The following is a 280,541-nucleotide window of genomic DNA, read 5'->3' as shown; positions in this document are numbered from 1 at the left end:
CACCATTCAGCTGGGAGATTTTTTCCAAGAAGAGCCTATATGTACTTTATAAGGACTTTGATTTCAGAGAGGGTTAGTGGCAGAGGTGCTCCTGATTATCCTACCCTCTGGCTCCTAAATTCCCTGGGGTTAGACCCTTAAATTCCTCAGAAGCCCCAGCCAGATAAATGGCCAGATTTCATGCAGCCTGAGATGACATGATGACAGGTCATTTGTCAGGACATGCACAGGAGGCCTGGAGCTCTGTAGCTCCCGCAGCAGATATGGTGCAGGCACTTCCCCATCTTTCTAGGTGAAAGCATCAAAATGGAGCTACCAGTCTAACCACTGGCACCCGAGAGCATGAAGGTAGGTGGCTGTAGCCTCGCTCTTGCTGAGAGGGGGCTGTTGACAGCTGGGACACAAGTCATCCCAGGTAAGAGTACCAGGGCCTGCCTCACGAGGAAGCCAATATGCCCAGTCTGTACTCGGCAGGATGTAGCCTGAGAGGTGACATTTCCTGGCAGTCTTCAGAAATTTCAGAGATTCACATATAAACACTCTTCAAGCATGCAAAACACAGCACTCAGGAGGCTATAGATAGAGCCTGCTCTCTTATAGGAAATTTATCACCCGCCCCCGGTGAAAACGATCCTAAAAGAACTGCAAGCCATTTCTGAAGAGCTACTAGCAGTCTTACAACTCAGGCATTCCCAGACAACATACAGGGATCAAGGTCCTCAGCCGATTAATTTTGAATGCTCAAGGGAGTTGAGGGATCAGGAAAAATTACTTGCCTGCTTTTAGAAAGGCTAGAAATTTTCCCTGAAGCTTCCAGAGGAACATCAAGCTTTTCATGAGAGAGACGGAGATATCTTGGCTTCCTACCATAAGGGCACTTACTGGGGGGAGTGGGGAGCTCTGGTTCAAATCTGCGGTCTGGACCAGACCCATCAGGCTCAATGTTATATCTCTTCTCAGCAGGTAAGCGTCGAAATCATCTGGTTTTGAGCAAAAATCCCATCCTTTGCTGACAGAGAGTAACAGATTCCTGCAAAAAGCCTTTCTTTCAACCAACTGGCATTTGATCAAGGAATCCCCCAACCTGTTAAGATTTTTTCCACTAGAAAGCATGTGCCAAAAACTGGAATAGATCCTCACCTGAACAGCACCATTTCAGAAGCTGTACAGAGCAGAGCCTGTGCTGGTGGGCTGAATAGAGCAACAGAATCAATGCATTTCTTTGCACCAGGCATAGAAGAAGCATAACACCATCAGATGCAGAGGTTCAAGCATGCCAATGTGTCAGAGCGGCGTCTCTACACACAAGAGGACAACTCAACATTTTTTGATTTAGAATGGCTTCAAAACATACCTTCTTGACACTTGTTCATCAGCTGATTTATTGCACCAGGTGTCAGACTGACTTCCTGCCATCAGTAACACAGTGCTGTCAGTATCTGGGCATTCATATAATTTATCTGGCTCGTTCATCTACTGTTGAAGTACCTTCTCACTTAGCAGTGAATATTCCCTGTAAAAAGCCCTCTCAAACACAAAGAAACCATTAAAAACTATTGGTGGAAAGCAAAACAACTCAAGTGTTTTTTGCTGTTTTCCACCTGATTTTTGTAGGCAACTGATTATTGTAGCAATGTAAATATGAATGTGGATACAAATATGAAACCCAGAGAAGGGAAGCTGAGTTTGGGTGTTACCTTTTGTTGCAAGTCATCCTGCCTGCCCTGCACTTGGTTTAAGGGGAATTACTGGTGTGTCCATCCTGCAGAGCAGGGCAACATTTCTGGGGATCTCAGCGGGAAGGAGATTCCTGAAGCTTAAGGTTGAGCTTCTTCTGCCCAAAGGACCTGTCACCCACTTAGTGAGTGCCAAATCTTTTGCCTCATGCCAGGAGCAGAGCTCAGAGTAGGCAACATCTGAAGGAAGCCATAGTCATGGCGTTGCTTGAGACAGATGAAACTGGGCAATCAAGTCAGAAGAATTACAGCTTCCAAATGTGTATCGTCATCCTGCTAATTCCCAGCTCTCCTCCTGTTCCCTCCTCTGCTGACGCTCCAATCCCCACTTCAATACCTGCCAGGTCCTTTTAGAGAGCTGACATTTCCATTCCTGACATTTTCTGCAGCTCCATCTGGGAATTAATGGCCGGATATTAACAGCGATGGGGCCATTTATCATAATTAGTCTCATGAAGCTACTAAGCATCCAACTATTTTTCATCAGTGCTGAGGAAATAAACTGCAGAATCCAGTAGACGAGACGGACGATTTATTTATTGATTGATTTATTTTGGTCTGTCAGGATGCGGCTTTAAAGTTTGTCGAGATGAGCAATGCTTCTCGGAGGCAATGACGACAGTAGGGCTGGCTTGCCTTGGGTGTGCAAGCTGCAGAGAAGAGGCCCCAAACCCCCTTGAGACAGTGAGGAGGCATTTGTTATCCTACAACTGCCCTAGCCTCCTGTTGATATAAAATGACAAGTTGCGACAGGTTGAGCCGTGGCTGGACAAGCTCGGGAAGAGACAGACACTAGCCACACGATGGCATCATGAATGAAAGGCATCTCCAGGCATGCCTTTTCTTCCCCATTAGGAAAGCAAACTGAGGGTGCTGTTTACCATGCAGGAGGTGGCACATGGACCAGCAGCTCCAGGACTGTCATTTGGCTGGGTGTGCCAGGTTGTCCTTGGACCTTAATGCTAAAAGAAGGATGCTGCAGACAACACGTCTCTGACACCTTCCAGAGGTGCCTGCAAATGGATAAAGGTGTTTTCTTACTTGTCATCCCACTTGGAGCAAGGTGAATTACTAGCTGCTTGTTTTCCTTTCCCAAAGGAGCAGCAGGGAGGGGCAGGGAAGCAAAGTCTCGTACACAAGAGAGATCAGACTGGGACCCCCGTGGGTAGGGGAAGGCTGGGGCTCACCATCAGCCACCTTCTCTGACAGAGATAAGATCCATCCTGTAGTAGCTACAATCTGAGCAGCTCTCAGTCTTACTTCTAGGGGCCAGTGCAATACATTGTCTGTGTTTCTGTGAGCTTGGATACTCAAGGAACATGCCAGAGCCTGTGGTCCTCTCTGGAGATAGCTGGTCACCGAGCTGCTGAGATCCACTGGATATTATTAGCCATCCTGTCGGCTACTGCTCTAGGTGAGCAGCCTGTGCTGATCTCAGTAGCTCTTCTACCATCTTGCAACTTTTGATGGCCACCTCACAAGGACTGAATGGGAGCAGATGGGAGATTCCTGCCAGGGTCACCTGTCTTATACTGCACCGCTCTGCATGGCTTGTAGCCTGTGGTTGGAGCATCTCTGCCTGCAGCTCCTCTCTAAGCAAGAAATGAGGATTATAGGGCTGCATGGAACTTCTGCCTGGAGTGAGGCACAAAGGCCTCCTGGGCTCCTGGACTCAGCGTTGCTCTTTCCTCTATCCCCATGAAAACCCACAAAGTCTTGCTACAGCCCATAGACCTCAGTGCTCACCTGCGGCAGGCCCACCTCCTCTCCTGCAGTCTGATTATCAAGAGCTTTCCATCCTGAGGTTTGCTATGCAAACATCAAACATTTGTGTTTAAATATTACACTCTTCTGCTGATGTGAAGCTAGTAATTACAGCCAGATGGGACCTGGCTCACAGGCAGACACAGGGCCCACACACTGCTGGGTGGTGGCTTTCTTTTGGCAAAACCATGTGCCCGACCACTGGCAGGAATATCAGAAAAGCTGAATGTAATTAAAAACAAAGAAAAAAAAAGGGGGGGGGGGGGAAGCTGTTTCTAAATATATCATGCAATGTATTCCAGGTGAGCAGTAAGTGTTCCTGGCTGCAGCACCTGGCAGCCTCAATACTATACATGGGACACGATCCAAGCCAGCGTGCTCGAGCCATACGTCCCTCCGGGCACAGCCTGACAATGACATGCACTGATTTGGTATTAGCACCTCCTGCAGCACCAACAGGGTCTGATCCTGCAAAGCCTTCCTCAGCTGAGTAAGAGCTCTTTTTGCACAAGCACCTGATTCAGCTTGCACTCTAGTCCATCAAAGGGGCCACCACACTGCTAGCGTCAGCTTACAACTGCTGCTGCCTCTTCACCTGTTGAGAGATCATCTTCACTTCGCATGCCTGCACACATTTCTGCCTTGCACAAGCTGCCAAAGGTAGGAAATACTTCATTTTCTACTACCTCCAGGATTTCAGGTCTGATTCTGTTCAAGGCAAAGCAAAAGCATTGTAGTGAGTAGTGGATTTTTTCCCCTGGATGATTGTCCATATTCACATTCAACATCCAATTGTGTTTTTAAATAGATAAACCTCTGCCCCATTGCCTCTCTCCTACACATCAGGCCCAAAAGGTGAGCAGGAACATACCATTTCAAGCAAAATGCCTCAATGTTTGTCCTACCCAACACCTGTGTTACATATACATACCACCAAGTGCCTAGGAAGCAATCCCTCTCCTTGCCCCACAGACCTGATGGAGTTCTAGCAGCTACAGTGACGCAGATAAATAGCCACCATTTGCTGCCTGAAAGAGGGGCTAGATCTAGCTCAACATGCACAATTTAAGTAGCCTTGGTAAAGAAACCACTGCAGGTGACACCACTCTCAAGGAAAAGAGCTATAAAGCTACAGCCCGTTCGCTGCAAATCAACCTAGCTCTGTTTAACCTCCATTTCTCAAGAGCTGATGGGTCCCCTTCTTTGTAGCAAATACTCTGGGATGCTCTCAGGATGTTCCCAAGCTAAGTGGTGCAAAGCCAGAGGCTGGTCTCCTGCTCAAACAGCCAGGGATGTTTAAGTCCCTGGGACAGCTTCTGGGATGTATTTCTCCATGTTGTAACAGCCAGCATTACACAGCTACCTGCTCACCCATCAGATATAAGAGGTGTCCTCCAGCCAAACAGGAGCCAGTGTCTCTGGTTGCAAAGCGAAGAAAGAGAAAGCAGCAAACAGAAGAAAAAGAAGGGCCTCTAGGAGTTGTAATAGAAATCATTGTTTTGTAAGAAACAGCAGAGCCATAGCAAACACATGCTGAAATCTGAGACAAGTGCCAAGCCCTGATAGGTTTCCCGAGGAAATCAGGATCAGCCTTGATAGGAAGCGGAGAAGGGGAGCGGGTAACACGCACAGGGAGACAGGAAGCTCTGAAACATCCATCCAGGAGCCTGCACCAAAGCTCTTGGACCCCATCCTCTGAGGATGGCTGACCAGAAGCCTGTGGCCGTCTGATTGGCGTTCACGCTTCCTTTGCTTCTCTGCTACCCTGATCTCACTTGTCTGCTGCCTCTCTGGGGAGCTGCTTCTCCCTCTTCCTGTGCTGTATGGGCTTCTAACTTCCCAAATCTTCCTCAAAGGACCACAAGTAGAGGTTTCCAAGGAAGCTTATTTCTGCTGTCAAATACCCCAGGAGAGTGTTATCTGCTGGGAAGAGAAAGGAAGGGAAGGGAATGACTCAATGCCTCTCTGCTTTCTGCACCCAAGAAGGAAAGCTTTGGCATGCCATTACCAACCCTTGTTTCTGCAGTAACCTTATCCGACGCTGCATGGGTCTGTGGAGGCTGTGTTGTACTACTGTTGCCTTCATGAATAATGGATCCCCCTCCACCTTCCCTCTCCTCTTCCCTGTTAGATCCCATTTCATGTTGGGCATGTCTGGTATGTTTGCTGCGTCCCTGGGGCTGATCTGAACACTGATTCTGGCTCCAGTTCTCCCCCTTCCCAAGATGCAAGTGATACACAAGAGGGCACCAGGAAAAATTAAAGTAATTATTAGCAGAGGCATGAGCAGGATCTACCTGTGGGTTTTGTAGGTGTTTAAGGTATTTCTATTGCTTCCAGTGAGGCTGTGAGGCTCATATTGTCAGGGGCCTGAGGGCACTAAAAGGCTTTAGTGGCCCTGACCAGCCTCACCTAGGGTGTCGTGTCCCCCCCTCTGCTCCCGGAACACCATTTAAACTCAGACTTGCCTGAGCTGTGTTATAGGTGTATCCATCTCCAGCCCCATCTCTGGCCCTGCCTCCTGGCTGGACTTTAGACCCATGTTGTAGCTTTGTTGCCAGTTTTGTCTCTGGCCCTTGTGCTCCTAACAGGACTATGTGGATGGACCCTGGAGCTGGTTCATCATTTTACCTTGTCTGGGACTGTCTGTGGCCCTTGTTACCAGCACTTGGCTCTGCCTGCCAGGTTCAGATGCTGTGGGACTGTGCCCTGACTGGTGAGGGCAATGCCTGTGCTGGGGTCACCTTTGGCTCCTGGCTTGCTTTCCATTAGGAAACAGTTGATCCTTGCTGTTCCTAGAACCTGTAAGCTCTCCTTCTCTTCTGGAATGTCACATTTTAAGGACAAAAAGTATAGGTCCAGGAAAAAAATGCCCATCATGCTGGTTCTAAAGTCAAGTCTCTATGGCTGAAAGAAGCATATCTACATTTCTATATGGTTTTGGGCCAGAGAACATTGGGGACCACCACTTCTGCAATGCAGTCTGGAGAATTTAATTTCCCTTATTCCTGGAAATACCCAGCTTTATTAGCTTTGCCTGGTAAAGACTGGTATTATAGCTTTATTCCGCTTCAGAAGCTGCAGGCTCAGCAGTGAGATAGCCCTGATTTTAGCAGGGAATATGCTGTGGCATTTACCAGCATCATGGGTGTCTCTTTCCTCAGGTCCTGCTGCAGTAGCACCATGACCTGAGATAAGGACTCGGTCGAGTTCAGCCAAATCTCTTTTGAGTAGCTTTTTAGGGTTTGAAGGTATGAAGGGCTGTCAAAGCTGTGTGCTGATCCCAATTCATTGTCCTTCTCCTTTAGTCTAATCACTCCAGGCTATGAGAAGCACCAAGCTTACATGCCCTTATGTGGGGCTATACCTTACCACTGTGTCTTCTGCCAACCTCACTAGCCCAGTTCTTTAATCTCTGCCATCTTTGTGTTGCTGCCCTTGCAGATCTACCCCCTTTGGGAGTTTCCATGAGGAGAGCCCATGTTGACTGATATTCCAAAAAAGAACTGTGTGGATCTGAAAATCAAAGCCAAGGGACAGCAAAACAACCTGCAACCAGGCGAATGGAGTCTGTGCAATTTGGGTGAAAGCATAAAGCTTACAAAGGGAAGGGAAAAAACCAGGGTCCTCAGTGAGAAACCCCACTGCCAGAGGCACTTGGAAAGACACAAAATCAGTTGCCTGCAAACTGATGATGGCCCTTGTTATTGTCAGCAACAGGAAAAAGCCACAAGTGCCATAATTCGTGCCACCACCACTGTCTTTTTCTCTTGACTGAATGGAAGAAGCAAAAAGGAGGCTTTTCATGTTCTATGGGTAGCAGGGTGTCACCTTGCCCGAGGCTCACGAGGGATCACAGGCTCAGTGCTGTTGCATCTGGATGGTCAGTTCCCATGGCAAACCTCATGTCCTGAAGGTTAAAGGCTAAACCATCTTCTCCTAACCCACTGACATCCTAAACAGTTGGTCGCCAGGAGACTGAGGAAAGGGTCACACACCATCTCTCCTCCGAGCACCCACCCTTGGCTGCCAGCAGGAACAGTGCTAAGGGAGGTGAGTTTTCAGTCTGACCTGATATGATGAATAAACCCAATTAGGATATTCTGAAAAAGGATTGGAAAAACTAGTTTCTTCACATACCCTGTCAAAATTCAAGCTTCTGTTGCTGTGCCTATCTTATTATAGCAGATAGCAGCTCCAAACGCGTAAAGTAGCCTTAGAGTTTGCAGAAGATAATTAAAAGAGAAGAGACAACCCCATTGTCAGCAGGGTCAGAAGTATCAGTTAGGGCTGCTCAACATTTCCCACTATAAGACCAATTTTTCAGCTGCTTAGAATTTTGCCCAACTTAATCATTTTCATTGGGTTTTCTCTATAAGGCATCTACGTAAGTTTGGGGGAAGTATATGTATATATTTACTCTGTCACCTTCTACAGCTACTTAAAATTGTAGAATAGTGGAGGTTGGTGGGAACCTCTGGAGACCATGTAGTCCCACTGCCTGGCTCAAAGCAGAGTCAGCTTGAGCAGGTTGTCTGGGACTGCATCTCATCAGGGTTTGAGTATCTCCAAGGATGGAGACCCTACAACCTCTCTGGGCAGCCATTTCCAGTGTTTGATCACCTTTAAGGTAAAGTTATTTGTTTAATGTTTCAACAGAAGTTCTTGTTCTTCCCAGTTCTTGCCATCCCTGTGAAATACACCCAAATTTGGCCAAAATAAAAAAAATCTTTGGCAAAAAGGGCTGAATAGGTACTATGACAGAACAAAACATGCATGTATATACACATGCAAATTGCCCAAAGACCAGTCTGGTTGCAGCATGAGAAATGCTAGGTCAAAGTCGTTTGCACAGACCTTAATTCTTTTTATTGCACAGATTTTTTAAATTTTAATGTTAATTACACAGTTGAGCTATTTCCCAGAGGACGCCAGTTCATCCCGCATGCAGGACAAACATTACACGGTTAGCAAAAAGTCTCGCAACACTTTGTTTTCACCATGTTGTTCAGTGCATAAAGCCTTAGGCAGGATTTACTGCACATTATTCAATTTCTGCTGGGAAGGTAAGATTATTAGTCTCCTAAAAAGCTTTTCAATTGACTTCGCTAAAATAGCTGAATGTTTAGAAACTGTTAATGATTTTAGCTTTGCAACTCCCCTGCCAGAGGATGGGTCTGCACTATGGCCGTTTTATGGAGGACAAAACTTGAGCCCAGAAGGGCTAAAGGGATGGGATTTCTGGGGTGCTGCATGGACACACCTTAGGTGGGACATTACACAGCACTTTTAGAAAGGTGTAGCTGCTTCCCTTCAGGACAGGAGTCTTTCTAAAAGCCAGCTGCCCCATGGCAGACACCTGGAAAATGAAACACACCAGCGTGGAAGGAGTTGCTTAACCAAGCTGCTGCACGAAGAGCAGCTCTGTGCCCAGGTGGCAGCGGAGGGGTCTGTGCTAGCACTGTAGCAGGCATTGCACCGCCTTAGCGTGCTCACCGGTGCCAAGTCATTTTCTCAGCCCAGAATCAAAAAGGGTATCGGTCATTTCAAATGAAGAGACTGAGACTGTCCAAACCTGTGTCTAGGCAAGTCTGGCTCATACTAGCCTACGCACTTTGCATTTGGAGGGGCGAGTTGAAAATAAAGAAAACACCTTGAGGGTCAAGCTTGGGCAGACAGGTAGCACAAAGCATCTGGCATGTGTCCTCCTGGACCCGGGACTGGACACACGTAGCCTTCATGACACAGGTGGTGGCTAATCCCTGCTGTCCACAGCTGTGTCTATAATCCATGGCGGTGCTGACCTGCTCGTCTATAGTCCAAGGAACCTTTTGTCATCAGACCAGAGACCACTGCAGGGACCCCTTTTCCTGATTGCCCGTAGGAGGGGGATTTGGCTTTTGTTTGGGCAAAGGCTTTCCTGATTCAGCATGGGAGCAGGGAAACATGACACACGTTTCAGGAATTAAAACCGTTGCAGGAACTGAAAAGATCCTAGTCCCCAAAATGCTGATCCACAGTGTCAAGCAGGGGGGGTAAAGGGAAGGAAGGTGGACAAAAAAGAATTTGCAAGGAGCGGACCAAAGGCAGGTCTGAATTTCACTGGCTGTGGACGAGAGTGGAGCCTCCCCTCCCTCCCCTCCTCTTTCCCTCCTCCCAGCCCTTCCCTCTTCTGAACACAAGCTGCAAGTCCCTGGGAGGCCCCTAATCTGCTTTGCTGTACAAAAGGCCCAGTCTACTGGCTTTCCTTTTCTTTTTCCCTCTTTAAAGTTGAAGTGGGGATCGGTTTCCAGACACGAAGGCAGGGAGGGGGAAGGAGCAGGGCGCAAGCAGTCGCTCTGGAAAAGAGTTCCTGCAGAAGGCAAGAGCACAGGTGGCTTCAGGTGGGCTGGAGCCACAGGGACACAGGGTCTTTGGGGTTGTCAAAATCCTTGCTTTCTAATTACTGAGTTTTTCTGGTGTGCTTGGATATCACTCATTCTTGTGCCATCACCCATTATTTTATACAGCTTTTCTTCCTCCCATGTGCTCTTTCCACCACCGCAGCACACGAACCAATGGGGAAGATAACTCCTTCCAGCTTTTTTTTACTTGTGAAATAGGATCTCCAGTCTCTTGATCATAGTTGGAGAATTTTTCTGTACTGCTGGCGTGAACTCAGCCTACCTGCCCAGGACTCCCACCCGATGCTAGATGAGGTCTTGTCAGTACTTTGCAAATGCTATTAATAATTTTCTGCTGCTACTGGCAATATCCCAAGCCCTTCGGGTCTCGTTCGCCTTTTTGTGCCTTTTGCTCATTGGTGGTTCATAATCACCCATGACTGCTACAACCAGGTTCACCTCCTCCTCAGTCATGTCCAACTGACACACTCCCTGTCTAGCACAAAAAAACCCCAACCCTGTGATTAGTCTTGCATTTTGTGCTGTTGAATTTCAACTTGTTTGTGCGTCTCCACGTTCAAGGTTGTCTGCTGCTTTCTGTTTGATCTCCTGTCTCCTCTGCATTCACAATGCCTCCCTCTTCTGCGTCATCAGCTGGCTTAACCTAAGCGCTTCCACTTCTTATGACAACATCATTCATGGAGAGAATAAACAAGATTGATCCCAGGATTGATTCCAGAGAAACTCCAGTGGTGAACTCCATCTAGCCTTCTACTGCCTCTGTCCAGAGGTACAGCTTCTGTACCTGACTTCTATTTCCTCCACTAATCCCATCATCTTCAGTTTAATTAGTAATTTCCCTGTTACTCCATTGAGCACAGTTTGCTGCACTTGTCTAGAAATTTGTCTAGATAAATTGAGATGAGCAGGCTGTCTCGGCCGAATGCTTTCCGTGGCATGCTGAGCTGGTTTTCTTCCAGCCGTTTAACCATGCTGGTCTGCAAGTTTTGTTCCAGGTCTTCGCATGCTACTGACTCATCCTACAAACTCCCCAAACACCCCAGTAAAAAAATAAGACAAAAGAAGAATGGGTATTATGTTCACAATCTTCAGTGTGGTTCTTTCTCTTCTGCGAGAGGTTCTGCCTCTGGAAACCTTGCCTTGCCACCAGACCTGCAGTTTGGCACATCATTAGTTTGTTTGGAAACCACAAATACCTGCTTGTCCTGGCTGCAGCACATCAACGTATCTGACCTTTGTCTCTTATTTTGTTATACCATTCAGTCTTTATACAGTCATTCTCTATCATCTTGCATGTTGACCCTACGCCCAGCTCTATCACCTCCTTCAGGCTGGTTGGGGGCCACATCATGAACATCTTTGCCATCCAATACACCTACTATGTTGAACTGATGCCTGAATGGTATTTTCCCCTGTGTTGTAACACCCTTTGTAAGACTGATCTCAGCTCAGCTTGCCATGTTATCCTTGCTGCTTCCAGGTCTCTAGAGTACCAACTCTCTTGTCACCAAAACTGGTAGGGGAGGATATTGATCCAGTTGGAACTGGATTTCCCATACCTGAACTCTTCCTTGTCAACATGAGGCCAACACGTCCTAGATCCAGTCCTCAGTTAGGGGTTCAAGGAGCTTTAAGGTCTTACATTAGCTTTGCTAAATCCCATGCCAGGGGACCTGGTAGTCCTGCTCCTTCTGACACTCAGACATTGGGTCCCAGATGTTCCCACTGCAATCCAGGCCTGTCAGAGGCAACTTTGATGATCTCTGGGGATGGACCAGATCCTCTCTAGTAGGGACAATGCTAGACCTGGGAGTCACCAGCCTTCATCTGGAAGGAAAATAACTAAGTGTGTCCTGATTAAATTGCAAAACCTTCTCCGTCAGGCTGTTGAAAAACAGCTTTCCCCAATTTAATCCAACCTGCTGGGGCACTGGGATCCCCACGCAGGAAGAAAGGGATAAATTCATCCTCAGTGAACAGAGATGAACAGACTCAGTCAACAGAGGGATGAGGGACTCCACATGTTGTAGAGGAGGCTAGGACAGAGCCCACGTCCTGTAATGGGCAGGTGGGAGAGACCCACCGGAGGGTCACCACTCTGTGTGAAACTTTGCAGGAGATGCCCTGGGCATCGCTTTGCTCCCCACGCTGCCCAGGATGCTGCCGGCTGTCTGGGTACCCGGCTTCCCCGGAGACCGTGCCGGTTGCTCCCACCTCACCTGCCCTGCTGCGAACACCAAAAGCAAAGCCGGAGCCTCGCCGCGCCTGCCCTCTAAAGCCTCTGTCTTGTGGTGGAAATAAATTGCCTCAGATTCCTGTAACTCAGGCAGAAAACCCAGGCCCCTTGCTGATAAAACCAGGCGGCCTGGACAGCGTTGCCCTGGCAACCTGCACTTTCTTCCCCATCCTTTTGTTCGGCCTCGGACCCAGACTTTTGTACCCAGCCATAATGGGGCCAGACTCTCGGGATGTTTACGGGGTGAGGTGAGAGGAATTTCATTCAGCCGCGTCTTGCTTGGCCCGTCTCCTTCCGCAGGGCGAGGGAGGAATGTTATTGACCAAGGCCCCATGCAGCGACGGAGGCACTAAAGAAAGGCACTTTAGACTTTCGGGCAAAGAAAAGAAATTCCTGCCCTCCCCCATGCAAACATACCCCCCCCCCGCCCCAATGCGCCTTTTGTTTCCTTATTTCTCTTTTTGTAACTTCCCCGCTCACCCACTCCTGCCTACAGCTGCTCTCACCGGGCACAAACAAAACCCTTAAGCATGCCCCGTGTGCCTGCCAGCTCCAAGCTGCAAGACGTTGAATGCTCCTGGATCCCCATCGTCCGAGGCACCTTGCTGATAAAATGAAGTTGTACGTGTGCTGAGTTTGCAGGAGCAGAAGTGCTGTGCAACTGAGGCCGGGGCATGGAGCGGCCAAGCACGGCAGAGAGCCGGAGAAGGACCGCCAGCCCAATCTGAGACCCTGCCACACTCAGTCCCTCGCCCTCTGATTCGGGCTGGAAAGGGTTAAATACATCAGGTCCGACTGCCTGCTGAGAAGACAAAAGGCTGCCTTGACATCCAATATTGAAGCTCCCAGGGACACCACTGAGGAATTCCCATTAGCTGGTGTTTGTGGAAAGCCTTATATCAAATGTGGAGGGCAGCCAGTTTGCTTTCCTTGTGCCAGTCACTGGGAGAACAGCAGCACCTTCCCAGTGCTGCGTTGCAGGGGAGAAGCAATGCGGGCGCAGTCCGAGTTGTGCCTTTGTGGAGGAAAGGCAAGCAAGTCTTTCGCTTTGTCCCCCTGCGCTGCTGAGCAGTTCCAGCAACAGGCAAAGCCCTCTGGAGAAACTCTTGCCTGACTTGACCAGACCTGTGCTTGGGTTCGGGTAGCATGTTTCAGAGATGAACCCCATAGCATCACTCTCTTCCTGGCCTTCAGACCTCATAGTGCCTTAGGAGAAGGCAAATAAGTCCACAGTTTGGGCAGAAGACTTTGAGGACCTGTTACTGGCAAGGCAGTGCTGTTTCCAATGCACCCTGCCCCACACTGCTCTGTTTTCAGGGCAACAGTGCAAAGCAAAAGGCATGAGTAGAGACTGGATGCTGGGCAGGATAAGCGTTGGGTTTTCTTCAGTTCTGCTGGGGGCATAAATGGAAAATAAAGCCCAAGTCAGTGTTGTTTGGGTGGGCAAGGACCCACTGAGAAGCAAGTGGGTCCTGCTGTGGGCAGCGTCCCACGGCTGTCCTGCTTCCCCCAGTGCTGAGCCATCCTGGGGGACTCTGCCCCGGCTGATCTGGCAGCAGAGAAGAGCCTGCAACTCTTGGCAGAGACACTGAGTGTCTTATGGATGGTGAGAGGCACCGGTGGAAGCTTATCTTTAGCCCTGAATGGATTTATATGGTATTGCTCTCTCCCAGCTGGATTATCTGATGTCTAATTAAAGGTGAGCTCATACATCGTAGCCTTTCCCCTCAGTTGGCGCTGCAAAAAGGTGAAGGAAAAAGACCTGGACACCTGTTTTCATAACACTTGTCTTTGAGACTCCTACTCTTCCACCATTCTACTTAAAAAAAAATCAGCTAGTAGATTTAAAAAGTGATTAGTGAGCTGGGCAGGGGAGAGGAAAGGCAATACAGACAATGGAGGACCACGGACACCTTCTCCTGGGACTGTTGCCAATGAAAACCAAAGCCCAGGGCATGCCCAGTTGGCTCTTGGCAAAGGACTATTGCTCTGGCACCATTTCAATGCTGCTTGCCTTGAAGGCATGAAAACCCAGCTATAAAGTAAGCTGGGAACCAAGTGGAAGCAAAATGCACACCAGCCATGAATAATGGGGCAAATGTGTCAATGCAAACAGAAACATACGGCAGTCCTTCCTTCCTGTTGGCCGGTCTTGGCAAGGTCTTTCCAGAAGCTGCTGCTAAGGTGAGCCCTCCTGTATCCAACAGAGTATGTCCACAGGCATAATCCCCGAGCTGGATTTGATATATATGTTTCAGGGGTTAACGATTCAGCCACAGTGAGGGATCACCTGCCCAGAGGCATTCTCCAATAGCTCCTCCACCACCTGTGCCTCCCTCACACCACCCTGCTGACCCCTCATTTTTGGGTAGGTTACCTGAGCATTGATTTTCCTTTTCAAAAGGTGCAGAGCTGCAAATTTCATTGTGCCACTTGAAGTGTCTGAAAATGGCTCCTGAGCAACTCCTGAGACGTGAAGCCACACTGAAAAGGTCCCTTTTCTTGCATTGGTAGGAGTGTTAGCATTCACGTTTCTTACGTTTCCTCCTCATGGGACTGAGTAGGGGTCAGGGCAGGTAGGAGGAAGCAGGCTAAGGTGCACTCACAAACAAATCTCTATTAGGAAGTGCAGCAGAAGAAACCTGCTTCTGGACGAGAAGAAGGAATGAGGACTGAAGTTCTCACCGCTGATGGGAACAGAGCTCTTGGAAGGCTGGGAGGAGGCAAGACCAGCTCAGGAGGAAGAGCAAAGGCTGAGACAGGGTTCCTTAAGTCACAAGAGGGAGGGGAAAAAGCAGTTCTGTTAGGGAAGGTTTTGAGACCCCCATCCCAGCCCTTTCAGATGTCTTGTGGGCTGCTTCTCACCATCACAAAGAGGTGGGATGAGCAGCTTCATTTCTGAGAGAAGGTCTGTGAAGCAGGGATGCCCCAGGGGTGCTGCAGGGACCTCTATGCAGGTAGGCACTTGGGCAGCGAGAAGCCAAAAGCCCAAAGCAGCAGAACAGGCAGCAAATCTCTGCACCCCCATCCTGCCTTGCTCACTCGCTGCATCCAACCTCATCTCGAAGAAACCTATTTTGTTTCTACATAGTTCACAGCAATCTTCAGAGGGCTCCAGGGTCCGTGCGAGGTCTCAGTGAGGAGATGTGGTGCAGTGACTTCAAATGCTGCCTTCAACAGTGGCTAATCACTGGACATCTGAACTGTAGGAGTGTGAATCGTGGCAGGCTGGCACAAGAGAAGTTCTGCTGCTAACGTCTCGTCAAGCCAACGTGGGCTTAACCTGCCAGGCAAAACAAGAAGTGGTCGAGACAGACTACCAGTTAATAGGCTTTAGGACATACAAAGCAGCAGGAAACCCATTTTTCTCCAACCACCCACATCCCATACTGATGTAGCCTTGGGGTTTTTTTTCAGCTTTGTGTTGGTGGAAACAAAAGCAAGTCCCTTCTGCAATGCATTTGAGCAAGAAAAATGAGATACGGTAGAGGCTCCTGGGGAGGCTTGTTTTATCAGAGACGCTGGTGTCGAGGGGGTAGAAAAGAGACCAATGAGGTCTGAACGTGGCACTAGATTTTGGACTGTGAGGGATGTCTCAGATGGGACAGGAATGTCACTGCATTCCCTTTTGCCTCAGTCCAGGTGGGTTTGTCCTGTCAGTGCCATAGAGGGTTGACAAAGTTTAAGCTGTAATGCTGACCCCTCCCCATTTAGAGGCCAGTTTGTCACAGCAGCAGCTTTTCTGCCTCCAGTTGTGTCCAGGGGTCCCCAGGAGAGGTTTAGCTGCAGAGGTACAAGACAGTTCTTCTCCATGGGGCCTGTGGCAGATGTTCAATGCAGCCAAAGCTAAACCGTTTGTAAATCTGATGAAGTCAAACGGGATTTGTCTCCCGTTTCAAATATTAGCTACTTTGATGTGCATAAAACACCTTGGGTGATCTGTAAGTGAGAGACTTTTGCATGTAAATATTTCCTTGGGATCACTTCTAGCAGAGAGTATGAGACAGAGAGATTTATCTGAGGTTCCCTTTTAAAAACCAATCCATAACCTCAATTTTCAGATCAATGTAAAAAGAAAGGAAAAAAAAATATCTATCACATTATTTTCTTCCTGCTTTCTTCTGACACTGCTTTTCTCAGCACCCTCCTCCTCCCAGCCCATTAGCTGGAGGAGCATTACAGAGAGCTCCGAGGTGACAGGAGACAATTCGATTGCAGCAGCGCTGAGCTCCAAGTGCCGTCGGTTCCTGCCTCAACCTGCTGTTTGAGGGGAGCACGGCAGCTGTGCGTCCCCCCACCAAAGGCGGCATCCATTGCTTCGGTGGGTGGCAGGAGATGCAGGTGCTTCTGGTTTAAAAGGCGAATTGTCCATGTCATTATTAATGAACTTGACTTGTGTCACTGCAGCAACAGAAAAAATAGGAAAGAAAAGAGAGAGCAGCTGAAGAAATTCCTAGATTTGCTTTTTCTGTCTGAAGAACAGAGATAAAAATGTAAAGGGGATCAAACAAATGGAAAACACATCAAGACAAAGCAGAAATGGTGTCAACTTTCCAGCAAATTACACACTTGGCGTTTAGAGACCACAACTTTGATTTCCAGTCCTCTGGGATATTCCAGTGCATCATCTTCAAGCTGGCTTTCTCGTTCAGCTGCAGTTGGGTTTGATGGCTGGTGTGGGCTCTAAAATCGTGAGAGCTTAGTGTTATAAAGGCAATACCCCCCCTTGCTTTATTTTAAGAATGGCCTTGTGCTGGAGATGGCACATTGTTTCCCTTCTACAACCATCAATCAAGGACAGTTCATCTCAGCCTCTGATAAATCCGATTATTTCAGCTGCACATTTCCACTGCCTCCAAATCAGCAGCTGATGATACGCAGAGTGTTGCAATAAATGTTTATGGCTCTGCCTCTCCTCAGCCTTTAATTTCAATGGTTTGATGTTGATCAGCCCGTTGAACGGCAGCCCATTCACATCATTACTGGTGTGTGCAAACAGCTTGCGCTGGGGACCAGCACCAGCTTAGCTGCTGCACTGATCTTGGCTTGTTAGAGGTGTTTCCAGATATGATCTTATAACTCATGAAAACGAATGGTTTCCTCCAGCCTTGAGCTAGCATCCTCTGCTGTAAAAAGAGCATACACTACGGGTATATTTATGCGTGGATGAATGCCCTGGGCGTATACATAGCTTGGGATTTTATTAAAACATATACCCACTTCGGTGCTTCTGGGCAAATTCACAGCTGAAGCACACCATCAGTTTAGGAGCTACATGCTGGCTGTGAAAGCCAGCAATTAAACATTCCCCTAAACCAGCGAGTAGCTGTTTCCCTGCCAGCCTCCTGCCTTTGCACTTGGAGCAGACAGATGCAGGGGAGGATGCCGCTGCTCTCCCCTGCCCAAAGCATTGCAAAGGCCAGAGGATGCTACCGTGGAGGTCAGGACCTGCTGGTGCGGGATGCTGTGCAAACACCTATTTTCAGCCACGTTTTGGACCCGGCAAGTCCAGCTATCAAGTCTTGGTGCAGATTTTGGGCAAACAGCCCGTGCAGGGAGTCCAAGGCAAAGCTGCGCCTGCCTCCCTCAGGTCCTTATCCAAGGTGACCATCCTTCTACAGATCCCAGGGTGGACTGAGGTCCCAGCACTGACCACGTCTTGAGTCCTACTATTATGGGCCAGACGTTCTCAGCCAAACATCCCACCAAGATACACAAGCCAAACTACTAGGCCACCATGGTAGCCAAGTTGAAGGACAGCGTTTCACAGCTCCGTGGACACAACAGCTCAGAAACCCAGATCAACTGCAAAAGCTGCAGGATATAAACTGGAGGCACTTCCAGGCTGCTTAGGACCAAGAGAACACTTATGGGCAGGAGGAGACAAAAGGCACATCAGCAAGTTTGCAGATGACACCAAAGCGGGGTGTGTTTGGAGGGGTGTGCTGGTTCCAGCTGCTAGCAGGGTGTCCCTGCATGGCTGAGGCGTATAGTTTCTTGAAAGATGCTCCAGTTCTGGCAAAACTGGGGGCATCGTTGTGCAGGTGTCACAGCTGGAGGTCTTGCCTGGAGATGGTGCAGTGCTGCAGGAGGTAAGCGGAGATGGACTTGTCATCTCTACACCAGGCTCAAGGCTATGGATGATGGACAAGGGAAATGAAAGAGGAAACAGTGGTTTCACCATGCTGTAGGTCTTTGCAGGTGTCCCTGCAGGAGAAGGTACGAGTCCACAGAGCTTGGTTGTGCTGGGACTCATTGGATACGAGACCAACAGTCAGAGACCCCAGTGCCTGCACGGACACAGTGATGTCCGGTGGCTTCAGCTGGGTGACTACGCGTGTCCCACAACCCCGCTGCGGGACACAGATTTGTACCTGCAACTGTAGCAAGGTTGATGCTGAGGGGGCTTAGGCACGGGAGGCAGGAGGACACAAGGGAGGACCAGGAGCCGGGGATGGGTGACACCTGCAGAAGGTGTTACCCATCTGGTGACACCACCATGAGTGGGGAGCGAAGCCCTTGCAGGAGCAAGAGGAAGGCTCAGGCTGGGAATACCTGCTGGCCCAAGCCTGGGAAACAGGGTGAAGAAGGACAAGCTGGGCCTCCGCTTGCCAGAAAAAATAAAGTTCACAGCTCGCTTGTCAACATGGAAAGGGGAGGGGGGGCTTCCTGGGAGAGGGATGGAGCCGGGGAGCGCGGGTCGTTAGCCTTCTGCTCACATCAGCGGGGGAAAGCAGTTTCATTTGCTGGCCTGATTGGACTGATGAGATTTCCATATTCTTCATTAAGGGGCTGCCAGCAAGCGCGGCTGGGCTGCCATTTCCCATTACTCACAGCCTATCCATTATGCAAAAGGCGAAGGGGAGAGGGACGAGCCGGTGAGCCCAGATAGCGGCTGTAATGATCCTGTCAGCCTCCACACCCGGCTCCGGGGAAAGGGCAGGCAGGGTGCTGCGGAGCTGCCTTGCCATCCGCTGCCTGCCTGCCTCCTTCCCTGCTCCTGCCTGCCTGGGCACATGCTCACTCCCACGGGTGCCAAGTTGGTGGCATCACGCTCCTTGTCTCGTCCCGGCCTTTCTGTGCCCAACGTGCAGCTCTCCTGCCCTGTCCCACTCCCATCGCCGGAGCAGGGGGACGGGTGAGCAAAGCCCTGCTGCACCAAGCCCAGCGCAGAGGGAGGGACGAAGCCTTTGCCAGCCCCAGGATGTGCCCACCAGCCTCCCGGCCATCCGAGGGGGCTGCAAGACACCCCCTTCCCAGCTCCTTCCCTGTGACGGATGAAGTGGGGCTGCCTGGTGCTCCGCACATCCCTGGTGCATCAGGATGGGGTGGCAGGGAGCGAGGAGAGGAAGGTGGAAAATCCTCCTTTGGTCATGGAGGGATAAAGGGCAGGAGCAGGTCCGTCTGTGCCCCGCTGACCCCCAGGTGGGTACTGCTCCTGCCTGAGTGCTCTCAACGCAGCCCATGGGAGCTCTAGGGCTTCAGGCTTGGTACCCTGCTACCTCCCATCCCTCCCCGGGGTAACAGCCCGTGCGTCGGGCTCTTTGATGGGGCTGCATGCGGTTTGAAGGCAGGGATGCCCGAAGGATCACCGCCTGGACCCTGATCCACCCAGAGAGAGCCTGCGCTGGGGGAGATCGGGAAAATTGGCTCTCAACCCCAGTATTGAACTGAGTTGCTGCAGGGAGGTCTCGGAGCTGGGAGCTCTTCCCGACGTATCCGTCATGCCTGACCTCAGCTGTCACCGGCAGGCAATTATCTCGGCGGCTGAGAGATCGCGGCAGGGATGCAAGGACCCAGCTCTCCTCCTGCTTCCCCTCCAGTCCTCTTTTCCCCATCGCGCTTGTGATGGCGGCACAGGCAGCAGTAACTTTCCATCGGCCGGAGGCCGCAGGCAAGGCAGGCCCCCGGGATGCCGTCTGTGCTTCCCGGCATCCGTCCCGGGTTATGGATGGGGCTCTTTCTGCCCGGCTCCTGCCTCGGCGGAGGCTGATTCATGGCATGAGGAGAGGGATGGGGGGAGAGCTGCTGGTGCCTGTGCAGCCTCTCTGTCCCCTCTCCAGCTGCCAGCCGTATTTCATGGGATTATTTCCGAGTCTTACCTCTCCAGAGGCAGCATGGGTCAGCTCCAAGCAAGGCTGCTACCGGTGGGGCTGTGCTTGGAGGAGGATGCCAAATGCCCAGATGCTGGAAGGAGCAGGAACATGTGGCAAGGGACAGTCTCCACTTATTAGTGACAGTAACCTCAGCAAAAAATAGCTTGGTCTTTGTCACGTCTTCATCCCTCCAGTGTCTCCACAGGGCACAGGCAGAGTGGCTCTAATTGCTCCTGGGTGTGGAAAGCAGAGATCAGAGCCTAGCAACTTTCTCCTTGCCCTCTCATGCTTTCTTCTCACCTTTCTCTCCTCCTCTCCACCCTTTTCTCTGCCATCTCTCCTTTATTTGCCAGCACCAATACAACCAGCGCTCTCCGCTGTCTCTGCTTCTTCATCCCTGCCCATATTTGCCTTCAAATGCCTTCGGAGATCTCAGTCCTGGTGACCCTGCTAGGCCCTGGGGAGTTGTTGCCGGCTACCGTCCCCTGCCTTCCTGGCTGCTTTTGGGCATTGCTACAGCAAACGCTCTCATCCCTCCCCTGCAGGCAGGAGGACCACACCAAGAGGGATGGGCAGGGGCTGCGCACGCTGCCCCACGGCCAAGCCTTGGCTTTGGGGTGGGAGACCCACCCTGGGGGGGGGGACATGGGGAGACAAGGGTTAATTGCCTACAGTTCGGTGCCATCGTTCGGTGCCCATCAGCTGCTCCATGTTGCACCAACAGCAGGGCACTGAATACCTTCCTTGTTGGCCGTGCTCCAGCCTGGCGAAGGAAACTGCTGAGAAAATGCAATTACAGCAAACAACAGCCACACGCGCAAGCGCTGCAATCCACACCTGGCACTAATTAACTTAATTAGCCCTTAATGAGCTACACTGGTCGGAAGGCCTATTTTTACTTAATTATCCCCTAATGCACTTGGCAGAAAGTGGGGGCCCTGATGGATGGAGAGGTTTTGCCTGGCTTCCTCTGCTCTGGCAGGATACTCCATCATCCCGGCATCCCTAACGAGCTGAGCTGTCCACGAGCAGAGCAGGGATGAGCCTGGGATGAGTGGGAGCCTGGCACCTGGTGGGCGCCTGCCTGGCAAGCGGTGGGGGTTGGCTGTGCTCACAGGGGACCCTGTGTGGCTTGTCACTGCGTCCCACCTCTCCCCGGTCTGGGTGACATTTAGGAGAGCCCGTGGCAGTGCGCCAGGTGGGTGAAGTCTTGGTGCCGGCGCAAAAGGCTTTCCTGGGGCCATGATGGCCTGGAGGTGCCAGGCTGTGCCATGCAGTGCCCGGTGGGATGGCTGGATCTGGCCCCCTGGCTGGCTGGGAGGAGAGGTGGTGGCCAAGGTCCAGCACATCATCTCCCATCCTGGGGAGTCCCATGCAAGGAAACACCCTGTGCGTGACACAGGTGGGGTAGGACAGGGTGACACTGCCGGTCCCCGGGGAAGATGGGACCCGAGCAGGCTGAGGACAGCAATGGCCCGATGCCACCAGGATCGCTCTCTCGTGTCCTATGGCGTTCAGCCACAAACCGGACGAGAGGATCTGGTCCTGGGTGCAGGGAGGATGCTGCGGTCCCTGGATCTGGCCCTGCCGTTTCCAAAGCAACCAGCACCATCCGGCCCAGCCCTGGCAGATGCAGCATCTCTCCAGGAGCTTCCTAAGAAAGTGCATCCTGACAGCCTGAGTTAAAGATGCAGGAGCCAAGTCCTCTGAACTGTGCCCCAGGGAGGCTAAAAGAGGGGTACAGGGGCCTGGCGTGGCAAGCCAAGGGGTGGGGTGGTGGCAGGGTAGGGAGGTGATGGCACCTGTCACTGGCCCTTATTGATACTGACCCTTGATGTAAAGATTTTTTAAATTAAAAGAAGAGCGAGAGCCAAGAGGGCAGTGCTGCTCTCCCAGGCTCGTCGAGCCGCTCCCCAGACGGACATGTCTTTAAATTATAGATCAAATTCTCTGCGCTTTCCAGCAGCAGCAAAACAGCCGAGCTCGTGACGTGCTTGCGAATGGAGTGCCTGTTCCCCACGGCACGGCACGGCATGGCTGGACATCTTGGGGCTGGTGCTCTTCTCACCTGCCCTGCCACCGCCATCACCGCACAGCCAAGCCCGTCTTCACCAGCAAGTGGCACTGGGCTGTGCCACGGCAGTTGGGTAGCCCTTCCTCCTCACTCTCCTCCTCCTCACCCAAGCAGGTTCAATGAATGGTGCTGTGTCAGATATTACCTTCCCCTGGGTTTTGTCCCTCCACCTTCCATCACCTTCCAGGACGATGTCCTAACCCTATTCTAATAAAGTTTCTATTTCTAATTTCTTCCTCGTTAGGTTATCACTGCCCAAACCTTGGCAAAACACTTGCCTGTTGCTTTCCCAGTGCAGGCTGCGGTGCGGAGCCGCAATGGGTCCCCGTCTGCTGGGGCCACTGTCCCTGCACCCCGTCCCATGGGACCCCCTGCCTGCCTCCCTCTAGCCTCTCTGGGCTGAGGGATGCTTTTGCGCCTCCAGCTCAGTTGCTTAAGGGGTTTGGGACCACTAAATTGGTCTTTATTGTCTGTCCCAGGTCTTAAAGGATTTTGCTGGGTGCAGGGAAGGTGTGCACAGGCTTTCGGGAGGTTTCTCCTGATCTGGAATTTGGTTAATTCGCTCTGTTCTCCCCGATGACTCGAATCAGAAGCATGAGGCCCTTTATTTGCACATTAAAGCGTGTTGACTGTTTAAAGGAGGGTTTAGAAGTAGGTGGCAGGAGCGGGGAGGGCTCCGAAGGTCGCTGGCAGGGCTGCCCAGGACCTCCTGGCAGCAAAGGGGCTGGCCTGTCCCCCGTGGGCATCCTGTCCCTGAGAGGCATCCTGTCCCCAGGGGGTGCCCTTGCCACAAGGGGATTTCTGTCCCCCAGGGATAGCCTGTCCTGCATGGAGGTCTCCCTAAGGAGCATCCTGTCCTGGAAGGGGGGATCCTCTCCCCGAGGGCTGTCCTGTCATAGACAGGGGTCTTGTCCTCAAGGGACACCCTGTCCTGAATGGGGGTCCTGTCCCCAAGTGTCATCCTATCCCCAAGGATCATCCTTCCCTGGATGGGGGTCCTGTCTCCAAGGGGTCTTCTGTCCCCACAGAACATCCCGTCCCCATGGGGTGTCCTGGTCCCCACGGAAGTCCCAGCCCCGCTCCACGGGATGTTGTTCACCCTGCTCACTCCCTGGCACAGCTGGGCACCCTCGACCCTCCCGGACACCCCAGCCTCCCCCGAGGGACCGCCGCTCACCCAGCCTTGCCCCCCACAACGCTCTCACCGCACCCCCCTCCTCACGGGCAGGTCCTCCCGGGGCAGCTCCAGGGGCGCTTCTAACATTGCTTTGCTGCAGGAAAAAAGGGGTCTCAGGTCGCTCAGAGGAGCCCAGCTGGGGGGCTGGCGGCTGTTTCCAAAACCGGGGCTGTTATTTTGTTGTTGTGGAGAGAAAATAGGGCACTGAAGTGCGTTTGAAGGTGAGCTGATACAGATTTATTGGTGGCCGGGTCTCTTTGGGAGAGGCATTTAAGTAGCGCTAAGAGGATGCCGGAAAAGTGTTTCCAGTGGCAAAATCTGTCATTTGTTCCTAAAGGAGAGCGGGAGGGTCCAGCCATGCAGCCCACTCAAAAAGCACCTGCCACTGTAGCCACGTGGCTGTTTTAACCCCAGGCTGAAGCCCCCAACCGCCTTCCCATCCCCTCCCGCTCGCCATCAGGTCTGGCATCCCTGCCTTTGATCCCCACCTCCCCCGCCAAGCAGCATTTTGGCATCTAAATTCAACAGAAAGAAGCCTTTTTCCAAAGACACCTTGCTCCTGGCGCCCCAACAGTGCTCCCCGGGGACAGCACCCAACTCATCTGGGCACCGCTGCCTCCCTGGGGAGGGAAAACTCCACGGCGGGGCGCAGGCATTGCCCCCCACTCGGGCTTTATATTTGTTATTTTTTAAATCTCTCATTTGAAATGGATACAAGGGGGGGGGGGGGCGAGAGATAAATTAGCCCCATTCTTCTGGGAAGAATGAAGTGACCCTGCAAGGCGAGGGACAGTGGCAATGCCTGTCCCACTGGCCAAGGCAGAAATGCTAATTTCTCCTTTCCTCCACCAAACGCCGGAGCAAAAAATGCTAATCGGGCTGACGGCGGGCTGGAGATAAAAGTCTGTGTGTCTGCCTGCGCGCACGCAGATGGGTTTGAGCGCCGCGATAAGCTGGCAAACAAGGTAATTAAAATAATTAAAATGCTAAACAAAGGGGAGGATGGAGGCGAGCGGTACAAAGGGCTGGGAGGGATGAGCGGCTCCTGGGAAATGGCAACTGAGTACGGGCGAGGAAGAGGAGGGCAGAGGGATGGAGGTGGGTGGTGGGTGGGCTGGTTCTCCCGTGGGAGTCGAGGGGCTGCAGGGTGCATCAGGTAACCCGCCCCACCGTGGAGCCCCCTCCCCAGGCTGCAACCAGCTCCGGCCGTGGGGACATCTGCCTCTTCCCCATCCACTGCCAGCCCCTGCCTGCTGCGGTGTCCCCTGCAAAAGTGTTTTGGGAGTGGGGGTCCCTGTCCCAGGCAGAAAACCCCAGCCAGAGGGGAACCTTGTGCAAAGGGAGTGCAGGCACATTCCCACCAGCTTGGCAAATTTCTCTGGGTTAAAACAAACTGTCCCCAAAACAGGCATGTTCTGCTGCTGGAAATGACTATCTCAAAGTCTCCCTTTTATTAACAACATCCATTAAAATAAAAAAAGTGAGCTTGAAATTAGAATTAATTTTTGTTTCGGGCCAAGAGAAACATCTGATTTGAGCAAAGCAAAGTTTTATTTAAAGCAAAGTCCTCGGGTGCCAGGCAGCTTTCCTCAGCGAGGATTGCCGAGGGCTGGAGCCGCTCTAGAGACATCTGTGCCATGCCGAGACCAAATCCCAGCGCTGCTGGCTGCGAGTCCGCACCGGTGCAGCATTTGGCCGTGGCCAAAATTAAGTTTCCTGTTGCAAGCAGGGTTCAAGCTCCCTTGGGTTGGTGGCAGCTCGTCCCTGCTCAGTGCAGCATCAGCCTTTACTTTTGCCTGGGGCTGTCCCCGGGCCTGACACAAGGGACAGTGCCACCCAAGGTGCTCCCACCCTGTGTCGCTCCACGTGTCCCTCCTCCCCGGCTGCGTGGCACCCGCTGCGCAACGTGCAACGGGCAGTGGGAACGTCCCCGCTGGGCTGCACCCAGCATGCAAGGTGCAAGGTGCAAGGTGCAGCGGGGACGTCCCTGTTGGGCTGCCCCCACCATGCAACGTGCAACAGGGCTGTCCTTGGTGGGCTGCCCTCCCCGTGCAACGTGCAACGTGCAACGTGCAACGGGGACGTCCCTGCCAGGCTGTCTTGCCCCATGCCAGGTTTCGGGGTGCCCCGGAGGAGCGCGCTCCTCCTTCCCCAGGGCCGTGCCCCCTGGACATTCGCACTTGCAGGAGCGAGGAGCCCCCAAGACAGTTTTAGCAGAAGCCGTGGAGGGTGGGGAAAAAGCAGATGCCCTGGGAGAAGCAGTGGGGAGGGGGTCAGGGCTGAGATCCCCCCCCCGGCCAAGCTTCCTGCTGCAAAGGAGCTGTAGCCAAAAAGCAGGCCGGCGGCTGGCAGCCTGCCCGCCGGCGAGCTGAATCTCCGGCTGCAGTTTGAAGCTCGCAGACAGCTATTTAACACAAACAGCCAAGCTGTTATCTTTTCCCTTAGGGCCACCATCCCTTTCACTTCTCAAATGCCAAATTACAGCCTACATTTAATTTCAATGCCATGGGGAGATACATGTCAAGGGAGGGCAGCTTCGTTTAAAATTAGCCACATTAGATTAGCGGTGATACAGCCGGGGAAGAGGGTTTCGGAGAGAGGAGCCATGTCCCCGTGAACTTTGGGGGAATTCCTCCAGGCACGTCAAGGATTCAGGGTCCGGCGGAGCCGGGTCTGCCCCATCTGCTGCATGCCTGGCTCCCGCAGGGATGCCGGCTCCGGCTGGGGATGTCCCACGCCGCACGAGGCCAGGGAAGGGATGCAGGGCGCGGGAGCCACGATGAGGAGCTGCTGCAGACAGATGCAGAGCATGAAGCATGTTTCCAGCCATCAGCTGTTACTTATGTGGCCAAGGGAAATTTATGAGCATCTTCAATGAAAATAGTTTTGGGTGGGGGTTTTTTTTGGTAGCACTCATGGGAGCAGGGTGTGAGGTGGCATCGCCTTCCCGGCTGTGGCTTTGGCAGCGGCGGGATTCCGGTGAGTTTTTGCCTGTAGGTATATGGGTCGAGCAAGCGAGGGGGAAAAGAGCAACGAGCCCCTGCTAGTGCACAGCTACATCCTGCTCCGGTCTGAGCCCCCAAAATGATGGGGTTTTGGGGGGAAACAATTGGAGGAATTTGAAACCAGCCGTGAACACGTGAAAAGTGTCTGCCCGTATCTCAAAATTTTATTTTTTTTCACATTGAAATGCAGAAATGCTAAAACTGTGGGCAATGCAATCATGGGGAATAGTAGTGACAGCCAGAAAAAAAGAGAGAGCCCGTAATTGCAGGCTTTCACTGACAGCAAAACAACCCTTTAATAATAACTAAATACAAGGAGCGTGCAGAGAGCAATCTTCTCCAAAAGAAACAAACACTGATTTCTCTTTTTTTTTCCTTCTCACCAGAAGCACCTCTGCTACGAAAGGACTGGCCAGCATCGCCCCATGCCTCCTCCAGCCCTGGGGTCCCAGCTTGCCCCACCAAGGATTTCCAGGCTAGCTGGTGCATGGCAGGGGAGGATGAAGCCCAGCAATGCTCCTGCTCCTCTGCTCCAGTACCCAGTGGTGCCAACCTGGCCACTTGTGGGGCATACAACGGGTTCGTGGCACGGCACGGTCCAGCATCCCCCGTGCGCTGGCAATCAACCTGGATAATAAAATCACTTCAGCCTCAAAATCCCCTGGGGTAGGGCTATGGGGGGGCTGGAAATGGGCACAGGACACCAGGAGTGAAGCAGAGGAAATACGGAGAAGAAGGTCTCCAGGGAGGTCCCTGATGGGGTGGGGGCAGCGGTGCCGTGGGGCAGTGCCACCCCTGCTCCGGCTCCATGCTTGGGGCAGAGCCCTTCAGGCAGGCTGCAGCAGGGATCCGGGCAGCCCCACGGCACAGGGATGCTCCTGCACGTCCCTGTCACGCAGATGCTCCTGCACGTCCCACTCACAGGGTTGCTCTTGCACGTCCCCAGTGCAGAGGTGCTTCTGCATGTCCCCATCTCAGGGCTGCTCCCGCACGTCCCCATCGTGAGGATGCTCCCCCGCAGCACTGGCGCTGGCTGGCCGCATCCTTCTGGGTGCTCACCCCAACTCACCCCAGGTGACACGGGGACCAGTGTGGCTCTAGGGGGAGCAGAGGCGATGCCCAGGGGGCTGTGGCCAGTCCCACGGGGACCTCAGCAGCTCCTGTCTCTCACAGCACACCAGGACCCTCCCGCAGCACTCCCAATTTCAATGGCCCGTGTTGTCCTGCTCTGCTTTGCAGGACCCCCCTGCCCCGCACAGCAAATCCAATCCCTTTGTTATGGGCAGCTCTTCCCCGCCCCGAGACCACTCAAAATACGGTTTGCCTTCCCACGCAACCAGACGGCTATTTTCAAAGCAGGTGAGAAAGCGGTGGCGGAGAAAGGGGGGGAGCAAGGCCAGGCAGAGCAGCGCTGAGCTGCAGGGATGCTGCATCAACATGCAGAGCGGTGTGCCAGCTCGATGGTGGCTGGACGGTGTCTAGCTCGCCCAGACAAACTGCCGCGGGGAAAGGTGGCAAATTCAAGGCCAAAAATAACGGTGAAGAAGGAGCCCCCTCGCCTCGAGCCGGGGACGGCGGGCTGAATCCCTCCCATGGGACCTGCCGGCGGGGAGCTCCTCGTGGCCCCATCTGTAATTAGGCTGTAATTTAGGTGCTAGCTCCAATTAGAGAAGCGAGGCCACGTCCTCAGCTTGCATAAATTGGCAGCGTAACCCCGGTGCCGAAGCCACCCCGCCTGTCCCCTCTCGCTGCCTGGGGGGTGGCGGTTGGGGTGGGAAGCCACCGTGCCTGGGCTGGGCTGGCCAAGCCGCCGGTGCCGGCCCCAGTGCTCGGGTATCCGCCGCCTCGTGGGGCTTCAACTAATGTGACTTGCATCTGTAATTTATTTTTAAAAGGGGATTCTTGCTTTCTCTCTCTCCAAGCTGCCTGCTGGCTGCTCCTGGATTTTCCGAGCAAAGGGAAGGGGAAGAGGGGTATGAATAAAATATCATCGTGACAGCTTTTATATATATACATGAACCCGCTTCACCAGGCTGCAAGCTTCATTTCTAAATAAGAAGCTTGACTCTGTTCCCAAGAGGCCAGGAGAACGCGGTGGGCTTTTAAGAGAAGGGACCAAAACAGAAGAGCATTTTCCTCTTCCATCACATCAGACTGGAGCTGGGTTAATTACGCTTCTCTGTCCTGATTTAAGCACGGGAGCTTATTCAGTACAACTGTTTCTTTATTAATGAATTGCAACCCAATTTTAACTGGAGGAAGCTGGCAAGGAGGAAAAAAAAATAAAATAGGAAACCTTTTGCCAGCGTGCTCCGTTTGCTGCTGCCTTTCATTTACGTAACTTCAAAGTGATGCATTTTTTAAACCAACCTATTTTCGGGTCCGGCTGGGCTGCAGGGGTGCATGGACCTCCGTGCGGATGTGCCGCCCGGCATCTCTCCGTGTCCGCCTGTTGCTGCCGCAGGGTGCAGCGGCTCCTGGGCACGGTCAGGATCCACCACCCCGCTGGGCTGGGATGTGGCTCTCCCGTGCTCTGGTGCTCTGCCGCTGCCCGAGATGCTCCTGGCTTGCTCGGGCACGTGTCGCCGTGAGCTTACGACCTGGTGCCAGCCGGACCCTACAACGGCATCCTGGGGCGCAGGTCCAGCCCTGACCCATCCTCCCTGGGCTGGACCGAGGGGTTCGCGGAGGGTGCGTGCCCCAGGGAGCCAGGGCACACGCTGCCCTGGTCCTGCGCCGGTCCCGCAGGGCATCGCTGGCACCTCGGGGTCCCGCTCTGCCTCCCCGCAGCATCGGGGGAGCCGCAGGCATCGCCGCCCGCCGCCGCGCGCCGGGGAACCGGGGACATATGCTGCTTTTTCACGCCGCGGAAACACCACCTGCTCAGCTCCCTGCTCAGCCCCAGGCAGGCGGGCGGGGAGCCCCTCGCCCCGGTGCCCCCCGGGATGTCCCCACCAGCCCCCTGCCCCCAGCGGGGCTCGGCCTCCCCCTTCCAGCCAGGGGCACCCATGGGTGGCCCGAGCTCCGGAGCCCCACGGGACGGCACAGCCGCTCCCCAACGCCGTGCCGGCAGACAGAGACGAGAGCAGCTTCCCAGCCCCGCCGGGTGCCAGGACCCAGCCCGGCGCTGGCACCCGTTGTCGGCACCCGCCGTCGGCACCCGCCGTCGGCACCCGCCGTCGGCTCGCTCCGCACACGGGAGAGGTGCTGGGGTGGGGGGGAGCCTCATGGATATTCATGAGCAGAGAGTTTGCTGATCAAAAGGCGCAATCCTGTTTTCCTTTATAATATATCTGGTTAATACGGACTTAATGAACGAATGAATAATAAATTAGTCCAATTTTGTTTTCTTTCTTCTTGGAAAGGCGGGCGCGAAGGGGGACTCTGTGCGGGTTTGATTGATAGCAGGGGCTTGCTGGGAGATCTGCTCCTCAAGCCCTTATTAAATATGAAACAAATAACAGTGCAATTGGTTTAATCTCGTTGCGGCGGCGGATGCTGGCTGGGTGGGGGGAGAGGAGGAGGAGGAGGAGGATGGGGAGGAAGAGGGATCCTCCGTTGCCTTCGCCCCACACTGAGGCAGAGCATGAGGTCCCCGGGCAGGGTGCCGGGCAGCTCGGCGTGGTGGGGTGCTCTCGTTGCACCATTAACCGGAGCAGGGTGCTGGCACGTGGCTGCAGGAAGCAACCGGCACTGCACGGCACCGGCACGGCACGTGGCCTGGGGTGATGCAAAAGGCATCACGAGAGGATGGATGGACTCTGTGCACCAGCGTCGTTGCACTGCCTGGATCAACGCAGGGTCTTCTGGGCTTGGCGGGGTGATGTCCGAGAAGCTTTCACCAGGAGGACAAGATGAAGAGCTCTACCAGGGAGATGAATTGTGGCCACCCCCTATCACGGCCACAACCCCGGGATGGCGAGGGGCCACGGGTCCCCGCGTGGCAGCACAGCTCACTGAGCTGGCGCTGCCTCCGCCGGTACGGCTCATTACAACAGTTGGGTTCATTTCACATCCCACCTGCTGATGCGAAGCACCGGGTGAAGATGTTGAGTCACGGGCTGTTGGCGCGTCCTCCACCCGGCCGAACCGTGGGAAGGCAGCCGCCCAGGGCGAAGCCCACCCTGGCCCAGGGTGGTTCCCCGGGGAGGACCAGGGCTGGCATGCAGGTCCTCAGGGACACAGATCCCTTCGGAAACACCCTCGTGGTCTCCAGCAGGCTTCAAGGTCTGGGCTTCATCCGGCTGCATCCCCAAAATACTGCACTGAGATGCCTGAACTGCCTGGGCTCCCCGCAGAGCCAGCGATGGGAGCACCCTCCTGCCCTCGGATCACGGCACCTGCCTCTCCCCACGCAAGGGTGCTGGGCTCCCTGGGCGCCGACGGACGTGGGTGTCATGGGTGGCTTTCCCACTCTCAACACCCCTATGCCCTGCCAGGAGGGGCCGGGCAGTGGGTGCCACCCAAAGCAGCACCCAGGCCCAGCTTACACTGCAAGGTCACCTCTCTGCTCCCCCTGGTGCTGGGGATGCCCCCAGCCCCCCAACCTTTCCAGGCAGGAGGAGGTGGTGGGTGCACCCAGCTCTCCGCCTCCGGGCGTGTGCCAGCACCCCAAACCACCCAGCGATGCCCAGTGCCTCCCACCCAGCCTCCACCAGTGCGGCAGGCATTTGGTGTGAAAGCTGCTCATCTCCAGGTAGCTTTCCGCTGCCATCACTTCAACCAAAAAAAAAATCAAACAAGTCCCAGCTGCCACGAGCTTAGCGCCGCTTCAGCTGCCTTGGCCCAGCCTTGCCGCTTCCCTTTGAGGCTCAAAGCCCCTCACTGGAGTCCCGGCCACGGTAGGAAGCCAGGCTGGGGATGAAAGCGCCACTTACCTGCTTACTTCTGCTCCAGTGCCCAAGGAGCAGCAACGCACAGATTACCAAAAATAATTCCCCCTAGAAAAGGAGGGAAAAAAAGAAGAGAAAAAAAAAAAAAAAAAGAAAGAAAAAAGAAAAAGAAGCCTGTGCTGTGGGAATGGCCAGCTAACCTCGAAAGCCTCTTACCTGGCTAGATTTAACTGCCTTTGTTGCCGCATCAGCCTGAAAAATCCCCTCTTGCATCGTGTCGGTGTTGCTGGCAGCTCCAAGCCGCTTCCCGGCCCTTTGTAATGAAAGGCGGCTCTGTGCGGCGCGGCGGCCGGAGCTCCTCTTCTCCCCTTTCGGGCTTTTCTCCTGGGAAACCCAGCTCATCTACTGCGTTTTTTTTTCTTTGCAGGCCTCTGCTCAGGGCACACAGGGCTTCAGAAGTGACCCGGGAAGGATTTGCCTGTATTAAACAGCCACCCCAGCGTTAAAATGTCTTCTGCCTCCTTGAGCCCGCTTATCGCCGTGATCCGAATCGAGGCACTTCCAGCTCACTTGCAAAGCAGCGTTTCTGAGCCATCTCTCCAATCTATTAATTAATTAATTGCTTTATTAATGCCAGAAGAATGGCACGGGTTGCACCTGAGGGCTGTGGACATAAGGGGCAGGGGAGCTTGAGTGGACCCAGGGCGCGAAGGTGAAAGCGGGGACTGTCCCGGGGGGTTGGCGCTGGTGGGACACAGCTCCCACGCAAACCCCGTCCCCATCTTTCTCCAGGGACAGCCCCGGAGCCACCTCTGCCACCGCGGCTCAGGGCCCGGCAGCCGTGCCACGCTCCAGCTGGCAGCACCGTGGGGCTGGGAGCGGGCAGGACACCACGGAAGGGCAAAGGAGGGCTTTTTGGGAAGCGGCTGAGCGGGGCCACCGGTCCGAACCACCCACGTACGTAAGCCGTGCCCCAGCCCCAGCAGCCACCTTCCCTCATGGTTTTGGGATGAAGTTGCTGCCTTTAGACCGGTATGGGCAAAAGGGAAGGCAGGGTCCACATCTTCCAGTCCAACGTCCCTCTCTTACCATCCCTTCTCTGCCCGGCGTGAAGGGGAGCGCTCCAGGCTGGCGTCCCCGAGCCTGGGTGCCACCTGCGCTTTCCCTTTGATTTTTCTGCCTGCTTGGCCCCAACCCTCGGAGATGAAGGAGGGGGGCGGCAAATTGGCATCAAACGGGGGAGGCGTGCATGCGGATGGGGTGCAACACCAGCCCCAACGTCCCCTCCGAGCCGGCGTCACCCGAGAGGGTGGGTGGCAGCCACCTGGCCCAGGAGCATCAGGCAGAGGCGGCGGTACCAGCTTAAGGACACGGAGGGTTGCCCGCGCGTGGCGTGGTTTTGGGGACCTGTACGCACCCCAGCGCCCACAGCCGCGGCGCTGGCGTGGGCCGCACCTGCAGCACCCCATTACTACGTGCCTGGGGACAGCCACGGCCCTTTCCCTGGACCTGCCACGGCTCGGGGGGGGGGGGGGGGGGGGGAGCGAGCAGGGAAGAGGCCGGTGACGATGCTCCGTCCTGGCTTCTGAGATGGTTTTGGTCTTTCTCCCAGGCCGGCCAACCCTGCCCTAGGTCGGGCTCCCCCCGCGCCCTCCCACCCCAAGCTACGCTCCCTTTTTTGCCCCTCATCCCGGCCTCTGCCCCCCCCACCCCCCCATCCCGGGCCGTGCCCCCCATCCTGAACCGGGCCCCCCCCTTTGCCCCCCATCTAGGCTGTGCTCCCCCCCTCCCCCCCCCCCGGACCCCCAGCCACCCCCAGCGCGGCCCCGTGGGTGGGGATGTCCCGGGGGGGGGAACATAGAGGGGGGGGGCGAGGAGGGGGCGGGGAGCCCCGACCGGCGCTGCCGGGGCCGGCGGCCGGGGCCGGGCAGGGCAGGGCGGACCGGCGGTGCCGGGGGGAGGCCGGGGGGCGGGGAGGGGGCGCTCGGCCCCCCACTCACTCCCCCCCCCCCCCCCCCCTTCTTCCCCGCTGCCCGCCCCCGCGGCAGCGCGGCTCGGCGGCGGCGGCGGCGGCGGCGGCGGCTGCAGACGGGGATCGGAGGCGGCGCCGCGCAGGTAGGACCGATACCGGCACCGGGAGCGGGATACCGGGGAGGTGAACGGGCGATGGGGAGCTCGCTGCGGGGGGGTAGGAACGGGCAACGGGCGGGGAGAGCCCCGGTTCGGCTCGTTGGGTGCAGGGGGAGGGCGGGGAGCGGGGGCCGGATCCTGCCCGGCCGGTACCGGCCCTGGCGGGAGCATCCCCGGGGATGGGGAACGGAGGAGCCCGGTGCGGGGGTCGTCCAGCTCCGCAGCCCGGTCCCGTGTCCGTGTGTCCCCCACCCCCCCCCCCTCCCCCCCCAGGCCGGTGGCGCCGGGCTGGAGCTGGGGCCGGATCCGGCCGCCGGGGGGGGGGGGGGGGGGCCGGGGGCCAGCGGGGAGGAGGGAGGCGGTTGCCTCGGCGGCCGGAGAGAAAAGGCTCCCGGGATGGAGGGTCGGTGGTCCCGGGGAGCTTTCGGGGTGATGGGGGGGTGGGGGGGGGCTTCTGGGGTGCCCCACGGATAGCGGGGTCGTGGGATGCTGGGGGCTGGCGTGGGCGTGGGCTCGGGGCGCCGGCTGCCTGCCGGCAGGTGGATCCGAGGGGGAGCTGGGGGGGACGGACCCCTCGGCCGCTGGGTCTGTGTGTGTCCCCCACGTCCTCAGCGGTCGCTCCTCTGGCCACCGTGGTGGCGGGGACGCGGGGGCCTGGCGGAGAGCCCACCCGAGCGGGGAGGGAGCACCCGTGGGATGCAGGAGCCGTGTCCTAAGTGGGGGGGGGGGGGGAAGGGGGGGGCGAGCCCTTGTGTCCCTTGCACCCTCTTCTCCCCGCAGAGCCCCGGCCCACGAGGGACTGGCTGCCTGTGGGGGCACGGCATCCCCCCGGGTGGCCTCGGAGGACTGTCGGGGTGGCCGGTGGCTCCCCGGGGGTGCGATACGTGTGACACGGCCGAGCTCCCCGCTCAGCTCCCGGCTGCCGCTTCTTCCCTCTGCAATTTTTTACCCTCCCATCTCCACGTCTACCTCTGCAGCCTCCGGTTTCTTTTTTATCCTTCCCTCTTGTTTCAAGATCCGTGGGTTTGTGCGGGTGTTTTTTTCCAGTTCCCCCCACCCCCCCCCCCCCCCCCCCCGTGCCTGTTTTCTCATCCGTGCTCTCGCTCGCTCTAGCCCTCGTCTTTGTTTCAGCTGGGGGAAAAAAAAAAAAAAAAAAAAAAAAGAAGAAAGAAATAATTGCTTCCCTTGTAAAGTTGGCCCTGGCAGAGCAAGCCCCTGGAGAGCGATGCTGCCCGGGTGGCGCGGGAGCCAATGGCAGCCCCCGCTGCCCTCCAGCCGTGGTCCCCGGCGTGGGGGGACAGCCGCTCACCCCAATAAATACCTGTCACCTCCCAGGAAGGGTGGCGTTGGGATGCCCCGCGGTTGGGGGGCACTGGCGGTTTGGCTGGGGATCTCACAGGTACCTTCCCGGCGCTGCTTTCCACCAGGGTGGGTTTTTCTCCCGGCACGATTTTCATTGCGGGCCCCGCGTCTCGGTTTGGGTTTCTCTGTCACTCGGGTCTGTGTGTGGTGCTGGTCCTCGGGGGTCCTGTGGGGCTGGGGGGGTCCTCGGCCAGCCTGGGGTCTCAGGAGGGTTTGCGTTTCACGTGTGCACTGCTATGTCCAGGTTTGCCTTTGTCTGGAGCAGGGATGGGGGACAGCGGGGTCGGTCTTTTATTTTCCTTTTAGCGTGTGTCTTTTATATCATCCCCAGGAGGGGATCCCATTTCCCCAAGCTGCCTTTGCTTTCTTTGCGTCGCTCCTCCTGCACCGCCGGGATTCATGCCGGCCCCAGGTAAAGGGAGAAGCCGGGACCGATCCGCGCTTCCCGGTCCCCAGACCGCAGGCAGGCTGCCGGATCCTGGTTGCGATCCCAGCGCGGAGCTGCTTTGTGGCCGGGTTTGGCCTCGCTGGCTCGGGCATCGCCTGCCGGATGCTGGCAGCAGAATCTGGCCCCTTGTTTATAAGCAGGGGAGTAGTTTTGTCCTTATCTCCATCCGCTATGGAGGCCAGCGCTAGAATTTCAATGGGATGCTGCAGATCACCACGGGTGGCAGCCGGTGTGGGTGCTACCCCAGGGGACGGGGTGCCCAGGGGAAGGTATGGGCAGCCCAGGTGGGGCAGAGGGGCAACGAGGTCTGCTGAGCCCGGAGCTGGGCTGTTGAGGACCACGGGTTTAGCCATGGTTTTATTGTCTGGTGCCTCCGTCTCCCCTCTGCTCCGTCCGGTTCCTTCTCCATCTCGGGGCTGGCTCTAAAAGGCAGGAAAGAGGTGATGTTCGGGGTGGGTGGCACACAGAGGGCACGCGGGGTGTTTTGGGAGGTATGTACACACTAGGGTCTACAAAACGCCTGCACGGGTGCCTCACACCCAGGAAGTTTTCTTGGAGGATGCTGTTGTGGCCTTAGGCACCCGACGGTTTTGGTAAACTAAATAAACCCGGGCTGCGTGCGAGCGGAGGGTGAAGGCACCGAGCCCTGCACCGTGGGGTGCGCTGGCCGGGCCCCCTCCGGCTCCCCGATGTCGGCACCGCCGCGCCAGCTACGTGGGTTGTGTTTGGAGGAATGACGTGTGCGGTGACAGGAGGGAGGCAGGGCGAGCAGGGGACGAGCAGGAGCCGGAGCCTGGCCTCGACCCGGGGCTGGCGTGGGCAGCCGCAGCGGGGACGGAGAGCTGGGGAGAGGGATGCGCGAGGGATGCGCGAGGGATGGCGTCTTCCTCCGATCTGCCCCTCTGCCTGCATCCGCGCTGCTGAGTGCCAGCGCAAGGTGCTGCGAGCCCCTGCCTGCCCCTGCCTGCCGTCTCAAAGCCGTTTGAACTCGGCCACGGGGAAAGAAGGCCGGGCGTAGGGTTTCCTCCCACCTCCCTTTTTCTTTTTTTCGCTTTTAGACATGAGACATTCCTGAGCGGATATTCGTTGCCGGGGCTGGGACGCCTCCTGCCAGACGAAACTAATGGGAAACGGGGGAATTGGTTTGGGATTTTTTTCTCCCGTGTCTTGACCCTTTGAGTTATTGAAAAGCCAGCTGCAGCTCAGCCCTGTACAGCAATTCCCGCGTGTCTCCAGCCAGTCATTTCGGGTCTGCAGGTGGTTTGCAAAGCAGTCATCGTGAGTACAGGAGCGGCAGCTCGCACCGTCGTGGTTACTGTGGTGGGTTACGTGGTTTTGTCTCTATTTCCCCCGCCCCAAATCAGATGTGTAATTATCAGAATTGGCAAAGTGTAAATTATAAAGCAAAAAGCCTCCGTGAAATAGTCATAGCTCTGCCCTCAGTGAAAGGTTAGCCTTTGGAGCACTCCACTGCCGTCCCACCGCCCGGCCGCCGTCCCAACACCCGCCATCCCATCGTCCCATCATCCACCCGGCCAGCGGCAGGGGAAGGAGAGGGGAGATGCAGTTAGGCAGGCAGGGAGTGGGTGACCTTGTGACGTCCCCGCCGTCCGGCTCTGCTCCACCACCTCTCATTTTTGTCCAGGCACTGTAGACATCTCTGAAAGCTGTAATCTGCAAAGCCCTGGGGGGCTCCACACTGCGCTGGCTGCTATTATCCCCTAGACAAAGAGGGACAGGCAGGCAGATTACCTTGGCCTTTATTTTTTCAGCTGGGAGCAAAGAAAAGCCTTAAATGAGCTTGCTGCCTGGGAGGGATCGAACAGGCAGAGCCCAAACACCCTGTGTCCCTTCCCCTTCCCAGAAGCCGCAGGACCCCATCCCTCACCCCGGGAACAGCTCGTGCTGCCCCATCGCTCCCTGCTCCTCCGTAAAGCCCCCAAGGCCAGGCGAGGTTTTGGCTCAGGGCTGGGGCTCCCCTACAGCACCCCGCCGCACCCTCGCCTTCTCCGGGCATGTAGTATCCAGGGTTGGGGTGGCCAGGAACAACCTGATGCTCGTACCCGTCTTGTACCCGTCACCACCACTGCGCTCAGTGGTTGCGTTTCCAGGCCGGACTGGTGATGGGCAAAGGCAGGGCTCGCATGGCCCCATCCTGCACGGCTCAGCACCCGGGCTCCTCTCCGTGCCGGGGGCCGCATCCCCAGCCAGGCTGGCCCCGTGCCGAGACGGCACCGCCGCAGCGAGGGGCAGGTCCCCTCCATATGGTGCCCCTGGCCGGCTCCCAACGCTGGGGCAGGTGCTCTCGTCTGGGCTACACAAAACCCTATTGTCGGCACCCGCAGGGTTTCCCTCCCCGGGCAGGGACCCGCGCCAGCCCCTGCCGCTCTCCTCACCCCAGCACTGCCAGGGAAATGGCTTAGCCCGGCCGCACACGGCTGCGTCCCCCCCAGGGCTCCCCGCAGACGATGCTCTCCATGCGGCCGGTGTCCCCCTGTAGTCCCCTCCACCTTGAGCCGTCCCCGGCAGCCCCACTGCTGACAATGCTGCTGGGTGGGTTTTATCAACTGGCTGCTAAAGTGCTGATGGTTTTATGCCTGGCACTTAATTATTTCCCCGACTGCCACCGCCATGTGCTGGCGAGCGACGCTGGCTGTGACCCCACCGAGCCCAACTCCGCTGCTGCAGCCTGGGGAGCTAATGGCAGAAGCACGCCCCACGTGGAGTTTAATTATTGGCTTTCTTCCTTAACAGAGTACATTGGCTGACCTTAATGCAATTAATTAGGGCTTAATCAACTTCTGGTGGCTCAGCACAGCACACAGCGATTCCTGCCTTTCCAGGAGGGTTTATAAGAGGTTAAAGTGGCTGAGGAGGGGTGGGATGTAGTTTGTGGGTTTAGTGGAGGTTGTGCTGGTAAGTGGAGCTCAGTTAGCTGGGCACTGGGACAAGACTTGTGTCCTCCTAGGCTGGGCTTGTTGCTGGAGATGCTGGTAAAGGCAGGCAGGAGGTGAGCTGGGCTCAAGGGCTGTGCCCGAGGTGGTGCCTCTGCACGGAATTGCATGTGTTGCTTGTTTTTGGCATCACCCTGAGTTCAGGGTGGCTTTCTGCAGGGCTTACCTCTGTAGTCTGCACTGGGCCAGGGCTTTCATGCTCTTTGGGTGCTTTCTGCTAGTGGGGGGGCTGTGTCTGGGTCGTGCATCCAGCAGCTGCTGGCGGGTGGCTCCCAGGTTTGTACCCAGGGTGCTGGGGGTGATGTGCTGGGAGCCCCTTTACTCCCCCCTTAGCAGGTGTTAGCTCTGGAGACAAGAAAGGCGCTGTTACTTGCCAGCCCTCCCTGGACAAGAGGGAGGCTTCTCCCCCCTCCAGTGCCATTTAATAACTAATAGTACTAATTAATATTGCAGGATGTCCCCAACACCTTTGTCATGGAGCCCTGGCTGTGCGCCCCACAGGTCCATTTTGGCTTGCCTGCTAGTTGCCCCACAGGCTTTTGGAGCCCTTAAAGAGGGGCCGAGGCACTCGTGGCCACTGTAAGGATTTATTTGCCTGCTTTGTGTCTCCAGCCGCTGGCTTTTAGTTTTCCAAGCCAGTGGGCAATCTGTCGGTGTAGCTTGTGACAGGGTGCCCCGTCCCTGGGCTGCTGGCTTCATCTGAGGACGAAGTGCCTCAGCCTCGGTATTGCAGAAAGTCCCTGGCAAGGTGGGTGTCCCTGTGCAAGTGGTGGCATCTCCCAGTGTCGGCTGCAGAGATGGGGACACGGCATGCCCCGCCACGTGCCCTCGCATCCTGGATGCTTTACATCCCCCCTGTGCCGTTGTGCCTAAATCGGCTCCTCTCCCACAGTGGCATGTGTCCCCCCCTGCCCTCTTTCCTTGGGTGCCCGTGTCCCTGGCTGTGCCACCAAGCCCTCTTGTGCGGGCAGCCCAGTGCTGGGACTGGGAGGTGGTGGCAGGAGCTGTGCCAGCTGCCGTCACCGGCTTGTTTGCTTCAGTGCTAGTTCATTAATATCGAAGAGCTAATTAGGATTCTGCAGCCCTTCCCACCCGGCCCTCTCCTTCAGAGACTGGAGGATACTTCTTGTCTGTGGGATTTCACTGCAGCCTTGTGTTAAAAGGATTGTGCCCTGGTCTGCCCTGGTTTGCGTCCCTCTCTCTGCTCCTGGCTAATCATCGTGGCTGAAGCCCCTTGGAGCCCGGAAAATGGGAAGTGATATTTGCCAATAATCCCGCCACTCCCCTGGGCAGGCTTCTCATATTATGGGTTATTAAAAAACCAAAACCCAGGCAGCAATAACTGTGGCCTGGGGAGAGCCCAAGCACAGCTTGCTCCTGGTCAAACCCCACCCAGCAGAAGAGCCGCAGGCAGAGGTGGCACGGCACGGCACAGCCCGGTCTCGTGGAGCATCTGTAGGCAGAGCCCAGCCCCTCTTGCAAGCAGAGAAGGGATGAGGCGCAATCCTCTTGCTCCCTGGGGAGTGAGTGAGGATTCCCACGGGTCGCAGACTAAATCCCGTTTCTCCCCGTGGAGGCTGCAGGGAGCCCCGGAGGAGGCAGAATAAACCCTGCTATCGCTCCCCACGGCTCCCCACCCTGGTGCCGGCATCCCCCGGCCTCGCCGTCTTCCCCACCGCTGGGCTGGGCAGGGGCAGCTCCTGCGCTGGCATCTCCTGGGGACAGCGTAGAGCCGGTGCCACTCGCCTGCCACCCCTCTAGGACAAAACCAGCCTCTACTCCCAATTTTTTGCTTTGCTTTGCAGGGCTTTTGAGAAAACTTGCCCAGAATTGGGGAACGCTGTTTCCTCCGGGACAGGGCAACGATGCTGCTCCATCCTTTTCCATTCGGGCCTGGCAAAGAGCGGCCCAAAGTCTTGCTTCCTCATGGATGAGTTTGTCCCGTGGGAAAGTCAATCTGCAAAAGATCTGTAGTTACTTGCAATTTTTTTTTTTTGCTGCAAAAATATCTATTTCCCTGCAAGAAGTCTCAATTGCAGCTTGAAATGTTCCATTGCATGGGTTGGGGGGTTTCCTTCTGCTTTTAAGTCAACACTTCCCCTTAAAATGTCACTCAGGGAAGGCCGCTCTTTTTTAAAGCAAAAGTCTGTGATGACATTTTAAGTGGAGAAGAAAATTGCTGCTTCGTTTCAAAATGTCAACTTCAAGTGGGGTGGGTTTGTTGTTTTTTTTTTTATTCCAGTGTTTCCCAGGGGAAAAGTGAAATGGTTTAATTAGACTCAAGTAACTGTTGTCCCCCCATCACCCCCAAAATAAATCCTTTTTTTTTAACCCAATTGCTTTTTTGCAGCAGGGAAACTTTAGCCAGGAGAAGTCATGTTCCAGCAGGACTCTGCCCTGGGAAGGGACAACCCTGTCGCAGCCAAACCTGAGCCCTCTACAGCAAATTCTCTGCCACCAAACCCCACCGGGGACCTGTGGGAGAGCCTTCATCATCATCAGCCAGCTTCAGTCACTGCGGGAGGGATTAACAGCATGTCCAGGTTTTGAAAACTCTCTTCTTTCTGCTTTCCCTCAGCCTCATGCTCCTGGTTTTCTTTCATGCAGCTCGCCCTGAAAATCACTTGTGCTAGATTAGGCTAGAGACTGGAGTTATCTCCCTTTTATTTATTAGGGCAATTATACCTAATGATTCACATGCTCGTGGAGAGTAATTACTCCCAAATACAGCACTGGTGGTGTTCTTACCCAGCCTGGATACAGTGATTCACAAACACATCTCTTCGTACAATTTATCAAATGACGATCCCTTAATTGCTGATTTGCTTCAGAGGCGGTTAAGAAGCGATCGAGCACATGGCGGCCCCATCACTGAGCCCAGTGTGCTCTGGTGGGATGGTTGCTCACCCATTTCTCCCCCTGCTGTGCTGACAGCCATCACCGCTTGCCTCCTGTGTGGGTTTTGCTGGGGAGTTCGGTTGGGCCGAGCCCCTCGAGCTGTGGGATTTGGGCTTTTTGAAGAGCCGCAGTGCCTGATCCGGCAATCGCCGTGGCACAACCTGGCCGGGGAAGAGCTAGGGGTGCCCCCTTCCAGGGTGAGGACAACCCCTCTGTCTTCCCAAAATGCAGCAGCGGCATGGCTCAAACCTCACCTCTTCACAGCTCTTGGAGCAGGTGGGTGAGAACTTAGGAAATACTGATGTGGAAAACAAAACCCTCTAGGTTTTGCACCAAAAAAAAGGCTCCTGGATCCAAATTGCTCACTGTGGGACAGCTGCGAGGGATGTTTACCCCCTTCCTTGGGGTCCGGTGGGCCCCTGCCTGCACTGCCCCACGGAGGGGACATGTGGGGACCCTCGCCTGGGGACCCCTGCCTGTCTACCATGCACAGTCTGGCGGGGCAGGAGCATCCCAGAAGGGATGATGTGCAGAGTCCAACCTGCTGAGCTGCTCCTAGAGAAACCCTGACCCTGGGGATGGAGGAAGGTTTCTGGGAGTCTTTTGAAGGATATTGATGCTTCCCAGTGCTGCCTCCTGGCTTGGAAAGGCAGCCTCGAGCTTGAAGTTCCTCCTCGTGGCTTAAGGGGAGCCCAGGGTGATGGCTCAGCCCCTCCGGTGCAGCCCAAGGCAATGCTGGGGTGCTCGTCCAGAGGCTGATGACTGGCTGTGGTCTCTTGGGCCAGTGAAAAGAGTTTTTTTTGGTGCCCTTGGCGAGCAGTTGCTGCTTTGCTGTTTTTTAGCTAAAAGAAGCTCTTACCTTCTCGGTGTGTGTCCAGACTGCACTGCACAAGCCCACACCCGCCACCCATCCTCTCCTGCTGTGGGCGCTGCTCTGGATGTCCCATCCCGCAGATGCCAAAATTGCTGCCGGGGTGGGAGGTGGGAGGAGAAGCAGCAGTACAAACCCCCCTTTCTGCTGGCTGCCACTTGGCTTTATCCCCAACTTCGCTTGGGTGGGCTCCCGCAGGAGCCTGCCCTGGTCACTCCCCTACCCCAGCACATGGGGCTCCCCATGGCAGCCATGCTAGTGCCGCTTGGTAAGCGTTTACCGGGGCAATAGCTCCCTGGTTTCATTCCACCTATGTCCAACTTCTTAGCAGAGGATCTGCATTCCTTCATGCTGGTGCCTGGCCCCCTGTCAAGAGCTCCTGCAGGCAGCTGGGAGCTGCTCCTTATGGGCTGCCAGGGGATTTGTGCTCTAACAGCTGGGTGCTGACAGCTCCCTGCAACCACTCGCTCAACCCTGCCGGGCTCTCCTCGGTCAGATGGCGGAGGATGCTCTGACCACCTTTGGGAAGGGGCTGGCTCCTTCTTCTCCCCCCACCAGATGTTTGTGATGGCGCTGAAGGGTTGCGGTACCCATTGCCTTGGTGGGGCTGATAAAGCCCTGGGGATGATGGTGGTGCAAGCGGAGGGTGTCCAGGCTGGAAGAACCCCCAGAGGGTGATGCTCTGGGATGGGGATAGGCAGAGAGGAGGCCTGGGTGTCCCACAGGGCAAGTCTGGTTTCAGCTCCAAGGGGGGCCTGGGGTAGGACGCCCCCATTATCCGGGAGAGCTGGAGCAAGTGCTGACACCCCATGGGGCTCTTTCTCCAGGGGCTCTGGGGCCTCCCGTGCTTTCTCCTAGCTGAAACATTGCCTCTCTTCTCTGTTTGATGCAGGGCTCCTCTCTTTCTCCATGGACCACACGCAGGGGCTGGGGGGGGATCCTGCAGGCTCCCTGGTGCCCAGCCCCATCCCAGCGGGGGGCTGTGGCAGCCACTGCCAAGGGACTGGCCTGTCACCCCGCCAGCATGGAGCAACTTGTGGCCTGCTGTCTTGTATGGCTTTTTATTCCTATGTGATTATACATCCCACTTCATATAGGGATTGAAGCCGTGCAGTACTCCAGGGTCCTACGGCGGAGAACAGCCCCTGTGCCACAGGAGCTGGCCTCGGAGGAGCTACCAAAGCTATCCCCCAGGGTGCTGGAGGAGGGCTGCTGGCCTCAGCCTGGGTTCTGTCCTGCATCCTGGGCTCCCCAGCCCTCTCGGGGGGCAGGTGAGGGATGCCAAGCTGCTTTGGGGTGAGGATGGCACAAGCCTGCTCCTTGCATTGCATTCCTTTCAAGGGTGGGCCTGATTCCAGCTGTGCTGGTGGGCTCATCCCTGGGGAGACCCCTGCCTTGCTTTTGCCCTCCACTATCCGGGGAGATGGGCGACAGCCTCTGGCAGCATCTGGGTGCAGGCACTGGAAGGAGGCAGTACCGGCAGGACAGGGAAAGAGGAGGAAGAAGGGGAGGAGGAGGAAGAAGAAGAAGAGAAAGGAGCTGGGGAACAGCCACGGCAGCAAGGGCTGCCCAAGCATGACGCTCTTCAAAGTTTCTCAAGAGGCCTCAGCCACTCTTTCAAGGTTTGCGTTAAATCTGTCACATTAGCGAAAATACTGAAAATTACCCAGCTTGTGGAGAAGATGAAAGGCAGCCCCCTTCTGATCCCTCCATAAAGGAAGGGCCCCATTAACACCTAGTGAAATATTAGCCATTAATCAGGCTCTGTGCAAAATAAAACCATCCACATTTATCATTATTGGATCCTTAATGAAGTGATAATGGGAATGCTGGGGAGCTGTGATATTAATGTCTCCTAAGAGGCAAGAGTAGAGCCAAGGGCAGCAGCCAAGATTTTTAATTTACTGCCAAAACCTTGCGCTGTTAATAACGCAGTTACTTCTCCTGGCCATTAGCACTGTTTGGCTACAAGCAGCCCGCTTAGGAGAGCAAATCGACCCCGACTGCACCCAGGCTTTGCTTGCCTGCTCCCTGCCTAGTGGCTGGGTGTGCTTTTCCCAACATCTGTCCCTGTGTCCCCTACCCACGTACAGGGATGTGGCCAGGCAGCTGTTGGCCATCTCCACCCATTTCCCTCCTTCCTGGAGGCTGGATGTTTTGCTTTTTCCAATAAAAAGGGAATGGACTGGGAGCATCAAAACCAAGCAGCTCTTATTGTCCTCACTCTTTCTATGACTTGTCTTGTTAGGTGCAAGCACCCTAGAGCCAGGATGGCGCAGAGCTGGTCCCAGCATGGCCCGCACACTGGGATCACTTAGTGTGACCACAGTCACACTCTGGGTTTCTTCATTTGCCTGGGTAAGCTCACAGGATGCTAATATCCCATCCAGGACAGTGCGGGCAAGCTGCAAAGCCCTGCTCAGCTGTGGTGACTCACTCAAGTTCCCCATGGGAAAGTCATCGCTCCTGGCAGGCTCCAACAGCCCAGAGGCAAATCGTTACTTGGCAGGTAAGCAATGCTGTTGCATCTTTAGATGCAACTGTTATCTCACAAATCCTTGCAAAACCCGACCAGTGCAGCCCAAATGTATGCTGGCTCATGTGTGGGGTCTTTTGCTGTCAGTGAAGGCACTGCAGGACAGAGGGAGCTGGCTTTGGGCTGGAGCAGTAACAGGCAATTCTGTGCTGAACATTGTCCAGAGGAATAAAACAATGCCTTGGTTGTAAGGGGTGCACACACTCCAGAGCTCCTTTCCTCCCTAGGTAGAAGATGCGCAAGGTCCACCCAAGCAATCCCTCGGAAATGGAGCTTTGATCTATCCAGGCAGAAGCATCAGAAGAGGAAAAGTGTTTCTGTAACCTGGGTGTCCTTGGTCAACCTCCCCCTGTCCTGTTATCTCCTCATTAGAAAAGAAAGGACAAGAACAAAAACCGTATATGGAGGCCAAGCAAATATAGATGTGAAGTGCACTTCAAACAGCTCCATCCTTTCAACAAACTTTTTATTAGCATTCTCTCCTTCCCAGCACAAACTCTTTTAAATCATTAGTGAAAAGCCACTCTTTAGAAAGCAAGGAAACTGCTCAGGGTACGTGTGGTAGGCATTTCCCAGGAGAAGCCAGTGAGCGCTAGCCCAAGGTCTTCCGAACCTGACTGCAACGCATCATGAGCAGCAGCTCCAAGGACTAGCAAGGCGCTCAGCAGTGTGGCAGTCTGTGGGCAGAGCCCAGGGGTATGGTGGGCCTGTGACAGCATGCCCAGGCTGCCACGCCGGACCTGCTGCTGAAGATGCCAGCGACCCTTCTGCCAGGCATTCCAGCCCAAAACTGGAGTCACTCTGGATTTCACTGGAGTGGAATCGGACAGGAAGCATTAACAACATTTTGGAGCCAGCTTTAGCCAATTATCCTGGCCGCAGCCCATACTTTTTGGCTGTATCACTGCGGGTGTTAGTGCCCCTGCAGTGCTGGCATGCCAGGCGTGGAGGAGGCGACCTGCCAGCGACCTGCTAGCGACCTCCCGAGAAAAAAGCACGGCACAAAGCAGCTTCTCCTGCGCAACTGCCACCTGACATTACGGGGGCACAGCGAGCTTTGTAACGCTTGGCAGGTTTTCCCAAGCAGATCTCAAAGCTGTTTGCCAGCATGAGCAAGTTCAGGCATGTTACAGAAGACCTTCAGACTCAGAGGACAAATGAGATGCGTGGATGAGTTTAAACCACTGGGGTAAGACCAGGGTTTTGAAATCCCCAGGCTTGTGCCTTGACACTACGCCTGGGCTGTGGCCCAGACAGTCCAGCTGCCAGCCTGGCATTGATACCGGGCCCCGTGACGGTCCTGCTGATATCGCTTCTTGTTAGATATTGGCTTCAAAACCAAAGCAGGAGGTGTCGCATCCTCCTCAAAAATCCACCCTCTGATCCATCTTGGAGCTGGGTGCAGAACAGCTGTTCAGTGAGACACCACGACTCATGGTGTTGGCAGGACGGTGTATTTATGTCACGAGATGAGATCAGCCACACGGAGTAGGTCGGTCTGTCTGGAAAGAGTCTGAGTCAAGCGTGTCCTATTAAATTAGGGCTGGATTTTCAAAGTAGCTCAGCTCCCATTTAGGCTCTGTAACAAACAGGCAGATATTCAAAAGGAGTTGGACGTGTTGGGTCATACTGGCTGCTGAGCTGAAGTCCTTTAATATCTAGCCAAAACCGTCACCGTGCCTGTTGCTACAGGCAGAGCCCTTCTGAAAACCAGCTCCACTGTGGGCTCCACATCCTGGGAAACTCGGCTCATCTCTGCTCTCCCACATATTGCGCTGCAGTAGGTGATGAAACTGCAATAACCACTGCATCCTTATACATGCTGGGGAGCAGCTCCCTGTCAAAGCACAGCTTTGGCAGCTTTGCCCTTTGATCAGCTCAGCAGCATGGGTCAGGAGAGCTGAGCATGAAGGTTTCCTTGCCTTTTGTTCTGTGGAATTAGCAGAGTTAATCAGAGTGACAGCGACTTCTGCCTCAGCGTAGAAGAAAGGTCAGTGGCTCAGGCTGGATGCACGACTGTTTTCTGGGCAGTTGGAAAACAACACCCTGAAAGCTCATAGCATACACACTGCTGGCATGGAAGGTCTCCTGACAGGGATCAGCAGGGAAGATGTCCCTGTGGAGGGAAGGAGGCTGGAGGAGAAGGGCTCCACTCAGCTAGCTTGCCACTGCACCTCAATCATCTCCCTTCTTATGCTGCACAGTGGATGTTTACCACCCTCTGTTTCACTGTCACTATGCGCTGCTTTTGTGTCACGCATCCAGTATCAAGTGCTCTTTAGCCACGCTGCTGGGTATGCATCATGCTGGTCTTGGGGTCCCTATGTTGCCTCGGGTACTCTGGTGTGGTAGGAGCTGCAGGGCACTGCGCTGGTGTGTGGAGCAGGTCCTGAGTGTCCCCTTCCCACTGTGCCCCCCCAGCACCTCCATGCCTCCAGCTGGGCAGGCCTTGCTATTGGTTTTACATCCTTCAGTCACTGTATTGCACTCCTATGAACCTGCAAAAGCCCGCTGCTGAGCTGCTCTTGAGCTGGGGTCACTGGGGGTGCAACAGCTGCAGTGAGGGCTCTCCCTGGCAGCCTTACCATGGCCTCTATTTCCCCACATCTTTTAACTATAGTTGAAGCAGTCACAAGTGTGGTGGCTCTCAGAAGAAGTGTTAAATATGTCCTTCACGTCTGTAATGTGACCTCTTTCTTACCTTCCTCTGATCCCAATTACAAGTTCTTGCTTCTGCTGTGGACATCCACTCGTGTCTAATTAGTGGATTCTTTCTGTCAAAGGTATTAGCATCCTTGACAGCAAGCCCTAATTTAAGTAGTTTGTATTTGACTGCAGTGTTGATGACTTCATTTACCCCTGCTCCTAATTAAATGCATCTGGATATCTGCAGAGGGAGCTCTCATGATCTCTCTGTGGCTCTAATTAAAATGGTCTGGATGTCCATGACATTGGTGCCTGTCAAACCTGTCACCAGGAGGTGACGCCCACCTTGGAACTGGCTGAAGAATGTATAGGAGTCATTGTTGCTGAGAAAGGCCTCCACATCAAGGCCCTCCTGCAGCGCCTCATCCACCAGCTCCAGGCTGCAGAAGGCCCCTGCCGCCTCTGTCGGCCCATCCTGCCCGTCCGTTCCCCCGCTGAGGAAGACAATCTCACACCTGCCTGGGGGGCTGCTGGTCTCCATGGCCTGTGCCCTGTGCAGCCCCAGCCCCACACGAAGGGCCAGCTCCTGGTTCCTCCCTCCCTTGCCAGTACCTTGGAGCTGAACTGTGGTTTCTCCACCGGCCAGGATGCAGACTGGTCTTTCAGGCCCTAATCCTCGCAGGGCACGTAGAAACTCAGCAAGGTTCAAACCTGGGATCTCTAGCTCTGCGGCCAGCTGCAGGAGATTCCCCCTCACCTTGTCACTCAGGGGTCCTTCTCCAAGGCCGGCGAAGCCCAGGCAGACCAGCCGGATCAGCTGGCAGTACAGCGTGGCGATGCGGCTGACTTCACCACAGACTGCTGTGCTCAGAATCAGAGTGGCGTAGCCCAGGCCCTCAGCTTGGCATTTGGCCTCATCTAAAGCCAGCGTGTTTGATCCGATGATGATGTTGCAAACGTGGGAGTAGTCTTCTGGAGCAGTGGGCTTGGAGGGAGAGCTAGACAGGACCGTTTCCACTGACTTGGGCAGGTTGAGCAGCAGGTTGTATTTGGTGAGTATCTGAAGGCAGTCTTGGACACTGTGGGAGTTGGCAGCAGTGGGCCCACTTGCTATGATGTCCACGGGGTCACCAATAACATCAGAAAGGATGAGGCTCACCACCTACAAAAAGAAATGCCCATGGATTATCGTGGGAGGCAGAGACAGGTGACCGCACAAAAGCCCTGGCATAAGTACTGCTCTGAGTTACACTTATGCCACCCTCATGTCAAAGCAGATGGAAATGGGGCAGATCTTGGCCCATTTTTGTTTTACAGTCCCATGAGTGTCACCTTGTCCTTCTTGAACCTACAGATCTACAATGTCCTTGATGCTGGACCATCACGTTGGAAGATGTAACCCGTGACACTGCACTTGTCACGAGGCTGATAACCTAGTGTGGGTTCAGCGATGGCACGTGCTGAGAACAGTCCCCAGGGGAGCCAACGGTCAGACCCAGCCTCGAAAACACTGTGATGGAGCACCAGCACATTGGAAGTGCCTGCTGGGTGAGGGCTGAGGTCTGACGAGAGTGGTGTGATGGGATGGCTGATGTTTGCCAAGTCTGAATTCCCTCTCTTCCATCTGTCTCCTTGAGAGTTTGGGTCCTCAGTGAAATCTAAGCCACAGAGTCCCAAAACAGTGTTGCAAAGGTTGTTCGTTCAGCGATGAAAAAACCCTGCAAGCACGCTCAGGTCAGTTAATTAAACCCCTATTTTGAGGGCAGATGGGTGACCTCTGGGCAAGCAGGTGCTTCCCCTTTGTTACCTGTGCAGGGTATGCAAGCCGGGCTAGCCCTCCACCCTTCAGCAAGGACAGAGTCTTCCGGACAATATTCAGCTCCTGTATGGCAGCTCCTCTGGAAGCCAGCATCTTTGTGAGTTTCTCCTTCTCTTCAAGGAGGATGGGAGGGATGGGAGCAGGCAGTAGGGCTGATCCACCCCCTAGGATACAGAAGAGATGGCAAGGACATCAGGACAGCAGGAAAAGGAGGACAGTCTTCACCAATGGGTTTTAATCACTGCTGACCTGCACTGTCTGCAGTCAGCTACACTTCACCTGGGCAGCGTAAACCTCATGGGACCAGGGTACCACGTGCCTGCAGGGTTGCGGGGATGACAAAGAAGGGACAGCAATTATTATCCCCACTACCTGAGGCTACTAGTGTGTCATCAACACTGATTTTCAAGGGCTACCTGGATGGGTGAGGAGGGAGCATGGCCTCCATGACTCGCACAGCAGTCAGCGCTAAGCAGATGGAGACACTGCCTGCTTTGCTGCCTCCATTTATTCAGCATAGTGTAAGAACACCAGCTATGGCTGCAGCAAGATTGGAAACTGCTGAACTGCACTCATCTAGGCCTGGGAGGAAAGGAAAGGAGAGAATAATGCAAAGGACAAAGCATGCCCAGAGTCCAGGGTGTTAGCCTCATCAATGGGAATCCTGTCTGATACAAGTGGGCATTGGAAATGTGGAAAAGAAGGCAAAGCAAAAAGGTTCTAATGGAAAAGCGGAATGAATGGAAAATACAGAGTAGAAAGGAGCAAGATCTGAGCAGAGAGTGAATGTGCACAGAAGTACAGCTGAAAGCTACTGTCAAAAGGCAAAGCCTGCTCAGAGGTTTGAGACAAATCAGCATCAATAAAACATGATGAGCAAGAAAAACAAATGCAAATGCCTGTGTTTCAGTCAATAGCCAGGGATCTAGCTGACAGGCAGGAGCAGTTGGGGACCGGCTGCTATGTGGGAGTGCACATGCATAGGGAGTCACAGCCACGGGGAGATCCTGTACAGGCTCCCTGAAGGGCTGAGGAGTCTCTTGGAGATCCCCGTAGCCAAAGGACAGGAGGAAGCCCAAGGGAATCCCTAGCAAGCAGCTAGATTCCAGTTGCTTGAGTGTTTACCTAATGGCACTACTCTCTCTGCACCAGATCAGGCTCCAGCACCCACAGAGGAACAATCGCTGAGCAGAGGAGACCAAGGCATTTCTACAGAGCTGCTCCAAACCCCTGCATGCTTCTGCCCTGTGACACCCACTCACCCAGCTGAGCTCAGGCTGGGGTGACATCACTGCATCCCTCTGATGCACAATATCCTCCTTCCTTACACAACTCTGGTTCTGGGGACAGTCTGGGGGCCCAGCAGCCAGCACCTAGGGGTGTTCAGGGCTGACCCTGCAAGGTGTGCAGCTCACTGTTGGAACCTGGGGGCCTCATTTCCACTGGTCGGGAAACAGCAAAGCCCTGGGACCAGTCAGTCCCAAATCTCAGTTTACAGACTCATGCCCCTGCACAAATTTGGAGTATGCAAGTCCACCAACAGATTGCTTCTCCAAGTCTGCATCCCGAAATGTATGGAGGAGCAGGAAGAAAGCGACTCCTTGCCAAGGGGTGAGAGCAGCTAGCAGGCTGTGCCCAGAAGTGCCATCTGAGTGGTGGCACAACCGCAGCACCCGGCCTGTGCAGCTCAGCCTCTCCCCAGTGCTGGGAGGCAGCGTGTCCACTGTGCCCTCCCCTGCTGCATCCCTGGAGAAAGGCTGGCACGAGAAGGGAGAGGAAAAATCACAGAGGTGCAAGTGTCAGTGCTGAAAGGGCTGGCACGGCACAGGGTCTCCCCTGCGGCATAGCCATGTGTGGGCAGGCATCTAGAGGGCCATCAGCAGACCCCATTCCCTGGGATCCCCACGCTACCTGAGATGAGCACAAGGAGCAGGTCATCTGCAGTCAGGCCCTCAGCCAGCTCCTGTATGGCAACTGCTCCCTTCAGAGCCTCTGAGTCTGGGAGGTTGTTCTTGGCACCTTCGATGACCTGGATTTTGCTGTGTGGCTTCAGGAGCATCTCCCTGGTGAGGTAAGAAAGGCCATCACACCACTGACATGTACCTACACAGGAAGTCAGGCTGTTACTCAGCAGGGAAATGGCCCTGGTGCACCAGAGGTGCACGGTGAGTGACCAGGACAGGGAGGTGGCCGAGTGTCTCTTCCCCAGGGCTGGGGAGGGAGCACATCCAGTGCAAGAGACAGGCTGTGTCACTGGTGCCACTGGGACATGATGGTTGCTGAAGACCAGGGTGGTGTGGTGGATGGGGTGGGCACCAGAGTGAGGGCAGCTGGAAAGGACTGAAGGGGTTCACAGCAACATTCCACAGAGGACAAATCTGGCAGCCTACCCCCCCAAGCTGTCCACACACAGTCCCCCTTACTGCATTCCTGCTCGCTGCAGGCTCTCCTGAATGCCTAGTGGCACACTGATGATCCCCCGAATGAGGTGGTCTCCCAGGACCTCTTCTGCTGCCGCAGCCATCCCCAGCACAGCTTTGCCAAAACCCACCAGGTACAGGTCCCTCTTCACTGGAAAGGCCTGGCCCTTCACCACCAGCTGAGGGCACCTGTCTCCCTGGAGCTTCACAGCCCTCTTCAGCATCGGAGCCGGCTGGACGGTGCCCACCGCGCTGCGGAATAGGGACAGTGCATGCTCGCGGAGGGACATGCTGCACAGGGTGGCTGGGCTGACTCAATCTACTTGATGGGGTGGGCTTGTACACACTCTGCTGACACTGGCAAGTCCTTGAGAGCTGGGGCAGCTGGCACCCTCCAACCTGCAAGGGAAAGTGAACACTAGCAGGAGAGACAGGGCTGTCATAGGGAGAGTATGAACATGAACCATGGAGAGCTCTAGTTCCTGTTTCCTCTCGATGAAGGTACCATATCAGCAGCATTTGCAAACCTCTGCCCAGGCAGGAGGGAGGGAAGGACAGTGTCACATTCAAACTACCTGTCAGCTTGTGGTTTCTCTGCAATCCCATCACCTCCCGTAAGGAAGGTGAGCCCTGCCACTCAGCTTTGCTATCACTGTAGATTTGCCACTGGCAAGCCATTCATTTCTATTTGCTCAGCACTTGATGCCTTTCCAAACTGTGGAAGCTGCTCTCTGTCCTGGAGAGAGCAGGGTGTCTGGGTGGAACAGCTTTTCACTACATTAACTCCCTTCCTTGTGTTAGCCAAATGCTGATCTCATTCTCTGGCTGTGCATTGCCCCATGTGTCCCTGCAGCATCAGGCACAGAATTAGGAGAAACAACAGGCTTGCTGGCTGCCTGATCCCTTGCTGCTGGTGGCCACAGAGAGACCAGTAATGAGGTTTCTCCACCAAACAGCAAATTAACACAAGGCTTCATTCGCCTTTGTTTTTTTTTAGTCCTCTCATTATCCATTAAAATCACATTTAGAGCCCAAATAAGACTTCAGATCTGGGCAAAGTTGCCAGCCATGTCTGTGAAAGCCCAACTGAGGTAGTCTCCACTGAGTATTAGCATTATATGCAACAGATCTGCGTGTGGACTGCAAGATCTCAACTGCTCAAGGGCAGACACTTGTCTTGACAGAGGAAAGGCAGCCCCTGCCAGCACACATGCATCTATTCCCTCCTAGCATTTCTCCTTCCTTCTGTTAACTGGCAGCAGGTTCACTGCTGGTTTCTCAGGATCAAAGATCCTTGTGATCTGTGTCTCTCCTGCTCATCGCAATTATGGTGCAGGCAATTCAGACAGGGTGCCAGGAGGCAGAAGCAGCCTGGGCAACACACTCGATCACAGACCCATTCAAATTACCTGAGGGAGTTAATCCTCTCTAGTAAATGGATGTGTTTCAGTGCAAGGCCAGCGGCTGGCTTCTTCACAAGTCCAGAGGTCTCTTTGTCCTAACACTCCCATAGCATTGCAAGGTGTTAATCATTAAGCCAGACAAGCTTTGCAACAGCTCCTCTGGGTCTAAATCTGCCTTATTTTGCTGCAAGGACCCAAAGGCTCTGTGAAAACCTCTGCACAACCACCTTCTTAGGCAATGAAACTTGGACACATTCCAAAATCTATCGGATAAGGGATTTGCAGGTAAAACTATACGGAGAATCATAGGTTTGCCAGAGAAAAAAATCCAAGAATCATTTAAGTTGGGAAGTAGCCTTAAGATCATTGAGTCTAACCGTAAATGATTCAATGCTTAGGAGAAACAGATTTTAAAGGCAAAACCGAAGGCAGATAAACTACCTGTCTATACTCTCTTTAGGTCCTGGTCAGAAGGGCTGCCTTTTCAGTCAGGAGGAGAGAGAAGAACAAAAGACAGCGTTTCCTGACCACTTTGTTACTAGACTCTTAACCTTCATGGCAGCTGATGCTGCCAGCAGTTTAAACCACTGAGCCTCAGCCCTCTTACAATGAGGGCGAGAGTAACTGTGCTAACACCAGTGAAGTCAGCTGTACACCTCTCAGGAACTGAGATTAGCATCTCCGTTCCCAGCAGGTCTCTGATTCACCTGGCAGCATAGCGCAATCAGAGGAAGGTGTTACAAAACAGAGGTGCATCATGCCCCAGGTCGCCTCGTCTGAGCTGCAATACAGGGTTTGCAGAAGTGGTTGAAGAAAAAGACTTAAATGGAGCCAGGGGAGTTTGAGAAAATAAAGCCCCAAAGCTTTTAACAGGCTCTGTCTCTGCTGTGATGTTTCTGTGCACGGCTGACCCTAAAGAACCAGGGGAATTGAGCACAACCAGACCTGCAACTGTGGCTTCTGTCACACGTGCCCTCCCAGCGGCTCCGTTCAGCTCCAACTCCAGACACGACACAGCAGGCGCGAGTTGTTTAAAAGCAATCCTCTCCTACTGGAGCTGAAAAAAATAAATGCCAGCTTAAATCATCTGGCACTTGTGTACATACTGCTAATGCTTGCTCTGGAAAGCATTTCGCTACAATAGCAGGCATGTAATCTGTTTTCTGCACTCTGAACTCAGATTATATTTTAACCATTGAGGCCTGATCCAGAGTCTGTTGAAGTCAGCACACATCTTTCCATTGCTTCTGAGGATTTTAGGGCACGCTGCCTGACACTGATCACAGTGCACGGGTGTAAACGCAGAGTAAATCCAGTGTAAAACCCCCTTGCACTCAGAGGTTATCCAACTTTACACCAACGCAACAGAGAGCTGAATTTGGCACAGGCCCATTAGCTTTGGAGGTCTTGGTGTGTAACTCTACTCCTTGTCAGCTCTGATTAGACATGCAGGCTCACTGGAGGCTCCCCTTGGAATGGGGGTGCTGCTAATGATGCCACAAATCCATTTTTATGTAATTTATTTATACAGTCTCAGGCACTGGGTACTAAATATCATCAGAGAACAGCTATAAATCAGTGCTATGAAATCCACTGTAGATATTAACAAAAAATAAAACTCCTACTCATTTTACTAGGGCTTTAAAAACAAGATCAAGAGAACTGAACATCACCCCACACCAAGGCATAGGCAGCCTTGGAAAGAAAAATAATCCAAATGGCAGCTCTCAGACTACCTCTATGAATGGTGGGTCCAGAAATGATGTAATGGCCAGTTAGCTGCTGCGTATTGCATGTGGGGAAATTACATCCTCATATCCCTGCATTCTCCCACTGCTGGCTGGGAGGAATCTGGGCTGGGAGAAGGGGCTGATGATGTGACTCATACTGCTTCATGCACTAATCTTTGTTCCCCAGATTCTCAGGGAAATCACATAGGGATGAACGAGCCCTCTTCTACATGGATGTAAGGCAACATGCTATAGGCACTAGTGGGGCTCAGGTTTTACACCTTCCCTTTGTCCCTGCTTGGGATGATTTGGAGTTGGGGTATAGATATTTTTTTGAAAAGTTTTCTAGAAGTTCGCACTAAGCTTAGGAGGAAAATGATGCTAAGAATTGCCTGTTCTAAAGAGAGCAGGAGGACTGTAAGGGGTTTAGGTTAATCCCCTTTAAATGAAAGCTTCCTCAGCTTTCATTGATGAATAATGTTCACCCTCTACATACTTGTTTGCGTGCATTACCACTATAAGCTCTTTCTTCATAGGGCTCCTCCTAAGTCTGCAGAAATTTCCACTGTTAACTCTCACAACAAAAAGCAGCAGAACCCCAGCTCCTCATTTTCCCCTTCTCTGGGAAAGAGGGAGGGAGAGGAGCTGGACTGTGATAAAATACAGGCAAAGCACTCATTTGCATTACCTTTCATTAACTTTTTAATTAAAGCAATTCTGCAGGCAAAGAGCCAAAGTCAGAGGGAGACAGAAACAATCCAGCACTAGGGGCAGAAATGTGGTAAGCTGCCAGGTAAATTGGATGGTGGCATGAGACCAAAAGCATGGACATTGGGGGGCATAGTCTGAGCCATAAACTAGGAGTCACACTGGGGAGGAAAACAGTGAACAAATGAGCTGGCCATGCCCGTGCAGTGAGAAAAATGAGCCAGCACCTTGCTCCATGGCAGGTACTTGAAAGCCAGAAAAATATTGCCTTCTAGGGGCCAGTCTGCCATTGCTGGATAAAGCTGAGCTATTCCAGGTGCTGTGGTTGGAGGTTTGTTCAAGGGTTTGCCTCACAGGTTTGTGGTTTTCTTGAAGTTGGGGCAATTGGGCTTGTTGCAGGGCAACCCAATCACGCATCCTGAGCGTTTCAGGTGCTGCAAGATTGGAGGATACTGTATATTAATGCTCTGGGATGGCTAATTTAACTGAGATCTTCAGGGGCCTAAGTTAGTGTATTTTTAATGTCATCGGGACTTCTCTGGATTTCTCCCAGTGTGGCAGTGATTGGTGGCTGGCCCACTGTGTACAGGGTCAACTCCAAAATCCCTGAGGGGCTTGGAAAAAATTTGAGATGGCACTGGATCAAACCCCAATCGTTCAAGGATAATTTTGAGCTCAAGCTCTAAAAGACAGATTACATCTTTGTTACAGCAGTAAACTACCAGACACAGCAAGTTTCAGCAGTGTCTCTTGCTACTCGTTTTTCTTGCTACATGACTTTCTTCTGGCCTCTTGGTACGTAAATTACCGTTAGACTCACCGAGGCTTACCGCTTCCATTTTTCATGCATTACCATGGGAGCCTACCTACGAAGTACAACAGAGTGGAGATTTTACTGCCTTAAACTCCCATGTTCCCACTTACTGACACATCTTTTCTATCATTTGATATATCAACTTTAATTTGCCTGGTGAGCCCTGCTCAAACTCAAACTTGCTGGTCCCAAAAGCATTACAAGAAAATTTTCCAAGAGATGCACTGAACCCAGGAGGAAAACAAAGCAGTGAAGGTTTGTTCCAAGTGACTATTCTGGGAGGATTAGATGGGGGATTTTTCAAGACTAATCTCTTTAAATGAAAATTTCAGAATTTGATTAATTTTCTAATCTGCACATGGATTTGCATAAAATTACTGCACTGCCTCATTCACATTTTGTAAAAGAGAAAATGTCTGCAGCCAGGATGGACCAACTCATCACTGGTCAGCTGCGAAGGGTCCAGTACACAAGTGGGTGTGCAGGGACAGGGTGAAAGGTCATTTTGCCCTCGGTCAATGTGGTGCTCCTGCATCCATAACTGGGAAAGAGGGTGATGGTGGACAGAAGCAGGAAGATGAGACCAGAGATGCACAGATGGTTTGCCAGGCAGGCAAGGGAGAAAGTAGGATGGAGTCTGAATACCTTCGTTTCAAGAATATGCTGAGCTCTGGGAAACCCAGGAGTCCTAATTTCCAATACACAGCTTTCTGTATGTTCCTTGGAAAAGAAATATGTTGCTCTCATGACTGATTTACTCACCAGGAAAGTGTCAACAGGGTCTCTTTGCCTTTGATGGGGAATGTAGCCTAAGGCCAAACACAGGGAAGATAAGTGTTCTGTTCAGCATTTTATATATATAGATCAGTATCATTAGTAAAAAAATTAACTGGATTTGACATATGCATCTTACTAGTTTTTCTAGGTCACACTCCTTTCACTCCCTATATACCTCTTGGAAATGATTTTCCCATGCACTGGGGATTGCAGGGAAGAAAAATTTTTCACTAAAAAATCCTTCTGTAGCTCAACATAGAACAGTACTACCCTGAAGCCAAGTCCATGCCAAGTCTACTTCCTTTCATGCTGTAATTTCTCAAACTCCCTATTCTGAGTCAACTTGCAATCAAAGTTGAGAGTCATTTAAAATGCAGAGAAGGGTCATAGTATTCTAGAGAAGATGAAAAGTTGCCAGCCTTGAGGACTGGAATAATAGAAAGGGGTCGAAATTCAGTATTGCAAAATACAAGGTCATGCTCTTTGGGATTAATAGCAAAAAAATATGAGCTCCTCAGTTGGAAATAACATAAGAGGAAAAAGAGCCAGGAATATTAATCAGTCACGGGATGACAATTACGGCTGCCCTCTAGGCTGAGACAAGAGGCTACAGGGAAAGCAGGAAGTGGCAGATGTAACCTACCTTGACTTTAGTGAGGTTTTTGACACCATTCTGATGAGCATGCTGAAGAAGTGTGGGCTGGGCAAACACGCTGCTAAAAAACAGCTTGACCACTGGGCTCAGAGAGTAGGTATCAGTGGCTCAGGGTCTAGTTGACAGCTGGCAGTGAACAGGGACTCTGTTGGGGTTCATATTGCCGCATGGCTTCATTCAGTGACCTGGAGAGTAGCACAGAGTGCCTAACTTGGGGGAAGTGCTGACACACCAAATGGTGGAGCCACCTTCCAGAGGAACTGTGATAAACTCAACGTCAGGGCCAACAAAAGCCTCATGATGCTCACCAAGGAGACGTGTGAAGCTGTGCTGCTGGGGCAGGATGCCCATGCATCAGGGTGGGCTGGGAACCAAGTGGTGCAAACAACTAAGGAGCAATCTAATAGCAGCTACCACTACTTGAAGGGTGGTTATAAAGCGGAGATGAAACCTTCTTGGTAGTGGCAGAAAGTTTAAGGAACAATTGCCACAATTTGCAAGTCAGGACGTTCACGTTGGACAAAAAGTTCTTTATAGAGAGCACAGCACAGTATCAGGCCACTCAGAGAAGCTGTGGTTTCCACACTAGGTGGTTTTCAGGATTTGGCTAGACAAATCCGTGGCCAAGCAGATCTTGTGCTGGTGATGGTCCTGAACTGAGCAGGAGCACAGAGCAGGCAGCTCCCGAGGTCCCTTCTCCCCACGCTTCTGTGATTCCATGTTGTAACAGCAGGGACAGGGTTCAATGCTCCAGAGCATCATGCTTAGTTTCAAGAGCCCATAAAGAGATGCCAAGCTGTGGGATGCAAGTCCTTCACACCTCCACAAGCCTTCGGTCATAACCGTTACCCACAGAGAATCACCACTCCCAGCAGAGTCCAACAGAAATATATTCACCTGAGCAGTGCTGTCTCCAGAAGCATCTCTCTGAAATTCACATCCACCCATCTGAGCAAGCACAGGTCTGTCTGTATTGTGCAGGTTACGGTGGTATCTAATACAGAAATGCATAGGTAGAATGACTACATCGGATCAATATTACTCAACCAGCAATTAAACATTTTTTCCATTAACTAGTTTTGCAGGGGCATTATCCATAATTCCTACTTAATATGACATCTTGCTAGGAGATCCAATTATCCTGCCAGATAAATTCCAGCTTGGTATAAACTGACAAACTAAGTTCCAATGATTAGGAAGAAAAGCAGAAGAAAGAATAAAAAGGGAGTGACAAAATATCAAATCAACAACCCACGGTGTTATACAACTCTAAAACTTAGCTAAGTATTGTAGGTGTTTTGAAGTAAATTGTCTTATGATGGCATTGGTGAGTCACCTTCAGGGCCCACATGAGATAAGCCAGGCTTTGATCATGCAATTTACAGTGTGCAAGAGGCCTACCATTCTGCACTTCTCTAAAATCTCTCATCACACAAAAATCAATTGTAGGTTTTGAACTGACCTGCAGTGGGGTAGCTGACCCTGAGACCCTCGGAAGTAATGAAGGCATCTTTTGTCGAGTCTCCCTAGACTCCGGTGTGAAAACCTTGTCTCCGTTTCAAAGTAAAAATCAGTGAATCATTCTGATGAGCCAATCCCATCACAGCATGAAACGGTGAAATGTGTTAGACGTCTAAACCTGTAACGGTGAACTCTAGTAAGCAAACAGTAAGAGCAAGTAATCTAAGAAAAGACTTTTGTTTCACTAAATCGTATATGCACATAAAATAATTAAGCATGTTTGAATGACGTGCAAGCAGATCTTCGACAATAGTTCCCGGACTTCTGTTGTTTGACCACAGGAGGGCAATATTATTCTAAAAGCAAAATCAAACTCTGTACTGGAGACTATGAAAGGAAAATGCAATTAACATTTATGAAGGCACTTACAGTTTATGTTTTTTTCTTTTGATTCTGAGTTTCTGGGGGACTGAAATGACAAAAGATCTGGTGTTCTTCTGAAGTTAAAATAGTGGTGTGCTGGAAATCTTCGGGGGGGGGTGGGGTGGTGTAGAGATTCTCACAGCTACTGTTACACTCCAGGAGTAACTTTTTAAGTAAAGAGATATACAGAAAAATGAACACAGAGCCTGGCATCACTACAGAAGAAATTAACAGCTCCAAGGTGTCTGTATTGGAGCACCAGCCTCAAAAGCCAAGGCATCTTTTTCTCAAAGGTTACCAAAGGGTGTGCTGCTCATCTTTATCCAACGCCTTACATGGTTTAAGACTGTAGCGCTGTGGCTGTGGTGTTCCTCTAGTACTGCTCAGGAAGCCAGTTTTTAGAAAAAAAAAAAATACCGGGAAATAAAAATGTGTAATAAGTGAACTGAAAGCAGGGGAAAAACGAATGAGAAAGCGATCACTGTGTGTTTCAAAGGAGCGGGGCCTGGCCCTGGCCTCGTAGCGGGTATAGATACAGGCGGGAACGAACCCAGCCGTTACAGAGCAGCCCCCGGGGAGGGACCCCCCCCGCCTTGTCACTGCGGGTCCCCTACGGGACCCGCCGGGAGGCCGCTCGCCCCCTAAATGCCGCTTTCTCGCTAGTTGCCACGGGAAACGCGGAAAAATACGTTAAATTCTGTATCGGGCATATTATGCGCAGCGTAAAGCTCGCCCGGGGTTCCCTGGAGGCCGCGGGAGCGCGCAGGCCCGGCGGCGGGAGCGCGGCTTCACCTCACGCCCCTCGAGCGACGCCGGGCGGCCCCGGCCCTACCCGGTACCGGAAGTGACGGCCCCCCCCCCCGCGGCGCGAAGCCGTTGCCCGCTCTACGGGATGACGTCACGCCCTCAACCCGCCTTCCCCCCACCCCGCGGGGGCACGGCTGAGTGGGTAGTGACGGCCCCGCCGCAGCCGCCCCGCCCTGCGGTCGCCCCTTCCCACCTCGGGTCCCGCGAGGGGCAGGGACGCTGGCAACCACCGCGGGCCGGGGCAGGGCAGGCCTTCCTGCCATGCCACACTCAACATGGCCGCCAGGCACGGGCCGCCCTCCCCCATCCCAGCAGGCCGCGCGCACGCCCCGCCCCCCCGCCGAGCTCCCCCAACGCCCTGCAGCGGCCGAGCGCGCGGCGCCCCCCCCTCCCACCTTCCCAGGGTGCCCCGCGCGCCGCCCCCCTGCTGTTCCCGGAGCAGCAAGATGGCGGACACAATGAGGAGGAGCCGCCTCTCCGCGGCCTGAGCGGGCCGAGCCGAGCCGGAGGGCGCCGCCCGCCCCGGCCCGCCGCCCCTCCCCGCCCGCTGCCGATCCCCGCCGCCCCGCGAGGCCCTGCCCGACTGTTCCCGCCGCCGCCCGGAGCCCCGCCCGGCTCCCCTCAGCGCCGCCGCCGCCGCCGCCCTCGGCGCGGCCCGGCCCGGCGGTGGGATGAAGCTGACGGACAACGTGCTGCGGAGCTTCCGCGTGGCCAAGGTCTTCCGCGAGAACTCGGACAAGATCAACTGCTTCGACTTCAGCCCCAACGGCGAGACCGTCATCTCCAGCAGCGACGACGACTCCATCGTTCTCTACGACTGCCAGGAGGGCAAGTGAGTGGCGGGGACCCGGCCAGGCCCGCTCCTCCGCCGCGCCGGGACAGGGGGGTGCCTGCCTTCGGGGGGGCTGGGGGAGTTTCTGGGGCAGAGTGGCGCTGTGAGGGCCGCCGGTTTGGCCGCTGCCCGTTGCGGCGTTGGGGGAGAAGCTGTGCCCGGCTCCGCACCGGTGCGACTGCTCTGAGGAGCTGGCAGGTCTGGCTGGTAAGCTTTAGCTTTTCTTTTGTTATTTTTTAGTGTAGGTTCGTAAATGGAACTGCAGTGACGTCTGACGCGGGGGTGGGCGAATTATAAACGGTTAAAGTGGGGCGCAGAGGTGGAAGCAGCATGGTTTTGCCAGCACTACTGGTGTCTCTGCTTGTTACCTCTGGTAGGTTGGAGCCAGCGATGAGGCTGCAGCCAGCGATGGTAATTTCCCAAGTGTGAGGGAGTTCACTGCTGTGAGAACTAAATAGTTGTTAAGCTTAAGGGGTTTCTAGGCCTCGGGATTGTTACAGATATGCAAACGGACTTCTCCAGCTTCTCTGGGCTTAAGTATCGCTAATTAAAGTAGAAGAAATTGCTGTGAGCAATGTACAGATGTGCTTTTTTAAATAACCTAATTTAAGTGTAACGTCTTGGGTAATTGCTTTAAGCCAGAAGGTGAACACGGTGTGGTGTGTGTTTACTATAACTTTTAAAACTTGATGGTGTTTTCCTTAAAACCTAGTTCCTAAGTGGTGTCTAGGAACGTTGCAGATAAAGGTGGTCCTCTATGCTTTAAAGCCTTCTCTCTAGTTGTGTTTTTAACTGTAAAGCACACTTAAAATACACGTGTGATTTATGTGTCTTCAGACGTTGTCTTAATTTATATTTAATCAGTCAAGGTGTTTATTGATTTATGTTACTTAATGAATTAACATGTATGTGTTTCTCACTGAACAGTTGCCCAGTTTATCTTTCTTTTTTTCATTGATCACACGATGCTTGTCCTGTTTTACTGATAAAACCCCAGAAATCTGCACAGCACTTGAGATATGGTGCTCTTGTTCAGAGCATAAAAGTGTGCAAATAAGACCACCATAACATTTGCAGTTGATGTCTTGGAACGTACGCAAAAGGCATTTGTATCCTGAGAGTTGGAACGAATTGAGCCAAATGATGTCATTGTTCTATTAAAATCTTTCTCAGTTGGTATGAGTATGCACTTGGCTGCTTTAAATTCTTTTAGATTTTAAGTTTTAATTCTCATGTGCTTCTTGGTGTAGAGATGTAATTCTGAGGTGATTTTTTTGTTTGTGAAGTCAAGACTAGAGAGCATCACATACATACAGAAAGTGAAAGAAAAACGAGCATGTGTATTGTAGGAGAGAAAATAAAAAGGACGGGGTAACACAGGAATGAAAAAGAAATGGCTTGGGAGTACCAGGAGGTAGATGTGTCAATGTTGTGTATATTTTCTAGTAAACCAGGTACTCCTAATCCTCCTGCTTTTTCAGGCAGAGCCAAGGCATCATACTTGCTGTGTTTGAAAGATTGCATCCTGCATATTCTCTTAATTTTGTAGACCACTTATTATGTGTTGCTTTACATTTACATTTAGTTTGCTTGCTTTGCATGTTAAAGTTGTTGGTGTTCCCCATCTGACAGAGTGAACTCTTATTTGAAGTTATTTAATTTTTATTTACGTAAGAACAGGTAGCTTTATATGTATGGTGTCTGCCATGGATTGTATTCTAGATCCTAATTATTCACAATAGTAGAAGGGCTGAGTGATGTTAATGCAGATGGTATTGATTGCTCTTCCCCTTTCAAACTTGTAAAGAATAGTTTGATGGGTTGGGAGGCATCTGATCCTTTCATCCCGATCTCCATCTAGTCCTGATGTATGCTTTACAGTCAGAGGGTTTGCTGTAATTAAGTTAAATGTAGAAGATCGATGGTTGTCTACTGCAGTGCTACAGGGCAATGAGAGTAGTTTCATCAAGGTAACCCCTGTTTTAGGATGCATTTCTCTAGTGGTTATAAAATTAATTTCAAAGTGTCTCATGTGCTATCAATTGACTTAAAAGTGTTAACTGTGATTTTTAGAGGTACCTAGGGAGGCAAGACACACTTTCTCTCTCACCTGGAAAGTTTTAGCTGTGAATTACTTTGTCACTGGACATTCATGTGGAGATGAAAAATCAAATCTGTGAATGATCGTTGTTGTGACATGGTGGAATTTGGCAGTTTCAGGCCTATAGTGGTGTGTTGGTTTTTTTGTGTTTTTTTTTTTCTTAAACCACTGTTTCAAGGGCCCAGAACTCTCACCTGCTTGTATATGTCATTGCTAATGAATATAATGGCCAGGGGGAAATGTCCTGCTTGATGGGTTTCAGTATAAGAAACCCTACTTCATCAAATGGCCTGAATGTTAAAACTTTTCCCCATGTAGAAGTGGCAAAATTTGTCATCCCCCCCACCCCCCGTTAATGAGCAGTTCTGCTGTTAGAATTAAAATGTACCTGTTTGGTTATACTTCAGGTACACCCTCACCTAGCTTGCTTTGTTTTGCCATACCAAAATGAGCCATACAGCTACAAGAGCTGTTACCAGTATGACCAAGCCCCATCTCAGTGAACTTCAGTTTCTAAAAGTGTCAGGACAGTTTAAAACAGTGATGTGTAGCCAAGGGCTGACAGGACAAGTTTGCCTCCTGAAACACAAATTCCCTTACATATATTCTGAGCTTAGGCAACAAGCTTGAAAAATTTGTCCTGCTTCTTCAGGAGCATCCAGTAATTTTGGACCTGACATTCCACTTCTGTTTCAAAATGTGTATACAGCTAAATTGTTACTATTATTTTTTAACCCATTCTGCATCATCAAATACTTCCACAATAGGCTGGCTCAAAAGCATAACCAAGAGGCTTACTCGTGTCTGTTGGGGCTTAAGAATGAAGTCTGAAAACTTCTAGAATGGAACTGTGTGTTGGGAGGTACAGCAGTCCTTGAGGCTAGGGACAGGAGGCTTGTGGCTGCAAATTTGTAACCATGGTGTGATATAATGGTGGTCTAGCAAAGGTTTATCTTGTATTTAGTATATATCAATTGTGTATTATTTATACAAATAGCGAGGTGATGGATCTGGACTCCTGCTTAGCCGTGGTGTTTACTAGACGTATCAGTGACCCTCGTTTTGGATGATGGTTTTACCTGCAGTGCTAGTGATTTAAACGAAGGCACAGATACTATTACAAACCTCACCTGTGTTTTGTTTTATGTTTTCATGGAGCACAAGTCTTGTGAGGAGTGGCTGAGGGAACTGGGGTTGTTTAGACTGGAGAGAAGGAGGCTGAGGGGAGACCTTATCGCTCTCTACAACTACCTGAAAGGAGGTTGTAGTGAGGTGGGTGCTGGTCTCTTCTGTCACCTAACTTGTGATAGGATGAGAGAAAATGGCCTCAAGTTGCGCTGGGGGAGGTTTAGATTGGATATTAGAAAAAATGTCTTTACTGAAAGGGTTGTCAGGCACTGGAACAGGCTGCCCAGGGAAGTGGTGGAGTCTCCATCCCTGGAGGTGTTCAAAAAATGTGTAGAGGTGGCACTTAAGGACGTGGTTTAGTGGGCATGGTAGTGTTGGGTTGACGGTTGGACTCGATCTTAAAGGTCTTTTCCAAGCTAAATGATTCTATGGTTCTGTGATTCTATAGCAGATTTGACTGTGATCTCATAAAGGATTTTTCTTTGATATTGTTTGATTTGCAAGTGGGCTGGATGAATTAACCTTAAACTTGGAATTATGTTTAGTGATTGTGATTTGTTTAAAAAATATGTGAAACTTAGTTCTCTTTTGTTTTTTAAATAGTTGATTGGGAACAGGTGCTCTGTCTTGTGTGAAGTGAGATGCTTCTGCTTGTATCAGCTTACATGAAAACTTCACCTTTCTTAAAATGCAGAATTACTTTCTTTCCTTCTTTGTGGTAAATGTGCTTTTGTCCATCTGTATTGTCTCTGTGTATATTCTTTAGTCTGTATTCATTTATTCTGAATAGAGCTTGTAAGCTTTAAACTGGTCGTAGATAAGGAAGAGCAAGACTAGGCATGAGAGTCTTAGTATGTTTTGAAGTTGGTGGGGTATTTTTGTTGTGGGGCCGTCCCCCCCCCCCCCCCCCCCAATTTGGTCAATAGCATAGCTGAGGTAACTACAGAGAGCAATATGGGGAAGTATATCAGGCATAATCTTACAGAATTTTGGTGTCTAAAGTTACATTTGATGTGTTGTTTTCAGTTTGTAGCACGTTTGCACCTGAAAGTTGATTTAAAAATCTACTGGAGGAATTGAGGAAGAATCTGTTGAGATTTGGTCTAAGTGGTACGGATGGTGTATGAGTTTTAATTACACTTGCTGTATTGCCTTTCAGTTAGTGGAAGCTTGTCCCCAGCAAGTTCATTTAAAGTCAAAGCCCTATGGCTTCTGCTGTTTGAGAATTAATCTTTAAGAATGAATGTCTATTTGTTCTGGTATGAAAAGCCTTGAACTTGTGCCCTTGTTTGGGTGTGTCAGTTTGAGGCTAATGAAAACAAGGAAAAAGTTGAGCATTTTAGAAATACCTTGTCTGTGGGTGTAGTCTGATAAACTTCTTTTGGCAGCAGTATTGGTTTAAACCGCTCCTGCTGTTTGTTTCCATTCCCATGCTGTTGTCTTTGGTTTGTGTTGGTAAAATATTTTGTGGGCCTGTGTAATAACCAGAGTTATGAATTTCTGGATTAAAAATAACTCCTGGAAGAGACTGTATTATTTCTGGTGTTAATTGGTGCCCCTGCTGGTTGACTGCCCAGCTTTGAAACCTCTGTGCTACCTCAGCTGAGGAAGAAAGGGGAAGGAGGGTGGTGAAGACCTTGCACTGCTTAAACAGGCATTGCTGCTGCTGCAAGACATGCCTATTAACCAGCTACTTCTAAGTTTACTTTGCACTTTAAATTTCTAGTACTGCAGTACATCACTTGCTTACTAGACCCCTAAAAATCCAGTTCTGTATGTTGTCTTCACTCTCACTAGAATGTCTTTAATCCTGTAAATGTTATATTTGAGTTTCATGCTTTAATTAAGATTGGATATGAGTATAATTCTCCAGTAGTTTGAGAGTCCCTGTGATACCACTGCTTTTATAGACAACTGTTATATATATGTGTTTGTGTTAATACCAAGAAGCCCTAGTCTGAATGAGATACCCTGTTCGGAGTTTTGAAGTAACAGAACAAAAAGGCAAATTATTCTCAATCTAAAATAAGCAGCAGATTAATTAGAGATTTGGATGGGCAAGGGAATGAGGAGGCAGTGCTGCTTGACATTAAAGGCTTGTTATGCTAGCTCCTTGTATTCTTTTTACAGTAGACATCATGGGGAAAAAATTTTTCCAGGAGACAATTAAGTGTATTTTGCAGCTGTTACAGGGAACTCCTCAAGCCTAGGGGTGGTCTTGGAGAAAGCACCGAGGTGCTTGTTTGAAAATCAAATACAAAAGCTTTTCTTTCTTTGTATAAAAACATCTGACTACTTGAAACAATCTTGCAATAACTCAATGAAAACAGGCCTTGTTAATGTGGTGAGTTTCAGTTTGAGCTTTTTGTTGCAGTGAGTGCAATTATTTCTGCTTCCTTCTGACAGACCAAAGAGAACACTGTACAGTAAGAAGTATGGAGTGGACCTCATCAGGTACACACATGCTGCCAACACTGTTGTGTACAGCTCCAATAAAATAGACGGTAAGTGATCCACTGGAGTTGAGCATATTTAATCTCCTTACACTTAAAACTACATGTCTGGATAAATAGCTCTAAAGAGCTGGAAAAAAATTATAGCAACTTTTTAGTGATAAATGTGCTGTCAGAGATAGGGGAATGACTGTTCGGCTCTAACGCACAACTTGGTGATACTCCCTCAAGTATGCTGATGTGAGTTTTGTTCACTGCTGCAACAACTAATACAATAACAGTGTGATAAAAGCTGGGTTCTTGATTCTGCTATTCACTTTGCTGTTTGATACCAATGCTGTCAGTCAGCGTCTGGGCCTTACACGTGAAATGAGGTAGAAGGAGCATGTGGCCAGAAGGTGGGCTAAACGCCATAGCTCTGGTACACAAGTCAACTGCAAAGGAAGGGAATGTTTTTCCATTCTCTATATGCAGCAAAGAGAGCAGGAAGTTCAGGTAACTCAGCAGATAACCAGCCAAGCCTGGAGGAGGTCACAGAACTCTTCTGAGATTAGTTTTGCTTCTGTTAATCTGTTTTTTCCATGTAATGGACAGAGCACCCATTTTCATGCCATTTCTCCACAGCCAGCGTCTGTGATAGCTACACTGTGTAGATCAGTGACATTGAAGGGCTTCTAGAGCTTCGTGGCAGGCTCTCTATTAGTGTATTTGAGTTTAATTTAAAATTCAAATATAAGAACTGGCACAGATGGGTACGTTAGCTGTTTCCAACCTTAGGAAGAATTAGTGTTCATTTCAAATTTTGTCTCAGTTTTGTTTGTTGTAGTCAGTGTCTGAGAGTTTTTCAGTGAACAAGTCTCTTAGCACAGCACTTAATAAATGGGTTTTAACATTGTATTTGTAAACTCATAATAATTTCTGGAATAATGGTTTTGGTTTGGTTTTTCCTTTGCAGAGATGGAGCTTGACAGTAGAGATACTGGTGCCTTGTGTATGTGCTAGGTTACTTAAGGAATTTAAAAGAGTATGAATTTAGAGCAGATGAAAGTTAAGAGGTAGGAAGTCGGGTTAAACTAGAACAAGCTGAGCCTGAAAATAAAGGAGCAAGGAAGTTTCCAACGGAATTGGATTTAATGGTATAAAAGGATTAAAAGTGTGACGGAAAGCACTTGTCTTTTTAGTCTGTTTCACACCTGCTTATTTTTTTATTATTATTACTTTCTTATGTCATGTTTCTGACTTGGCTGTTACTTAATTTACGGTTAATTAACAATTAACAATTTAATGAAGCATTTTTAATGCCATTTTGAGTTGTGAGTTTTTGTTTATAAGCACTGGTAAGCCTTTGAGGAACCAAAACTTAAGAGCCTTCATCCTGCAGGGTAGTGTTATAATAAATACTTGATTAGAAGAAAAGAAAAAGATAGAATTTGAAAATATGTTGTTATAGACGCTCGTGACAAATTGGAGGAGCCAATTCGTATTAAATAAAAAGATCGCATTTATTAGCAAGCGATAAGAGAGCAAAACAGCGCTGGGTGGCCAGGGAGACAGTGCTCCGCCAAAAGCTCGCAACTTTGTTATAGTTACATTCCTTATATACAGTTCATGCACCCCTTTCTTGCAAATCTCCACTTTGTCCTGCTGCTTCTTTCTTCACTCGTGCAGGTTTGTTACTAGGCAGATTCGGTCGATCTTCTCAAGGATGAGTGTCTTTTGATGTAGAATGTCTTTTGATGTGGAGAAGTACAGTCTTGGCAGAATTAATCCCCTTATCTGGTAAATTGTAGCTGTTGTCTTTTCCCTCCTTATCTAGTAAGTTATAGCTGTTGTTCTTTTCCCTCCTTAGCTAGTAAGTTATAGCCGTTGCCCTCTTCCCGTGACCTTTATGCACCATTTAAGCAAGCCTTGTTATTTACACAAGGCATCTGCTAAATCTCAATATATCTCTTCCCCCTTCCCGATTTCATGAACAAAGTTAACCCGTTCATTACATATGTGTTGCTGTTCTTAACCGTAAGCCTAATAAAACCAGCGTTGTGTTGTCTGTAGGAGTCCAGATACTCTGTGGTCCCTAATACATGCAGTCTTGGGCAAGGTGCATTGTATTTAACCTGTTACGCAGTTACCAGGAGGGAAAATTAACCCAGGAACGTGTTATAGGAGTGCTGATGTTTGCTCCCAAGCATTTTATATGTTGGAATTGCTACCAATCCACTTCTGAAGATTTCTTCAAGACCTTTGAACCTAGTTTCTCTTGCCTGATTCCAGGCTGAGGTAGTAGTTTGTACAGTTTGAGGGTCTATGATACCACCCGGTACAGGAGATAACTGTACAGGCCACTGCCTTGCCTGGGACAGAGCACTGCCAACAAAAAGGATCACAAAGGATCACAGTTCCCCAGTGCTTTCTCTTTAGCAAAGGAAGATGAAATTCTGCATGGATACTTTGGAAATCAGGTAATGACAGCTCTTGCAGGAAAAACTAGATGTGCGTCGTAACAGCATGCTTGAAGCATATTGCTTCTAGCCATGATGGGATGTGACACTGGTGGTGGGGATTTCTGTTTTGGATAGTCAGCCCAGGTCACTTAGAGCCTTTCAGAATGGTGTGTCACCAGCATCATGTTTCCAGCTTGATCAGTCAGCTTTAGTTTTCTTGTCAAATACCGGAGGGAGGCCTAGAAATCTCATCTCAGCCTGATGTGAAACCTCAGGGAAAAATGGTAACTTGATCATTTTTTCCCAGAAACTAAATTTTGCTGAATGAGCCTTTCAAAAAGCTGTGAACACAGTAGCCCTATGAGTGTTAAAATGTTCTATGCATATTGCATCCTGTTGGCTCTTGTTCTTCTGAGTCAAAAGCAAAAATGTCCTTTTCTCTCAGTTTATCTTTGGAGCCTCAGCCAGAAGGACATGTTACAGCAGTATGGAATCTTTTGGCACTGTGCGGTGCAGGTGCATAATGCCAATTCTCTTCCATCCAGCAATAGCTTAAACTAGTGTCCTCTAACTAGTGTGAGAAGGGATTTTGCTGCTGCTGCTTTCAGATACCAGAGGTTTAACTTGTGCTCTTCATGTTTCATCGCTCAGATGGATCTGCACTTAAAGATTAAAAAGTAGCTTCTGTGCCTTAATAATTGCTTCCTCTTAAAAGGATTTCTTTTAATCTTGGGAGGAAGTCTCAACAGCATCTTCCAAAATTCTGGGCTACTCTTGGTATGTTCATCTATACTCAGAATAAAATTAGCACTTGAGAAATGTTGTGGTGCTGCAGTGATTTATTCAATATATTTTTAAGATTGCTTTAAGTGGGCTAAGCTTTAGATTACTCCTCTGTCGTCCTCTTAAAGCTTAGCTGCTCTAAGTGCAGAGAACGTGTGAAGCTGATGATTGTCAGATTAAAAAAAAAAAAAGATTTGCTACTTTTTAATGGTCTTGTCCTGGCTTTGAAGTTCATGTTTTTATCTTCTCTTTGGCTAAATGCTAGAATTTGCACGTTTCCTATGCTTATTGTTTAGCTGGAGACTTATTTGCTGACATGTATGTAGGTAAGACAGCAAGATTCATGCTGTATAGCAAAAAAAAGTGGTAGTATCAACTTCATAAGTTTGATACTCTCAATTTTGTGACAATGATGGAATAAAACCTACTGGTACTTAAATTTTAGGGATTTTGAAATTAACTTGCATAAATCACATGACACTTTGCCTTCAAGTTGTAATATGACTTCATACTGTGGGAAGTATCTTTTCCTGGTGCGTGATTTCCAGTTCTGCCTTGGAAACCAAGTTATTTTATGTTGGTTTCTAACTTGATTCTGTTTCAAAGTCTGACTTGAAATCAAGTGACCACACTTACTCACTGCGGCAAGATTGCTGTTGCTGTGGGGAGCAAGTTTACTGCATGACTACTTTTAGATAACATTGGGTTCATGGTATAATAAAGCTTATGATTTGTTTATGTTTTCAGATACAATCCGATACCTCTCCCTGCATGACAACAAATACATCCGGTATTTTCCGGGGCATACAAAAAGGTAAGATGTGGCTTGGACACAGTGCAGGAGAAATTGAAGTAATGATTGTAAATGAGCTTGAGTTATGTTACACTCGATTCACTCTGGTTTTCGCTTTGTAGAACTGTTAATGGCAATTATGCGCTTGTACACAACTGTTGGGGTAGGCGTTGCTCCATTCACTTCTTTTGTGTGTCTCTGATGCATGCGGTCTTCTGTGTTGCAGAGTGGTTGCTCTTTCAATGTCTCCAGTGGATGATACATTTATTTCTGGATCCCTTGATAAAACTATTCGACTTTGGGATCTCCGTTCTCCAAATTGTCAGGTAGGATATCAAATTCATGTGCATAGTGTTGCATTTTCAGTTAGAAGGATGAAAAATGGATGTGTGCTTGTTATAAAACAAAAACACTGCCAGAAATGTACGCTGCTGATTTAGTGTTGACACCTTCCTGGAATGCTGAAGGAGCCTCCATCGCAAATCTCTGTGAAAATGTATGTGTAACATACATGAAAATGAATTCATGAAAATGAATTGTGTAACACCACTCGCTTTCACCTATGTCTCTGCTGGAGAGGCTCTGGGAAGAGCAAGAAGTAACACCCAGAGCTGATGAAACAAAAGTGGTGTCATCACCTTGTTCATCAGGTTGCTACCTCATGCAGAGAGTGTTTTCTTAGCTGACATCTCTCTTGGGTTGGGAATGCATCTTATCTGAGTGTATGTTTATTATGGTGTGTGTTTAAAATTGATGCCTTGATGCAATTAAATTTGGTGAAGAAGCTGATGATCTAAAGTAACACAGCAGTTACATGGTCTGCCCCCTTCTTGCATCACCTTTATTGTTCATCAGACCTGTTTGTGAGCAAATGTAACTTTCTAGCAAGGCAAAACCCTATTTGTCTTTATATATTTTGCTGGAATACTTTACTTTTTTAGTGGAAGCAGGCTTTGTGTAGGCTGAGAAAAGTACCAGAGCTGGCAGCAGGGGCAGGAATGAAAGACTAAGAGTAGTATCTCCACCTTTTATTTGTGATGAGCTGTTTTGTCCCTATATCTGGACATGTAGTGTTCTCTCGTATTTTCCCATCTCATTGGGACCCTTTTGCTTATGAGAGAGGGCTATTTGCTTAGTCCAGATGGTGTAACTGTAAATGCAAAAGGAAGAAAACGTTACGTTTCTTACAAAATGGTTTTATCTGTCTTAAAACCAAGCTTTTTCTGACAAGAAATGTTAATTTTGCCTTTCTCCAGGAACATGCCTTTAATGCCAATGTATAAGTTTCCCTTGGGATGAATCTCAATCTCAAAGTCACTACAGATGACATAGGGTTGTAAATTCAGTAGTAATTCTGAGATTTATGCTAGCACCTGAAGTTGTAAGAATGGTAAAACTAGGACTTGTAACTGGAAGCTGCATCCAGCAAAGGTTGGGAAACAGGCTGAGAAAGTGCTACTTGTAATTTTCAATTTGTCCATGAGATGGCAGCCGTAGTGCCTAGAAATATTACTGGGAAACCCTGAATATTGGCTAGCTTACTGAGAGAGCTAGCCTTCAGAGAGCACAGGGAAAACTGACATAAATTGGAAGGAAGAGAGAAGTAGTAAAATCTCTAGACTGCTCTAGAGAAGAATGGTATTTCAGAAATGCAGAAACTTCTTAAATGCATTGTTGATTTAATCAAGGATGGGTTCTTATTTATGTGCATACAGTTACATAAAGACATCTGGCTAACACGCACAGACCTGCCAGTCAGGATACAGTGGATGACAGCTCAAATGAGGTCTTAATTTGTTGTAATGTAAACTTTGTCATTGCAGCAAACTGGAAGCTCCATATGATGACCTGAAGTAGTCAGAGTTGCTTTTGAGAAGCTGAGTTCCGAACCTTCATAAAACCTCAATATTTACAATTGAAATTCAGTTGTTCTGCCCGTAGGCTGCTGTCTTGCTCATAGCAGGCTCAAAGGGTGGTGGTAGAAATGTGAGCGTCAGTTTCGCAAAATAATTTGGACTTCTTCATTTTCTAGGGTTTAATGCATCTCCAGGGAAAGCCTGTGTGTTCTTTTGACCCAGAAGGGTTGATTTTTGCTGCTGGAGTAAATTCTGAAATGGTGAAGCTTTACGATCTCCGTTCTTTTGACAAGGTGAGCTACCCTAACTTCACTTCTTACACTTTTTAGCTTGCAAGCAGTAGTCTAAACTCAGTGCTCAGAGGCTGGATTTCTTTACTCCAGCTTACTATCTGGGGTGCCTACTTGGCACCTAGACAGTTTTCAGTAAGTACACATCTCACAGACAGAAGGGGATATGTGCTGTCACCAAATCCCGAAATCCACTCTTGAACCAGTGTTAAAGTTTACCTCTGCTAACTCTAACCTGTTCCAAACTCCCGTTTAGGCTTTTTGTTGTTGTTGGGTTTTGGTGTTTTGCGGGTTGTTTTTTCTTGCTGCTTATTCTGGAAGAACACTGCCAAAGGTGGAGCCAGGATTGTCAGAAGGTAATTGGGTGGCCAGCTGAACTGGCTAAGCATTGAGCATAGTTAGTTCCCTGGTTTTCAGAAGTCAGATGACAATAATACTGTCTCAAGCTCTTTCTCTAAATTCAGTTAGCAGCCCTGTTTGAAAACTTCATTGGACCTTAAATTAATTTCTGCTGTTGAATGTGGTAGAGTATGGTTCTGTTTGTTATTGAAATGCCCTACTGTGGCTCTTTTTTGCTATGGAAACTGTGGATTCATACTTCTTTGAAACTTACACATGCAGTGACATGTCTTTGCCATGATGCTTTCCTTTGGTATCTTAGGACTAAAGATTTTTCTTTTGAAAAACCTTAAACTTTTTCCTGAGCTAAGGTTAAAAGCAGACTCTTATTAGCAGCAATGCGTAGAGTCTACATCTTATTTCCCTTTTTGTTTTTTCTTTCAAGGGCCCATTCGCTACCTTTAAGATGCAGTATGATAGAACATGTGAGTGGACAGGCCTGAAGTTCAGTAATGATGGCAAACTCATCCTCATATCGACTAATGGAGGGTTCATTCGACTGATTGATGCCTTTAAAGGAGCTATCCTGCATACGTTTGGGGTGAGCGTGTTGCCTGTGTTACCTGCTTGAAAGTTGGTGTTAGTTTTGGGAGCACGTGCCCTTTGGTTGTGAGATTACTGCGGACACACTCTCTACTACATACTCTCCTGTTTTGTGCCATAGGGTTATAACAATAGTAAGGCTGTCACACTGGAGGCATCATTCACACCAGACTCTCAGTTCATCATGATAGGTAAGATAATTATTCTTGGAAAGAATTTCAGTCCTCTGGAATTAGGTGTATTATGTAGGACTAAAGTTGTGTCTGTTGGGAAGCAAAATGTATTTAAATAATACAACGCAGCTTTCTTTGAATTGACAGTTTTCTGTTTTGTTAGTTTACTCAGCATTTTCTAGACCGAAATATAAATGAGCCTGCAAGACTTTTTTTTCCTTTATATATGAATGCCAGTCCAGAAAAGAAACCAGCAAACTGTTGTAATGTGTGGAGACCTGTCATATAATTTATGTCAGTGATCCTCACGCCGTGGCTGGCTGTGCTCATGTGCTGCCTCAAAGTGTTTTGGGGCTGTATGTTGTGACGTGCCCTCCATTGCCTGATGAGCAAGGCACCTGTCTGTGCTTGGGTGATTGGTCTTGTAGCCTGGTGTGTTTGTACAGCTCTCGGGGACATTCCTGCACTGGTGATGTGCTGGAGCAGCTGCATTTTGTTCGTGTGGCTCTTGTAAACCCCCATGTCTGTGGAACAAGCTCTGCTTAAGCCTTGATAGAAGCAGCGGGCATCAGCCTGATGGCTCCCAGCATATGATTCCTCTGGCCCAGGCCCCCTTCCTCACTCCCTGCAGGAGGGACTCTTGAGTGAAGTGGGTTGCAAAAAACAGTTGCAACTGCTGTAGAGCCTGGTGCTGCAGGTTGGGGACCCCAAGGTAAGCACTTCAGTCACTCTGCTATACTCTGCTGCCCGACAGGATCCGTGAACACAAGTCAGATGCATCTGTGTGGTGCTGCTACATCAAATATGTTTAACTTTGTGGTAACTGGTATCCGGATCCTCATTTTTCCTGGATGAGTGATGGTCTTGGCAAAACTTTCTTTTTTGTTCTGGCTGAGAACTTCCTGATTTCAGAGAAGGGAGGTGGGGTTCTTTGTTTAGTCTGTCTCTGGAGAGCATGTTATTGCACGTATTTACCTTCTTGTTGTGCCCTTCTAATTGAAAACTATACTGGAAGAAGTTCCAAAACACTTATTTCTGTTCAGTTTTTACATATGGTTAGGTTGTAACTTGGGCTTCTTAATTTTTCTTCCCTGAAAGGCTATATATACAGATACACAAGCAGAAGAAACTTCCTTGTATTTTTATTAGGAATCCTATTTAAAATGAGACTAAAGCAGAATTGAATTACAAAAATGTTCAGCGCCCAGCCTTAGACTTTGCAAATTGCCATTTTGAAGTGAAAAACCTGTCTTGTTACAGCAATGTGGAGAGTCGACATCTCCAGTGAAGCCTCTGGTATTTGCCATAGTGCATTGAAATCTGGTTACCTTCAATGGTAAAGGCTTTGATTTGATTCTGTGCCTACCAAGTGAAATATTTACCTCCTTCTGTGCCTGAACTGAGAACTTGTGTGAACAATGACTCTTAGACTCAGCTTTTGACCTCTCGCACATAGGTGGAAGTTGGCAAGGGTCTTTCTTCCTTAGTTGGATGGTGTCAGCTCTCCTTTTCTACTGGGTGACCATAGTTGTTAAACTCTTTGCCAGAATAGTATTGTGCTGTGTTGCATAGTTGAGTCTCTGCAGTGCAAAGATATAAACCTGCTGTTTGGGTACAGGTGTGTAAACTCTAGTGATGTTTTGTAAATACTCTAGTGATAGATACTTTGAGAATTTTAAAGGTTAAGCTATGAAGACGAGGCATGCTTGTTCCTACAGTTTTCTGACAGAAAAGGTTAGGTTCTTCATTTTCTCTGCTGGCCTCTCCAATGTATCTTGTGTATCTTCTTTTCCACTTCTGCCTGCAGGTTCAGAGGATGGGAAGATTCATGTTTGGAATGGGGAAAGTGGGATGAAGGTGGCTGTGCTGGATGGGAAACACACAGGTCCTATAACCTGTCTGCAGTTCAATCCAAAATTCATGACTTTTGCTAGTGCATGTTCCAATATGGTAAGGAAAGTGTTTTAAGTTCCTCCTAGCTCAATGAGGTGCTGGCTGTTTTGGAAATTAATCTGAGAAGGCTCAGTGCTACTGATGGATAGTTCCTTGGGCTTTGGTGAGAGCCAGGGCCCTGTCTGTTATGCCTTAATTGTGCCTTACCTGGCAGGTAGATATGTGGGGCAGCACACCTGGCAAGCCAGTGTTTGAACACACACGTGAAAGCAGAGTAGGGAGTGAATGCATGTGCAGAAATACGAGTTCTTTAAGTCACTGTACATGGTGGTATTTTCAGTTTGTTAAGACTGGCTTGCTCTGGAGAATGTGTAATGCAAACCAAACCAGCTGTGTTGGGTTGACCCTGGCTGGATGCCAGGTGTCCACCAAAGCTGCTCTATCAGCCCCATCAGCTGGACAGGGGAGAGAAAATGCAATGAAAGGCTTGTGGGTCAAGATAAGGACAGGGAGAGATCACTTACTAATTACCATCATCGGCAAAACAAACTCAACTTGGGGAAAATTAACTTAATTTATTACCAGTCAAATCAGAGTAGGGTAGTAAGAAATAAAACCAAATCTTAAAACACCTTCCCCCTACCACTTCCTTCTTCCTGGTCGCAACTTCACTCCTGATTTTTCTCTACCTCCTCCCCTCAGCGGCACGGGAGTGGGGGTTATGGTCAGTTCATCACGTGTTGTCTCAGCTGCTCCTTCCTTTGCAGGGGGAGGACTCCTCACACTCTTCCCCTGCTCCATCTTGGGGTCCCTCCCATGAGGGACAGTCCTCTATGAATTTCTCCAACGTGGGTCCTTCCCACAGGCAGCAGTTCTTCATGAACTGCTCCAGTTTGAGTACCTTCCATGGCATGCAGTCCTTTGGGAGCACACTGCTCCAGTGTGGGTCTCTTGTGGGGTCACAAGTCCAGCCAGAAAAACCTGGTCCAACATGGGCTCCTCTTTCCAGGGGGCCACAGGTCCTGCCAGGAGTCTGCTCCAGCGTGGGCTTCCCCATGAGGTCACAGCCTCCTTCGTGCATCCACCTGCGCCGGTGTGTGGTCCTCCACAGGCTGCAGGTGGATATCTGCTCCACTGTGGACCCCCAGAGGCTGCAGGGGGACAGCCTGCCTCACCAGGGTCTTCCCCATGGGCTGCAGGGGAATCTCTGCTCCAGCACCTGGAGCATCTCCTCCCCCTCCTTCTTCACTGACCTGGGGGTCTGCAGGATTGTTTTTCTCTCTCATATAGTCACTCCTCACTCTGGCTGCAGTTTCTGTTGTGCAGCAACTTTTTTCCCTTCTTAAATATGTTATCCCAGAAGCACTACCACTGTTGCTGATGGGCTCGGCCTTGGCCAGTGGTGGGTCCGTCTTGGAGCCAGCTGGCATTGGCTCTATCAGACATGGGGGAAGCTTCTAGCAGCTTCTCACAGAAGCCACCCCTGTAGCCCCGCCCCCCCCCCCCCTCCCCCCCCCCCAAAAAAAAACCTTGCCGTGCAAACCCAATACACCAGTGTAAGCAAGGATTGTAACCTTAAACTGCTGGGAGGGTGTCGCTGCCTCTTTGGTAGTCTCTGCCTGTGTGCTTATAGAAGGTAGTAGTGATCAGCTCTAGGAGAGATTTGTGTTCTGCTCTGTATAAAAATGTTTTTTCTTTCCTCTCTTGTAGGCCTTCTGGTTGCCAACTATTGACGACTAATTCCTACGCTGCAGCTGCTGTCAGATGACTTCCATACTGCTAACAGCAGCACATCATTGCAAGCATAGTATTGGAATTGCCTAGGTCTCCTAGACTGCATTCCTGTTCCTGCATATGTTTCCATATGTCTTACCTTTATTTGCTGCATTCCTTTGCGAGGACTCCTCCACTTGGCTTCCTAGCATGTTCAGAAGCGGCATGCTACACGTTCTTATCTTCCAGTCCGTGCCCAGCAGGCTTCAGCTGAAGTTGGAACTGACACAGTATTATTTCTAAGAGCAATGAAGCCTGTTTTATTTACAAAATGTTTGTGGCATTTTTTTAAGCTGTAATTGTGTGTTTTCCTTCTGTAAGTGCACAAGGCTATTGATGTTTCAAGGTGGAACGTGCAGTTCCTTCCCTTAAGCCCACGTTTTTCACATCTGGGATCTCTCTGGTTTCACTGCAGTCCACAGATGCAAAGTTACTTCTGTGCCAAATGTGAACACTGACAGTTTTCAACTTAAACAGCAGATGCTGGATTCTCTTGCAGTGGAACACGCACCGAAAGAGTGGGTGACTAAATCTACATGATACACCCTGTCATCCTTTTTTTGACGATGTAGCATGCAACAAACCATACAGGTTTTGTCCACTGCCAGAGCTTGGCGAAGCCTCCCTGCTGTTTGCTGTGCCAGCATCCCAGAGGGCGCAGACAGTACTGATGAGGTCCGGTCAGTGTCCCAAGCAATAAAGGAGTCTGTCAGCAGGAAGATGGAGAAACCAAACTGAGACTGAAAGCACAGCCTGCCTGTGTATCTTATGTATCATCTTGGCTGATCTTAATTGTAAATATCATGGGGGGAGGGCAGTGGGAATGGGCCATATTTTTTTACTTCTAGATATTAAAGAATATGATGCGGGCCAGTATTGTGGGGTGTCTAGGCTGTTTACCTTCACCAATGCAGTTTTCCCCTTGTTTGTAAATAAGCTCCATTAAATTCTCCCCACACCAGGCTTAGACCTGTATCCCTTTGTCGATAAAACTGACATGCAGTTAGCTCACCATGCATTTTGTTACAGGTCCTGCAGGTTTTCAGCGATAGCCCCGAAAGAGTGACACGTCCTTTGTCAGATGGTGTCTTCAGAACTGAATTTTAAAAATCTTATATGTGACCATGCTGACTCCGCTTTGCTGTGGCCCTGCTCCAAGGAATGCCCCTGCAAAGAGACAGGAGGGACATGCCCTCCCTGCTCCAGAGGGCCTTGTGGGCAAATGGTACAGAAAGGCTGGCAAGCTGGTCTTCAAGCCTGGTTCCAGTTTCTTTTTCCTGAAACACTGCATTGATCAAATGCATCCACCAGCAGGCTGGGACAGGCTTGGCATAAACGTGGTGTTCATTGTATTATTGCCTTTCCAAACATACTTGGTTTTATGTGCTGGGTCACAGCTTGGAAAGTTGATTCTTTCCCTCACCCATCATGTGTGCTTCCCCTTTCCTAAATGTAGAGTGCTGGTATGGTAAGGTGACAAGCACAGTAGTGGGCATAGTGGGCATGTTCTCTCTGCTCTCAAGTGCCAGTCCATACAGGAGAACCATGCTCAAGCATTTTACCTTAGGTCAGTTGTCTGGATGTTCCCCTATTACAGCAAAGTTAGTCTCAAGTGTGGAGCCCTGTATGTATAATTCACATCATGTCTCCCTGGAGAAGTAAATTGGCTTGTAGAACAGCTGCTTCTGTTTTGCTTTTCCTTGTCCTTTTTTTTTTTTTCTCCTTTCTTTCCCCACAGCCCTTGTCCGTGAAATGTGCTGTGCCAAGAGCTGGGGATGGCAAATGAGCATTTCTCTGCTGCTGGCTCCTTTAAAGTAGCAGCGCATGCCTGGGACAGTTGGCAGGAGGACTGCCCGCATGAGGCAGTCTGATAAACTTTGAGTCTGGATTGATGCTGTGGTTGAAGCTTCTCCTTAGGCTCTGCGGCTTGCCTTTGCTGATGCTACCACACAAGGAGCCATTTCTAATGGCACAGGGCAGTGATGTGAGTTTGCCATCCTCCAGACTGGAATAGGGAAGGGAACAGCCGACTGATGCTTTCGGTCTTGCCAAACGGGCCCGCTGTTGGAGATGCAGATAAGAGATTCATGCTATTACACCAGCATCCCTCTTCCCGTACTGTCCCACCATCACCTATAAATGCCCAGCACGGAGGGAGATGGTTATCTCAGTCCTCACAGTTGACTAGCTTTCCACAGCCACCTCTTCAACTCAGTATTGTTGCATTTCAGGCTGCTTGGTGCTATTTTACCTTCGTTGGTGTTTCCATAAGCAGCTGTATTTTGCAGTGGTTTGTAATGTACAGGTATTTGGGGTTTGTAGTGCATTTTAACAGTTAAACTTCAGCATTCAGTAGCAAATCATCTTTCAGGGTTTTACCAAGTCTATTGCCTGAGGAAGTGAACAGATAGCCTCCAGCCATTTTTCTTACTACTTTTCACAGGGAAGCATTTCGGAGTCTTATTCTAAAAATGCTCTTTGCTAATGTGGTTTGAGCACTTGTCTAAAGATTTGTTCAGCTTGCAGTGTTGTAAAACATTGTGCATTGCAGCATGAAATGTTTAACAAGAGGAGGACCAAAGGACCAATCTAGAAGGACATATACATTAAGAACACCAGTGGCTTTCTGGAGTGAAGATGAATTTACAGGTTTGTGCACAACGCAGCACTAATGCTCAGTTCAAAATTAAAGCTGAATGCCTTCCCAGGGCTTATTGCCACCCACACAGGCAAATACATCTTTCTTGGTTGATGTAGCACTGAGTGTTTTCCATCTGCTTTTAAAAGAGGGAAATGTACCAAGTATTGTCAAGGAACTTGAGTATCACGTGTTTCTAGAAGGTTAGACAGGAAAGGTGAATAAAGCTTTTAGCTTCCAGCTTCTATGTGCTTCTCTAAAAGTTTCAGGACTGCAATTCCTGTGCTCTTCAGGGCAGCCAGCTAATGAGAAATGGACTTCATTAAAAACAGCACTCTAACTGAGTGTCCAACTTTATGTAAAGCCAAGCAGGAAACAGCATTCCTGCTCCAAATTTGACATTTAAAAGATGAGTGTCCCTTCCCCCCCCCCCCCCCCCCCCCCCCTTGTTCTTTGGTATGAAGTAAAGACTTCTTCAAACCAAGGGGGAAGTGAGAGTCAGCAGCTCACCTCTAAATAGTGGTGGTGGCTGAGCACATCTGCTTGGCCTGTAGGAGATTTGGGGTGTAATTCCCTTCTCCAAGTTAGTCTTTGAGAGAGATTTTTTTTTAATTGAGGCTCCCAAGTCCTTGGTTAATGTCCCAACCCCTGCTCTGGGGGACACAGGAGCAATTGAGTGAACAAATCTGGAAGCAGCAGTGTATCTTTTCCAATGCCTTGACTGTATTTGCACTTTAAGAGATTTCACGAGGGGCTAGGATCTTGGTGAGCCTTTCGGAAACTGGTCTCTTTGGTCGTGAGCTGGTATGGGGAGTTTGACTCCTAGGTGGTATCTGCCAGATGAGTGTAAATACATATAGTCAAATTATCCTTTGTCACAAAATACTACGTATGTGGAGAATTCAATGTTGTGCCTGTACTAATAAATATTTTGTAGAGAGATCACAGAGTGCTGTAAATTCTGCATTTGTCTGGTGTGATACAACTTGATGGTTTCTTAGAGGGGGAATGGGAAAATCATCCATGTTTTTTAAAAGCCCCTTTGTTTTGGAAAGTCAGAAGCTTTATAGCGGAAGTTGTGAAGCTCTGAAGCTATCCCTACATAAATTGCCCATTTTAAGAGGTTTTTTCTTGCCTAGGAATGTATCAGGATAGGGATGCACTCTTGTGACAGCTCCTTGTTGAGGGTATGGTGCCCTAGGTAGAGGGATGTTCACAGAAGCCTGTAGTCTGGATAGAAGAGCCAAGCCCCTTCTCAGCAGGAAGGTGGGGAAATAGCTTGTTGGTTTGGATTAACAGGACACTTCAATTGTTACAGTCGCTGTATATGTAGCATTACAACTGCTGTAGGGGGGATGGCATCCAGCATCGAGTTAACATGGGTAAAACCCACATGTGCATTGTTTTCAGGTTAAAACCAAGATGGGGGGGAAAAGCAAAGCTGGAGAGAAATGTTTTTGTGTTCTATCCCTTGCTTAAACCATGAGCAGATAGCTGAAAAGGCTGCCTCATTCCTGGGTCCAGGCCTCCCACTGCACAGTATCATCTTTTAACACTTAGCCCTCTGGGTAGTACTGCTAAGGGAATACTTCTAGTGACAAACTGGTTTTTGGCAAAGACAAATCCAAAGCAAAAACGCTTCTGTGGTTTTCTAAGGCTGTTTTTCTCCATCCCAGGTCTGTGTAAAACCTCTGATAGGAGTAAAACTGCAGTAAGATGCATGAAAAAAAATTATTTGGACTTTAATCCTTGTAGAACTTAAAACAGATGCTGGGGTTTGTCTACTTCACTTGGGAATCTTGCGCTTTGTGTAATGAATATTGAGAACCAGAGTGGAGACTCAGAGGAGAGATGGGAAGCTTGTCCAGACCTGAATTTGCCTGGCTAATGAACAGGTTGAGAAGCAGATCCTCAGAGTTTAAGGCACAATGCTGTTTGGCACGTCTGCTGTGCTGCTGTTCCTGTTGTAACGAGTGTAATAAGTGCTTGAGACTCAGCACTGTAGACAAATTTGAACAAACCGGTTTTATTTTACTTGGAGCTCTTCTACTAAATCAGCTGATGTACTTAAACACTTTGGTTCTCATCAGTGCTACTGCTACAAAACCAGCTTTGCTGTCAGAAATTACCTGAATGAATAGAAAAAGTGTTAGTGAGTGTTGTGGACTAAGATTTGTTAGAAATTTGTATGTTGCATTACATACCAATATACTTAAATACTCTTAAATAACAGTAAGGCGTATATCTTTACAGAGGAGGCTCCTGTACATCAATGTGTAGTTTCATCTGCTAACATTGTTTTGAGGTGGTGCTGCCTACAAATGGCAACTTTCTCAAAAGGTCTGGGCTACTGCTTCAGCGTTTGCATTACACAGGCATGGCCATGCCTAATGCTGTCTTAGCAGCAGCTCCTGGGTTTTCAGTACATCTCGTGTTACAGCAAATGGATATGAGGGACGCTTTAGCTTATGCATCCAGTTTTACATGTTCAAGTCTGATTAAAAGCCAGCTCTTGAGACTGGTTAGATCTCAATTGATCCTCATTCTTCAATATTAAAAAGGGAGAGGGGTCACTAGAAATGTGGGTTTGAGTCTCGCTGTACTGTAAAGATCTTAGAAATAGTACCCTTCAGCTTGTGTGGCCCCCTTTGCAATTTCTCCTTAGCCCAACAATGAGAAAGGAGTAAGGGGAATGATTTGTTGCCCATTGTTCCTTTCTTGCATGTTCTTAAGGAGCTAATGTTCTCGTTGATCTTCTGCATAAGTGCTGGCTGTGCGTTTTCAGATTCCACTGCAGATGGTTTTGCTGGAATAGAGTGTACATGCACAGCAGAAATCCCTTGGTCTCAGGCTGATGCTGAATAGCACCACGGTAGAGTGACACAGAGATCCTGTGTGTCATGCTAACAGTCAGTCCTCATCCCTGTTGTGTAGTGGGATGACAAATACAGAGATGTCATCGTAGGATGCCTCGTGGCTGTCATCCAGCATCCACTGGTGGGCTCTCTTCTTTCCCCTTGCTCTGCATACCAAGCACTTGGCTAGTTCCGAAAATCTGTGGGTTGAAAAAATGCAAGGTTTGGGTTAACGTAGCACTATTCTCTTAAGAACAACGTTGAGATGTGGCTTTATGTTGTCAAAATAGTAGGTTTTGTGGCGCGTTGACCCTGGCTGAATGCCAGGTGCCCTCCAAAGCCATTCTATCACTCCCCCCATCCTCAGCTGGACAAGGGACAGAAAATACAACAAAGGGCTTGTGGGTCAAGATAAGGACAGGATTGCTCACTCACCAATTACCATCACGGGCAAAACAGACTCAACTTGGCAATAAATTGAGTTAATTTTCCCCAATCAACCAGAGTAGGGTAATGAGAAATAACCCCAAATCTCAAAACACCTTCCTTCCACCCTTCCCTTCTTCCCGGGCACAACTTCACTCCTGGATTCTCTACCTACCCCCACCCAGCGGCACAGGGGGACGGGGAATGGGGGTTTACAGTCAGTTCATCACACGTTATTTCTGCCACTTCAGCCTCTGAGGAGGATGGACTCATCACACTCTTCCCCTGCTCCAGCTTGGGCTCCCTCCCACGGGAGACAGTCCTCCACAAACTTCACTAACGTGGGTCCTTCCCACGGGCTGCAGTTCTTCACGAACTGCTCCAGCATGGGTCTCTTCCACGGGGTGCAGTTCTTCAGGAGCTCACTGCTCCAGCGTCGGTCTCTCATGGGGTCACAAGTCCTGCCAGAAAACCTGCTCCAACGTGGGCTCCTCTCTCCACAGATCCGCAGGTCCTGCCAGGAACCTGCTCCAGCGCAGGCTTCCCACAGGGTCACAGCCTCCTTTGGCCATCCACCTGCTCTGGCATGGGGTCCTCCCCGGGCTGCAGGTGGAGATCTGCTCCACCGTGGACCTCCCTGGGCTGCAGGGGGACAGCCTGCCTCACCATGGTCTTCCCCACGGGCTGCAGGGGAATCTCTGCTCTGGGGCCTGGAGCATCTCCGCCCCCTCCTTCTTCACTGACCTTGGTGTCCGCAGGCTTGTTTCTCTTGCATGTTCTCACTCCTCTCTCTGGCTGCTGTTTCTCTCTGTCCCACAACTTTTTTCCCTTCTTAGAAATGTTATCCCAGAGGCGCTACCACTATCGCTGATGGGCTCAGCCTTGGCTGGCGGCAGGTCTGTCTCAGAGCCGGCTGGTATTGGCTCTGTCAGACACAGGGGAAGCTTCCAGCAGCTTCTCACAGAAGCCACCCCTGTAACCCCCCCCCACTACCAAAAACCTTGCCACACAAAGCCATTACAGTTTTTTAAGCCACCAGCTTTATCACTGTTTCTTCAGGATGGGGAAAGATTAGGAGGCAGTTTCCAGAGTTACAGAAAAGAGTGTTTGGTAATGCTGGAGCTGACCTAGAAGCAGAGTGATCTCAGCCTGCTTTTGGTCTGACCAGGTTCTTTGGAAGGGAAAATGATGGCTAAGCTGTTATTACCTGTGAGGATCTGTCCTGTTTTCTGCAAGGAAGCTCCTGACCATATGAGCCACCTCTTTGTTGCACAGAACATCCCAAAGGCCGTCGGTTGCCATGATGAGGACATCATCTTCCTTAATGTCATGCAGAGCAAAGTCAAATACATTCACCTGGAAAGCCCAGAAGTAAATCAGTGACAATTCCTGCAATGTGCTGGAGGGGTCAGGGAGATGACTCTTCCCCTGAGAGATGACAAAGTGGGACCAGGGTGCTTTGAATCTTTTACATCCCCTTGCTGCTATGCTTCTAGATTCTTCTGTCTTGGGGATCCTCTGGGCAGCATGCAGATACAGGGGGGATGGAAAAAGGACATGGCTAAGACCTGCCAGGTCTGTAAAAGGTGGGTGCTACAGAGGAGGAGCAGCATGTTTAATTCTACCCTGCAATTCCCACGTGCCGTGACTGACCTTGGGAATGCAGGAGAGGAAAGGTTTGACTTCAATGTTGGTGTCGATGACTTTGAGTTGATGATCCCCCAGACCTCGAGAGACTGCCAGAGTCCCCAGCAAGCGAGCCTGGCCCCAAACAAAGCAAAACAGTATTGAAACATAAGAACGTGGCACCTTTCAAGGTTAACGTGTGGCTTGTCCTGACTGATCTATGTTGCCTTTAGGACCCTTCTCCAAGCACTGCTCCCAACAGCCCCTGGAGACTTCAGAGATGGATGGGTGATCAGAAGTGATGGCCTGATGTGAGTGAGGAGACAGTCTGCACGTGGATGTCTCCTGGTGGCCCATGGCGTGCTCTGAAGTTACTACCTGTACTTTGGGTAATGCTACAGACCTTAGGATGCCCGTGGTGGTATCTGCTCTTGATTTGGGGTGTCAAAGAAGAAAATTGGGTTGGTTTGGGGGTGGGGAAAGGGGTCCTTTCTTCTGGCAAAGGAGCTTCTGCACCGACTCCTTACAAAGGGGGTGGCGTGCGGGTTGTAGTGCTGGGGGTGGTGACAGGGCTTTCTGCTTGATGCCAGCAGGCAGATGCTGGATGTGTGCAGTCATTGCTTCTCCCTGACTCCTCCTTCCCTCTCCCCGCTCCTTTTCTCAGCCTGTCTTTGAGGAATAGGGTTTGTGGGAAAGGCGCTAGTTAGAGCTGAAGTAGACGGTCCAAAGTAGGACCTGATGAAATAAGTTCTCATCTGAAATGAGTTCTTGTGTGCAAGGGGAGCTGAGGAAAGGGCAGGCTGGCTCAGGCCTGCTGTCTGCTCTGCTAGCAGGTACTCTGGAGGAAGGTGCATCTTCTGCTCCGGAGGGCTCTAGTTTACACTAACCAGGCAGTATGGTATTAATGAAGGGAGCTGCTGTACTGGGGCTACGGGACTGTGCCATGCTGGAGAGCCCCAGTCTGCTGTAGTGTCCCGGAGCATGACCGTGAGTGACAGGGACACAGAGGACCCCCAGCAGACTTGCCTCTGCCTTCCCAGTGCATAAAGCATTAAGCTACCTGCTTCCCGTGACCATGGACAAGAGGATACTTGAGGTCGGCTTTCTCCACCGTCTTGTATCCCCTGGAACAGAGAATTCACTGTTGATTTGGGATTTGTCTGACTTGACGGTACAACCCAGCCAGAGTGTTATGACTGTGATTCAACCCTTGTGGTGCCCCCATGCACAGGCAGCTGACTGAGGAAGGGGCAAGGTGACTTGCTGAAGCAGATGCGCTGAAGATGACCCCTCGCTGAATGCCCAGGGTTTCTCCTTCTTCCCTTCCTCCCCAGCTTGAACCTGCACCAGGCTGGGACTCCCTGCACCAGTCCCACCTTTCAGGATCCCAGAAAGACCATCTTAACTATTCCCTAACTGCCCTGCCAGGGCCCCAGTCCTTCAGTCGGGGAGAGGCTGCTCACAGCATCCTTCACTCGCCCCTTCTCCCTTCACCTCCCCATCACTACGAGCAGGTAAAGATGCCCTGTGCTGCAGCCTTATCTTCAGGCAGAAAGGACTCACCAGCCCTCCATGAAGTAATCCCGGTACAGGACTTTCTGGCCCACGTCATCTCCCTTCAACCTCCGTGGAAACTCAAAGCGTGTGAACTCACCATCCAGGAGCTTGGGGAAAAGAAAAGCCTGGAGGAGGGAGCGAAGGCATGAGGATGGACAGGTTCTGCTTCAATGGAGTAGGGCACCAAAACTACTTCTGCCTTGGGACTGGCACTCCCAGCAGCAGAATGGAGAACAGAACTGGGAAAGCACATCCCAAGGAGGACACAAACATCTCCCATACTAAAGGCTGTTGGTTGAATCTTGACCCCAGCCCTCTTTGGCTAGTGCCAGATGACATTCTGGCCACACAGTGGCCTTCGAGGAAAGCTGGTGGTCCTCTTGCCAGAAGCCCTCTCTGACCCAGTGGGATGCTTGCAGCTGGATTGTCTGATGCACCGAAGGAGTCACTCACCAAGTGCTGGATTCGCTGCCTCTCTGTCTCAGGTGTGAACTCGCAGCTCATGGGCAAAACGTTGTCCTTCAGAACAAGAATCGCCCTACAAGGGAGAAGAGGCAAAGAGCTGAGCCATGTCTGTCTCTGCAGCCCTACTCTTACTGAGGCTAGACCCAGGGTCAGCCAGGTGTGGGACTGGGGGTAACCAGCGGCAGAGCAATGCCAGAGAATAGCCCCGCACTCAGAAACATTTTTAAATGTGGGCGTATTTTAAATAACTTCATTGCAATTGTACTGTTGCAGCAGAGAACTGAGCTTGCCTGGTTTGACAATGGTAGAGCTCACTGCTAGAGGCATGGTGGACCAAGGCTAGATGAGGAAGTTCTTGAGGATACCTTGAAATCACCTTCCACTTTTTAAACACCTGCCAGGTGGAGCTTACTGCTGCACTACCACTCCAATGCTGCCCTGTGGCTGGGCAGCATCAGTCCCTTCAAATCCCAAACCACTTCTAGGAGGCATGAGAGCACCCGTCCTTCCAACAGGTCCTGTGGCAGGCAGGAGGGAAATGGCTGAGCTGCACATTTACCTTCTGTAGGATTAAATAAGATGCTGGAAACCTTGCTCATCTCCCAGGTCTCATCCCCCAGCAACTTCCTCCTTTTATTATGGCTCACCTGCTGTCCCCAGCATTAGCCACATACAGCTTTCCCTGGAAATAAAGGGCAGCTAGAGCAGTGCAGCCTCCCGTCTGGTTCGTAGCTTCCATCTCCTGGCCGATGACTTCATCCTGTTGGTTTAAACAAGTTTGGAGAGTGACATGAGCTAGGCTGCTGCTTTCTGCAGCTGCCTCGTGCCTCCCAGCAGAAATCCAGAACCACGGCTGATTGCAGATGTGCCACAGGAAACCATCAAGGAGCAAGACAACGTTGTTTCGGTACAGCCAACAAAGCTGTTGCTACTGGACTAAGGACCGCTTTAGGAGTGTGATTGGGGGATCTCAAATTTGTACATGCTGTACGAGCGTGACAGTAGCTATGGTCTAGCCCTAAAGAAATGTATCCCCGGGTGCAGTTTAGCAGAGATGCTGTAGCTTTGCTCTGGGTCACCACTGCCGATGTGCAATAGATCTGGGGCAGATCTTGGGGAGCTGACTCAGCGTGGTCTCAGCACGCCTAAAGGTTTGGCTGAATGTTCCTGCCTGCTCGATGAGCTGCAGAACTGCAGACCTTGCCCGCCCTGGGCAGCGGGGAGGTACAGACCGACTGCTTGGGGCAGCAGGACTGGTGCCCTGCATGAGGTACTCACACATTCCTGGAAGGCGTTCTCCAGTGCTCCCACCACCAGGTCTTCTGCATGGATGTGCTTCTCCTCCACGAACTGGGGGTCGCTGTCGCAAACGCAGCGTCCGCTGAGATGCATGGGGGGACGGGCCTCTGTGATGCCTCCCACAACCTCCTCCAGCTTCTGCTTGATGCAGTAGTGCAAATAGTTGGAGGCGATGATGGCAGCTTCTGGGCCACCGTGGCCGTCAAACAGTGCCCAGTAGTAACCAGTCAGAAACTGCAGTGAGGAACAGGGACAAGACAGCAAAGAAGAGCGGGAAGACAAGTGCTGGAGAGTTCATACAGATAGCAAGCTCGCAGCCAGGACATCACTGTATGTGTTTTGCCTGGCTTTTCCACTCTAGCTATACCCTTCCCTGCCACCAGTTAATCTCCTGTGCAGCTCACACTCATGTGCTGGTCATGTGCTGCTTTGCCAGACCTGTCATCTGAGCTCTGAGCAGCTGGATTTGCAGCTACCCACCATCACGCACTATTCCTCCGTGTTTTAGGGGAGATGGGGCCATTTTACAAGAGGCAAGGCAGAGCTGCTCCCAGGTGAGAGCATCCCATGTGCCTGGTTCACGCTGCTGTCTCCAAGCAATGACAACACACACTGGCCCTTGAGAACAGTAAAGGAAAGGTGAGGGAACCAAGTAAAGGGCTTGGACGACCTCAAATGCTGCAAGCCGTGGGCCAGGGAAGTAGAAATAGCACGTACAGGCAGAGCTGGGTGTTTGCTGGCCAGACATAGGGTACACGGGTCCCCTAAATGCATCCAAGGAAGGGTTTCAGCACATGGCTGTGTAGGGCTGATGGGGCAACCCCGTGTTTCCTGTACCTGGGCTCTTGGGTGCAGACCAGGGCTGGCAGCAGGGTGAGCACAGCCTGCCCGTGGGCTATACCTGCGTGGAGCATAGGATCAGCCATTCCTCGTCCTCCTCCAGGCCCGGCTCCCTCCTCCGGATGGAGATCTGACAGCAGGCTGCCTGGTCCTCGTTGAACTCCGACTTCTCGGCATTGATAACCCTGGGGGTGCAAATGCTCCAGGTTAGATGTGCAGATGCACTGCACCTTGCCTGCTCCCAGCCAGCTGTGCTGGGTGCTCTGCAGCCAAGGCAAATGGCTGCGCCTTGCCCCTTCCTTCCAGCCCCACGCTCCCTTTTCAAACTCGAGGATCTCTTTGCTGGGGACCTAAATAACAAGTCCTTTATGCACAGTAGGGAAAAGCTTGGTCAGGGACAAGCCAGTGGTTTTGGAGCACCCTGACCTCAGGAAAACCCTTGTCAGCAGCCTGTGCTGTGCTATTTCCTTGGTGACACAGCGAATTGCAAAACCACCATCACCTTTCCTTCCAGCCGTGCTAATGTTTGTCCCTTGATAGGAATCTGCTCTCCTTGCACAGCTCCTCTCTCAACACTGCGCCATCCCATGACCACAGGGTCATGCTGTGGCCTGGCCAGGACATGGGGACAGCTCCTGGCTGGAGTCGTTCTGCCTGATCCATCCCTTCCACCCTTAAAAACGGCAAACCCAGAGATTTCTAAAAATTGATCTTCCCCCTCCCTTTGTTTTAAAGGTGCTCTGCTAGGAGCAAGGGGATAGATGCCCGGTGCTGCTCGCCCCCAGAAACCAGCCCCTGCCCCAAACCTCCTCCCTGCAAGGGAGGTCTTTCTGCCTGCCGCTGCTCAGCACAGCAGCCCCATGGAAGAGCCCTGCCTGACCAGCTCCCTGCAACCAGGCTGCAGAGCAGCGGACGGGTGACACCCCAGCGGTAAAATTACGGCGGTTAAACGCCATTGCATTAGGGGACGAGATACTTGAGCTGACCTGATCCTGCTCTCGGGGCTGCCACTTGTCACAAGCGACGGTGACCTGCTCTGCAGCTGGCAGGGTGCAGGCAGCTAAATGCAGGCAGGGAGGGGGGCAGGTGTGTCCCACGCTGCCGCCAGCCACCGATAAGGAGGCAGAAGGGCCGCGGAAAACACGCTGCCACATCGAACCTCACGCTGCTGCCGCGTCGGGAGGAGGAAGCTGCTCCCCCCCCTCGCAGGGAGAGGCGGGGGGGCGATTTCTGCCTGTGAGCCCTCCTTCTGCAGGGGAGAGGGCTGAAGCTCCGTGCTTGGGGCTGCAGGCGAGGGCAACAGCGTGGGGCAGTGGGGAGAAGAAGTGGGGTGCGATCACCCCCCCTCCTCCGTGGCACGTCCCCAGGAGTCCCCTAAAACCCCCACGGCCCCCCGAGAGCCCCCTGACCCCAGCCCCAAACCCGCGCTACCCGCCGCCAACAACCCTATAACGACCCCGGGAGACCCTGTAACCCCGCACACCCCACACACACACGCCCCGGGGAGACCCTCTAACCCCACACACGCCCCGGGGGGGTCTCCCGGAGCCCCCCCCCCGCTCCCCCTTCCCGGGGCGGCCCCGCTGCCGCCCCGCACTCACTCGGCGTAGCCCGCGCCCCAGGGCAGGGGCCGCTCGGGCCCGGTGCCCCGCACGGCCCGCCCGCCCCGCGGGCTCTCCTCGCCGCCGCCGCCACGCAGGAACTTAGGCCGGCGGTAGCGGAGGGCGGTGGGCGGCGGGCCGGGCCCAGGCCCCTGCGCGCCGCCGGGCCGCTCCGCGGGGCCGCCCCGCCGCAATCGCCTCAGCCAGTCGGCGGACATGGCGGGGCCCTCCTCGGGCACGCGCGGCGCCGCTGCGCTCCGCTAGGTGGCGCAACAGTGCGGCCCCCGGCGCGGCGGCTCCTCCCCGAGGCCGAGGCGGCGGCGGCGGCGGCGGTGGCGGCGGCGGCGGCTCCTCCTCCCCGGGGCGGTGCGGGCGGCGGGCTCCCGACTCCGGAAGCGGGCGGTGCTGCCTGCCGAGCCGTTTCCTGCCCGGGACGCGGCGGAGCCGGAGCGGAGGGGAGCGGAACCGAGCGGAGCGGAACCGAGCGGAGCCATGACTCACCAGACCGGCATCCACGGTAAGCGGCGCCCGCTTGAGCCGCCGGTCCCCTCCCGTCCCTTCCCGCGGGGTGCCCGCAGCCTTCGCTCCGTGTGCTGGGCTCGGCAGAGCGTCGGACCCCCGTTCCCCCGGGCTGGGTTGCTCCTTTCCCTTCCCGGCCTCGGGAGGCGCCCGGCGGGGACGCGCCCTGAGCATCCCCCCCCCCCCCCCCTCCCTTCCCCGGCCCCGCCGCCGCAGGCTGCCGGGCCGTGTCGCGGTAGCGATGATGGGGGCGATAAGATGAAGCTTCCCGAAGGAGCCGGCAGGTTTTCCCGCAAGTAGCGGGGGGGTGGGGAAGCACTGAGTCAGGCTCAGAGCATTTGGGTGCTCGTAGGAGGTGAAGGAGGGGGCCTGGCTCCGGGGATGCTGCCGGTGAGGGGTTCTCCTGCATCCTTTGTCTGGGCTGATGCTCCCTCAACCGCCGGGACGCCGCTCGTAAAGCCGCTTTCGGCTGCGGCAGCACCTCGACCCGCACTGATCCGCTTCGCCGCAGCCCCGCGTCGGCCCCGGCCCCATCTCCCCTCCCCGCCGCGGTGCTCGGCCCCCAGCGCTGCGCCTCCTCCCAGGGGGCTTGCAGGGGGAGCCCGAGTAAATTCCTGCCTGACCGTTGCCGTTGGGTTTGGGGGGGGACCTCCCCGCTTTCTCCACTCGCTCCCTACAGGACCCAGCCAGCACCCTGAGACGACGGCTTTTGCGTTTATGGGCGCGTTTGGTGTGCGACTGCATGTCCTCACGGTATTTCCCTCCTGCTCTCCGTCTGCCAGCTCAATTAACAGTATTAATCAGGAGTAGAGGTGCTGCATAATTTATGTAACCGAATCAATATGCGAGCAGGGATGTGAGAGCAGCTGCCCCCGAAGCCCAGCTCCACGCCGGCCGGGTGCGAATCCAGCACCGCTGCATGCCGGGGAGGGGAGCTGGGACGCCGACCTCGCAACTCCCTTCCTCGTGGCCAGCACCGTTGTGCGAGGGTGTTGAATTTGCGGCTGCCGTTCCTTCGTGGCATGAGCAACCTTGTTCCTTGAGTGCATGGTCAAGAGCGTCCTTCCCCTTCAGATGCTCCTGGAGGAGCAGTAGTTGAGAAGCGGTTAGCGATGGTGCTTAGATGTTTCTCCTGCTTTGCCTGGGAGTGCTGGTAGCTGATGACGTTTGGGTTCAGATTCATTGCTTCTGGTTTAAGTGGAGGCCCTGAAGTTCAGGCTCTAGTTGAATGTTCCCTTTACTGTAAAAAAAAAAAAAAAAAAAAATCAGCAGCGTGGACCTCAGCGCCCGCGTGGACCTCAGTGCCCACCTGAACTCTTGGTGTGCCGGCCCCGCTCTGCAGAGCTCTCCCGTGGGGTTTGCTGCAGACAAGGCCTGTTGCGCTGCCTGTGCTCCAGGAGGCTGCTGCCTGTTGCTCGCCGCCATGCCCGTCCGCTCCCGATGCCGTCTTCCCTCACACCCCTGCGGCTGCTGGGGGGGGATGCGCTGGCTTGGCGAAGCCGATGAGCTGCTCTCTGAGAGCGCCGACCTTCGCCGACCTTGGCTGCCCACCGCTTGGCAAACGCTGCTGGGACCAGTGGCGAGAGTCGCCGTGAGTTGTCGTTGCCCGTAGGACGTAACGTGCCCCGTCAGCAGCGCTCTGCTGGAAAGGGGAAGGGACTCGGACTTCCCCCCAGGAGCTGCAGCCGGTGCGGGGTGGGGATTGACCCAACGGCTCGGCCCAGGCAGCAGATCCCCAAGCTGGGGGTGGCAGAAAAACCTCCCCATGGTTATGAAAAATAACTTGCATTGTGTGGCCTCGCTCTCTCGCAGCATCTTGGACATCTCTGGGTGGCTGAGCTCTCTGGGTCGTGTCCTCCATCCCCCGCTGCGTGGTCCCTCTTCCAGGAAGCGGCTGTTTCCTCTCTGAATGCAAATCTGCCCCTCTAACACCTGCGATGCTGAACTGGGGCGCTCCGGGCTTTAAGGGAACCACCCCAGGGGGGTTTTGGGGTATTTCAGTTCTCCTCACCCTGGCACCGTGATCAAATTCATTCCTTTGCTCCGCAGAGAGCAGATTTGATATTGGATGAGGAGCAGCGATCCCGCTGCTACTTTCATTCCCTCTGCTGAGACGCTGAGGTCTGTTGTTTGCCGAGGAGGAGGAGGGATTTTCCACATCTTCATGGTTTCTGGGGTCTTGTTATTTTCGTGTGCGTGCATCGCTTTGTGTTTTTGTTATTCCCGTTTCTCCCCCGTTTGCAGGAAGGCATCTGCTCCCGGGGGAATTACAGTCCGACCCGCTGGCTGGCTTAGGGGAGGTTGCAGCCAAACTGGCGAGAGGTTTTGGTTGATGCTGTGCTAGATCAGTGTGACAGCAGGCTGACGTGGTGATGGGGGAGCCCCTGGAGCAGTCCCCTGCTGCGATGCTACCGAATGATCCTGGCTTTTGGGGAGAAGCAGGTGGTCCCCGGGGAGGGGGAGCGATGGCAGTGAAGAGCCGCAGGTTCGGGGTGTTTAATCAGGGTTGAGCCTTTCATGCAGAGGCAAGAGGCTAGTTATTATTTTTTTTAGGTATCCGTGGCAGCTCCCTCGAAGGTGCTGGTGGAAAACGGGGCTGCCATGGAGACTGCCAGGCTGGGGAGGCTATTGGAAGCTATCAAGGGTTGCTGTGGGCTTCTTGGGGCTGGAAACCTGCTTTTTAATTACAGCTGGGAGGATTCAATGAGTATTTTTACAGTCCCTTTTCTGCCCTGAGTGGTGTTAGATGGGGACAGCATTCACTGTTTGAGTTTAAAACCTTAGGAAGGCAATGCTGAAACAGGGCTTTGATGCTGGTGGGAGGTCATCTGCTTTCAGCTGCTTCTGGGATCTCTTTCATGACCTCTGGGTAGAGAGAAAAAGACTCTTAGAGGGGATTTTTTTTTCATCTAGGAAGTAAAGAAATCAAATGTATGTTGTTTCTTCAACCAAAAAATAGAGTTTGGTGCCTGCTTTTTCTGGGGGAGGTGGCAGGATGTGGGGATGGGGAAGGACCTTTGCTCCAGTCTGCAGCTGAGCCTCCGCTTTGCCCCAGCTCTGGATCTTGCATTGGGAAGGCGTTTGGTAGGAATGGACGTTTTCTTCAGGAGAAGCATAACCGTGATGCGTGCAGGCAGGAATGATGTCAGATGGGAAAAGGAGCAGAAAGGGGGGACGTGGGAGGTGCTGGCTCTGCAAAGGTCTCCTTCAAAAGCAGCCGGCTTCCTGGCTCTTGAGTGAGAAGAAAGCTGGAGAAGAAAGGAGCTTCTTGCCACATCCACCGCTTCCTTGAACCCTTTTCTTCCACCGTGCCGGGAGGCAGTGCTGGTCCCGAGGTGCCTGGACACCTGAATCCGGGGGCAGCTGGGGGTGACCCCCTAACTGGGGACGTGTCACACCGTGCCTTCAGTGGAGGAGGAGAAGGGATGGCGGCTCCATGGCCCTTGGTGTCCACGGAGGACAGAGGGCACTGGGCTGCTGCAAGGATGGTTTTGAGGAGGTGGTCCACGCTTGTGAGCTCTTTTCTGGGGCCAGCACCCAACTCAGAGGTTGACACCCACTTGGGCAGTGCCCCCAGCGGGTGGCACATCAGGATGACCAGAGCGGCAGAGTGGGTGGAAGACCAGACAAACACCCTGAGGTGTCAAACCCCTTGAAGTTAAGCACCTAGAGTGGCAGGGTGGAGGAAATCCCTCGGAAAGCATGCATCGAAAGGCTGTCAACGCAACGAGATCTCTGCCAGGGTCTGTCCCTGGGTCCCCGTCCCCCCTGACGCCCAATCCGGTGCTCCCAGTTGTGGCTTTACTGGGCAGAGAAAAGGAACAGCAACTGGCAACTTCTGCAAGTGAGGCAGGACCATGCATGCTGGCACCACCGCTTTGCTCCAGGATGCTGTGTTGCTGGCTGGATCCGACCGATGCTGCCTGCAGTGTGGGCGCTGCCTAACCTGGAGTGAGGGAAGGGCTGAATAACTCCGATCCAAGGTGGCAAAGTGGAGACAAGGCAGGTCCCGGGCATGCACATGGAAGATCGGGTGTTGAGAAGCAAACGGCTGGCGTCAGGCGGGTGGCTGAAATTCTCTGGGCAGGATTTGCAATACGGACCAGGAGTTGTCCCTGTGAAATCCTGCAGGATATGGCCCAACCTCACAGAAAATTGGGAGAAAAGCTTTGCTTGTATCTTCTCTTGCCCTTCCCCCCTGCCTTCTTTTTATTTTCTTCTGGCAGCTGTAGCTTTTTCCCAGAGAAAAGATTCCCTGCAAGGACGTTTATTTTTTTTTTTCCATGGTGAGAAATAAAATCCTCTTAGCACTTAAACTGGCCTTCCACGTCTGTCAGCAGAAAAGCTCTCTGCAGTGAGCGTGTTGAGCAGGCTCTGCGTGACAGAGTTACACTGGGATAGACTGAAAAGGAGGAATTTTAGCTGCAGCAACAGCTATTTTGTGCCTGTTGCTGTTGTGCCCTTTCCTGGATGCCTGGCAGGAGCTGGGCAGAGCTGCCTGTGCAGGGAAAGTGTGGATGGTGCAGGTGTAGCCATGTTTTCTCCATCAGCATATCGACCACTGTCTGGCCAAGCATCCCTGGAGCTTGGACAAGTTTTGCCCAGGTTTGTGGCAGGATTTTTGGTCAGGTTTCCCTGTGGCATCCCAGGCATGCTGTGCCCTGGATGGTGAAAGGGAAGCAGTCACTTGGAGTCGCATCGATTTGAAGATTATGTCCAGAGAATGAAAGATTGATGGCTGGAGGCTCAGGTTTCCCGTCGGGAGGGCAAGGTGACTCAAAGTATTGAGAGAGGCATCTGTTTCAGGGAACATGTATTATTGATCTGGGAGCTGGGTGCTGTCATCGGGATGGGGCGGGGGGGGGGGGGGATTTGGAAGGGTCGAATAAGCAAAAACCTGTTGCTCCCCCAACAAGTGAGGGAGGGGATGGAGGAGGGAAGGGTGCAGGGGAGGCGGTGTGGCTGTCGCCTCCATCCCCATCCCCACGGTGCTTCCCCAGGGGTTGCACGGGCGGCTCCGCTGGCACCCTGGCATCCCCAGGGAGAGACTGGCCGGTTGCTGTGGCTACGGCTGTCATCAATGCGTGGTGCCTCTGTCTCCCTCCGGCCTCGTTAGAGCCTGGCTCTGCTCAGATGAGCTAACTGGGACTGTAAACATCAAAAAAAGACTGGACTTTGGGAATAGCTTTTGTGGCAGGGTGGTAGCCACAAGCACCATCTCTCTGCTCCGTCTCGCAGCATTTTCAGGCAAGTGTGATGCCTCAAGCTCGGCACCGAAATCTCCTGATCCAAATGGCCACATCCCGTGCCAGGGCAGCTGCCCGCTTTGGCTGCAAACAGCACGTCCGTTCAGTAGGACGTTCAGTGCAAGGATCTGGCCGCCCCGCTGGTCCCCGAAGCCTGGGGTCTTCAGGCTTTGGTCCGTGCAGCCGAGAGCGGGGGCACCGCTCTGCCTTCCCACCACGAGCTCCTCTTCTCCTCTGGCAGCTTGCCTGGATGGTCAGGGCCACCTGAAGGCCACCGCTGGCCAAACCGTCACCTCCCTGCCATGCCACGAGCTGGCCAGCCTGGGTGCCCTGGTGCCGATGGCCAGCTCTGCTCAGCCGTCCATCCCAAATGGGAGGCAGGTGCTGCTGGGCAGGGAGGTTTTGTGGTGCAAGGGGACCTGGGACATGCTGTTAGCAGGCTGCTAAATGCAGGTGGCTCATGAATAGGGGACAACTCATCTGCAGCCTACAAACAGATGGGATAGGGAGGTGCTGCACGACTCGATGGCTGGAGGCGATTTTTGGGCTGTCATGGGAGGGTGGTTGAGGAGGCGCAGGTGCTTGTGCCCACCATGTCTGCCAGGAGGGTCAATGGCAGGAATGTCTTGTAGAAAAGCCAGAAGGTTCCTCACGATGCCACCGAGCTCACCCTGCCTCAAAGCAGCAGCATCCCAGGAGGGTTTCTGGAGGTTTTTTGGGGCAGGGATGGAGGCGTGGTGTCCTTCCCAGGGTTTGGTCACCCTCATCGCGAGATTTCCCAAATGCCAAGGTGGGGCCTGATGTTTCTGGCTGGAAAACCAGTACAAGTTGTTCATCGTTTTTCTTCTCTCCTCTGGGCTGACCAGCCCCAGATCCTTCTGTTGCTCCTGCACGCTGCACCTTCTGGCATAGGTGCCGTCCATCCTGTGCCTTGCTCCCTGCACGATGCTGAGCCTGGACATGCTGTTCTTGCTGTGCCTGCAGCCTTGTCAACACCAAATAACATGGTCATGCTCTTGTTTGTGCCTTCACGAATGACTTTGCCCACAACATGAAACGATTAACCTGCTCTTGGCTTGCGACCCACCTCTGGAGCCGCTGGACCCTGCCCTGCATTGGTGTGGCTGGTCCTTCTCCTAGTTATGGCACTTTGCTTCCTATTGAGTTTCATCCTATTTCTTTTTTTCCCAGCCTGTTTCTCCAGTCTCCTGAGAGAATGGTGAATTCTTCTCCAGCGCGCGCTTGCAACTCCTCTAGCTTCCCACCTTACAGCTGTTCATGGAAATGTGGACTAAACCTGGACCCGCCACAGGTCCCCAGGAGGCCTTGCTCTATCCAACCTCTGATACCTCCCAGCGTGAGTTATCCGTGCTGTTTTGTGCCCATGCCACAGAGGTTCACCACCACCATGTTTCCCAATCTGGCTTCTGACGTTTGGAGACGCTTAGGAAGCTGAGCTGAGACTCCTGAAGCCCACAGGTCTGTGGCTCTGCTGGGGGAAGCTAGGCTGATCTTATGCAATTTGTTCTCAGTAGATCCCTGCTGGCTGTAGCCCAGCTTGAGTTTATTTCTGAATCCAGAAACAAACAAACAAACAAAAAAATTTGTTCCAGGATTTTCCAGGAAGCCGTGTGTCCTGGTTTCAGCTGGGATAGAGTTAATTTTCTTCTTAGTAGCTGGTACAGTGTGTTTTGGATTTAGTGTGAGAATAATGTTGATAACACACTGATGTTTTAGTTGTTGCCAAGTAGTGTTTATCCTAAGTTAAGGGTTTTTCAGTTTCCCATGCTCTGCCAGCAAGCAGGTGTACAAGAAGCTGGGAGGGAGCGTGGCCAGGACAGCTGACCCGAACTAGCCAAAGGGATATTCCATACCATAGGATGTCATGCTCAGTACGTAAACTGGGGGGAGAGTTGGCCGGGAGGGGCAGATTGCTGCTCGAGCATTGGTCAGTGGGTGGTGAGCAATTGCATTGTACATCACTTGTTTTTTCTTGGGTGGTTTGGTTGGTTGGTTTCATTTTTCTTTTTGTTCTGTTTTTATTATTATTATTATATTCCTTCTCATTACTATTATTATTATATATTATTATTATTGTTAGTATTAAATTTTATTTTACTTTAATTATTAAATTATTCTAATCTCAGCCCGTGAGTTTTACTTTTTTTCCCGATTCTCCTCCTATCCCACTGGGAGAGAGGGCAGTGAGCAAGTGACTGTGTGGTGCCTAGTTGCTGGCTGGGCTTAAACCACGACACCAGGTCTAGAGGGTGAGTTGGATGTGCGGGTCCCCCTCCTGTCCTCTGCCCCCTCACTTGTCCCATTCCCTGATTTTTGTGGTTTCCCCACACGTGGGTTTTTCAGCCCTTGAGTTGGGTCCTGGAGACTTCCCGGCAGGGAGGTGCCTTGGGGCAGAGGTACCACTCGCCTCCATCTCCAGGGTAAGATCTCCCTACCTTTCTTCCAGAGCCAGCTGTGGACTTTTATATTAATATTTCAGGCACGCAAGCCATCTCGTCAAGTCTGCTGTGCCAATTAAGTCATAAACATACTGTAATGAAGCAGTTGCTGAGCTTGTGCTGAAAACCTTCGCTAGCTTATTCCTCTCTCTCTCACTGGCTCTTGGCTCCGTGATGCAAGAGACAGAAGGGGATGTCAAAGACACCCCGGTGACTTTTTTTATTTAAATGAAAATTGCCTTTTTTTTTTTTTTTTTTTTTTTTAATTTCAGCAGAATTATAGCTTGGAAGCCTACTCTGAGTTTTTTTGAAATCCCTGCTGCCGTCTCCTCTGGAAAGCATCTCTTTCCTTGGCAGACCTTACAGTATTTCCCATTGTGCGCTTGGCTTCTCCGGCAGCATCTGTGCTTTTCACCATCCCCTTAAACCCCTCTGGACCTACACAGGTCCCAGCACTTGGCCGTCACTTGTCAGTCACTCAACTGTCAATCATCCCGGCTGTCGATCCAATACTTCTGGGCACTCCTAGCATTTCCAGGCGGGCTGGGGAGTTGCATTTGCCCAGACTCCTGATTTTTCCAGACCCCTGTGTGCCCTTGGGCTCTGGGAAGGATGGGGCAGGCCGGGGGGATTTGCAAGCTGGTTAGCACTGGAGAGCTTTCGTCTTTCTTCCCCAAAGTTGATGCTATAGAAACATCCAAGACCGATGTTATTCTTTCCTATTTTGGCAGTGTAATAGGAATCGGTGAAGCTTAATTAGGAGCATTTGTCTCCTTCAGGAGGTTTCCTGGGTGTAGAAATGTCTCTTTTTCTCCTCCTCTTCCGCCTTGTGTGTTTGCAATAACCACAGATGCTGCTGGAAGGAAACAGCCACTCTCAGCAGTGAAAGGGGCTAAAAATATCAGAGCATCCTTAGGTGGGAATGGTGTGAGCAGGCTGAGCTCCCAGCCGGCACTGGGAGAGGGTGAAGGTCTCCACTGGGAACTGGGAGAGCCACGTGCCTCAATGCTGACGGAGGGAGAAGGATGGTTTGCTCGCGGTGGGATTGCCCCAGCAAACCTTCTGTGTGTCCCCTAAAACGCTAGGAAGGGCTGGTGTGCCTTTGCTGGGGTCTCTGCGTGCCTGTTCCCGCGGGATCCTGCTGGGGTGGCAGCTCTGGGTTTGTATGGGAGCACCGCTGTTTGCAGGGTGCCAGCCTGGGAGCTCTTCCTCGTTTGTGCCTCTTCTCTCCGCCGGACCTCTGATCGGGGCAGGCTTTGAGCTGATGGGGCAGATGCATCTTGGACGTATCGCTTGAGGGGGACAGGCAGGAGTTCCCTGGGGGGTTCCTCCGGACATCCCTGTCCACCTCTCTGCCTGCATCATCATTGGTGTTTGTGCGTGGGGACAAATCCATGCCTGCTCCTTCTCCCGCGGGGCTGGGGGAGCTGTGGGCAGTGCCCCAGCCCGGGGTCTGCCTCCAGGGGACAGAGGGCACCGGTGTGTGACAGTCAGCGTCCCCCCCGTGCCCCTTGAGTGGGCGATGGGTAGTGTCAAGGCTCCTCCCGTGGCGATGCTGGGGGGCTGTGTCAAAGTGTGGTACCCGCTGCTGGTGGGACTGAAGTGGAATGGATACGGCCCTTGCCGGCAGGGGTTGGCTTGTCTAGTCACAGCACCTTTCCGGCTGAGGTAGGGATGGCTTTCTTTGCAAAGTGACTTGGCCGTGGATGCTCTCAGGCTCTGGGAACCAAAGCTGGGCTCCTTCCTGCTCTGAGCTGCTCCGGCACGGTGATCGGTAATGGGCAGGCAGTGTGGCAAAGTGCCAGGAGCAGGGGGCTGCTGATGGCAACTCCAAGCACGGATCATGGTGTGGACTAAGGAGCGTCTGCTCAGGTCTCCAATCTTTGCAATGCCAGTTTCTTTAGTATTTCCACCAAGCGCAGAGCTGCCTGTGGCTTTGAACTCACGGGATGCCCTTGGCTGTGCGGCTGCATCCAGGAAGGTGCTCGGGTGTGTAATAGAAGGGACTTTCTGGGGGAGCCAGGCTGGGAGATGCTCCTCGTCAGGGGGCTCAGCCCCTCCAAGCCGCATGTTTTGGGCATTGCCTTTGTGTGTAGTATGTCCTGGGTGGGATGGAGAGCTCTGCGCCAGTGATGCTTTTGGGGTGGGCAGATTAAGCCTCCAGCGCTGGCCGTGTGCTGCCCCTTCAACATCCACTGCCCGCTGTTGCCTCCTGGTAGGATGCCAAAAACCAGTTGCTGGTGCCTGGTCCTTGGAGAGGGGGGATGAGGAGGAAGGTGTCTGCCCAGAACACTTCCCAAAAGCCTTCTGCAACCAAAGCAAAACCCCGGGGTCATTGCTTTTCCCTTCTCCAGGGGCTCAGCTTCAAACCAGTGCCTACAGTTTGGAGTCGCACTGGTCCCCAGCTGCCTCGGGAGCAGCATCCCCGCCACGTGTCACGAGCCTGGGACGTCACAGCCTGTTGGGACATCTTCCAGCCACCCCCCATATGCAAACCCCGCCACTCTGTAAAGCGAATAAACTTGTCACTTGAGCTCTCCACGCCTGCACTGGCCAAGCCATCGTCTAAATTTGGGTGATTATGTTCACTCAGGCCAAGTATCAAGTTCTCTGGATCACATGTGCTCCCAGCTGCTATTTAACTCTGACGCCTCAGGGAGACGCAGCACTTTGCTCCCAGCTGTTTGGGTTTTGTATTATTATTTTTATTATAATTTTTTTTGGCAGCAGAGATTATTTTTTTTCCCAGTTTTTAAATTTCTATCCTGCCAAGTTGCTCCCCTCCCTGGCCAGTCACCGAGCAGCCTAGCACCTGCTTTGACTGCTAAATCTGATCACGATGTTTCTGGTTCTTTCAGCCACCACGGAATTAAGGGACTTCTTTGCCAAAGCCCGAAATGGTTCAGTTCGGCTCATCAAGGTCATCATTGAGGACGGTAAGTCTTGTTTTTAAGTGCTTTGATTTACACCACATCGGTTCTCTGTTTTGCCTCTCCTCCTTTCCTCTTTGCCACTGCAGTGCCAGCTTATGTTTTTGGAAACCCCAGGGAAAATGCTGCTGTGGCTCCCTGGCACGCAGCAGCCCAGACCTGAAATACAAGCCCAAAATTTGGGTGTGCTGGTGAGCAGCTATTGGAGCCCCGTGGCGGCTCCAGGGGGGGCGCAGCGACTTTGCCAGCAGGCCGACACTGGTGTTCAGGATCGGTGCTGAGCTCTGGGAGGCTTTTGCTGCTGCTGTGTCAAATTATATTATGGGAGCCCTGCGAGAAGCTGCTGCGGGTGCTGTGGGACCTTGGTTGGGGTGACGCGCAGCATCTTCCTCCTTGGGCATGGCATCCCATGCCAGGCAAGGAGATGCTCAGAGCAGGGGTGGGCGGGGGGGTGATCCTTGGCAAGGGGCTCAGCACGGGCCCCTGATTGCATCCTGTGAGAGATGCTGCGCTCTGAAACCCATCCCGTCCCAGTCCCGGCTCCTGTGCACGGGCCTGGCCCTAGCCCAATTTTCAGGCTGGCACCAAACTGCCCACGTTTGTCCCATGGAAATGTGCCTTTGGATGGCCTCTACATTTATCAAACAAGCGAGCGGAGCAAAGCACTGATTGAATGTCCCAGCGGGGAGCCTCTGTGGTGTAGGTTTTCCATCTCCTCAGCCTCATCCAATTGCATGTGAATGACTTGTTTCTCATGGCAGCGGGGACGTTAGATGCCCTGCCAAGCTGCTGTCACCACCTCCCTCAGGTGGGCCACCAGGACCACGCTGCAAACGCCGAGGTAGATGTGGTCGTAAGGAGCCCATGGTTGTAAAGAGCCCGTGCTGGCCTTCGGAGGGGCTGTGAAGTCCCCTTTGGAAGAGCGGCGTGACTTGAAACATGTGGGACTCGTCAGCAGGGCCACTGCAAGGTTCTTTGGTGTTGGCTTTGTTCTTAGCAAGGTCCCTGTTTGCTGGGATGCGACATCTGCATTGTTTCTTCGGAGCATCTTTGACACCAATGTTGCCCTCTTGGCTCCTTTTTCTTTTAAAAAGTGGGAGTCGGGTTTGCGTTAGGATAAGTCACGGATGCCCCTAAGCCTGGACTTAGGGTGCTAGGACTTGTGCCGCTGGCTTTGGGTTGTGGCCGGTGACACCAGCAAGGGAGACTTTTTACCATCAGTGGAAACGACATCCCACCATCTCCACTCGGGCCGAATGGGATGTATTTATCTGTCTGATGTGTTGGCGGCAGCAGCTGTTTCATGGACCAAGCTCGCTCGGCACTGTTTTGTGCTTCCCAGTCTGGCTCTCCCACCCTGCCGGCTCCTTTCCCCTGGCCTGGACCAGCCACGGGCAGCTCTGGAGGAGCTTGGGTGTCTGCAGAAGCCTCTGAGATGTGGCAGAGCCTGAGACTCCTGGGAGGAGGCAGGCAAAAGGAGGAGAGCCAGGAGCATCTCTGTGCCAAAGGGCTTGGTGTGCTGGGGACAAGGTGGTGGTGGTCCCACCAGCCTGGCGCAGGGACCTCCTGTCTGCCCTCCTGCGTGAGAGGGGACAAGTTGCTCGGTCCTTCTGGGCCACTACTCTTTTCTGTAACACAGGGGGCATCAGCCTTCTGCCACCCACCAGAGAAGGGCCCTCAGGCAGTAATGAGCAGCCTGGCAGATGTCACAGCCGGACAGATGGACTTGAGCACGCTGACCCTGGAAGGGATGTGTCCCAAGCTGGCTGGAGAGGACGTGCCAGCTGTCCTGCCTGCACAGGGGATGTGGAAGAGCCTCCAGGCCTGCTCAATGGCTTGCAGAGGACCTTCTGCCCTACGGGGCATAAGTCTTGAGGCATGTCAGAGCAGGCAACAGCAAGTGGAAGGAGAGGAAGATGGTGCAAGGAGCCTTACGGCAGATGCTCTGTGTCCAGGCATCCCCAGGACAGCAGCAATGGCTGAGCAACCCTTTGGGAGCTCTTTGAGCTGATGTTGCCTTTGGGGGCTGGCCAGGAGAAGCCAGGGTCAGATGGAGAAGGGGATGGGGGGGAGCAGGTTGCGCACTGAGGCTCAGCAGTGCTTTCCTGGCACGAGAACTACTTGCGGTCCGCCGCGGTTTTAGGTGGTGCTCTACTCCTCGCTGTCAGCAGGCTTCTGGACAAGATTGGTTTTGTGGTCTTCCCCATTGGGTGCATTTCTTTGAATGTAGGTGATGTTGTGCACTGAGCTTTGCAAGCTCCTGGCTCCTGCGCTGTCCCCCCACGGTGCCTGCCAGAGCTGCAGGCAGGGCTGCCTTGTACGGGCATTTTGGAGCAAAGCAGCCTGCATGCAGCTGAGTGCTGGGGGCACCTCAGGGGCCAGAAACGCTCCCATCCACCCTTTTTGCAACAGCAGTGCCCTGCAGAAATGGAGACTGAAATAGCTAGCGCTGATGATGATGTTTTGCCAAAGGGCGGCTGCTCCGGGTTTCCCTTTCCCCGGGGAGGAAAATTTGGCCCTGAACAGGTTGAGCTGAACTGTGAAGAGCCTGATGGGAGGTGGGGGAATAAGCAGCTCCTCCAGCCCAGGGGAAAGCTGGAGGCTGCCAGCTCGCGGAGGCACGGCCAGGGTCCAGCTTGGGCACAGCCCGGGAATAGCCTGGAGTGACTTGGCACCGATTGCCTCATGCGTGAGGTGTCAGGATGTTTGGCAGACAGAGACACCCGAGAGCTGCCAGTGGGTTTGGCCGGGCGAAATTCCTTGCAGTCTCTTCGGGATCCTAGGTCTTTGCAATGCACAAATCCATTTGCAGGGCTTTACGTTTATTTTAGGGGTACACTGAGGTTTTTTTGCTTCTCTTTTTCAAAACAGGTGGTTTTGCTGAAGGTAAAGTATTTTCAGCACCTTTTTCTCTGCTGTGCTTGTTACTTTACCGGTAGCACGTGCCCCTTGTGTGCAAATAATTATGGGTTCAGCGCGCGGTGGCAGACGCCGTGGTGGGGCAGCACTGGGCAGGGAAGGGCTACGCTGCTGTTAGTGGGGGAATGCCCTGCTTGGATGGAAAGAAGGGGTGAGAGTAGTTCATCCCAAACCCTTTATTCCTCAACTATTTTCCTTAAAAGCTTTCCTGCTGTGGCAGGTTGACCCTGGCTGAATGCCAGGTGCCCACCAAAGCTGTTCCATCACTCCCCCCATCCTCAGCTAGACAGGGGAGAGAAAATATAACAAAGGGCTTGTGGGTCGAGATAAGGGCAGGAGAGATGACTCACCAATTACCATCACGGGCAAAACAGACTCAACTTGGGGAAAATTAGCTCAATTTATTGCTAATCAACCAGAGTAGGGTAATAAGAAATAACCCCAAATCTCAAAACACCTTCCCTCCAACCCTCCCTTCTTCCCGGGCACAACTTCACTCCTGGATTCTCTACCTACCCCCACCCAGCGGCACAGGGGGACGGGGAATGGGGGTTTACAGTCAGTTCATCACACGTTATTTCTGCCACTTCAGCCTCTGAGGAGGATGGACTCATCACACTCTTCCCCTGCTCCAGCTTGGGCTCCCTCCCACGGGAGACAGTCCTCCACAAACTTCACTAACGTGGGTCCTTCCCACGGGCTGCAGTTCTTCACGAACTGCTCCAGCATGGGTCTCTTCCACGGGGTGCAGTTCTTCAGGAGCTCACTGCTTCAGCCATCGGTCTCTCATGGGGTCACAAGTCCTGCCAGAAAACCTGCTCCAACGTGGGCTCCTCTCTCCACAGATCCGCAGGTCCTGCCAGGAACCTGCTCCAGCGCAGGCTTCCCACAGGGTCACAGCCTCCTTTGGCCATCCACCTGCTCTGGCATGGGGTCCTCCCTGGGCTGCAGGTGGAGATCTGCTCCTCCCTGGGCTGCAGGGGGACAGCCTGCCTCACCATGGTCTTTCCCACGGGCTGTAGGGGAATCTCTGCTCCGACGCCTGGAGCATCTCTGCCCCCTCCTTCTTCACTGACCTTGGTGTCCGCAGGCTTGTTTCTCTTGCATGTTCTCACTCCTCTCTCTGGCTGCTGTTTCTCTCTGTCCCACAACTTTTTTCCCTTCTTAGAAATGTTATCCCAGAGGCGCTACCACTATCGCTGATGGGCTCAGCCTTGGCTGGCGGCAGGTCTGTCTCAGAGCCGGCTGGTATTGGCTCTGTCAGACACAGGGGAAGCTTCCAGCAGCTTCTCACAGAAGCCACTCCTGTAACCCCCCCCCACTACCAAAACCTTGCCACACAAAGCCAATACACTTGCCATGAGATTCGGAGCTGCGGAGCTGGATCAGAGGGAGAGGGTTGGAAAAGCCAAGGGGCTTCCTGGCTCCCGGTGGGCAGAGGTCCAGGCAGGGCACGTGCCAGGCTGAGCATCCCCTCGCGTGCCAACTGTCCAAGGCCCCAACTTATTTTGCTTTGGTGCCTCCGGATTTTCCTACATGTTGATCTGACTCCCGACATCTTCCCACAGACCTTTCTGCATCTAAAACGGAATAAAAATAGAGGTTGTTTTCCAGCAACCTATACCGATCGTCTCCAGCACCATTGCTTTTCCATTCAGCCATCCCAAAGCTTGCTTTGACCCTCACAGGAGGGGTTTTATGTTCATATGATGCCTGCACCAGTGTTTAAATCCTAGCTGAGTGCTGCTTGGCTCGCAGGGCTCCCAGCCCCACTGCCACTTGTGTAGCAGCTGAAAAAAAGACCCTTCAGACACCTGAGATGCAACCAGATGCATGAAATATGTAGATTGCTTCGAGAGGCTGGGGGTCTCCTGGCAGCATGATCCCCCTCCGTGCTGGGGTCTCAGGGACATCCCTGGTCCCTGCGGACATGGGCTTTGGGTGTCAGCTCTGAATTTGACCCCTCTGAGGTTATGGGGAATCTGATGAGAGCAGCTTGCGTTCATCATCCCAGCTTTTGTTATAGGACCGTTATTTTTCTCAGTGTCCCAAATATAGATGATTCCTTTTGTCTCTGGTGAGATCTTCTAGTGCCCCTAGAGCTTGTCCAGGTGGGGTGGAGGAGGTCTCATGTTCCTCCGTGAGCAAAAAGGGATGGTTGGGGTCTACGCTGCTGGAGGGAGCAGAGCAGAAGGAGGCTACGGGTAGTCACCAGAGAGGAGACCACGGGAGGGGAGGAGATGGTTGGACAGGAGGCAGTGGGATGCTGGCAGAAAACCAGCCCCTCCTGGTGGGGTCACCAGTGGGGGGGTATGCTCCCGTGTGTGGTTCAAGACCTTAATTTGTTTTTCTGCAGGACGGCATCGTTGTCAGTGCTGGAGCTGCGGCAAGCCCTTGGACGAGCCGCCTCGTGGTGCTGCAAGGTGTGCTGAGCCTTGCCTTCGGCTAACACCACCTTTTCTGTCTTCTCCTTCCAGAACAGCTCGTGCTGGGAGCCCACAAAGACCTGTCCCGGCGCTGGGATGCCGACTACGACGCCTTCGTGCTGCCCTTGCTGGATGAGCAGCAGCCGTGCTACGTGCTGTACCGCCTGGACAGCCAGAACGCCCAGGGCTACGAGTGGCTCTTCATCTCCTGGTCCCCCGACAGCTCCCCGGTGAGCACCGCGCCGGGCTGCGGCAGCCCCGCGTGCCGACACGGACACGGTCGCGCTCGGGGCGGTGGAGGAGACGCCGGCCGAGCCGACTTCACGCTGGAGCTGAGGAGGAGCGTTCGCACCCTCCGTCGCTGTGCCGGGGTTAAGAAGCGGAGGCTGCTTTGGGGATGGGGGCGTTTTTTAAGAGGCAGTAAGATACGCCGGGACTGTATCTCTGTCCCCTTCGCGGCGCCGCGTGAGGAGGTGGAGGGAGGGGAGCGGTACGGACCGCGGGGCCGGGACGGAAACGTCCCACCGCGGCTCTGGCCAAAAGTATCTCTGGGAAGAACCGGTGCTGGCACCGACTCGCCTGGCCCTCGCAGGCTGACGCAGAGCGGCTGCTGGCCCGGCTCCATGCCCGGCTCCAAAATCAGCCTTAAAAAGGACAGGGCAGGCTGGCTCCCGCCGGGTTGAATGTGGCCCGGCCGGCATTGACGCCTGCTGGGCTGGCTTGTGGGGTGGGGGACGGCCTCGGAGAGCGGGCGCAGCAGGGCCGGTTGGGTGGGAGGCTGGTTTGGAGGATTTCGGTGGTACCGCTTGGAAAATGCCATCTTGCTGAGCACGTCTCTGTAACGGGCTTTCAGCGGGACAGAGACCTACTGCTGTGTTAACACCTGTGCTTGTCATATGTGTATACACACACACACACACATATTTGTTATATAATCTATACGCTATATGGATTTACTGCCATGTTAATACACGCACTTGTCATATATATATATATAAGAAATACATATTTTTATATATATATAACAAATATATGTTGTTGTTGTTAATATATATTATAACACATATAAAAAAGACCCTCTGCAGTTTGTTGAGATACATCTAACAAATAACGTATTATTATATGCGCACATACACACATGCATACATATACAACTATACTAACGTAATATGTATAATTTTATAGGTGTATACATATGTATGTACACATGCATATATACATGCATGTACACAATTGTAATAATACATAATTTTATACGTGTGTATACACATACATGTGTATGTGTGTATATATATAATAACAGAAGATACCTTTTATATATATATCTCTCTCAAAAAACTGTGGAGAGCCTTATTGCAAGGCCAGTGCACCAAGGAGCGCTTGCAAAAGCTCTTGGCTGGGTTTTGCAGAAGATCGGTGCAAAAGAGGTGCCGAAAGGCACAAGTCCCTTTTAGGTGACTCAGGTGGTATTTGCGCCTCCTGTTACCCAGGTGGGGGTGAGGTGAGGTGGTGCTGTGCGCGGGCAGTCCTGGAAATAACGCTGATGGGTTTTCCTGGCGGTTCCCTACCTGGAGATGCTGTGGTTAGAAATCAGCCTGAGCTAGAAACTAGGTGGTGGCTCCCAGGGAGGGCTGAGGTTTGTGGAGCCGGTGGTGGGACAGTGACTGAGCACCTCTTGCGCAGAGGTGCTTCTCCCTGGTCCTGCGGTACAGGATGCTCCTCTCTGACCGTGCTTGCCGCCTCCCTCCTCGTGCAGGTCCGGCTGAAGATGCTGTACGCCGCCACCAGAGCGACGGTGAAGAAGGAGTTTGGCGGGGGGCACATAAAGGACGAGATGTTTGGAACGGTGAAGGTATGGTGGTGGTTCCTGGGCAGCCTTTTGGGCTCAACCCTGAGCTTCAGGAGCCTAGCCCGGGCTCAGCGCCAAAGCCGAGTGGGATGTGGGATGCGGGGGGACGGCGCAGAGGTTTGTCCCCTGCGCTGCTTTAGTCTCCGCTGCCACTTTCTGATGCCTGCACAGCTGTGGTCAGTCTGTGATGGAGACTGTGGAAGAGGTGGGAGGAAGGATCAGAAGACATCCAGAGCTTTACTCTGAGCGGGCAAAGAAGCACCAGGCGGTGGCAGTGTCACCCCAGCAGCGAGACCTGCTGCCGCCGGGGTCATCCGGCAGCGCTTGGCCGGAGAGTGTTTTGCAGAGGGAACTGCACAGCCAGGGCCTGCCGGGCATCAGCCCCCCTCTGGGGCTCCTGGTGCCGATGGGAGCCAGGGAGCATCCCCAGCGGCTGCCCTCCTGCCCCTGTGCCCCTCTCTGCTGCTCCCAGGCCGTGGTCTCTGCCTTTCCCTCTTGCTTTCCTGCTCACGAGCTCTGTTAATCAGGCGGAGGAGCCGCACTGCCACAGCCGTGGGTGTCCGGGTGGCCTCAACGGGCACAGGCAGTTGCAGGCGCTGTTTAAAATTGAGCATGGAGTTTCAAATTGAGCACGGAGGTGTTTGAGAGCGCTGCTCGGGTTGATCCACCTAGTAAGGAGAGAGCCTGAGAACCACTGGGTTGCTCAGACGCAGCCTCAAGTCTGGGGGTGCATCCAGCCCTGCAGCCATAACCACCCCCTGACGCTTCCCCCGCCGTCCCTGTCCCTCTGTCTGCAGGAGGACGTGTCCCTGAGCGGTTACCAAAAGCATGTGTCCTCCTGCTCCGCCCCGGCCCCGCTGACCGCAGCCGAGCAGGAGCTCCAGCAGATCCGCATCAACGAGGTGGGTGTCCGCCGGCCCGGGGAGAAGGAGCCTGAGACCCTCTGGGAACAGAGGGATGCGGGATGTGTTTGCTGCCGGAGTGGGAGAGAGCATCCAAGCAGCCAGCTAAAAGGGATGGCTCATTTTTACTGCGGTCTCTTGTACCTCTGCAGTTTAACCCGTTTCCGCCCTTGCCGAGGTGGACTGAGCATCCTCATGGTCAAATTGGTGGCGTAAAGAGGAATTTACAGTTTTGTTTTGGGTTTTTCTTTTTTCCTTGCGAGGACAGGAGCTCAGGGCTCTGTTTCGCTCGCTGTAATTGGCAGTCAGAAGGCAGTTTGAGGCTGAAAGCGGGCAGCAGTCTCTAATCTCTAGGTACTGGGGCAAAAGCCAGAGCTGACTCTGAATTCTTGGGGGAGGCAGGAAGAATTCAGGCTTATCTTTGGGCTGCAGCAGCCTCCTTTCCCATACTCTTCCTCTGTGGCTATAAATATGAGGGATGCTGTCCCAAGAAATACAGATCTTAGCCTAAATTTCAGGGCTTATGTGCTGGAAAAAGATGTGGAAGTGGCATGGGGTAGGCTTGGGGGCAGACAAGGCTGTAACACTGTTGTCTCCCCGCCGGCATCTCGTGGCACTCGTGCCAACCTCTGTGGTGCTGTGAAACACTTCAAAACCTTCATGTCTAGGGGAGCATCCCTTTCTATTCCACCTGTGCTGGGGCTGTGGGGCTCACGGGTGCATCAGGATATGCCTGGGAGACACGAAGCCAATCAGCCTGCTGGCATTAATTAATGGCAAAGACAAAGCAGGAGGTTTCCACCTGCCAAAGCAGGTCTGGGGGTGGCGGAGTTGAGGGGCGTTTGGGAGATGCCACCAAGGGGTGGTCTCCACCGTGTGGGTCTCGGCGTAGTTATCCCAGCTCCCAGCCTGGGGGGGCTGGGCAGGATTTGTGCTGGAGGATCCGAGGTGATGCCCAGGCTTGGAGGAGAGAGAGAGGTGCTGATGGTGGCTCTGCGGCTCGTTTGGCACCTTTGGGCATCTGTGCCATTGCCTTGGCTGGCCAGTGCTGCAGGATTAAGTAGTTTTGGGGGGGTTTTTTGGCCCTGTATTGCAGGGTCACATGGCCAAGGTAAGTGGTGCTCGTGGTGCTTGTTTTCCAGTTGATCTGCCGTGCTCTGCTTCCCACCCTCACCTTTGCGAGACACAGCTCCTGGGTGAAGGTGCTGCTGCCGTTTGGTTTGCTTGGGGGTTATTTTAAAGGTACGCTGTCCCCTGTGTCAGCGCGGGCCACGGGGAGCAGTCAGCGGCATTTAGAAAGAGAGGAAAATGGATATATTTTTGCCTGTGGATTTTAAAGTAGGAAGCGGCCGAGCGCTGGGTGTGCTGAAGAGTCTCTGTGTTGGTGTGGGCGCTGCGCCCGCTTGGCCCCATGCACGAAGCAGGAGGCGGTGGGAGCTATGGCTCGGGTGCTCGGTGCCACGCTCACCTCCCCGGGGCAGGGAAACTCACAACTCTAGTAAATGCAGCTTCCAGCAAGTTTCTGGAGCCACACAAAGCAGAGGGCTTTGATCGAGAGGGGGCTGTATGGGAGCAGCTCTCAACCTGTAGCACCCTGCTCGGTACAGAGATGCCTCCAGCCTTACAGGGTCTTTGCACACGTGTGCACAGGCCGTGGGGTCCTTGCACGCGTGTGCACGTTGCAGTTTCATTTGGGGGAGCAGATCCACGGGAGCGAGCCGTCAGGGCTGGCAGCGACTTGGGAAGCAGCCCCTGGGCCAGCCCTGACCTCAGTGCTTCTGCACATCCGCCCGTGCCCCTGCTAGCGGTTCAGGACCCTGCGTGTCCCCCTGGATTCAACCAATCCGTTAGGATTTTGGAAGTGACATAAGGGACATTGTTTCTTTAAAAGCCACCAGCATGCAAGTGCTTTGCTGTGCCTCTCACCTGGAGCTGCTGCCGGTGGTCCTCTCCTCTCTCCTCTCTCCTCCTATTGTTGTACGACCCTCCAAGATGCCAACCAGGTTTGCAGTCTTCACCTTGAAGATGGCTGCAATTCTGGGCTGGCAGAAGCTCCCTGGGATTCTCCTTGACCCTCGGATGAGTGCGGAGAAGGGGTAGGAGGGGAAGGGCAGCAGCAAAGCAGGAGGCGATGGCTGCATGGCAGTGTCTCCAGGGCTGGCGCAGCAGCCTTTTACACCGAGACAGGAAGGACTCAGGTTTGTACATCCCCTGGCAGGGTGCCCAGCCTTTGGTAAAGCAGGTTTTAGGCTGCGTGAACCAAGCTTCCCCTGTGGTTTGAGGATTGCATGGACAGAGGCAATGTCGTGAGCTACCCTCCTTCTTGACAGCTGGGTGGGAGCTTGCAAAAATTTGCCATTTGCTTTTAAAAAAAAAAAAGAAGTATATTTTAAATAGCTGAAAAATGCATCGCCAGCTTTACTGAGCTGGAATTTGTCAGCAGACCGTGGGCTAAGAAATGGCTTTGAATTTGGCGTTGAGCTACCTTAACACCCACGAGTGGTGAGTCTTTCTAGAAGCATCACAGGCTCCGAAACATGGAGAGGAGCCAGGCGTATCACATCAATGGGGCCGCGGGGGAGAGGAAGGCAGCTTTGGAGCTGGGGGCTGAGGCAGAAGAATTAAGAGGTACTAAAGGTGGCTGTGCTGTTGCGGTGTGTAAGGGGGTGTCATCGTAGCTGCACCGCAGTGTTGGTGGGTGGGTAGAGCAGAGGCTTTGCCAGAACCCCCGCCATGAAGGTTTCGTCGTAAGACAGAAATATGCTCGTTAGCCAAGGTCAGCACCGTGCCAGCAATGAGGAAGCAGGGGGAGAAAACTAACCTAAAGAAAAGGAGGTAAAATAACCCACCAGCCAAACCTGCTGCTGTCAAGGCTGGGGTGGGGGGACGGGATGTGGCACACGCTCGGCCGTCCCATGCACGGCTCCTGGGCTGTGCCCTGGGGGGTGCTTCAGTGAGCCAGATTTTAACGTTTTTGAAAAGGGAAGGAGTAGAAAATACAGAGGTATATGGGGGAGTGGACAACTTTCAACCTCTTGGGATTTTTGGACTTCAGCGTGCTTTGTGTCTCAGCTTGAGGTCTCTCTGGTCCTGCTATAAGCCTCCCAGCCTCCTTGCATTCACGGGGGAGAAAGACGAGGATCTGGAGGTGTTGGCAGTGGTAATGTCCTTGTGCTGCAACTCTCCACAGGATAGGACCGGGAGAGCTTGTGTGTGTCCTCTGAATTCCTGTGTGCTTGCCCTCGGGCCCTTGCTGGTGCCACGTCACCCTGGGGGATGGTAGGACAGCAAAGCGTGGAGGTCAGCCGGACCTCTTGCCCACCCAGCACCGAATGACCCTTGAGCAACTATTTCCTGAGAGCTGCACATTCGCACCCTGTTCATCCTCCAGGAAGCTTGGCGTGGATAGAGGCTTGGGCATTTTTTTCCCCCCAAAACCTTTAGTATGTGCTGTTTGGTGGAGGATAGCCCAAAATCTATTGCTGCAATTGCTGGAATTCCTCCAGACTCTGGGTTGGGGCCACCCTGGCTGGGGAGCCAGCAAGAGATGGGGCAGGGACAGGCTCTGCATGGGCATGTTGGCAGAGACGCTGCGTGTGGGGCTGCCAGAGCTCGGGGCTGGGGCTCTCCCTCCCACTCCTCCCCAGCGATGATGTCTCCCCTGTCATTTTTTTGCTGCTCTCCCTGCCTGCGCTACCAGGACCTACCTTCCCTGGCCTCCAGCACAGAGATGGTATGCCTCCATCCTCCCAGCATGTCCGTGTGTCCCCCACCCCTTCTTGTTTCACTGAGACACCCCCCCCCCCCCCACCTCCATCCCTGTGCAGGGTGCCATTGACAGTGTGTCTCCTCTCCCCACGCTCGCAGGATTCCTGTTCCCAGGACTCGAGCACCGAGATGGTAGGCTGCTCTGCCCGCTTGATGCCTGGTTTTTCGTTCTTCTGGCGGTGTTTTTCTGCATGCTCTGCTCCAGGCACCCAGATCCATCATCTCCCCGGGGTGTGGGTACCACGTGGGGCTGCTGTAACGAAGGGCAGCCTTGTAACGAGATCCGCTTTGGCACTGCCAAGCTGGTTTTGAGAGGTGACCTAAAACTTCTGCGTTTCTCTTGGCATGCCTTGATTTTTCTTCCTTTTCTCTATCGGGGGAGGGAAAAGAAGGAAAAAAAAAAAAAAAAAAAAAAAAAAAAGGAAAAAAAAAAAGGCCGGACTGTCTTTATCCAAAATCCCCCAAACTGATCCCAAAGGAAAGGGACCCACGCTCGCTGCAGAGCACCTGGGTTAGTGTTGCTGGTCTGTTTACCGGGGGAGGATCTTGAGGTGGGATGGGCTCCTCCGCCGTCGGGGTGACGCCGTCTCCCTGTATTCTGTGGCAGATGGTGGGGGGCTGTTGCTGCTGCCCATCGCTGGTAGAGTACCCCGGCCCCGAGGAGGTATGCCGCGCCTGCCGCGTCCTGCCCCCCCTTCCCCGCTGCCGGCTCACGGCACCCTCCGGTCCCAGTCAGGGACCCCCCCGTTGTGGCTGGATGGAGGCACTCAGGGTGGTGCGATGTCTTTGCAATCTCTTTCTCTTCCTTCTTTGAACTGGGGTTTGGTCTCCTGGAGTAGGGGGTTTGCTTAGGGTATGGGTGGCAGCCTCTGACTCACAGGGGTTATGGGGAAAACAGCAGCCAGGATCTTTCTGAGCTGTGGATCTCCAGTTCTCCAGCTCCGGCACTGGAGGGAATGCCTGTCTGCTGTAGTTAAATCCACCGAGGAGGAGCTTGCCCTCCCCACCAGTTGGGACCCGTGCAGCTGAACGCTGTGATTTCAGGGCTCCCCCCATCACCTGCAGGTTGCACTCAGTGATGATCGGAGACGGACACGCGCCAGCGTCGCTCACAGCATCTCTGCCAGGGACTCGCTGGGAAACATCAGTTTTGAGCTGGTCGTCTTTGCTGGGAGTGAAGCGGGGGGGTGTGGGGGTGCATGGCTGGAGCCGGGTGATCTCCCGGTGTGGCAGTATGGTGACAAGCATCGTCGCCCCGAGCCTGGCTGACTTTTGGTGGTTTAATGCCACGGTCCCTGTGAGCTGGGTGTCAGGCGGCTCCTTGGATGAGAAGCCTTTTGCAGTGGCACCGGCTGGTTTTCCTTTCTTTTCCTTCCCCACCCTTTGCTGGTCTCTGCCCTGATGCTGGGGGCGGTTGGTCTCCATCCCCAGGTGAAGACAGAGATCAGCGTGGAGAGCAAGCACCAGACCCTGCAGGGCCTGGCCTTCCCCCTGCAGTGGGATGCTCAGCAAGCCATCCAGGCGCTCAAGCAGAAGAAAATCAACTACATCCAGCTGGTAGGTCCCTTGAACGTCTCCCCTGCGCCCCGCTCCACCTGCCTCTTGCTGCTGCCTCTCACTCCCACCCGCTCCCCCATCCCCTCTGTCCATCAGAAGCTGGATCTGGAGCGGGAGACCATCGACCTGGTACACACGAGCCCCACGGAGATCGCCGACCTTCCCAAGAGGATCCCCCAGGACTCGGCTCGCTACCATTTCTTCCTGTACAAGCACTCGCACGAGGGAGACTACCTGGAGTCTGTCGGTGAGTGCCCTGGCACTGGGGGCCACTGGTTAGAGCCCGTGCCGTTCCTCGCCCTCCCCGGACCATTGCTCGCGCAGGGAGCAAATGGGGATGGGGTGGCGGGGGACCTCGAGTCAGTTCCCGCTTGCCGTCCTCCCACGGTGGGTGCTGGCGAGTCCTTTGGTGCCAAAAGAAGCTGCCACGCGCACTGCAGGGCTCGGCGGGCACTGCCCTGGGGGGGCTTGTGCAGCCATTGTGTTGCAGGCGTAGCAGAGCCAGGGGAGATTTGGGAAGGGGTGAGGGATGGGATGGCTCACCTGGCGCTGAGCACACTGGGACTCTTGGGGCTGGAAAAGCCATGACCGGGGTGGGATGTGGCTGCCTGGTGCTCCCTGGCCGTGAGCCCGGGCAGCACCACAAGCCCTGCTCTCTTCTCGCAGTCTTTATCTACTCCATGCCCGGGTACAAATGCAGCATCAAGGAGCGCATGCTCTACTCCAGCTGCAAGAGCCGGTTGCTGGACACCGTGGAGCAGGAGTTTTGCCTGGAGATAGCCAAGAAGGTAAGCGCGAGCCCACCCAATAGTGATGGAGCAGAGACCCATGCTGGGCGCCTGCAAGGGGCTGTGCCGCAGCCTTGGTCCAGCCATGCTGGTGGGCTCAGGGGGGGAGGTGGGTGCCCCAAAGGTGGGTGTCAAGACCCCAGGGAGCTGCTAATCCCCGCTTGCTGCTCCCGGATGCAGATAGAGATCGACGATGGAGCTGAGCTGACGGCGGAGTTCCTCTACGAGGAGGTGCACCCCAAGCAGCATGCCTTCAAGCAGGCCTTTGCCAAGCCCAAGGGGCCTGTGGGGAAACGGGGACAGAAGCGGCTGATCAAGGGGCCGGGCGAGAACGGCGAGGACAGTTAGATCCCGCAGGACCGGGCGGTGAACGGACAGCATCCCCGCGGCGCTTCCCGGCTTCCTCTCTGCTGACCTGGGGATCTTTCCCTCCATCTCAGCCTTTTTTGGGTTTTTTTTTTCCTCCTTTTTTCCTATTTCATTCCTTTTTTTAAACATCAGGATGGCTTGTTGCACCTGGGGGCAGAGCGATGGGAAGGGTTCAGTGGTGTCGGTGTTTCTTTTCCCCGTGTCCTTGTGCAAGCCCCGGGGCTGCCAGCGGAGGACGGGAGCAGCAGGGCCATGTCCCCCAGGTTCGCTCCTGCCCCCTCCGGGGGCACAGCCGCTGCTCTCCATGTCCCCTGGGTGACTGAAGGACACGCTTGCCTGCAAGCTGCTCTATGCAAAGGGAAGGGGGTGGCGTTGGGGATTCCTGTTTGAAAAAAGAAAATGCTTCTTTCCCTGCTCCCCCAGCCCCCAGATTTTGCTCCCCTGTCCCGCTCTCGGTGTGCACGGCCCCTCGGCCCCAGGCCTGGAGCAATCCTGCACCCCCTCAGGGTGCAGGCAGGACCCCTCCCAGTGGGGTGGGCTTTGCTGGCAGGAGTTTGTCCCTGGGGGGAGCCAGCCAGCTGGAGGTGGAAAGTCCCCCCTGAGTCCTGAGCTCAGCCTGGCCCTGGAGAAAGGTCACTCTGCCTTTGGGTGGTGTTTGAATCCCCCCCCCCCCCCCCCCCCCCAATAAAGCTTTTCCCCTCGGAGGGAGCTGTTACAGCCCTGACTCAGCCCCATCCCTGTTTAGGATGGGAGCGGGGGGGACGCTGAGCTCTGGTGTGTCCCCGTCCACACGCCCCAGCCCTTACTGTCACCCCCCGGGTTTGCTGCTGGCTCTCTGGTCTGGGGCAGGCCCATGTCTTAAAAATCACACGGGCTACCCCAAATCCTTGTGCGGGGAAGCGTGACAGCCCCTGCGTGCCCCCCCACCCCCCTCCCCAGGATGTCCCCAGCCACCAAGGGCCATCATCGGCTCCAAGGACCGAGCTTGGCGCTGTGAGTTAGGCTTCACTGGGGTTTTGGGGGGAGAGTGCCTTGCTGCTGGGTACCAGTGAGGGCTCGAGAGCTGCCCGCTTCCCTGGGAAGATGGAAACGGGGGTCGGTGAAACCTGCCCTCTGCTTTCCTGCTGTGGCGGGGAATGTGCCGACGTTGCCTTGACCTCGGCGGAGCAGGCGGTGGGGGGGTTGAAGCTGGGGGGAGCAGAGCACACTGTACTGAACGCTGTATTTTCTAAAGAATAAAGTATTTTTAAAACAGTCTGATGCTCTTTGGAGGTGCCCCGGGTTCCCCAGGTTTGGGCATTTACTAGCCACAGGCGCCGGAGTTGCAAAGCAGATTACTCGGACATCGCTAGCTGGGAGCCAGCAACCATCACAGCCTGCCCTGCCCACCCTCAAGGACGTGTCCGCTTTAATCCAAGGGTCTGGGACAACCCTTTAATGCCTGGCAGAGGTTTTAACACTGGACCCCTCCAGTGATGGCCGGAGCTAGAGCTGGCTGCGGGAGGCGGAATCCCTGCTCAGCCCAGCTTTCTTTTTTTTTTTTTAAGGGCTGGTGATGATTTTGCAAGGCTGCAATGCCGCTGCTGCCTGGGGTGGTTGTTCTCTTGGCTGGGGTGAATTGCTGCGGGAGGATGCTGAGCCAAGAGGAGAGTTGGGAAGGCAATGGGGTCTGCCCACATCCCTCCCACTCCTCGCCCAGGGCAAGGCAGATTCCCAGGCTCCTGGGAGGGGAGCTGCACCCCACGTTTCCCTCAGCAGCGAGCAGCTGCCCTGCCAGAGCTCTTCAGCATCCAAAGAAAGACCAACAGCCAAAAATCTCTTAACTCCAGCTGGGCTGTGGGGTCTGAATTTCCCAACAGCAGGTCCTGATGGAGAGGCAGGGAAGCATGTCCCAGCTTGCGATCCAGCCACTGAAACCTCCCCCCTCCTTGCCCAGAGCAGCTCAGCTGCAATTTGGATATAACTTTTTTTTCTTTTTTTTAATTTATTACAGTGGCCTGAGCAGGTTTCCCAGCAGAAAGGCTCCCCGTGTGCTGCACCAGCACAGCCCGGGCCCCAGACGAGCTCTTGCAATGAGCCCAATGGGGTTTGCACCAGGTCAGGGCTGTGCCATGTCTGAGCTTTACTTGCCATGCCCAGAATGAGATGGATGATTTGGGAAGCTGGCTGTAAAATATAACAAAAAGAAAGAAAAAGTTTTAATGCAAAGAAAGAACCAACCCCAAATGAGTTTCCCTTTGGCACGGAGGAGGAGGGAAGATGCTGCTATGCATGGAGCAGCCTCCGTGCAGGAGAGTTCCCTCCGCGTGTGAATGCTAATAATCCTGGGCTGCCACCACCAGCGTCACTTGACAAGCTCGTTCACCCTTCTCCTTCAGATCCTGCTCCCCTTCTGTGCTTGGTAATTTTTAAACTTTCCCAAATATTGAGGAGGAGTGAGGAGTGTCCCCAGTTTCCCACCTCCCCCCCTCACTTCCCCCATCCCTGCCAGCACAGCCATCCCCTGCTGAAAGCCCCCCTGTGCCAAAGGATGACTGCGTGTGGCTGGGGGGGAGTGTGGCCAGGAGTAGCCCAAGGGCTGCAAAGCCCCAGCTGGGCTCCCATCCCATCCCATCCCATCCCATCCCATCCCATCCATCCTGCTCACCCATCCCATGCCTTCCTCGCCCCAGCTGCAGACCTGGTGGCTCGGTGTAGGTGGCAGCTCTCGGTGGGGCCGCTGTGTGCAGCGGGAGGCCGTTAGCTCTGCTGCTTGGGCTTGGGGGTGAAGGCAGCTGGGAGCGCAGCTGGGCAGTGGAGTCTCTGGTGTCTAATATAAGGGTTGAGCACAGGCTGCTGCCTCTCCTGCAGCACAGCCTGGCAGGGACGCACCGTCCAGCTGTTTGCTTTTGCAAGGCTTGTCAGGATTTAGACAGATTTGCAGCTCACCCTCTGTTAATTTTGGTTGAAAATTAGTAGTATAGAATAGACAGAGTGGGATGGGAGAGTGCTGAAGAAGCGCAGGAGGAGGAGAGGAGCTGAACAACTCGCAGGCAGAGCACCAGTGATCACATGTGCTGGGTTTCCTTTGGAAAGCGGGTTGCACAGCCAATGCCAGCTCTACACTGAGCAATTCCTGGGGGCAATTAAAGCATTCACAAACCTGGCTGCTGCCTCCTGACCCCGCGTCCCTACACCCAGCATACGCGTGAGGGTTCATGCAAGCGTTGGCCCCTCTCTTTTTAAGGTTGAGCAAAAAAAAGTCTACCCTGCTGCGTACCAAAAGCGCTGGGGTTTGAAGCGAAGCTTGGGAAACCTGCGTTTGGTCAGCAGTCGGTGGTGCCACCACGGGACGTGTGCCAGGGGACAAGGCCACCCCATTGTGGGGTTTTCCCAGCCAGGAAAGGAGCAGCAGGGCACAGCCAGCTTCAGAAAGAGGAATCAGCTGCAGGTGGATGTGCCTGAGCATCCCCACAGCCAGCCCAAGCGCTCAGGTTGTTTAGGATTCGCAGATGAGAGTTCACGGGCTCCACAGCAGATGAGCCGCAGGGGAGAGGACGGGACCAGGATGTTTGTCTCTATGGGATTCCCAGGTGAAAAAGTGCAAAGGGCAAAATCTCAGAGGAGAGAACTCCTTCGGCTTCTGCTCCCCTGGCAGCTGAAGTGGAGGAACTGCAAAGGAGTTACACCTGGCTGTAAGCCGAATGTGTGAATTGAAAGAGCTCTGGGCTGTGAAACCACAGGTGCCCATGGGAAAGGGAGAGGAGCCCTCGCCTTCTCGAGCTCCATGCCCTGCCTGAAGTCCTGCTTGGGGGTCAGCAGCCAGCGGGAAGGAGGGTGCAGGAGCAGTAAGGAGTGAAAGGCTATTTACCCAAGGGGTAAGTATATCCAGGATCAGCCCCTCAGGACCGTACAAGCCTGGGGGTGTGGGTGGAGAGGAGGGAGCCTGACTTAGCCTGGGGATGACAAGGGTTTGGGATCAGGCTGGAGGGTGGCGGGGGCACAGACCTCCCTAAATAACCGGGAGCCCAGCCATGCTGGTGCTGGGCTAGCAGCTCTGGGCTCAGGGCTACCCTTGCATTAGGCTTTGGTGCCTTGGGCCAGCACCGGCTGCAGCCTGGCTGGTGTCTGCCCAAACTACGGCAGTTTGCGGTGAGTCCCTGCGTGCATCCCCCACCCCAGCTGCTGGCAGCAGGGCAGGGGACCTGTTTGCAATCCCCTTCGCAGGGAGCTCCCTGCTGCTCTTCCCTGGGGAGCAGTAAGCTTGGGAATTCCCCCTCTGTCCCCTCTGCACGCCTCACCCCATGGCTGCCAAGAAATGGGCTTTTCTGTGCGCTGAGGTGGCCAAACCAGCCCAAGGGAGGGCTCCTGTGCCACGGCTGGCGGGCCCCCCCATGCTGAGGGGTGGGAGGTCTGTGGCTGCGGCATCCCTTTGCAACCGCTTGCTGGGATGGAGATCCAGGACAATGGCTCTTGCTGGAAGAGGAGAAGGGAGTGCTGTTGGTAAAGGTGGCTTCTCCCCACCCCATAAAGCCCGGCACCTCCCTGGGGAGCATCAGCAGCAGATCAGGCCCTGCTGGGGGTCAGGGAAAACCTCGAGCAGTGGGACTTGGTTGCCACTTTCTGTTCCCTGTGAAGGCCCTGGGAGAAGGGTGGGACTTAAAATGTCCGACCCCATGGATGTTTCCCTGTGTTAACAGCTTGTTTCTGCCTAAAACATGCTATCTGCCCCTCCAGGTGGGGGTATGAGCAGTAATTCCCAATGATTTAAGGCTTAGCTAATGTTATAAATATTATCTCAAAGCAAGTGTCAGTTCAAGGTGTAATCCCAGACTGATGCGTAGCTAGGTGGCCCATTTGAATAAAAGAAAAGCAGGAGATTCAGATCTGTGATGCAGTTATTTGGTCGTGCTGCTGGTGATTAGAGTGAGACCTGCTGTGTGCATCCATCTGGAGCCTGGGAGAGGTGGTGGGTCCCACAGGGAGCAGAAGCTCAGTCTGGATTTTTCAGAGGAGTAGAGCATAGGTTTGCTTTTGGGGAACAGATGAAATGTCTTTTGGGGGCTGAACACACCCCGAGAGAAATGCGTGTGGTGAGGCACCAGCACAGGCTCTAAAATGCCTATTACCAGGCAGGAGCCCTTCCTTGACGTGCAGATATCAGGGAGCTCATGGGGCTTTTAAAGCCCTGGGGTGGGGGAAGACATGGGCTGCATGGTCCTCCTCGTGCTGGGAGAAAAACCCTGATAAACGTGAGTGCTGGGAGACCGAGGAGGGGCTCAGGGGTGTGCAGTGCGAGACTAATGCTCCTAGTATTATTATTATTAATTATTACTACTATTGCAGGCTAGGAAACAGCATGGACTTAATGGCTGAAAGCAGCAGTAGTGAGAGCAGGCACTAGGAATGGCTTTCGTGGCATTTATTTCCCCACAGGAGTGTGTTTTAGCAAGAGGCAGCTGGGGCTGGATAAGGCCAATGAGCACCTCGTGCAGCACGGCAGCTGTGACAGCATCTTCCTTCTTCTGTGGCAAAGTCCTGCTGGTGGGAGAAGCTGACCCCAGCCTGACAGGCTATTTTTAGTCCAGTTCCCTAATGAAACAAAGGTCAGGAGCTCGTGATGCTGGTTTCCTCCTTCCGGGCTGAACCCACGGGTTATATCCGACCACGTACAGCACACAGTGAGGGGCTTGGCAGAAAACCAAGGTCTCCAAAATCTTCACGAACTTTAGCAGCTCTGCCAATTAGCAGTCTCTGCCTGGTGGGGCTGTGCTGCAGACAGGGGTGGAGGAGGGACCGAGGGGGTGGAAGACACCGCAGCCTGCCCAGCCTGACAGCTGGTCCTGGCCATGGTGGGAAGAGGACCTTCCTGATGCCTCCTCCCAGCGATGGGGAACACGTGCTCCTGTTTGCACTTGGGATGTTTTTACTGCCCCTGGACCGCCCGGGGTTTCTCTGTTGTGTAAATAGGTTGAGAAATGGAGGAGGGTATGAGTTTAGGGCTATGCAACGTTCAACTAGATGAATTATTTTGCCCCAGAGAAATGTTAGCACTGGCTTTACAGCTTCGTTCTTGCTTGCTTACTCTGCTACTGCCATGGATCATTTGTCTCAGACTTTAAACATCTTTTACCGATTACTTCCTCTTATTTTTCCAGAAACCAAACTAAAGCTTACATAACCATCCCTAGTTATGCAACCCACCATTCAAGTTTTGTTTGGTGGGAAACAATATGTGTGTGTTTGTTCGTTCTTTGTCCTTTTCATTGGGGAAAATTTATCCTTTCTGTGTCATTGGATTTGTCTGTCTTTTGCAGTTAAGTCTTCGGCCTCTTGCCATGCACTGGTTCTGCTTTCACACCCTTGCTTGCCAGCACCAGAGCTTAAGGTAACTTGTCACATCTGATGTTAATGGGTATGGAGGTACCCATTGCCATGTGCCAAGGTTAGTTCTGCCTCTGTCATTTCAAAGATTGCTAGCTTTGAATCTTGGGATTTGGTTCTCTCCTGCAACTAATTTGGAGTAGCATTTGAGATTTCTTAGAGTTGGTACCCTTTCTGTGTCTTAGTTCTGTTCCTCTGCAGTATGGAGTGTAGAGTAGCTGCCATAAAAACTAGAAGAAAAATTGGGCTTATTAACTGGTATGTAAAATGCACTGGGCCAATTCTGAATGCTTTCAGTGAAGAAACTAGAAATGCAAGTAACCTTCTACTGTCAAGATTATGGCTATGTATTAGTCAACACATCATGTGTTGTTGTCCCCCATGTATATAGATTGCTTATGCCAGCAGTTTGGAAAGGCATTGAAAACATTTTATGGTGTTAGGGACACTGTTCTAGGAGAGGCTGTTGTAGGATCTGTGGCTTTTTACTTGATGTCTCAAGTTAATGTAGTAGTATAACCTAATATATAATGAGGAAAGCTCTGTAACGGAGGTGCATATTTATTCAGGCTTAGGCCACAAACTGCTCGCAGCAAGGCAAGGAAGTCAGGGTGCAGCATTGTATTTTTCCTTGAGTAGCACTGAACTTGCCTTGGTAAGATCAGGATAATGTCACAGCATGTGAAAGCTAATCCACTTGAACAGCAATGCACCTACCTGATATATGATAATCTGGTGGTGGGTTCGAGCATGCCACTTCATAAACTGCCTTGTTTAGCAACAGAGCTACATTACTGTGTTAATCCTACAGACTGATGGTGGGTAGTTTCCTGGCTCCTATAGAACACCTGCACATGCAGTAACCTCTTGGCTGGCAAAGGGCTTTTTAAAAGTAGCTTGACTGCTTGGGAAGTCAAATATTTTTATAAGAATTTTTCTGAGAATAGCAGTGTGCTTCAGCACATGCTTAAATGACTGGTGACTTCCACTTGATGGAATTGGTGGTTTTGCTTTAACTTGGGCTTCTATCTCCCCAGCACATGGCTACTTATGATATTATAATGGATCTCCAATAGGAGTTTCACAGCACATCTGTGAGCACAACAGCAACAGGCAGCACCAGGAGCTTGGCTTGTTCCATCCAGAAAACAAGAGTACCTGGACAGAGTAGCTGTTCAGTGACTTGTGAAAGCTAGACTGTAGCAGTTATTGGACATGTCTGTACATGAAGGAAGCAGTTTAGTGCTTTGCTCTAGACTTCATGCCAATATTGACCTCTGAGTACATGCATACACCCATAGAATTACTTCCCCCTGTTCAAAGCATACCCTTGCTGTTCATGAAAGCATTAAATAGAATGGCAATTAGGCAACAAGCCCAAGTTTTCAGAGGGGTTGCAAAAGCAGTGCTGATACTCTCTTACAATAACTGCTGTCAGACCTGAATTATTAGATTGCTTAATTAGTTTTTACACTGAAGTCTAGCTCAGAGTGCACTGGAGAGCAGACCATAGAGAGACTTGGAAGAGACACAGGCAGCCAGAGGCAACTTGCATCTACCACCTGTAGTGGTAAAGGTGCCTTCCTTTCCCAGCTGCTACAGCACCCTGCCACCTTGGTTTTCTGTCAAAGCAGTCACAAAATACCACTTATTAAATATCAACAGCACTTTTTTCCTCTTAATAGTGAGCACCATGCTGAACACCAAAGGGGGAATGCTTGTGCATAAAACTCCAAAGGCAGAATAGAGCAGTAGAGGGAGACAGTGTCTAGCAGAACCCATTCTAAATACCTGCCTCCAGAAAAAAAAGTGCAAGCTCATTATACAGTATTTAAGCAGTATACTCTTGCTTTAGTGCACATGTAGTATTCTACCTGCATGTTTTCAAAAGCTTTCAGGTAGAAGCTCATGAGAAGCTCTAAATACCAATTTTCTCTTTTCATAAGAAATAAACCCCTCACTTATAATACTCCAGGAAACACTATTAAAGTTCTTTTAGCATACTCTTACTGAAAAGTCAGTACTTCAGCTGAAAGGCATTAAGCTGTAGGCCACTGTTTTTATTCCACCAGATGCCCTTCCAGCCACTGGCACTTCAGTTTCACTTATGGAAGATAAGTAGAGAAGCAAACAAAAAACACAACTGGGCATAATGGCTCTAGAAATTTATTTTCAGAGCTTAGTGCTTCAACTATGATTAAAATACTTATTAAGCAATTTAAAAATGCTACTGACTGGGTACTAGAACTAGACAAGAATACAACTAACACCATTACTTTCATGCACTGACAGATACTAGTTTGCTCATGCCACTGAAGTAGGATCTTTCCCGTTCACTCATCAGTTCAAAATGTAGGGGTCTTCTACAGAAGTTGCATTCAGCTGATGAGTGCGGTTTCAGCTCCAGGCCAACATCCTTCCATGTAGCTAGCAGTTTTTCTGTTATGAGCAGAAAAATTCATTAAGATCAAGGCTTAAGACAGTGGATGGCTTTAGAGAAGCAGCAGAAGTGTCATCATACCTATTCTCCTAGCAAATGAGGAGGGATAATAGGAATTCACTGTGACATAATTAACCACTTGAGCAAGGTGACTGGGCTGCAACTAAGTCTCAGCTATCCTCATACTACCTCTTCTGACAGGATCAGGTAAGCTACATTCCCTGGAAAGATCTCTGTTTAAGACAGGTTAACAGCTCAGCCAAGGAGAGCAGATTTCTTTGGACCCCACATAACATTGTTTAGGACAATGCATGAGCAGAGCCCCAGCAGAGGTGGCTGGGATGGAACTGACTGGGTATAGGACTGCACTGGCCTTGCACACTCTGTTCTAGCATGCAGTGCACTGGCCTTCACATGCCATGCTCAAAGCAAGTTAAGTGCAGAAGTATGCGCTATGTGTGCTGCTGAAGTGGAAAGACACTGTCCAGCTTGTGACATCTAAGACTTAAGTATTTGCTAGTCTCATCTTTAGTACAAAGACTGTGTAGACAATCCCATATTTTTATTGCACTGATGTAAGAATCCACTCACCAAGAAAATAACTCATCATCTGAGGGGTGTGGTGAGGTGTAGGTGCAATACGTAGCAGCTCTTCTCCACGGGGAACTGTGGGGTAGTTGATTGCTTGGACATAGATGCTGTGCTGGCTCATCAGCTTGTCACAGATCTCTGTATTTTTAGCAGCATCTGCAACCTAAAGTTCAAAATTCTAAGTTACAACCAAAGATCAACCAAACCCTGCAAGGTGGCAGAACTGTCAGCCCAACTTGGCTAGCCACAAGAATCAAATAGGACTACTTAGTCTTCCTTGTGCCACTATAAGTAGCATATACATCAGAAAGAAGAGCTACAAGCTTGTGGTGTAGAGCCCTCTGGGCATAAGCACGCCATTGCAGCCTAGCCAGGTAGCTCTTTATACCAGAACTCTTATTTTTACTAGCTTCTTACCAGGCTCCTTGCTTTCTGTATACTGTTAGATTGTGGGTTTTATACACTTCATTTTGCTTTACATTTATAAGCAGGCTGAGGTCAACTTAAGCCAGACTCCAAGCACACCACTGCTGAATACTGAACAGGCTTGAACTTTGTGAATGTTAACCAATACCTGAAAGTATAATGTTATCATGGACACAAAAACAGGCATTGCAGTCCTCCAACAGTATCCAAAGTACTCACCCTTATTGGAATGATGTGACTGGGGCAGTGCACCACAGGAAGGCCTGCATCCATCAGCATCTGTCTCATAAGCTTCACATTGCGTTGATGCTGGCGCCTCAGAACTTGCCCCTCTGCGCTCTTCAGAGTTCGGACGGATTCTAGGGCACCAGCTAAGAGCATGGGTGGCAGGGACGTTGTGAAAATAAAGCCAGCAGCATATGAACGAACAGTGTCTATCAGAGAACTTGTACTGGAGATGTATCCTCCTACACAACCAAATGCTTTGCCTGAGGGAAAAAAAAGGCAGCCAAGCTTATTCCTTGTACCCATTAGAATGGCTTGAAGTATTATAGCCTTTCACTTGAAGGAATGAGTTATTTTGACTGCGTACTTAATTCAACAATGCTAGCCCCCACTGCTAATCTTGCATTTACTCAGCACATGTTACAGCTTTGTTTTTAAGCCAATCCTGATAACATGGATCTAATTATTACACAGCAAGCCAGTTCAAGACTTTTTTCAAATACTGAAGTTTTGCTTTTGGGAAGACCTTATAAGCCAAATCATCGAGCATAGACTTCAATAGTGACCCCAAGTGATCAACACTAAGTCTCTCAGCAGATTTAAAATAATCTGTTCCAGAGATGCTAGAAATAGCCTATGCTCCTAAGGAGCACACAAGGTTGTTACTGTGATTGTGTGGTCAATACCAGCCTCCCTTTCCAAATGTTCAGGTACCAGAACAGAGCCACAGACAGAACTAAGGTGTCTGGTGAATGCTTCTGTTTCTATTAGGCTGTCACCCAAGTTTGTACATTTCAGAGCCATGAACTTCCCTAGTAAATTTTATTTATGTTTTGGAAGCTGTTTAAACAACTTTGCAATTTGCAGCAGTAAACTTACTCCTAAGCCTGCATTCTACTAAGATAATAGCAGTTGCTTCAGTTCTTGCCAAATCTCTTTACATAACTCCCCATCTCAGGTTTCTAGATTAGAAGCACTCCATTTCACATAAAAGAATTAAGTACTACTAAATATAGAGTACTACCCTACTAGCATTCTCACCTGAATTTATTCTTGAGTTGTATAATATACCACTGGAGGACTTTTTGCTAGCTCGTTTAAAACAAAAAGCCCAATGCTACCTTACACTGCCTTACGAATCAGTTAAGTAGCTTAACACAAGCTTTTCAAACTGTGGGGCATACTTAAATCCTTTGGGCTTTTTGGAAAATCCTAGCCCCCAACAGCCCTTTGCAAGTTCATTTGAATAGACTGAGTTAACCCACTTAATTTGGCTGCTCAGAAGCTTTGCTGCCTTAGCTTCTGTGAAAATGCCAGGCCATGCATACCAAGCGTTCCAGAGATGATGTCCATCTTGTGCATGATTCCATCCCGGTCTCCTATACCACCACCTCGAGCTCCATATAGCCCCACAGCATGCACTTCATCCACAAAAGTGATTGCCCCGTGCTCATGGGCCACATCACACAGCTCTTCCAGAGGACAGACTGCACCTAGGAACCAAAGCAGTGACTGGAAGTTTAAGATTCCCTGTACTCAGCCTGGATAAATACTAGAAGTACCCCCAAACACTAGGCATTTCAGAGGACTGTTTTCATGTAAACCCTTATAGCACTGTACACTTTTAGATCCAAAATACAGATGATTTGAGCACTAACTGCACTGAAAGGAGAGAGAAGGGTTTGATGTCAACTTACCATCCATTGAGTGAACAGTTTCAAATGCAACAATTTTAGGGGTAGAAGGATCAGACTTCTTCAATAGTTCTCGAAGATGGTTGACATCATTATGGCGAAATATGTGTTTTGGCACCCTGCTGTTTCGGATCCCCTGGATCATGGAGGCGTGGTTTCCAGAATCAGAGTAGATCTCACAGCCTGAAGAAACAGCCCCATTACACTTTAAGTATAGAAAGCATTAACTGATCCCAGCATTGCTTTATGTATGGAAGGTGTTCAGGCAGCAAGGGTAGCATGTTCTAGAAAGTAATGCTCTTGATTAAAAGAACAAGTTACAGATCACGCAGAATAACATTTAAGGCTTATTTTAGGTGTTAAAACTAAAACAAACTTGAGCTTAAGGAAATACAGAAGGTTTTTTCCAAGTCCTTAATATTTTTATCTAACTCTAACTTCCAAAGGCAGACAGCATGCAAGAGAAAAGTTCACACCCACAGGTGGGAGGACACTAAATCCCTGCTGCCTCATTTTCAGGTGGAATTTAAATGTAAGAGCAGAAGACTCTAATTCCTTCTGCAGTTCCTAGCTCCTAGACCTCAATCTCAGTAGGCTGCTACTATGATTTAAATGAGCTGAACATAATTTGAATATGGCATTAACAAAAACAACCATACTTTGCTGATCAAGTAGGATGAATCCTCACTTTGGGTAGCCATTTGTAAAATGTACTCCCAACTGCTTAGGGCAAGGTTGTGTTTTTGTGGTAAATACAGGGTGCAGTTTGAGATCTCACCTGGCAGCATTTTAGCTAGAGTGAAGAGAGTGGAGTCATTGGCTACAAAGCAAGATGAGAACAACAGTGCTGCATCTTTTCCATGAAGATCAGCTAGTTCTTTTTCCAAATCGACATGAAATTTACTTGTTCCTGAAATATTTCTTGTGCCTCCTGCTCCAGCACCATGTTGTTTCAGTGTATCCCTATAGAGGGCCCAAAGAGGCATTAGCATTACGGAATGACACACAAATGAATAAAGGATCATTGCCAAAAACATTGTAGTACATAACCAGTATTGTTCTAAAAAGGAACTGGCTACAAAAAGTGGCTGTTAGATTTAAGGTTTTTGAGCAACTTGCACAACTTGGGAATCTGATAAGCTAAAAAATCAGTTACCAAGTACAGCTGCAATATACCATCCAGTTTATCTGGTAATATTTGGGGACTTCTAAGGAAAATCCAAGGAGCAGTGTCAGTGACTGACAGGTATACTGCAGCCCTGGAGCTAAATACTAAGTTACCTACCTGAGCTCAAGAGAGGAGTATAAGCTTAATTATAGACCAAGAATAACATCAGAAGCAGCTTGTGTAGCACAGTACAGAAATCAATTCTTCAGAAGCCTTCCCACAAAAGCTTCTGCAGGGCACTATAGCTTGCAGCTGCCTCTTAAGAATATGGCACTACTCACATAACTGCTCCACACACACGAGGGTGACGACTCATCCCCAGGTAATCATTGCTGCACCAGACAGACACCTCTTTCTTGGTGATCAGAGAATCAGTATAGTCATCTGCCATGGGAAAGATTTGTGCCTTTCGGTTGACTGTTTTGAATACTCGGTAGGTGTGATCCTTCTTCTTTTCATCTATCTTTTTCTCAAAGAACTGATCATACTGGAAGGTGGATACAGCTGAAATGAGACAGAGACTTAAGCACACAGGGAATAAGCACAAGAGACCAGGCCCGTGGGGGTTTTGCCAGACAATCTCACATTTTGGCAAGTTATCCTGAAGCAGATGAGACACACTTTCTGGTCTTTGCTTCAGCACAATATCCTTAAACTTCTTGAGCAAGCCGCTCCGCTCTTCTCCCTCAGTCTCAATGTTCCTCAGTGTGGAAGTAGCTGGTATTTTGGCAAATTCTGTACCTACAGACATTGTAATAAACTCCGGTGAGCTTAATCAGTTTGAAACAAAATGAAGTAAGTTGACTTCAGCAAAGCAAACGCTTTAAGTAACTCTAACTCTTCATTCTTTAGGAAGCATGTGCCTGAATCCACGTGCACCTGTTAGGATCAACTATTTTATTTGCTTACAATTTTGTATTGTACACAACAAAAGGAAAGCTTCGCTAGTTAATAACAATACAACATGTAATTTCCTTACAACACATGTGGTTCATCGTCATTCAGAAAACCACTCTATACAGCTACAGCATTTATCTCAAAGAGCTGGTACACACCTAACCGAAGGCAGAGTTCTAGTCAGCTGCTTCCTTTTTGTTCCTAGTATTTTGTTCAGTTAGCACAGATTTTTTTTTAAAACTATGCCACAGAAAAACAGAAAAGTAAAATAAGCTTCCCGAGACAGACAGTAAGGCTTTTCTGATATTGGTGAAAAGTTCCTTCCTTTGAAGGACAGCCCTTCCGCATGAGGACTGAGAGCCAGCCAACACCCTTTAGTTCCATAAACCAAAAGTCGCCACCTTTGCTTCCTTTCCGGCTTGGATTTGTGCTGGTACTTGCCTAGCATCTCGATCCAGTTTCTTCCATCTCTGGATATACAACCTTTGTCTATACCAGCACCCTGGTAAAGCTCTCTTCAGTTCCAAGCATCCGCTTTGGGTGCGTGCGTAACAGCTCCATTCACACAGTTAGAGCCAGTGTATCAACATACAGCATACGCTATTCCTGCACCAAAATCACCCAGGGGAAACACTGCACAATATTGCAGTTATGCCATTAACACCTACATTCTCCAACAGCCTTTTATTGCAGTCTCCCATAATCCTACCTGCATAGTTTAAGTGGTAAGTGTTACGACTTGGCACACTGTTAGAGCAAAGTCAGACACCAGAAGCTCTCAGAAGGAACCAACACTTCGGCACACAGAATACGTACCTTTCCTCTCCGCCTGCATTTCTTGCACATCCTCTTGGAGTTCTAGGCTGGCTTTGCAGAAAACATTACTGTTCTTGTGATTCATCTGAGCTGCCAGGAATGGGCATTTGGTAGCAGAGCTCTGGCTAACACCAGCAGGTGGGTGGCCAGTAGGTGGCTGGGTTCCATCTGTATTCTGTTGGGCCACCTCTTTGGCATTTTTGGCCTCTGAGGTGGGGGTGGAGAAGGGAAAGCACTTCAGCTTCATAATTTTAATACACCGAGTTAAGCTTTTCTATCCGTTACCTTCACAATTAATTTAGCACAAGCCATTCAGAACTATTTAACTGAGCAGTCACGCTGTATTTATACAAGCATAAAATCCCAGTAACACCCAAGCGGCATCCGATTTAAGGTGCTAGATGTAGCACTGTACCCTTTGAGGGAAAACAAATAATCTCTCTTTCTCTTTCACTCCCAAAGGGAAGATTTTCTTTCGAGGAGTTCAGCTATTTTCAGCCACCAGTCCTTCCCCTCCTACAAGCCTCCACTCCTTCCCCTGAGTGCCAGGGTAAGGATCCCCCAAGGGATGCTACCGGGTGGGGTGAAGAGATGCTCAGCCGTGAGAAGTCCCAGCTCCCTGATCCAGGATCACGGATCCCCCACCAGAGCTCACTGCAGGACATCCTAACAGTCCGGTCTCCGCTTTATGCCGTGCCCATGCTTAATTACCACAGACATTTAAAGGATTAAGCAACCCTTATCTCGAAGCTGCCCATTCCAGAAGTTTCCTTCTATGCCACAGACGTTTGTTCGGGTTTTTTTTCTCCTTAAGGGTGACTAGGTCTGTCCCTAGGAAGGCTCCCCGCTACGGCTACCGTAACCCACCGCCCACCCGCAGGAGAGGCCCGGCCCCAGGCCGCTGCTCCCCTCCGGCCGTACTCACCCCGGCGGCCCGCGGGGGTCTTCTCCTCCTCCGCCTGCTGCCCGCGGGCGGCGGACGTGGCCAGGGCGCGGGCGGCGGCCGGGGGAGCCGCCTCCATCATCCGGGGGCAGTGCTGGGCGTAGAGGAGCAGGGAGGGCCCGGCCTTCTGCAGGAAGGCCTGCGAGACGCGGGCCAGGAACGGGCAGCGCCGCACCACCGCCTCCATCCTCGCCGCCGAAGAACGGGAGACCGGACTCGACTTCAACCGCCACCGGGAGGGCAGGAGGCGAGACCCGGGCAGCGCTCCCGTACCCGGCACCGGCCCGCTCTGCCGCTGCCTATATAGCCCGGGCGGGCAACGGCGCAGGCGCGCTGCGGCTGCCCCGCCGCCACAGGGCGCAGGCGCGGGCCGGGTCGTGAGGGGCCGGAGGGGGCTGCCGGGGCGGGGGGAAGGCAGCGAGGGGTTGGGGGCGGCTCTGGGACGGCTCCCGCGGGGACGGAGGGGTCCCTGGGCGGCTCCCGGGGGGAAGGAGGGGTCCCTGGGCGGCTCCCGGGGCGCTGTGAGGGGCTGGAGGCGTCCTGAGGAGATGGGGGGGGGGCGGCGAAGCGTGAGGGGCTGGAGGGGGCCCGAGCGGCTCATGGGGTTGTCGTGAGGGGATAGCAGGCGCTGTGAGGGTACGGAGGGGGCTGGGGGGGCTCCCTGGGAGTCGTGAGGGCACGGAGGGGGCCCGAAGAGCTGGCGGGGGTGTGTGTGAGGGGATGGGGGGCAGCCGGGAGGGGACGGCCCCCACGGGAAGCAGGGGCGGGTAGTTGTCCTGCTCTGGGTTTCCCCTCAGCCCCAGGCTATGCGAGGCTTGTTTCCCAGAAGTATTGGAGTCCGTTACCCCCAGGACAGAAGATCTGGGGGGCCCTAGTGCGCCTGTTCTTTGGAAAATACGAGCTCTGAGTCAGCAGAGTGGGGAAACCCAGCACTGCTCTGACAAACCTCATGTATTTTCTTCCTAAACACGCACCTCTGACTCCCTGCAGAATCGTCGCGCAGGGGCTCAGCAGCGGGTAGTCTCACTGGTGGTGGGGGGATCCTGAAGCCCTCTCGCTTTGCCTACAGCCAGTATGAATCTAACAGTTTCTCTATCAGCGATGCTCAGACTCCCACCGCTGTGTTTTTGAAGCGTGGTGCCACTGCCCAGGTTTTGAAGATAAATAAGATGCGTGAGAATGACAGCAGCAAGTGAAATGGAGCCCTGCATCCTCTGGTTTGCAATGGACATTAAAGTTTATTTGTTTAAAAGTATATTTACAGGTGGGTAATGACAAAAGGAGCTCTCCTTATGTATCTGGCCGTCTGAGCTGCAATAGTACTAATTCCTGTAAGCGTATACTGGCTGCTGAACTGTGGGAAGAATGGAGAAGAAAGACGATGATGCATTTTTTTCTTCATCTTGCGAAACAATGATTTCACGGAAGACAGGATTCGGGCTGAGTACTGCCTCCTGGCCTCACATTCCTCAGCCAGCTGAGACCTGGCTTGGGCACTTTGAGGCGAGATTTGTTTTTTGTAACAGGTACAGAGTTTTGAGGAGAGCTCTTTTAAAGCTCGCTCTTACTTGACTCATGTCTTGCATGTAGTCACGTGTAGTTACTAGAAGGCACTCACAGAAGAGTGATTAGGGAAATACAAAAGCTGTGTAGAACTGTGGCTGCTGAACTCAAGTTGGGATACAATAGGCACTCAGAAAATACTGGTTGGTATTTACGTGTTGCAAATTAATCTTTTGATAACTCCTCTGTCAGAGGGCAGGGGGAAGACCAGCAGGATATTTGCCTGACCCTCCTCTCTTCATCACTGTCTCACTTTGAGGACGCTGGCTGCAGTATGTAAACTTTGAGTAAGTAGATGAAAAGGAAGGCAACCTTAAACCATAGTCAAACAGCAGACTCGTTGTCAACTCCAGCGCGTTACTAAGCTCTGAGGTAGGAAACGGGACAGAGTTCTGCCCTCACATACGTCTTGTGGGGCCCTGAAAAAAGCAGATAGGGCTTTACAAGGCAGGGTGTGGGATTTGGGTTTTATTAGGGCTAGGTGGTTTTTAAAACACAGTTCACTTCTTGCTTACTAGGAATTTAAGACAACATCGTTTAATAAGTCTTAATTCACTTAATTATTCCAGCAATGTAATGCAGAAGTGTTGTGCAAAGATGCTGGCAGAGTACTGCAACAGGCTGCAGAGCTCTTCTGCATGGACACCTGCCACAGCAGGTTGAATCCCACAAAAATCTGATAATCCTTCTTTATCCTGATAATCTTAACAGCAGCATCTTAGCATGTTGCAAGGTTGAGGGATGAAGTACGTTAGTCTGCTCTGTTGCTGGAATTCAGAAACTCGTGGTTCTGTATTCAAAAGTGCATGTGAAGTCTGAAGAGCGTCTGCTTTTTACACAAACATCATTAAAGGTTGGCAGCTGAGACACAGTGACCTTGTCTGTGATACGGAGGTCTCCCAAGTGGAGCAGAGCTCTTGGCTTTTCTGTCAGGCTTCCCTACAATCTGTGCTATTAATCAGACCCCGCAATAACTTCTTTAGAGCTTGATTTTGGTGAATTTATTTAACCTTGTACATGACGGGAGTTGCGCAGAGCTAAATAGCAACGGAATGACATTAACTTGACCCTCATCTTGGAGAGCTGCCGAAGGAACATGTCCTTGTCAGTGCACAGAGATGGCTGTGAGCTCTGGGACCAACAGAGGGGGAAAAGTCAGGGAAAAGGGTGTCTTGTCAACTGCTCTGCCAGTTTCCTCCCTTTGGAAGTATTGCCAGAGCTTACATGTTGAAGGTGAAGTAAATACTAATAAAGCTGCCATTAATTAAAATTTCTTAGTGCTTCAGTGGATTAATTAAATGGTATTTAAAGATGTTAATTGTGGCGATGTATTACCATCATCCTACAGGGCTCAGGAAAAACCATGAAGTGCCATGCAAATGCTGTTTGCCACACTCCAGAAGGAGGACTTCAGACTGCAATAAGGGACAGTACCTTAGCAGCCCAAGGGGGAACAGGGAGCCTGTCTGGAGAGAGAGAAAGCAGGCTTATGGAGCCTGTCTGGAGAGAGACGGCAGGTACAGTGGGCAGGGAGAAGCAATGACTGCCTGTGAATATATGAAGGGCAGAGTAGCATGTACTAAAGAAGAAAAATGGTTTAAGCTGAGGGGATAGCATTGGTGTGAGAACAAATTTATTCAGCTGGCCATGACAAAGTTTAGGTTGGAAGGTGAGTAGTTCCTAGCTGTAACTGTGTTTTGGAGCGGTCTTTGGAGCTGGTACCTGAGATGCTGCATACCAGATGGATTCAGCAGAGGAAGCTCAATCTGCCTGAAAGGCCCCTGTGATGCAGTGGCAGGGGAAGAGAAGGGAAGACTCCCAGCTACCCTGGGAGCCTCTGCTGCTTTTAGTTTTCTAAAGCCCATTCCATTCTGATGATTTGTCCATTTCTTTGCTAAATAAGTTGCAAGATGGGGAAAAAAAGTTGAAATTCCAGCAGTTCGGGAAGTGGATGAGAAGCCATAGAAAGTGCTTCCCATATAGAAATTGAAATGGGGGAAAAAAAAGTCCCCTGCCACAGGGTCAAGTTGATTCTGCAGATGTCTGTGAAGAGCTGCTGCTGAAGATGGTCTCTTTCCACAGTAACAGTTTACCATATAGGCTCGGGTCTTAAGTTAACCTTCAATACTTCCCTCCCATCCCTCTTCTCTCAAGCACATTTGCCCAATATTCCTGGAAACAGAACTTGATTCACACATTTGTAGCCTTCATCCAGCCTCACATCTGTCAGCAGTTAGCTCCTTTCATGGAATTTTAATGAATTTTATGCTTTTAAGAGAGCATTTAGCTACTTAGCAGAAAAGCAAGAGGCAAAGCCCCTCCATGTTCAGCCTGTCCAAATGAGAGCATATAACTACCATTAGCAACATTTAATCCCTTTTGCCCACTTCTGAAGTCAGAGCTGCGCATATTCCTAATTTTTTCCCACCCAGTCAGTGTCACAAGAGGGCAAGCCAGAAAAACAATTCCCCTTCCCCACGCACAAGCCACTGTCTATATTGAGATCTGAATTTTCCAAGGGAGTGGATGTGATCCTGACATCTGGATTTAATCCAGACTCAAATTCCAGGCTTAGATCTGAGAACTCCCACCTCCGGTCCTGAGACCGGCAGTTCTTAGAGAGAACTTAGTTTACCTTTTAAGGCAAAATTCGAGGGTTGCGATAGTAGCTGCATAGAGAAAATTCTCCCCGTGCTGAATTTCTTTAGCAGATTTTCCTCATTTGGATCCAGTGTCTTTACATGACAGAACAGGAAATCTCATTTCTTTATAGGACCCTCTAATCGATAGAGAATTCAGCCAAGCTGGAAGAGCTGCTGAATGCTGAGGCATGTGTGACCTGTTGCAGAGTGACTGAGCAGCACCCCTGTTTCACAGATGCAGGCCAGGCAAGCTTCTTACCCCATCTCATACCAACAAGTGCCAAGCAGTTTTTCTCCCCCATGTAATGGATATCTTTAAAAATTCATGACCTGCTGGTGGGTCCTCACAAGGGTGTTGTGTCAGGACACTTTTGCCTGTCTGCTAGGCCCCAGGTGCTGCCCATTGATGCAGAGGAGTTTGGTCTCTTGGCAAAGTCCCATTACAGGGGGATGACTCACGCTCAGTTGGGACAGTAGAAGCTGTCGCCACCCTCATACAAGGTACCCTGCCCTTCTGCTGAAGGGCACCACTCCCACACCAGGGCTGCTGTGGTCTACAGCCCATCTGATTAACACATCCAGCCGTGGTTCATCTTAATTGCAGAATATCTCCCTGACATCCCTCCAGTTGCTTCAGATGTAGAAAATCACACAATAGTCTTTTTTTTTTTTTTTTTTTTCATCTTGCATCCTCCAGTTTGTCTTGCTTTGTGCAGCACATGGCAGGAAATGGTACACAAGTCTTTCCAGCTACTGTGAGCTTTGCCGCATTTGCAATGAATTGCATTCACACCCTTGTTTGCTCGTCTCTCACACAGTTTTCCTCCTTCTCTTAGAAAGAACCAGTAGACTCCAACCAGTATATTTTTAGTTAGGATTATTGCTGGGCTTCAGCTGGTCTTTTTTCTTGCACATATCTCAGCCCTCATTTCTCCTCATTAGCTACTTGGGCAGAGGTACCACCTTCTACATCCAGTTTAGAAGCTTGAACTCTCTACATAGTCAGCATAGAGCAGAAATACCTTACAAAAAAGTGAATCTGAGCACTTCCTGTATGAAGGAATGAGAGGGTGGGGAAAGGTCTTAGCTCTGAAGTCAAAGCTCTCTATAGGTCCCTGTAACTGGAGTTTCCAGAAAGGAATTAAGTAGATAGCCTGCTCCTCTCTCTATAGGAGGGACAGCTGACAGAGAAGGCAAAGAAGTGGGTGTCTCTTCTTTGTCTGAATTTAAATGCTCCAGGCCCAGAGAGACACTCATGTTTATATCGTAAAGCATCTTTGCTACAGCAAGTAGCTCTAGTGAGCTCCTCCTCCTGCTCATATCTGTGTTAGTGTGGGCATTGGCAGGAAGGTGGAACTGACTTCCACTCTGCTCTGAAGCAGAGACAGGAATGTGAAAGTCCTTGAAAACAAGAAATCGACCCACAGCAGTGAAAAATGCTGTGCTGGAGCCTATGGGCTGTCTCTTAAAGCAATGTCAATGTTAGGACTTTCCTGCCAAGCAGAAGATTGCTAGAAATCAAGGGTATACCTTGTTCTTTCCCTCTCGCCCTGTAAAAAATGTCCTGGTTTTGGCTGGGATAGAGTTAATTTTCTTCATAGCAGGTTGTATGGGGGTATGTTTTGGATTTGTGATGAAAATAGCATTGATAACACAGGGATGTTTTAGTCATTGCTGAACAGTGCTTGCACAGCATCAAGGGCTTTTTTGACTCTCGCACTGCCCTGCCAGCAAGCAGGCTGGGGGTTCATGAGAAGTTGGGAGGGGACGACCCCAGCTGACCAAAGGGTTATCCCACACCATATGACATCAAGCTCAGCAATAAAACGGGGGGTGGAGGTTGGCTGGGGCTGCCGTTGCTCAGGGACTGGCTGGGCATCTGTCAGTTGGTGGTGAGCAATTGTTTTCTTTTGCATCACTTGTTTTTCTTGGTTTTGGTGTGGTTTTTTTTCTCTCTCTGTTGTTTTTTTCCTCTTTTTAAATTATTAAACTGTCTTTATCTCAACCCACAAGTTTTTGCACTTTTACTCTTCTGATTCTGTCCCCCATCTTACTGGGGGGGGAGGGTAAGCAAGTGGCTGGGTAGGGATTAGCTGCCTCCTGGGGCTAAACCATGACAAAAAAATCATCTCTCTGACTTGTATACCTGTTCCATGTGCCCGCCATGGACACCTTACAAGGCAGTAGCATATTCAAGTGCCCTCACTCCTCCCCAGTCACCCCAGACTCAGTTTGACACAGTAAGTTAAATCCCTTGTGTAAACTGATGTAGTTTTGTTTGTCAAAATGGAGATTCACTGACTAGACGGGTTTTTAATCAGTACTATTTCCTGCAGATGTACATGCTACCTTTCTTTTCCCAGGTGTAGTAATATGAATAAGATTGCCTTTTCAGCCTGGAAATAGGGATAAAGGCATCCTGTGAAGTCCTATTAGTGTCTGATGTCTTTTGAGGTGGTGAAAATGATGGGATTTCAAAAGGCTGTCACCTTAAAATGTCTTTTGTAGGTACAGTACACCTACAAGTAATGCTAGTTGTTGTGGTTTGTTTTGGCAAAGGCTTATTCTTCTCTTATGCATCCGGTATTTCAATTTCTTCTGCAAGAATTGATATTTCAGTGAAGTAAGGAGAAGGAGAAGCATTTCAGAATGAAATACCTGCTGAGGACATGAGAAGGTGGGGGAAAATCCCCCTCTTGACTAGACTCAAGCTGGGAATTCCTGTGTGGGTGTTATCCCATGAACAAATACCCAGTGAAGCAAGAGGACTCTTCTGTTACCTGGGTGGCTTGTCTTCTTATCCAGCAGTTCCTTAGCATTAGATATTGCTGGTCCTGAGACAGTCTTAAGAACTGTCTTGGAGAAAGCAAGCAATAAACAGAGGGAATTGTAAAGCAGTTTTGATCTTTTGTTGTTTCCGTCAATGGTCAGGGATACTTTATAGTTAAAGAATTAGTTGTTAGAGTTAACATTAGTTGCTATAATTGTATAGTCAATTAGAATTAGCTCCTTGAAAGAAACAATCCAAACGGTTGAGAGTGAAGTGGCCAAGCAGTAGAGCAGAAGGATGCCTTTCATCTAAGTGGAGATGTTCCAGACATGAAAGCAGCATGAAAATGTGTGGCAACAGGGGGTATGAAACATCACAGGGCCAAACCCACTCCTGTGAGTGGGAGGAGAGTCTGTGTAACACCATAGCCTGTGTGCCACAGCAGAAGGCTGGAAGGATGAGCTACAAGCCTTGTTGGTGTCCAGCTCTTTCCTCTGCAAATGTTTCCATTTCCCAGTGTAAGTGTTGGTGCATTCTGTCCATGGGGTTTGCTGTGCTCTTTTGCAATAGCTTTGTTGCTTAACCTTTGAGGTGCAAGACATACTATTCCTCCTTGTGCTCTAAAGATTATAGATAGACAGTGGTGATAAGGTATTAAAATGAGAAGAGTGTCAGCAATAGGGAAGAAGGGGCCAGTGCTGAAGGGAGGAAATCAGCACATCATATATCTCCAAATCTGAACTTGGGAACTGCAGGCCAGAGAAACTCTGTGACGTATTAAGGTTATTGGAGTATATGAGGCTTCCATTCCTTGTTTGCCTTTGTACTGAACTCCTCAAAAAGCTGGCAAGTGCTCTGTTTGCACTGTCTTACAGCCTAAGTCACGCAAAGCTCTGGGCTCTACTTTCAAGGCTTCTGGGCCGCTCTGCCTGCCAAGCAGCACAGGTGGTACCAGGGGGAGTACGAGTGAGGACCAGCCAGGACAGCTGGGATGGGAGGTTTCTTGGGGTACTGTGACCCTGCTAGCAGCCTTTTCTGCATGTAGTTTATTTGACCTGATGGTTCTGCAGCTCTTTGAACTGAACACCATTCCAGCTGAGATCTACAGGGCTAGAAGACTCAAAGGAACAAGTTGTCTCTGACTTGGTGTGCTAAGCAAACCTAGTCTTGTCAGGTGTTGGCTTGGGCTGGTGGTAATGGTTGGAAAATGTGTTGCTCTTGTACCTCCAGGAGATGTGGTAGAGAAGCTAGAGTCTCTTATGTCTTCTTTTCAGGAATCCCTCCGCTTAATCAGGCAAGGTGCACATGTTTTCTCTTGGAAATGCCCATTGTCCCAGCCCTGGATAAAGAGGATAAAAGAGGATAAAAGCTGATCCTAGGGAATGTCCTAGAAAGAGATGGAAGTGCAAACATTGCATTACAATAGAGTTGAAAGGGATCAGCTGAGAAATTAAGACTGAAATGGCAAAAGTCCAAACCAGAGGTTAAGTCATTCTCTTTACTTCTGTGCCCAGTTTCTCACGTAGAGTTGAATGTAAGAGCAAACCAAGGGGGAGTAGAGGGTTATTGCTGGCTTAGCATTAGTGATGTATCATGTGATTGACATGTGTGCTGTGTTTTTATATAGAGCTCTGCTAATCTTACAGAGCTTTTATATACATTAGAAAATGTAGTCTCTTCAGACTTGCAAGTTGCAGCACTTTGCCCCAAAATTCCAGCAGCCATCCCACAAGCTCCTAGAACTAGAGTGTAGTTGTGATGGTTTGTATTTCTTTTTAAGAACTTCCAATTTTGGTTTTTAAAGACCTCTAGTCTTGAGAAGTCTCTGCTTCAAAGTTTAACTTGAAAAAGCAGTTCAGACTTCATCTTCTCAAAAAGCTGCATCATTTCCAGTGTGAAATTTGATAATGTGTTAATTAAAAAAAATATAAATTAATGTTAGGACTGGAGACCTCTCCTGAGACACTCCCCGCTTAACACTGGTAAGGGATGATTGATCACATAGGAAGAAAGTACCAAGCCATGTGAGAATGTGGTGTGGAGGGGTGGTGGCTCTATGTGGAGAGATAATTTGGGGTGAAGGGTAACTGATTCTCTCCAGCCATTGGTAGCACCAGCAAACTTTCAGATTAACTCCACTGCACAAGGCTATTGCTGGGAGGCTCGGGTTTAAGCAGTGGCTGAACTGTTTCCCCAAAAGCCCTGATGACAGTTTTGTATTTCTGTTGTTTGGCACTTTGAAGTCTGCAAATACAGCACAGCTGGCATGTATTATTTCAGTGTTTAACAAGTAGGGAGGTGGCTGGGTTGCCTTGCAACGTTTTTCCCCAGCCCATTCACTACTTAAAGGTTAATTCTTCTGCTTCTGATGGAGTGTGCTGAGCAATCTCTGTGTCTGGGTGGGTGCGAGGTAGGGCTTTTTTGCCAAGCTGCATTTTTGTGAGGCAATGATGTCTTGGAAGAAGCAGTTTTGGGGAGAGATGTCATGCTGGGCAACACACACTTACTAGGCCAAGCTCTCAGATACGAACCAGACGTTCATCCTGCCCAACCTGCAGCAGGAATGAGTACCTGTAGTGGAAGGTGGGGTGCCTGGGAGGGGGGCAGCCACCACTTCAGCCACAAAACAGGAGCCAACAACTCTAATATGCGAAGGTGTGCAAACCCTCTGGATCACTGTGCTATCTAGTGCTGAAATCCAGAAGAATCTTTGGGGCTTGTGTGGCGTCTAGTCTTGTACTTTGGCTGGAGAAGGGAGAGAGGAGGCTGGTGCTTGGCACAGCAAACAAATGTGCTGCTCTTCTGTGGGTGAGTGAAGGGGTCAAGCTCTGGGTTCCCTTGCAAGACTTGGGGACCACGGATTGTTCCACACTACCTGTGCTCTGTACTACTGTCTCAGAAAGGTGGTAACCTTTCCTGTGTTTGCTTCAGCTTGGTTCCCAAAACTGCATGTCTCCTCCACAGCAAAAACACTGTCAAGGTATATTTACCATGAAGGATGATGAAATTTTGAGCAAGTAATTGAGATTTAAAGCTCCAATTACAAGAGCGAGTAAACTAGAGCTGCTTCCTAAGCTTGTGTTTTAATTGGAAGAAGTGATTTCAGTACATCCTTCCCAAAGTCCTCACACTGTCTCTTGGGCTTCATAGTCAGTGACCTAGTTTTCATGAAGCTATCTTGTCAGTCCCTCACTCAGCTGCATGCACTTGGATGAGGGAAAACAGTGCATGTGTATGGTGATGGTGCGTATGCCTGGGGTTTGATTGCTCTGCGATTCAGAGTTTCCTTGGGTAGAAATACTGTTTTATGTTTACTTGGCAGCTTTTCTCCTTGCTACTTGTTCTGGTTTAATTGTGTGGAGTCGTGTCTGTTCCCCAGTGTGCTGTCAGTTGTACATGTTGCTGAATACAATGCCTTTGGGGGTGGTAGTGAACACAAGTGACACCTTAATAAGGGTCCCTGGAGACATGGCTTTAGTACTAAGCTGCCCCCCTCTCCCAACAATTGTCAGTTTAGGGCTTATTAGTCACACAACCCTCCTTTGAAACCACTATTTTTAATGCTGCTGCTCTGTTCTGAGCCCTCAAAAGCCCTGTCAGCTTTTGCCTTCTTTGCTGATGGTGGCTGCTTTTTAATTGCTCAGGTAGCAGAAGCAGGGCTTGAAAACTCAATCAACGTTATCTCAGCTTATCTCCCTGTCATCAGTGGATTTAAGCAGATCAAGACATTCATAGGGATCATGTGTGGATGCAAAACACAGCTAGCTGTAGAGGCAGATAGCATGCACCTAGACTGCTCTCCCAGGTGTCAGCCATCCACATCCTTGCCCTCAGCCAGTCTCTGCCACTCCGCTGCCAGATGGGCTCTCCGCTCTCATGGCCAGGGACAGGTCTTTCTGCCAAGTGAACAACCTGGCCCTGCCGGCACATGACCTCTCCTAACTTCAGCTGCAGCATCGGGCCCTTTTCTCCACTGACCTTGATGCCCCTTTGCAGCATCCGTGTCTCAGGGCTGTGACTGCCATTCCAGCATGTTAATTTAACCCTCTGTGCAAGCTGAGGCAGCGCATGCAGAGAAGCTGGTATCTCTGAGCTTAGAGGAGTCAGGGGAAGAAGTGACTTGGGACAGCACACCCTGGCACAGAGGAGTGTGGGCGACAAGAGCAGAAGTGTGGGAGTGAAGCACAGTGCAGGGAGCCGGGTCTCAGGTGTCCAGCAGGATTTGGTACAGCTCCTCTGCTGGAGCCTCATGTATGCCTGCCCCTGGGCTGTTTTCGATCCTGTCTTTCTCCTATTTCATGGTTTATGTCAGTGTGGTTTGAGCAGTGGCTAGTGAACAGGCTCCAGGCTGCTTTCTCTCCCTCAGAGGAGATGGCGAGAGCCTGGTGCGTCTGCTGGCTAAAAGCTTGGCAGTGAGCAGGTATAGGCAAAGGAGCTGCTGCTGCTGCCAAATGGGATTTTGTCCCCAAACCTCTGGGGGCTAGGCTGGGGTCTGGCATTACCCCTGGCTGCCTTCTGTGCTTAATGAGCTACATTATCTGTCATGTTCCTCATGGCAGATGGGGTCTTTTCAGGATTAATTAAGGATCATAACTGTGACCTAGTTACCAGACTTGCACTATTGTTACTGGAGCTCTCTGAGCCATCAGGCTGTTTGAGAGAGCTTCTTACCCTTGTCTGCTCTGGTTACTCGCTCCATATATCCTTCTGGGACTGACTCTGAGCCCCAGGCAGGATCACGTTACATTCATTTCTCTAATAGATTCTTGCCTTACCCTTGGGTAGGTAGTTAGCTGCTTCCTGCTTGCAGTACACCAGTTGTGTGGGGATTAGATATGTTGGCCTACATCTTTCGCAGTGTTGGGTCGCATTTGAGAGGGGGATCTGAAGATAGGGAGAGATCAGCTGCAAGATTAGAGAGGATGGTGCTGGAGACAACATCCTGAGACAGTCCAGTTCCCTGCTGCCATGCTTTAAACCATACTGATGCTGAAGGGATATCCCAGGATCTCTCTTCTCTCAGCTACTCAAATCCTTGTCATTTCCAGTTCGTACTGTATTGTAGCAAGCCTTTAGGAATGCTCCCCATAAAGGAGCAGAAATGATGAGAGCTTGAGAAGTAAATTGAATTCAAGCTCTTCTAACCCTGCTTCTTGCCTGCCAAATTTTCAGGTAGGGCACTGTTCCAGCTGGGAACAACTCAGTCTCATATTCCTGTGGTCTGCAGACCTGCTACAAGCAGATCCTTCCTTCAGCTGGGGAGGGGTCACACTACAGGGGTCATGGCAGGAATGTGTCCCCTTCCCATCTTCCTGCTCTCTCCTTCCCTCCCTTTGCTGCTTGTTTGATGAGAGCTTGCCTTGGCCAGTGGCTTGAATCTCACGCAGCTGGGACCTTGCACGGGCTCACAGCCTTGTGCACAGGGGCTGCACATGGCATGTTTACTGTTTACATGAAGAGGGTTTATGTCCCCAAAGCTCCCCTCGGTCCCCCACAGAGCTGGTCCTTAACTAGCCTGATGTTCTGCTCAGGGTTTGATCATGTGCCCACAGGGATCCCAGCAGCTCCTGCTGATTTCAGACAGGAAGAGCATGAAGGATGCTGTTGAGTGGGACCCCTGGGAAACAGCATTTCACTTTGTCCTCAGAAACACGCACAGCGAGAGAACTGTTTGGCTTTTCTCCTTTGCCTTGGAAAACATCTCTCGTGTTCCAGTGACCTGCTTATTATGTAGGTCATCACTAGCTGGAAGGAAAAAACAATTTAAAAACTAGGAGAAATCTAGCAGGGTTCCTCCACTGAGCAGCTCTTTCTGGAAAAGCAGAGAAAGTTGCCCCAGGGCAGGTGGCAGGCAGTGTCGCGTGTTCCTCTTCCACCCACCCTTGGCAGAGTAGTTGGAGAGGGGAAACTCTGCAGCTGGAGGGATGTGCGATACCCTGAAAGCAAGCAGATCCAGTGTGCCCTGTGATGGGGGAACAGTGCATTAAGGTAGACAACAGGGACTTGACTTGAGTGGGCAGGGGTTGTTTAAGTCATTAAAATGACTTTCTTGGGCTTGGTTTTGGTAATTAGGAGGTTGTTTCTGCTGGTCTTACCTTGGTCATGGCACAGTGGAGACCTGTGCCATGTGTGCTGGAAGAGCAGTCCCTGCTGGGATACAAGACTGTCCTGCCAGGGGTAAAAAGGGGACACAGAACAAGCAAATGCCTCTGGATGCCAAAAGTAAGACTGGGACCCGAACCAAAATTCATCTCAGTGTCGTGCCAGTGCCATTACCCTGGGGCTGTTCCACTTTGCTTGTAGCAGAGCTGACACCTTGTGATATCCACTGAGAAAAGAGAAAGCCCTTAGCATAAACTCCTGACTGTGATCTAAGCAAGGGACAAACTGCTCTGTGAACAACAGGTTCTGTCTGACTTCACTCATACTTGCCTCTGATGCAATAACTCTTAATACCCCACACTATCCTCGCTTCTTTCCCAAATCCCCTAAATATCAGCTGAACTGGAGACACTCTGTGCTCTGGCTACTTCCTGCTTGGGGAAGCGTGCATGTGTGTTTCCTTAGCAGGAACATGAATGTAGCTCCCCTCTCTACTGCTTACTGAAGGATTTCTCTTTCCTTTCAGAATGCATAGAAATGTGATGGATTTGAGACAACCGGGCTTGACAGAAGAAGCTGAAATCACTCACAGGCTTCGCTAGTAATCAAGGTGAGACAAGATCTTGTAAGCTGTTACCTTAGGAATTGAGATTTCAATATGCCACGTTCTTGGCAATGAAAACCTGTATGGGGAGGTAGGTTGTCCAGTGAGCAGAGGGCTCTGCCCCCCTTTGCCTTGCTGTTTGCTGGGTCTCCTCCCCAGGACCGCATCACAGCTGTGTTGCTGCTCACTGTAGCAGGGCTGGCTGAGCAACCCCTTGCTGGCACTTGTGCTGTTGCTGCATTCACCCATGCTAAGCCTGAGTGAAGCCTCTCCAGTTGCAGGAGGCGCCTAGCACACACTCTTGCGCTTGAAGGTGCGACTGATCTTTTCCCAGAATACAGGTTCTTGCAGAGCTTCTTGCTTTGTTTTAGATGTGCTCACTTCCTGCAGCCTTTGCTCTTTGCTTTATACCAACATCTGCTGTGCTGTCTAGATAAAGCACATACATATGTCTGTGACTGGACTGTCCTCCCTCTTCAACATCTTGATGTTGGTGGTTTCTGTTTAACATACGAAGATATCTCTGCAGATTGCAGTTCTCCTGCTGTCTAACCCAAGGGTAGGCAGTCCTCCTCCTCTCAGCACAGTACAGTAGTGTAGAGAGAAGTCAATGTAGGAAGCAATACAGCGATGAAATTTTGAACAGGATGACATTTTTTCACCTACAGTAAAAAGACATCTCCCCTGCTTTGTGCACCCACACGGAACAGAGCATTAAGAGAGCAGGCAAGCAAGCATGTATCTTAGCTGGAGGCACTGCCATGCGATCTGCCAGTGTACTGCAGACAGCTTGGAAGTCTTACTCAAGATGTAGGATTAGGTAAGTTCCTAGCACAAGATTTTCTGAGCTAGACAGGGGACAGTTGCCCTGAGGCTGGGATTGTCACGTTGGCTTGGTGGGTCCTTGCACAATGAGGCTGCTGTGTGCTGTAGGCAGAAGGTGCTGGAGCTGTCATGTACTTGTGGTGAGAATGTCAAGGATAGCCTGTTATCTTTGCTTGGAGGAAGGGTTTGATTAGAAACTGTCTTATAAATGTGTGGTTATTGAATGAGTTGCTCCTTCAGTATGTATGAGCCATCTCCATATACGTGCCAAGTGCATCTGTCCCGGGCAGGCATGCAGCTGGTCTAAAAGAAAGCAGATGAGCTTTCCTCATCACAAGCTTTTCCTCATCAAGCTTTTTCTGAATTGCCCCCTGTATGGAGCAATTCTCCAACATTATTAAACACAGCAGCAGGGGTGAGTCAAGCAGATCTTGTCAAGGCTGCCCTATTTTTTCCTCTTTTTGGTTTTATTATAAATTGAATGCACTGTGTCACAGGGCACAGTGCTGTTCCCAGCACGATTGGTGGCAACAAATAGCTACCCAGGAATGGTATCTATTGTGTGGTAGCTGGGGAGAACCTCCTGTTCCCAACATCTCCAGCCTGTCTGGAGCTTGTTGCCATGAAATTGTGGAACTTAACTAAAGGATGATTGGGCTGTGAAAAAATAATTTTAACCACTGATTAGCGTGTGTCTCATTGTCTTCAGAAGTTGGTGAAGCCATAAATTTAGCAAGCTGGAGCATCTAACTCAAGTTCTTAAATGGGAAGCAAGGCAACCTGGTGTTGTAATGAATGGTGATACTTTCCTGAGGGAGTAATGAGTGTTATAGTCCAGACATGTTGGAGGGCGGGTTGAACCTTTGCAGGCAGGCTGGAGTTCTTGCACCTGTTTGGGAAGTGTCTGGTGTTGCTCTGGATAGGAAATGAGGTTAGGCGTCCCTTGGACTTGACTTCTTGAGAGGGAGGCGTCGGCAACACTCTGCTGAGCCTGGGGCTCTGCACAGCTTTCTGTTGCGAGAGCACACCTCTCATTTGCTCAACTTTGCTTAGCTCATCTCAAGATAAGTCTTGATATTGTTTAACACAGGTTTTCACCCAAACCACGGGACAACTGTTTAACGGTTACTGTAGCCTCAGATGTTGCCGAACTATTGTGGGTAGTGGAAGAGCTGTACTGGAACATGGAGGGTCTTTAATAATAAGACCAACCTGGGTCTTGAATAATAATTAGGGCTCCTAGCAAGTAGCTGTCCCACTGGTTACTTGTCTTGCAAGATTCAATTGTCCTATGAATGAAACAACTTTTATTTGAATTAATCTCAAAGTAGAAGGTGCCTAAAGGAGCAAAACGCCTTGGCTGTTCATGCTGCAGTGAGCTTGCTGCAACCTGGGGTTGCTCTTTCCTGCATGCCCCCCACCCTGCCAGTGCTCAGGTCCTGGCTTCCACCCCTGGGGTGGTGCAGTGGCCCCAGCCCAGATCTGGGCTGCCGAGGGTGGGAGTCAGGAGCACAGCTGGGCCCTGCTGGGCAAGGGAGGAAGGACGGGGAGAGGACTGTGCGCCTCTGGATGCATGTTGAGGGAGGTGAGGAGGTGGGGTAAGGTCACTGGAAGCTCAAACTGATGGTCTTGGCATGGCTCTGCTCTTCCTTCTGCAGCCTGCTCTTCCTAGCAGCCTCTGTCCCTGTCCCTGCACTGCCCCCTTGCTCACATGGTATGTTCAGACACTGCTGACTAAATTGGGCAGGATACCCTCCCCACCAAGCCTTCATCGAGAAGAATGAGATGGCTTAATTACAACCAGACAAAACCTTAAGGATCACAGCCTACAGTAAGCCACTGACATCTCTGGTTGCTCAGCCCACTGCGGCCACTGCAGCTTGGAGTGGGACCACGCAGGGAACTGGCTTTACAGCTGTCTTGTGCCGGGTGAGATTGTGTTGGGGGGACAAGAAAATAGACCAGTGTCCCAGCATGAATCAGTGATCCATTTGTATACAGCTACTGCTTCTCCAGTGGTACCAGGCAGTCCTGCAGGGTGATGAGCTACAAGGATAAAGAACTGACTCTCCTCTTGTGACAGGAGGGTTTATGCTAGGCAGTTGTGGCTGCCTACTGTTTGTGAGAGAAGAACAAGACTCCAGGTTTGGACTGAAGAGCTTCCCTACTGTCTGGGAGTTCAGGGCTGAAGATCTGGTAGCTAGATAATGAGTGTTCAAGCTGTTTGGTTTGGAGGTTCAGGCTATATCTATGGGAATTGAGGAGATGAGGCTACAAATGAGTTTTCTGATTTGATGCCTTTTCAATTTGGTATTGCAATTCCCTTGCATTTAAAGGATTTTTGCTAGGCTATTATATGATTCAATATTGGCTTCCATTTCCATCTGTTTAAGCTGAACTTCATGATGGCACACGGTTAGGCTGTGGTTGTGTTGCCTGCCTGCCAGAGGCTTTGAATGTGGTGGCCATGCTTTGGTTTAATGAAAAGCTCAACGAACAGTAAAACTTTTAAAGGTCTCTAAGGGATCTCTGAAACCATATAGCCAGTGGATAGAGACCTTACAATACACTGACAAAGAAAGAGGCTCTAGCAGAATTGAACCGTAGTAGCCATGAGGAAAAAAAACCCCAAACATGCAGAAACTAATTATGCAATTACTAAATCCATGAGGGACCAGGTTTCCTTAGTTCTGCTGTTGATGGAGCTCCTTGCATGGCAGAGGAAACAAAGTTGCTCACAAATGAGAAACCAAGTGAGCAGAAAAAATTTCTGGATTGCCTGCAACTATTTGCTAGTAGTGGAAGGCAAGCAAAGGTTAAAGATTAATTTCAATCTGTATCTTCTGTACTTTTTTTCACTTGCCCAGTGCTAATTCAGTGTTGCTATCTGGAGGGTGGGATGGCACACACAGTGCTGGGGGGAAGAGGTGGTTTTGGGTGAGGATATACTGTGAACATCCACGTTTGTGGGATATCCTGCCAGGCCAGGGCCACTGTTGCCAGTTAGGCCGAATGCCACTGAGCTGCTGGAGCGAATGTCGGCTGCTGCGGGACTCTGCCTCAGGCAAGGTGCTACTCGTGGCAAGCACGGGCAGGAGGATTTGGCCTCGGCATTCAGGGTTGCTTCCTCTCTGAAATTACCCTGCTGCAGTCAGTCCCATTATGTATGATGGTATCTTTGGTCAAATGAGAAGGTGATGACTTAGCCTGTGTTATAACCCCTGTCCTGGGTTTCTCCAAGCCTGTCGGTTATGAGTAACTGTTTGTTTATTTACAAAATGCACACAAATGATACCAATACAGAGTAATGCTATTACAGACAGTGGTGTTTGGATATCAGGCTTTGTTTGCAGAGCAGAGACGAGTAGTTGCACAATCTGTGTAAGCAGTCACCCACTCCTAAGAAAACCAGTCAGATATCTCAGTTTGTCCACCTGACCTATTGCTTTAGCCCAATGACCAGACTCTGTGGTTGCTTTTACTATGTAAGGGGTTTGATTTTCCTGCTGCAAAGGTGGTTTAGCGTGTGTGGGCTTTGTATCATCTTTCCACCTCCTCTATTGCATCAAAGCATTAGGGCAAAAGCTATAAGAGCTTTTGAAGTACAGCACAGCTGTATTTCACTTGGGAAGGGGAGGGGTGTATAAAAGATATGTTTAACTTAAACAATTTAATGAGTTTCCTAGTGAATTTTTTTTAATGCTGAAGAGTCCTCTCCACAGTCTAAGCCCAGAGCAAGCATCATGAGTGCTAATATCACCAGCAGAGCAGCAGCCATGGCTCAGCTCAGGGGCAGTGTTTGGTGCTGTACCACCCTGAACAAGGATGTTTCCCTATGTAAGACCCTATGGTGTGGTTGGCACCAGGAAGCTTTACCTTATAATTATGTCATCTGGAGGTGAGATGAGGGTGCATCTTTATAGCAGCAAGGAATTGTTCCTGTAACTGTGCAAGAAACATGTATAAAGTAGTTGCAAGAAAATCATGCTTTTGCTGCTTGGCTGAATTTGTAAGAACCAAGGCAGGCACTCCAGAGGGGTGGCAGAAAATCTGCTCTAGCATAGTCCTGAGCTAAGATAATAGACAACAGGTGGGTGCAAGTAGTTTTTGGACTAGCACAAGAGAGTTTGGGGTCTTTGTTATAATTAACGTAAATAAGCTGTGATGGAAGATTCTCATACTCCTCCTCTTTGGGTCATTTTTATCCATGACACCAATGATTGCAACATCAGCGTGACTAATCCTATGCATCGGATTTATCTGACGTCTGTTTCATCCGAGGTTAGACTGTTTGTTTGCAGAGTGTGTTGTAATACTTTACAAAAAAGAAGCAGAGCAGCCATGTGCGGAGGTGTCTGCCCTCTTTGGAGATGGTGGCCTGTCTTCTGCTCAGGCTCACAAGAGACAGAAGGAATAACTAAATGCATGAGACACTTTGAGAAACAAGCCTGTAAAATCCCACACCACCAGGCAAGGAGGCTTTGCTTCATGCAAACAAAATTGAGCCTTGAATACTTGAGTCTTGGCTGACTGTATGTGACAATCAAGTCAGACCAAATGCCCATCCAGCTAGCAGCAGACACTAAGGGAAGATGCTGGTCTGCACTATGCTCCTGGCAATCCCCTGAGCCAGAGGATATACGCCAGGACATAAAAGTGCTGGTGAACCTGTTCTGCATTGATCTGTCTAACCCTTTTATCAACTTGCTTGGTTTAAATCCAGAACCTGGCAATGAGTGAGACAGTTCTGTATCATTTGGAAATGAACTTCCTTCAAAAAAATAAGTATTGTGTTCAATATCAGCTGTGCTTTCCTGCCCTCTAAACTCTAGAATAGCATATCACACTGTCATAAAACTTGCTGGTCTTTACAGCTCACAGTTTGAAAGGCATAAGGTTTCATTTTGGCTAAGTATTCTTTAGTGTCAACAGCTTGCATTTCTGACATCTTTTGTCATGGTGTAAGTATTTATGGCAACTATGTTATGCTGGAGGGTTTTTTCCCTGAAGGTCAGGACAGTTGCAGATGAAATACCCTATCCCTCCTTGTGCCAGTCCCTTACTGTACCTCTGCAATTTCTAACGAACGTTTGCTGATTAGAAAAACTACCCTTGGAATAACTTGACAGAACTAAATGCTGCCAACCCTAATTGTTCAAGAAGTTGACATAGCAAGTGGGATCCTTCTTTGCCTTCTAGTTTTGAGCCTTTGTGGTGCACCTAGGTTTGCGATGAGGACCATTCTGCATAACTAGGAAAACAAAACACTGAATGCTCTTAGCATGAAGTTCTCCTACTCCCTGAAATGGGACACCAGATGTCTTCAGGTGAATACAACATAGTGGAAGACACGTAATAAAAATAACAGGAGTTGGAAACAACTGGCCTTGCACCTCAGCTCTAATTATAACAGTGTTCAGCCACTGCCTGCACTTGGCAGAGGTACTGTCTTCTGTGAACAGAGCGCCCAGCTTGAACCAGTACTTGGCCATTTTCCAGGGCCTGGTTGAGTGCAGCACTTCTCTGGGCAGGCAGCACCTTTCTTGTGCTGGTTCTCCAGGGAAGCCCCTCACACAGGACAAGTTTCAGCGGATCGCTTCCTCATTCTGCTCTTCTGCTTCTACTTGCACAGGTTAAAAGTTACCACAAGCTTGAGAATTGGGCAGTAGCCATGTGGCTCTGGGACTGGTGTAAGTACGAATGCAGCTGTGGTGGAGGCTGCGGAGCTTGCACACATCAGCTGAGGGTCTGGTCCTTCTATGCCATTGTGGTTATTCAAGAAACCAAGCAACCCCCGAGGAGCAGTTGAGTGTGATATTCCCCCCTGTTCTCCTCCTGGCTGCTTGCAGCATCCCAAAGCCCAGCAGGCATTTTCCATTTGGCTGCGGTAGCAGGCTGTGTAGATAAATATCTACATATTCAGCAGGCTGAGCAGGAGGGTTTGTGCGTGTCTCCCTTTAGGCTGGCCTGGACTTTGTCATGTTTTGCCTCCCCTTCCCAGATGCTTCCTTCTGTGCTTCAATAAAGTGGAATATGGCGTCACTTTTGGTTTTGTCTTTGGAAGAGTAAACAAAACAGAAGGCCAAAAGCCTGTTGTCTGTCCCAAGCCAGACACCTTCAAAATGGGCAAACATCAGGAGTTGGGCAGAAGTCCCACACCACTCCAGCTAGCTACACATGGCTAGTGAAGGCCACACACACGGCTGAGTCAGTTGCCCGTTCCCTTTTTCTCTACAACTTTGACTTCCTCACAAAGAATTATATTGGCACACGCAAGGTGAGAAGAGGACATGGGAGCCACCAAAATCACTCTCCCTAAAACTGTAGGAAGTCTTACAGCAAAGCTTTCCCTTTACTAGTGCCCATAGAGCATCTGGACCAGGACTCACTGTTCCACTCCATGCCCAGACACTTCCCCAGGCTCACAGGGAGCTGAATGCCTGTAACAGAAGAGACAATATCTACAGTGTGCCATAAGGAGGGAGCAGGAGAAACAAACAGTGCTGCCCATATGTAGCCTAGGCCAGGCCCCTGCAATAACAAGGGATTTGCCAAATGAAAATGGAGCTAAAGCAACTTCTGCCCGCGTCTTGTACCAGACTGGCTTTTTCTTCCGGCCCTCCATCAGTATGGCTCACAAACTCACCGCAGTCATATCTACCTCCAGAGATCCACTCTGACCTCCAGAAGAGGCGTGCCTGCCCTCACCTCCACTAGGTAATCCATCCTTCCTAACCATTTCCCACAGTATTCAGTATTCGATGACAGTTTGGAGATGTTCCTTAAAAACAGCCACATTCACCCACCATGAGAGTCTGCAAACCTTTTGCCCAGTTCTTGCATCCCAGTGCACTCCTAACACCACAGAAACAACTACCATGATCACCATGCTCTTCACTGGACTTGCAAGCAACAACTGACTTGCGCAGTCTCCTACAAAGGTCAGGCTTTTGTGGATCTGAATCACAAACTTTCCCTAGGACTCTGCTGGACTTGACAGAGGACAGTTATTACACCACCAAAAGCAAGAGACAGGAGAAGAAAGAGGAGGTTCCTCAGAGAAAGAAGAAGAAAGAACATGGCCTGGGCAGTTCCATTCCCCACAGTTTTTTGATCAGCCTTCAGAGATTTCAGTCAAATGCAGGATTGTAATGAAAATGTTACAGTGGATAATATTTTACAGATATAAATTGTACACACCAAGTACCCAGTATGTATACTATATAAAAATATTTTAAATAATTTTGTACTAAAACCCATACTCTATTGGAAGCAAGTAAAATCTACTCATATTCTTTGTTTAGCTCACTTCCTTATGTACGGTTTGTATTTTCTTCTAACACAGTGGTAGGAGAGTTGTGAAATACAAATAGCTTCTCTTTTTACTCTTCATCATTATGTACAATATTGACTGCTCCCACTCACTAAGATTAGCTATATTTTGTAAACAGCAAATGCACTTTAGCAGTGCAGATTTTTTCCAAGACTTTCTCAATTCTGCTGACGTAAAACTTTGCATTGATCTATTAAAATCACTCTTTTGTCTAAGTACCTTCTGAAAGGTCATATTCCTTTTCATGACAATGACCATGGTCTTTAACCTGTACTTTTTACCACTGTTACAAAACTACAAAACCCAGACCTACTACACCATGTTTTTGACCAAGTTACAATTTTGTTTGAGAATATTTGACTTGTGATGACCCAAACATTCTGGAAAACATTCCCTAAACCTTGGGTCTTTTCTTATTTTCCAGGTTTGATGCTCTAACCATTCTGCCACTTCTTATCCAGAGATATAAGAGCTGTATAATTTGTGAACCTTCCTAACGGGTTGGTTTCACACTTGCCTTTCTAGTATCTAGACGAACATTTTAGCAATGTCAGATATTGTTTAAAAGTCTAGTCCTGGTACAGCATAAACATTATCTAAAAGTATTTTTCTAAAAAACCTGTATGAAATGCCTGTGTCTTTCAGGTCCTCAATGTACAGTTGATTTCTCTAAGTGGTGATTTTGGGTATGTCTTAGTACAGGACCTCATTGCTTATTCTATTCAGCCACAATCATCATCGCCACTGGAGTGTTCAGCTTCTCAGACAAGAATTGAATGCTTTTTTTTGTACTAGAATGGTTAACAGCTGACATGATATTTTTAAGTTAGCTATGTCAATTATTATGTCAATATTTCAACTTTTCCACTGGCTTGGGAGTTTAGTGTTGCTTTTCCACTCTAATGTTCTAATTCCTTTTGAGCAACACCCCCCCCCCCCCCATTTGTTCAGCTGTTTAATAAACCATTTCCACTTGTACTGTGCGTGTAATCTATACCAGAAACATTAGCTGTAGATTTTATAGCTGTTACTTAGCTGGTATAAATATCATCACTCGGTCTTAATTACCAAATTTCTGCAATATACCTTTAGTGTCAATGATTACACTATTTAAAATATGAACTGGTCAGTGTTGTTAGAGCATTTTCTCATTTGACGAGAGATTTAATAGATTTTCTTGGATTACAGATGCTTTGGAGAAATTAGTCTTTGAAACGTAGACTGTCCAACTGAATTGTTTCTTAATTACAACAAAAAACGTGTTGTTTCTCTCAACTAAGACTACTAAGAACGTAGCTGCTCTCTTCAGCATTGCTTTGATAAGCAGATGGACTGTGGTCACTCCTTCAATGTGGAGCATATAATAGTTGGAAATGGAGCTGGTTCAGTGTGAGCACTGCTGCCTTGTCAATCTCTGGCAGAAATGAGTTAGAGGCAACAGGTTGGCCCTGGCTCCTGTCTTGTGCTAGGAAGCGGCACCTTTAGAGCAGGAGATGTCAGGGAAAGGAGTCTTTGTATTAGAGATAACGCTTCTTCATTGCATTAACACAGTGAAAATGTGTAAGATGATGCTGATCTTGTCACATCTTTGCCTAATAGTATTCCTCCCTTCTTTCATTCTGAATCAGTCTTGGGCCTCTCACTACAAGACAGACATTGAGGTGCTGGATCACGTCCAAAGAAGAGCAACAAAGCTGGTGAAGGGTCTGGAGAACAAGTCCTATAAGGAGTGGCTGAGGGAACTGGGGTTGTTTAGTTGGGAAAAGAAGGCTGAGGGGAGACCTTATCGCTCTCTACAACTACCCCAAAAGAGGTTGTAGCAAGGCAGGTGTCAATGTCTTTTCCCAAGTAACAAGTGATAGGACAAGAGGAAATGGCCTCAAGTTGCACCACAGAAGGTCTAGATTGGATTTTAGGAAAAATTGCTTCACCGAGAGGGTTGTCAAGCATTGGAACAGGCTGCCCAGGGGTGTCACTGAGTCACCAGCCCTGGAGCTATTTAAAAGACATGTAGACGTAGTGTTTGGGGACAGGGTTTAGCAGTGAACTTGGCCGTATTAGGTTAATGGCTGCTCTTGATCATCTTAAGGGTCTTTTCCAACCTAAATGATTCTGTGCTTTTTAAGAAAAGTTTTTCTTCCTGCTGTTTTCTTCAGTATTTTAATACCACTTGAAAAAGCTGAGGATTGGATAAATGGTCCTCCTCCTTTTGTCCAACACTTCCCCTGTGCTTTAGACTACCTTCTCCTATACATAGTGGAGGCTTCTTCCTACATAACTTGCAGCTACTCTTTGTGTTTACATCACTGCACAGATTAGGTACCTCAAATATCTTGGATCATGTTTCCTTACAGACACCTTCTCACTGACAAGACAACAAAGAGTATAAGGACATTTCTGCATGTGTCAGATGTGCCCAGCTGGAAAAATTCCTGAACAGGGCACTGGGATGCCTAAGGCTGCAGCTGTCCCCCCTCCTCCCTGCGGACCCACTCGTGGACGCAACCGCACCCAGCACGGTCCTCTCACTGCCTACAGCCCTTCAACGCAGCTTTATTGACTTCTGCGCTCTGGAGTCCCACCACTGGTGGCTCTGGGAGTGAAAAGCAACAAGTGCTCTTCAGCAATTTCTCCTCTGGCTGCTCCCTTCTGCCAGGGCACCGCTGTCAAGCGTCACCGAGATGTCACACTGTGATGTCACCACTACGCAACACCAGCGTCCCAGCGACAGCTCAGGGTGTTCCATTGGCACTCACAGCCAGCCAGCGCCAGCTGGCCTTTGCTTGCTGACTGGCAGGAGAAGGCCTGGCTGTCCAGGGCGATGGCTGGTGAGGGAAACTTTAGTCCCACTGGGACAAGAGAGATGAAAAGGGAGCTGCCTGATGCAGAAACACCATCCATCTCTGCTCTGGATGAGATGGACCAGCTGCCAGACATGACTTCTCCTGGCCCTCCAGGGCAGGGGGAAAGAGAACCCCGTGATGCTGCTGGACGAGCGATAAAGGAGGAGCGGGATGTCCAGTCTGGCGGTGACGGACACGAGGCCGAACGAGTCTCTCCTGTTTCCACCAAGGGAGCAGGCAAAGCCAACCAATTCTCATCCCTCTCCTTTCCGGAGAAGCTTTGGAAAATGCTGGAAAGCGACGAGTTTCGGTCCATTTGGTGGAGTCAGGGTGGAAAATATGTGGCCATCAATGAAAAACTCTTTGAAGAGGAGGTGCTGGGCAGGGAAAGACCTCTGCGGGTTTTTGCCACGCAGAAGATGAAGAGCTTCCTTCGACAGCTCAACTCCTATGGATTCACCAAAGTGCGACGGCATTTCGAAAGATCTGCTTACCTGCCTGAATTCCTAGCAGAAGAAGACGCAGCTGCGGCTCACAGCCAGGTACAGCAGTTGCTCTGCACATCAACTAACACTCACAATAGTCTTGGGGAAGAGAAGGACCTTCACATCAAATCAGGCCTCGCAATAGAGGTGACAGGGTTGGTAGAGAGCAGTCTGTTTTTAATTTCCTTCTCAGGTCATTTTCAGAAAGGTCGAGTTAGTCTTTCTGGCTTGTAGAAGTGCAGATAAAATACAGTTGGGCTATATCCACTGAGTTTGAACCTGTTAAATAGAAGGACAGACGCAGCATAACCTGATTTCTTTTAATGTCTTTGATAGATGTCTTGCTGTACCAAATCCCAAACCTTCCTGTGGCACCTCCTGTATGCCAACATGTAAGGATCACAGTATTACCTGCCTGCTCATATCCACACTGCAGTTGCTGAAAACTAGTGGTATTTGGCTTTCAATACTTACGCTTTTGAAAATCCTACACCGCTCTGCTCCCCGGGAGCAAAAACCCAGGGGTGGTGATGACTGAAGAGAACCATCACATAACATTTTAGCCTAAGCTTTAGTTGTCAAACACCCCTCTGAGGCCCTTTCGGTATCCAGGCTTGTCTTCTGAAACTCAAAGTCTTAGTTCTTGTAGCTGGGGCTTTTCCAGCCTTGGGAAGGTGGCAACTAACTCTTCTCCTTTGCTTTTTTTTTTTAGATACTCTACTACTACAACCCCACCTTTAACAGAGAGCATCCCCACCTGCTGGAAAAGTGCAAGAGGAGAGTTGTCCTCAAACGGAGAGCCCCGCATGCACCAGAGGTGGATGAAGGGCACCCCTCCAGAAGCCCAGACGGTCAGCCTGCAAGGGACACGCAGGCATCTCCACCCGTGATGATCACACCCACCAAGCGACGGGCTAAATCACCTCCCGGCCTCGGAAGCGCCTATCCATCTCCACCGGCAGCTGGTCCCAGTTTTCCAGAGCCTGACAGAGCAGCAGGCATCGAGAGGTTCACCTCTCTGGCCGCCTTCTTTCTAACAACAACAGGCAGCCAAACCCCAGGTGGCCTCCAGCACGCTGCTCCGTGGTTTGCAATGCACATGCTGGCAGCAGCCTCAGCTCTGCTGAAGCCAAGGCCACCCCGTGGCCAAAGCCCCAGAGTCCGCCACTGCCCCACCTGCACCTGCAGCCCCAGCCCTGCAGATGCAGGCAGAGCCTTTGGACCCCAGCGCGGCACATTCTAGAGAGAACACAGAGTCAATAGCCAGTTGATAGTGTCTAGTAACTTTGCTAACAAATAGAGCTTAATAGACTTAGTAAGAAATAGAAGTTAGAGGAGTTGATAATAAACTGTTGAAGAATAAACCTTTTCCAGTTGTCCTGTCCTGTTTGTAGAGTGGAAGCCCAGACTAAGTGTATAGCATCACCAGACTTTCACCCATCAAAGTAGAAGCAACAGATCCACAAGCACTTTAACCATTTTGCCTAATAATCAAGTTTAGATTTTTAGATTTTTTAGCTTTTATACTTCTATTATAGCCCTAACTTTAAGAGGGACCATCTCCAGCTACTGGAAAGGTGCAAGCCAAGAGTGGGATGCAAAGTAAGAGCAGCAGCTGCATCGTGTCTGGATGCAGAGCTAGGTGAAAAGCACCCCAGAAGCCACCAAGGTCTTCCACCTGCACAGGGGACTGCTGCTAGGGTAGAGGAGGCAGCGTTCGCACCGGCTCCACCGCAGGACACACAGGTGTCTGCTCACAGAAAGTACATACTTGCCGAGATAAAACAACTAATCGCTAAAGCACCTCCCCGCACCCACAGACCCCGTACACCTCCAGACACAGCTGCCCCCCCCCCCCCCCCTTCCCGACCCTGCTGGAGCCACAGGCAGGGAGAGCTTCTGGGCTGCCCCATCCCTGGCACCACCACCCAGCAGCCAGGCCCTGGCTGGCCTCCAGCGTGCTGCTCCGGCACCGCACCAGGCTGCACCTCCCGCACCGCAGCTGCCAGCTTTGGCGCCAGGGCTGGGCTTTCCCACCTTCTCCCCCGTGCATCCCGGCCCAGCGGCTCGGCTGGTCCCCTGGGCCGGCCTCGCTCCCTCCTGCAACCCCAGGCTGGCAATGCCCGTGCCGGCAGCAGCCCTTGCCGTGGCCACGCCAACGTCACCCCACGGCCAAAGCCCAACAGCCCCACGTTGTCCCACCTGCACCTGCGCCACCAATGCTGCGGCTGCAGGTGATGGGGCTGGACCCAGCGTGGCACATGCTAGAGACAGTATAGATAGTCACTACAGAGTGAATAGAGCCTAAGAAGTGGAAGTAAATAGGGTCTAATAGATTCATAATAAATAGTCTTAATAGAGTTGGTAAGAAATAGAGTCTAATAGTTAGTAATAAATGGAGCCAGAGTTGGCAATAAACTGTTTGAACAATAAACCTTTTCTAGTTGTCCTGTCCTGTTTGGACAGTGGAAAACACTGTTCTTCTATAGTTCTGTGGCTTTAATGTTCCCACTTGTCCTTTAGTCTGTCTTAGCAAGACAGACATCCCAGCACAAGCATGTGCCAATGTCATGGTAGCACCAAGAGGTCCAGCAAAGGCTGAGCTCCTGTTGGCACTGCACAGAAGAGCAGCCAGGCACCTCTTCCTCTCTCTGAGGATGAGAAGTTGAAAGGGGAAATGATCCGTGCAAGGAAGCAGCTGTTTTGGGTGGTGGGCAGTGGGACGTACCGCCTCTCTGGTTCTGTCTGCCTCAAACTGGCTTGGAAATACAAGGGACTGCTGTCCCCTCAACACAGTCAAATTCACTGCAGAAGGGTCTGGCTTTAGTAACTCTACAGGGTGCTCAGACAGCTCCTCTAGCACTGTTCAGGCTGATAATACCTTTCTGGTTTATTCTGGTTTATTCTTTCTGGTGCTGGACTGTCCAGCATTACCCACTCTGGCCAGGCCTGCCCCAGTGCCAGGGTCTATGTGGCAATGCCCCTGCCGGGTGTGGATGCTGGGTGCATGCCCCATGAGTGGGGAACTCCATGTCCCAAAAGTCTCTGCTTCACTCCTGTGAACTCAGCTAGCATTTTCCTAGTACCAGTCTCCATGCACTTTGGGTTCTGGGTTGATGCAATCATGAGTTCAGCAAAGACTGAACTCCGCTCAACCCTGCAGGCAACAGCAGAGAAAGTTCAGGGACTGAAAGCAGCCACCTGCCCTTGGTCAGCAAGATCAGCAGAGCTGGGGCCACCTGTACTGGGACATGCTTTAAAGGTGGGTTTGATCTACGTTCATGTAACAGACTTGAAGATCTTACAGTGGCTTAAGACACTAGAACCAATATAAGTGGTCAGAGACAACTTTGTAGATGCCCAGAAGGCTGCTGATGGGATTCTGGCTGGATACGGCTTGCCAGGATTTCTCACTCCTGAATCTTTCTCCTCCTTTAGGCCAGTTCTGGAAACTGTAGGCATGTGTGAGCTCCCTTCCCTCCACCTCTCTTGGATGGCTGAAGAACTGTATAGCTTCATGCAGGGAGTAGCAGTGTATTCCTCTGGTGCTCCAGGATATTCCCTGGTGTCAGTATGTCTCTGTCCCCTTGTCACCCTTCCCCTCACCACTTCGCCTATATGGATGAGCAGTGAAAGTAGTACAAATCATCTGCAAAGATAAGGCAGCAAATAAAATATGGTATTGCAATTAACAGGGTGCTTTCTGGCTCTCCACCTAGCAGATGCTTCGGATCTGAGACAGCCAAATTTTTTCTTAGTGGCCCGAGCAGCTCCAGAGCCCGGGCTCTGACAACCCTTTGCTTTACAACGGCAAAGCAGCCCTGCAGGCTGAGGGGTGACAGGCTCCCCCAGCCCTGTCAGCCTTTCCCAGTTGTTGCTATAATCAGCTCATGTCACCTTCCTCCCTCTTTTCAAGGCTCTGATAACAAGCACCTAGGACAGCCAGCTGACCTTTGGCTGAGCTTCCTCTTTAAACTCCCGTGGCTTTTGCTTCATTGCCTAGTTGTTACGCAGCAGTAAAGATCCATTCTGATAGCAGCAGAGTCTGCTGCCCTCCCCTTTCCCTTCTTACTCATGCAGGATCAGAGCTCTCTGAATTTCTTTGAACAAATTTGCATTTAGGTCAGTGAGAGATTTACTTGAGGAAAAGATTTTTTTTCTCCCATCTTTTTCTTAACTGTAAGAAAGGAAAATAAGCACAAATGCAGGTGGGAGAAAAAAATCGTGGGCTATAAATAAATGGGTTTGGCACACGTGGGAGGACGAAGTCATTAGTAAGAGAAAATCTCTGGTGTGGCAGCAAGCTACATCTTCAGCTGATGCAAAGCAGCATCTCACCATGGAAGAAATGGTACCATGTCATTGGCATCAGCTGAGCTCCTTGGTGGACATGGACCCCTCTGTATTTCCTAAACTGTCTGCAGGTGCCTCCTTCCACAGCAGCAATGAGGGAAATATGGACAGCAAGTCTCTGGACTACACTGATCTTCACCTGCAATTTTTGGCTCCTTGTAGCTGTCTGCTTAGGCTGCCTAAATTGCTGCTGTGCTCTCTGGATGCAAAGCAGCAATAACAGGGTGGCTGTCCCATCCCAGCTGGTGGGGTTGACATATGCCAATGCATTGCAAGGTTAGTTGCTCAAGGCCCCTACCTCCATCTCTAGGGCGTATTGGGATGAGACACAGAACAGCTGCAGGAGACCCATGCTGGGATCATGGTGGTCACGGAGACAGGGTGACCTTGTTCTGAGAGTGCTGCTAATGACTGGGAGACCTGGGTGCGGTTGCTCGTTCCATCTTAGCTTGTGCACATTGCCTTGACCAACTCCACATCTCTTAGTGCTTTCTCTGTAGACAGCAAATACTTCTTCCCACCACTGGTCTCGTTGAGAACCTCAGCTTTCCCAGGAAAAGTCTCCTTGTGGCTTTCTGAAGCCTAGCACACTGTCCACCCGTTGGCATATTCTTAAAACTGCAAAAGTATGCATAGAGACTGGTGTGCTCAGCAGTTTAAATATTAACAGGACACGTGAGAAGTGGGGTTTGCAACACAGAAGTGGTAAACATTCAGTTTAGTTGCTAAACTTAGACGCACTCACTCTAGTGAGAAGTTCAGGGCTTTCTGAATTGGGCTTGAAGTCAAAGGTTAACTGTAATTTCATGCAAGAATGACCCACCTGAATTCTGGGTGGGGTCTGATGCTGTTCAATAGCTTTGCTGTCCAGTGCGGCTGCGTGCTGCCTTGCAGCGTGCAGGGACCACAGCCCTGGCAGGGCTGGCAATGCAAGGCTCTGTTGTTACGATACAAGGCGGCAGATCCTGGGGCTTCTGATCTCTTCCTGATTCACGGCCATACAAACAGCCCCAGGGAAGTACTTGCTGAGAGTTACTAGGTTTTGCAAGCTGGGAAGAGGTATTTAAGAGGCTAGCTCAGCGCTTTTTTCGCCCAGAGTTGTGGTAGTCTTAACAAAGAAGCTGGCTAGTTTGGCATGATTAATCTTTGAATGAAATCATGCTGCATTTTATCCAATTTTCCTGCTTATTTCTGCACCTGTAGAAAACTGAAGGCTGGAAGAGGCCTTAGCCTGCCCTCAGGTGGTCATCTGAAGAAAAGCAGGAGTCACACCTGTCCGTGTCTCTTCAGCCGGTGGTGACACCGGGTGCTGCCTGTGGTGGGGTAACAGCACATGGGCTGAGGTCCTTCTCCCTGGCTGGGGCGTTGGGAGGGGGCTGGCTCCCAGGGAAACGGTTTCTGAGGGATGGGAAAATCCGATCCTGCCCAAACCCAGGGCAGATAATGCCACAAAGACGTTCGGGTGCTGGGACAGAGCCTGGCCAGCACTGCCCTGGCTGAACTGGGCTATCTCAAGACTATGTCCTCTCCACCACAGGACCTGATGTATGCCCGTTGCTCCTGAGGGCCCTTTCCCCCCCCCCCAAAGACCTTGGCATGAATATTCTTTATTTTTTTTTCTTTTGACATTTGTTCTGGACTGCTGCAGGTGTGAATGTCTCGCCACCGGGCTGCTGGTTCTTCTGGCTGTTGGTCTTATGGCAGTGGTACCCCAGGGCTGAGGACTTGGTAAGTGAAGTAGCCAGCCATGGCCACCATCGATGCTGCTAGTGTATGATCTAGAAGGTGTGTTGGGTTTTGGGGTGGGTTTTTTTTGGGTGGTGGAATCCTTCAGTAAAAGCAAATGTTCCCATTTAATGCCTTTGTAAGTGGGAGTGCAACCACAATATGTTTCTGACTTGATATTTCTCTAAAATGGGTTGTACAGGCTTCTTTAGTGCCTCGGGCATATTTAGCATCTTTTCCGTGTTCTGGATTATTTCTGTGCAGAAAAAGAAAAGCTAATAGTCAAATGCCAAAGAATTTTGTGAGGAACAGGTTAGGTGATGCTGGAAACTGCGTCAGGTTTATAGATCCAAGATCCATAGCTATGTGGGCAGAAAGGCCATATCTGAGGGAGGAATGTATCTCTTCAGACCCAGTTATTCAAATGGCAGGGGGAAATGGAGAGCTTTTCAGACACACAAACACCCTTGAACTAGCAGACTGTTGGCCATGGGAGGGCAGTGCAGGAGGGAGAAGGATGGATGGCTTCCCTGAGAAGAACAATTCATGGGATTGTGGTTATGGCTCCATGGCAGCCTGGATCACACCAGTATTGGTCTGCTGTGGCCACAGGGGATGTCAGTAGGCTCCAGAGGCAACATGTGGGCAGCGACTGTGCGCTGGCAGCAGTGTACATAGCCTTGTGCCAATGACGACCTCAGTGGGGATTTGTATCCTTCTCCCACTCGCTGGAATATGGCATGGAGGTGCTGGGAGGCATGAGTGCTGTCCCCAGGGACCGATCACAACTGCTGTGGATGTAGCCAGTGCACGCTGAGACTGTCTTGATGCTTTTGGCTGATTTAGCAGTGAAAAAGCTGCAGCCGGAAGAGGTGTGTTCAGACACAGCCCAAAGCAAAACATCCTGGCAGATAAGGAAAAGGTTTGAAATTGTCAGGTGTTCCACTTGACTGTGCTTTTCCTTAAGAAAGCAAATGTTTTTTAACCCTGCATGAACCAACTTTTCAGTTAGAGACACTAATCTTTAAAAATAAAAAGGAAAAAGCTAGAAAAGGCACAAATATGTATTTAGACAAAATACATGACCGATTACTTTCCAAGAATTGGAGAGCTTGATTGCTTGGGCTGATTCACATTAAGGAAAACTTCTTTTCCTTTTTTGCTGTTGATTAGGAGTGGGAGTAAAATAATTTCCGGTCCAACTCCAGCACAGCTTGAAATGTGTCTTGTAAAGGTCCTTATTGCTTGGTTGTGCTCTGGGAAGCGCCGTGTTAGAGCCCATCCACTGCCCTATGCTGTAGCAGACAGTTTTCAACAGCAATGACAGGCCTGTGTAATTTGGAAGTGGTTTGTTAATGCTGGAACAAAAACTGGAGGATTCCTTGTGTGTTGAATGAAACCGTCAGTTCCTTAATAACCAGAGAACAAACCATTTCATTTTTAACTCAAATTCATGTAGTAGAACAAGCTTCCTCCAAAAACCCTCAGCTTTTAGGTCACAAGGCCTCCAAACAAGTAAATGCTCTGCATTTATGAACAAAGCACAAGTGATTCAGATAAAGTGAACTGGAACATCTCCTGCCCAGAGGATGAAGAGGAAGAAACGCAACATTTGACAGTCTGACAAGGAGACTGTAAAATACAGGCAGGAGAATTACGTGCTGTTCTGCTCTTCTTGGACTTAGGACAAAGTTAGGAAGCACATCCCCTGCTGAAGCGATAAGAAGTGTGCTGGGAAGAAGCATAACGGGATGAAAAAAGCCATCTTGGAAGCGGCATGGCAACATGCTGTGTTAAGAAAATTCACAACTGGCCCGTGCTGACCAAGGAGAGAGGCCAGGACGCAAGGTCTAGAATTACAAGGATAAATAGCTACTCATGTGCATGAGGTGTCCCAGCCAAACTGGGCCACCCCGAATGTGGTTTTACACTGGGATCTTACACCCTTCAAGTGTTCAGGCACAACACAATTTGACTAATCACTTAATCATAGGAAAACTTTGCAAAGCAACTCTGTTTCTGCAGTATTCTTGCTGCTTGTCTATTGATCCAGATGTCCCTGAGTTGGGTCTTACTGGAGTTACTTGTCTATGAAGCCGGGAAGGTTTCAAAGCCGTGTCAGAGGGGCTTGGACGCTGGTGTTACCTCAGTTGTCCAGGGGTACCCTTTATCCCTCACAGACAGCTCTAAGCTTCCACAGAGCACAGGCCTTATGCCCAAGGCCGGGCCATCCTTTAGTCCAATTACTTAAGTATGAACAATACCAAAGTCTCCAGTAAAATTTCACTACCTCCTTACCCTGCAGTGTATAACGTGAACTAATATGTATTAACAAAGCTAACAGGCTTTCATACTCTAAACACTAACTGCTTTAACAGTGAGGGAAGGAAATTTTCCTAATACTGGTGAGCACCCTCAGACAGGGCCAGCTGCGCTCAGAGAAACTGACTTCCATAGCAAGACCCACGAGACTCCTTCCCTACACTTCCAACCGGGCTTGCTTTATAGCCTGACCGGCAGGAGGAGGAGGAAGAGGAGGAGGAGGAGGAGGAGGACGGGCCCCAGCCAGCAGAAAGTTCCCGCTCCAGCTCCCGGGCTTGTAATGGCGGTCCCCGTCAGAGGACATGCCCCGCCCACGGCCGGAAGTGGCTCCACCGCCCCTTCCGGCCCGGCGCCGCGGCCCCTTTAAGGGCGGAACCGTTGCTACGGGGCGCGGGAGGCGCCGAAACTGAACTGAGGCGCGCGAGAGGGGTTATGGCCGCCGGCTGCCTGGTGAGGGAGGGACGGGATCTACTGCGGCCTGAGGGTTTAGTGCCGCTGGGGCTGGGCTGAGAGGGGGAAGGTCTCGGGGGTCGGGCCGGCGTCTGCTGCGGCCTGGGGGTTTAGCGTCACTGAGAGGGGGAAGGCTTCGGGGCCCGCTGGGGCCGGGTCGGGGTCAGCCTAGGCCTCTGGGAGGGTGTTGGGGGGGGGAGGCTGTGGCCCCTGGGGCCGGGAGGGGTGCTGGGGGGAGCCCTGGCGCTGGGGGTGGTGGTGCATGGGGCCCTTGGGCTCGGGGTTTGATGGGGGGCGGCCCTTGGACTGTTGGGGGGGACGGGACACACGGTGCAGGGCTGGGGAAGGGGGGTGGCCCTGGTGTCTTTGGGTGGGGGGGAAGGCAGGTCTGGGGGGGAGTGTCTGGTGTTGCTGAGGCTGGGCCGTGCAGGGGAAGGCGTGGAGGGCAGTTCTGGGTTAAGGGGAGGCTTAGTGCTGCTGGGGTTGGGCTGTGCAGCAGGGGCTTGCTTGGGCTGGAAGGCACTGGGAGCAGGTAGGCTTGGGGGAGCCTAATGTTGCTGGGGCAGGGGGCAGCCCTGGTTCTTGGGGTGCTCTTGCAGCTGGGATGGGTCTGTGTTTGTGCGGGCACTTCTAGGCTGGTGGGGGGAGCTGGGGGGGGGGGGGGAAGTTCTGGATCTGGGGAGGACTGGTGCTGGGGGAGGTCAGCCCCTGTTCTTCTGGGATTGGGTGCTTGTTTGAGCAGGCTGGGGCTGTGGTCATGTCCTGGGGGGAGCAGGCTGTGGTGGGGATTGACAGGGAGGCAGAGACTGTGTGTATGAGAGCAGGAATTGAAGGCTGATCAGCCTGTTCTGAAGTCTGGACAATTTTCAAGTGTTAGAACCTCTTGTAATTGTTCTCTTGGTGTTTTTGGTTTTTCCTCTTGAGCTCGGGCTTTGTTTGGCCTTTGCAGCAGGGTGCCGTTTAGGGACATGCTGTGTTCCCAGACACGGGGGAAGGGTAGTGGGTCAGTCTGTTTTGCTGCAGTTCTGATTCTACCTGTCTGTTTTGACAGGTGTGTTAAGTCTTGCAAATTTGTCCCTTCTGTGTGAACAGTGGCCTCTTGACTATACCTCTGCTGAGATGAGCAGCTATCAGAGCAAAGTTGAGCTTGACTGCCTGCTCAGGTGGTAATTGACAAGGCTGATCTGTTCCAAAGTCAGCTTTGGGGTCTCTGTACCAGCAGCATGTTGTAAAAATGCATGAATGATTTGTGCAAGTAACCTAAGATCCAGTGAGGTTATCAGCTTGGATAATTTGCCCCTTTTAAAGTTTGTCAATACATGTGAAATTCATATTTTGTGTTGCATGGTGTTCTTATCTCTACCTGGCTTTTGTGGGCTGAATATCTGGCTTGGTTTGCTTGTCATAGAAATAAAATGGTTTTATTGTGCAAAGATGGTTCTTAATCTATAGTGTCTGAACATTATTGTCTTCTAGGAAGATCCGTCCCTGGAGAGACACTTCAAAGGCCACAGAGATGCCATCACTAGCGTGGACTTCAGTCTCAATAAGAAACAATTGGGTAAATTGTCTCTCTCTGTTTTGATGGCCAGATGATAAAGAAAGAGCTTCTCTGCTTTAGTTAAATGGAGGGAGCAGTGGAGGTACTGAGCTCTACAAGAGCAAAGAACTTGTTTTCATGATGAAGAGATTTTGGAGAATTTCAGGATGAATGTTTCTATGTGCTTTGAAAAAAATCCAGTTCTTGAACCATAGGGGTGGCAGATTGTGTGCATCCTGCTAGAGCTTTAGGGACATCTACCAATGCTTATTTCACGTAGCTGGTTTTAGCATGCAGTTAGCTTAAGGTAAAACCTTACTACTTTTTCTCCCTCTTCCATTTCTCTCCTTTAGACAGCTGCTTGTGGTTATGCCAAGGCTTGTGTCCTAATTGCTATTCAGTAATCCGCTGCATGGGCGTTGAGTAGGAGCCAGGAGGGTTTTTGGCTCTTAGTGAAGTTGCTGTTTGGTCTTTGTGGCATGGTGGACATTGCTTTGGCTTGCAGAGAAGGTAAGGCAGAAATGATAGTTTGAGACAATATACCTGGTAGGCAGTGGGTGCAGTAGGCATCAGTAAACAGAAATGGAGCAGTCTAACAGGTAATAATCCTGTTCTGACCTTGCAACCTACACAATGACCTGGAAGCTGCAAGGAAACGAAAATGAATCAAACTTGTCTTGGGCCCTCTTTCTCCCTGCTGCTGTGTTTATTGTTGTCTGCTATCTTTTCCTTTCTACTTTCTGCATCTTTGATCGCAGAGCAAGAGTTCACTCTGCTCTGTGTCTGTGATTCTGTTTGTATATTCCTAAGACTTTATTCAGTCAGTGCAGATCTCTGTTTAGCAAGGGTGCGTTGAATATAATTTAGCATTGCGTTTGAATGGCCTTTCAGAAGTAGTACAGGGGGCCTTTACTGCCTCCATCTAGACTGTGAAATAGCTGCTCTTGATATTTTTAGTAAATGAGATCAGGTAAGAAAGGGAAAAAATTCTAAGAATTTTTCTTCTTTAGATACTGTCATGTCAGTTGTGTGTACTTGACTCTTACGAGATCTTAAAGTTCTCTTTCCCGATTCCAGCCCCCCAACCCCGCCGCCCCCGAAATAAAACAACCAAACCTAGAGGACTCAGTCTTTTTATGCCATTAGATTGCTTGCTCAATCCAATAAGGATAATAGGTATTGCCAACAAGTCACATATAAACAGTATCATGCTGAAGTGCTTTACTGAGATGTCAGAGTATTATTTTCCTTAAATTTTTTAACATCAGTCCTGGGGAAGCTGTGATATTGCAACTTAATAACCTTGCCAGACAATGACTTAGTGTAGTTATGACTGATGTTCAGATCTCTTGACACTAGGCTGTGTGCTCAATCTACTTTTGCACTTGTCTCCTCTTAAATTTTGATATCAGTAAGGAAAGGTGTTGCCTGTAAGAAATACAAAACCAAACAAAACCAACAGTTGAACTGACAAATACGTAAGGTTTTTTGTTTCCCCTTAGGGGAGATGAATAATAAGTGATCCTGTTTCCTATTGATTTGGGATTAATATATGCCCATTTCAGGAAGAGATATGACCATTATTTTTTATGTCAAAATGACTGAAATAGAAGGACATTTCCAGCAAAATCTGTTTGGTGTTTTGCCATAACACTAGTGAACTGAATTCTTCTTGTAATTATGATACTGCCATGTCAGAACCTACCATTAAACTGCTCTTTTTTTTTTTTCTAGAAACATCTTAAGATCTCCCTGGAGATATACCCCACTTGGCACTCAAGCAGAGAGATACAGATACAGCTTGGGTTTGTTGGCAGGCTAAGATGTGTATATTCATAGATTTTCCGCAGGCAAATACAGAAGTTTTCTGTTAGGCATTAAAATTGATTAGAAGGGGTATTTTTGCTGTTATTGTTTGAGACTTTAAGTTGCCATGGGCATATATTTGCTCTTTTACAAATCACTAGGGTCCCAGTGCTACAGACTTCACACAGTGTGGTGGGCTTTAAGGGATGAGCAGCTGTTTAGTTTTCACTGCACTGAGTCAGTGATGGGACCTGGGCAGGAGAGTTTTAGACTGAAGTGGAATTTACTCTTGTGTTTGGGAAACCTGTTGCCTGGTATTCTTGGCAGGGACCAATATGGCTCCTGTCGGACAGAGAGGGGGATGTAGCTTGTATGAGGTTCAGTGTCATGGAGATGAGTTGTCAGTTTTGCTTTCAATGGGTGTAGCATGTGCACCTGAATTCTGCCTTCTGCTTAAGTGGCCCTTTGCTCTTGCTGCTGAGGGAGATCTTGAAAAAGTAGCATCTGTCCTGGGGGGTCTCCCTCCAGCCCTTCTTGTCCTTGGAGCATGCCTTTGCCCTCTTCCACCCCTTTCTTAGAAGCCCAAGAGTAAAGGCAAGTTGTGGTGGTTGTTTTTTATTCCCACAGGTGACTATAGAAGTAGTCATGAGTGGAAAAGTGGGTGTGAGTAGATGGAGGGACCTCATCTCCATCCATATTTCCTTAAAGCTTCTCAGGACAACCATCAAGGCCTGCAGACCCTTCCTACTAATAGCAAACCGAACACTGCTCTAATAGTGTTGCAAGCTTGTATTCTTTGTATGTTAAGAACTGCCGAGCTGACTCTGATCGATGTTCTTGCAACACGGGAGAGGTGGTAGAGAGAGATGTAGCTGGGTTGCCTTTAAGTCACCAACTCGCATTACAGCTTAATCTGTAGTGTGTTACTTGATATTTAACCTGCTGCAGCTGACAGCTGCCTCTGCTTCCCAATAAAAAAGTGACAAGAGAACCTTCATTCACACACCTTCTATGTGTTGCCTTGGTGTGTATTTATTTGGAAGAAGTTTTGCAACTTGTGTAGCTTTTGTCTCTGCAGCTGTTGTGTGACTTTACTCTTGGAAGTGAGTTGTCGGTCCAAGCCAATGCATGACTGACTTCTTTGAATTAATAATGAAATACACAGTATGCAATACATTGGTGAAGCTTCAAGGACAATGTACTTGAGAATGCTGAAAGCTGTGATGATGAACTGAGCGTGAAATGTAGTTTCAGTGTAATTGGAGGAGAACTAATGGAAGTTTGGTTTTGTGTGGTTTTGGTTTTCCTTTTTATTTCAGCAAGTGGCTCAATGGATTCATGCCTGATGATCTGGAGTATGAGACCTCAGATGAGAGCCTATCGCTTTGTGGGCCACAAAGATGCAGTGATGTGTGTTCAGTTTTCACCTTCTGGTCACCTGGTGGCTTCAGGTTCTAGAGACAAAACAGTCCGTTTATGGGTTCCCAGTGTGTAAGTATCTATTCCCTTCTGTCTCTCTTTGTGTTTTAACTATGGTTTGGGATTTCTCCTTGCTTCTTGATAGCAGTTCTCCAGCTATGGGACTGGGATCTGTTTGAGGGAGAGAAGAACCATTTAGTGTGAGAGCTTTGACAGAGAAGTAATTTGGTCTTGAAATTGCATTGGAAAAAAATAAAATCCTTTGCAAAGCTTAAGGTCAGTATTAACTTCCTATGCTAACACAGCAAGTCACTAAAGTAACTCATCAGTGGTGAGCTGTTGGATTTTTCTTCCCCTTTCTCCCCCAGTCTTTCTTCCTAGCAAATGGATCCTTTGCTTCTCTGCCAGTGTTAAGCAAGATGCTGAAACACAAGCTGAGGTTTAGTGAGGGAGATGCCTGTTCTGTGAGCAGGGTGGAGGTTGCTGTAGTCCACAAAACAGGTGCCTTTAACCTTTACTTTTTCATCTAAAACTAGTAACTCTGAGTTCCACTGGTAGTAAATGATGGTATATTACTAAGGTAAAAGACTACTTTGGATTATGTGTTGACTTTTTTTGTGAGCTTACATATGATTAACAAAAACTTACTTTCAGTACCTTAGCCTACTAGGAAGTTTCCATTTTTGAGTGGAGGGTTTAGTTGCTTTAACTCATTAACACTTGTCAAGTGCTTGGCAATCGCTGGCTGAGAGACCTCAGCTTCTGTTGTCTTACTCTGTGATGCATTGTTTTAAGTGATATGTCTTCAGCAAGGAACACTTAATTGAACTACAACACAAACAGGAGAGCACTGAAGAACTTTTGCTTGAAGACTTAATCTTGCTGCAAGTAAAGGGAAAATTTTTGCAGCCAAGATGCAGAAAAGCAACTCCTAGTGTTTCCTCTGGTCTCTTGATTCCCATGCTAAACAGTGGGATTGTTTTTTTTGAATGGACAGGCATATAAAAAGGTATTGGAATTTCCTTTGCTTGTGAGCTTGTAAATTGCTGCTATCAAAGACTAAAGAATTGTGTCCAGAAACAGACCTGATGATTGTGGTGGCAAATAAAAGGGATTTAAAAAAAACAAACCAAACAAAACCACACAAAAGCCATACCCCAACTTTAAAATAAATGTGTCTCTTCAGGAACCTGGGAAAGCATTTCTAGTTGTTTATTTTTGAGTTCTTATGGTTATGATTACCCATGAAAGCCTTATTTGATGATCTGTTAAACCATAAGTAATCTCTGTCATGGAACTGATAGGTTCTGAAAGTGACAGAGATAATATGAGAAAAAAGTGCTTCTAAATATCTAAATTTTAGTTCTATTTCACTACAAATTTGCAGACTGTAATTTCAAGTTCAACTAAACTTTCCTGGAATGATCACAATGACATGTTAGCATATATATTATTAAAAGAGACAAGGTGGACTATGATGAAAACTTAACCTTGCTGCTCATAAATCTATAAAGAAAGAAACTGACTGTCATTTTGTTATCTCCAGAGCTGTGCTGCTAACACAGAATGCTGAAAATAAATTACAGCACAAACTTGTTAGATTTCTCAGAAGCTAACGTATACATTTTAAGAAAGTACTCGGATGTGAGGAGAAAACTGAACTTGTGTTGGATGATTCTATCTTGGTTGCTTAGGCATGTGAGCTCTGTGGTCTAAACTGCACTTAGGGCTGTCATGTCAGAAAAGGGCTAGGGTGGAATGGGAGCTATTATTGTTATGCTGGTTGTGAATACCTTGGTGCATGGCACCTTTAATCTGTGTTTGTTTAGTATTCTTAATCAATTTACCTTCACCAAATATAACAAAAAAACCTGTTGATGTTGAATCATGTTTGAGACCTTCTGCTTGCCAGTTTTGTGCTGTCATTAAAAGGGGAAGCAGAAGCTGCCCCAGAGTCTGTGGGCCACGACTTTATTTCCAAAGAGTCTGAAAACTTGCAGTCCCTTTAAAGGGTAATATGTTACTGAAGGAGTTAATCCTACCCTGGTGTGTGGATTTCTGTCTTTGGAATTTGTGTGGGTTTTTTTATAAGCCATGCTGACAGAATTTTGTAATTTCATGTTTCTGCATGAGTTTTTATCAGACTTGGTGATGTTCTGTGGTTTTGGAAGAAAGAAAACTTTCCTGAGAAGTAACCTTTACTGTTCCTTGCCTTCTGGCAGATAAAGTATTAAATAAAACTAGGCAGCTCTGACCTTTTCTGAGGAGGGAGGGAATATTGCTTGGAAGGTATGTTGTATTTTGATTTTTTTGGCCTTTACAGTTTTAGTTGTCCTCATCCTCAGTATAAAGCCTGTTAAATCCTAATGGAGAAGGTAGCAAACCACTGTGTTTTTCTGTTTCTTCTGCCTGTGAATATGGAGATCCTGGTAGCATAGGACATGCTGGAGATGTATATGGGACTCTTGGTCTAAAATACCTGTTGGATGTCTAAATATGTTGCACTTTGGATCTCTAAATATGCCTTGCATTTATTTGTCAGAACAATCCCTCTTGCATTTATTTGGAAGTGATGGGTAAAGAAGAGTAATACGTTGTACACAATACATTGTGTTTTGTCTTGCCTGGCTGAGTTAATGGTAGCTTGCTCTAAGTTGTACAACATCAGGCATGCTGGATGCAGTTGTGTTATTTCTTGTGTGATGCTACATTAGAAGAGTTCAGCTGGAGTATGGGCCATTACAGGAACAGTTGTGAGGTAGTTACCTACTTGGCTCTGTCTAGATGAACTGTGAAAATACTTACTTCCCTCCTCACCTGCCTTCCAGCAAAGGACCTGGTAACAGAACAGAATCTCAGCATCTTCTTTTATATTGATGTTTCCATAAATGTTGTTTAAATGGTTGCACAAATTAACAATAGTATTTTTGCCCCTTTATAGGAAACATGGGTGGTTTCCTGTTGGATTGGGCTCCAATATTGAACTGGAACAACTGGTTTTAGCTATGTATTCTGTATAGCTCATGAAGCATGAGTTTGGGGTTGAGCAACATTTTCTTCCTAATGTAAGCCCATGCAGTTCTCATAGAAGTGGTGGTTAATAGCACTAGTCAGCATACATAAGTTTTGTGTTTTCAGGTACATAATGTCTTTGCTGCCCTACTGTGCAGTTTTAAAGTGCTCTTTCCTTCTGTATAGCAAAGGAGAATCTACTGTGTTCAAGGCTCATACGGCAACTGTAAGAAGTGTTCATTTCTCCAGTGATGGCCAGTCCTTAGTTACAGCTTCTGATGACAAAACAGTCAAAGTGTGGATGGTTCACAGGCAGAAGTTTCTATTCTCACTTAGTCAACACATAAACTGGGTTCGCTGTGCCAGGTAAGTACCACTTTCTGACAAATAGAGATGGGGACTTATCCCTCAATTTCTATTCAGGATAATTCAAGTGTGTCTAGTGACTGAAATATATTGCTAACCTACAGAGATCTCTTTGCAAAATAGTTGAGTACCCAGTTGGTGTTTCTTCAGTGATCTTTGTCAAGCAGAGACTTTCCTGCTTAGTGATTTGTTCTGTGTTTTGCTTTTACCTGGTATGGAGACGTCTGCATCTTTAAGTTGCTAACAGAAGCAAAATGAGAGATTTATATTGTTATTTCAGCTTAGTTACTTTTAGACTTGTCATGCCTCTAGTTAAAAATTATCACCTGTGCTCCTTCCAAAATGCTGAAAGTGCTGCCATCATAGAAACATTATTTCCTGATGACTGTTTCAGACTTGGTTTTCAGTTGTCAGTCTCAGTTGTTCTAAGGAGTTCTTATGTATATATGCATCTAGGATAAAGCCACAGTTTCTCTGTAGGTGAAAAGTTCCTTATAGTTCTTGAATGTGGTGGTGGTGCCAGTGGCTGTAGTGCTATAGATGCCCACAGTAGAGCAGAAAATATTTTTCTACTTAGGGACTCAAGTCCTGATCTTGTAAAATGTATACCTCTGAAGAGAGATATTGATTTGTCTTGTATATGAAATTTTGAGATAGGTGCCTGATACATTCTTCTAAGGCACTTGAATAATGAAGCTTCTCCTGCTGCAGCTGTTATCTTGGGAGTAACTGTATTGCTCTGAATGCTTGTGGCAAAGGTAGACATTGTTTTGAATCAGGGTACAGAAACAACTTGAGATACACTTAAATTGATACAAGTAGGACAGGACATCTTAAGTCAGTCTCGGGACTTTCCTGAGGGTTATTGTATGTGGTTGTGGAATTAGGGATAATTTGAGGACTTATGGCTTGCTTTGTTTTTCACTCAACTTAGTGATTGGATTTTTTTAGTCTCACTGATGTCAGTGTGACTTGAAGAGCGAGGTGTGTTTACCAACATACCTTGACAGCTCGCCAAACCCATTTGACCCCATACAACTTTTGGGGGCATTTCTTAATTGCTATAACTCTTGTCTTAGATTCTCTCCTGATGGACGATTGATAGTGTCAGCCAGTGATGATAAAACTGTCAAACTGTGGGATAAAACCAGCAGAGAATGTATACACTCCTTCTGTGAGCATGGGGGGTAAGTACCTGGCAGTGCACAAGGACCGGCTTTCTTGTGATTTCTGAAATGGGGATGCCTGGTGAATGTAGACCTGGTTTTGTGACTGCAGTCAGAGATCCTTGTCCTGGCAGTCATTTCTACCTCTTAAAAAGGCATTAGCACCTATTACAAAAGCAGCCAGCAGAGGACGAGATGCAAAAAGAGTTTCCAGAATTGCTTTGACCTTTTTATGACTACTTTAGATTGGAACCTTGAGGGTTATATTTCAATAACTGTCCAACATGTCAAGCCTTAGTTTCTTTATGCTTATTTATTTTTGGAGATGCTTAAATTCTTTATTTCTTCTTCTAGCTAGTTTAAGCTTTTTTTTTATTTTGCTCTGAGTTGAAGTAAATTAAAAGAGCAAAAGTATCCTGGCAGATTGGTACTTGGATGCTTTGTTTCATGCTCAATTTTTGAATAACAAGGTTATTCCAAAAAACACTTTGTATTCAGAAAAACGGCTGTTGAATTGGGATTTTTTCATGGAGAACATTGAGCCACAGCAACAGTTAATTTGTCCAGAAACACAAAACAAGTCCTTAGAGAACCGAGAGTGGAATCTTCCTGATTTCTTGTTGCATTGAATCTTTAAGACAAAGTTGTGTTCTTTCCAGGTAATATGCAAAGATATTAAGCCAAATTCAGACAGCATTATCTTTTCCAGTGCTCTTAAAAATATAGCTTGTCCAAACAACCTATTGAAATATCTCAACTTCTTCAGCATTTGTTACAAGAATACTCAACAGATAATTAATTTTATCCAATTTCTTGCATGGATTGGGTGAGGAGTTACAAGATGCTCTTCACTGAAAGTTCTGAAGGTTTTACCGTACTTATGTGTTCCAAATAAAAATTGCTACAGGTCCAAAAAGGAATTTGGTCTCAGCCTTGCTACCTTCCAAGCAGCAACATATGATTTCAGGCACAAATTCAGCAAGTTCCATCTTAAAATTGGTTAAGTATAATAGAAGAAAAACATCTGTTCAGTCTTGTACACACCACTCTAAAATCCTGTTAATTTAATGGAAGACATATTATGCAAACATTAAATGAATGCTTGAAAATGTCACAACAGTTGGATCTGTCATATTTCAGGAGGCTTGTAGTGCTTGCGTTACTACAGCTGTAATGCAGAACATTTAAGATGGTATGCTTAGCTATAATCCTACAGTCTACTTTGTGTTATAAGCAAGATCTTAACCTGAAAATTTGCTGAATTTCTCTTACCTCCACCTTTCTGTAGTGTTCAATGCATCATGATGTAGCTTCCCCTCTTAAAGACCTTTTTGATCTTTAGCAACAGTTGAATGTAAACAATCGGATTTAACTGCAATTTACAGGTTTGTGAATCATGTGGATTTTCATCCCAGTGGTACATGCATTGCTGCGGCTGGTACAGATAACACAGTGAAGGTGTGGGACGTTAGGATGAATAGACTTCTTCAACATTATCAAGGCAAGTTATGATCTTAGAAAAGTCAGACTTTTCCACTTATTGATATGAATTGCTCTGAAGTCCAAGGACTGTTTGTCCATCACCTGCTGCTTTTCCAGAAGGACTCTGGGTTAGGCCTGCCAGTGGAAGCCTTTTTTCACCAAACATCATGCTTTGCTTTGCGTTAGCTCCAAGACTGATTCTTGCATATTGGTGAGAAACATCTCTGTTCTGATTTGTCCTTCTCTGCCCATCATCAAAAAGCAAAAAAGCCCTGATGCTGAAACTGTCTCGTGTTGTAGGTGTGCATAGGTGTTATCTGCAATGCCACTTGGCTTGTATTCACTGTTCTTGAGATTATGTGCAGTAAAAAGGATGTGGCCTTTGGCTCTGAATAAGCCTGTAGAAGGAGTTAGATGCATTCCAGCAAAGCAAAAGGTTAAGTTCTTAATGAGAAAATTAGGAAAAGTTAACAAAAGAGGAGAATCAAAATCAACCAATTGCAGTTCTGTACCATGATCCATGTTTATGGTTCCTTCTCCAGTATCTGTTTGGTTTCAGCTTCCAGAATTAGCTTTGACCTTGTTATGACTTGTCCAGGTTGGCTTGTCCTTGGAGTAGCTAGCTTTTATATTTAGGAGTCTAAATCTTCCCCCTTCCCTCCCCTTACCTTCCAAATGGCATCTCCTCCCATTACCTGTTCTTGTCAAACTGCGTAGCGCTGCTGTTTTGTAGAACTAGATAGGAAGAGGGTGCTTTCCCATTCCTGCAAGCTGCTTTGAGTTCGATTGTCCTGTTTTGTGCATATTAGTTTCTTGAGCCTAAATGTGGCTTTTCTTTCCCTTACTGTTAACAATTTTTAGGGCTGCTGTATGTAGTATTTTGTAAATCCATATGTTTTCAAGCACTGTTTCCAGTACAGATAGCTTATTAAAGTTCGTTTTGTTAGAAGACTGCTTCTGGCATGCTAGTAAAGCAGATCGGCAATACAGGGCTGGAGCTTGGTGAATTGTTCTTTCTGCCATGCACATTAGATACTGTCAGTTCCTGTTCTGACAGCCTCACAGCTGAATGCCAGGCAGAAAAGACAGAGTAGTAAATAGCTTGCAGTTGATTCTTGCTAACTTTGCAAGTTAAGAGTAAAAAAATTGAGTTCTAAATTAAAGCTGTTGGTCCTTCTGGCTTTATGTAACTTCGGTTGTTTTTTTTAAAGTGCTTTTGACTGTGTATCCCTTTACTAAAAAGGTGATGAAAGATTTTGCAGGCTCTCAATAGAAGTTCTCTAGTTTCCCTTGATATAGAAAGGCAGAGAAAATGAGTGATGTTTAAGGAGCAAAGTTCTTTGGTTTGTCTTCCTTCACAGCAACCTGTGAAAAACTAGACCTCTTCTGGTAGGTAAGAGCAATGGAAGTTACTCATCTCAAAGCAAATGCAGATTGTCTGCAGAGAAGCTATTAAGATTATGAAAGTTCTTTGGCTTCCATAAAGTAAATAAAAGCTCCCCCAAAAGAGGTTGCTATGGAGTAGAAACAGTCTGCAAACTTTAGAATGCTTTCATAATTCTGTATATAGGGGGCTGTTCTTTTGCTCTTTGCATATGGATGGAAACTATTATGATCATCTGATCTGACTATTAAGCACTGATGGTGACACCGCTATCATTGGAACAGGGCTTTTTCTTGGGTAGAAAAAACCATTGTATTCCTTATTTCTGGCATCAGCTTCCTGCTGCACTGCAATTTATTCCTGGCTTGTGGGGTTGTCCTCTCAAGTGTATTCTCCCTGTGTAGTCAAGTTAAGTACTCTTTGAACTCTTTTTCAACTGTAAACCTGCCAGAGCTCCTTGAACTCTCATATAATGCGATTTTTTTTTTTAATTTCTTCAGTTATTCTTATGGACTCACAATCACTCTTAGTTTTCTGGTAGTTGTCAAAAGGTTTGATTTCCATTAGATTCTGTTAAGTGTTGTTCCAATTCATTGGTATTGAGCTGGTATAATTACAATGATGAATACTAAATTGTGATTCTTTTTGTAATAAGTATTGTTACGTTTTGACCTATATCAAAACTTGGAAACTACTTTCTTAAGTCTTGTTACTAAAATAGGTAGCGTGTTTAAATACCTGAACAGTGTCGTATTGTCCTTTAACTTACTTTATCAGCTTTTCAACACTGGCAAGATCTGCAGTGTGTGTTTCCAGCCACAGTATAACTTGGTTCAAAAATCATCTATTCCTGCTTTCTACTTACTGCTGTTAAATTGTCCAAATCTAATGTGGTTTAGGTTTGGCTGTCAGGTTTATTTTTTGTATCTTGGAATTGTATATTTCCCTTCTATCCCACCCTTATTAAATGGCATTTTAGTCTGACACCCATGCTATTGAAGGGATCTTTGCCTGTTATGAGTGTTATTTTTAACAGCTACTGTGTAAATCCTAATTGTGTATTAAACTTTGAACTAGAAATAGTCATAAAAGCCCAAGAAACCTAAAATTGCAGTGGTAGCTGTATGAGGTCACTTCGTGCACCTGTGGCCACAAACTGATGTGTTTGTAACATGTTCTGGAGATGTGTTTATAAGCCCTGCTCTTCTGAGGGTTTATACACATGCCTTTTGGCTAAATCGGATTTAGTTTTGTGGCTCTCCCATGTGAAGCTGCCATCTGAGTCCCACTAGAGGGCATCTCGTCCTTCAGGACGTGCTTATGCTGCCTGATTTCAAGGGAATCCATTTTAAAGATTGAGTTGCATCCAGGAGTTAATAGATAAGTAGCCCTGCCACAGACTCTTGCGTGTTAAAGTTGGGCTGTTTTCCAAAACTGATTTGTCTTTTAGCAGTGCTGCTCTTGTTGCCAGGACTTGTTCCAACTGTGACTTTTGTAAATGAAAGTTGGAAGTAGAGCAAACTGCAAAACCTTTTGTGGTGTGTTTTTTGTTGTGTTTTTTTTTTTTGTTTTGTTTTTAGCAAAGTATGTTGTGGTCATGTTTACTGTACAGGAGAAGAGAAGATGCTTTATTCAATCCTTGACTTGGCGCTGACTTTTTTGTACAGTAGATCATCTGCCTACAAAAACGGCCAATGTTTATTGCCTGATACTTTTTCCTTGTGCGAAGTTGCATGTGGGGCACTTCTGTTGCAGGTCTATGGAAACAGCTCTAACTTTTTTTACTGCTGTTTGAAAGGAACAATTGGTACTCTTATACAGTTCAGGTAGAGCTGGATGGTGGTTATGTGTTTTCTAGGGACTGTGGCTGTGTCAAGGGCATCCTGATTTATCTTTTCGCTGGTGGCTACTAAATCGTTGCATTCACTGATTACATAAACGTATTATTGTCAGACTTGGGACAGTTATGTTCAGTCACTCTGTAGGCTGGCATGATTCAATTTTAGTCATTAATCCCCCAGTGTAAGTTCCTTAACTGGTTGTTACTTTTCTAGGACTTGGCTGGCAGAAGGGTAGGCTTGTAGCAACAAGTCCCTGGGAGGTGACACCTTGTGCTGCACCAGACTTATTGTTTATCAAGTGAGGTTGCAGGACATGTTGGCAATTTTCTGGAAAGGTGTTTTGAATGGTCTTGTGGAAGATATGAGCTGGTTTGGCAGAAGAGGCATGATGTTTTCTCTGAGCTTAAGACAGCCAAGAATTCCTTGGGCACAGAAGCTGCAACTGCTTACATGGCCACAGACTTTGTGATTTTTTTTCCATTATAAAAAGGTTTTTTGGTGAAGCTGAAAATACTTTATTTGCTATCTGGAACTTGGAGGCTATATCACTAACTTTGTCTATGTCTGTTGTGAATCCTTTCAGGACTTGCCCTTGTTGACAAAATATGTTTGCTTTTATCTGAATATAGACACTAATGGGGTGAGGAATATTACAGATCACTTGGAATAAAATTTTCAAAGGAGAAATCTATTTAGTACCCTTTCAGGAGGAAAAACTCCACATAGACTTTTTCTCCTTTAATACTTAGTGTAATACAGGGCAGGGGGAGTAGAGGAATATCTTGCTGTGTGAGAGAGACAGTATTCGCCAATAAAAATAGCTGTTTAGAAGTTACCTTTGAGATAAGGTTTTCTTCTGTGTTTTTTTTAATAGTCTAGGTCAAGAGGAGTTACGTTCTCAGAACTTAAGCTGAGGTATCTAGTGTTCCTGAGAGTTTCAAAAGTAGATGCATTCTGTTTTACAATTGAGCAAGATTATTTTAGATTTCTGCTTCAAATCTGCAACTGCAAAAAAAAAAAAAAAAATGGTTCTAGTGTCTTTAAAACTGTTTTTAGGGTTTTTAACATGCAGTTTGGATTTGAATGCACAGTAGACTCTCAAGGGAATATAAATTTAGTTGGGGGGGCTGTATTAGTAGTAGTAGATTTGAGATACTAGAACATTTGGAGGGCACATAGTATAATTAAGAATAATTGGATAGTTAAACCCTCTTCAAGCATAGTCTTAATAATCTGTACTGTCACATACGCTCAGAAAGCTGTGCGTATGTTAAGTACTGCATGTTCTCATAAATCAATATGTTCAAAGCCTGTTTTGTAAAAGTTTGGGGAGGGGGAAAAAAAAGCCCTACATTAGGTAGATGTTTAATGTTACAGTGAACTTAAGTGTAGTTTGACTTTTTTCCTAGAGCATTTTCTTTAGCTCTTTTCAAAATAACTCTCAGGCTTCATCTTCATGCAGGAATCATTGCTTTACTGGATGTTCACACTCCTGATAGTTTGTCTATTCATACTTGTTTTAAATTTTTGGTGAGACAAATTGGATATCTGAAGAAATAATGCTTATACTGGACCATTTTCAAGTTGCTGGTTCTTCCTTCCCAGTTTCTTTTAAACCCAGTCTTGGTTAGGGTCTGGTAGTAAACCAAAAGAACCTGTGCAATGCCAACTTTGAGTTTGTCTGTCTTTGTAATTTCAGTCTTCTCCTTAATGTACTAGCATATAGACTTTATTCTAGAATGACTGGGGAGCAAGAATGGCATCTCCACAGTAGTAAAATATGTCAATGTCCAGCACTCATGGAAACATACAGCTCTTGCTATATGGTATATGCTATATGATATATCACTTGCACATATAGTTACATTTTGGGGCTACGCTGGAAGTTTTTGTAGCCTTAAATCTCCCAGAATAATTGGCAAAGCTTCCTTTCCCCTTTCAATAAAGTAGTGCCTGTTTTTACAAGAATTAAGTACTGTGCTTGTTCTCCAGTGCTTTGAAGAATGTTTCCCCCATGCTAATTTTCCTCTTAAACTTTATAACAGAGAATTGGAATGTGCTTGCGCTTTATTTTTTTTGCCTTGGGCTTATGTAAACTGGTCTCGGTGACTATTATATACTTTTTTTTCCATGCTTAGTGCACAGTGCTGTGGTGAACAGTCTTTCCTTCCATCCCTCTGGAAACTATCTGGTTACTGCTTCTAATGATTCAACTCTTAAAATTCTGGACTTGCTTGAAGGAAGACTTCTGTATACTCTTCACGGTCACCAGGTGAGGCAAAGCCTTTTATACAGTAATGTACAAACCCATAACAAAGTGGGCAAATCTGTGCTTGAGTCTTTCATTCTTCATGGCCAAGAATATTTTGAAAACTTGCTTGCATAAAGCTATGATGATAGTACTACTAATAATCTTTGAGATTATCACTGTTTCGAAAGGAATGCCTATGGGGACGGAAGGAGGTAAGGCAGGAATGGAGAAGATGAGAATGCAAGACAGGAAGGGAGCTCCACTATTGAAAATGCAAGTCAAAGACCTAAGGGGCACAGTAAGAGCTGTGCCCTAGACTCTAATCCTGTGTCTGTGGTGCACTCTCTGTACTGCAGCTCTGAGTGTCTCTCTCCCTAGAGTGGCGCAAAGAACGCTTGGCCCCCTGACATAGGTGTTGTGAAGATAAATGCTATTTACCTGACAGGACAGTAGTGGTAAAATGGAGGGAAATGTATTTCAGGATGTGATTTGGGAACAAGTTTCCATTTTGTTAACAGGCTGAATTAAATAATTGAAGGTGATAAATGCTGCGGGTTGGTTAAGTTTAACTGATTGACCTATTAGTATTATGCTGCTGGATGTGTTGCTTGTAAGGTTAATTATATGAATGTTTGGAGCTCTCTTTTTAAATGTTAAATGAAAATAAATAGACTAATTTCATTGTCCGTGCTGAGTGGGGCTCAAAGGCATGAAAAAGCAGACCTGCTTTAAAGGTTCTCTTTCCAAAAGGGTAAAGAGAACAGTAATTCTTAATCCACTAGTCTCTGTTAAAACAGGGCCTGAGTCTTAAAGCATCAAAACTAGCTGGGGAAAATCACAGCCTGAAGCTGTTGGGGGTGGTGGGGATGGTTCTGGGCAATAATGGTAGCTGTGTAAGCTGCAAAACTGATAATTCTGGCTTCTTGTGGCTTTGTTTAATGACTGCCTTGTCTGATGTCTAAAAAGGTCGTTTGTTCTGTAACTTCTCTTTTGCTGTGTATTAATAAACTTTTCTCCTTTGTTGTAATATTAATGGAAAAATAGAACAGTCTCATACTTAAAGCTTTACTTCATGGAAAGATCTGATTAAAACTGACCAAAGGGTTCAAATGCTGAAAAGAATGGGGGGAAGATAATAAATAGTGGTTATCCTAACATGTAAACCTTGACTGCATAAAACTTTTGTACTCTGAAAACTGGACTAAGTGGGTACTCCTATCAGATACTGGCTGCAAAGCTTCCAATCGTTGTCTTAATCTTGTTTTCATATTTGCCTTTTGTGTTAATTTGCAAAAAGAGTTCTGAGGAAGTAGCTTTCTGGAAAAGGGTAGGTGTGGAGGGACAGTGGATGTTTACACCCTTCATCCTTCCCTTGGGAGAGGTTGTGTCTGGTTATTGTTCAGCACAAGGCTGAACCTGCTTTCCATTTTCTTCCCTTCTGAGCTGTAGGCTGCTCCTCACTGAGTGCAGTGGGACAAAAAAAAAAAGTCTAGCTTTGAGTGAGAGTCCAAAACTGATTATGGTGATGGAGGTCTTCAGAATTAGATAATAGAAAGTCCCTTTAGGCTGATGCTGTACTTAACTCGGGGCTTCTACAAAACAGTTGGTTTGCGAATTGTCTGTTCAGAAGTATAAAGCTCTGTATTTTGCCTCCCCCCCCCCCCCCCGCCCCCCCCCCATTTCAGATCAGTAAGACAATGTCTGCCACTCTCTCCTAGACTTCTAACTGGCATTGGAAGTGCTTTGACACTGGCACAGCTGAAGGGTAGTTGCCATTTTGAGATTAAATCTCCCTCAGTTTGGAAACAAGTAGAAGTATAAAAGTGGCTGGTATTGCTTTCTGGTCATCTTTAAGGGTATTGCACCAAGATGGCTGTGGAACTAGTTGGAACTAGTCCTAGCATAGCCCTGGCTGGCATTCCCTCTGCTGGCATGTGCTGTATTGTTGTGTGTGTGTTCTTTTTGTGCCTGATTTAACAGATACCTTTTCCACTAAAAGTGTATGATAACTGTGCTTCATTCACAGTAAGCAACCAGCAGTGACAACAGGCCCTGCTTTCATCAGAAGCTGCTGGGGGGGCTTCCTGCACTGGCTGCTTCTCTAACCTGCTCTGCTCATAGATGAACCCAGGCTACTTAATACTGAGGGCTTTTTCCTCTGTTCTCACTGTGATTTCTGCCAGTATTTCCAAGTGGCTAAAAATGAAGTGGGTGTGGATTTTTTGGTCATTAAGTAGATTTGCCTTTTTAAGTGAGGGCTATAGGTTAGGCACCAGATGAACAGCCTGTTCTGAAGACATTCTTGAATTGTGACTGTGTGGGTGAGTATGCTTGTTGAGACTGTTCCTACTCTGACAGCTGACTGCTGTTATGTTGTTCTGGGAAGGCTGCATGCGAGTGGACACTTGAAGGAAAAAAACCGTAAGGTCCTTTAGACATACTTCGACGCAACTGCTGGAGTGCCAGGAATTTGTTAGCAGCTGATTAGCTGTAGTTTACATAGGGAGGATTGCCAAGTTTACATTGCTGTCTTTAATTGTAACGTAGCTGGCCCCCTTGTAGCAGAAGGATCGTTACAGACAGGAGTTTGCAGCTTGGAGCTGACATCTTGCATCTGTGAAATATCATTCTGTATTGTGCTGCATATTTTAGTTCTGGAGTGCTTCAAGCTGTGAAGTACTCTTGCTTAATTCCATACAGATGAGACACTGGGTTGATAAGTAGGTTCACCTCTGGTACCGAGTCATTGTTGAGGAACAGAATGTTTTGGGGCCTGTAAGTCACCTCCAGAGAGTTGCTAGAGAAGAGCAGGTATGTACACAGTGCTTGTCTGCCCTTTGGGGAGGTTTGATTAGAGCATTTCCAGACTGACTTCCTTAGTGGAATGGAAGTTCTCAGTAAATATTTAGAAAACATCTGCATGGTTATGTTTATAAATAGGAAGACAGAAAATGCAAAGTTACAATTCTCCAAGCAACCCTGACTTGAATCATGAAGTAGCTGTGTTCTACCTACCTGGGTGGTGTAAGTGCTCTCTGCTTTACTGGCTGACTAAAGAGCAAGATCTTCTGAGCAGGTGCACAGGAGACAAATGTGCTCCTTTACTGTCTGCTGCCAGCTCTACTGAAGTGGCATTAAACATCCACGCAGGCCTCGTCCTCTTTGAAGGTTATGAGGATGTCTCAGGGTTGCACAGAACTGGACCGACAAAGGGAGAGAGGGGTGTGTTGCAAACAACAAGTGACTGACTTTAGATTAGCATTTTTGACTATTAAAAGAAAGGATGAGTGCTCTATTCTTCTGTTGTACTTATTTTAAACTGAAGCTTAAAGAGCTACTGAAGATTCAGTTATAAGGTGCTGTAGCCCTTACTCCCTGGCAAAGGAAGGTGCAGGCATGAGTCTTTCTCTGTGTAGCAATATAGGAATTTTTCAAAGCTTAGTGGACTGAGAATCCTTGTGACTTCTTGTCAGAGGTATTTTGCATGAAAACATCCCTTGTTGCCATTGCCATCTCTGTCCCCTGTGCTTTTCTCCTTGGTTCCCTTTCCCTCCCTCTCTCTCCTTTGTGTTATCACCCTCACCGTACAGCTTCTAGGAATCTGCCCTTTTTATCTAAACCCTTTTCTTGTCCTTACTGTTGGAGATGTGGATTCTTTCCACAGTCCCCATAGCTTTCCACTCCATCCCCACTTGAGGACAATATTCAGCTCTGTCTTGTATCTCTTGATTTGCCAATATGCAATACCTGTGCTGACATGTTTTTCCCTAGCCATGTTGTCTTTAGGGCATCTCTGGTGTTTGTAAAAAGACAACAAACATCCATAGCTTTCATAGCTTTTTTTTGCTAGCTCTTACCTCTTTCTAAGATTTAGATTTTCTTGTCTGATACTTCTTCTGCAGGATATGTGCTGCATCCTCTACCAGATTGTGAAACAAGTGTGTTAACTTTGTCACCTGTCTTGCCCCTTGTATGTCTTCCTGCCTCTGTCCAGCTTTCTTCTTCTACTAAGTATCCTGCTATTGTCTCTCACCTTTTCTGATGAGATTGACTAGATCATCGTAGCTGTGGGTTTCCTTGCTGTGAGTTCATTGTTGATCCTGAGATACAGGCTCAGTGTTCCCGCCTTACTAAAAAGTCTGTTAATTTCACTGAACTCTCTTCACTGCTTTCTCTTCTGCTGAAACCAAGTGATAGGTGAAAGACACATGACATCCAGCATCTTGTCTCAGGCCCTCTGTGTTATTTGGCACTTTGAATGCATTTATCAAGTTCCTTACCTGCTCTTGGTGTTTTCCTAATTGTCTTGATCACTTATTCTTTGTATCTTTTGCTCCTCTACCCTCTATCATTTCAGTGTGCATCTGTCCATGTGCGACTTGTCCTCTTCTGTGCCATGAAGCGGTTAAAAGCACTGTGAACAGTGGCAATGACTGCTCTGTTTATTTCTTTTATGCCTTGAACTGATGATCCCATGCCTGGGATCCCAGCATGCTGGTTGCTGCTGGATTTGCTTCTCGGACCTTGTCACCACTTGTATCTCCTTTTTGTCTTTGTACTAATTAATATGTTCCAGGAGATTTCGAATATACTGGCTCATATCTTCCCACTTCTACATCTCTGCTGGCATCCTTGACCCCACTTGTGTCTCCAGCTACCTTCCTCTCTGCTTCTGCTTTCATTGTGCAGGCTGGGCATCGTTAAAATACTCTTCTCTGGTTTATTCATGGACCCTCTCCAGGCTGGCTCTTGTTTCTTCTTTTATGCTGAAGCCAAAATGTTAGCTGTTTCTAGCTGAAGCTTGCAAGTCTGGCCTTTCTTGACTTGAATTGACTGTTGGCGTTGGCCTTGGCCTTGCTGTTCTTGAAATTGTGTGCCCTCTGTCCTCCAGCAGTTCTATGGGGGAGGAAACAGTTCAAGAGGGTTTTCTCTGTGATTGTCCGCTTATTATTATAGGGGGTACACATTTATCTGTCTCCATGCAGGTATGACTGCTCCAGGCATATTTCTATTTCTCCAAACTAAACTCTTGGTCTTTCTCTTAAGTATTTATTTCAGAGATCTATTTATATCTCCACCTTTGAAAGCTTTGTGTTCAGGGATGCTATTCCTGTTGTCTCTGTTCATCCCCGTGTCAATTGTTACTGATGCTATTAGTACCCTGCCAGTCACTCAATGTTGTAATCTGTGCCCTGGCCACCTCCCTGGGCAATGAATGCATTCAAGCTATTCGGAATAGTTCTGAACATCTTTTTCTAAGGCCACACTTCATGTTTTTGTAAGCTGATCAACCCGTGAATTGCTAGGGCAATAAAGGCCTTGTGATCACTAGTCTCCTTCTGTAGGAAGTGGGAAAACAAGGAGAAGGTATAATCTCTATCTCTGGCGGGTAGTCTGCACATAAATTAGATCATGTAATATGCTGTGCCTCACCCTTCTTACCTTTGTATGGAGCTAGAAGTGGGTTGTCACCTGGTGTTTCAGCTACCATGGCATGGCAATCTGACCTTGCCTGAATCTTGTTCATTGGGAACGCTGATGCAAAGGACTAGGTTTGATCCTGTTGTTATTCCTTCTGTATGGCTTCCTTTTTTTTGTTTGTTTGTTTCCAGTTTCTTTGCCGCATCCAGTGTGCGAGTGAGTTGTCCTTTTCAAGGCTTCCTGGGGCTTATCTTCACCTTGCCTGGTGGTAGAGGAGATGAGTTGACTATTGTTTAGTGGCAATGTTCTTCCCACTCAACATTTCCAGTGGATGACTTTTTTGTTCTCTTCTGTACTTTCCTTGAAACTTTCTGCAGCTTTTTCCCAGTACCACCAAAATTATTATTATAATTTCAAACTATCTGATGTGCAGAAGAGCTCAACAGTCCTCATGTTGTTGGCCTGTTTAGGACTAAATAGAAATATTCCTTGCTGCTGACTTGGTGTATCTCATTGTCCAGTCCTTTCTTTCTGCAGTTTGCTCTTTAAGGCAAGAAGCTGTAGGAATTTGGGGACTGGTGCTAGCATCTTGTGTGCAGCGCCTAGCACAATGAGGATATAGAACTGGAACTTCTGAACCTCTAGGGAATACTAATAGAAGGGCATTTGTATCCTGCTACAGAAAGAGGAATAAAGTGATCCTTTAGAAGGTTGCTATATCCCACTTTTTCTAGTTGCATGGGAAATAAACTTAAAATTCTCCCTACAATTTGTATAGAAGACCATGCAACTGCTGCTTTTTGGCACTTTTAATGCAAATGGTAAGTTTAAAAGAGAGAAAAAAAAAAATCTGAAGGAAGATTTGAATTCTTCAGTCTCCAGCCATGTACCTATTGTCGAGGACTGCGTCAGAAATCTGTTGGATCTCTGCTGGGCTTACCTGAAACAACTGGAAGTTAGGCTGTGTCTAATCAGTGGCAAGTGTAACTTCTTATTTTTGTTTTGTGTGTTTATATTAAATTGCAAGAGTATTTGGCAAACTATTACTTGTATGTTGCTATAGCAAACCTGTTATATCTGGGAAAAGTAGTGCAAGTGTATGTAGCAAAAATACTTTTCACTTAATTTATGTCAACAAATTTGTAGAGGATGTTGAGTCTATAGGCTTGTTTGTTCCCCTTCTTTCAATTTATAAAGGCACATTCAGTCTTTGATATAATTTTCTATTTTGGGAGGAATATGTTCTGTTGAACTTTTTACCTTTAGAATGCAGTGGCTTTGGAGTCAGTTCATTGCCCGTTTTGATGGGATTTGCATTGTGCTAAATTTTGTCTAAATACACTGAAATATTTAGACTGATAAAAATAGTTTCATGAAACATTGCTCTTTTCTAGTATTCCTCACTTGTGCTTGCTCCTGAACACTTTGTCTTAATGTCTTGAAAGTTTTTGCTGTCCTCCCAACCCTGACTGGTTTATTACAGTCAGAGTGCAGCTTCTGTATCCTCAGCTCAGTGATATTTGCACAATATTCACCACTGTGCAGTTTTCTGGCTACGTACTCGTTTCTGCCCTCTTTAACTGCTTATTTTTCTTCTGTTTCTGCATTTTTTGAAGAGTCTCCATTCCTGACAGTGTGGTTGGAGAGCTGAACTGTTGGGGAAGGTGGGTGGGAGTAGAAGGCAGAAGCACGCTTTGTCTCAGCTGATTGATGGTGGTGTCTTTGGTTTGAAATATCTGCACTATTTAACACTGTGTTAGTTGAACAAGTTTAGTCAAACTAATGACTGCACATGCATTTTGAAATTGCTGCTACTACATCATTTCTGGCAAGATCTTTCGAGTGAGATGTTGCTATTAGAAGGCCTCAAAACCTTTTGAAATCACTGCAGGTGGAATGATAATATGGAAATACTTCAGTGTGTTTTAAGGAAGCTAACACTCTTCACACTGGAAGTGACCACATCAAGACTCTAGTTTTGCCAGCATAACCTTGTGCCAGCATATTTGAAAGCACAGGACTGTGGGACACAGGTTGCAGTGAGAGTTGGGTGCTTGTCCCAGATACAATCTTTGGCTATTTGTCTACCTTTAGGATTTATAATGATGAGCTCACTTTTACAAAGGAGAGAAAGAAGGGAAACCAGAAACAAACTGGATGTGAGATTGCCATGCGATGCCCACTGGGAAGATGTGAACTCTTAATAGAATAGTCTGTTCTTGGAACTTGATACAGGGTGAGGAGAAGCTTCTTACTTGCCTTCTGAGATATGTGATCTTACTTGAAAGAGGTCTGTCAGGAGGTGTGTGTTTGTGTGATGGAGTTTTCTGGTGGTGGTTGTTGTGGCTTTTCTGGTTGTGTGTTTGGGGTTGTTTTTGTTTTGTTGTTGTTAGCCTGTCACTAGTTCATCTTGCTTTTCCCAGCAAACTTGACCATAGGCAGCCTCTGGAAATGCTTGTTCCTGCCTCTGCCCATTTCAGCTTGGGCAAAAGTTTAGGCTTAGGACAGTCTAAAGCAATGTGTTCAACAGCTGACGTAAAACTTCACTGTCTGGGTTCTCGGCTGTTTATTCTAAGCAGAACAGTTTGTCTGTTGTGCTTGTTCTCAAACACATGTAACAATTTCCCAGCTCTGTTTAATTGCAACTCAGAGTGCCTGCCTCATCCTTCCCGTGTGCATTCTCCTGTGTGCTTTCTGAAAGGTTGAAAAGGTATTAAAATGGATGTGTGGTGTGAAATGCATTCTTTTACTCAAGCAGTGCTTTAGCAGTCAGCACCATTTAAAGTCTCTTAGAACTGACTTGTTTTAAGAGCAAGGCTTCTTCAAAATGCAAGTGCCTGTACTGTATGAAGATGATACTGCATGCATTAACTCTGGTATCTCTTCTGTAAAACCACTAAGAGAAAAGCAGTTTAAGCCAGTCTTGTATTCTTCAGTTAAAAACCTGACAACTAACACAAACCTGCATAGATCCATTAGGCTGTAGCTTAAAAATGGCAAATGATGCTATTGTAAGGGGTGCTTGCCTGCTGCTTGCTTTCTTCTGTGCTGCTGCAGGTGTCTGTTTGGTTTGAAGCCTCTGTCATTGCTTGGCCACATGCTCCACATGTAAGGGGATATGAAGCAGTGGTTCTATTTTGTTTGTGATGCCTTTGGATGTCTCCCTTGTGTTGACTTTGTCCTGCTGGCTGGTATCCAAAGAGAATAGCTGCCTCCTGCAAAACTCTAGACAGTATACAGAATATGGTAAATACAAGCTAATGTATGGATACAGTATGCTCTGCTGATGCTGCTTTGTCTGCTGTTCAGTGACATGTTCTTTTTACCGGTGCTCCTCAGGTAGCCTTGGCTTTTTCTGCCTCCTGTGGTGAAAACTTTGTGGTCTTCTTGACTGCCGAGTCTCAGATGAAATGAGTAATTGGATTCTGCTCTGAATATTGAATCTTATGTGTTCAGTTATTCTGCTTGTACAGATTTCATGACTTAAAATGCTTCTAACCCTGGCCAAATTTATTGATGCAGATTAGATTGCTTTGGTTGATAGCTGGTCAAGCATGTTTTGAAGTTATGTTGTGGTGGAGTAAGCAAGAGCTTTAAGCCTTGGGTCTTCTGCAGTGAGCAGTTTGTATGGAATATTCTAGAAATATATAGGAGAGCATGTGATGACTATTAAAAAAATCCAAACAAGCAACAAACAAAACCAACCAACCAAACTACTCCCCCCCACCTTTTTCTTCATGATAGAACTGATCCTTTCACTTCTTGCCTGTAGCCCTACCTGTTGGCTATTTTTATCATCAGTCATGCGTTTTATGCTGTCCCTTAGTGGCAGTTAAGTATTTTCAAAGAGAGGCTGTTGGGAAAGCATGTGGAGAGAAGATAACTATTTTCCATGGTGAATCTGGTGCACACAGTGGTCCATGAAATTTGCTGTCTTGTGGTATTCAGTGTCTTGAAGATTCTGGGTAATGTTTGAAGTTCTGGCCCTTGGAGTTCCATGATTATGTGAAGATCTTGGCTTAGTGCATTTTCCTTTCACGGCTCTACTATTCAGGGTGTGAGGACGAGCTTGGAAAATGTGGATTCTGAGGGCTTGGCAGTCGAAGCCTGAAAGGTAGATTCATTGCTCCTCAAATTTGTTTTTAAAAACTTACATTTTTATGGGACATGGCTTATGATTTGTGAATGCTTAGAATTGTCAGTAGTGGGGGTATTTTATGTCTAACAATCTTTTTCAATAAGCATTTTGATGCTGCTCTGTGTATATCTCTGTGTTCAAACCTGCTTTTCTGCTTTAAACCTTTCTCTCAGGTTGCTAACTGAACACTGTATTTAACAAAACTCAACAGTTTCACCGCTTCTAATAAACGAACAGGAGTTTTAGAAATTTCTAATTCTAAAGGGAAGAAAGAATGATTGAGAGGGAACAAGGAAAAGCCTGAAGCTGCAAAGCTTGGGTTGTTCCTGTCTATGTCTTAATGCCATGGATATTAAAAAGTAGGTGTCTTAAACTGGTGGCAAAAATGTGGGAAATAGCAAGTAAGTGCCAGCAAGTTTAGCATGTTAATTGTGGCCCACTTACCTAAGAGCTTTTTAAAATTTGTCTTGAGATTGCTCATGCCAAATGAGAAATACCTTGTAAAGCTGTGATGAATGGAGCTTTGTAACACTTTTGTTTTCTTGCACACTTTTGTAAACCTATCTTTTAAATCTGTTTGCAGGGGCCAGCTACCTGTGTAGCGTTTTCAAGAGTTGGAGACTTTTTTGCTTCTGGAGGTTCTGATGAACAGGTATTTGACTTGTTTAATTTCATAGTTTTGTGCCTTGTTGTTACTGTTTTCTTGGCATCTTACTGCTTTAAAAGAGAAAACAAATATTAAAAATAGTGAGAGATATTAAACAAGTGCTTCCTCAGTAAGAGCAGTCTTTCAGCTGGATTATCTGGGAAATGGGTATGTACAACTGAGGAAATATTACCATATATATGGCCCTTGTTATATGCCTTTCTGAGGCATCTGCTGCTGGGGAATAAGGTAGCTGGGTGTGCAGATGACGATGTTGAGATACCTTGGCTATCATGGCCTATTCTGGTGGATTGTCTCCTGAGCTACCACTGGCTGGTTCCGAGACACAAGCGTAAGAACAAGGCAAGCAGGCAGGGTTGCTTCCCCTAAATACTCTTCCAGGCTCCACTGGTCTACAGTGCTCTGTATTTCTTAGTCCTTAGGGCTCTTCTCCCACAGATCTGTCCTCTCAGTCTTATTTGAGGTGCTGTGGCTAAGCCATTTCTAGTGACTGAGACCAGATGGTTTTGAGTTGGATTGGACGAGAATATAGACTGCAGGCCTCTTTATTAATGGGAGCCTGGTGCAAGGCTGTGCTAATGCTGCAGTTGCACAGCTTTTTGGGGCAGAGTTGGACTTGTCTTTGCTAACCTTGATATATACACTAGGCTTGGGAGCCTGGGTGCCTTGTACTGCTGGTGAAGGGTTTTTGTGGATGAAGCAGTTGGGGCAGGAGGGATGATCTCTTGCATTTGGTTCTGAGTTATAATCTAGATTCACATTTCTTCAAAAGCTGCTGGGGTTTGTGTTGTCAGTGGGGGAAATAAAAAAATGTACCTGGTGTGTCTGGACCATGCTGAAATGACGTGCTGGGTCTCTATGTAATGTATGTTTTTGATTGTATACTACCGAGCGGGAAACCAATCCTAGGGTTGTAGCTCATGACAGCTTCATGAGCTGCTGCATTTTAACTCTATCTTATAGATTTGCTGACATAGGTGGCATAGCTTGTCACCCTGTCTCTTTAAGACTACTTTTTATTTAAGGCTTTAAACAGACTGTTTTGAAGAGATGCATCCAGTTTTGTCTTATAAAATTATATTGGGGTTGCTAGATTAAGGTTTGCTCTTGAAATATTTATCTAACACAAGGAATAAATATGCCTTTTTGTTGTTGTTTCTCTCTTCCTTAAAAGCCCTGATGTAGCTGGAATTTGCAGTTATATAGCAATTAATTGTTACTTATTTTCAATAGAAAACTTCAGTAATTTTCTTTGTCTTCAATTTCTAGGCATAGCCAAGAAGCTGACTTTTTATTTCTTTCATTTTTAGCTTAAGACTAGGTAAAAATGTACTAGCCTACATTTCTCTGTTGTGTAAAGTAGATTCCTTCAAAAGGCTTTTGTTTTATCAGCTCCCTCTGTCTTTCCTATGGTTGGGATTTTTTTAACCAAAGTAATGCTCATTGCAGAGTATCACCTGATATTGTTAAACTGAAACACTGAATGGTAATGCCTCCCCAGAAATGTGCTTTGTAAAGGTACATTTATGGCATGGGGTCATAACTTCTTTGGCAGCCTTTTCCATTGTAGCTCAAGGTGGTGTGTTTCTGAATGCATGTGTTGGGAAGGGTGGCTGTTGGCTTTCCTATTCTCAGCTCCCATGAAGGAACTGCCTCTCTCCTCTTAGATTTGTATCTGAAAATGCAGGCAGTGCCTCCTTTCACGCATGGAGAAAGAACTTTTAACATAGAATATATGTATGTATTAAAAACAGCATTAGCCTTGTATGTACATAACTGGCAATTTAAGAAGCTTTTCCAGTGGAATGGACCTTGCTGAATACTAGCTTTCTGAATCCAAAAGAAATAGAGAAATAATAATCAAGAACATCTTTGCAGTTCAAAAAAATTTTTGTGTGTGGTAATTTAGACATGTAGCCTGTCTAAAAAACCATACATGATTACTCAACTGCAGACAGGCCTGTTGTATGAGCCTGCTGGAGTCAGGAGGTGTCATTTGCACCCTGTGCTGCAAGTATATGCTGGTTTAAACATAGTTAGTATGAGTTGCCCCACTGAAGATATAGATGGACTTCAACCTAAAGTAGTGGTCTGAGTAAGTATCCATTTTTCTGTCATCAGCCTTCACTCAAATGTGTTGAATTGCTCTTAATCCCCAGGTTACAGACTAGGTGGCAATGCCCATCTTTGTTGTAATAGCACTTTTGCTAGCTGTGAAGAGACAACTTATACAATAAAAGAACATCACTTTTTTTGTTACACAATGGAATGGCTTCCTTAGTTAACTATGCAACTACAAAAGAAAGATGCTTTTCTTTCACGTGAAAGAACAGGAATGAAAACTTGTAAGTGAAGAATAAAGATTGATGTTGCTGATAACCAAGATGAGCTGCCTGGGTTCATAGGTGTCTCAGACTTCTGAAATTGTTGATTGCTCTGAAACTTTTTTAGGCTTTTAGAGCCACTGCCAGGGATTTTACTCCATGGGTTTGCTCTTGATATGTTGAAGTGGTTTATTTGTTAAAGGCCTCTCCTCTTCTGAAATAACTGCTGCATTACGAAGGAAAGATGCCTGTAAGTGAGATTAAAGTTTGGTATTCAGCTCACAAACTAGGTCAAGATATCTAATACTAGTTTCAGAGTACTAACTCTCCTTTTCCTGTGAATGAATTTCATGATGAAACAGGGACTAGTTGTTTGGGGTGTGGCTGATAAGTGCTACAATGCTAAGCATGGTATTTTAATATATTTGTGGTTTTAAGGGTGTATTCTGCATGTTGCTTTGAAGTTCTCTAGCTAGCCCTAGTTTCATGATGTTCCTGACCCAAAGAATGTTGGAAAAAGTCACTTGCTCATTGAGAACTCAGTTATGCTATACCTGTATTCAGTAGCATATTTACAAATAACATCCTTTTACTTAATCAATGGCAAAGCTTTCTTAGGTAAACTGTGTGCTTCTGCTGAATCTTCTCTGATGTGTTCACAAAATTAGCCTTTAAGCAAACAGATGGAAAATTTTAATAGAGATAACTTCCTTCTGCAGGTGATGGTCTGGAAAACTAACTTTGATGCAGCAGATTACGGTGATGTACTGAAAACACAGAAGTCTGGCACTAGTATGGATGGGACCCATCACACTCTGGTAGGTCAACATACAGAAATCGTGTAGACTTCCTTTTCAGTATGCTTGAAAGCATGTGACTCGGGCAGTTGAACTATGGAGCCATCTTTCCTTGGTATTTATTTGAGCTGCAAGATGCCTGTTTTTAATCAGTCTTGTATTGTCTGTTTTGTTTAACTGTACTTGCCTTATAGGAAAACGTATGTAATGATTTTAAGGGAAATAAATTTAGTGCGTGCATGCATGCATTTTTTATTAGCAGCCTGTGTTTAAGAATGTGTGGTAAGCTTGGATGATAGCCTGCAAAAAAGTACAGATGTGAACCACAGTGGAAGTCAGTTTTGCTAGGTGATATTAATCCTTTAGTCTGGTGTCAGTCATGAAAATAGATATTGTTCCTGATATCTTTTCACTGACAGTCAGCAAAGACAAGAAATCTCTGTGCATAGACTTCACATGAGAAATGGGTGACTTACTGTACTGGAGCGTCTTTTCTGAATACTTGGAGACATTAGTTCATATCTGTTCCCTGAACCATGTGTTAAGAGACATCTGAGTTCTGACTGTAATGGATAAATCCACTAGCTGAATAATTCAATATGATGCACTGATCTAAGTGTAGCACTGATGTTGAATGTCATGACTATTACAAGAGTAACCATTTAAAGTTACTGCCCATAAGAGTTATGACTTTTGCATGTGATGATACTTCTGTATTTTGTCTTGTCAATCTTTGGATATTTTTGATACTTCTGAAATATGTTATTATTGTGGCTGGTTTTTGTATATCTTGCTCAACATGAGCTGTAAGCTAGAAAGCAATTTGTGAATCAGGGGGTTTATGCCTATGTGGCATTGACTCAGTTGAAGGGTGAGCCAACATCTGTTGCTCTGTGGCAGTGCCTTTAATCTTATCAATTTAGATCTTTACTGGGCTGCTAAACTTCTGATCTCTCTTAAACATAGTAGCATTTTTATTTTATGATTTCAGTCTACTGCTGGAGGTGTTTTGTGATGGACAAGACTTAGTCTGCAGCTTTAAACCTGATTTCTTACTATGCTTTCTTTACAGAGGACTCCACAAATAAAACCAGGGGATGTTAGCATTAGGTGAGTGGGAGAGGATGGTAGGAAGCAATCACAGAAGGAAGGAGGAGGTGAAAGTGTTTGATCCTTGGCTGGGTTTGGCTAAAGCTGATTTCTTCCTTTTCCTCCTCTTCTGTGTTCTAACTCTAAAGTTATGCAGGCTATGAAACCAGCAGTCCAATGACCTCTTTGTTTATTAGCCTATTGAACTGGACTAATTTTGAACTCTGCTTTAATTTAAGATACTGTGTAGTATAATTCTCGGCTGAAATACAGCAGAGACAAAGAAAGCCTTTATGGGAAGAAATACCATTTTCAGTTTGTAACATTCCAAGGAATGGCTTAAATATTTAGTGTAGACAAAGTGTCTGCTAATGGGAGATTATGGTAAGTTTACCCAGACCTGTACTGCTCTTATTACTAGAGCATATTATCCAGTAGTAATTTAAGGAAAGGAAGGAAATGCCTGAGCTCTTCTAAAACTTAGTTCTTCATTATAGAACCTCTCAAGATGTACATTAAAGGCAGCTGCTGAACAAAATCCTTGAATAATGACGAACCACCCTGAACATCTGTCCCTCCAACAAAACTATTCCCCTGTGGAAGAGGTCTTACCTGGCAAAACCTCTAATAGATGCTGCTGGGACCAACTGTGTGTGTGCTACTGACAGCCAAATCCATGTCATGTGGTGTTGGTTGACACAGGGTTGCTCTACTCTTGGTCTGAGCCTATGGGAAACAGGGCACTACAAATTCTTTGAGGTGTAATATATAGGTTTGGACCAGGGGCTATGTTTTTACAGAGGGCAAAGTCAATCCATGTTGAGTCATGCAGAAGAGACATACTTGGTTTCAGGACCTAAATTACTTCAAAGGAGTGAGTATTTTGAACTGCCATCCAAATGCAACATTTGTCTTGGGCATGCAGTGTGGGAGCTGCTGATCTCAGCAGTACTACTTGAATATAAAAAGTGTTGGAAAGTTACTGTGTTATGTGCAACTTACAGAAGACCAAACTGAGTGATAGGGGGATTCTTCCTTCCTATTTACTCCTTGGGCAAATGTGGTGTTATCTTTTGGTCTGAGTAGCACAAATGATGCTTCCACTAGATTGGCCAAATTGACTATGAGCATGAATAGACTTGTAAATTAAACCTTTGACTGCCTTCCACAGTAAAATCATCCCTGGTTAAAAAGCAGGGGTGAAGGTAGTTGTGATGGAGAGCTTGGGTGCTAGCTGGCAAAACTAAGAAAAATGTCTTGGTTGACTAAGTCTGTTGATGCAGTTCAACAATGTGGTCTCTTATGCAGTTAAGAACATTGTTTTGCCTTGAAAGTATGATGCAGCTTTGTCCTGCTGTAAAGGAGTGGAGTTTCAATTTTTGTCTCATGGCACGTGGTCTGGTGCTGCCAAAGCCAATATAGTCTAAAGTTTTTTGAGGAGTATCAGCTGTATTGTGGCTGTCTTTCAAGAACAGCCATGTAGCATGCTAGAGCTTACACATGGTCTCTGCTAAGAGCTCACTACACTTGATGAGAATGGAAATGCAAAATATGACTATTACTCAATATCCTTATGTATTAGGTTATTAAGAGTGCAACGCTTTAATATTAAGGCCGTTATAATTGCTAAAGTCAGAAGGGGAAGAATAAACAATGTAGTCTGAGAGCTTGTTTTGAATACCATAGGTTAAGTTTAAATTTAGAATTGTTATGAAATGTTCTTTGCTGTTAAAAAGAAGCTGGTATCTCTGAAAATGGCTTGGTTTGTTATTTTAAGTATAACATGAGCATGGAAACCTTGGCTGCATAATAACTTGTCCATTCATGGCAGTCTACTCTTCTTTCAAGTGAATTTCACAACTTTTATCTTTTAGAAATATATTGTGCTGGGCTCTTTGAGTACTATCACTGCTACAACTTACTGCAAGACTTAAATTTCACTATATATTCAGTTCCTTCTTATTTTGAGCAAAATGTTTGCTTTTTAATAATGAAGTACTTTATTTGGGTGGATTTTGTGTAGCTGAGATCAGTTATTTTTCCCATCAAAATCAGACTTGAAACTGCCATTTGTCACTCTTGATTTCATGCCAAAGTCACCTTTACCTTCAATGAAGAGTGAAGCTGCTTCATCTTTCTCTACTGCTGTGTTAGTGTGCCAGGATTCTGCTTCTTGAATAATACTGACATTTTTGCAGATGTTTTTGGGATGTAACTACATTTAGGACAGGCATATAGGTTGTTGTTTGGTTTTGGTACCCCTAAAACACATGAACGCTATTCTTGACACATCTTGAATCTGTTTTCAACCCTTTACTTCAGGAGAGCTTATGCTCTCGTGTAGCCGTATAACTTTTTTCTGAAGCGTTGTAGAAGCACAAATACTAATCGTAACAGTGGCTGTGTAAAAACACTCAGTTTAGTTTCTGGTTTCTTATGGGGACAGTCAGACTAACATGCAAGTGCTAAGAAAGAATAACTGAACACAGACATCAAAACCAGTTTGTCATCAAGATGAATGGGAAGAAAAAAGAATCCTAAATAACCTGTGGGATAAGAGGCATGAAACATTGTCAAGATTGGTGAACTTGAAAACAAACTTGCTCTAAAACAATTTTCACTTCCGTAGGCAGAGAGAGACTGGAACCCTTAGAAGATGCTGGTTTCTCAGGCAGTTGGTTAAAGTTCATTATGAATCAGTGTATTGGGCTCATTTGCAACAATAGGCAAGAACTTCAAAGTTGCTCTGCCCACCTGCTTGTGTTTTCTGTAAATATATAAGGCTTGGGAGTTGCAGCTTGCTTTGAAAGTAAAACTGCTCTGTGCAAGGACTAATGCAAATGAGAGAAGCTCATGATGAGCAGGAATTGCAGTCATGACTATGGTGTAAAAGCAAAGACACAAAAGTGTGATAAAGAAAACGCTAAAGCTGTCAGAAGTGAATTATAAATATCTGTTAGCAAGATGTGAGACTTTAAATGTTAGATCAGAATTACAGTAGCTCTGAAATAAATGCTTACTCTTAAATTATAAGCTAACGATTGTAGCTATTAAATGTTGCATAACTACCTTGAAAACTGAAGTTAAGGGCAAGCACTTGTGATGCATGCCGTATGAAGCTGATGGGAAGAAATGAAGTCTTACAGTCCTGTGTCTTGATCCTATAAGCATTTATGTTTGTTTTGATCTAGAATCTTAAGGGGTAAGAGTAAATTCATGCTTTAAGCTGCAATATTGAGTGATGATGACCTAAAGGAAAGTCAGAATAAGAGGCATGAGTTTTGCATGTGATTTCATAAATATGGGCTCTTATGCTTGTCCTGGGGTCAGTAACTGTAAGCATAAGGGTCTGTTTGTATGAAGAGTTGTATAGGATCAGATCAAAAGACATGCTCATGGATCTGATATGTTGTGCAGACATTCACATACAATTTGCTCTTTCCGGAGAAGGCCAATAATGTGTTTTATTTTGGGGTTTGGTGGTGGGTTTTTTTCCAAATACAAGGAGAGCTTTGCACATGCGGTTACAGCTGATGTGAGTATATGAGAACACGTGTTTCATTACGTGACAGATTTGTTGCTGTTATTGACTAATTCCAAGAAGACTGTGTATGGTCAAGTGGTATGAGCAAATGCTGAACAGTTGATGTCATGTGGACAGTTAAAAAGTGCTTGGGTGTTTAGATAAACTTGTACACTGAAAATTACGAATAAAAACATTGTAGTATAAGCTAAGTTGGTAAACAGTTTTTCATGCAATATTATGGAAAACAGGAAATATTAATTGATACAAAGGTTCTTTACTCAAGTTTAAACAGAAATTGTAACTACTTGTGCAGAATACTACTTTGCAAAGGAGGAGGCTGATGAGGAGAGTTTAGTCTAAGCCTCTGCATGTAGCTTTCTAAAGAAAAATACCTTAAACCTTGTTTGTGTTGCAGTTTCTCAGAGGCAAAGCTATCTTGAACAGGGGAGTGGGAGCTTCAGATGTCCAAAAGTCAGTGAAATGCACAGTCTGCAAGGGTTGTGTGTAGTTTATTTCAAACTAAGGGTATCCTGGCAAGAGAGGTAATAGGTACAGCAGAACATAAGCTTACAGGTAGGTGGTGGGGAAGTGTTTCTCCTGCCACTTCAGTTGTGAATTCTGGAACCATATAACTTAAATACGTGCAGCTTGGTTTTCAGCTCCTGGTTAGGACTCTGAGAGACGTGCTCATGTGAGTGGATGTGCAGACAGACTCAAAAGCAGGTAATCCTTTGGTAGGGCAATTTGGGAGACATAGGCAGAGGTGCAGAGTTGTCTTCTGTCACTCTTGCCAAGAAGACTTTCTGCTCTTTTGAAATTCAAGAGCACAAATATTTTGAATATCTTTAGCTCCTTTGAAGTTAAATGGTGCTCAATTGTGGAGCTACCAAATTTGAAAGCTAATGGCATAGCAGGCTTCACAGAGTGAAGCTTGGGAAGAGCAGTGCTTCAGCAGAAAGGACTTCCAAGTCACCTGTGACTCTTCAAATGCATCTTTTGGTCAAGACAAGCATTTAGATCACTTTCTACACTGCTGGGTTTAAAATTTTCTCCAGGCATTGGACTATGCTTATTTCTTCAATGGCAATTTTTCCAAAATAGTTCTGTTGAATAGGATTGGAGACCAATTCCAAAAAACATGATCTGATCATAAAGTTGTCTGAGGCCTCTAACTGAATGTCCAAAGCTGACTCCACCTCTTTCCTTTGCTGGTTCTGTTTTGTGTTTGGTGACCTTGGGTGCCTCCTGTGCTCAGCCTGTGGTCTCGGTGCTGACTGCAGCAGTTCATTGTGTCAGCCACTCATTCCTTGTGTAAATAAATTCCTCCTGAGTTACTCATAGGCCAGATGTGCCTTTTCTTTTTTGACCTTTTGGCTTCCAAATTGGTAACTATCTCTAATTCTGGCATCCGTTAATACTTATGAATACTTTTGTACATTTCTTCTTTTTTTTTTACTTGCTCTGAAGTCCCCTCCTGGGAAGCAGTTTCAATGCACAGAGCTGCAACTCTTTGCAATTGGATGTGAATGTGTTGTCTTTGCACCTCCTCCACCCCCTTCTATTTATTTTTTTTTGAAGCGTTGTAAGGGAGGAATCCTGTATTCAGCAGTGGGGAATCCAACCTTCAGCCTTCAAGATAGATGTGGTCTGCAAAATGATTATTTTTCCCGATCTGCTTGTCACCTTGTTTTTCTGAGGATGTGTTCCCACTCCAGGAAGCTTTAGTCTGGTACGCAATTCTCTTCCTCTTGGGATAGGTAGGTAGATTATTTGCTTAAAAGAACAAGTGTGATGAGTGCTCAAGATGTTTCTACTGCTCTTTACCCTGCTTGGCTGTCCAAGCAGAAGCGTCATAGGGATGGGTAGGAGTCTTACTACGACTGATCACAGGATGCTCGGGAGCTCTCCCCCATATCCTTCACAAGCAGTGCAGTTGCAGATGGTTATCCATAGCTCCCTAACCTTCACTCTTCTTTCATTGAAGGAAGCCTGCTCATGTAAGCCTATTGCAACATGTGACCTTGTAACTTTTTTTTTCGAGGAGACAGAGGTTCAACAGGAGCAGAGGAAGAGGCTTCTCCTTTCCTCTCCCGCCTTTGTGGTGTGGACAAAGCTGGGTGTCTACTTTGACCTGTGCCTGAAAAGGCTGTGCTTGTAAACCTTCTGAGAGCCAGAAGGATGTAATTTTTTTTCATCGCTCCTGTACTCCTTTTAGCAAGAACAGCTAGGTAGTTCTTTCTGTGCAGGACGTGTGCTCCTGTGGTGTCTTCCACTCATCTTTCTGGAAACCAGAGATTGAGTGGGATGAACTCTAACCCCCAAGAGGTAACAGACACTTAGTTGACTAAGGGAGCTATCATGGTGAGCAAGCCTGGCTGGTTGAGAATGTTTGCTTGATCTCTTCCTGCCTCATGCAGCATCCAGAACATCAGCCAGGAAGGCATCAGTGTTGCATCATCTGTTTTGTGGGTAGTCCCCAAGGGGGTAACCCCTTGGTTTCATTGATGAAAAGGCTGGATGCAACTGAGCTCTAGAGTCTAGTTCTAATTCACTGGAGAATAAAGTCTAGCAACAGTACCAGGTTTCTTCATATCAGAAAGCCCAAGTTTATCTGAGCAGAACTGGATAGCTGTATCAGTTGACTGTGTTCTTTGTGGAGCCTCACTGCAGTGTTCTCTGATTTTCTGCATCTTAATTTGACTGTGAGGCTGCATCAGAGCAAAATAAATGGTTTTCTCTCACTTGAATAAATTAGGGTCCACCTCACAAGAAGCTAATGGCAGAGCTTCTTTCTGGAAAATGTTGTAGGAAGCCTCTGTTAATGGCTAGCCCTCTAATACTCTATTTCAGCTTTTTTTTTGTTGTTTCTGTGTGAAACTGAATTTTTCACAAGCTAATGGGTTTTGTCCCAGTGCTGTTGCTCTTTCCCCTAAAACTTTTGGGTTTGCTTTTATTTTGATCTGGTCAATGCAAGGAGAGATGCCTGTGCATGACAAATGAAAGCTTATGTCTTCTCTGATTTTGTGTGTTAACAATTTCTACACATGTTTGCAGACCGTTTTTCAGAGTGTTCTGATCTCGATGAAGGACCTAAGAGAGGAAAAGGCAGGGTATGGGCATACTCAGCTTGGCTTTCCAAGAGGCTCTGAATGACTGCAACAACCTGTAACAGCTTTGCCCGTTAGTGGATGGGAGCAGCTGTGCTGCTACAACTGTTTTCTCTTTTGTGTTCTGGTTTGACAAGATTTTTTTGCTGAAATAAGAGGATCAGCTTTTAATTTCCGTCATCTCACAGTGAATAAATTTGTTCGTTAAGGCTCTGGAACAATAAGGCAAGTCCTGACAAGTCATTATTGGTCAGAATAAAAATTGCCTTTTAAGTTCAATATCTCAGGCTAATTAATGTAAATTTACCCACTTAGGTTGCTGTTCTATGTGGCTTGTTTTAATGCTTGAGTCATAATTCAAAGAGAAGAGATGGAGGCAAGATTTATACTATTTTCCAAGCTGTGTCAACTGTTGAGATAGATGAAGATAGCTCAAGCTTCGAAAGTTTCTACCATCTCAAACTTTTCTGCTAAAATCCAAACTTCAGTTAAGTGTAATAACAAATGGGCATGTTATTATGTGTGTCTGCATATGTTTACATATGTGTATACATACATAAGTGATGTACATAGGCATGTACATGATGTGTATGTTACACGGCATATACTTACCTATTTTACTAGAAAGAGGCAAATGATTCTGATGAAGGAAATGAGTTGGAAGCTGTTATTCACACTTCAGATCCCTGTGTGTGTTTTGCTTCTTGCCTTGGAGACTGCTTTTGGTATAAAAGAACCTGTAGCTGGATAACCCAAAGCTAAGGATAAACACTTTGTTTTGGTGTTTGGCTGCTTTTTCATGGGAACCTTTCCTAAAAGTGACCTTAAATGGGGCCAGGAACAGTAGTTCAATTCTTGGTGAAATTTCTTACCAATGGTTCTCATATGTATCTTTTTGTTCCTATAGTGCCTTGTTTCAACACAAAACTGTTCCTTTGAGATTTTTGGTGCTGTTACTTTCTAGGAGCTGTGTTAGGATAGCCAGTTGAGCATCACCTGTACAACAATGCTTAATTATTCCATACCAAATTCTGGAAGACTACTTCATATCTCCTAAGAAAACACTGAGACTGATGGGAGTGGAGAATTGTTAAGGGAGGCAAAATGCCTAAGCAAAGTAGGAAAAGACAAATCTAAAATGTTGAAGGCTACCCTTAGCTTTTCCTTCACAATAAATACAGACCTGTTGTTTTTTTAAACAGGTGGTAGTGATCAAGTCTTACCTGTCCATGCGCTCTTGCACTGGGCTTTCAATGCCTGGCATTATTGTTTCCCATTTTCACTCATCACAGAAATGCTATTTGTGCTTTTGGAAATGTAATATGTGTAAAACTTTCCCATTCTTCTTCAATGTTTGTAGATGGCTTTTTAGCTATTTGAAGTGTAACTCAAATGGGAAAGGAGCTGACTAGTGAAGGTTAGTTCCTATTATTTTATCATTTTTCCATAGTAAGACAGTGAATTAATGTAGTATTGCATTAATTACCACTCATTTGGAAACCCTAGCTTTGTTATATTTGTGTTCCTTACTGGTTTTGGGTTGTGGCAATCCCCTTTGCCAGAGCTTATCAGGAACTGTGACTCTATTCCTTCCAGTGCCAGATATACTTCTCCTTGGAAATCAGTGCAGGGATCTACTTTCTTTCAACTTTTTGTATAAAACAAAGGTCGCATAGCACAAAAAACCATGAGCCTGATCTCAGCTGTCACACAACCAGTTGATGCCATGGCATATATAGTGGTGCTCAGTATAAACCAATTGAAAAGCATGGACAGCACATAACTTGGATGCTTTTAACAGTCTGCAGACATGCTTTTTACCTGAAGTTACCTCAAAAACCATGATACTAATGTCTGTCTTGGTTTAAAAGTGACACAGAGCATAGAAGTAAGTTGGGTGGACCAACAGACAGTGAACCAAAGAGCAAGGTCACTGAAACATGGGAGGGGAGCAGCTTTCCCCTTCTGGCAGGCAGGAGCAGGCTGAGGACTGCTCTTGGCCAGAGATTGCCAAAACAGTGTCACTTGCAGAGATAGGATGCTAGTATTTCTGTAAGCAAATACAAATTTCAGTCCAAGTGCAGCCTTCTATGGATGTACAGGCTGGTTTCATGCATGTCTGAGTGCTTTAGCTGGCCATTAGCTGTTAGCCCTGTTTCTTTCCTTCCGGGCAGCTTGGTCAGCAGAGCTGGATGGTGCGATGCTGCATCACTTAAAATATACAAACCCTTACTCCATCTGCCTGCCTCTATCAGTGGTTCACTTAGGCTTTGGCACAAGAGTGCCTTGGGATTTAAAGGGGTTTGAGATGTACCTATTAACTCTTATTTCTTCTTGGGGTTATCACAGACTTAGTATTTATTGGCCTATGGCAAAATATGGCCGTTACTGTAGAAGTGCCAAGTTTTAATGTTTTAACTTGGTATTTTTAGTAGCACTATCAGGGAAAAGGGTTCTGTCTAAATCATTTATGGCCTCTTGCATATCTAACCCAACTTACCTTTTGGTGTGAAGCAAAAATGCAAGCACAAATAAAAGGGAAGTAATGTTCTTTTCATCTCCCTTTTCTTTTTCTCCCCCTCCCTCCCAAATCCCGTTCTGTTATTGCAACTTGAATCCTGAAATAAGAGATGAGCAGGGATGAATGGTCCTATAAATTGTTTCATAAAGCTAATTTAACTTGTATCCTATTTCTAGTTGTTAGCCTATGCTGGTCTGGACAGTGGATGTGGAGTAATGCAAGTCTTGAAGAATGTGATTGCTCCAGAAAATTTCAGTGCTGCCTTGAAGAGGGGCTGTTTTTCCGGTCTATATAAATGTGTTTGTACTTGGAGAGCTGTGTTCAGTCAGTGATATTTTGTATGTAGCAGGGAGAAATGAGGTTACCTCTCAGTTTTTAAGGAGTCCTGCAATATAGCATGGTGTACTCCATCTGACCTTACTGTGGAGCTCACCTTGCAGCTAATACGCGTCCACTGGATGTCACTGTTGCTCTTTGGGAACGCATTTAAAATATCACTTTACCCGTGGTGAAAATGACTCCTCGAAATAGAAGACTTTTAATGTATTTCTCTCTCGTTTGGATTAGTAGAATTGGGGTCCGAATAAACAGTGTGCACCACCTACGGGAGTTTTCTGCTCCTCTGTTGTTTCTAGGGGAATTTTTTCAGTTAACTTAGTGAATTTAATTGCACTTAGTGAATTTTAATACATTGGATGTCTGAAATGAATATATTGGATGTATGTGTTGCTTAAAAGGGAATGCCATCTTTCTTGTAACTTGAAAATTAATTCTCAGTAAGGTCATATTCTCTTTAAAAACAAAACAACAACAACAAAAAAAAAAAACCCCAAAACAGAAGATGTTGGAAATTGATTTAAAGGGACTTAAAGGTAGAGCTGAACCTACCCCCCTTGCACCACTTAGTTCTTCCCTTCCAGTGGAGAGGTGACGAGAAGGGAAAAGAAACATTTCCTCTGGATTGAATTATAAGAATCCTACTTTTTATTAGTAGGTGTAAAATTCTGGTAGGTGGTTATCCTGTTAATATATCTTCTAAATATCACCATTTAGAAATCAAAATGGCATTTTTTAAGTTGTCCCTTGCAGTTTTACTATGGATGTACATGTGTTTTGTAGTTAATACTTTCCCCCACCCCCCAATCAGCACTATAATAGCTGGCCAGAATGCTGTTTAGCCAGAACAATTTTCCTAAGAGGCTCAGTAAGAGACCTCTGGAATGAAGGCTGATTAATTTTCCCCTTCCCCCAAGTAGTTGCACTGTGCTGTCTTTAAGTGGTTGCTATAAATAAATCACTTCTGTTTTCCCTTTGTCACTGAGAGCTGTATTGTATTCTGAAACTGCTCATCTATTCTTCCTTTAATGTTCAGCTGCTTCTTGCTATACTCCCAGTGCTTAATATGCAGATGTTGTAATAAGATATTTAATGGCAAATACATTTGTTTGGTTCTGCCAAATAAATTGTGCACTTGAACTCTGACTAAAATAAATTAAACCTCTGCAAATGTGTCATTGTTTCTGGTGCCTGTCCCCAGGATTCAGCTGGCACTTTACCTTGCAGGTGAGTCAGACGGGAGCACAGGTGTCTCTCTCTGTAATCATGATGCTCATCAGTACCGAGATTGTCACAAAGCCAATGCATATTTCAGGGCTCTTTCTATATTTTTGCAATGTTTTTTTAAATCTGTTAGAATTTAAATCACTAGTGGCTGGCTCACCACATGGTATAGATCACTATTAGGAAAAGGGTGTCTGTACTCTGGTCTGTGAGAGTTTTCTTGTTGGTTCTTAACGGACAGTAGCAGGGGCTGATTTAATCCTCTTTTACAAAATTTGAAAAAGTTTCATTCTGGGGGCATTTCAGTTCTTCCTCACTTGGGTGCATATTTCCTTTCAAATGTACTGGCCTTTAAGATAGTGGTAAGTACAAGTTGTAGTTTGGCTGTTAAGGGAAAAGTTTACAAACATTTTCTGCTTTTGTTAAAATGTAAAGGGCAAAGCTTCTGCTGAAGGGCCTCACATTGATGCTTACTGCTGTCAAATTTGGAAGCTATGCTAACGGTTCAGTAGAGGCGGCCTTACTGCCTTTTTAACATGGCTTCAACTGGTGTCACTGCTGTGTTTGAGCTATGACAGAAGTCCAGGTGGGTGCTTATGGCAGACAACCTGTCCCTCTTTCCCTGCAGCCTCTTTCCAATATTTTAATGAAGAAGAGTATGTTTGAGCTCATCAAAATGTTTGGCTGTTTTCTAGAATTTATGTCAAACAAAACTTTGGGTGTCCATTTGGATTTAGGATACTTGTAAAATGCCCCAGCATCTGCCCTGGGAAGTCCTGGCTGTGTTTTCTTAGGAGGTGAAGCTTTCTTTGGCCGTTTAAAAAAAAAAAAAAAAAAAAAAAAAAAAAAAAAAAAAGGAGACTTTGGCATGAAAAACCTGAAAGGATTAAAACAAACAAACCAACCCACCCTGTTTTTCTCCTTGATGCCATGGTAGGAATGCCATGGTATCACTGTTCCCTTCTGTTCACAAGGCTTCTGTTAGCTGGTAGCAGAGGGACATGCTTTGGGTAGTGTCAATACAAATATACCTACTTGGGCTCCTCAGCCTCTTCAGAAAAAGTGAGTTGAAATTAGTCTAGTGTATCTGATCCAGAGGGATGCAAATGCTCTGCTTCAGCCTGTGAAAAGGGAAGTGCTGTGCCTTTGAGACGCAGCAGCGTGCGTGTCCACCTTGGCCAGGTTGGCTGTCAGCCGATCCTTTGCTGTTGTCCCTCTGCTGTTCTGTACATCATGGGCTGCATTTTACAGCTTGCAGTGTTTCTGTGTGTGTCTAGCTGAGTTTGCAGGCATTTTCGGTGAGCTCCACCTGTGCCTGTGTTGGGCAAATCCAGGCTTAACCCTTGTTGAATGCTGCGTATAGGGCCCCGCTTTGAGAAGCCTGCTTGGACGGGTCCCAGACTTCAGATTGCAGCTTGATGCTATTAGAGCGGGTGGGATAAGTAAGAAGCTAGAGCAAACTGACTTCAGTCTCTCTGCCTGACTGTTTGTGGGCAGTGATTCAAAGTGCTGTCTGTAGGTGTGACTGTTGGATACTTGTTTTTTTGCACCTGCTGTGGCAGGGTAAGCTAGGTTGGATGTGCTTGTTCCTAGAACTGAATATTCAAAGACCTTGGTCAGTTGAAAGGCTCCCTCTTGGAAGTCACACTCTAGGACACATTGACATAGTTTTTATTTGCTGGCTGGATGTGTCCCTAGTTTAGATAAACGAACTAACTCTGAACTTCGTTGCTGCAGGCATTAGCTACAGGTTATCTTCTTGATGATGATGGGCTGTAAGGAACCTTTTCAAGCAGCTGTGATGTTTGAAATGGGGCCCTATGTCATATTGCCATGCTTCTATTTTTAAATGTAGATCTACTAATATTCTTGGGGGTGTTGCCACCATTCAGAGTGCCTTCAAGAGCCCCCATGGGCTTTGTGGAGGTGGCTTGCTTGGCTTTTCATGGGGAGTGGTACATATTCTGTGAGCTGATCAGCAGAATGTAGCATCTGTAACAAACAGCTGCTGCTGCCCCTGGCTTCAACTTGGTACGATGGACCACCTGACCCCTAAAGCATTGGGTGTGGGAACATGTATACAGTACTGCCCTTGCAAATATGCCAGACTCTTAAACTTTGTGGACTTGGCAAAGAGAATATCAACTCTGAGTTCAGCCCAGCAGCTTTTTATGAAAAGTTATCTGACATATGCTATAAAGATAGAGGGAGAAACTATGTTGGTACAGTCAGTTTTCTGCCTCTGTGAGTCAGCTTGTTCTAATGGGTTTTGAAGTGGATAGCTCATCATTTGGGGTTTTTAAGTGCAGGTTGTATGCAGTGTTAGCTCACTCAAATTTCTGCTGTGCCATGATTGATTGGCCTAAAGTTACATCATCAAAATAGGATAGTCAGCCTTAAAATAACAAGAAAACATGCTTTTTAATGCTAATTACCCATTGAAAAGCAGTGTTCTGGGTTTTTTTGGTTATAGTTTAAATTTAAGCAGCAAATAGCGGCTTTGTGAGGCTGACTTTCTCATCTCTGCAAGACCATATTTTAGTTGATTAAATCAATGCATTGTTGAGCAATATGTGGCTCTTGGGCTACCTGCAGCACAGGAGTAGTTTTGAGTGTGGCTCCCATGCTGATGCTGTGCAATGTGACCTGGAGTGTGGGCTGTGTTGGCCTAGGGCCTGTAGATAATCCAAATTATTCAAGCAAGTGGGAGGAAGCAAATTAGCGGAGGCTGGTGTGGCTGGTACCACCTGATACCCAGCTGCATCCCAAGCCTGTGGTATAGCACCAGTGATGCCTGTGGAGCAGTTGTTATATGTATCCTTTAAACCTTTCCCTTCTTTTCCTGTACCTTGGGCAAAAATGGTCTTGTGATGCTTGGTTGTATGAGGATAGTTTGGTTGGCAGGGTCTGGAAGAATGGTCGGCACTTACTAGCAGTTAGTGGGGAACAGCAAGCCATTCTCCTGTCAAAGCCTTCTATTGCCGCAGCCTCTTTTCTCTCCTGCCGAGTCTCCAGCTTCCCTACGTAGTCACACTTTGTTGCAGTACTTACTGGTGGGTTTTTTTGCCAAACTGTTGGGCTGGACCTCAGCCTTGGTAGCCTTTGTAGCCTAAATCAGTGACTCCCAGCAGCAAAAGGTGGTTTTTTTAATATATATTTATTTTTTAAATACATATGTTTTTGTGTGTGCATGTGTGTATACACATATGTGTGTATATATCTTCATAATGCACTAAACAGATCTGAGTTTAAAGTTATGTGAGCTGGTCTAAGGTCTTGTTGCACCTTACTTGCACATCTGCATACACATGGCATCAAATATAGAGATGAGCAGGTAAATCAGTACAGTGCATATGAGAACTGCCTTCATAGTAGTGCATATGAGAGAAGAGGTGGAAGCAACTCTTCATTTCTTGCTTAGGAAAAGTACATATGGGAGAACTTTGAGACCATTTTTCAATCTGTCAGAATTCCTTGCTGCTTTGTTGATTTGCAAACTGCAGTCATATATGAGAGTAATGAGTGCATGGGATGGAGCTGCACCAGGCATCAGGCCATGGAGAACTATGTTTTGAGCACTGTGATCTTGGCTTCAGATTCAAATCTTCTCCGTTAGTGTAAATTGAGAAACTTAAGTCTACAATTGCTTAATCAGTTGGCTACCTTGTTTAGTTAGATAAACTTCCCTGAACTTCTACTGGCAGTAATGCAGATGAATAATGTAAATAGTGTTTGTTCTAGAAGAAAGATACCATTTTGAAAGAGAAGCAGAGAAGAGTAAGTTCTCTAGTAAAGGTCTGTTTGTGCTTTTAAAACTTAATTTATTCCGAATGAAACATTCAAGCTTGCATAACTAAAACAGTTGAAATTGAAATTGAAACTTCAAAGTGAACTTGTTCTTAACCTCACTGAGGAGGGAAAACCAGTTCAAGATATAAACAAAATTAAAATGACTAAATCAAACCTGTCTGTTTTAATGCATATTGGAACATCTTGCTTTTGCCGAACTTAACTACAGTGCTGCATCCTTGCCTTCTTACGACTACCAAACGTGGGGAGAGGCTTTTACTGCACTGTTGGAGTGAAATAATTGGAATCCTCTCAGGGTAGCTTACTTAATTCTTATAATTTGGATGTAGTACTTCCATGTGGCTCCAGTAAGTCTTCATTTACCTGTACAGTCTATGCCTGTGTACCACATGAGCATGCCAAAGCCCTTTGCACATACAAAACTTGAACCTTGCAGGATTGCCTCGAGATTGTTATCTAAGGCTTGTCTTTCCTGTTGAAGGTTTAAAAACAAACAAAAAACCACACACAACACCCCCCCACACCCCCCTGCAAACAAAACAAAAAACCCTCCACCTGGTAGACACAGACAAGTCTGCAGCAGCTTTTCCTTTTCCAGCTGTGACAACAACAAACAATTCCTGTTCTCTTTTGCCATTTTTAATAGCTTAGACTGTCCCAACATAAACTGTTCTTTACTCTTTACCCTCCATGAAACAGCAATCCTTCTCCAGTTGTTTGCATTGCAATAGCAGATTGTCTGTTTATTTTCCTAGCAATCAGAAATGGATTGTGGTGTTCATCTTAAGAAGACAGAACCTCAGGATGCTGGTAGGAACCATGCACACCAAGAGGAGGAGACCAGTCTCGCAAATACCTTGGAGCATATTATGGGACAGCTGGATGTTCTGACTCAGGTATGATTTGCTCTTTAATTTTGCAGTGAAGAAGGTACCTCTGGCTGGAAGAATTGGGAATATTTTGTGATAGTTTCATAAAATAAGTGTGGCTAGTTCAAAACCTCCTGCTTTTTAGTAATTTTTTGATAATTCTGTCTTCATCTGTTTGTCAGCTTATATCTAGCAGTTCCCTCGCATCGACTTCCAGCTCAGGCCCTGCTCTTCCCCTAATTCCTTTATGCCGCAGTGTAGTGGAGCACTACTTAACTAGCTCTGGTACCCTGTGCTATTAGGCAAGGTTTATCTAAGGTGATGCCTAAAGGAGTGGCTGGCATTAGGACTCTTTTGGTGAGTAATCTGTGTCTCTCTTCCCTTCCCCATTATACTGCAGTCTATAGGTTAACTCTGTTCAGATCCTGCTCCTTTCCCCCACCCAACATTCACCTACACAGTCCAATTTCTGCAGTATTCTCTTCCATCAACAAGTCTGGGCCCTTCTGTGCCTCATCTCTGAAACATGCTTTTCACCCACAGCTAGCAAACAAATAATCCCTTGCTAAAGCATTAACATACAGTTCTTCCTGAGAGTCACTAAGCAATGCTTGAATAGTACCAGCTGTTAATGGTGATCATCATAGTATGTGTTTACTTAATAAGAATGTGGGGATAGAGCTGCTTTTTGTTTAACTAAATAGCTGCTCATTGCTCCTGTGAAGAAATACTATTTCTGATCATTGTCTGGGGCTGAATTTCATTGTGTATTTTTGAGATTTGTGAGAAGCAGGGAGAAAGCATGGGATAGTAAACGTTGGTCATCTCCTGTAGATGAGAGCATGTTTGTAGGATGGAAAAAGCTGTGGGGGAGGGTTTTTCTGTGACTTTGAGTGTTGTTTCTGAGGAAGAACAAGCAGGTCTTGAACACATGGTGTTGAACATACTGATTACTTGTCCAAGTTAGCTCTCTGCTCTTGAGAAAGCAGTACTTGTCAAAAAGTATAAGATGATGGGTTGGAGGGCCCATCAGGGGATTGAAGTAGGGCTGACTTGGGGATTTAAAAACATTCCGGGACTACAGACAGTCTAAAAAAAGGTAGGGTGAAAACCAGAAAGTATTTAAGTTTATTTGGCAGAAACACAAGAAGGCACTTTTCCTGTGATCTCTAAAATGCTGAACACTTTGTGGGGGGGCGATGTGTGTGCAGATTTTTGTATGACACTGGGCCCTCATGCTTGTGAGTAAAATGCAATCCAGTGTATACACAAAATACTTTATTTCTGTTTTTACATCTCCCTAGTAAGTTTGGAATGTGATCTTTATCTTTCATTACATAAATCAGATCCACACTTTTGATGATGGATGTGTAATGGCTCCATTTCAACTTCATAGGTATTTAGAGGAGACAAATATTGCAGTAAACAGTATGTGTAGGATTTAAACTAGATATAAGCAATGCAAACATCTCTCTCAAAGATATTGTGTAACCATAGAAAATTCCAAATGTTGTTTTAAACCTAGCAGAAAGAGAAATTGAGATCACTGGGGGAGGAATAAATTAGTAGGTTATAGGATAAAATTGGAAATAGGCCTGAAATAGTAAAAAACCAAAAAGCTGCCTTGAGCAACTCTGCATTCAGCAACGTTTTACCTTTTTTGTAGCTTTTTTGCTATCCTTGAAGTACTTAATTTCCCATTGGTTTTAATCTTTGTATGTTGTGTTTTGTATTAATACCGTTTTAATGTATTTGTACAAGTAGGTGATCCCAACACTGTTGAAATGGTTTCATAATTCTTCCTTTTCATGCCAAGGTTTTGATATTTAGCAGTGAAACAAACCAACACCAAACAAAGTTAAGCAAAGGAGCCTGGAAGAAGTCTTCCTTCTCAGAGTAAGGGAGGAGGTTCCTCAAAGAGGAGGGATGCGGGCATGTAGCAAGGCAGAGCTGTGGAAGGTAACTCTGGAGTGCATTTGCTCGCATAGCTAAAATTTTTTTTCCAATGCTCATGGCCTGTAACAGAAGGGAATGCAGCTCCAGTAGAGCTGCTGTTACTCCTCTTCCATGCAATTAGATGTTGACTGGGAGTAGCCATGGCATGCTAATTGCTAGCAGAGAGCCAAGTGAAATGGAAATAGTGGCTGGTGGTGTTGGGTTGGTTGTCTTTACTAGCCATTTCTGCCAAAGCACAACTGGGTGCTGCTCTCCCCGAGCAGCAGATTCAAAACAACGTTGTGTGTTTTATATGGCAGCTTTGGGCCTGCTGACTTCTTTTTGTGAAAGGACGACACCACTACTTCAAAAATGGAACAAAAAGCTTTCATAAATAACACATAACAGGCGTCAGTATTTTTCCCTTCTTGAAGAAGGGCTGAGGATGCTCCTAGTGCTCTGTTATAAATCATTGGTTCATAATTCCTGAGTGTTGCTTGTTTAAAGAGAACACTAATGGCATAAGCAGGGTCAGTTGAAGTTGAATGGAAAGGACAGATTCCCTGTGATATTCCCAGAAACCCTGTATTGATATAGCCATCCATATTATTTGTTAGCTCTAGGGAGCTTGGGTGTACTTCTGATGTGGTACCTTGAGTTTCTATGCTCTTTGTTCATGTTGTAGTTTCCAGCACTGTGTTAACATGATGTAATGTACCAGTGGGGGAAACTTAAGGTTGTGATAAACTACTTTGGGAAATTATGCAAATATAAACCTAATTTATTTTCCTAATATTTTTTCCGTAGCTATCATTTCAAGGTTTATCATGTAAAAGTGGGAAGGAGAGAAAATACTTTCAATTTCTGCTGAAAGAGGTAATAGTGAGACATCAGCTGAAGGCTGTCATCTTTTGCCAGTGCACAGCTTTTGTTCTGAGCTGCATACTTGAAGCTGCATTGTCTGCCACTCACCAATTATCAGTACCTTCCCTCTGTTGACAATAGATTTCCAGATTAAGTGGGGTGTCATGTACTTAGAGACAGCGGGATTGTTTTTATTCTATTAAGAGTTCTCTTCCTGCCAGACACCAATCGCAAGTAGCTCTGAGGCTGTACAGGCATTGTGCCCTGTGCAGGAGGATACACTTGAGCAGACTTGCTCCTTCAGTTAGGCACTCCAGTTCTTAGCAGAGAAAGAAGGATCAGAAGAAACTAGTGGCTGTTGTATACCACATCTGGCAGTAACTGCTGTAGCAAATAGATATGGCCCCGTCAGACTTACAAAGCTTCATTTTTATGTTGTTGACTTTGTGCTATGATTTAATTCTTTAAGGTTTTGGCAACTTTCTTTAACCTGGTCTTTGATTAAGTGAAACCTTCCTCTCTTCCTCCTCAGAACTCTGTCGGGACGTTTTTTGTTTTACTTGTAAGGAAGTGGTCTAATGTGAACTGACAGTCTTTGTATTTTTTTTCTAAATGTGGTGTGTGTCTGGCCATACTTCACATGCAAATAAAGAAGTTAACGTTTGTCTGCCTTTTTCAGAAGAGTAGCACCTCCTTAATAACTCTGCTGCCTTGAAGGATGGAGTGAAGTTGAGACCCAGACATAAGCCGGTAGTTTCCAGTAGTTTTGGATTACTTAAAGATACCCTGGTGCCTCTTTGTAGGAAAGCAGGCAATTCAAACCTGGCAAAGGAATGAGGAAGATGAGAGTAATAAATGTACAATATAGGTGTCTTGCTCCTCCCTTTCCTGCAGCTTAATATCTTGTCAGCGTCTCGATGTTTAGAAAGCTTGTTCTTTACTGGCATTTCAGAGATGTGAAAAGGAGAAAAATGCAAAATGTTTATCAATTTTTTTTTTTTTATCAAAGGCTGGATCTCAGTATCTCAGTTACCTATATGAAAAGGTGGGCTGAATATTAAAGTTTAAGGGAAAAACAAGGTGATTTTATCTCTTGGATAACTTCCTGGAACAGAAAGGTGTTATGGCTGAAACAAAAGTGGAGCAGATATGAAGAGTTTACTTGGTTCAAATGTATTTTCTGCACTTGCAGCTGAACTGCACTTCTGAAGGATGATCATCTGTGAGTAACCATCTTGCCTGCAGTGGAAAACTTGTATTTGCAATGATCATCTTCAAAGAGTTTGTATACTGTTGCCCTCACTCCAAACACCTGCAGCTGCCATGTTCACTTTGTTAACCTGTAGTACTGGCGGGCGATGGGCGCTGAGGCAAAAGCTGCTGGTTTTATGTGGGAAGGAAGATGTCTGCTCCAAACAAAGAGTTCAGAATCAGGTTAGCAAAAAAATTCATAAACAGCTGTGATAATCACCCACAGGAAACAGCTTTATGTACTTCCCCAAACTAATCTTGCACTGAAGCTGGGAGAAAACAACACAGTGAAATGGAGAAGACTTGATAAATCTGTAAAATAATCCATGTCTGAACTGAAGGACAATCTAGCTCATGAGATTAAAGGATTATTTCACTCCAGAAAAGATTGCAGAGGGAGGGAAGAGAATTTTTTAAATTAAATTCTTTAGCATAAAAAAGGTCTTGGACACAAGTGAGTTGCTTTTTAATTAAAACTGAAAATGTTTGTGTGTATAATACTTATAATGAAACCAAGTAAAATCAAATTTGTTACTCCTTCTTTTGAGATGTGGTCTCCAAAGCCTGTGTTGGTGAGTAATGAATGTGGCCCCTCTTCTGAGATATATTGAATGTAGATTAAACAACTGGTTTAGTAAAATAAATGGTGTTATGACTTCAAGTAGTTACAAGTCAAGAAGAAAGATTGGGGGGGGGGGGCATGGGCGTGTGTATGTATGTGTTCATAAGTGCTGCTACCTCTGCCTTGCGCAAATGTCTTGGTTTTTCTATGTTGCTTTTAATACCTGAACACCAACTGGCTACAGGTAGCCCCAATGTATAGGGAAAAAAAGTGCAAGCAGTCTTTATTCCAAAAGAAATAGTTTAAAATCCAAAACACTAATAAAAAATGTTCCCATCTGAAAAACCTGTGAAATGCCAGATGAGCTTGGTTTTTAAATCTTAATTTAAAGGATGTAGAGGCAATTTCTCATGAGTCAAAACCATCTCTTGGAGATGCAGTAGCTTTCATCTCTTCACTCAAAACAAATTAAGTACCCTGGTTGTTGCCAGTCCTCTGTATAATATCATCAGAGCTACTTTTTTCAGAAATTTACTTCCAAAATATGCTTGTTACAAAATCTCTTAAGTCTTGATGCAAGTACCTTTTTTCTTCTAAGACTGCCTAAATTAAACACACTCCTAGGGATGTTGTTATATTAGCAGGACACTGTCTAAAGGCTGGCTTCTTAAAAGTGCTGATCATCTCCCTGGAGGTCCACAGGACCTTCACCTTCTATTAGCCTTCAATGGGAAGGAATACTGAACACCTCCCACAATTTGTATTCACAAGCAGACCTTGAAGATTAATATAAACTGTTGCTTGGCCATTGGGTACCAGCAGCTGGGTTAATTTAGATGAGTGGTTTGCATACTTGCAGAGGTAGATTGGGTGGCAGGGGAAGGATATGGGAAGTCTTTGTGGTTGGGGGAGACCTCTAGTCATTTGGGGTTCTAACCTCTATATTGTGCAGCTGCTCTCATGGTACATGCTTGGATATTTTGTTGTAGCTCATCATTACTTGCTGTGTTTTCATACTGTGTGGTGAAACTTGAAGTCTCCTGACTCCTTTTGCTGTGCTAGTCTAGCCCTAGAGGCCTAGGAGCTCTGCACCAAGGAAGCTGCGTGTACCTGTGCAGAAGCTTGCAGCTATTCCTTTCTAGAAACTTGCAGATCCAACGCAAGTGCCATCAGTTTAGCTTTGGCTGATCAACTGTCATTCCGAAGCAACAGCAATGTGTGATGAAATATTTTTAGTAAGAGGGCTGTAAATGGAAAGGCTCAGTTACAGATGGCTTGTGTGCCTTGTGTCCCCACACTGTGCAGAAGAAACTGGCAGAGCCTGTGGCTCATCTTCTCTGTGGCTAGGATTGATTTAATACAAAGAATGCCCTTTTCTGTCCTCCAGGGTCCCTTTGGTCACTGTGATGCTGGTAAATGACCATGCTGCTTGGTTTGGCAAAGCAGGTCATACTAGAATTTTCAGGTACTCTTGTATGGTTTTCTTACTGTAAAAAGCACAACAAGCAGTGCAAGTGATAACTCGTTGCTGTACTGAGTGTACTGCATGAGTAGACTTGAGTAGACTCATGCAGTAGACCAAAGTTGCTCCTGTAATTTAGTTAAAGGGTTGGTCAACTGCGATTCAAGCATCTGCAGAAAGTGGAGTGTACTGGGAGGTGGAAGGAGAGATGGCAGCTGATAATCATAGCATGGTTTGGGTTGGAAGGGACCTTGAAGATCATCTAGTTTCAACCTCCCCTGCCATGGGTAGGGACATGTTCCACTAGATCAGGTTGCTCAAAGCCCCATCTAACCTGGCCTTGAAAATTTCCAAGGATGGGGCATCCGTAACTTCTCTGGGCAACCTGTTCCAGTGCCTCACCACCGTCCCAGTAGTAAGAAGGAGGGATTAGCTGAGCAATACTGGTTTCAAATTTTATAACTACCCACTTCCTTCTTGTAGCGCTTTGGGCTGCTAAATATAAAAAATTCTTTACTTTTCAAGTAATCCAAGTAGCATGTGTCTGGCTGAAGAGAGCTGGTAGGACTAGCAGCTCTTGTGCGCTGCACTGGAGAACAGACATCGAGGTGGTTTAGCCAGACGACTTCTTGAACAGATCTGGAGCTCTATGTAGGGATCCTGATGAGGCCAGGTTAGTGTTAGCGTTTGTGCATCTGCAGGTATCATCATGTATTCCTAATCCACGTGACCCAGCTGTGACTTTGGATGAAGGTGCAGAAACCACGTTGAGGGGGCTTATGGGACTTCCTAACCCACAGCTGTACAGCAGCACTAACTGATAACATTCCTGTCTAGCCACACTGGAGCTAAGTGTTTTGTAGTAGCAAATATAAAAGTTTGTGGAATTTGAAGCATGGTACAAAGTAAACCCAGGAAAATTCATGAAGTTGCATTAAAGATTGAGGAGAAGACTGAAGCACTAAATGAGCTTTATTCTTCATTCTGAAATAATCAATACACTATCTGTGAATCAGCCTGGTGTGAAATATTCCATGCAAATAGGCTTTGTGAGAATTTGCCTTAGAATCTGCATTCAAAGCAATTGAGATGGTGTGGAGCTACAGAAATTATTTTAAATGTCTCTGGGGTAGCAGATCTTGTTTTGGCCTGAGCAGATAAAGGAGCTATCATTTCTTTAAAAATCATTTCACATTTTAAAAGAAAAACAACAAACAAAAACCACCTTAATTGTGTATTTGATCTCTGAGATTAAGGCTTTGGCCACTAGAGTAAGTCTAGTCCCGGCATGCGTTTGTTTGCTACATAAAGTGTTAATAACTGTGAAGGCTTCATACCTTGTTATACTCTGGGGTATGAGGCTTACTTCCTCAGTTAGTCTGAACTGCCAGCTTTTTGCTGGAAATGCTTCAGAGCATACTGAATGTCTGTAGCCATTTCAAGTCCCATCTCAAAACTGTTAAGATAAAACTTGTACATGATGAAGGCAGTCTAGCTTTCTTCAAGCATGTTTAGTAATAGCAGGGGTCTGCTTTGAGGTTCACTAGATGCAGTTGCTGAGATCGAAGGGAGGCTGACAGCAAGTCAGGGCAAAACTTAGTACTATAGGAGGAAAGGCTGCTTCTCACCAGGTAGCTTCATGCTTGAACCTCAGAGTGACTTGTGCTGCACGAGTTCTCCCATGAGCCTTTTAATCTTGTAGCTGAAGTTTGGTATTTTGAATTATTGTTGGTGAAAGAAGTTAATTATGTGTTCTGTAAAAAGTAGGTAGGGCTACCCTGGTGCAAACCCTTCCTCTGGTACTTTATTTCACTCATTGAATTAGTTTAGAGAAAGGGCTCCCAAGCTTAATTTACCTGGAAACTTGCTAATTTCTGTCTCTGCACAGAACTGTGGATACATTCAGGACAGCATTTAGCGAGTGTTGGAGGTGCCATTTTAGTGAAATGCATACAATAGCTGGGGTCGCTTTTGAATATTACTCAGTTCAGGTGGTGCACTTGAAGGTTGGCAACTGTACTCCTTTCTTGCAAGACTGATTTTACCTTTCAGTATAGTGCCAGCAGGTCTCTTCAATGCTGTGCAGCAGCTTGAGGTCCAAGTGTCACAAATTTGTGCCCTAGAGGTATATAGGTGCCTCTGAATCCACTCCTTAGAGCTTGCTCAGGAGAGACCCTTGGATGCTAAGGGAGCATTCCCATGATGCAGTTTACTTGCTGTACTTCTTGGTTGTGTTTGGGACTAAAATCCACTCTGCAGTGACTCTTTTTCTGGAAAATCAAGTAGCCTACAAGAAGTTACAGCTGGGCATCTAGCTCTTTGAAAACAAACCAGCGTTGGCCTCAGTCTTTACAGAGGGGAGAGCTCTTAAGCCTGCAGCTCTGGGTCAGACTTGGTAAGTCTCATTCTTCAAATCCACGGACCATCTGTTGTCTTCATTGTATCTCTTGAGAGGCATCCCTAAGTCTCCTTGTACCAGCATAGTGGAGTCGGGAAACTGAGTGCGTGGAAACTTAGAAACTTCTGCATTTGTTGCTTGTTCTTTTGCAGGTGTGTTTTTTGATGAATCGTAAAGAAAATACTGTCTTCATAAATTAACGTGTCAGATGGGAAAGAAAAATCTGAAGAGGTAGTAGTGTTTTTTCTTGGGCTGATATGTTAGTGCCCTGCAAAATCTTTTTTAGCATATGCTTAGAAAAACTGGTGGAGCAAACTTAAGAATCTTTTTATTTAAGTAAAGCTAGGAAACTACTTCTACCTCCTTTGAGATCAATGGAGAGAGTGATTTTACGTTATGGAATGATGACAGGAATAGAAGTGCAAGTGTAATACTTAGCCTGCACATAGCCAAGAGCACATCTACTTTGCAGCTGGTGTGCAGGATCATATACCTTGTAGGCTGAGCCTGGCTGTTACCTCATTTGAGTAACTGTAGTATCAATACAGGTTTTTGGGGTCCCACAATTACTGGTCATCAACCGGAGCGGTGCTATGTCCCCTGTGCTATTATCTGTGCTAACTCAATCAAAGCTAATGTGAGTGGTGTACTGAAAAACCCATGTGCAAGCAGGAGCTGGTACCTTTTTGCTTGCAGAGCAGTCATCCCTTAGCAGGGTGAGCCTAACTTTATTCCACTGTTCCTGTGCTCTTGTCAGCTTTGTCCCCAGCTCCAGGTTAAGTACTGCTTTAGTTAATGAGCAGCCATCTGTTTAGGTGGATCTCTATCTCCTGGCAGAGAGGCCCACCGCTGCTCAGGAGGGTTGCTGATGGCCTCTGCTTGCTCTGGACTCTGCTTTTCAGGTTTCCTTTGGCAGTTGTAGAACTGGTTTCTGTTGGCATTCATTTAGCACCTGGTTCCCCTTATCTGTAGTCCTTGAAAGAGGCAGGGCTGATTGTCTCTCCAGGACCACTGCAAAAGCCTCAACCCTGAGGCTAGTTGTTCTTAAACTGTCTCTGCTACTTAATCAGACAGGGAAATGTTTAACAGGGACTAAGCAAAAGATACTGGTGAAAGCGTCTTGGAACAGCATCACAAATCACTATTACTTGGGTTGAGAGAGTAAAAATAATATGGAGGAATAGCATAGGGGACTTGTTATCATGTAAGCAAGTGTGACTATTGGGTGCTTCAGTTTAGGTGTCCTGGGGGAGGATGGAGCTGAATGTTCCCCAGAACTTAGAAAGTAAATAGAAGATAACTATTTTTTTCTACATAGTTTTTCATTAATGTTTCCAAAGAGAATAGCAGGGGTTTTTCTAGTCTAAGTCTGCAAAGGTGAATGAAGACAAATGTTGCAGGAAATCTTGGTGGAATTGATTTAAGTAAGTTTTCTTTTGTGTGAAAAATTCCATATTCTGTTCTGGTGTCCATAGTAATGCTCAGTATATTGCTGTAATGTCAGAAATACTCCGTAAAAAAAAAAAAAAAGTTGATCTTCCTTCTCATTTAAGCCTAAGCTGTTATCCTTCTGCCAATTTGAGCCAGGATTTTGATAAATTACCCAGCACTTTACTCCCTGGTGCGTAATGGAGACATGTACTGTGCTCCTGACGCAACAGGAAGCCCAGATTCTGCCACAGAGAACAGCTTGAGTGCAAACCCAGCTCCAGTGAATCCTCACTGAATCTGGCTAACAGTATTTTCCTCCTTGGCTTAATTGTTTGTTCATTATCTTCTGAAAAGTAATAGCAAAAACACGCAGGAGTTGAATGGGTGCAGTTTAATTTGCCTACCAACAAGGACTTGCTTTATGAATAGCAACATGGAAATACTGTAAAAGTCTGTCAGCTGCTGATAAAGTGGCTTTTCTTTCATGTGTAAGTTAGAATATAACACTAATAGCAGCTGGGCAGTATTTGTGCTTTCCCTTACCTTCCAAGGATGTCAGATGCCCTGTGTATTTTGGGCATCATATATTCAAGTCTAGATGGCTGTAGTCATCAATTCCTACTTTGGACTTCCTGGATTTAATTTCTGACTGCTACTTTTCCACTTTTAGTTTCCAAAAAATACTCACTACAGGTTTTCTGTGTATACTTACGTGCAATTTCCATTCTAATAAACATTTTCCTTACAGCTTTTTCACCAATTCAACACTTCTAAAATCTGCTTTACTTGTGCTTAGTCTCACAGTGCTGCATGTAACAACACTTAACTCGTATCAGCAGGATCGCAGTGGCAGTTAATCATGGAATATAGAAACTGCAAGTAATCTGGGGTTTTGCTTCTAGCAGGGCAGTGTGACCAGGACATTAATTCAGTTGATTATCTTTCTAAAGGGAATTTGATGCAATGTTTCACCCTCACCTTTTTAACCGAGTCTTGAGTTATTAGTTCTTCTTTTTTTAAATGGAAAAGCAAGGATCCCTACTGCTTTTCATTCTCTGTCTGGTTGCTTGCAGGATAAGATCTTTGCCGTAAACCCCTAGTAGACATTCAGCCTGCTGTGTTCTGCCCTGAGTAGCTTTACTCCTGACATCTGTAAGACAGCCACTAAGCAATAGTGTGGCTTCATAAGAAAAAAAGACTAAATCCTCTCTCCTTTGAATAGATGGGAGGGCTCCTGCTGGCTCTGGGGCACCTGGGATGTTACCTGCTGGCTCTACAACTCTTCTTCTTGTTCTCTGTGTACTGCAGTTCTTGTGCCTCAAAGGGGTGGCAATAGAGGAGGAAAAAACTTAAATGAAGCTAGTGCTGTAGCCCATGGGAATATTTAAGTAATTCAGGGTTTTTTCTTTCAGGTGAAGCTTTCTACAGTTGCAGCAATGCTGCATTAGGCAGCAGGGGTTAGCTCTTCTGCCTTGTCACAGGTCAGCGGTACATGTGCAGTAGAAGTAAGCTTTGAACTATGTTTGGGGAAGAAAAAAAGAACGTGTTACAGTAAATACTATGATGCACAGCCCCCTCTGACTTTGTTGATACGCGATCTTGCAAGATGGCTTTGCCATAGTGTTTGGTGGTATTTTTTTACTACATCTGTTTTCTCCCCCCCCCCTCCACCATTTGTCTCATTCCCCAAATCATTTTACAGGAGACTTTTCCTAGTCTCAAGGGGCCTTAGCCAAGCTATTTCCTCTCTTTGTGCTTTCGTTTCCCCAGCTGTAAAATGGGGATAATAAGACCTGCTTTCTTTTGTCAAGCACTTAGATGTGCTTACGAAATGTGCTATTAAAAGGCTTTCTATGTATAACTTCTATACCACTTCTAGTGGTTGTCCAAGCTTATTTGAATTACTTTATTGAAGTCCAAGGTTCTGAACATCCTTTGTTTTTAACAGAGTATGTTATTTATGCATTAAAAATGCTCAAAATGTGAAGATATTGATTATTGCTGATAAGTTTATGGATATTAAAGCATTAAATCATCACTGCCTATTATCAGCCATTCCGGTGTCTTTGGGAGCTGAAAGTGGTTCTGCATAGCTAGGTCCCTTGATTACCTCAGAGTGATCAATAAAAGGTTTTCAGCAGAAGCTTTTATTGCCACGTAGTTAAAACATTCTTCCTGTGCATTCTGTACATGATGACTTCAGCTCGAGGAGAAAGACACAACAGTTCTTTGTGGGGTAACTGGATTACACAAAAATATTTAGGCATTATGTTGAGGTAGATATCACCACTTTGGGTTTCAGTTCCCCTCCATCACCTGTTGCACTGCCTTATGCTGGGAGGGTTTTCTTGCTTGTCATTGTGCTTGTCCAGCAAGTTCTGTGTGTTTTAATTGCAGCAAACGGACAGCTTTCGGGGTAGGGAGGAAAGAGTCAGAAGCAGAGAGGCAAAATCAAAGCTAAAACTGGGCAAAACTGTTCAAAACCTCTGTGTCTCATTAGCAGAAGAGTGCCTGGTGGCTTTCTGGTGCCTGGTGGCTCATGAACGTGGAAGGACAGAACCTGTCTGTGAACAGAAATACAGAGCCCAGTTTGAAAGCACCGAGTGCTGGAACGGGTGCTTGGTGTTGTCTGCAGGAGAGCTTTGTGCCCGCCAACCTCTCCAGTTGTATGGGGCTCTGCCCTACTAAAACGCTGATACTGGAGTTACAGCTCTGAAATACCTCAAAATACTCCTGTGAATTCAGCATTTTATTACCCACTGAGAGTACAGTACATGGTTTGTCTTTGTGAGCAGCTCAACAGCAGCTTTAGTTTTGTTTTGCAGACTGTTTCCATCCTGGAGCAGAGGCTGACGCTCACTGAAGACAAGCTGAAGGAATGTCTTGAGAATCAGCAGAAAATCATTCAGAACAAAATGAGCTGATTTCCTGAGAGAAGATGGGAGCTGAAGGCATTGGGAGGTTTGAGGTTGTTTGTGTTCCTAACAGACTGTGTGTGACTTGCTTTAATGATTTTGAGCGCAATCTGTTTTTCAATTGGAATGTACAGTTATTGTATCTGTAAATAAGCTTTGTTACTTTACTAAAATAAAAGGAATATTTTATTCATAAGTGTGGATAATGATTGTGATCTCCTGTGTTTTCCAGAGATATAGTAGCCAGCATGTGGTCTGAGTATTAACTAGGAAAGTTGCATTTCTCCTGCCTTTGGTGCTACTGAGTTAATTTTAAAATGTTTAAGCGTCTTGGAGCTTCCGTATGTTTGGCACAGGTTGTATTAGGTTTGTTGCTGAGGTGTGTGCTGGCTATAGGTGATAAGTAAAGAGCTCCCAGGATATTTTGGGCAGTGGGAGTTCACCTCTGTTCTCAGACCATAGTAAGCAGGAGAGGTCCCAGTGAAACTGGCACCTGGGGAAGGGTCTGTCTCACCTTAGTACCAGGTGGTGCCTGGCAAATCTGACAAAGAGCAGTTCAGCCCCTGGATGGTATTTGTGCAGAGGTGATTAAATCCAATGGGGGGATTTAACCTGCTCCCTTGTGCAATGTGTGAAAAAAAAAAATAAAAAAATTGCTTGATGCTGGAAGAGAGGCCCTGGCGGGTAAGCCGCAGGGTGGATTCCAAGCGGATTTTGCTTTGTCTTTGCTTCTTAAATTAAAGGCAGGGTAGAGGGAGAGGAAAGGCAACCAAATAGCAAAATGTTTGGTCCGTTGTGGAACTTCCCTCTTCTTGCACCGGACTGCCTTTAATTTTTGGTCACTTGCAGATGTTTTCACAGTTGAACAGCTCATCACTCGCACCTACGCTCTCACCCTGCTCCCTTCATCGCTCCTCCTGACTTTTTTCAGGGCTTTCGCAGGTGTTCAGTATGTAGCTGCACAAGAATTTGGACTTCTGGGAGATCCTGTTCTCCAACACCTCTTGTGCTAACACACACTGGAGGTCTCCTTCCTTGCAATAAACTATTACCCACATTCCTGGAGAAATGAGCTGTGGGAACTTGAGCACCTCAGGGTTAATGAAACCCCTTCTCACCACTGTCTGTCTGACCTCTTCAAACAGGGCGGCTGCCTCGATCCCTACCCTTGGTGGTCCCTCCTGCTGCCACCACCTGCCAGCCTCGCACAGCTTCCGAGGCCCCCGTCTCCAGATGTGCTGTGGGCATTCTGGATACTTGCCTGAGGACTGGCTGGCATCCTTATTTCACATGGGGCTTAGCAGATCTTAAGGCCAGCCCATGTGTTTTTGGTTTGGGGTTTGTGTGTGTTTTTCTTTTTGCACCTGTTTCTGTTGCACGCTGTGTCTGCTGGTACAGTGGATTGATAGCATTAATACTCCTCGTCCCATCTGGGTGAAGCTGTTTGCATTCCCCTGCCATCACCAGCAAGCTTCTGGTCTCCTTCCCTCCTGGTACTTTCTACATCTCTAAGAACCCCTTGCTGGCATTGTTGCAATATTTCACTCTTCCATTTGCAGGAGGCTGAGAGCTTTCTCATTTCCATGCGTATTGGGTTGATTATAAATCTGAGTTTCTCTCTGCTCTGCCACAGACTGTTTGTTTTCTGTTTCCAAGCTCTGAGTCTGATAAATCATTATTTTCTCTTAGATTACGCTAATGGAATCAATTCAGTGATGTTCTTCCGTGCTCTTGCTATAAGCTTTCAGGGGCTTTCTGCTGAGAGACTGACATAATTTTCATTGAAACGAGCTTATGTTGTGATGCGGGTAGGTGGGGAGGAGGGGACTCAAAGGTACATGAGGCCAATTTGCTGCTAGGAGAAGGCTGTTCCTGCCCTGATTTGCTGCTGCTGAAGTGATGACAAAAATAAGTTGCAAGAGCCTAATTTATCAACTTGATCCTCAATGTTGTGGACTGGCCTTTGGGGTGGGGGTGTGGAGGGGAGAAGAGAATTTAAGCTGTTCCAACCTTCATCAGTTTTTAAGCTTTGCTTTAAAAATAGCTTTTGCTTCCTTTTAATGTGTAGTTTCTTAATGTCTTGGAAACCACAGAAGCAATTTGTATATAGTATTTTAGGGAGAATGGCAATACAAATGACTTGGGCACATTCGATATAGACACTTTTTCTTTTCAGATGTTCTGAGTGAATCCATTTGAAAGATGTAATTGTGCTTCTGAAACAGATGAGATGCTCAGGTGCTGAAGGGCAAGCTACAGGGATGTAGGGAAAGTTGCTTTTCTGGACTCAACTTCTTAAAAGCACTCATTTGATCAATACAACACCACGGTGTTGTAACCCAGGGTGGGTAGGTGTGGGGAGTTAGGAGGAGAGGGAATCTAAAAACATCTGTATGGTTTAGGCGGCACGAAAGGTAATCTGAAGGGAATTTCTTCTTAGAGTACTCTCCATCTCAAGCATTTCCTTGTCCCAAAACCCACCAACTTGCGCTCTCTTCATTTCCCCTCCTTACAACTTCTTACCTGGAGTAGGATATCAGGACTTAAAATGTACCAGTGCTTCTAAAGGGTGGCTATTGCTTGAGAGGTGGGCATGGTGTGGAAAATACAAGATTTAAATTATAATCCTTGTACTTAAACATTGAGCAATAACCTCAAAAGCACATCTGAGGAGTCCAAATCCTATTGCCTATCTCGTCCCTAGACTCCATGCTTAACTCTATCCACTGAGCACCACGGGTTTTGAGTGCTGAGAGGAGAGAGGAGCCTCCAGAGTGAGTTGAATCTACTCTTATTTTTACACTCATGATCTTTATTTTTTGATCGAGGGACATCTGCAGCAGCTGAATTGTGAAGCTGTTAACTCGGGGAGCAGTGGAACAGCTGAGCAAGGAGGAGCATGTTGTCTGTATTTGGGCTGACATTGCTTCTATGCCATGTGAGGATATACCCTACCTTGAAAATGGCTTGCGGTGAACTCTGTGCACGGGGAGGCTGCAAAGAGTTAAGGATTTTGTTTTGGATCTCCAAGGCTTGCTTGAAGCCAAGTTCTTAAAAAAGTAGTTTAATTTGTTGCCATTACATTTGCCAGACATATGACCTCACTAAACTTTTAGCAACAGTTCTTTGTGCCGAGATTGGCCCCTGGGGAGCCTGGCGCTGCTGCAAATGGCTTTTTGGCTGCTATGAGTATGGAGCATGTTAAACATAACCGTGATCTGTGAAAAAGTAAGAATCTTCAAGTGCTGCCCGCTTTCCTTCCTGTCTGGGAGCTGGAACTGGACAGATACCACAGCAGAGCTCATAACTGAATAGGCAAAAACACCAGAGTGTTGTGGTATTGACTTTTCTGGCTGGGGAGCGAGATGGCCAGGAGCATCCTCTGCCCGCAGGGTTGTCACTGGATGTGAGTCCGCCAGCTAACTAGAAGATAAAATCCAACTATGATCTAAGTAGCTGGGCTAAAACTAGCCAGCCTCGTGGTACAAATCACTTGTTATATAACATCTTTAAAGAGCTGCTTTTGAACGAAATGTTTTTTTGAAACACGAGTGAGTAGGAGGGGAGGGAAGTGAATTGTTTTGCAAAGGTTTGTCACTTGTGACGTGAGAGCAGGGCTGCATTTCTTCTCTTGCTTTTAGAAGTGGTTGATCTCCAAGTGCTTCTCAAATGGCATGACCTGATGGGCTGTAGTTTTGGGAAGAAAATGCAAAGGGAAAGAAGATTCTCATATTGATGCTCATCTGCATATTTAACCTGGATTTAGCGTGCTGTAGGAAGTCTTATGTGTGTCTCTGGGAAAGCTGAGATCTATTTCTAGGTCTGCAACAGAACTGCCATTGCAGGCAAACATCACTCTTCAATCCCCTGTTCTCCTTGTCAGGGGAGATGCATATAAATTACTTCCTCTATCGAGGTACAGGTTCTGTGGATGGAGAGCTCGTTAGAGATTTGAATATAGCGTGTCAGGGAAGAGAGGGGTGGGCTCGCTTCCAGAGCACAGGTCTCTAGCATTCTTTATTCTCTCCCTGTCTCCTTGTAGCACAGCACCCGGTGCTGCTGGGGGATGTGTGCTGAGCACCTTTCTGCTATTCGGCACGAGTGATGGCTGTCACCTAGGGCTTCAGGTAGAGTTTGAAGTTAACTGGTATCGCTTCTGAGCAAAGACCGGGGGTACACGCTTACATCAGTGTGTTGGGAGAGGGGGCTGTGGGTTGGTTTCTGGTGGGGGACGAGCATTGTGAACAACTGGGGATGTTCTGGCAGAGGGTAACTCATTGTCTGCTTAGCTGCAGCTGAGACAGGCCAAGGGACCACTGCGTGAGGTCATGAATTTGCCATCTGCAAGGAAGTCTTTCCCCAGTGACCACCCTTAGATTTCTTTATACTCACTCCAGCCCTCCAGTCCTTCCTCCCTGATAACGCAATACAGCTGGAAACGCACTATTTTGCTGTCACAAAACAGTCTGAATCAGTGCCGTGACCCAGTGCCAAAAACCTGTCCCCTCCATTCTCCTTTGCTGTTTCTGCTCCCTGCAGGCATCTTCCACGCAGCTAATAATTCACTGCTGCCTTCTGGACACCGGTCAAGCTGAGGATACGGTGATGCTCTGTGCGGCACGATGATTTTTCTGCAAATGTCTAGCGAGGAGTGCTACAAAGGCCGATCCTGCTTACTCCAAGAGCTTGTGGCTGTGTGGAGCATATGCTGTTGGTGGTAGCTGTTCTTTCAGCTGGCGACTGAAAGGGTTAAGCTAAGTAGCTGCCTGGGTGGAGCTCCTGTATGGCCTCACTTCCCTCTAGGGTGGCTGCTTTTGGCAATGTTTCCATCCTCATGTTTGCACAGCCCTGCTGTGCTGAAGGCCAGAACCGACCTTTGGTGGGCAGATCTCCCAACTGGAGAGAGAACTTCACTGCTCTGCTGAAACGGGACCATCTTATGGGCCCTCCCAGCTTGGAAGTGTGCCGGGCACCAAGAGATCCTCCTAGGAGGAGAACTTCCTTGCACATGATATGGGCTGGGGGGGGGGTAAGGAGAGGAGGGTTGTTGCTTTTCACCTTCTGTGAATCCACTCTGCCATGTGTAGATGCCATAACAGCAAGAAAGGCTCTGCCTGCCTGCTGCTACGCTTGGTCCATATGGTGCGGCAGGCGCCTTTGCTAACCAGAGTTAACCAAGATGGTTTTCATCCTGTGAATGCCTAGAAATGCTTTTTGTTTTTTTTAAACTCTTCTCTTATCTCCTACCTTCCAGTTGCTCAGCTTCTCTGAAATGCTGTGGTTGCTTCGGGGGACTTTGTTCCTTTTGTCCTGGGGGCAGTAGATGTTGCTTTCTATGTCAGCATTTTCTGATGCAGGCCTGTGGCCGGAGAAGCTTTTTGTTGCGTGTTGAGTTTGCTAGACAAGAGCTTTCTCCAGGAGTTAGGGATGAGGATTTTGGCTTTTGGAGCTTGTCCCCTGTGAGCATTGGTCAGTACAACCAAGACAGAGGTAGTAGTGCTATGCAGAAGCTGCTGAGTGCTCCATTTTCCTGTACTAAATGTGGCGTGTGACATGTCGCTGCTGAGAGCTGGTGGCCCACAAGCCAGTTTGGTTGAAAGTTTCATCTGGCTTAACTGCAGATACTCGGAGAGACTCTGGCAGGGGGAGGGCAGGCTTTGGTTTTGCAGCTTTGCCTCTGCAGTGTTTCATCCCATCTCGTGTCTGCCTGTGCTGGTGGCAGAGTTTAAGAATCCCTTCCCCAAAGCAGCTTCAAACTTGGTCAATGCAGTGAGGTCAAGATGGTTTTAGGATTCTGTTAGAGGTCATGAGGAGAGATGGCACTTAACATGGAGAAGCTTTGCACAAGCTCCTCCTCTACTTGCTGTTCCTTCATTTCTGCCACTGTCTGCGTCGGGCTGCGGGTGAAGTCCCTGTTAACAGGGTGGTGCGTTCTTATGTGGAGGTGGAGCGAGGCAAAGGGCTGGAGTGGGAATGGCAACGTTCAGCTGGGAAATGACTTATCCCAGGCTTCGGGTCCGAGAGGACTGGTGGGAAACAGCCGGTTGACTCTTCTCAGCGCTGATGCTACCCAGGAAAGGTGCTCTCAAACACTCCTGCTCACCAGGCATCTCCCCTGTCGTGCTCTGCAGCAGTGGTAGTACAGCTGGAAAGCGGCTGGCTAAAACAAAACTGTAGGATTGGGAGATGTACTGGAACAAAAGCTCTTGAGATGATGCCCCAGCAGCAGGGACTAAAATCCTGCACACGTGATGGAGAGGAGTGATTTGGGAGAAGTACAGCTGCCTTGCCATGGAGCTGTTCCCTTCTTCAAGGCCTTGGTCTTCAGTATGACAATGTGACAAAATACTACAAGTGCTTCCACAGCTTCAGGAGCAAGAAAGGCAGGCTTCAAGCCTACAGGTTTGTGGAGTAAGACCCCTCAAGGTGACCCGTGGCCATACCTATGTGGTGTTAAGTTGATTAACAAATAACTTTAATGCCACTTGATCTTTTACTTAAAGATCAATGTGTGCCTGCTGGATTATTTTTTTGTAGCTCCTGTTTTTTTTCTAAGGGAGAGATTATTTGACCTGTGTGTTTGTATGGTGTGTTTCTTTCCTTTATTATTTATGAAATCAATAAATCTTAAAAAGGAACATTTGCCGCAAAGTGTCTGGAGCAAGGTGTGCTGGAGGAGAATGCAAAAATCTGCCTGCTGGCATGGCCTTTCCCATCAGCCAAGCGTCTTTGCCGAAGAGGAGGAGAGGAGCTCACCTGAGCACAAAGGGGTGGTTTGTCCATGAAAATGCCTTGACAGCGGCCCAGATGATGGGGGGCAAAAGCAGAAATTCTTGCCTGAGTACCTGCAGGTCATGCAGTGAAGCAGAGGCAGGAATAAGGGTAGGCCATGAGATTGGTCTTCTAAATTTGGCAGCCCGGGTGGGAGAGGGGAGGTATGACCCAGGCTATGTGCTGCGGCGGACGCTGAAAATTCTTTAAATACCTTTAACTGGGGCTGTGTTGGTGGCGTTGAGCAGGCTTGATTTGCTCTGGAGACTTTGCAGCAGTCCGTGGGGCTGCTTCATCTCAATTTTAGAGGGCAGGTCTGGTGCTCCTGTGCAGCACCCTGCACAAGACGGTACAAAGCTATCCGTTGTCCATGCCAAGACTGTCCAGACCGTCGTTTGCTAATACACCTGCAACAGCCCATGTTTTTGCCTGGCAAGGTACCACATGTTCCTTTGCTTCTTGGGTCCCATACCGCAAACCAGCCTGCTGCTTTCCGAGCTGTGGCCTTGCCAGCCTCCCCTTGCAGAGACGAAAAGTCAAATTCTGTGTGTAAGGAGACAGCAGTGTGAGCAGTCCTAGCTGACCCAGCCAGCAGGGATATACCTCCTAGCCGTGCTTTGCAAGAAATGCCAGAAATGTCTGAGGTGCGGCCCAGAAGCATCTTGGCTTTGCCTTCTCTGTCTGCACCTGTGCGAGCTGGAGAAGGGACCTCAGCCTTCAGCCTGGCTCGGGTATGGTCACAAGCTGGTGTGCACAAAGAGCCAACTATTGCTCATGCTCTGCTGGCTCCAGGCTTTATTACCCCAGCACTGACATGGCTTTTTTTAGAGGAATCCAAGCCACCAGAAGAACCAGCTTCTGAGCCAGCTGATGTAGTACCTGCCTTTGATATCAGCTGGGGATGTGGGCCGGGCCACCTTCTGCAAACAGTGGAGCTGAGGAAGAGAAAGTGCTTATTCCCACCTCGCTGCTTCTATGTTTTTCCTGTTGCGAGTGAGTGCCTGCTCCCTTCGAGTCAAAGGGCAGCTGCTAGTCTGGGTCCGGCAGGTTGGAACACAGATGCCTGCAGAATAAGTCCTTGGAGGATGCCCGAGAGCTGGAGTGAGGGCTGGGGGGCTGCAGGGGGGGCCTCGGGAAGGCAGAAGAGTTGTGGAAAAAACAGGCAGCGGGACCAGGGGGAGCTTGAGGATAAACTGCCCCTCGCTCCTACCAGGTAATAAATCAGGTAACCTGAGCACCAGGCGATAAACCACTGTCTTGATGTGTGGGGAGGGAACAAGGGTGGGATGGGGAGCATAGCTCCAGAGGGTAGGGCACGGGGGCTGCTCCGCACGCTTAGGTCCAGCTCCCGGAGGAGAGGGAGCTCTCCTGCGCTGCCGTACCTGCTTGTGGGTCAGGAGCAAGCACCCGGGTGAAACCCTGGCCCCTCGCTGCTCCCCTCTGTGGGATTCCTCTGTGACAGCATCTCCGGAGGGAGCGCAGGATCTGTGCCAACAGCTCCTCTGGCACCCGGGCTCCCCAGCAGCGATTCCTGCTTGGAGTTACCTCCATCACCTCCCCGGTGCTGCAAAAGGCAGGAGCTAGCAGGGAAGCTCGATGTTGTGTCACTTGGCGATGGGTTTGCTGTTCCCAGGCTGTGGTGGGTGAGGGCACGGCCACAGCAACCAGCTCCGGTGCGGCCGCAGCTTGCAGCACGCCTGGGGTGATTTTGCCACCTCTGGCAATTTGCTACCTCAAGCAACCGCCTGCTTTGCCTGTGCTGAGAACCAACCTCGCCGCCAGCTTACAAAGTGACATTTTAACATAGCGAAACCTGCTTGAGTGAGACCTAGAGCTTGGGATTTGGTGCCGAATCATTCCCTGCACCAGAAGCCTTTGCTTCAAGAAACGAAGTTGAACAAGTCTCTGTCTCTGCTCCCCTTCCCTCTTCCCATCCCTCTGATAGCAATGGCCCCGTCCATCTCCCTGTGGGTTTCCCTGCGCTCCCTGCCCTGCGGCTCGGCAGCGTGTTTCGGAGGTTACATTCTTTGCTGCAATTACCCTGCTCTCCTTACTGTGTGCTGCCTTTGTTGCCAGCTCTCAGAGGAGAAGCAAAGATGAAAGAGAGCAGAGATGATTATATTTAATAGCAATGAAAATTGGCATGGTGATTGGGGGCCGTTTTCCTTCCCTCTCCCACCTATTGAAGTTGGGAGGCAGCTTTGAAACCGCACATGGTCATCTTGCCAGGGCTGGGGAAAGCCAGCAGTACACTTTATCTGCATCTGTGTTATCTGGACTTTCCAGCCTGGCCCCGGTAGTCAGGAAAATAGCTTTTTTTCTCCTCCTCTTTTAAATGAAAAGCCTCTTTCCCCCCTTCTGCAAGTGTGTGCTGCCCTGGCCCCACGTGGATTGGCTTTCCTGCCTTTTAGGTGCAAATACCTTGCTAATTTACAAGGATGGGAAAAGAGCAGCAGAAAGCTAAATGAAGGTCAGCTAAAGCCATCTTTCCTTAATCCACCCCAGCATTTCACAGCCTTGCTTGGAGAGCTGTGGGGTCAGCTGCTTCTCATCCTGCAACGAGCTGCTCTGGCCCCATCTTGGAGTCCCAGGTTTGGGAGAGGCATCGCACCCCAATGTTGCTGCTGCTGCTCAGGTTATGCTGGGAGCTGGTTGCTGGAGGTGGAGAGGTGCCAAAATGCCAGTCAGTAGATCCCCAGCAGACACTGCAAAAGCTTCTCCCTGTCTCGAAGGTAGATGTGAAATGGACCCCGTGGCATTTAAGGTGTTTGGAGAGCTTGATGGCTGAGCAAGTGACAAAGGGACTTGTGCTATCACCGACGGAGCCACCGTGTCCGTCTGTTTTCAGCGGAGTGAGCAGCAAGGCCACTGGTGCAGTGTGACCACAAAGCCCAGGGGTAAGTGCACGCTGTGGCCTTGGCAGGACCCTCTTTAAAAACATGAATGTGGTTCTTAGCCCAGTATTTATTTAACGTCCCCTCCTCAAGCTAAGCCATGATTTACCCATGGGGACAGCTGTCAGACTCCGTGCTCTCCTTTTCCTTCGTCCAAGGACACTGTTGGTCTCCCTTGCCTCTTGCCAGGCAGCACCTCTGCCAGCAAGGAGGGGTATGAGCCGAGAGCTCCATCGCTGCTGAAGCACCCCTGAACAGGCAGGAAAGAGTGAGACAGCCTGTGGCAAGGGGCTTGTCGACCAGTAGATTTCCATCATCGAGGTTTCCTAGGTGGCTTCTAACAGAAAGCTTCAGGCCGGAGAGGTGGGAGGCTTTTCCTTCCCTGGGCGGTTCACGCATTGGGCAGCACAGCAACGTGTCGCGTTCCTTGGGCAGTCTGGGATGGAAGGAGACAAGAAACCAGAGCATGGGTAGGAGACCCTGTTTGTCCCGGCTGTGAGCCAGCTGCATTAATGGGTTATACTAGCTATGAAGCTCATCCTCATCTTTGTGCTAGGGGCTGTACTAATCTGAAATGGAAGTTGACAGGTACCCCAGAGAGGTTACCATCCACCTTGAGACAGGAGACTAATAGGTTTGCCCAGCAAGGCAGGGATAATGGCAGCAGGTGACCCTGTCACAAGGACTAGTCCTTGGGGAGCAGCAGGTTCATTGTCCCCAAGATGAAGCGGTGGCTGCGTCAAACTTTCCACCACCCTGGACCAAATGCCGCTCACTGCAAGCGGCTTCCCCCAGCCTCTGCAGCCAGAGTGCAGGATTTGGCAGTGAACCAGCTTTATTCCTGGCATATGGCATATTTACCTCTCTGCTGTGGCAACCCGTAACCTGCCTCCATCCTCCTGAAACCCTCCTGCCTGTACAGGCCGGTTTGAGAGTTTCCTTTCCAGCCGGAGGGCGAGATGCTGGGTCGGGGCTCCACCTCCTCCCCAGGTATCGCTGCTTTCCCCGAGGCATGAACCATCCCAAGGCTTTCAGTGAACTGTGGCTTTTGGATGGTGGAGAGCTGTAGCCTGCGTTGGCCACTCCTCTTAAGATCCCTTTGCCTTTTTCCCACCTTTTTCCCTTTTTCCCACTAAACACACCTTGTTTTTATCCAATGAGAAATTTTATGTGGTTTAACTATTCAGTGAAGGTTTTTTTCCCCTCTTCTTGCTCTTGCTCCCTCTCAGGCTGCACGGAAATTGTTCTTAAAAACCTGTACACCGATTCATCTGAAGTTGGTTCCTTGGCAATCTAAGCAAGACTGCTATAATCCGTCCACATCTATCTGCACCAGTTTAACTACTAACTCAGCTGAAATCCCTGAGGTTAGTTAAAACTATCTCCTGCATCTAAACAAAGGGGTTTTTTCAAGGGATTTAACCCTTTGCCTTCCCTTCCCAGTTGCACAGAGTGAGCGGTGAAGTCCCAGCTGGCCACCTGGGAGCTTCCCCTCACCGGAGGGGAGATCAGGTACCTCTATGGAAATTGTGCAGAGCTGGGGTTGGGGCCAGATGGCTTGGGAGGCCCCTTCCGAGGTTATCGGCTCTGATGAGTTGTCCAAATGCAAAACACGTGTGTGCAGAAAGACGGCAGTGAAATCGCTTTTGACTCAACACAGCATCTTTGCAAGCATTTATAGGACTGTTGCGCTGGAGAGACTTTAATGCCTCCTTTCCTCTGAGCCACGACACTGATTTTCCTTTTTCCTGAGCCTTTTCTTTCCTTGAGTTTGCATCCTGGCTGGACATAAAGCTGCTTTGTGGCCTTGCAGCTGGTAGTGTTCAAATGGGTCCCATCGCATCTAAGCGACAGATGGGCCGGTGGTGGACCTGTTCAAAGTGTGGGAGATGGTGTTTCCAGGAGGCTTTGTGTGGGGTCATGCATACGTTTGGAAATTTCTCATCACCCTCTAGTGTGACAACCAGCTAAAGCCAGAAAAATGATGTCAGGAATGCTAAGGAAACCAACAGATGTGAAACCTTAAGAAATGTGGTCACAGCCCACCGAACAGCTTGCAGCTCAGCAGGGTCTGATGGGCAAACTCTGGGTTTTGTTTGCTCTTACTTACCTGTGGCCTCTTAAGAAGCGTGGCCTGGCTGAAATGTCTTACCAGAACTTCGTACACTGTTTCACACCCTGGCGGTTGTGGGCTTCTGCGGGCCCCACGGCTGAGGTCCTCGCCTGGAGGCTGAAGCCTTGGTGATGGGTTCAGGGTGGTCAGTGTGTAGAGGAAGGGGACCCGTTCCAAGGACACATGGGAGCCCTGTCTTTCCAGATCCCCTCACTAGCACCAAGGCCATCCTTGTCTCATCTGCAGACATGAAAGGTAAATCTCCCTTCCTTTACTTTCCTGTACTAATATATCAGGACTTCTTTCGAGGTGGGCTTCATCTACTAGAGTTCCCCTGGGGAGGAAGGGGCTGTTCATGGGCTGGGAATGGAGAGACTTTTGCAAAGTCCCTTTGCAAAAGGCTTTCAGAGCCAGTCCTGTGGGCTGGACCTGACAAAACAGGCCTGGAGGGAAAAACACACACCGCTATTTTTTTTTTCGGGACACAGTTTAGCGGGCATGGTGGTGGTGGGTTGATGGTTGGACTCAATGATCTTAAAGGTCTTTTCCAATCTAAATGATTCTATGATTTTGTGTGCTGGTATGTGGGTCTTGCCAGTGAGCCAACCTACCCCCAAAAGTCTTAGATAGTGCTGGGAGTGGTCCTTTTCTCCAGCTGGGAATCCTTCAAAGAGCCCCACCACATCCCTGCTGGTAGGTTTCTCAGCGCTCCTGTCTGATGAAAACCATCATGTAGATGGCATGTCAGGTAATCGGTGTTCTGCAAGCATCCTTGAGATCTTTGCAGGAGCCCTGTAAGGTAGGAGAGGTCCTACTCAAAGCACCCCTCGTGGACAGAGATCTTGACTCACTGGAAGGTGGAATCACTCTAACTTGTCTGCATGCAGTCACGCTGCGATCTCCAGCTTGGCCACAGAGATGCAGGTTTGGTTTAAGCTGGCTAGCTAGGGTGCTGCTGGCAGTGGAAGCGCAGCAATGGCTGGACCGTCTGGCTGTTTTGCCACTGTGTCAACTGACTTTTGCAGCCTGTGTGGAGCTCGGCTTCTGCAGCTACAGTATTTGAGCCAGCAAAAGGCTGAGCCAAGATCAGCACCTGCATTTTTGTTTCTTTTGGCCAGGCCATCTCGTAGGACACTTGTGGCTTTGCCTTCTGGAAGGCCCCCCAGCGTTTGGGCGCTGGATGGAGACACGGCGGTGCAGGGAGAGTGTGGTTTGGCTCTGGGTCCCTGTCCTGAGCTGGAGTTGATGAGCCGAGTCCTGAAGACCTAGGCCTTTTCCTCCCATTGATGGGGATAATACTTCTATTAATGGGGTGGTGTGAAAGTCAAAGCCAAGTGAGCAGAGGTAATGCTGAAAGGCCTGCAGGTGTTGGAAAGCTACAAGAAGTCCACACTCTGGCGATGTTCTCCTCTCCGCTAATACAGTCCAGGAGGCAGAAATGTCAGTCAAAACAGGAGCTGCTGAGGATGAGCCAGTCTCTTCGGAGACTGCAGAACAACATCCTAAAAACAGGTCTCCACAACTGCTTGCATCCCTCACCAGTGTCCTTGCTTGGCTGAGGAAATAGCTCGTGGCCGTGTTGAAATGTGTGTGGTTGGTTCACAGCCCAGGTACAGAGCTGTGGGTGCTGTTTGATTTCCTGTGAATCTGATGGCTCATCTCTTGAGCGCTTTCTCAAGAGGCTTTCTTGTCTCCCACACCAAACCTCCTCCCTTGTTGACTCTCCACAAGCTGGTTTCTACACTCTGATTTTGTGACTTACACCTTTCTTTGTCTCCTAAGGGTTTGATGGTGCCTGGTGGGTTCACTGGAGATCTCTGAGAAGGGATGAATCCATCTCACTCCTTTTTCTTTCTTGAAGACTCCTTCCCTTGATACAAGACCTTTCTCCCTGTTGTGTTGAGCTGAATGACCAGGCGTATGTCTTCTTCAAGTCCATTTTCTTTACTCACCCTGAAGATGCTCAGAATTTGCTATTAGGGTTTGTAGTTCCTGAAACCACCCCTTTCCTCGAGCATCAAGTGTGGAACTGCTGCTACTGCTTGAGACCTGTTTCCTCGTTGGCAGGCTTCAAGCACAAAAATCGCAAAGTTAAATTTCCCTTCACAGCCCCTTAGCGCTCTCCCATCGCTGTGTTCAGCCAAGCCTGGTGGGATTCTGCCATCGTGAGCCGGACGATGGGAGCGGAGCAGGCAGCAAGGTCCTCTGCGGTCAGTGCCGTGTGGCTTGGTGATTTGGCTTGTCCAGTGGAAGAGAAACAGCGTCTCCCATTGCCCAACAAGAGCTGCCACGTGGTATGTTGCTGATAATGTGCAGTGGGAAATCACCTTTCAAACCTGACCCATGCTGATGAGATAAGCATGTGCTGGATGGGATCTGCCCTGGTTGGTCGTGTTACGCCCGCATTGCACAAAGTGGATTGCTCAGGCACTGTTACTTCCTTCTCTAATGCATTTGGAGTGACACCCGCACTTTCACCATTTCTTGGGGTGGCTCGGGGCACAAGGAGAGGCCGGTGCAGTAGGCTGGAGAAGGAGCCAGGAGATAAGGCTCCCGCTGCTTAGGTTGGCTGTGGAGCAGAAGGATTTCGGATGTACTTTTAATGGGCAGCCCACAGAAATTGGACATGCTCAACGTTTCCCCTGAGCTTGCAAGCTTGACCTGCTAACGGCCAAACCGGCAGCTCGGTTCCCCCTGAGCCTTATCGCTGTGTGGGGCTGCACAGCTGGTGGTGGGAAGCCTGGGAGGTCGGCGTGTCCGCTCCCCAGCCATGGGGAAGAATTAGTTCGCTAAACCATCCCCGAGACAAATAAGCTGTAAATCAAAGGCAGATGATGGTCAAGCAGCGTGCACGTGTATCTGCCCTTCATTGTGCAGCACTCCTTTGGGTCCTGCCTCGAGCATGGTGCCTGAGGGTCTGTGGAGCATCCAGTGTGGAGTGGGAACCGTGCTTTGGTGGTCTCTGTGGTGACACCAATGAGCGGATCGTGGGGGCAGATTAGGCTGCATAGGAGGCATAATTGGGAGTTGATCATACATTTTCTTATCTTAAATGTCTCTTATCTAAATGCTCTTGGTTGTGTCTTCTGCAACAAAAGCTTCCAGGTTTGAGTGGAAATCAGTTTACCAGGTGGCTGCTGTGGTGTGGATGGGTGAGCAGCTGATGCCTGGCTCTGAAGAGAAGCTTGCAATAACTTGTCTTTGGTGCAGGATGCTTGTGGAAAGCCTCTGGGCCGGCTGATTTCAACCATCCGCTTCCCCTGGACCCCACACTCCAGGTCTTTGTACTGCCCTGGAGCCTGCGGTTTCACACTGGGGAGCAGAAAATGGCAGTAAGAATATAGTGAATGAAGGGAAAGGAGCATGGCCCTCCAGCTCACCTGGGTTTTCTGGAAGAAAATACTGCGGGAAAAAGGGCTGCATTCTGTGGCAAAAATGGCTGCATTCTGCAGATAAACACTGGTTTATGCAGTGTTAGGAAATGTTTATTCAACTGGTCTAAACTCTTGGTGAAGGAGCCCGGTTTCACTGCAGCAAGGACATCCTCTCCACCTGCCTTGGTCCGGGGCAGATATCTGCTTTGCTCAAAGCCCACCCAATGTTTCTAAATAAACTCGTTTTAGGGGGGATGTCTCAGAGCTCTAACAGTTTCTGTAATTGAATATTATGACCCAGATCCATAACGCTTTCTTGGCTCCCGAGCTGGAGGACCTGGCGTCACTGGAAGCAGTGCTGAATGTGCCATGGTCATGTACGCTCCATCAGGAACTGAGGTGGGTTGAAAGGAAGCACTGACTGATGCTTGAGAAACAGGTAGAGCTGACAGCTCTTAGAAATGTGTCATACCCATTGTAGGTGTTAGGGAAGCATTCAAAGTTCAGGTTACATACAAAACTTTCCCTCTGCTCTGGACCCAAGCAGACTGTGAGCGGAGCCAGGACACGCAGCCTGCTGGGCAAGGAAGAGCAAGTACCTTGGTGGAAATAGTTACGCTATTGCATTAGTTGTCTTTGCTAATTTCCCTCAAATTTTGACATGTGTGGACAGAAGAGCACTGCAAATCTTTTGCCATAAAAAGTGCCTTTGTTTGCCAGCTGACTCCAGATCCAATTGAAATGTTTTGGGGCAGGGGATAATCAGTCACCCTTAGTGCAAACTAATTTTGAAATGCAAGTATAAGGTGTAATATGAACAATCAGATGTCAGAAACTTTGGGCCTTATTGCTCTTTTCGAGGTAATCCTGATCTCCCTTCTTTATGTTACATAGATGTTATATATGTTTTCATATACTCAGAGAGTCATGTTGTGGCGGATGCACCAAGCAGCAATTTTCTGTTTTTCTTTCACTTTTTAGAGACCTCTGGGGGTCTTCGGGACACAAAAAACGATGAATATTTTTTTATGACAGTGAGAAAATGTATTGTCTTTTTTGAATTTGCTTGCTTTCTTATTGGTTATCTGTTCTTAGCCTTTCAAAAGGCCAAATTTTGGTGTTGTTGTTATCTAGTAGAAGAATTCCTGTTGGATAGCATTGGGGAAATTTTTCTTTTCCAAAGGTGGAAATTTTGGGAGTCTGTTAAGTGCTTCAGTGGGAGTTGTTCTGCAACATCATCAAGGTGGCATCTGCTGCCAGCCAGCATATACTGACTTGCTCTGGGTGGAGTGAAGTTAGGTGAACGACTTTAGCGAACAGCAGATTTGCAGAAAAATGTCACTTCTTTTACCCCGAAACCATTACAGCTTCAGCCTGGCTTTGGTCAGAGCAGTGCTGGGGTTGTTGCTACTCCCCCTGTGCTCAGAGGACTCCTTTGGGGTCACATCCAGGTGCAACTCCCTCTTGCTTCTGGCAAGATCTGAATCCATTTTGTGCCATTCCTAAATCCTACTCGTGTTTCCCGCCCCCCCCCCCCCCCCCAGCATTTTTTCAGTCAAGTTGGAAGCTGCGAAATTTGCACTGTGTTGAAGCTCACAGAGATTAGGGAAGATAAACTCTTGAATGATCAAGGTGTTAGACATCAGCTAATTTCTAAAATGTCAGGAAGGAAAAGGATCTCTAAACCATGCACCCTGCCCTGGCAAAGCCATTGCTGTGACGTTACCTGCTTGGGTAATGGCATCTGCATGCTTCTCCTCCGGGCTCGGATGACGAAATAACGTGTTGGTGTTAGTGGTGTCCCCTTCCAAGTGACGTGGCTCTTCACCACAAGCGTTGGAAGGCTGCTGGGACCCTTGGGTTGGTAAGGAAATCAAAGGGAACTTGGGCAGGGGCTTTCCCGTCCCTGGAGAACTCTTGCAAATTCTTGCCCTGCACTCAACAGTAAGGGAGAAGTGACCAAATAAATTAGAGACCACCAGAGCAGAGATGTCTCGGGTACAGCAGCTGTTCAGATCAATGGACCACTTGAACTAGACTCCCTTCCCATCACACACAGACCTTCTGTTTAGACTCTCTACGGAATAGACCTGGAGTCTAATTCCAGAGATGTGGGCTGGAGGACCTGGCACTGGGGACAAGCACAGAGAGGATGTTGTCTCACCTTCTGGGTGTTGAGATGTGACGACGCGCCCTTGTGCAGGTGTGAAATGTCAGCAGTGAAAGTTTACCGACGGTGCCTGAAATGACGTGCAAGGACCTGTCTGTCATTTTGGACCATCTGTTTCTTGCTGTGGAGGTGTCTCTTGCCTTTCCTGGTGTCTTCCTCAGCCTGGCTCTTCTCTTTCCACTTATGGTCCCTGCTGCAGGTGCTGCTCTCTCCCTCTCCCCAGTTTTCCATCCTGAGCCTGTTCTGTAGCCTTCTTCCTACCAACATACCAGTATCTTGAGTTTGGGTTTGATTTTTCTTGGTGGATTTGATCCCTGAAGCAGTACTCCTCTTGTGAACTCATTTTTCCTCATTCAAGTGGTTCTTGCTGTCTCTCCCTCCCCTTTGCATCAAAGAGACGCACTCAGGTTGTATCTCTCGGACTTCCACTTGCTCAAGCCTCGGGGACTGGAGAGCTTCTCCTGACGTGATCCCGTAACACGGGAGCATACGCCTAACACAGGAGTGAAAGCATTTGTTGCTAAAGTAACCAGGGAAATAGAAAATGCCTGCATGACTGTATTCGAGCCCTTACGGTGGCTCTCCCGAAGAACTCTGCTCAGGGAAGAAACTCCCTCGGTCTTTTTTTCCCCTCCCTATTCAAGGCTGGGCAGTACTGTAGGAGCGTACCCTTGGGCATCTGTGGGTAATTCTTACCCTGACCACCTAGCGTTGGGTCCCAGGTGCAGGGAGAAGGGGCCACGTGCCCATCGTGGCCTCATACAGGCAGGAAAGGCAGCCCGACATGCAGCGTGGGGAGATGCCAAGTGGGAAGTAATTGTAGTCAGTTTTGCCTTGCTTTGGGTGCTGAAGCGGGGATCATCCATTGCTTTCCCACCTCTGAGACAGATGTTGTATTCTGCTTTGGGGAGAAGGTGAAGACCCAGGAGGAGCAATCCCAGCAAGAGCTGATCCTGTCGTTCTGCTCCCAGCCCCGCTTGGTTTTGGGCACTGTCTGCCTCCGCAGGGATAGCCCTAGCCACCCCTGTGGGGTTTGGATGGGCACAGGGTGTCCCATGCCTTGGCACCCCTCCTCTGGCCATGGCTGGTTCTTGCTTTGTGCTTTCTCCTCCCTGGGCAGATGATAAACAAAGGAGAGCATTTCCCAGGAAATCTCTTCTGGGTAAGCCTCTACGGTGCAGTATTTATTTTGCAGGATTGATGCGTTGTGCACTTTTCTCGCTGGCTAATTCAAGCAAATGCACACAAATAACATTGCTTTTATCTGCCCAGGTCCAGACCGTGCCCAAAGCCTCCTCTTGACGTGACTCACTCCTGGGTGAGCCCTGGAGAAAATAGATGTGGTAATTCAGTTGCAGATCCCGTCCTTTTCTCACGGCCCTGTGGTCAACCAGCTTTGTCAGACGTGCTCTGGGTAGCTGACGGAGGACTGAGGTCCTCCGAGCAGGAGCCTTGCATCAGCCGAGTGCCCACTCCTGCACCTCCTGTCCTGCTCCAGCCCTCCCAGTGGGATCCTCCTGGTCTGCGGGAGGACTCGTTCCCACAGCCAGTCTCGGACACCGCTTGCTATCAGCTGTATCGGTTCAGTTCTGGTGGAGATGTTGGTGTAAACTGGGCTCTTGATCTGTTGAGCGGTTCACAAGAAATAGTTCATAAAAGATGTGCATCATGCCTTTTGTTGATGTCCTCTGCAGGCTTCTGTGAGGGTAAATTTTGTTAGCTGAAAATTTTGTTGGTTTTACAAAACAATGTTTTTTTATTATCCTTCTTTCCTCTTTCTCCTGTTTTCCCTTTCTGTGTCCTCCTTTTTAATCTTTAAGTAAAACCTCAACATAAAGAAAAATCCATATTTTAGGAAAAAAAACCACATAAAATTGAAGGGGGAAGGTGGAATCCAATTTGATGATTAATAAATAATCTCAGGCTCAGAAAAGCCTCAGCTATTTTTCTCAAAGCAGCCAGTGCACTACTAGCTTGATTTGCTGCTATAAATATTGGCCAGGTTCTTTCAACTCTTCTGAAGGTAGATGAGAAGCAGTTGCCAGCTTTGCTTGGTATTGCATGTCTGGGATGATGAAAGGGCCAAAGAAACTGGAAGATCTGTAATTGCGAGTGGGGCACTCAGCCATGCGGTCTGGGAGCCCAAGTGCCGAGGTGCAGCAGAGAGGCATGTGCTTGATGTGGGATCTCCCTTTGCCACGGTTTCTACCTGCCAAACACCAGCCTGGAAGATAACTCGCGCTGGCTCCAGGATGGGAGGATGCTAAAAGCGTTCCTGCCCAGACAGAGACGAACCTCGGTGACGTGGCGCCGGGTGCACCTCCGGACATTTGCATCGCTGCTCAAGGGTGAGAGGTTTGGAGTGCTGACGCTCCCTGCGGTGATGGAGCAGTCGGACATCAGCGGGCAGGTTGGTGCTGGGATGCCTCTCCTTCCTCCCTTGTGTCTTAGAGGAGCATTTTTGCTTCCTCAAGTCCCACATGTGACAGCTGAAGCTTTGTCCTCTCTCTGTTTTCAGTGAATCAAATTTTTATTCTGTTTCCCTCCGCAATCTGCTTCAGATGTAATAGAGCCCCTTCTGCTTGGCATCCTGGTAACTCTTCAACTCACGGGACTTGTCTGTCTCTGCACCTCTCTGTGCTTACAAAGCCCTTGCTACTGCTCAGCTCCAGGGCAGCCATCCTCCATCCTGACCGCGGGGCAGGTTGGTGTGGGATTGGGCATTGTCCCTTTTGGGATGGCGCAAGCCTTGGATTTGGGCTTCTCCGCAGCCCTGCCCAGCACAGGGCTTGAGCACAGGCCTGAAGGAAGAGATAAGCACGGCCTTTGTGCATCCGACTGGAAGCATCTCTTAGTTCTAACAGCAACTGTGAGGGATGCCGTGGGGTTCAAGGAAGAATTAGGAGCATCTGTAGACCTGTCCTTCCTCAGTGGGCAGCCCTTGGCAAGCTGTAGGTTAAGCTCTGCTTCCCCAGCATAGATGGTTTCCATCCATCGTGCTTAAGAAAGGATGGCTTCTTCTCCAGGAATTTATAGCCTCCTTTTTTATCACAATTTAAGCTTGTCCTCCAGGCTCTGTGGAAATGCCCCTGTCACCAAGGCTGCTGTTACTTTCCTGAGAGGTTGCTCTACACCCTGTGGATCGGGATCCAGGCAGTGCCTGTTCCACCGGGATGAGGAGGGCAGCGAGTCCTTCCCATTTCTTCCTGCTCTTTCACTTTGCCGGTTGAAGACTGAGGAGGGGCAGATGTCCTGCTCTTCACTGGCAAGGACTTTTCTCAGTTTCCTTATGGTGGCCGGTATCACACCCTCACAGGGCTGACTTGACTGGCCAAACCATTGAAGAGACCAGGTCCTTGAGAATAGTTATCTGAAGAACAAGAAACATTTGGGGATGTTTGTCCCTCATCTTACCCAAGGGTTATTAATGACTTTTCAGTGGAGCCAAAAAAGCAGGTGCATTGATAATGACATAGCAAGAGCTGCATTGCTGCCAAGATAAACGTCAAGTGGTCTCCAATGGTCTCCCAGCGTATGTGCCGTTGGTGCTGCTCTGAGGGCTTGAGCAGCCGTGAAACCTTCTCATGCCCGGTCTGAGAGGGTTTTACTGTTGCTGGTTGGGTGGTTGGGGTTTTTTTCAGCAACTTGGCCAAGGGGGGGGGTTCTCCAGCAGCACTGCCTCAGGGAGCCTGGCTGCCGTCCCTGCCTGTGCCCAGCCGTGCCGCAGTCGGTCCCAGTAGCATCGTGGCCATTTCCATGGCGACAGCATGTGCGCGGCCGTAATAAAGTCAGATTACGGCTGCTTCCCTGTGTGTGCAGGCAGGAAAGGAGTTTTCTGAGGTAAGAGCTCAAATGACTTGCAGAGAAGTGTTTTGGTTGGGGAAAGGCAGACTTTCTAGCAGCTAGGGAGGTCATCTGTACAGTGCTAGAAATGCTAATAAAGATTGAGTGAGTTTTCTGGGATGTTTTTTTGCTCTGCCAAGTAGATTTCATGCACACCTGTAGTAGGAGCTAAATTTAAAGGGTGATTGTCTAGAAGGGGCTACAGAGCAGGTCTCTGAAGTCTCTGTCTGTCCCACAGGGCAATAACACGGGCTGTGTATTTTCTTAGAAGCGACTTTAAAGGTTGCTGTGGCATCCAGTCTCAGCCTGGAGTCTGCTGCTGGGATGGCTTTTTGTCATGGGCCAAATGCCAACAGCCGGGCTGTGGGGAGAGCTCGCACATAGCCCTTGAAGCTGATCTCTTAAGAGCAAGAGCCGGGCAGGACTCTGTTTTGGCTTGGCCAGTGATGAAGATGAGACCGTGCTTGCTCTCTTGCCGTGGCCAGCCTGGAGGCCAGAGCTACTCCGTTCGCTCTCAGCAGTGTTACCAGCATCCTTCAAACTGACCTGGGAGGAAAACTGAAAGGCTCATTTGCTCTGCAAAACCTGGTCCATCCTGCTCTCCTTCCATCATCCTTCTATCACCTCTCTGCTGGGGTAATCAGGGTGCCACCCCCTCTCATGATAGGTGACCTAAGGATCCTTGGGCCAAAGGGCTTGCGTGGTCCCTGGTCCCTGTTCCCTCTGCAGGCACACCTGCTGACCTCCTCTGGGGTTGGGCGTGAGCGGCAAAGCCTGGGGCACGTGTTATATTGGTAAGGCAGGGGCCGCAGCCGATGCCGGGGGCTACACGGCTTGACAGATGATGCCTTTGCAACATCCTGACGTTGCCTCCTCCTCTGGAGCACGTGTTGTAGTCCGAGGGTGTCCGTTCAGTATCTCTGGAAGCCTCTTCCAGATGAGGCCGTGATGGGGCTGTTGGCTGGTTGCTCTCCAGCACTGTCAGCATGGTAGCTGAGTTTGCATCAATCCCAGAGAGGCAGTTCCAGCACTTCGGTTAAAAGCAGGAACCCTTTTAATGTGGCCAGACCTGGCTTTCCCTGTCCAGTTCAATTACAACTAGTAAAGTGAGATTCCTCGAGGGGTTTAGGAGTGCAATTTCTACTTAAATGTCTAAACCGTACACAAGACCAACGGGATTTAGGCACTACATGGGTTTTGGAGGACCGGGCATCTGGGCTGTGCTGAAGTGGGAGCGGGGATCCTGGGCTGGGGAGGACACCATGGGAACTTACTGCTTTCTGAGAACACCAGACGCATCTCGGTGAGGTTTCTTTGGTCTCTCCCTGCTCAGTCTCGTGGGGTAACATCAAAGTAGGCTGCCAGTGGAAACAAATAGAGACCGAGGTAACAACACCTCGTCACGGGAGAACCTTGGGAGCCCCGGCTGAGGGAAACCTGCCTGCCTGGCTCCAATAGGGCTGGCAAAGCTGGCTTTTCCCAACGCGAAGTGTGCAGCTGTGCTAACCCTTCCCTGGGCTGTGTAATCACTGTATGCGGATGGGACTGTTGGCAGCTGCCCGGGGTGGCTGCTTATGGCAGAAATCAGGGCAAGTGCCAGCGGGGTATCGCAGCCCAGGGAAGCTCCTAGAAGGTTTTAGAGAAGGATTGGGGTGTGGGTTAAAAGAGGTCAGGCCCCAGGTACTGTCAAACGTCGCAGAAGTTCAGGACCAAAACCACCCTGTGGTTTACTGTGTTCACCTACCCCCCCCACCCGCCACCACCTCCCCTGTGTCCCCTGTGATGTAGCTGTGAGCTGCGTGTGTTTTGGAGGTGTCACCTGGGCAGCACCCACCGACTCACTTGGTGGGTGTGAAAACCAGAGGCTGGCTTTAGCACCAGCCCTGCCGGAGGGATCTCAGCAGTTTCAAAGCATCCCCTCTGCTCAACTGAGCTTGGCTCGCTTTCAGCAGTCTTTCGCTTGAGCACCAAATTCCTCCTCGGGAAGTGTAATATTCATGAAGGAGACACGTTAATTAGCAAGCTGTCTGCTCCCTGCTTTGGCATGTGAGTAGGTGGTGTTACCTCTGGAATTAGGTTGAAATCCGTTTGGTATTTAGGTGCATTTGATTTACAAGAGCTCGGAGGCCCCTTAAAGAGCACCTCTAAAGCACGCTGAGCTACGCGCAACCCTCACGTTATGTGTTTTCTCTCTGTAGGTCTAGGCCAGGCAAGGAGACCTCGTTCCCAAGCTGGTATCCCCCAGCCATCTGAACAAACTGCAGACAGCCAACCGCCAGCAGTCGGAGCAGATCCCATCACTCATGAGTGCATCCTCCCTTGCTGGCGGAGCATCCACAAGCAGGTCCATGATTGTCTCGGACTTTGTCACAGAAGTTTTTCAGGGGAAGCTTATTCTCAAATTGCACTTTATCTTTGGTTGGAAGTCAAATGAGCAAATCCCAGTTATGCAGCTTTGCTGCGGCTGATTGTGTGGCTTTGCTGCTGTCCCCAGCCTGGAGGAACATTACTGCCTCCGTTAGAGAGTTATAAGCCTAAGGGTTATGTTTCAGTCTGTTATTGAGCCCTGACAGCATGAGAGTGAACACAAAAAGGTATGAATACCATCAAGTCCACTTAATTTCAAATAAGTTCTTGGCTATTTCCACCACCAACATGGTTCCAGTGCTAGTATATAGTCTTCAAGTATCAGGAAGTTTTAGCAACTTCTCTACAGCACAAAGAGCCAGGATCTCTGGAATCCAACTTTTTTTTTTCCTGAATATTTTCAATCTTTTCTCCCCCTTCTGCTAAATTCTAAGAGTAAGAAGGTAGAGAGTGAAGATGCTAAAAAAGACTACAAATCTTGCCTCCGTTGTTGAAAAATAAAAGTTTCTTCCCTTTTGTAAACTATTTCCAATGGTTTCAACATTTTCTTCTTTTTGTCTTTTCATTTTGTCACAGAAAAAAAATTAAAGGAAAAAAGGGGGAGAAGTAATGAAAAGGCCAAATATTTCATTTTCTGGTTAATCTCTTAAGAACTTCTGAGAGTAAAGAAGTGGCTCATGCTAATTTCTGGAAAAAGGAAGAGAAATTCCACTTTCTGCATGTGATTCCCCCCACCCCAACTTGAAATAATTCATCCTGCCTTAAATGAAGATATTTGATTTGGAAACTGGGGCAGAAGGTGAGTGTTTGTGGGTGTGTTGGCAGGGGCATCCTGAGTAGATAAAAGCTTTTGGAAGGGCATCATGCAGTCCCAGCACTGCAGGATGAGCTATACTAGGACTCTCTTTGGGTAAAACCATGGCGGGTGCTGCTGGGGTGGATGAGGAGGTGAAGATGCCAGCCCAGAAAATCTTTAAATACTTCCAACATAGGAGCTCAGCCCCCACTCCTGTTAATTTGGGAGCTACTCCCAGCTGCTCTGTCTGGGTCTGGGGGATGCCCCGCTCCCAGGGTCAGCAGCCTGGGTGTCCAGCATCCCCCAGGAGAGCTCCTCGCCCTCTCTGCCTGGGTATTTTGCTGGGCATCAAAAGGACTGGAGGAAAAACCCCAGCTGCAATGAGAGGCGTGTGCCCTCCTTTCTCATCAGAGCCCCTCTGGAAGACATGCCATGCCACGTTTCTCTCATTTAAATGAAGGTTTCTGCATCCACATGTGTCCCTGCTCTGGACCACACGGGTCTCCACTGCAGGACCTTGACCTCAGGGTAGACAGAGACTTTGCTGAGCCCTTGAACTCCTGGTTATCCGCAGCATGAGGGTGCTCTCAAGCCAGGTTCAATGAGAGGGACTGAGCTGGGTGAGTTGTTTCCTTCCTGCCTTTTTTGAAGCTTTTTCCCACCAGTGTCACCCAGCTCACCAAACATCAGACCTCTGGGGCTGCTTCTCCACAGCAAAGTTTACTCGGAGCAAGGGTATCAGGTGCACCCAGCCGCACTCCCCAGGGTGCTGGCCAACTCTCCGTGAGCCACCGGTGAGGCATCGTTTGCTGGTGTCTTTGGAAGCAACTCCTGCAGCAGGGAACCGCTGTTGCGCCTGCTTTCCCCAGCTGATGATGTCGGGGAGGAGAGGGCATGTTGGGAAGAAAATGACTTCATGGAGCTGCTCCGGGAATCAGTCACCCCTCCTCGCAGTGAGGGCTGCTGGAAGGGAGCCCAGGCGAAGCACTGCCAATGATGTCTTCATCCTTGTACCCCGTTACAGGCGGTGTTTGCAAGCGCTGAGGCGACGCTGTTCAGTCAGGAGCCAGCCAGCTGGGCCGATGTAGCTTTTGGTGGCTCTGCTCAAAGCCTCGAGAGCCTCACGGTGTGTTTTGGCTCGTGGGACACAGCAGTGGGTTTGGACGGCTCTGTGGGAGTGGAAGAGGTGAAAGGAGAAAGCCGGCTATTTGGCTGCTTCTCTCACAGTAAACGAGCTCTGCCTGAACGATGAACCCGGTACGGGTGTTTCTGGATTCTGCAGCCCCACGAGATGAGGGTTTCCCCATTTACAGAGGTAGTGATGTTCTCTAGCTGCACCTGAATCACAAGGGGGGATTTCCTAATGCAGCTCAGCTCCCTTGGGCTGAATTGATCGCTGGCAAAATGAATCCAGGCCTCAGCACACTGAGATATATATCCCTGCAACCCCCAGTTGCAACAGAAGAGCGTTGCAAAACCACTCCAGTCCTGGTGCAAGGGCTGCACGTGGCCAGAGCCCATCTGCTGTGTGTGGTGCAGGGAGGACCCCTGTCCTGTCCGCCCCAACCCCCCCCCCCCCACAGGGCTGCTTTTGCAAGAGCAAGAAGCAGGTTCATAAAAGGCATCTCTGCTAGAGTGTCAAAAATGCTTTAAAATTACCTGGTTTGCATTGGGAGGGGGGAGAAATGCAGAACGGATGGTTCTTGTAAGCTGTCTCACATGAAACATGAAAGGATGGAGACAATGAATGAATTAATTAAATTAATTAATTAATTTCACTAGCCCAATTGGAAGGGTGCTGGCCTTGGCCCTGGGAAGCAGTTGATGGGGCTGTGGAAAGCGGCTGCCTCCCTTGCTTTGATCCAAACCAGTGTGAGCACCCATGTGGTGCCGGAGCCTGAGATGAGAGACGGCTTCTCTTTGAAGTCAGGATCAATAATCTGTGAAAATAAAAAAAAAGAAACAGCAAAACCATAAAAAGCAGGACCTCCTCCTCTCTGCTTTCCCAATGGGGAAGATGCGGCAAAGTGTTTCCTGTGTTCGGGTTAGTGCTCTGAGAAGAACGGGCAAGATTTCTAGCAGCCTATCTTCTAGGTAACGAACCCCTTTCAATCCTGTGGTTAATTATATTAAATAATTATGGGATTTAGCTCATTTACCCCGTGCTTTTTCACGCCCTGGGTGACCACGTGATGTCAAGTACAAGACGAAGCAATCAGGGGAGGTGGACTCTGTGCCCGGCTCCACCGCTGCCGTGGGACATGGCCGTGCCTCGGACCTGTGCTGGCTCCTCTGCCCGATGACGGTGAGCTCAGAGGCGTCAAGGCTTACGTTGGCCGCGCGCTGAGCATCTCGAGCGGGAGATAAAGCAGCGGTAGCAGCCGGAGTGCTCTGGGAGCCCTGGGAAACTCCGGTGCGCGGCCGGGAGCTGTTGCATCTTGCTGTGTAACGAAACACTGCCACACCTGTGCAAATTTCCCCGTAGCCTGGGGCTTGGGTGGAAATGTGTTGGATCATTAAATCAAGCTACTTAAGAGCTACTTAAAGATGGAATATGTGAAATCAGGCATATGAAATGGCGATCGTGTCTAGACGATCCCCTGAGCCTCTGCCTGCCTTGAACAGAGCTGCTGTTTGCAGCGACTCTGCTTCTTGGCTTGTGCCCCTGGAGGGACAGGCAGAGCTTGCTCGTGCAGAAAGCCCGACTAAGCTTCCGCTCCGTCTTTGCAGAGCGGTTGGGGCTTGCCTGAAAAGGCCAGGATGTCACCTTGCATTGAGGAGCCAGCCGGCGAGCTCAGGTTGGTGGTGCCTGTTAGGACAGGAGCTAAGGGACATCTAGGAAGAGCCGTGCAAATCTGGGACACAGACTCCAGGTGCTGGTCTTGAGGCAGAGTCAGTCCTGCGTTGTGGAAATGTTCACACCGCTTTTAGAAAGGCTCTGCTTTACTCCTCTGCATTTGTCCTTTCTCCTGGCCTCCTGCTTCCCCTGGACCAAGATCCCAAGGAACTGGGAAAGAAGCTGGGTGGGAGAAAAACCCTTTTAATTTGAAAGGAGCCACAGGGTGAGCTGACACAGGGCCTGGCCTCATGCATTTGGGATCTTGCTTAGCACATTGCTGCACACAGCCCAGAAGGCTGCGCTGAGCAACTCGCTGCCTGTGTGTGTCCCTGGGGGTTTCTGTGTTGCTCCCTTGCCTTCCATTCTCAGGGCATGAGAAAACATCTGAGAGCCAGGACCGTGCACTGGGGTCTGATGATGTGACATCTTTTCCTCTGCTGGTCAAGACTGCAGGGTAATAAGCTAATTGCGGGGGAGCTTTCGTGCCACGTGTTCATCCTACAGCTCCTCAATGGAGAATGACATATCTCAGGGCAAGGGGGTGGATCAGATCACGGGAGCCACGGTTTTCCCTTGGAGACTTGCGCAGAGCTTGAGCAGTTCCAGGCACAGCTCCCAGACACGGTGCCTGCTCCATGCCAGGCTGCAGGAGCATCCAGGTTTTGGCTGGCAGAAGCAGCCAGCCAGGGCGCCGCGCTATGGAGGCTGCAGGATCCTGCTGCAAGACCAGCTCAGTTGCTTCTTTTGGAGGAGCTGTCTGCTCTGGTGCAGAGCACAGCCAGAGACTATTTACTGGTGAGGAGCAGCAGAATGAGTTCAGAAGTGGATGCTTTGGGAGTGATTTCGGCTTGGAGCATCTGTCTGGGGTAGCTGTGAGGGACAAGCTGTATTACCTTGATAGGTAAAGTATCCCCAGCCCATGAGCGTGTTTCATACGGCTGTTTCCTTCAGTGCTGCCTGCTCCCTCCACGTAGCTTGTTGCTAATGAATCTCTGCATCCTACCGAGGAGACAGAGAGAGCTGATGCTGGTGTGGCATCAGCCGGGCTTTGGCTGGTACCCAGGGTGGGTACGTGGTGGAAGGGGAGTCACACTGCATCTGAAACCCAAATGCAATTACTCCTTGTCTGGTAAGCCACAAGGAGCTCGCCTGGATCAGTCAGCAGACTGCTTCGCCGCCTGCGGAAGGTACCAGCAGCAGCCAGGAACTGGTTACTTCTTATTGCTGAAGCATCCCCCCCGCAGAGGGAAAGGGAGCCCGCAGGGTGAGGCTGGGTGGAGGAACAGTGGTTTTCAGTACGAACAAACGAGGCGCAGGCAACTTGTTTTCCTCCTGTTTCACTGCTGGTTGCCTTCCATGCCTGTGTGGTGAGACGTCAGGCTGGGATGTTCCCCTTGTCTCTGTACCTCTGCATGGCGCCGGGTTGGTCTGTAAATCCCTGTCCCCTGCGTGGGGACAAATGCAAACACTTGCTCGCCTCTTCAGATGACGTTCAGCATGCGCTTCCCTGCGCTCCTGCCGCCTCCTTGCAGTTGTAGCTCAGAAGCCCCTCTTGGGCTGTAGCATCTGCTATCTTTAGCTTTACAGGTCTGAAACGTGCGGTGGCTTCATCACATTTAGCGCTGCTGGCTGTGGGAAGTGTCCAAATATTGAGTAACTTCCCAAGCTGGGTCTAGCTCGGACTGATGGGATCTAGGACAGCTTCTTTCCACTTGGGTTATAGAGAGCATTTGGATAGATAATTAGAAGAGATGCTGCCCTCCCCAACCTGCTTGTGGGGGAGGCAATAGCCCAGAGAGAATTGGATTGAAGGTTTACTTGAAGAAAGATAGAGTGTAAGTCTACTGGAGATGTCTCACAGGGCCTGAAGGTACCTTAAGTATTTTGGAGAGGACCAAAACTGATGCTAGATGTTGCCCATCACTGTCATAGGGGATATTTAGGAACTAAAAACCCAACTCTAGAGCTTGATTTTGGGTTCCTCTTTCTTAGGAACAGGGCTCAGCACGTGGAACCTGCCTCTCCCCTGCAGGAAAGGGGCTGGGCAGCCCAACAGGGTGAATAACACGATGGCTGTACCCACCCTTCCCAAAGTGGCCTCGGGCAGCTCCCATTAGATCACTTTAAATCCAGCCCTGCTTGGCCTCTGTGTCCGATTTGAACAGCATGACCGAATACTCGCCGACGGGGAAGCCTTGTTTGATTGTGGAGGTAATAAGATGATTCGAACACAAGAGCTGATAGTTTCAAGTAACTGAAACTTAACCTCGCTGTATAAAGCGTTATTGTCCTGCCACAGAAATCCTCTGTCTGGGAAAGCACAGCTGCAGGGAAAATAAATGCTCTTCTTCTTTTTTCTTTCTTTCTTTCTTTCTTTCTCTTTTTGCTATTTGTTTGTTTAAAACCCAGGGACCTCGGGATGGTTCGCTCTCGTTGGCCGCGATGGAGCGGTGGTGGGACGCGGGTGCTGAGCTCTGCCCAGGGAGCTGGGGCTCCCCGAGGGACCACGGGTCAAATTCCCTTTAATCCAGGGAATTAAATCCCAAGCAAAGCCTTTGACAGTTGCGGCTTTAGTTGGGATCCACGCCAAATCCTGGCACCATTGAAGTTAAATGGGAGCTTTAGCTGCTGGTTTCAGAGGGATCAGGGCTGGGACCTGCTGCTAGGTGTTTAAGCACGTCTGCCCTACCAACCTCAGCAGGACAGGCTGCCCTGCCCGGGGGTGAGCACACAGCTGGGGTCCTGCTCCCCGGTCGGTGCAATGTTTGCAGAGCACTTAGGATGCTCCGGTTATGCTTTCCCTCCTCTGTGCAGGTCCTGGCTCCAGACCAAGCCCACCTTGCTCCGTTTGAGCCGTCTGTGAAACCTCACTGAGCAGCAGCTGCTAATTCTTCAGTTGCCTTCTCAAAACTATCTCCTGATACAGAAACAGCTCATCGCTGCCTGTAACCAGCAGGAATGCCAGATCCTGCCAGCATCTGTTTTGGACATCGAGGCAAACGGGTCTGGAGTGGCTTTTTCTGGGGGTGGAAAACCACTACCACCAACAGTGTTGCACCAGGGCTGCTGCTCACCAGATGCTGCCGTGCCACGGGGCCAGGAAAAGCACTCCCAGACAGGCTGACCTTCTGAGGTGTGTTGTAAATGGGGTTAAAAAAAGACATATTTGAATATATATATGCGAGTGGCTGTTTTGGACAGAAGCTGCTGGTCCCTGGGTGCTGGGAGCTGCAGGAGCAGCCGCCTCCATCAGAGCAGCATGTCTAACTCGGGGCTGGAGAGACCTGGCCTGGCAGCTGTGTTGCCTGACTTATGCAGCTGTATTGCTTTTCGGGCAGTTTAGACTGTGTTAATGAAGGCAAGAGGACTTTGTTTTGTTTGCTTAGATTTATTTTTTTAAAACTTCCTATTTTCTAGAATTTCTTACCCACACAAATCAGTGGGGTGGACAGGCAGAGTCTTAGTCCAGTTGTTTTTTGGCACACTCAGAAATCCCCGTGGGGATTTTTTTCTGGCAGGGCTGAGATACTCTCTTCCCGCTCATAGCTACCATAAAAACATTTCTTCTGATTAAGTTGCACTTATTTATTTGTCCAAATACACAGCGGCCCAAGCCTGTATTTATGTGTGTGCTCCAATATCTTCCAAAAGCCACTCCTACCACCCCTGCAAAATAGTTGGAGGGTGATACAAGAATGATAAATATCTGGCCAACGGGAATGCTTTGGAGTGAATGAACGGGAATTGTGAATGGGAACGGTTCTGTGTGAGCAGCGCTGCATCGGTGGTGACTTCACTCGGTGCGAGACTGAAATAACTGAGGCGATGCCCTTGTATCCCAGGGGAGAGGCAAAGACCCTGAGTGCCCGGCTCAGGAAAGTCCCTCTCTCAAGGAAGAGGCTTCAGTAGATGCTTCATCCAAGCTTTTATACTGGCATGGATCGAGGTCTGGATTTGTGCTCAATGGTTCACACTGAAATCCGTGCTTGACTCAACATCGTCTTGCAAAGGGGAAGCAATGGTTTGTAATCTGTTGCGGGAATCAGCTGTCCTGTCCATCAAAGCTTTCAGCTTGGTCACAGGATATTTGTTGAAGATGTTGTAAGAAATTCTATTGCTTGGGAGTGAAGTAATGTCACTTTATTGTTAATACCCAGGGAAAGCCTCAGAGACTGTCTGTACTAAATGCTGGTTCATGTGCTAGTGAAATCCTGCTGGTGTAAGTATGTTTCTAGACAAATGTGATTTTTTTTTTTTCCTTTGCTCTTGGGGGCTAGCAAAGTTTTATTATTTTTTTATTATTTTCCAAATGTCGCCTCTACAAGCTACTCAAACTTCTCCAAATGAATATCTTTGCCATTGCTACTAAGTAGGTGCTTTTTAAAAAGGATTAGAAAAATGAAGGCTGAAATGAAATCTAGGAATAATCAAATTATCCAGTTCTGAAATTGATTCTAAACCCAAACCTTCTTTTGGCGAACTTTCTGTTTGAAACATTGCGAGGGATGTGTGTTGACTCTTCTGACTCCAAGTCCAGCCACAAATCATTTGTGACTTGGGTGAGCAACCTGTGCAGCTTCGGTGGGGCTGAATTTCCATCAGCAGAGATGTCCTGGCAGTTGAAAGGATTGCACTTCAGCAGAAAATTAGGTTCTGGCACAAGGACCATGCCTGCTTGGTATTCCTGCTGCCTTTGCCACCCTGCACTGTTGATGCTCAGGCTGCCCCTTCCCTCCAAACGATTTTCCATGGGGACTTTGGCTTTCCCAGTTAACATGTCCCTGGTTCTGCCAAAAGCCCTTCTGACAGTGGGATGTATTAGGCGATGGGGTTGCTGAGGGGCCGTACCTCCCAATACACACCATCCAGTGGTGGGAGCAAGAGGGGACGCCAGGTCCTGAGCCCAGGGCTCACTTTCTCCTCTTCTCTGGGTGATGCTGAAGCAGAGGCTTGCCATTCCTCCCACAAGCACATGACACCCAAACCCATGAGCTGCTTTGCATCCCCTAAGTTATTCTCTCTGGTTTATGGGCGTCTTCCACAGTCTTTTTTGGAATGCTTTGGTTTTTGCGTAAAAACATTGCAATAGTGGGAAATGGTTTTGACAAAAGATCCAGCCCTTTTTCTTGCATGTCCTCAGCACAGAGGCAGCAACTTTTAGAAGAAAAACCCAAATATTTTCTGGGTGACATGTTTCTCATCTGCCACTGTTGTGGGCACTGGGGAAATGCAAGAGCGCTTGCCCAACAGCCGTTGTAAACTTTGCTCTGCTGGCAGTACCTAGAATCTGACACTTGCTCTTCTTTCCCAGAGCAGCAGAAACTGAGTCTCCAAGCTTGACAGAAGTCTCATGGTCCAGCTTTTCAGGCCCATGCCTGCCATGACCCCCACTACAAATAGCCCAGCTTGGCTCTGTGCCCTCAGAGGGGCCAGCGGTTGGGGGCTCCATGGACCACGAAGCCCTGTACCTTGCACCTTTCCTAGCCCCTATCTGCAGCACATTTGCGGCTCCCTCGGGGATTGCTGGTGCCCCAGGACCCCACCACTTGACCTGAATCTTTAGCCCTTCTCTGCTTCCTTTCTTCTCTCTGTTGCCCATAATTAGGAGCAGATCTCAGACAACAGACCCATGCAGGAGCGGGAACAGTAGTTGATGTGGCTCAGGCCGGCTAAGGAGGACCTCAGTAATGGACTCAAACCACAAGGACCAAGGGTAGCTGTACTCCGGGATGGGTGTGATCTCCCCGAAGGCCTCCCCGAGTCCTTGCCGCCTTGACTCGGGGTCCTTCAGAGTGTACCAAACTCAGATCCCAAGAAGCTCCAAGTCACGTGTCCCTTCTGCAAAGCCTTAGCCTGCCCGTCGCAAGCCAGAGGTGCCTGATGAAGCTCCTGTTATCTTACACAGGGGTCCAGAGCAGGGACCCTGGCTCTGTTTGCATCTCTCCAGGTCGAGGTAGCTCCAGCTGCAGGGTGTAACATCACTCTTCTCTACCACCAGAGATGAACAAGCAGGGAAACTAGGCCAAAGCATGGGGATTTATCTGCCTTGTCTCTTGAGAAATCTCCTCTTCTTCATTTGTTTGGTGACCTGTGCCTTAGCCCAGCTGGGGAAGAGCTGTTTTAGGACACGTGGTTCATAAAGAGAGGCTGAATCAGAGAGGTTTGGCAGTGGCTGGGCTGAAAATGGGGTTTGAGCGTGGTACCAGCTGCAGGAGCTGCGAAGGCTCAAGCAGCCCCCCAGAAGCCTCCCCAGCTGCTCCTGAGCTGTCTGCACCTCTCCTAGAGGCAATCCCGCATTGGCTTCAGGATTTCTCTGCATATGCCTTGATCCTAGGAGGGCTTTTTTCTCATGGGGAGGGTTGCATGGAAATAGCCTGATGTGGGAATCTGCTCTTTGCATCGAAGGCATTAAAGTCTGCTCCCTCCTTCTAGACTGACCATGGAAAATACCAGTCATGCTAGGGACTAAATGCAGAACAGAAACTAGGGCTCCTAGGATACAATAATACAAATAATACAACTTGTTACATGAGCAGTGGAAACCGGCAAACTTGGTTTCCGATGGGATTTTGTCGTGGGGTAAAGGGTGCACGTCGGCTCTTGCTGGCCAGCAAAAGCTAAACACACACTCATCAGCTTCTCATCAACCACCACGCTTCATGAAATTTATGTTCCCATAATAACCAGGGGCCCCTGTACAGTGTGGCTGAAAGTGTCCAAAAATAAGGAGGGGTGGAGAGAAGGGGTTCACGGATGGTATGGCTGCGTAAACCTTGTTTCTATAGAAAACCAGGTTGTAAAACAAAATATGCAGGGAGAGCATCCTCTGGGGAAGTTTAATGACATTTGCACCAGTTTCTGCCCCAAACTACGCATCTGATTGGTGATGATGCTCATTTTGCCGGAGACAAAGGCATCTTAAAAGGCAGAGGTGCCGCATGACAAAGTGTTGGTTTGGGGTACTTTGGGTCCACAGGTGAGTGGAGGTGTCGTTCTGTTTGCCAGTCCGGCTTTTAGCCTTCAAACTGGAGAAACCTGTGTCCGACTTCCCATTTCAGTCTAGACTTGGTGTTTTTGGCATTGATCTACCCTGCAGCTCGGACCTAGGGATATCTTGCGGTTGATAGATGCTAAAAGCAGAGCCCTACCACCACCCTCTGCACCAGGTGTGGAGTAACCCCCTGAGCTGTATCCAATGCAGGGAAGATGCAGCTATCACGTACCCAGTGGCCATGTAAAGAAAACAGCAGCTTAGTTTTCTATTTTTTTTTCTGCTGGGACGACATCACGCTTGTTTTCTGGGAGAGAATAAATGTGTGATGGAGATGTTCAGCAGACGCGTGCTGGAGCCCCATGGGATCCAGTCCTTCATCTGTTTGTCACAAGCCCCTTCCTGACAGCAGTGCCAGCCCATGCCATCCTTCAAGTGACAGAGGAGTGGTGGGGATGAGGCAGGGGTTTCTAATTAAACCCAACAAAAATGTGCTTGCCGATTTGTTCCTCATCAAGATGTGGTGGAGGCTCCTTTGTGACACGCTGGTGGGGAGGAGGAGGAAGGAGCTGCTGTGGCATCTTCACAAAGGTGGCAGTGGGGCGCCCTCATTCCAAGCACCCATCGGTGGGGAGAAGCCCTGGCAGAAATTGATATCCGATGAGTGAGGGAGGGAGATGGGGGAGCCCTGTTCTTGTCCCCACTTTCCTGGGTAGGAAGCAGCATGGTCCATACCCCCTCGCCAATCTCCTGAGCCAACCAGGGGAGTCGTGACTCTGGTGTGCTCCTTGACAAGTTGTCCCTTGTTTTAAGGGATGAGCATAAATGCTGTCCCCAGCTAGCTGGGGTGGCCAGGAGGCTCTTTCACATCACTGGGAGGCCAGACCTGAGCTGTGCGGTTTGCAGGAGTATGACACAGGCTGAGGTGACTCGGCACTGCGAACGCGCTAGATGTTACTGGGGTGCTCTGTAAGATTAACGGGAAGGAAGGAGAAGGTCTTAAGGTAAACAGAGCAAAGCTGGCAGATGACTGCGCCATCTATGCGCAACCTCGTCTAAGCCTATTTATATAAATCATGTGAAACCCAAATTAGAATTTCACCCATCTGCTGTGCTGTAAGTCGCTCTTCCACCAGCACAGCAAGCCAAGAAAATGCTCTTAACTCTCTAAGATCTGCATTAAGCGTGAGAAAGGTTCGTATACAAGCCCCAGAGCTGGTGGGAGGGCTGAGATGCTGCAACGTTGCAGCGTCCTGCAAAGCTGCAGGACGTGTTGTCACCAGATCCTCCAGTAGACATCAGTATCTTGACATCAAGGACAAGCCAGGAAGAGATGTGGATGTTCAGTGAGAAGCCTCCCAGACTCCCCACCATGTGCGGGAGGACAAGGGCTCACCTCTGCCTCGTGCATGATGTAACTGTGGGTGAAAGCGTCGGGCAAGATTATTTCTGCCTAGCTCCTGGTCCCAAAGCCAGTGCCCAAACACTGGGCTGAACTTGTAGTGGTTTAGCACAATGAAGAAGGTAGGGAAATGCCCTCTGTCCTTTCCTGTGTTCCTACTTGTAATAAAGCTGGACTTTTCAGCCTTTCCCTCAAGGAGGCTGTTAACCCATTTGCTTTGCAGATGCGCAGCGCTCTGCTTGGGGTGGCTCCTCGGGGGAATTACACCGTGGGCAAACATGACCACAGGTCTTTGCCTGCCTTCACGTGTGGTCACTAAACTCGCCACTCATCTGGGAGCACGCTTGCTGTAGGAGCATCCCACAGGCTGATGATTCGGCCGGCTGGACACTGCCCTGGCAGGCAGCGCGGGTCTGGCCCCGCTGCCGCAGCGGAGTGATTTCTAGGAAGCACGTCAGCCTGCACGCACGGGACATCCCTGATGAAGACAGTGGCTCATCAAGGGATCTTTCAACCTCTCTACCCAGCAGTGCTGCGATCTGGCTTTCTTGGCATTTAGTGCTTTTCCTGTCATTAAAAATAAAAACCTACTTTTTTTTTTTTTTTTTCTTTTCTTTTCCGCTCACTGAATTGAGGATTTCAGTGAACAGTTTGGGGGTAAACAAGCAAAGATGACACTGTGGAGGAACAGTTGGTCAAGTTTGCGAGAGATGGAGCCAGATCTAAATATGGCACAGCCTCGCTGGTACAGAGCAGAAGGAAGGCGGCATATGTGTCTGAGCATTTGGATTGCTGCACGCTCTGTTAGATTTCCTTAACATCAAGTGCGTCTCTTCCCTTTTTCTTTCCTTTTTAGAGAAAAAAGGAGCAGAAACTTACCAAAAATGTCTTTGGGTGGAAATAGGGAAGGGCTACAAGCAGGCGGTGGACCCTCCGTGTCCCCACTGGCTCAGCTGGCAGATGGAGGCAGATGTGTCTGGACGAGATACTCCTCTGCAAGCATGAAACAGGGCGGCAGTGGCCACCTCCAGCCAATGTCCTTGCCGCTGGTGCCCCCACCAAAATTTGGCCTGGCAAAAGGCCTTTTCCCAGGTGATCTCCATGCTGCTGCCAAGCGTTTGGTACCCGTGGAGGGGTTGCTCCAGGCCATGTATCCCGCAGAGTCCAAGACCTGCAAGAGGGAGGAGGTCACTGGTGCTCATCTGGAGATGCTGCACACCATCAGCCTTCCAGCTGGGCCTCTGCACACCAGGAGCAAGATGCCTTTCCCAGATGCTCTGGACTGTGTACTCAAACTGAGTGTCTCCTCCAAAGTCCCAGTCCACTTTGTTGACACAGAAAAGTTGCTTTCCTTTAGCAGGTCCTCCTGGGAGGTGTATACTCACACCCCACTGGTTCCGTCAAGTTTTTGAGCCCCTTTGTCTGCTGACAAAAAGCCTGCAGAGAAATCAGAATGTCTTTGGACTGTGTTCACCGCTGGAAAGAACTGAACAAGGATTTTGCTTTCCCTCTGCAGTTGACTATGGAGACAGCCGGAGGCCAGGCTGCGCCAGGGAAACAACACAGTGCTGGATGCACGCTGCTGACTCCTCGTGTGGCTCCTGCCCGTCCTGGAGGGCAACCCGCAACCCCTGTGCGGGGCAAGGTTGAAGCTTTCTTGCCTGTGGGATGCTTTTGCTGGGTTTTCGCATGCCTGGGGAAAGGCAGGGAGCTGGGGAGGGGAAGCCAAAGGTGAGACTGTTGCAAGTAGCTTCAGTCAGGACTTGATTCTTACACCACCTGGTTACGGGATTAGTTGTGGAGCCTTCTCCATCCCTGCTGAAGATATACTGATTTGACTGTGAAGCCACGTGTTGGAGTCTTGTGTCACTGCGTTTGGCCACTTAAACCAAGGTTTCCTCAGAGCTTTCCAGCAAGAAGAGCTGATGTGACTGAGCAGGGAAGAGTGGGTAGGTGACTCGTCCGACCTTCGCCAGCAAGGGCAGGGCCATGCACATGAAGGCTGGGAAGGAACAGGCGCCGTGTCCTGGACCTGAAGACGACAGGAGCGGAGGGTGAAACACCTCGGGGTGGGGACCTGCTCAATGGTGGTTGCTGCTGCTGAGCATCACCCCCCGCAAACGACTCGCCCCGTCTCAGCGCTAACGCAAGGCGCAACCAGCACTATCATGGGCAAAACCTAGCCTGGACCTTTTTGTAGCTGTTTCAGATTTGGTTGACCCAGAGTCCTGCCCGGGAGCTGGGGAAGGTCTCCACAGCCTGCTGCAAGCACCACAGCACCCTTCCTGCTCTCCCAAGCTGGGCTGGTATGCAGCCAGACCAGTGTGTTATGCAGACCGTGGCCTCCACTAAAAAGTCAGTATTTGCCAGCAAATAACATATGTTTTTTTCTTTTGGTTTAATTGCCTCAGAGTCAGTCTCCTAATCTGCATTTTAGATCAGAGACCCCAAAATCCTCAGCACAGGAGAAAGAGCTACGGAGAAAGAATGAAACAAAGACAGGTCCCCGGAGCACAGGTTACGCTGCCTGGTGTGTTGCAGCGATGCTGGCTGCCTTGGAGTAGCATCCCAGCTACTTCTTCTGCCCTTTGAAGACTTGTGTGGAAATGACTGAGAAACAAAGTGCCCAGCCTGCTACTGGAAGAGTAAAAAGCTGTTGGTACAGCATTGCTTGAATGAAGAGGCTGAGGATGATGCCTGACTTTCTGCACTCACATCCTGGGAAAGCAGGTGGAAAATGATCCTGGTTTGGTCGTCCACTGCTGAGCTAGTTCTTAACACCGAGCATGTGAGTAAAAAAAGAGATTAAACAGAAGTTTAAGAGCTTTGATCACATAAAAAGGAGGTGGTCAAAGTGTTTGTGTAAGGAGATGTTTCAAATGCTCTTTTGTGAGTGCTGAGATTCGTCTTATTTCAAGGGGTAGAAACAGAGGACTATAAAAGCAGAATCTTCTGTGGTGCAAAACTGCCGCTTGTTTCACAGTTTTGTTTAATTCATTCTTATGAACAGGCTGTTAATTCAGTTTAACTCCATCTCTTTTCTTCCCCTGCTCCCCCTATGCAATGCAAGTCCGTTTGTGTCTAGGTTACTGGCAACCGGTATATCGGGCTCTAGCCAAGCATGTATTAAAATAAAGCTGCAATCTGCTGAAAAACAGGTTTTAAGATGGAAACAAATAATTAGAAACACACAAATTAGTGTATGTCTGACAACAGGTTGAGCTCTGCATGGATTTAAACAAAGCTGTAATGGCAGGATGCGAGCGATTCAAACTGGAGGCAGTGGCTGAGTGGTGACTTTAATGGGTCAACCAGAAAAGATGTGGGGAAGGAGGAAACGCGGGCAGGTTTGGCTAGGGCTGAGCACCCAGAACTGAGCGATAGAATAGCAACACTTGAGGGCTTTGCATAGCTCCTGGCCTTTCAAGGACAGAGGCCTCGGATGAAGCACGAGCTTTTAGCTGACCTTACAAGTGCTGCTGCTGAAGCACCTTGCCTCCGGCACCGGCCCCTCCCCTCTGCTCTCTGCCTGCACTGGTGCATATTTACTGGGCAGTGGTGGCACACGGGTAAGCTGCTTCGGCGGGGAAGGTGTGGAAGTGTTTTCTGTGGTTTTGTGCCTTTGCTCTTGGGTGTTTTTGTGCCTACAGGCTCCTGCGGTTGGGCAATGACCCGGGACCAGGCTGCCTCCTCGGGGCAAGGCAGGGGGGAGCCCTGCCCGTGCCCCTTGGCTGGGCAATGGACAGCAAGTCCTCTGGGGAGCTTTCTAGCAGCTCGAGAGAGCAAATCAGTTAAATACTTTTTTTCTCTCAGTCGCTTGGGTACCTCACTGCCGAAATTGCAGTGTGCCCATTCCTTGGCGTGCGAGTGAGGGAGCAAGGCGCACCAGCAGCATGGATTGTTCTTCTGCTCCCATTGTTATGGAAATTGCCTTAGAGACAGTTGCTCCAGTGTACATTTTTAGAAGCGTGAGCGAGCCGCGCAGCAGGAAAACCGCTACAAGGGGAGGAAAACCGCCCGCCAGGCTCCCAGCGCTGCCCCTTCCTCCAGCGGCACAGTAGAGCCTTGCCGGCAATCTTGGTAGGGATGGGATTTAGGGTGTTTCTTTGCCTGGCAGGGAGAAAGAGCCTCCGGAGGAGAAGCCCCTTCTGCGTCAGTCTCCAAGGAAACTCTTGGGACTGCGTGGCTCAGCCTTTGCTGCACACCCGGGGTTTGGGCAGTGGCTCACGTGTCCCAGACTTGTGTCTGAATCACACACCCATACTTCCATCTGCCAGTGGCATTTCACTAGTGCAAACAGCCCCATTTTAGGCAAATTATGGGGTTTTCCTACCCGTAGATGCTACTTTATCTCAAAGATACAGTTGGATTGGTGTGCAGAAGTGATGTCCTCCCATGAGCTCGAGAAAAATCAGTCCTATCTCTGTTTCGAATGCACATTCCTCACCACCGAGTCCGAAAGGAGAAGCCTTTTAATGCTCCCACACCACCCAGCTTCTTAAGAGCAAGCCTGGGAGCTGTGGTGGTTATGGGGAAGCTTGGGCAGCAGGTGCTTCCAGGTGTGCTGCCGCCAGCCTGGTTGCAGTGCCCGAGCCAGAGCAAGTCACCCCGAGCTGCCGGGGAAGAGAGTCCACATCTGCCCGCCGCCTGGCAGCAGGCAGGAGGAGCGGAGGAGAACAAGCAAGTCACTACCCCGGAGGTTTCCAAAACACCCTGGGTTAGGGCTGGTCAGCCGCACAGGCGGTTTCACTGCTCACCCTCCATTTGCACTGAAATGCCCAGTTCTCTCAGCTCAGTTTTGACCGAAAAATTCAGCTCTTCTCGTCTCAATTAATTACAAACATGGGCAAGATTTTCTTCTCTTGGCCTTTGCCTGCGCTCATCATCGCTGCCTGCTGCGGAGCGAGACCAGACCTCCAGCCTGTGCCCAGGAGCTTTGTGCAGCCTCAGCTGATGAAAGGGAAAAGCGCGGATCCAGTGACCTTTGTTTGCATAACTGCTGCCCACAGTCCCTGCTTGACATTTGAGGAGTGATCGTAAGTGCTGGGGGGGGGGGGGGGTGTGCATGGTGATGGGGGTGCTGGGCAAAGCAGATGAACCTCATCCTTGCTGGCAGAGTACCAGGCTGAGCCGTGGCCTGTCCTTTCTCTCTCTGGAAGTCCCGGTTGACTTGTACAGTGGTGTCTCACCAAAGACAAGAAACTTCCCTCCAGCTCCTCGCTGGCTAGGCAGAGTTTGGTCACAGTTTGGCTATTGCCAAGACTGTTTTGCTGCCCACAGCAGCAATGGGGCAGGAGCAGGGTGGAGCGTTTGGTTCTGTGGGATGGTGTGTCAATCACTGCTGATGCCGTGGGATGGGGTGAGAGAGAGCTTACAGGCTGGAGCTGGGAGGGGACCTCGTTATCAAAACAAGGTAGTGGCAAGATGCCACTAACCAGCCTGGCCCACGCTGGCCTGCCGGGTCCCCAGCTTCCACCCTCGCTGCTCCTCAGCATCCCCCGGGCACTGCCTGGGGCTGCCCAAGCCCGCGGCAGTGGTGGGGTGAGGAAGGACGGCTCCATCCCACGCCTGGCTCCTTCGGCTTTTGCAAGCAGGCTGGTCTTAATGCCTTCAGGCTCTTTGGGCAGAGTGGTGCTTCATGAAGGACCATGGCGTCGGGTGCCGCAGATGTGTTTGAGCATCCTGACCCGGCAAATTGTCCAGCTTTGCGGCTAGTACAGCTGAAACGGTACGTTTTTCCCCCTGAACCTGGGAGATTCTTTATCCCAAGGGTCCTTGGTGTTGCTAACCCCAAAAGCTCAACCCTCAACAGCCAGAAGCATGAGATAAGCCCCCAGCTGAGTTTCTTTTGATAAAGAAAATTCTGGGGAAGGATGAGGAAGGCTAATTCTTTGTATTTTACATTCTGAACCATTTAAGCTTATCTTACCTCCCTTGCTACTTTATCTGCTGCACTTGCAATGTCTGGAAGGTCCCTTTTATTTTGTTTTGTTTGCTTTTAATGTGAAAACTGAGATTTTGGGGGCAAGTAGCTGAACCTTGGCCACAGGAACTGATAGCCCTGGGCCGTGCCCGGCCATGAAAGTCAGATGCCTTCGCTGGACATCTAGCTGCTATAGTGACAGATAGCAGGGAAGCGCACTTTAATCCTGAGCTAAAAAACCAAGTAGAATGGAGAAAAATATACAAAGTAGGCCATGAAAACAGGGTTTGTGAACATCCGAGATCCGCTCGTAATTAATAGCAGTTCCCATCCCAGAAATCATACCATTCAGCAAAAGTTAATCATCTTTGCTCATACATATAATACACTTCAAGAGAGAATGAGTCACCCTCATTGAAATGTCTAATGTTATGAAATCCAGTGTGACTGATGTAACAGACCCGGCTAAGCTCTCCAAATTGGCCGGGAGCACCACAGCAAAGCGCAGCCGGTGTGTAACTTGACTTCATTGAGTTTTGCTTGTTTGTGCCCAGGAAGGATTTCACCTTTAGTGACATACTCACGGCGAAGGGCCCAAGAAGGATGCGGGTGGGCAGGTGAGTGGGGCAGGAGGGGTTGGCATTGCCAAGCCCCGGCGGTCCTCACCTCCTGGTGCGGAGCTGCCCATCCCCACCTTTGGGAGCCCAGGAAGCAACTCTGCAACAGAGGCCTCGATCCTGCAAATATTTTGGCACGCACTTAATTCACAGCTCTTTTGGGGTGCCTGGGACCAGCACTTTAAACACATCACTCTGCGTGTTTAAACATTGGGAGGCCCGGGGATTTATTCTTCATTTCTTGGTTCAGAGAGGAATGTAGGTTGAATTCAGCATTAAGATTCTGCCTTGATATCAGCTGTTCCCTCTTAAATTAAATATTATTACCTGCAAACATTTCCTTTTAGCACTGGGAGCCGTTTGCTTGGTGTACTTTGTTTAAATGTCACCATATGAATTACTGAAAGTAATTTAAATATTTAAAGACATATACTGCAAGTCTAATTTTATTTTGAAATACTGAGCCAGACTCGCAGCTGATGCAGCAGATAAGAGCTCAGCCTGGCACCCCTGGTTCCTGTCCCAGTTCTTTAAATTAATGATTTGCATTTCCAACACCTTTCACCCAACAAGTCTGGCCTCTGAGATTTTTTTTTCAGCCAGATTTTCTTCTCTCTTTGGGGCCTTGCAGCCCCTCTAAGGATGGGTGTGAGTCCCTTGGTGGACTCCTCTCCCATCCACCCGTCCACCTTGGCTGCCCTTTGGGGGCAGCTGCCCCATAGGGCAAACCCTGGAGAGATAACATCAGAAATGCCAGGGCCCCAGCAGAAAATACAGCAGCGCGCTCGTATGTCGTGTTTTCTAACTAAAGATCCCCCTCCCAACACAACCTTTTCATCTCTCGTTATCTTTATGAATAGCTTAAAAAAAAAGTATCATTTCTGGCACACTGGCCATGCTGCTGAAGAGCTGTTCCTCTTCCACCTCCTCCTTCACCCACTCAGATAAAAAGCTACAGGTAACGTTGGGGAGTAAATGAAAGGCTTTCCACAGGGAAATAAGATACAATAGTAAACAAAAGGCTGATTCTTAAAAGCAAAACAGCTGAAGATGTCACCAGGAAAACATGGTGATGGAACACTCCTGGTCCTCGGAAATTACCTTCCTCGCTGTTGGAAATTACCTTCTGACTCAACCCGCTCAATGTGTCTGATGCCGCTTTGCTAATAGCTTTTACTTGACCTGAATACCCATGGTTTTCAAGGAAATAACATTCCCCGTGAGAAATGCCACCACCCAGACCCATGCCTTCCCTCAGCTTTCCTGAGAAAAGCTTGAGTTAAGTGGATTCTAAGATTTCTCCCACTCCTGGGAGCAGCCTACCCTGATGAGCTGTGCTCCCACCGCTGCATCCTTGTGGCCAGCCAGTTTGCAGGGCTGTGGCTGGTTTGCTGCGAGCTGAGCTGCGTGGGCGCACCCAGAGCCCGCTTGGCTTTGATCTCATACCTCTGCCTGCCATCTCAGATGGGTCTCCTAACGCAAGGTCCAAGTTGCCTTTTATTCATGCTGCAGGCATCTCCCTGGAGCATACATCTTGCCTGATGCCCTGCCTGCCCCTCTACCTCCAGAGATGAGTCTGGCTTCTTACGCAAAGCCGGTGACTCATTCCCCAGGATGTGTTTGCTTAAAAGTTGCCTGGTCACCTCTTTCTCTCATCACTGCTTCCTCGCTTTTCAAATTGGGAGTGAAGAAACAGTGGCACATAGGCACAACGCACGTGTGTGCTGAAATGGCACAAGCTGCTTACAGGATGCCCCTTTCCTTGTGCCCTGTGTGTCCCCGGGCCACGTGCCCCCCACGTTGTGGTCAGCAGTCAGATGCGGAGAAGCACATATCTCAAAGCCCACCCTTTTCTCCCTGCTCCACCACTTGAGCTATTAAATGATGTGAGCTCTCCCTGCCCCGTCCCCCCCCCCCCCCCGCCCTCCCACCCCGGCTTTGTATGTGTCCCAGGGCCATCCCAGCTATAGCAGCTGCCTGTGAAAGCTGGGCTGTTATTACAGCTGGGAAGGTTCCCCCCCAAGTTCCCTTTGGCCACCAACGCTGGCCCCTCCAAGCCACGCTCAAGCAAGCTTGAGACCTTTGAGAACCCTTCAGAGATGATGCTGTCAGCAGGCATGGCAACGCACACGGTGTCTCGGGCAAGGTCTAGCAAGCACCTTCGGTGATGACCACTTGTGCATTGCTTCCTCGCGCCAATACCATCCAGTGTCTCGTCCGCCGTGTTTGCTGGGGTGTTAGACTCGGCTGAGGGTCTAGCAAAGCTTCCAGGGCTTGGCTGTTGTGAAATAGATGAATTGCTCGATGCCGCACCAAGGGACTTGGAAGACATCTGGGGAAATTGTGGCATCTTCCTCCCCAGCCTACAGCGCAGCAAGGAACTGAAGGAACCACGGGACTGCCTGCAAAGCCGGGCACAGGAGCAACAGGAGCTGCAGCCAGGACATCTTTGCCATGACTCAGCAGCCAGGCAGGCACAGCGAAACAGCCCCATGGCACTCAGAGGGCAGATCTCCTCCTCCACGCCATGCTGGTGTGTCTTTCCTGGTGCACGGTGAGATGAACTAAAACCAGGCTTAATGGCCATGCTTAGAGGGTTGTAGTTAGCAGCACAAAGTCCAGCTGGAGGCCAGTGGTGTGCCCCAAGGATCGGCACTGGGCCCAATATTTTTTAACTTCTTCATTAATGACCCGGATGATGGGACTGACTGCACCAGCTTTTAGAAGATAGAAAACTGGGAGGAGCAGCTGATCCATCAGAGGGTCAAGCTGTCATTCAGAGGGACCTTGATGGGCAGAGTGGAGCTTCATGAAGTCCACCAAAGGGAAGTGTGAACTCCTCTCCCTGGGGAGGAATAACTCCATGCACCAGTACACACTGGGGGCCAACCAGCTGGAAAGCAACTTTGCAGGTAAAGACCGGGGGTGGGTCCTGGTGGACAACAAGTTGACCATGAGCCAGCAATGCGTTCTCACAGCCGGCAACATCATGAGCTGCATTAGGAAGAGCATTGCCAGCAGGCCAAGGGAGAAGAAGGAGGAAGGTTTTGATTCCTCCTTTGTCACCAATCACTGCTGCCACTGGAGGAAACTGGACTTGCACCTTGTGGGTGTTTCTTGCCAACTCTTAGGTCCAGCACAGTGCTGCATGAAGGGCTTTAACCCTATTTCAAGGGTCGGGAAGCAGGACACAGACAGAGGGAAGGGACCTGCCTAGCATCGCACAATTAGGCCATTGGTGAGTTGGGAAGGGACAAGTCTTTTCCCTGAGACCTGGTCAAGTTCCCTCTGTGCTGGGTCATGTTCTTGCAGGTCATATATGTGTATCAAAAAGCTGTGAGTGCACCCAAGAGTGTCAAACAGGCTGGATCAGTGACTGGCAGGGATTGCTGAACAAGTTCACAGAAAGTTGGAATTTTCTTAAATACATTTAAAAGAGAAAAAACCAAAAAACAAGCAAAAAAGAGATTGTCCCAAGAGGCAGACACTTTGTGTTCAAAAGAAAGCTTTTTTTCTTTGAAACTAAGCTTTTGGGAGAAAAAGAGCAGGGTTCAGCCGAGCATTACTAACACTGGGAGGAAAACAGAAGTTGTTTTCCTATGCTGTGAAAGGGGAACCAGCCCCTTGCTCCCGAAACACTTCACGGAAATGGCTTCTTGGGTTTTGTTCAGTTTTATTTTAATCGCAATGAGGGATTGCAACACCAGAGGACTTGGTGCCAGAAAAAAACTCAGGAACCGGAGCATCTTCACAGATGGCCGGCAAAACTTCTCAATGCAAAAGCAGTGTTGCCACAGCACAGGTGGTGGGACCTCAAAGCGGGGCAGGAGCCCGAGTTGCCTGTCCATTAGTAGCCACCAAATACATCCAAACCAGAACAACTATGTCAATGACAAGCAGTGGAGGGGGGGGGGGGGGGGAATGCACTGGCTAAGAGAACTGCCCCACTCATTGGAATAAAAGGATATGAACAATAATTGACTTTAAAGCTACCCATGGTGAGAAGCAGCAGCACGGTGCAACCTTCTTCCCCAGTATCTCTGCATCAGCTAAGGGCTTAATTGGTGCAGTTTGGGGTTTTGTTGATAGGCAGGGATGCGGTGCACCGCCACGTTGCTGAGTCTGCCTCTGATCTTGTCACGGTGTAAATCCCAGACGGTGCTGCCGAAGCCACCGGGACTGCCTCGGATCCGCCGCAGCAGAGCTGAGCTGGACTGCCTCACCCCTTCAGCAGCAGGGAGAAGTCCTGGCAGGGTTTGCGTTTCAGAGGAGCACCCAGAAACCCAGGTTCCTCGCAGGAGCAGGCTGAGGAGCAGCGACCGCCCAGCTCAGGGTGGGGAGAGAAGCCTGTCCTGGTATTTGGTGGCCCTGCTTGAAATCAGACCCAGCAACGTAGCGAGGAGGCAGAGCGTGAAGGCTGGTGAGCCAAAGCCTGGAAAAGTCATCGTGTCTTCTCTCAGCTTCTCCCACTGGAGGGACAGGCTGGGAGCTGGAGGGGCCACATGGCACCTTCCCCCGGGAGGCTCTGCACTGCCTGCACCCATCCCAGGTTTTCCCCATCCGGCCGCTTCCCCTGCTTGAAGCCAGCATCCCAGCAGCAGCTTGGGAGAGGTGGGCGAGGAGGACAAAACTCACTCCCCGGGCACGTATGGGGGCAGCTGGGTTAGGGACTCAGCGCTGGGTGCAGCCTGCACCCGCCCGGCTCATTTACAGCCCTTCCTGGTGGGTGGCGAAGCTGCTTTCACAATTGTTTCCTGTGAAAAGCCTGCGCCAGGAAGCTCGCCACTTAGTCTCCTTGAAAAAGAAATATTTCTCTGCAGGAAATTGCTTCTTGAAAACAGCCCGGCCGCCTGGGAGAAGCTGCTGAGGAACTGACGTGTGCGCAGGGTGGGCGGCCGAGGATGCTGAAACTGCGGAGCCGGGAAGGCGATGGAGACACGAGCAGATCAGAGGGGAGGTGCTCAGGTAGCACCAACAGGTCCTGCACTTGCTGTCTTGGGCCATTCCTTTCTTGCCTGACGGAGGAAGGGCTTTTTTTGGCATACAAAAGGAGGAATGATTATAAATGGGGTATGTCGGTATATATTCAGCTGCACGCTGTGCAGTCTGTGTCCAATACATGCACGAGACAGGCTTGAGAGTAGATGTTATTGGCTTTTTAAGTCCCATAAATATCCTGTTCTGCTATACCCTTGCAGTGACAGACCCTGAAGGGTCTAATGCAGAAGGGAGCATCGGAGCTGCCCCCTCCTCTAATCCTCCGCAGGGGAGGATTTTCTAAGGGTGGTGGCGCACAGCTTCCGTACCTGCTCATTTAAAGCCCATTGCTAAAAGGATAAATAATCTTAAGTATTCTCCCATTCTTCTTCTGGAAGGAGCCTGGAGCCCAGGAAGTGCAGGCAGGGAAGAAGGGAAGCAGTCATTGCTCAATTATGTTTTCCCAGTTTAATGAGATTGGAGCTGCGCTCCCTTGCTGGTGGAGCCCATTAGGGCTCTTGGGACCTGCTTAAACGTGAGCCCCCTTTCTCTCCTGGGTTTCATAGAAGTGTGGGGACCTCCTGAGTTCTTGTGTAACCAGCTATCCCAGCCAAAGCATTGTGAGAAAAGCTGGGCCAATATTTCCCGGAAAAATTACTTTTGGCTCTGCAGATGGGATTTTTTGCACCCGGGTGGAAGCACAGCCCTTTCTGTGAAAATGCAGAGGTTTCCTCGAACCCTGAAGATGGAGCCAGACTTTTCTTCAGTGCCCAGTGAAAGGATGAGAGGCAATGGGAACAAATTAAAGCATGGGACATGACAGTTAAGCATAAGAAAACACTTTTTCTCTGTGAGGGTAGTCAAACACTGCATGAGGTTGCCCGGAGATGTTGTGGAGTCTCCATCCTTGGAGATATTGGAATACCCAACTGGGATGCAGTACCTGCTCCAACAGATGCTGCTGTGGGACACGGGTTGGACTGGATGCTCCTCAGAGGGAACTCCATCATCAGCCCTTCTGGTCTTCTGTGACCGCTAAGAGGTGATCATAGAAAACAGAAAAATGGGGTTCTTGGAGCCTTAATTTTTGCTGTGGAGATGTTTAAAGGGGAGCAAATAGCCACATTCCCCAAGGCCTGCAGCACTCTGCACACAGCTTTGCTCCCGTGCGGTTGCTTCTAGATCTACCTGGAGACCTGCACGGTGGAAAGGCGAGAACCAGCCCAAAGAGAAGGCTCCTACACCACGTTGGGTTGCACAGACGCAGAGGTGGGACAACTGCCCGGAGCTGCCCAGCCACTCCACATGACTTCTGGCTTTTGCGCAGGAGGAGTTAGTCTGCTTCTTCTGCAGGAACATGCAAGAGAACAATTTTGTTTTCTCTGGACCAGAATTCATTGACACGTTGACATGAAAGTCTCTGGCTCTGCAGCAAAAGTGCATGTTGGAGAGGCAAATGATGCTCTGTCCATTTAATAGAGAAAAAATGGCACCACACAAGGACATGGCAGTGCAGGTTGCACATGCTCGTGGCTGCCTCGTGCTTCACAAGATGCTCCACAAAGGTTTCTCCTCATGGCGGTCCTTCCCCAGCCTACATCTGCCCGCCTTTGCTGGGGCAGCAGGGGGGAAGGTGCTTGCCAGGGCTTCAGCATCCTTGCAGGATGGAGCCCACCAGAGCCTTTGCCCTGAAGCAGGGCTGTGTCAGGAAGAGTGAATCTGTTCCCATTGCCGAGTTAGATGCCTGCAGCGTCAGAGCTGATCCTCCACGGGGCTGGCTTGCTGCAGAAAGGAGAGCACTGCGCTTAGATCCTCCCGCTTGAGCGTTTGTGGGTGAAGTGCTTCACCAGGCCAAAGTCATCTGACATTTTTCTCGGGGGCGGGTGAAGCTAATGAATCCAGATTAGGCAGTGCGGAGGCTGGGGAGCTAGATTTCTGCTGAATATATATGAAGGCAAATGTAAATTCTAAACTTTCTAGGGAATATTTTTACCCTGGCTCAGTGTTAACATTGATAAAAATAGTCACAAATTAGTGCAGGAGTAGAAAGCAAATTTGGGCCTTTTTTTTTTTTTCTCCCCTGTTAAAACCATGCATCTATTTCTCTGCCAGGAGTTAACCTCTTACATACATTAATGAAAAATGGGGTAAACCATCAACAAGTGCCCTTCCCTGACAAAATAACTCCTACCTCAATTAAGTAATTAGGAAGGAAAGCTGAAGTTAAACAAAAAGTCTTTTTTTTTTTTTTAAGATAGAAAAAAAGTGAGTCAATCCAAGAAATTCAGCACTGCAAGAGGATGTTAACATCACACCAGCCCACCTGCCTCGTTCCCTAGCACCCAAATGCTTGCAAAGGTGATGGGGAGGCACCAGCCCCATTCTACAGATGGGAAGAGCGAAGTACAGAAAATTGTGATTTCGCTCAATGTCACGGAGCAATCCAGGAGCTGCGCTGGGAGCCCAGGTCATCTGAGCAAATTCCCAGCTGAAATACTGCTTGCAAAACACTGCTTCGAGCTGCCAGTCCATCATTAAACCGCCAGGAAGGAGCATCCTCTCGGTTCTGATGGATATTTGACCACAGGCACCTGAGACAGGTGAAGACTCCTGCTAGAAGGAGCTTAATAGCTTTATGGATTGATATCTGGGCCATGAATCATACCTGATACTTGTTATTAGATGTTGCAAACAGCTGACTGAGCAACGAGAAGCTAAGTCCTAGGAAGGTTTAGCTGCTACAGCCCAGGGTTGTTGCAGGAAGGGCTGCTTTGACAGCTGAGACGGGAAGGAATATCCTTTTGGGGTGCAACGTTGTTGAGGCAGTGCATGTTAAAAAGAAAAAAAATAAAGCAAAGACATGCTTTTCAAGGTTCATTTTTAAGAAGAAAATGTGGTTTAACTTATAACCAGCTTCTGATTGCAAATACTTTTGCTTTACTCTTCAAATCTTTGGGAACCCTAGCCCTCACCTAAGCTGTAGTTAGTGCCATGAGACCCCTCGTGGTGTGACACCTTCTGCCCTTTACTCAAACTTCGGCTGCTCCCTTGGCTTGAGGTAGTGTCTGTCACAACCTTGGGAACAATGCCACCACTGGGGCTAAGTCAGGACCTGGAGTGAATTTTGGGTAGACATCTGCAGAAGATGCTTTTACCTCATGTTCTACCATGACTCATGGTCTTTGTTTCTAAAACACAAGACGAAGACCCCGGTGAAAAAGAGATGTCAAAACATAGCCTGCGGGTTTGGCAGTTGGAGAACCTGAAAAAAAGAGAGGTGGTGGCAATAGAAATGAGGAAACAGAGATGGCAGCTGCACCAGCATCACGGGACGCTGGGACGGATGAGGACAAAAGCAATCTGAAGCCAAGCCAGCAAGATGTGGCTGTGGGGATGGAGAAGTTGCTGGTCATGACGCTGGTCATCGAGTAGAAAGACTGTTGGAGGAGAGAGTCATTCCGCAGCAGAATGACAACCAGAAAGACGCACACAACCCCGTGTATTAGAAACCCGAGGCCAGTTGCAGCGGTACGGCACAGAGACGATGCCAATCCGTGCGTAAAGCAGTTATCGCTTTGTGCTGTCCTTGTTGCAAGCACTTTGGACTCTTTGGAGTTGAGCCGAAAGCTGCTCGTTTCTGGACACACGCTGATCTTCTAGCTGTCAGCAAAGCCACGTACGTGGGGGGGCAAACAGCACCAAGACCCTTGAGCCCCCGCCAGCCCCGCTGTGCCGAAGGAGGTGCTGGCGCACAGCGTCCTGGCCTCAGCTTTCAAGCTTCTGATCTGCCGCGTTTCGGGAAACCTCGCGGGTGCGAGGTGCCTTCTCCTTGGGAGGGGATCTGAGGGGGATGCCCACGGCTCTCTGCAGAGCAGAGATTTCTTTCTTTCACCGACGAAGTCCCCCTGGACGGCAGCCCCGGCTGCTGCGGGCGGGATGCGGGGCCTGGCAAAGGGAGCCTGGCGCTGGGAGGATGGGAACTCGGTCTGGTTTTTGGCTGAGGTGCATTTTGGAGCGGCAGACTCAAGAGGGCAGCATGCCGACAGGCTGGCACCGGCAGCTGCCCGGTGCGCTGCCCGGCCTGCGGCTGCCAGCCCTGCCTGCGCCTGCCTGCTGGGCTGCAAGGGGAATTCACTGGGACCAGCAGGACTCCTGAGGGCCCCGAGATGGGAGAAGCGAGGGGAATCTCTCCCAACGTCCCTCAGGTCCTGGCTGCGCAGGCAGAGGATGGATGCCACAGCGGCGTGAAGTGACATTATTTTACTTTCGCCCTCGTCAGGGCGAAATCTGGTCTCGCCTCTGCAGGTGATGCGCCTGGAGCCTGTCCCGAAACTTATGTGGTTGCTAATGCGACCACAAAATGGAGGTGAAACGTTTCTCTTCTGGTTTCACAGCACCGCACGCCGGCGGTTCCATCTGCCTCCCTCGCACCACCGAAGTGGAGCCCAGGAGTCCCCTTCAGATTTCTGGGCACTGTTTTCAGGACACCAAGGGCTTTAGACCCAGATGTAAGTTTTTTGCACAACCCGCTGCTTTTCCCCTTATGAATTGAAGGTGCTTTGATAAACATACTGAAAGGTCAGCTATTTTCACTGGGACTGTGGCTTGCATAAGAACCTCAACATCCTCTGCTGCAAGAGCAGCGTTAGTAACTTCCTACTGCAACACTGAATCACAATAGCTTCCCACAGCAACCAGCGGTAAAAATAAACTGGGCAAGGGGAAGTGGACAGTCTCTGCTGTTCCGCTTTCTCGGGCACACTTGAGTCACAAAAAAAAGCGATGTAGAACAAGCCGTTTATTTTGCTGATGCCGACGAAATCCACAAATGGTTTGGAGCACAGTCCCACTGAAATCACGGAGTGTTTTGCAATGGGATGCTCGTCGTGCTCGAAGTTAAGCATGTGCTCGAGTCCTGTGTTGAGTCTGTGTTTTCATTAGGATCCAGACTTACGAATTAGACTAAAAGGAGACAGGGACGCCAGCGCAGCCGAGTGCCGCTTTTGTGCTAAAGACAGCGGAAAATGGCCTCCTTGGGATATTATATGTGTCAAAGGTATATAACAGACCACTGGGGAGACAGTGGCTCTGTTATGGTTTCAGTAGCAGATCTGGGCTTTGAGAAAAGCAGATCTTGACTGGATGAAAAGTGTCTTCAAATACAATCTGATCTGTATTTTTGCTTTGAGACAAAATTATTTGAACAGCACAGTTTTGAACAATATTATGACTAAGACTCTGTGTGTGTGTATGCACGTGTTTGTTTGCGTGTGTGTGTGTGTGGTGTTTTAAGAACAATATCTTTCCTGTTACACAAGATACAGCCCAGGTCTTGAAATTTAGCCAGCTGGGAAAAAACCCTGTGGAGACCTAGTCAGGTCGCTGAGCCTGGGAATCTGCTGGTGAGACAGACCCTGGCTCTTCCCTTTGTGACAGTATTGGCTGAGAAAGTTTATAAGAAGAGGCTAAAGAGAACAGAAGCTAGGGCAAAAAAGGAATGGCTCGCCTGTCCCAGACCAGGGAGGAAGAGCCATTCCCCCCTCCTGCCGGTACCCATGGGAATTTGGAGAGCAAGGGTTTGTAGGATAACCCAGGTGAGAAGGGCCCGCAGGAGGGCTCTAGTCAAACCTCTTGCTTAAAGCTGGGTCAGCCCTGAGGTCAGATCAGGTTACTGGGGGCTGTGCTGAGTCAGACCTCGAAAACCAACAAGGATGGAGATTGCACAAACTCTCTGAGCAACCCATCAATGTTTGACTGTCTGCATGGTGAAAATAGACTGCAATACAAAACCACGTTTTTAATGTCAGCCTGCTCATTAAAAAGAGAAAGATCAAATCTATTTTGTAACAGCAACGGTTTGTGTGAGGCACGGAAAACTTCTGGTACCAGAGGACTGATTCACATGCAAAGGCATGTAAAAGATGGAAGGAAACCAGAAGGATGCCTCCAATTACATTCCTGTCTTGAAATTTCACTATTGCAGCACAAAAGGTTCGTATTTATAGTAGTGGATACCAATAGGGAAGATACTCTAAAAATAAACCAGGATGCTCAGATAAAATGATCTATTTCGAAGCTCATTCTGAGAACGAAACTGAATCCGGAGGCTTAATGAGTCGCAGTCAATTTTATTTTGGAACCGCGCGTTGCTGTCAAAGACCGAGGCAGGGCTGGGCACGACCCACTCAAAACCCACGCAGGCCTCCACACCCACCGCCCCGTGGGCCGCGGCACTTCGCTCCCGTTAACTTTTCCCGAAAACTTTTGGCAGAGAACGGTTCGGAGGGGAGGGGGCGGCCTCCAGGCCCGGCCGGGCGGGCCGGCTTTGCCCCGACGGCAGCGCGGGGTCCCGGCGGCCCGGGCCGGGGTCCGCGCCCACCCCTCCCGCGCGCCTTCCCGCGCTCTGCCCCCGCCGCCGGCGCGGCGCGGCGCGGGGCCCCGCCCCCTGCCCATATGAGGCTAACCCGCCCCCCCCCCCCCCCCGCGCCCCTCATTGGCGCTGGGGGCGTGGCGGGAGGCGGTGACGCGCGCCTGGGGGCGGGGCCTCGGCTCGGGGCCGCGCCGCCCGCTGCGTTGTGCGCGGAGCCGCGCCGATCCGATCCGATCCGATCGGAGCCGAGCCGAGCCGCGCCGGGCGGGGCGGGGCGTGCTGCCGCTCGGCCGGCCCCGCCGCCCGCCCCGCCTCCCGAGGCATGACACGCCGAGCCGCCGGCGAAGCCCCGCTTTAATTGAGGCCGCCGGGATGGGGCGCACCGCGTAGGGCAGAGCGGGGGCCGCCGCCGCCGCCGCGCTCCGGGCCGCAGGCAGCGCGCACCCACGGCCGTGCAGGAGCGGCGCCGCGTCCGGCATCGGCGCAAGCCCGCCCCGGCCCGGGGTGGAGGGGGGGGAAGCGGCGGAGCGGGGCCGCGTCCGGCCGCCGCGTGGGTGGCCGGTGGGCCGGGCGCCGGCGGCCGCCGCTGCCGAGCCCCATGAAAACGCAGGTCTGGGGGAGCTCCCCGCGGGCGCCCATGGCTGCGGCGATGCCGTGCAAGAGCGCGGAGTGGCTGCAGGAGGAGCTGGAGTCGGGCGGCGGCCGCTCGCTGCTGCTGCTCGACTGCCGCCCCCACGAGCTCTTCGAGAGCTCGCACATCGAGACGGCCATCAACCTGGCCATCCCCGGGCTCATGCTCCGCCGCCTCAAGAAGGGCAACCTGCCCATCCGCTCCATCATCCCCAACCACGAGGACAAGGAGCGCTTCGTCAAGCGCTGCAAGGCCGACACCGTGCTGCTCTACGACGAGGCCACCGCCGACTGGCAGGACGGCGGCGCCGCCACCTCCGTCCTGGGGCTCCTGCTCCAGAAGCTGCGCGATGACGGCTGCAAAGCCTATTACCTGAAAGGTGAGGTTCCCCCCCCCCCCCCGCCCCATTCCTCCAGCCCTGTCCTGCTACCGCAGCCCTTGTCGTCTGTCCACCCTCCGCAGCCCCCGGACGGCCCCTGCGTCGCCGGACGCCCATCCCCTGGCCGGCCGGAGGTGGCTGGGTCGCTTTGCTTCCTCCCCCCACCTCCCTCTGCCTGGTTTATTTTTATGGGTTTTTTTTAATTCCCCCCCCCCCCCCCCTGCATCCCGCTTTAATCCCCCGCACAAAATGGTCGCAGGCTGGAAGCGGCCGGGAGCGCCCCGCTTCTTCCTGCGTCGCCTCCCCGGCAGCGGCGAGAGGGACCCCCCCCTACACACACCCCACCGCCGGGGTGTCCCCTCCAGCGCTGCCCTGTCCCAAACCGACCCCGGCTGGCACCGCCGCCCGCCCCCCCCCTGGGGCGCCCCTCGCCTCCGCTCCCCGGCGGGGGCCTTTCGGGGGCTCCCCCCCCCCCCCCCCCCCGGCGCCAGGCTGTCCTCCAGCCCCTCCGGAAGGGATGGCCAGATTTCGGGGATGGGGGGCAGGAGAGCACTCCCCTTTTTTCATTTTCTCTCTCCACCCCCATCTCCGAAAATCTAGCGCTTGGCGTTTTTCTCCCCCTGTTCCTGGAAATGCCGGTGGGGCTGGCGGGGGGGGGGGCAGCTCCCCCGGGAGCGGGCGATGGAGGAGCGGGGAGCCCGGCTGCGGGGGAGCCGAGCCCCGCATATTCGTGAGGGCTGGGGTGGTTTGGGGTCTTTGGTTTTTTGGGGGTTGGGGGGGAGGGTTTGCCATTTTGAAAGATCCCAGCAGGCCTTCTCAGCGGGCTGAGCGGAGCCCACAGCTGGGCTGCTGGGACCCTTCGCATCCTCCCAGTCCTCCCAGTGCGGTCGCTGGGTGGCGGGTTTGA

The 280,541-nt window shown here is 49.0% G+C and overlaps 8 protein-coding genes across 19 annotated transcripts in view; 5 read left to right on the top strand and 3 right to left on the bottom strand.

Moving 5' to 3' along the window:
* Positions 1 to 44,907: 44,907 nt before the first annotated feature.
* Positions 44,908 to 60,269, bottom strand: GLYCTK (glycerate kinase). 5 transcript variants are annotated; one of them, XM_049826119.1, is made up of 9 exons: positions 59,708 to 60,269; positions 58,958 to 59,041; positions 58,393 to 58,489; positions 56,826 to 56,872; positions 53,757 to 53,868; positions 51,412 to 51,807; positions 50,900 to 51,051; positions 48,977 to 49,152; positions 44,908 to 48,331 (listed from the first exon to the last, which is right to left on the bottom strand). In XM_049826119.1, exons 6-9 carry the CDS (start codon positions 51,696 to 51,698, stop codon positions 47,426 to 47,428), a joined length of 1,521 nt encoding a protein of 506 aa, XP_049682076.1. In that variant the 5' UTR covers positions 51,699 to 51,807; positions 53,757 to 53,868; positions 56,826 to 56,872; positions 58,393 to 58,489; positions 58,958 to 59,041; positions 59,708 to 60,269; the 3' UTR covers positions 44,908 to 47,425. The 5 variants fall into 5 exon arrangements, with proteins under 5 accessions (XP_049682076.1, XP_049682073.1, XP_049682077.1 ...); XM_049826116.1 differs by having other exon boundaries at positions 58,958 to 59,134; positions 59,715 to 60,269; XM_049826120.1 differs by having other exon boundaries at positions 51,412 to 53,868; positions 58,958 to 59,134; positions 59,715 to 60,269.
* A 318-nt stretch (positions 60,270 to 60,587) lies between these two features.
* Positions 60,588 to 82,170, top strand: WDR82 (WD repeat domain 82). Of its 2 annotated transcripts, XR_007509252.1 has the most exons (10): positions 60,588 to 61,018; positions 66,654 to 66,751; positions 70,672 to 70,738; positions 70,944 to 71,043; positions 72,750 to 72,866; positions 73,648 to 73,803; positions 73,927 to 73,996; positions 75,786 to 75,928; positions 77,582 to 78,438; positions 78,674 to 82,170. XR_007509252.1 is itself a non-coding variant. In XM_049826136.1 (9 exons), exons 1-9 carry the CDS (start codon positions 60,858 to 60,860, stop codon positions 77,609 to 77,611), a joined length of 942 nt encoding a protein of 313 aa, XP_049682093.1. In that variant the 5' UTR covers positions 60,588 to 60,857; the 3' UTR covers positions 77,612 to 82,170. The 2 variants fall into 2 exon arrangements, 1 of the variants encoding a protein (XP_049682093.1); XM_049826136.1 differs by having other exon boundaries at positions 77,582 to 82,170.
* Positions 82,171 to 82,282: 112 nt separating this feature from the next.
* On the bottom strand, positions 82,283 to 91,189 carry PPM1M (protein phosphatase, Mg2+/Mn2+ dependent 1M). The gene is made up of 10 exons (XM_049826121.1): positions 90,952 to 91,189; positions 89,412 to 89,535; positions 88,490 to 88,744; positions 87,859 to 87,971; positions 87,200 to 87,284; positions 86,753 to 86,871; positions 86,250 to 86,313; positions 85,217 to 85,324; positions 84,771 to 84,919; positions 82,283 to 83,337 (listed from the first exon to the last, which is right to left on the bottom strand). Exons 1-10 carry the CDS (start codon positions 91,167 to 91,169, stop codon positions 83,193 to 83,195), a joined length of 1,380 nt encoding a protein of 459 aa, XP_049682078.1. The 5' UTR covers positions 91,170 to 91,189; the 3' UTR covers positions 82,283 to 83,192.
* Positions 91,190 to 91,308: 119 nt separating this feature from the next.
* Positions 91,309 to 117,931, top strand: TWF2 (twinfilin actin binding protein 2). Its single transcript, XM_049826135.1, has 9 exons — positions 91,309 to 91,468; positions 102,034 to 102,111; positions 107,502 to 107,680; positions 109,207 to 109,302; positions 110,097 to 110,201; positions 115,401 to 115,526; positions 115,623 to 115,773; positions 116,193 to 116,314; positions 116,495 to 117,931. The coding sequence occupies exons 1-9, from the start codon at positions 91,444 to 91,446 to the stop codon at positions 116,660 to 116,662; spliced, it is 1,050 nt and encodes a 349-aa protein (XP_049682092.1). The 5' UTR covers positions 91,309 to 91,443; the 3' UTR covers positions 116,663 to 117,931.
* Positions 117,932 to 125,196: 7,265 nt separating this feature from the next.
* On the bottom strand, positions 125,197 to 132,661 carry ALAS1 (5'-aminolevulinate synthase 1). Its single transcript, XM_049826112.1, has 10 exons — positions 132,229 to 132,661; positions 131,304 to 131,510; positions 130,176 to 130,331; positions 129,872 to 130,094; positions 129,201 to 129,385; positions 128,426 to 128,605; positions 128,057 to 128,221; positions 126,723 to 126,991; positions 126,078 to 126,240; positions 125,197 to 125,485 (listed from the first exon to the last, which is right to left on the bottom strand). The coding sequence occupies exons 1-10, from the start codon at positions 132,431 to 132,433 to the stop codon at positions 125,325 to 125,327; spliced, it is 1,914 nt and encodes a 637-aa protein (XP_049682069.1). The 5' UTR covers positions 132,434 to 132,661; the 3' UTR covers positions 125,197 to 125,324.
* Positions 132,662 to 132,895: 234 nt separating this feature from the next.
* On the top strand, positions 132,896 to 158,777 carry LOC126049570 (heat shock transcription factor, Y-linked-like). 5 transcript variants are annotated; one of them, XM_049826130.1, is made up of 6 exons: positions 132,896 to 133,510; positions 134,002 to 134,096; positions 135,158 to 135,326; positions 145,850 to 145,933; positions 156,440 to 157,470; positions 158,126 to 158,777. In XM_049826130.1, the coding sequence occupies exons 5-6, from the start codon at positions 156,907 to 156,909 to the stop codon at positions 158,654 to 158,656; spliced, it is 1,095 nt and encodes a 364-aa protein (XP_049682087.1). In that variant the 5' UTR covers positions 132,896 to 133,510; positions 134,002 to 134,096; positions 135,158 to 135,326; positions 145,850 to 145,933; positions 156,440 to 156,906; the 3' UTR covers positions 158,657 to 158,777. The 5 variants fall into 5 exon arrangements, with proteins under 5 accessions (XP_049682087.1, XP_049682086.1, XP_049682088.1 ...); XM_049826129.1 differs by having other exon boundaries at positions 132,896 to 133,772; XM_049826131.1 differs by adding an exon at positions 157,750 to 157,805 and having other exon boundaries at positions 132,896 to 134,096.
* Positions 158,778 to 166,147: 7,370 nt separating this feature from the next.
* On the top strand, positions 166,148 to 225,530 carry POC1A (POC1 centriolar protein A). Of its 2 annotated transcripts, XM_049826122.1 has the most exons (11): positions 166,148 to 166,263; positions 167,740 to 167,824; positions 170,929 to 171,100; positions 174,227 to 174,406; positions 175,486 to 175,593; positions 176,958 to 177,073; positions 182,418 to 182,551; positions 192,673 to 192,741; positions 195,800 to 195,898; positions 212,246 to 212,386; positions 225,088 to 225,530. In XM_049826122.1, the coding sequence occupies exons 1-11, from the start codon at positions 166,246 to 166,248 to the stop codon at positions 225,184 to 225,186; spliced, it is 1,221 nt and encodes a 406-aa protein (XP_049682079.1). In that variant the 5' UTR covers positions 166,148 to 166,245; the 3' UTR covers positions 225,187 to 225,530. The 2 variants fall into 2 exon arrangements, with proteins under 2 accessions (XP_049682079.1, XP_049682080.1); XM_049826123.1 differs by lacking the exons at positions 166,148 to 166,263; positions 167,740 to 167,824 and adding an exon at positions 169,543 to 169,608.
* Positions 225,531 to 278,975: 53,445 nt separating this feature from the next.
* DUSP7 (dual specificity phosphatase 7) overlaps positions 278,976 to 280,541 on the top strand; it is an 8,464-nt gene continuing 6,898 nt past the window's right edge. The window contains exon 1 of one of the 2 annotated variants that reach the window (XM_049826126.1): positions 278,976 to 279,634. In XM_049826126.1, coding sequence (XP_049682083.1) covers positions 279,223 to 279,634 — 412 coding nt within the window. In that variant the 5' untranslated portion in view covers positions 278,976 to 279,222. The remainder of the gene's footprint in view (positions 279,635 to 280,541) is intronic. The other variant, XM_049826125.1, reaches the window with a different exon arrangement.

The sequence above is a fragment of the Accipiter gentilis genome, chromosome 23 (assembly GCF_929443795.1).
Source record: "Accipiter gentilis chromosome 23, bAccGen1.1, whole genome shotgun sequence".
In the NCBI taxonomy this organism is placed as follows: Eukaryota; Metazoa; Chordata; class Aves; order Accipitriformes; family Accipitridae; genus Astur; species Astur gentilis.
The sequence above is the reverse complement of the archived record's forward strand: the minus strand, read 5'-3'. Positions and strand labels throughout refer to the sequence as shown.

Excerpts from the sequence above, each read along its gene's own strand:
- GLYCTK (XM_049826119.1), bottom strand. The coding sequence starts at position 51,698 with ATGTCCCTCCGCGAGCATGCACTGTCCCTATTCCGCAGCGCGGTGGGC. Across the intron at positions 49,153-50,899 it reads GCTCCTTGTGCTCATCTCAG|GGGGTGGATCAGCCCTACTG; the intron begins GTAGCGTGGGGA and ends TCTGTATCCTAG. Across the intron at positions 48,332-48,976 it reads GGCTTGCATACCCTGCACAG|GTGGTGAGCCTCATCCTTTC; the intron begins GTAACAAAGGGG and ends TTCTTTTTGTAG.
- WDR82 (XM_049826136.1), top strand. The coding sequence starts at position 60,858 with ATGAAGCTGACGGACAACGTGCTGCGGAGCTTCCGCGTGGCCAAGGTC. Across the intron at positions 73,804-73,926 it reads CTATCCTGCATACGTTTGGG|GGTTATAACAATAGTAAGGC; the intron begins GTGAGCGTGTTG and ends TTTGTGCCATAG. Across the intron at positions 75,929-77,581 it reads CTAGTGCATGTTCCAATATG|GCCTTCTGGTTGCCAACTAT; the intron begins GTAAGGAAAGTG and ends CCTCTCTTGTAG.
- PPM1M (XM_049826121.1), bottom strand. The coding sequence starts at position 91,169 with ATGTCCGCCGACTGGCTGAGGCGATTGCGGCGGGGCGGCCCCGCGGAG. Across the intron at positions 88,745-89,411 it reads TGATCCTATGCTCCACGCAG|TTTCTGACTGGTTACTACTG; the intron begins GTATAGCCCACG and ends TCCTCACTGCAG. Across the intron at positions 85,325-86,249 it reads TCCATGGTCACGGGAAGCAG|GCTCGCTTGCTGGGGACTCT; the intron begins GTAGCTTAATGC and ends GTTTGGGGCCAG.
- TWF2 (XM_049826135.1), top strand. The coding sequence starts at position 91,444 with ATGACTCACCAGACCGGCATCCACG. Across the intron at positions 109,303-110,096 it reads AGATGTTTGGAACGGTGAAG|GAGGACGTGTCCCTGAGCGG; the intron begins GTATGGTGGTGG and ends CTCTGTCTGCAG. Across the intron at positions 116,315-116,494 it reads GCCTGGAGATAGCCAAGAAG|ATAGAGATCGACGATGGAGC; the intron begins GTAAGCGCGAGC and ends TCCCGGATGCAG.
- ALAS1 (XM_049826112.1), bottom strand. The coding sequence starts at position 132,433 with ATGGAGGCGGTGGTGCGGCGCTGCCCGTTCCTGGCCCGCGTCTCGCAG. Across the intron at positions 130,095-130,175 it reads TCAGGATAACTTGCCAAAAT|CTGTATCCACCTTCCAGTAT; the intron begins GTGAGATTGTCT and ends GTCTCATTTCAG. Across the intron at positions 125,486-126,077 it reads GATGATGAGTTATTTTCTTG|AAAAACTGCTAGCTACATGG; the intron begins GTGAGTGGATTC and ends TGCTCATAACAG.
- LOC126049570 (XM_049826130.1), top strand. The coding sequence starts at position 156,907 with ATGGCTGGTGAGGGAAACTTTAGTCCCACTGGGACAAGAGAGATGAAA. Across the intron at positions 157,471-158,125 it reads CAGCTGCGGCTCACAGCCAG|ATACTCTACTACTACAACCC; the intron begins GTACAGCAGTTG and ends TTTTTTTTTTAG.
- POC1A (XM_049826122.1), top strand. Across the intron at positions 177,074-182,417 it reads ACTTCTTCAACATTATCAAG|TGCACAGTGCTGTGGTGAAC; the intron begins GCAAGTTATGAT and ends TTCCATGCTTAG. Across the intron at positions 195,899-212,245 it reads ATGGGACCCATCACACTCTG|CAATCAGAAATGGATTGTGG; the intron begins GTAGGTCAACAT and ends TTATTTTCCTAG.